This window comes from Cetorhinus maximus, chromosome 7 (assembly GCF_964194155.1).
Source record: "Cetorhinus maximus chromosome 7, sCetMax3.hap1.1, whole genome shotgun sequence".
In the NCBI taxonomy this organism is placed as follows: domain Eukaryota; kingdom Metazoa; phylum Chordata; class Chondrichthyes; order Lamniformes; family Cetorhinidae; genus Cetorhinus; species Cetorhinus maximus.
In genome coordinates this window covers 66,952,294-67,213,753 of record NC_135885.1, presented here as the reverse complement: position 1 = coordinate 67,213,753, position 261,460 = coordinate 66,952,294, and the positions used below count along the sequence as shown (strand labels likewise).

The following is a 261,460-nucleotide window of genomic DNA, read 5'->3' as shown; positions in this document are numbered from 1 at the left end:
GCCAATAAAGAATTTGGTTTGACCATCAGAATCAGGAAAGCAAATGTCATGGTCCATGATGTTGCTATGCCGTCATTGACAATGTGACGCTTGAGCTTGTTGCTGGCTTAACAATCACCAGTAATCTCATTTGATGCTGAATCGATACATGCATCACAAAAGCTGCAGCTGTCCAAGTGGCAAGTAACATTTGCGCCACACAAGTGCCAGGCAATGACCATCTCCAACAAGAGAGAATCTAACCATTGCCATTTCGTATTCAGTGATATTACTACCACTGAATCCCCCACTAACAACGTCCTGGGAATTACCATTGACCAGAAACTGAACTGGACTAGCCATATAAATACTGTGGCTACAAGAGCAGGTCAGAGGCTAGGAATCCTGCGGTGAGTGATCCACATTCTGACCCCCAAAGCCTGTCCACCATCTACAAGGCATAAGTCAGGAGTGTGATGGAATACTTCAACTTGCCTGGATGACTGTAGCACTAACAGCACTCAAGAAGCTTGACACCATCCAGGACAAAGCAACCCACTTAATTGGCAACCCACCCACAAACATTCACTCCCTCCACCACCAACACACAGTGACAGCAGTGTGTACCATCCACAAGATGCATGCAGGATCTCACCAAGACTCATCAGACAGCACATTCCAAACCCATGACTGCTACCATCTAGAAGGACAAGGGCAGCAGATACATGGGAACACCACCACCTGCAAGTTCCCCTCCAAGCCACACACCATACTGACTTGGAAATAGATCACCATTCCTTCAATGTCGTTGGGTCAAAATCCTGGAACTCCCTCCCTAACAGCACTGTAGGTGCAGCTACATCACATGGACTGCAGCGGTTCAAAAAGGCAGGTTACTACCACCTTCTCAAGGGCAATTAAGGATTAGCAATAAATGCTGGCCTAGCCAATGATGCCCACATCCCATGAACAAATATAAAAAACAGAGTAAGAGAGTGTGAACTGAGAATACCAATCAGTGAGTCTATCAAGCCTGCATCCTCAGTGCACTCCTCTAAAGTGGTGAGACCTGGACAACATATGCTAGGCAGGAGAAAAGGCTGTCCCAGACATATCCTCAGCATCTCATGGCAGGACGAGGTCACCAACTCAGAGATCATGGGTGTTAAAGAATCCAAGCCAGTTGGTGAAGTCTAAAGCAAGACACAAGGTGTCTTTTACTGAGAGTGTTTATTGACTTTGTTCAGTCTCATAGTTCTCCCCTCACACCCAGCGTCCCACTTCGCCCCTATTTATAGACTCTTTTTGAAAACAAAATCAATAAATTAAACTAAAAATCAATGAGGGGTGACAGCCCCTGGTGAGGCTCTGAACTAAAACAAAAACATGAACAGAAACTTACAAAACTAAGCTAAAATGTTATTTCTGGGAGTGATGATGCACCCCAGTCTCCCCTATTTATAGGCACTTTTTGAAAACAAAATCAATAAATTAAACTAGAAATCAATGATGGGTGACAGCCCCTTGTGGGGCCTCCCCTATTTATATGTACTCAAAGTACTTAATTAAACAATGCCCTTCACCTGTGTATCCTAACAATATAATAACATAGCATTAACACTGGAGCAAGTTAATTCCATCAGCACACACACATTGCTAAATCAAGGACCTACGCACTAGTTTGGTGACGTTCATTGTATTGATGATGTTTGTATACCCAAAGACGTTTCGTATAGTTAATTGGCCACTGGGTCATGGTCTCCTGGACGTCCACACCTCCACCACAAGAATACCTGCAAGCAAGATATGAAGATGGTGGGTAGTGACACTGACAAGAGGGAGACAGTTGCTGACAACCATGACTTTTGGAGGCTGACTGTTAGCATCTAATAGGTTCTGTTTAATGAATGTTAAATACCCAGTACTTGATGTTACTTGATAGTCAATCAGGCAGTGGCCGGCATGTAATGTGCTAGAGGACCTGTAGGAAAAGGAGATGGTGGATCCTGTCGGATGGTTCCCCGAGCAGACTGTCAAAGTCATTTTGCAGAATGCCTCATTGCCAGAACTTTCCAACGAGCACCAAGATGTAGCTTGGCTGGTGGTGAGAAAAACCCTCCCTGTCAGATCCTTCCAACATGCCAGGAGTCTCACCCCCTCTGCACATCGCCCTCGAAGTGGCTGTGGTGGGGACAAGACCATTGTTCACCTCCTTGTGGATTGTGCCTTTGCAAAGAAGGTCTGGAGAGAGATGTAGTGGTTTCTGTCAAGGTTCATCCCGAGCAGCGCAGTGACACAGGACTCTGTGCTCTACAGACTGTTCCCAGGGACACACACCGAGACAAACATCAACTGCAGCTGGAGGATCATCAACTCAGTGAAAGACGCTCTTTGGTCTGCCCGAAACTTGTTGGTCTTCCAGTGCAAAGAGTTTTCCCTTATCAAGTGTTGCAGACTGGCATATTTCAAGGTCCAGGACTACGTGCTGAGGGACGCACTAAAGCTTGGGGCAGCCGCCGCAAAGGCACAATGGGGAAAGGTCGCTGTCTAAGACCTTTCTGCCATAGTGCACCGAGGGGCTGGGAAAGGCATAGACCCCTCAGGCTGTACAGCTCACAATGAATGTATGCATTGAATACTAATTGTATTATAATTGTATTGAAGAACCTCAGAGTGCAACATGATGTATGTTGATAACTCCAATACCATTGCACTGTCTGACTGTCTGTAATGACCATATTGAAATCAGTGTAATATTCATTGATTGTATTGAAGCACCTCGTGATCCATGTGTAAAAGTTGAACCTGATTGCACTTTTTGTGATGGCGATTTAGAAATGTTTTGTAATTTTCTTCCAGATATTTTATGAATAAAGTATATTTTTAAAAAAAAAACCCAAAAAACCCAGTACTTGATGGTAATAAGTGGTGGGTGTTGATTTGTTAATGATGCTCAATTGTCCTTAAGAAAGGTTTGGCCAACACAGGCTCTCTGGTGTGTTAGAGGGGAGAACTCAGCTCTGTAGTAAGCAATAAAACTCTCTACTCAAGCATCCTAGTCTCTGTGTATCCTTCACATCCAGGCTTGGGAGTTAGCCAACATTGGTAGCAGAAGATGGTGGCCGAAAGTGAAAATTGGAGGCTGAGCTTTACTTCCAGACAGAAGGTTAGAATTGCAGTTAACTTTTCAGGGAAAAGCTTGTAATTGGAGACTCTCTGAAGAAATATGACTGAAACCAGGTATAAGTGGCAGGATATGATTTCCCACCATTGTTTTGTGAAACAGAACTGTATGATCAATGGAAAAATGGCCGGAAATAAATGCTTTCCCAAAAAAAAATTGTTAAGGCTTCAGACACTTGTTCCATAAGTGCTTCTCTCTCTTTAAATCTAACTCTGGTTAAAATCAAGAGCCTATCCATGTTTGATACCTTAGCATAGTCCAATAATTTAAAGGCAAGTACTGATTTAGGAATTTCCATGTGAAATCGTTGCAATCTTGCATATAGTCGAGACACAGACATGGGTTACAACTCTTTCGAAAAGAAAGCAAGGGATAGCTCTGGCACTCTCACTTCCTGCCAGGAGCAAGATCCACTGCAAAGTGTTCTCGAAACTGGACACTCAGGGCCTGAACAATGCTGGAGGCTTGAACAACCTTTTAAATGTCATGGATAAAATTTATTTGAAGGATGACTTATTGAATGCCTATGAAGCTTGGTCGGGCTTTGATAAATTTTAAAAAATGGATGATTCCTCTAGAGAATAAAACATCATGGAGTTTAATCGACTATATGTGAGTTTGCTTAACTAATCTATTGGAGTTTTTTGAGGATGCAACTAGTAGAATAGATAAGGGAGAACCAGTGGATGTGGTGTATTTGGATTTCAAGAAGGCTTTTGATAAGGTCCCACATAAGAGGCTAGTGGGCAAAATTAAAGCACATGGGGTTGGGGGTAATATACTGACATGGATTGAGAATTGGTTGACAGATGGGAAACAGAAAGTGGAAATAAATGGGTCTTTTTCCAGGTGGCAGGGGTTGACTAATGGTGTACTGCAGGGATCAGTGCTTGGGCCCCAGCTATTCACAATATATATAAATGACTTGGATGAGGGAACCAAATGCAATATTTCCAAGTTTGCTGATGACACAAAACTGGGCGGGGTTGTGAGTTGAGGATGCAAGGAGGCTTCAGGGCGATTTAGACAAGTTGTGTGTGTGGGCAAAAACATGGCAAATGCAGGATAACGTGGATAAATGTGAAGTTATACGCTTCGGTGTGAAAAACAGAAAGGCAGAATATTATTTAAATGGTGATATATTGGGAAATGTGGATGTACAAAAGGATCTGGGTGTCCTTGTACACCTGTCAATGAAAGTAAAAAGGCAGGTACAACAAGCAATTAGGAAGGCAGATGGTATGTTGGCCTTCATTGCAAGAGGATTTGAGTTCAGAAGTAGGGATGTCTTACTGCAGTTATACAGGGCCTTGATGAGACCACACCTGGGGTATTGCGTGCAGTTTTGGTCTCCCTACCTAAGAAAGAATACACTTTCCATGGAGGGAATGCAGCAAAGGTTCACTAGGCTGATACTGGGGATGGCAGGACTGTATTTGAGGAGAGATTGGTTCGACTGGGACTGTATTCACTAGAGTTTAGAAGAATGAGAGGGGATCTGATTGAAACGTATAAAATTCTAACAGGGCTAGACAGACTGGATGCAAGGAGGATGTTTCCCCTGGTTGCGGGGGGGGGGTGGGGGATCTAAAACCAGGGGGCACAGTCTCAGGATATGGGGCAGGCCATTTAGGACTGAGATGGGGAAAAATTTCTTCACTGAAGGTGACCAACCTGTGGAATTCTCTACCACAGAAGGCTGTCGAGGCCATGTCACTGAAGAAAGAAATTGATAAATTTTTGGATATTAGGGACATCAAGGGGTATGGAGAGAAAACGAGAATATGGTGTTGAGATAGAGGATCAGCCATGATCATATTGAATGGAGGAGCAGGCTCGAAGGACCAAATGGCCTATTCTTACTCCCAGTTTCTATGTTTCTACTGCAGCGATTTCACATGGAAACTCTTAAATCAGTATTTGCCTTTAAATTATTGTACTGTGCTAGGATATCAAACATGAATAGGCTCTTGATTTTAACTGGAGTTAGATTTAAAGAGCGAGAAGCACTTATCGATCAAGTGTCTGAAGCCTTAAAAATGTTTTTTGGGAAAGCATTCATTTCCATCCACTTTTGTGGCGCAAAGGGGCTTTTTGGCAGTGATACTAAAGATGGAGGAAACAATGTTAACAACATTTTGGGACCGTTCAAATGTAGAGTCCAAACACCTGTACAACAGAAGATTTACAAACAATGGGTACGACCTTTTAAGGAGCTATAACAACAGCAGATATTGGGCAATAATGGAAGGAGGATGAACCCCAGAAATAACTAAGGGGTGGTCAATAAGTGCTTCAAATGCAGTTCTAAGTATCATTGTGTTGAATTGCCTGGAAATGAAAGGTAGAGTTTTTGAGACAACACATGATATCGAAGGTACGGAAGGTGAGGAAGATGATACTGACCAATCAGAAGGAATTGTGTTAGTTACCAAAAGCTTTAGTCTAGTAATGCATATCCGAGTTACAGGTTCATTTAATTGCTCAATTCTAGATAGTGGGTTTACGTCCCCGGTGTGTGGAGTAGGACTGTCTAAGCTGTTACATGGATTCTTTGAGTAAGGGAGGCCAGACTAAAGTCAAAGAATATGACAGTTTCAGAGATGGTAACACGTTGAAATCATTAAAAAGAATAGTAATTCCGTGTAAAACAGCAGAGGTAAATCATTTTATCAGTACTGATGTTGTATCGAGTGAAATACCTTTACTGTTAAGTAAGCCTTCAATGAAAAAGGCCCAAATGAAGTTAGACATGGAACAGGTTAAAGCCATTGTCTTTGGAAAATCTGTAGATTTGCAATTCTAATAGTCAGGATATTATTGTATTCTTTTAAGGCCCATCATCTCTTGACAGAATGCTAAAGAGCTATTAGTGGCAGCTGGGGATAAGGATTCAAGGGTGAAGAAGTAAATTATTACTAAACTACATCGACAATCTGCACATCCCTCTGGCCATAGCTGGAAGATTCTGTTAAAGGATGCAGGAGTACTGGATGAGGAATACACTAGACTTGTTGAGGACATTAGTGAAAAATGTGATATTTGTAAAAAGTACAGGAGGGCATCATCACGACGAGTAGTAAGACTTCCAAAATTGTAGCCATGGACCTCAAAGTATAGGACAAAGAAACAAATATTTTCCTTCTCCATTTTGTAGGCGTAGCGATTAGATTTAGTTTGTCAACAGCAATTTATAGAAAAGAAAAAAAAGTAATTATTGATAAAATAATGGAAAGAGGGTTAGGGATGGGGATGGGAGCACAAGCTAAATTCTGAACAGACGATGGAGGGGAATTTGCCAATGAGGAATTCGGGAGTATGTGCGAAAATTTGAATATTGTAGCAATGCATACAGCAGCAGAAAGTCTGTTTAGTTATGGGTTCTGCGACAGAAATCACATCATGATTGACAAAATACTCTGAATAATTTTGGCAGGCCAACCAAACTGTAAATTGTCAACTGCTTTAGCGTGGGCGGTTCATGCAAAAAACTCATTTCAAATGGCTGGGAGCTGCAACCCTTATCAATTAGTTTATGGCAGGGATCCGAAGATACCTTCAATAATGTAGGACCATAACCCGGCTTTGGAGGGTAATACCATTAGTTAAATTTTTGCCGAACATTTGAATGCTATGCATGCAGGGTGGAAAGCATTTATTAAGGCAGAGACTTCAGATAAAATCAAGAGAACTTTGAGATATCAGATCAAGCCATCAGAAATGGCAGAAAGAATTGAGAGGCCCAGGAAAAGATATAGGCACTGATGGCAAAACAATAAACTTGCAACATTGGTAACCAAGCTGTTAGAGTATGTTCCATGTGACTTACTGGCACTGGTTACAAATTGACAGAACCTGAACAAATGATGGAAACTGAAGGTGCACCAAGCATCTCGGGCACATATATGCCAGACCTGTATGAACTACAGATTGTGGTAGATAATGGGCTGACTGAAAGTAGGCCAAGTGATGGTGAAGATCAGGATAGAGCAATTTATCACAAAGATCAACTGTGAAGAAATGTTGGAAATAGGGTGGCATATACACCAGAAGGGGTTAGTGACTGGAGAGAAGCCACCATAGTAGGAAGGACAGGAAAGGCCACAGGGAAATACAAAAACTGGCTGAATGTATAGGACAAGAGATAGAATATCAGATCTATGGATTGGCAGAAGGAAGTGAAAATGTGGAAAGTCAGGAAATGCAGTCTAAGTTCAGGCAATGGTCCTACTGGTGATCACAGCCCAAGAAAAAGATCAAGAACTTGTGAAAGGATGTCATGTTACAGGAGGGACAGATCAAGTAGTAGCAGTCCAGAAAGGGACAGGAGCTCTAATAGGGGATGTACTTTAACTAGAGCAAGGACCACAGGAAAGGTGAGGAATGACAAAAGAAGTAGGAATCCTTATGATAGGGAAGCTCTAGTGGCTACTAACAAGTTAGATGGTAAATTGGTAAAGGAAGCAAAACAAGAAGAACTTCACAATTGGATAGAGTTTGGCGTTTACACGAAGGTGTCGGACAAAGGACAACCAGCCTTGTCCCAAAGATGGATATATGTACAGAGAAAGTACTTCCTGATAGGACAAATAAAGCTAAAGCTAGACTGGTGGTTTGAAGATTCGAAGAACAACTGGGCGACCAGTAGGTTAGAGCAGGTTCCCCAACAGCAGGAAAAGCAAGTTTGAGGATTTTCCTAGCATGTCTAGCGACATATTCGTGGGAATGTAACTCCATTAACATCAAAGCAGCATTTTTGCAAGTGGAGCAATTTCAAAGAGAAGTATTTTTAAAGCTTCCAAAAGAAGCTGGAGCTATAGAGGGGAAATTATAGAGGTTAAATAAGTGTGTTTATGGGCTAAACGATGCATCCAGCATTTGGTATTTTTCAGTTAGGTCTGTCCTATTGAAAGCTGGTTGTGTTCACTAAAAGTAGATCCAGCAATGTTTTATGCATATTATGAAGGAAAATTAGTGGGAATGTTCTTATTGCACATAGATGATTTCCTGTGGGGAGCATCTGCGGCATTTGAGAATTTAATAACCGATGAAATTGTGTAGGAATTCAAAATTGGAAGTCTGGCTTCTGGAGCATTTAAGTACGTAGGGTTAGATATTAGGCAGAATAAGTTGGGAGTAACCTTGACTCAATTGTCTTACCTAGAGAATATTAATAACATCCCGATAAATTGGGCTAGGTCCTCGCTAAAGGAAGACTGCAACTAAGGAAGAAGCAGACCAGTTAAGAAGCTTAATTGGGCAACTAAACTGGTTATGCATGCAAACTAGACCAGACACGTGCTATGATGTATTAGAATTGAGCACCATGCTGAAATATTCTACTGTTGGGGGTGTGCTAAAAGCAAATAAGACATTGAAGAAATTAAATTCAGAGGAATGTGCGATCAGATTTCCAAACCTTGGTGACCCAGAAGGGATAAAATTAGTTATTTCTACTGACACCTCACATGCTAACCTTCCCAATGGTTATTTGAGTACATCAGGGTTCATTATATTTTTACGAGGAAGAAACAATAAATGTTGCCCATTAGCGGAGACTCTTGTGGTGGTAGAGGCAACCGATATGGCTATGGATCAAATATTTTAAAGGAACTCCTCTATAAGGGGCAACTGGGGAAAAATGTGCCCATAAAATGCTACATAGATAATTGTTCGCTCTGGGACAATATCCATTCAACAAAGAGAGTTGAAGAAAAAAGGTTGAGGATTGATCTTGTGAGTATAAAAGGGATGTTGGAAAGGGAGGAAATGTCAAAAATGAAATGGGTTGACGCAAGTCACCAGCTATCTGATTGTTTCAAAAAAAGAACTGTTTGTCCAAAGAAATCGTTGAATATCCTCGAAGAGGGATGCCTTGAATTATAATGGATTGTAACAACATGGAAATTTTCATGTTATAATCTTAATTTTTTTCTTCTATTTTTTTAAGAAAAAGGGGAATTTGGATTACGTCAAAGAATGATGGTATAATAAGATAACATAATATTTTTTTATATGCATATCAATTTAATTTAAAGAAAACAGGAGAATCTGTTAGCATCTAATAGGTTCTGTTTAATGAATGTTAAATACCCAGTACTTGATGGTAATAAAGTAAACAGGTGCTGGGTGTTGATTTGCTAATTATACTCAATTGTATATAAAGAAGAGTCAGCGGCATTTGGTTGAATTATTTGAGGTGCAACCTGCCATTTTTGTGAATACTTTATTATTTGTACCTGTGCACCTAAAGGACATTAAATATGTTTTTGTATGAAAAAAAAACACAGGCCCTCTGGTGTGTTAGAGGGGGAGAAGTCAGCGTTGTTGTGAGCAATAAAACTCTCTACTTAAGCATCTTAGTCTCTGTGTATCCTTCATATCCAGGCTTGGGAGTTAGCCAACACTGACTCATTGGAAGAGGTGAATGGATAACAAAAAACTTAGCTGACTGAGAAGAGGACCCAGAGAAAACAGAAGCCAGAAAATTGTGCACCTTCTCAGCCCACAGTCTTCCTGTGCAACAAATGTGGCAGAGACTGCCATGCTGGAGTGGAGCTCCTGAGACACACCAGCTGATGGTTAACATAGAGTTGACCATCATGACACCATCGTTTTATGAGACCAAAGGCTGTCACTTCTCATTGGTTGGACTACCATCTTCTACCTACCAACCACACACCTCCTCCCACCCACTCCATAACACCCCCCTTCCCAAATGATCTGATATACCTTTATTAATAGCTTTTATAAGGTTTTGGGTTCTGAGGCCACTGATATAAGATAGGCAGTTGCTTATTTGTAAGCAATTTTAAGGTAGTTTATTAAGAAGCAGCAGTTTAGATATGATGCATTAGCTAAATAGTCAGAAACTATGCAACCTGTTAAAGTTGTGAGCAGTTCACTGATCCCAGAGGATGAACAGGTGATTGGCATTGAGTGTCTTGATTTCAGTAGCTTGTGATGGCAGCATTCTGCCCTAGCTGAAGTGTTTGGGAAGCTTGTCCCCCATCTTTTTTGCACTTTCCTGGTTCCTCTTCCATCTGAAGAAGAGGGCTGTTGCCTAATGAGGACTGCCATCTGATGAGTATTGGCCCTTGTCTCTAGGGGCTGGTAGTTTACATTTTGTCAATCACTTGTATGAACCTTTCTAACCAATGAATGCAAGACAGGTACCCATATGTCAGGATGGTCACCTTCATCCTGTCCATCACTTAGCTCAAGGTCACTTCTTAGTTTACCCCATGCTGAGGGTCATTTACTAGCCCTTACAGGATACTTATATGGATAAAAGTGTACACGAGATGCCAGAAGACTCCCTGCTATCAGTTCTGGAAGGTGTTGCCTCAGTCCCTGGCTACTAAGAATGTTTTTTTCTGAAGAGAGACAGAAACAGAAAACATACAATCTTCTAAGGGTTTTCATTGCTAATTCTTTGTCATTTCTTGCAGTTCAACCCCTCTCCCACCCCCACGAAGGAAATATCCTTATTGACTTCTCAAAACTAATTTATGGTTAATCTAATTATTTTTAAAGTACAAGTTTGTTTTCCTATATTTCTTGATTACATATTGTAGGTAAAATATTAAAGCTACTAGAATTATCTGATTATGATCAATCTTGCACTCCCCATCTACAGATCACCTCAATCAATCATATTTATTATTATTTTGCAGGAATGCTGTTAATTTCTAGGCTATTAGCATATAAGTACATACAATTGGAACAATAGATTATACATGGACTTAAAAGATTCTCCAGCTCTCCTTTTCACCTATATCCATCTTGTGGATAGTTCTTATCAAGTATTATTTCTCCTTAGCCTTCAATTGTCTGATCCCAAAATTCCTTTTACTTTAAATTGAATTTTACCCCCTCTGACCATTACCATCTTATTTGTCTTAGTCAGTTTCTCTATAAGGTGTGACCAGGGGCAGATTTACAATGAAAGACACCGTGCCACAGCACGGTCCCCCCCAAACGAGGTGGGGGGGGGGTGCCAAAATGAATCAGTTTCAAAGAGTAAGGAGCGGGGGTCTGGTTAAGGCAAGCTTGTCCAACCCACCGTCTGCATCTGGCCCCTGAAGCTCCTCTGAGGCCCCCTGATCTAGTTCTCAAAACGCCGGTCAAACAGATGTTGGAGTCAAAGATTGTTCTTGGGGCCTCTCCTCCAATCACAGGCTGCTCCTCTCCTGTGATGGCACTGATGAGTTTACTGGTGATTGGGGAAGCAGTTAACAACAGTGGCGAGTTTGCTGGAGAAAGAGGTTTTCTTTCAGGGAGGGAGGAGAGAAGCTGTCTGCCCCGGGAGGACATGCTGTTTGCAAAGCCTGAGAGCGAGACTTTACAGAACCTGGGGTTGGAGGTTGGAGGTGGGGAAGAGGCTGGCTGGCGTGAGAGAGATTGAGTGGAAGTGTGTCTGTCTTACTCCCAGTCTTGGGTTTCTCACTCACTCTCTCAACCATACACCAACACATACTCACACCCATGCACACTGGGTGAGTGTGACTGATTGTGCATCCTGAGGCTGGGAGTGAGTCAGACACGCACTGACCCTCTCACACTCTGGTGTTTTTATTTATTACTCTTTCTTAACTTAACACTTTATTGCTTTGATATTACTTTATTTTTGCTCAGCAACTGTTTCTTTTCTTAATATCACAACTTTTTTTGAAATTCAGTTTAATATTGTGCCAAACCTTATCTTTCCAAAATTTGCTCATCAGACCCTTGAGTGTTAGGGGGGGTGGGGGGGATGGAAATGTGGCCCCCCCAGATGAAAAGGCTGGACAAGCCTGGATTAAGCTGTTGAGGTGGTACTGGGGTTAGAGATGCTATTGCGTGGGGAGTAACAGTGACCCATAATGGCAAGAAAAATGCCACTGAGTTGGTGGGGTTGTGAAATAATTCAATCTGGTTACAAATTGTCCAGCACTGAATGATTAGCAAATACAGGGATGTAACACTCGTTGTCACCGAAGATTTGGACAAATCACAGCATTTTTCAACAGCCCCCTAATCACAAGGTAGGCTGCCAGTGATAACACACTGTGCCATATAGATATAAGCTATATATAAAACACTACAGAAGTAAATGTCTCAACATTTTCCTTAGTTCTTCAAATATAATGAGCATTAAATGTACAAGATATTGTGCAGGATATTGAGTTTTATATATTTATATATATATATATATAAAAACATTTCTCCAACTAAAGTTCCTTGCGTCTGCAGGAATATATATAGATGCTCATAAAACACACTTTAAATGCTGTATTCTATAAAGAAGCAGTTTCTCTTTTTAAACTGGTGGGTACAGCTTTGGGAATATCGTACATAATATTTAGATTGCAATTTTTTTTACATTGAGTATTATTTGTAAAGCACTGTGTTAAACATGGTGAATTTTATGATTATTATGTTATTAGTAGCAACATAGTTTATAACAGCTTCCACATCATCCTTTCCACAAACCAAAAGTAATTTTGTTTATTCAATGTTTGGAACTCTTTCACATTCTAAATGTCAATTCCAATGTCCATTTCAATAGATTGAAACTGGATTCACAAGAACACTTCAGGTGAAACTGTCCTGAAATCCCTTCCTTCTGCAAACCTTTTGGTCAGTTCTGAATGAGCCCTGCAAGTTCCTCAGAATTAGCTGTCACCTGCCGTCAGTTTGCACCAGCGCCAAGGTTACCCAAAAATGAATTTTGCTTTAAAATCCTTGTACCCTGCGCATTCCCTATCGGACTCGTTTACTGTCAGACACCTTAATTCACTGCTTTTGACATTCATTGTTGCTGTGAGGTAGTCTCACTTGGTGGTTGAAGTAAAACTAAAAATAACACTTACAAATCATGTTGGGGGTCTGATGGTAGGAACGGCGGTATAGATGAGTAAGAGCTGTATATATTTAATCGCTTTCCACAGCAAGATCTACTAACAAGCGTTCCAACAAATTACTTTTCAATTATACTTAGCAATATTTCAGGAATTCTATTCATTTTATTTGTTGCTCTGTATTTGTGAAACAAAGTATGTGAAAGAAGCAAAAGGACAGGTTCAAACTAAATCCAAATGAATTGTCCTTAACATAAATGGTATCAATTTTTTAGAGATTTATTTTACCTTACAACACCTTTAATTATATATTCAGATAGATTTATTAATCTGTGTGCAGAATTAAAGGGGATTAAGTAAAGGAGACACAAATATGCACAGGGAATAAAGACTATTGTTCTGTCAATCAATGTCTAATCCTATGAAGTATTCTAGCACATTGCTGCAAGTGTTATCTTACCACTGGGTGGCCGGACTGTATTTTCCAAAAAAGTACTCCACGGTGCCACCAGCCCTCTTTTTCCACCAAGCATCCTGGTTCTGCAGAGTTTTTGGAAGATGTTGTTAGGGAGCGACTACTCTCAGCGAGTCTAAGCAAATGGTCAGTTTTTGATGGAAATCAGCTCATAGAGAACATTATATTGCTCGTATTGAAAATGTTCAAGATGGTTAATGTAATATTACTCGCCCAGGTTGATCTAAAACAGACAGAAAGCGCATTGGGGATCCAAGCTGCAGTATTGGAACAGGATTTCAGCACAGACACGCTGAGAGTGTCCTACTGTGGTGGTCAGACTATTTCATGATCATTGTACACAGGCATGTTTCTACAAGTGAAGAAGCACTGATTAATTTGTGTATTTTCTTGATTATGGCCTTTGGGTCCCAGGAGAGGCCGTGGGGGGTGAGGGAGGGTGGGGGGGGGGGAGGGGGTCCTAAAAATTAAGCTGAGCACAGGCCCCACTAACTGTAAATCTATCACTGTATGTGTCCATGTCTTGATCACTTAATAAGTTTTCTTACTCTTCAGGCCATATTAGTCATTTCATGTCAGGTTGTTTGTCAGGTAGCTGAGCATGTCTGGGACCTGTTTTTCAGTGTAGCTTCACCAAGCACTCCTGCATGTTAGTTACTTCACATGTAATGAATCATATGTGCACATTCACACCAGTGTCCCAATGTCTCCTTTAATCCTCTGCTGAGATGTCACATTCGTAAGTCAGCTTCACAAGTTTCCCTGTGGTCGTCAGTGATTTTTTCCAAAGCTTCAACTGAATAGCTCTCTTTCACTCATGTTTGCTGATAACCTCTCTGGTCTTCCCCCAAAATCTCATTTTTCATTTGTTGAAAGTTTATCAGATCCATAGGGATTGTGCTGAGTATCGTGCCAATCAACTTCATCCTCCAAGCTTTTACTGTCTTCAAAAGGATGCACCATTCGATAATTCTCAAAGGAAATAGGAACTTTGCTGTCATCATTTAATTTATTTTCTTCCCAGTGAAGTCATGCATATTGCACCACACATGTTCCATCTGATAAACCTTCCTGATTTTCAGGTAATCTTCTCAAGATCAAAGGGGGCCAATGTCTCAGGTGGTGGCCAGACTATCAAGTTCAGTTCTATTAAAAAGTTCATGTGCAAGGACACAAATATCTCCAAGAGAAAGCTGTCAACTTATTGGCCTCATCTACACTTTCCTTTCACTAGAAGGTATATCAATACCAAATTAATATATTCCATTGAACTACATCCAAGGTGATTTATTTCAAACAAATGCAATTGTTTCCATCTTAACTCTTTCGTGAGTCCTGGAGAAACTTTACAGTCCAATAAGTTGTTTTCATTATATCTATGAAACAGAAGTTAAATATTCTTGCTTGATTCCAGGCTTTAATGTATTTTGCTTGTTTGTTCTTCCTTCCTCTTAAACAACATTTTATTTTCTCAAAAGTAACCCACTAGATTGTACCTGACATTTTGGTTTGGCATTTCAAAATTATTCAAAATTCAAATAGCAGTGCTGTTGGGCTGACAGGTTTTGTTAGTGTTCAATTTATTTATTCCAAAACTATCCTATTTTGAAACACAGACTACCTAGACTGTTTTTCCAATAGTGTTTTTTTGGGAGTTAGATGTTTATCCCCTTAAACTTAAAGTATATTTCCCTTTGAATGCTTGAAATAGCAATTCATATCAATTTATTTTAACAATTCCAATTTCAGAAATAATTATGCCCAGACTTGGTGATTTTAATGGTGTTTTTACATCAGAGACAGTAGAGTTTGCAATCAGTTTAGAGGTGACTTCCATATCTCCAGTATTCAAACACTTTGTCTTGGAAGACAACAGATGGTTACAAATGACCTGAATGGTTAAAGCCAAGTCTCTGAAAGACAAAACCTTTAGTCCAAATTTGATGCCTGTGGGTAAGTTCTTGAATTTGCAAGTCTCTTGGGTCCCTTGGGGTGGTATCTCATATTACTCATGTTGCACTGGAAACTGGATAAAAAAAAACACACAACAAAATCCATTGTGGCTCAGGTCAGAAGCCCATTGTTTAATATGTCCAATCACATCTGTAAATTTAGAAACTTGATATCTAAGTATACATTTAGTAATAAAAAGGTTGTGGTGAATTAAATAAAATCAACCGTCAGCAGAAAGGGTTAACTCCCCTGCTTGTTTGGGAGGGGATGGAGAAAATTTGGGATGTAATTGCTTCACTTTATGTAATTTTTTTCCAAAAATCTTCCCCGATCAAAAAGAATTGAATTCCATTTTAAACTTGCTTTATCAAATTTTTTGTTATCTTCAACTTTGCCTGAATTTTAGATTAAATTCCAATTGTTTCAAAACTTTTTAGTATTTTGTAAGATGTTTCTCCACCAAGATTTTTTTTCATACAACCAGGATTCTAAGACCAAAAGAGTCAAATAGGGACACAAGTTTCTTCAAAAGACAATACTACATTAACACAGACTAACTGTGGAGTTTACGTTTCAAGTCGATGACCCTGCATCAGTATTGTTTCCGCGGCTCAGGGCCAGGCACAATCTCCAATGTTGGGGCAAGGGGAGTCAAGGATGCGCAAGTGGGCAGTGTTGGAGGGAACACAGAATAATTAGAGGATTGTAGCAGGGAGACAATTACAGAAATACAAAGAGGCAAAGTGTTGGAATGATATTAACATGAGGATGAAATTTTTAAAAATTGATATGTTGGTGGACCAGTAGCCTATATGGGCCAATGAGCACAGTTGATGGATCAATGGGACTTGGTGCGCATTAAGATATGGGCAGTAGAGTTTTGGATGAGCTAAAATTTGAGGAAGGTGTCAGATGGAAAACCGGCCTGGAGAGCAGTGAATTCTCGAGGTAACAAAAGCATGGAATGAGTGTTTCAGCAGCATATAAGCTGAGGCAGGCATGGAGATGGGAATCTTTCTTGGGTGAAAGTAGGCAGTCTTTGTGATGGAGGGTTCAAAGCTCAGCACAGGATCAAGTGAAATACTGAGATTGTGAACAGTATGGTTCCACATGAGACAATTGCCAGAAAGGGGAATGAAATTGGTGGCAAGGAAATGGAGTTTGTGATGTAGACTAAAGATGATGGCTTTGGTATTCCCAATGTTTAATTGGGGGAAATTGTGGCTCATCCAAGCCTGAATGTTGGTCAAGCAGTCTGACAATTCAAAAGCAGTGGAAAAGTCGAGAGAGATAGAGGTGAAATAGATCTGGATGTTGTCAGTGTATATATGATGCAATGACCCAGATCTTCTGGTCAGTGGTGGAGTGGGTGCACCCATTGCTAATTGCAATTTAAACTGGCTACTTACCATTTTACATTGAAGTCTTAGAAACTTCCACTCCCAGCTCCAGTCTGAATCATCCTACCTTGCCGCGCCCCCCCCAAGCCCCTGATAATGCTGACTCTTCAGACATCAATTGGCCAGAGCCCTGGGATTCTGGGGGTGGGGGCAGGAGGGGATGTGCAGTGTTCAGGGGGTGGTGGGGAGGAGATGGGTGGGGTGAATGTTGCCCAGAAGGGGGCTGGGTGAACATTGTTTTTTTAATATTCATTTGTGGGATGTGGCCGTTGCTGGCTGGGCCAGCATTTATTGCCCATCCCTAATTGTTGTTGAGAACTGAGTGGCTCAGTGGGCCATTTCAGAGAGCATTAAAAGTCAACCACATTGCTGTGGGTCTGAAGTCACATGTAGGCCAGACCAGATAAGGACAGCATATTTCCTTCCCTAAAGGGCATTAGTGAACCAGATGGGTTTTATAACAATCAACAATGGTTTCATGGTCATCAGGCTTTTAATTCCAGTTTTTTTTTATTGAATTCAAATTTCACCATCTGCTATGGTGGGATTCAAACCCTGGTCCCCAGAGAATTACCCTGGGTCTCTGGAGTATCACTCCAGTGACATTACCACTTTGCCACCACCTCCCTATTGTTGACAGTTGGGTGAACAATATTGTCAGGAAGGGGGTAACATTGTCAGGCAGGGGAGTGAACATTGCCGGCAACAGAGTGAACATTGTCAGGAGGGCTGAGCATTGTCTGAAGTTGGGTGAACATTGTCAGGGTGCCATTGAGCTGGAGGCTTTGAAACTCCAGCTGATTTACTTCAAGCTGCACTCCCCCGCAAGCTTTATACCTGGTAGGAACAGCTCTAAGTAAATCTCTGTAAAAGCAGTGTGAGTACAGGACAAATAGCACAAGTCTTTGTGGAAACGGTCAGTGATCCCACTGTCATATTGAACTGTTTAGCAGTCTGAGCTGCATAAAACTGGCAATTGGAACTTTAAACTTCTCACATAAGTACAGGGCATGTGCATGTGTTGCGACTCCCTTGGTCCCAAGCGCATCAGCGACTTACGTTGAGTCATTTGCCACTCCCCATATTGGGAAATTCAGACCACTGTCTTCAGGTGATGCTAATGTTACGGGGGCAATAAGAGAGGCAAAGTCAGATATGACTATGTTGGTGACACTCCCATCTCTCAGTGGGAAGCTTGTGGATTCAAGTCCCACTCCAGGATTTGAGCTCAAAAATCAAGAAGTTGACACTCCAATGCAGCACTGAGGGACTGCTGCACTTCAGATGAGATGTTAAATTGAGGCCCTGTCTCTGGCAAATAATTGCACTGGTAGAAGTTGAAATAGGCAAGGTTCCCACTCAGCTGAATAATGAGTAGGGGTGTTGGAGAAGAATAAGCATTTGCTCCATTGTTACAGACGCCAGTGATATCTATGATTTTGATTTAAGGCTGTTTCAGTGCTATGGCAGCACCTGATTGGGGTGGTTCAAACATGAAGTTTTGAGTATATTTCCTTTGACAAATCAGATGTCATTAATCATTAAATCATTAATTGTCATGTATAAGTTATTCAAAAACATTGAACATGGATGTTGGCTTATAACATGAAAATATTGTTTACAACTACAGAACATCCTGCAGAAGTACATTGAGGTTGTTACTTGAAATATGGATGCACCAAGCTATCGCAGCAATTTATTTGGTATTAACTATCCACATAAAATCGTACAGAGAATTTTTAGTTTGTTGTCACAAAGGCGGCGAAAAAGTCGTTATTCATGGAAGCTAATAAACGTAAATATTATTAGTGGATGCAATTTTATAATGTCAATCATCACGATAATATAACCATGACTTCTTTTGGTGCTATTTTGGTATTTGATGGGCTATGTTGCACTGTCCAGTCCTACTGTACAAGCCTCCGCAATTTTAATTCAACCTACATCAAAAACCGACCAGATTAAACTACTCTAACGCTGGTCACAACAACCCGTTCTGGAATAAGAATACCGCGCATGAGTATTGCGGTGCATTGTAGGAATTGTAGTTTATTAGTGGGCGATGATCGCAGAAACAACGGGCAAAAAAACCACAAGGTCCAGAAGCTTCTGCGCTACCAGCTTCCACCACGGGTTTGTCACGAAGTTGGGTTGATACAAGGTGAGTGCACTGTGCACAATATAGCCTTTGGTCCAGCAGCGTTTGTCTGCATTTCAGATGCGTCTCATCTTTAGACCGAACAGCGTTTTTCTAGGGGGAGGAAGTTGGGGGGAGGGGAGCAGGAATTCAAGGATGCATTATAAAAAATGCAATTTCCCGTTGCGGGGCCACATTCTGGACCAAGTGCATTTCTTTGGGATAGGTTTTTTAAAAAAAATGTTAGTTTTCATTTCTTTTCTGTAGTAAAGGAAAAAATGTTTCTGCTCTGGCAGGTTCTTAGCACACTATGGGGTTATGGCTGTTGTGGACAATGTTAAAGTTTGTATTTATTTACCTAGGTTGGGAAGCAGAAACCACATAGTAAACTTTGGAAATTTGATTTATGTTTGGCGTCAACATATTGGAGCCAATTTTTTTTACGGCAATCATTGGTTGAAGAGTTTGATAGGCTTATGAAGTTCAAATAGGTTATGTACACTTATAAATCAGGCCGTCCCTGGCTGTCATTATTTGTGAGAAAAAGTCGTAAAATGAAGTGGAGACTGTCCTACTACTTTCATTCCTAATGTCCTTTCACACACATGGTAATTGTTGTCATAAATGCATGTAACTGAATTCTTGTTTTCACTGGCAAGACCAGCATTGCTAATTGCCATTAAAAAGGTGGTGAGCAGCCTTCTTGTACTGCTGCAGTCTGTGTTGTGTAAGTACACCCACAGTGCTATTAAGGTAGGGAGTGCCAGGACTTTGACTCCATTAGAGGACATCAATTTTTCGAACTTGGAATGGTTTGTGACTTGAAGGGGAACTTGCAGGTAATAGTATTTCCATGTGTATGCTGTCCTTGTCGTTATAGGCGATTGAGGTAGTGGGTTTTGGAGACGCTGTTAAAGCTTTGGCAAGATGCTGTAGTGACCTTTGTAGATGGTACACTATGCAGCCATGTCAGTGGTGTGCCAGTGACAGGAGAGAGACTTCCAGATTCACAACCCTATCTCTGACGCCACTTGTCCATTGCCATAGGGTTTTTTGATGTCCCTGGCAGAGGATTGCATGCCATTTTTTAGTGTGAGGTAATCTGTGTTTAGTTGACAACCACACAATCTTGATGGGTTGGCAATCTTCACCCAGTGTCATGAAAGCTATGATGACTGGAGAGTGTCAAATCCCACTGCAGCCTTCATCCACCTTTACAGCTGTTGATGTGCACATCTGCCTTTTCTGTTATTGGGAACTTGAAAATGCGTGTTTCAATTGAGGTTCACCCCTCGAGATCTGCCCAGATCAGCAGGTGCAGCTCTTGCAAGTTTTAGCTGGGACAGTCTTGATGGAAAGACTAGCTGTGCACAGAGCCACAACTAGTCTGTCTCGTTGGGTTGAGGACCAATATCAGGGGAAAGGTACCACATGGCAAAGCCTTTGAGCCTAGTGTGTCAATAGTGCAGGGAGTGAATGTTTAATATGATAAGTAGGCTGCCAGTCAAGAGGGCCACTTTGTTTTGGATGGTGTGGAGCTACTTTAGTGTGATTGAAATGACAGTCATTCAGGTAATTGGAGAACATTCCATCACACTCCTGATTTGAACTTTGTAAATGGTGGACAGACTTTCCTCTAACTTGCTGTTTTACCCACAGTTTTTATGTGGCAGGTCCAATTAAGTCTGTGGTTCAACAATGACCAGAAAATGTTGTTGGTGGGGAGTTTTTTTTTATTCGTTCTAGATGGTAATGCCTTTGAATGTCAAGGGGAGATAATTAGACTCTCTTTTGTTACGGATGGTCATTGCCAGACACTTAACGTGGCATGAATGTTACTTGCTGCTGAAGCCTGAATGTTGTCCAGGTCTTGTTGCATGCGGGCACAAATTGCTTCAGTATTTGCGGAATTGCGAATGGAACTGAATACTGTACAAATCAGTGAACATCCCCACTTCTAACCATATGATGGACAGGTTATTGATTAAGTAGCTGATTTGGTTGGGCCCAGGACTTTGGCACAAGGAACTTTTGCTGTAATGTTCTGGGGTTGAGATGATTTGGCCCCCGAAAACAACACCCATCTTCTTTTGTGCTAGGTATGACTCCAGTCAGTCAATAGTTTTCCCCCTGATTTCCATTGACTTTAATATTACTAAGGCTCCTATATACCACACTTGGTGTCAAGGGTGGGCAGTCACACTCACCTTTGGAATGCATCTCTTTTGTCCACTTTCAGACCAAGGATGTAATGAGGTCTGGAGCTGAGTGCTCTCGGCGGAACCCAAACTCGGCATCTACAGGTTATTGATGAGTGAGTGGTGCTTGATAGCACGGTCGATGGCACCTACCATTACTTTGATAATTGAGAGTAGACTGATAGGGCAATAATTGGCTGGCTTGGATTTGATTTGTCCTGTTTTTTGTGGACAGGAGAAACGTCAATTTTCCACATTGTCGGATAGATGCCAGGTGCCAGTCGGGTAGATGTTCCAGCTGTGCTGGAACAGCTTGGCTGTGGGTACAGCTAGGTATAGAGCACAAGCCTTAAGCATTACAGCTAGGATCTTGTCAGGGCTCAAAGCCTTTGCTGTACCTAATTATTCAGCTGCTTCGCTATTGCTTGACATGAAATAAATTGGCTGAAGACTGGTATCTGTGATGGTGAGGACCTCTGAAGGAGACACAGATGGACACGGCACTCCTGGCTGAAGATGGTTGTTAATGCTTAAGTCGACTCCACCATCATTGATGATCATGATGTATCTGAAGCCACCTCCTCCTGTCAGTTGTTTATCAGCCACCGTTTATGTAGTCGGACTGCAGAGCTTTGATCTGACCTGTTGGTTGTGGGATTGTTTAATGCTGTGTAGCATGTTTGTAATCCTGTGTTGTAGCTTCACCAGGTTGGCATCTCATTTTTAGGTACACCTAAACTCTTTGTTGAACCAGGGTTGATCCCCTGGTCTGATGGTAATGGTAAATTGAGAGGTATGTTGGACCATGAGGTTACAGATGGTGGTTAAATACAATGTTGCTGACGGCTTGCTTGCCCTGTGGAAGCTCAGTTTTGAGCTTCAAATCTGTTCTGAATGTACCTATTTTGTATGTTGGTAGTGCCGCATGACACAAATGTAGGGCATCCTCATTGTTAAGATGTGGGGAGTCACTTCCAGTGACTAGGGTGACCACGTGTGCAGAAAGTCTCCAGCTGCAGCTACTCGAAATCTGCATTTCAGAGCTGGAGCTACGGCTGTAGTCACTGTGGAGCATCCACAAGGATGAGATCTTCATGGATAGCATATACAGCAAGGTGGTTCCACTGCAGGTAAAGAGTGCACAGGCAGAAAGGGAATGAGTGACTGCCAGACAGAGTAAAGGCACTAGGCAAGTAGTGCAAGAGTCCCCTGGGTCCATCTCCCTCTATAACAGATTTTCCATTTTGGATACTGCTGGGGGTGATGGTTTCTCAGGGGAATGCAGCAAGAGCCAAGTCTGTGGCACCACGAGTGGCTCAGCTGTATGGTGTGAGAGACCAATAGTGATGGGTCATTCTATCGTAAGGGGAACAGATAGACTTATCTGTGGCTGCAGATGAGACAGCAGGATGGGATTTTGCCTCCCTGGTGCCAGATTCAAGGATGTAACTGAGCGGCTGCATGACATTCTGAAGGGGTAGGGTGGTCCATATTGGTACCAACGACATAGATAAAAAGAGGGATGGGGTCCTGAAAGCAGAATATAGGGAGCTAGACAATAAATTAGAAAGGAGGACTTCAAAGATACCAATCTCAGGATTACTCCCAGTGCCATGTGCTAGCGAGATCTAGTAAAGGAGAATAGACTAGATGAATGCGTAGCTGTAGAGATGGTGTAACGGGGAGGGATTTAGACTCCTGAAGCATTGGAACCAATTCTGGGGAAGATGGGACCTGTACAAGCTGGATGGGTTGCACCCCAGCAGGGCTGGGGCCAATGCCCTCGCAGGGGTATTCACTAGTACTGTGAGGGAGGGTTTAAACTAGAGTGGCAGGGGAATGGGAACCTGAGTGGGGAGACACGAGAGGGAAACAAAGATAGAAATGAAAGAAAAGTAGAAAGCAAAAGTGGAAGGCAGAGGAAATGAAGGCTGGCAGCAAATAGGGCCATGTAACAAAAAGATTTGTAAAAACGTTAAAAAGACAAATCTAAAGGCATTGTATCTGAACGCACAGAGCGTTTGTAATAAGGTAAACAAATTAACAGCGCAAATTGATGTAAATGGGTATGATATGATTGTGATTACGGAGGCATGGCTGGGAACTGAATATCCAAAGGTACTCAATATTTAGGAAGGACAGACAAAAATGAAAGGAGGTGGGGTGGCGTTGTTAGTTAAGGATGGAATCAGTGCAATAGTGAGAGGGGATATTGGCTCAGAAAATCTAGATGTAGAATCAGTCCAGGTAGAGCTAAGAAGCAACAAGGGGCAGAAAACATTAGCGGGAGTTGTCTATGGTCTCAACAGTAGTGGCAAGGTAGGGGACGACATTAAACAGGAAATTAGCGATAAATGTATCAAGGGTGCTACAGTAATAATGGGTGGCTTGAATATACATAGATTGGGGAACTTCATTAAAAGGCATGATGGTGGATAGGCAATGGCTAATATTTAAGGAACAAATGTATGCAATGCAACAGTTACATTCCTTTCTGGCACAAAAACACAACAGAAAAGTGGCACAACCATGGCAAACAAAAGAAATTAAGGATAGTATTAGATCCAAGAGGAGTCACATAAAGTTGCTAGAAAAAGTAGCAAGCCTGAGGATTGGGAGCAGTTTAGAATTCAGCAAAAGAGGACAAAGAGATTGATTAAGAGGGGAAAAATAGACTATGAGAGTAAACTTGCAAGGAACATAAAAGCAGACTGTACAATCTTCTACAAGTATGTAAAAAGAAAAAGATTAGTGAAGACAAATGTAGGTCCTTACAGTCTGAAACTGGGGAATTTATAATAGAGAACAAGGAAATGGCAGAGCAAATAAATAACTAATTTAGTTTTGTCTTCACAGGGGAAGACGCAAATAACTTCCCAGAAATACTAGGGAACCAAGGGACTAGCGAGAAGGAGGAATGGAAGGAAATTAGTATTACTAAAAAAATAATGTTGGAGAAATTAATGGGACTGAAAGCTGATAAATCCCCAGGGCCTGATAATCTACATCCCAGGGTACTAAAGGTGGCTATGGAAATAGTAGATGCGTTGGTTGTCATCTTCCAAAATTCTGTAGATTCTGGAACAGCCATGGCAGATTGGAGGGTGGCAAATGTAACCCCACTAATTGAAAAAGGAGGGAGGGAAAAAACAGAATTACAGACCAATTAGCCTAACATCAGTAGTAGAGAAAATGCTAGAGTCTATTAAAAAGGATGTGATAACAGGACACTTCGAAAATATCAATTTGACAAAGTCAGCATGGATTTATGAAAGGAATATCATGTTTGAGAAACCTACTGGGGTTTTTTGAGGATGTAACTAGCAGAATGGATAAGGGAGAACCAGTGGATGTGGTGTATTTAGATTTTCAGAAAGCTTTTGATAAAGTCCCACATAAGAGGTTAACGTGTAAAATTAAAGCACGTCGGATTGGGGGTAATATGTTGGCATGGATTGAGAATTGGTTAGCAGACATGAAACAGTGGGAATAAACAGGTCCTTTCGGAATGGCAGGCATTGACTAGTGGGGTACCGCAGGGATCAGTGCTTGGGCCCCAGCTATTCACAATGTATATTAATGATTTGGATGAGGGAACCAAATGTAATATTTCCAAGTTTGCTGACGACACGAAACGTGGTGGGAATGTGAGTGGCGAGAAGAATGTTAAGAGGCTTCAAGGCGATTTCAACAAGTTGAGTGGACAAGTACATGGCAGATGCAGTATAACGTGGACAAGTGTGAAATTATCCATTTCCATGGGAAAAACAATGGTGATAGATTGAGAAATGTTGATGTACAAAGAGATCTGGGTATCCTTGCACATCAATCACTGAAAGCAAGCATGCAGGTGCAGCAAACAGTTAAGGAGGCAAATGGTATCTTGACCTTCATTGCGAGAGGACTTGAGTACAGGAGCAAGGATGTTTTACTGCAGCTTTACAGGGCCGTGGTGAGACCACACCTGGAGTATTGTGTGTAGTTTTGGTCTCCTTGCCCAAGGATGTACTTGCCATAAAGGAAGTACAGTGGAGGTTCACCAGACTGATTCCTGAGATGGCAGGATTGTCGTATGAGGAGAGATTGGGTCGACTAGGCCTGTATTCACTGGAGTTTAGCAGAATGAGAGGGAATCTCATTGAAATGCATAAAACTCTGACATGGATGGACAGACTGGATGCACGGATGATGTTTCCTCTGGCTGGGGAGTCTAGAACAAGGGGTCACAATCTCAAGATATGGGGTAGGCCATTTAGGACTGAGATGAGGAGAAAATTCTTCACTTGGAGGGTGGTGAACCTGTGGAATTCTATACCACGGAGGGCTGTGGAGGCCAAGTCATGACATAGAAAATAGGAGCAGGAGTAGGCCATTCGGCCCTTTGAGCCTGCTCTGCCATTCATTATGATCATGGCTGATCATCCAACTCAATAGCCTGCTTCTGCTTTCTCCCCATATCCTTTGATCCCTTTTGCCCCAAGAGCTACATCTAACTCCTTCTTGAAAACATACAATGTTTTAGCCTCAACTACTTTCTGTGGTTGCGAATTCCACAGGCTCACCACTCTCTGGGTGAAGAAATTTCTCCTCATCTCAGTCCTAAATGGTCTACCCCGTATCCTCAGACTGTGACCCCTGGTTCTGGACTCTCCCACCATCGGGAACATCCTTCCTGCATCTACCCTGTCTAGTCCTGTTAGAATTTTATAGGTTTCTATGAGATCCCCCCTCATTCTTCTAAACTCCAGCAAATATAATCCTAACCGACTCAATCTCTCCTCATGTCAGTCCCGCCATCCCAGGAATCAGTCTGGTAAACCTTCGCTGCACTTGTCTTGCTATAGCAAGAACATCCTTCCTCAGATAAGGAGACCAAAACTACACACAATATTCCAAGTGTGGTCTCACCAAGGCCCTGTATAATTGCAGCAAGACATCCTTGCTCCTGTACTCGAATCCTCTCGTGATGAAGGCCAATATACCATTTGCTGCCTTTACCGCCTGTTGCACCTGCATGCTTACCTTCAACGGCTGGTGTACGAGGACACCCAGGTCTCGTTGCACGTTCCCCTCTCTCAATTTATAGCCATTCAGATAATGGCCTGCCTTCCTGTTTTTGCTACCAAAGTGGATAACCCCACATTTATCCACGTATACTGCATCTGCCATGCATTTGCCCACTCATTCAGCTTGTCCAAATTACCCTGAAGCATCCCTGCATTCTCCTCACAGCTCCCCCTCCCACCCAGCTTTGTGTCATCTGCAAATTTGGAGATATTACATTTAGTTCCCTCATCTAAATCATTGATATATATTGTTCCCTGCAAGCACCTGCAAGTTCCCTGCGGTACCCTACTTGTCACTGCCTGCCATTCGGAAAAAGACCTGTTTATTCCTACTCTTTGTTTCCTGTCTGCCAACTAGTTTACTATCCCTCTCAGTACACTACCCCCAATCCCATGTGTTTTAATTTTACATGCTAATGTCTTTTGTGGGACTTTGTCAAAAGCCTTCTGAAAGTCCAAATAAACCACATCCACTGGCTCCCCCTCATCAACTCTACTAGTTACATCCTTGAAAAATTCCAGTAGACTTGTCAAGCATGTCAAGTCACTATATATATTTAAGAAGGAAATAGGTTTCTAGACTCTAAAGGCGCCAAGGGTATGGGGAGAGTGTGGGAGTATGGCATTGATACAGAGGATCAGGCATGATCATATTGAATGGTGGAGCAGGCTTGAATGGCCAAATTACCTCCTATTTTCTATGCTTCTATGAGACTTTGTTGCCACAAGGGCTGTGTGGTGCTTGCTCTTACCAAAACTGTCAGGGACAGATGTATCTGTGACAGGTAGATTATTGAGAAAGAGTTCAAGTAGGTTATTGTTTGTTGGCGTTCTCACCACCTGCTGCTGGTAGCAGTTGCATTGGAACATGAACACCTGCAAGTTCCCCTCCAAGTCGCACAACATCCTGACTTGGAAATATATCACCGCTCCTTTACTGTAGCCGGGTCAAAAACCTGGAACTCCTGCCCTAACAGCATTGTGGGTGTACCTATACCACATGGGCTGCAGCGGTCCAAGAAAGCAGCTCACCACCACCTTCTGAAGGGCAATTAGGGATGACCAATTAAAATGCTGGCCTAGCCAGTGATGTCCACATCCTGTGAAAGAATAAAACAAAAGGCCTGGCCTGGTGACTGTGTCCTTCAGGGCTTACCAGCTCAGTCATTCATGGTGCAACCAGCCACTCTTGGTGATGGGCACTGAACTTTGATTGCGACAACAGATGTTAACACATGTCTCGGCTATGTGCTGACAATAATTGTTTACGTCTCCTCAGCAAATGCTGTTTTACATGCATGTAATTTGTAGTATATGGGAGAAGTCTGTGATTGAATGAGGATTTGTGCCATGTAACTTGTATTGAATCACTGCAGTTCCACCAGCTGCTCATTTCAACCTGAAGAGAAACTTGAGTATGAGGATATATTTTATGAATTCAATTTAGAATTTTCTTTTAAAGGCTTCAAGTTTAAATTGAATCTCATGGGATATAGTGGATTTGTGATTTATCTTTCTGTTATCTTTCTGATGGATTGATTTAACCTGATTTTAAACACTTTTATAATCTATGTTCTAGTGGAAATAAAAGACTCAATTTAACATCCTAAATGAATCTGGACTGTACTCTTGAAATCCTCAGTATCCTTTAGTGTGGAGCCTAATACAATATGCTGTACTCTAACTGAAGTCTTATTAAGGACTTATATAAATTTAGTTACTGGGACTGCTTTGCAGAACACCTACGTTTGGTCTACAAGAATGACCGTGAGTTTCCTGTCAGTCATTTTAATTCTCCACTTGCTCCCAGTCTGACCTTTCTGTCCATGGCCTGCTGTGCTGGTGTTGCAGTGAACTCTACACAAACTTGAACAGCATCTCATCTTCTGTCTCAGCATTTTACAGCCTTCTGGATAATATTGAGTTCAACTACTAGATCATAACCCCTGCCTCCCATCTTGTTCTGTGTTGTTTTTTGGTAGGGTGTGGGGGCTATTTTGCTGACTTGTTTCTTTCTTTATCCCTTCAGGCCACCTTTCTTTCTTTACAATACTCATTACCACTCTCTGTGGCTTTTGCATCATGAAATCTCTTGTTAGTTAATCCCTCCTACCTTCCACTGAATACAGACCTTCTCTTTTGTTTTTCCTCCCCACCGCCCCACCCCGCAACCCCTTCTTGCATTTCTATCTCCCTTCAGTTCTGCTGAAAAGTCATCAACCTGAAGTGTTAACTGTTTCTCTTCACAGATGCTGCCTGACCTGTTGAGTATTTCCAGCATTTCTTTTTTTATTTCAGCTTTCCAGCATCTGCAGCATTTTGTTTTGGTGCATAAAATTCATTTTTTCCCTTCAGCTTTTATATTCTATACCTCCCTTGCTGAAATAAAACTGGGAATACAATTTAGCTTTTCTTACAGCCGTAGCAACCGAAGGTATTGTCTTTAATGTTCTGTGAAGCTGTACCTGCCAGTCTCTTGACTGTTTCACAACCTACTGAACCTACTTCCATTATAGTTATAACTACTGCCATCTTTTCACCAAAATATATCACCTCACAATTGAATTTTCTCTGCACCTTTTAGCTACCCTCTCCCCCCCTGCCTATCTTACCAATATCCCTTAGCAGATTCTTTTGGTCTCCATAGAATTTATAATAATATGCAGTTTTTGTCTTCTCTCAGCATTTTCCGATTAACTGATGGGTTGATTTGGTAATTGGAGCCAGGCGCACATTGGGGACTGAATTTCAACCCCCATCGGGGGGAGGGGCGGGAGGTTGATGGGCGGGCGTGCTTCCGATTGGCACCCCCAATTAGAAGTGCAGCGCCATTTTACATGGGCGGGCCAATTAAGGCCCGCCCAGCATGACATCGGCACAGAAGCGCTATGCACTCCCTGTGCGGGTGGGGGGAAATCCCAAAATCGAGAGTGCACTCTTGCGCATGCGCACGAAAGAGCGCACTCATCTCCCTGAAGCTAAGTGCTGCCTCAGGGAGATCGGCTGTAGATGTCAAAAAGATAAAAATAGAAAATTAAAATTTCCCTTGCATGTCCCCTCATGTGACACTGTCACATGAGTTGGGACATGTCCATAATTTTTACAAAATCTTTATTAAAATTTTTTAAAGCCTACATGAAACCTCATCCTGTCCCTGGATGAGGTTTCATGTTTTTTCTAGTTCCCGCCGGGGCTCTTGGCCTGCCCACCAACCTTAAGGTTGGACGGGCAGGTCCTTTAATTGCTTAATTGACCCTGTCAATGGCCTCAATTGGTCATTGACAGGTCGGCGGGTGCATAGCTGATTTTGCTGCGCTCCCGCCTTCCTGAAAATTTAAATCGGGGGTTCCCCTCGACATCACCGCACGTCATTTTACACATCAGTGAGCGGGCTCCGCCCCCGTCGCCGACTTGTAAAATTCTGCCCTGGGTGTGTGGAGGAGATGTGTGTGACATGTGCAGATGCCAGTGGTTGGTGGCAGTGAGATAGGGGAGTTGATTGAGGGGGGTAACAAACAGTGGAAGGTGAGGGGAGCCAAACAACAAAGATCCCTGGCTGAAGGAATTGGGGATACTGTGGGATTGGTGCAGTGGCAAAAAACACAGGTGTGGGAGGGAGGTGGTATGGTGGTTGTGTACAAATGGCATGGGAGGTGGTTCAGGGCGGGGAGATTAACATAAGAGGCCTGTGGAGATGGGGAGTGGCACGGGAGAGTTAGGGGATGATATGGGATGGGGATAGCATAAATAGAAGGGGTGGAGTGAAGGATGGGATTGCTACAAGAGGGACGAAAGCAATGGGATAGGAATGCCGTGGGGAGAATGGAATGGCATGGGATGAGGATTTGAAAAGTTAGTGTTCTAATGAAGATATTTCATGGGATCTTTTGCGGGTCTCTGCTAGTTGATGCATGTTTTGGTCTCATTTGCAAATGTTGACACCACTCCTCCCTTTAGGCCTACATTGCAATCATTGACGTATAAGGTGAATAAAATTGAAATTAAAACAACCCTGTGGGACACCAATGTCCACTTCTAACCATTCTGGAAAACTACCCTTAACCCCTACTGTTTTGAATTATTTCTTCTAACCAATTTTGAATATAGTTTGTTATCCTCCCTAATTGCATGCCCTTTAATATTTTCCAGTGCCTTGTCAAAGGCTTTCCTAAAGTCCACGTGCACTACATTCACTACATTCACTCCATCGATCTAAAAGCTGAACACGATGGTCCTTCCAAAAATCTATGCTGGTTACTTCCCATGACTTTAACTTTATTTAGAAAGGTGGCAACATTATTCTTAAAGACTCTAAAGATGGTAAACTAACTGGCATCTAATTACTCAGATTATCTCTAGTTCTTATTGTCCATCATCCAGCACACACCACACTCAATAGCACTCAGAAATATAATTTCTAAAGATTCTGCACTTTCTACCACATCTCTCAGAATCCTAGCATGTATCCTATTGGACATGGCACTTTGTCTACCTTTAGCTTAACTAACAGCTTAGATTTACCTTTTATCCATCATGAAGTCATTCATCTAGGTGTCAACACTACAGGATTCATCTCATCTCTGATACCCTCCTCTTTAGTAAAGGATGATGTGAGATACCTCTGCCATTTTTTGATCACCTGCGGATTGGTAATCTTCTCCCAGGGGTACCACTTTAAAAATGATTTTCTTTTACTAATCTACCCGTAAAATAATTATTTCATTCTTGGCTTTCCTTATCTCATTAATGCCTAATTTTCTCAATTTCCTTTTAGTTTTTAAATTATGATTTATTATATTCCTCAGGTTAGTGGCAGTTTTTAAAAATATTTATTTATCCAGGGTACCCTAAAACTTTTGAGTAATTTTTAAAGTTGAATATTTTTATTCAAAACTTTTGCTATCTCTTTTAAAAGCATCCCACTGTTGTTGTTCAGTATTTTCTGCCATTTCTCTTTCCATTTCACCTCTGTTAACTCACTTCCAACTTTATAAAATCTGCTCCAATTCAACCTAGTCCATGTACTGATTTTTGCTCTTTCTAACTGTAATGTAAACCTTATTTTGTGGTCATTTATCTCCAAGATGCCTACCCACATTTATCTCATTTGCCTTATCTAGTAATAACTCAACTAAATTTAGCCACACCTCCACCCTCAAAGGCCTACTAACGTACAGCTTGAGGAAGGAGTCCTGTATTCCTTTCTGGAATTCCATTCATTTTTCTCCATTTACCCTCCATCTCAATCAACAAGTGGATGATGAAGACCTCCCAGAACAGTAATTTTATTATAAAAACAAAATACTACTGCTGGAAATCCAAAACAAAAACAGAATTACCTGGAAAAAGTCAGCAGGTCTGGCAGCATCGGTGGAGAAGAAAAGAGTTGTCGTTTCGAGTCCACATGACCCTTCAACAGAACTGAGTGTAGTTAGGAGAGGGGTGAAATATAAGCTGGTTTAAGGTGGGGGGCGGGGGGAGAGAAGTTGAGGGTGGGGTGGTTGTAGGGACAAGCAAGCAGTGATAGGAGCAGATAATCAAAAGATGTCACAGACAAAAGGATCAAAGAGGTGTTGAAGTTGGTGATATTATCTAAGAAAAGTGCTAAATAAGAATGGATGGCAGGACACTCAAGGTACAGCTCTAGTGGGGGTGGGGTGGAAAGACTGACAAGGTATTAGTTGTAGATTTAAAAATAATGGAAATAGGTGGGAAAAGAAAAATCTATATAAATTATTGAAAAAAACCAAAAGGGAGGGGGAAGAAACGGGGTGGGGATGGGAGGAGGGAGTTTAAGATCTAAAGTTGTTGAATTCAATATTCAGCCCGGAAGGCTGTAAAGTGCCTAGTCGGAAGATGAGGTGTTGTTCCTCCAGTTTGCGTTGGGCTTCACTGGAACAATGCAGCAAGCCAAGGACAGACATGTGGGCAAGAGAGCAGGGTGGAGTGTTAAAATGGCAAGCGACAGGGAGGTTTTGGGTCTTTCTTGCGGACAGACCGCAGGTGTTCTGCAAAGCGGTCGCCCAGTTTGCGTTTGGTCTCTCCAATGTAGAGGAGACCGCATTGGGAGCAACGAATGCAGTAGACTAAGTTAGGGGAAATGCAAGTGAAATGCTGCTTCACTTGAAAGGAGTGTTTGGGCCCTTGGACGGTGGGGAGAGAGGAAGTGAAGGGGCAGGTGTTGCATCTTCTGCGTGGGCATGGGGAGGTGCCATAGGTGGGGGTTGAGGAGTAGGGGGTGATGGAGGAGTGGACCAGGGTGTCCCGGAGGGAACGATCCCTACGGAATGCTGCCGGGGGGTGGTGAAAGGAAGATGTGTTTGGTGGTAGCATCATGCTGGAGTTGGCAGAAATGGCGGAGGATGATCCTTTGAATGCGGAGGCTGGTGGGGTGATAAGTGAGGACAAGGGGGACCCTATCATGTTTCTGGGAGGGAGGAGAAGGCGTGAGGGCGGATGCGCGGGATATGGGCCGGACACGGTTGAGGGCCCTGTCAACGACCGTGGGTGGAAAACCTCGGTTAAAGAAGAAGGAGGACATGTCAGAGGAACTGTTTTTGAAGGTAGCGTCATCAGAACAGATGTGATGGAAGCGAAGGAACTGAGAGAATGGGATGGAGTCCTTACAGGAAGCGGGGTGTGAGGAGCTGTAGTCGAGGTAGCTGTGGGAGTCGGTAGGCTTGTAATGGATATTGGTGTACAGTCTATCATCAGAAATTGAGACAGAGAGGTCAAGGAAGGGAAGAGAAGTGTCAGAGATGGACCATGTGAAAATGATGGAGGGGTGGAGATTGGAAGCAAAATTAATCAAATTTTTCCAGGTCCCAACGAGAGCATGAAGCAGCACCGAAGTAATCATCGATGTACCGGAGAAAGAGTTGTGGGAGGGGGCCGGAGTAGGACTGGAACAAGGAATGTTCCACATACCCCATAAAGAGACAGGCATAGCTGGGGCCCATGCGGGTACCCATAGCCACACCTTTTATTTGGAGGAAGTGAGAGGAGTTAAAGGAGAAATTGTTCAGTGTGAGAACAAGTTCAGCCAGACAGAGGAGAGTAGTGGTGGATGGGGATTGTTCGGGCCTCTGTTCAAGGAAGAAGCTAAGGGCCCTCAGACCATCCTGGTGGGGGATGGAGGTGTAGAGGGATTGGACATCCATGGTGAAGAGGAAGCGGTTGGGGCCAGGGATTTGGAAACTGTTGATGTGACGTAAGGTGTCAGAGGAATCACGGATGTAGGTGGGAAGGGACTGGACAAGGGGAGAGAGAAGGGAGTCAAGATAACGAGAAATGAGTTCCATGGGGCAGGAACAGGCTGACACAATCGGTCTGCCAGGACAGTTCTGTTTGTGGATTTTGGGTAGGAGGTAGAAGCGGGCCGTCCGAGGTTGGGCGACTATCAGGTTGGAAGCTGTGGGAGGAAGATCTTCAGAGGAGATGAGGTCAGTGACAGTCCTGGAAACAATGGCTTGATATTCCGTGGTGGGGTCATGGTCCAGGGAGAGGTAGGAGGAAGTGTCTGCGAGTTGACGCTCAGCCTCCGCGAGTTAGAGGTCAGTGCGCCAGACAACAACAGCACCACCCTTGTCAGCGGGTTTGATGACAATGTTGGGATTGGACCTGAGAGAACGGAGTGCAGTAAGTTCAGAGAGAGACAGATTAGAATGGGTGAGAGGAGCAGAGAAATTGAGACGGCTAATGTCACGCTGACAGTTCTCAATGAAAAGATCAAGAGAAGGTAAGAATCCAGAGGGAGGGGTCCAGGTGGAGGGAGAATATTGGAGGTGGGTAAAAGGATCCGTTGAATGGGGAGAGGACTCCTGCCCAAAGAAGTGAGAACGGAGACGAAGACGGCGGAAGAAGAGTTCAGCATCGTGCCGAGCCCGAAATTCATTGAGATGAGGGCGTAAGGGTATGAAACTAAGTCCTTTGCTGAGCACTGAACGTTCAGCATCGGAGAAGGGAAGGTCAGGGGGTATAGTGAATACGCGGCTGGGGCTGGAATTGGAAGATGGGGTGGGGACGGAGGGACAAGCAGGGGTGGAGGGTCCCAGATGGGTGTTGGTGTCGATGAGTTGTTGGAGCTTGCGTTCCTTAGCACTTGAGAGAAAGAGAAAAAGTTTCTTGTTGAGGCGTCGGATGAGGCGAAGAATAAAATGAAACTGGGGGCCCCTCAACTTCTATCCCCCCACCCCCCCACCTTAAACCAGCTTATATTTCACCCCTCTCCTAACTACACTCAGTTCTGTTGAAGGGTCATGTGGACTCGAAACGTCAACTCTTTTCTTCTCCACCGATGCTGCCAGACCTGCTGAGTTTTTCCAGGTAATTCTGTTTTTGTTTTGGATTTCCAGCATCCGCAGTAGTTTTTTGTTTTTATCTCTGTGTTTAATTGACCGTCACTTCTCTTCAAGAAATGCCTTCCTTAAAGAAGTATTGCTCTGTTCTCCGACAGGATTTCCGCCTGTCTCTTCTGCCTTGTTCACCTTCATTGCTTTCCATTTCTCTCCTGGTGTTTGACAAGGTGTTTACTAAAACCCGCTTTCACAGCCATGTTTCCTTTCTCAGTGACTGTCTCCGTCTCCGACTCACCCCACGTGGATTTCAACTGAAATTCCATCCCTCTTGTTTCGAACCCACCCAGGATTACAGGTATCTCCGGGATATAAAACGTTTCTTGGACTGCTGTTCCCATCGCATTCTGAGATCCACACTCAGTGCCATGCGCCGCCATATGAACACACTCGACCTCTCCCTCCAGCAGCACCGCCGCACCCTTTTTCAAAGCTGCGCGTGCCCCCAGTTTCATTTTATTCTTCGCCTCATCCTACGCCTCAACAAGAAACTTTTTCTCTTTCTCTCAAGTGCTAAGGAACGCAAGCTCCAACAACTCATCGACACCAACACCCATCTGGGACCCTCCACCCCTGCTTGTCCCTCCGTCCCCACCCCATCTTCCAATTCCAGCCCCAGCCGCGTATTCACTATACCCCCTGACCTTCCCTTCTCCGATGCTGAACGTTCAGTGCTCAGCAAAGGACTTAGTTTCATACCCTTACGCCCTCATCTCAATGAATTTCGGGCTCGGCACGATGCTGAACTCTTCTTCCGCTGTCTTCGTCTCCGTTCTCACTTCTTTGGGCAGGAGTCCTCTCCCCATTCAACGGATCCTTTTACCCACCTCCAATATTCTCCCTCCACCTGGACCCCTCCCTCTGGATTCTTACCTTCTCTTGATCTTTTCATTGAGAACTGTCAGCGTGACATTAGCCGTCTCAATTTCTCTGCTCCTCTCACCCATTCTAATCTGTCTCTCTCTGAACTTACTGCACTCCGTTCTCTCAGGTCCAACCCCAACATTGTCATCAAACCCACTGACAAGGGTGGTGCTGTTGTTGTCTGGCGCACTGACCTCTAACTCGCGGAGGCTGAGCTTCAACTCGCAGACACTTCCTCCTACCTCTCCCTGGACCATGACCCCACCACGGAACATCAAGCCATTGTTTCCAGGACTGTCACTGACCTCATCTCCTCTGAAGATCTTCCTCCCACAGCTTCCAACCTGATAGTCGCCCAACCTCGGACGGCCCGCTTCTACCTCCTACCCAAAATCCACAAACAGAACTGTCCTGGCAGACCGATTGTGTCAGCCTGTTCCTGCCCCATGGAACTCATTTCTCGTTATCTTGACTCCCTTCTCTCTCCCCTTGTCCAGTCCCTTCCCACCTACATCCGTGATTCTTCTGACACCTTACGTCACATCAACAGTTTCCAAATCCCTGGCCCCAACCGCTTCCTCTTCACCATGGATGTCCAATCCCTCTACACCTCCATCCCCCACCAGGATGGTCTGAGGGCCCTTAGCTTCTTCCTTGAACAGAGGCCCGAACAATCCCCATCCACCACTACTCTCCTCCGTCTGGCTGAACTTGTTCTCACACTGAACAATTTCTCCTTTAACTCCTCTCACTTCCTCCAAATAAAAGGTGTGGCTATGGGTACCCGCATGGGCCCCAGCTATGCCTGTCTCTTTATGGGGTATGTGGAACATTCCTTGTTCCAGTCCTACTCCGGCCCCCTCCCACAACTCTTTCTCCGGTACATCGATGATTACTTCGGTGCTGCTTCATGCTCTCGTCGGCACCTGGAAAAATTTATTAATTTTGCTTCCAATCTCCACCCCTCCATCATTTTCACATGGTCCATCTCTGACACTTCTCTTCCCTTCCTTGACCTCTCTGTCTCAATTTCTGATGATAGACTGTCCACCAATATCCATTACAAGCCTACCGACTCCCACAGCTACCTCGACTACAGCTCCTCACACCCTGCTTCCTGTAAGGACTCCATCCCATTCTCTCAGTTCCTTTGCCTCCATCGCATCTGTTCTGATGACGCTACCTTCAAAAACAGTTCCTCTGACATGTCCTCCTTCTTCTTTAACCGAGGTTTTCCACCCACGGTCGTTGACAGGGCCCTCAACCGTGTCCGGCTCATCTCCCACGCATCCGCCCTCACGCCTTCACCTCCCTCCCAGAAACATGATAGGGTCCCCCTTGTCCTCACTTATCACCCCACCAGCCTCCGCATTCAAAGGATCATCCTCCGCCATTTCCGCCAACTCCAGCATGATGCTACCACCAAACACATCTTCCCTTCACCCCCCGGCGGCATTCCGTAGGGATCGTTCCCTCCGGGACACCCTGGTCCACTCCTCCATCACCCCCTACTCCTCAACCCCCACCTATGGCACCTCCCCATGCCCACGCAGAAGATGCAACACCTGCCCCTTCACTTCCTCTCTCCCCACCGTCCAAGGGCCCAAACACTCCTCTCAAGTGAAGCAGCATTTCACTTGCATTTCCCCTAACTTAGTCTACTGCATTCGTTGCTCCCAATGCGGTCTCCTCTACATTGGAGAGACCAAACGCAAACTGGGCGACCGCTTTGCAGAACACCTGCGGTCTGTCCGCAAGAAAGACCCAAAACCTCCCTGTCGCTTGCCATTTTAACACTCCACCCTGCTCTCTTGCCCACATGTCTGTCCTTGGCTTGCTGCATTGTTCCAGTGAAGCCCAACGCAAACTGGAGGAACAACACCTCATCTTCCGACTAGGCACTTTACAGCCTTCCGGGCTGAATATTGAATTCAACAACTTTAGATCTTAAACTCCCTCCTCCCATCCCCACCCCGTTTCTTCCCCCTCCCTTTTGGTTTTTTTCAATAATTTATATAGATTTTTCTTTTCCCACCTATTTCCATTATTTTTAAATCTACAACTAATACCTTGTCAGTCTTTCCACCCCACCCCCACTAGAGCTGTACCTTGAGTGTCCTGCCATCCATTCTTATTTAGCACTTTTCTTAGATAATATCACCACCTTCAACACCTCTTTGATCCTTTTGTCTGTGACATCTTTTGATTATCTGCTCCTATCACTGCTTGCTTGTCCCTACAACCACCCCACCCTCAACTTCTCTCCCCCCGCCCCCCACCTTAAACCAGCTTATATTTCACCCCTCTCCTAACTACACTCAGTTCTGTTGAAGGGTCATGTGGACTCGAAACGTCAACTCTTTTCTTCTCCACCGATGCTGCCAGACCTGCTGACTTTTTCCAGGTAATTCTGTTTTTGTTTAGTAATTTTATTATTCCTACTTGTGTGTCTAATCTGACTGAAAATTTACTTTTTTATTTCCTTCCCACAATTTAGGAATCTGTAACATATCCTTACAGATATAACAAACTTTTTAAAAACAACTTCTTTGGAGTGCCAGATGCATTGACTGTGTGTTTGTACCCCACCCCTATCTACCATCAACCCTCTCAACAGCATGTATTCCCTCTTTTACCAATATTGCCACTCTGCCTCCTTTCCTGTCTTTTCTATCCCTCCTAAATGAATTATAATACAATATCTTTATTTCCCATTCTTGTCATCTACAGTCAGGCTTTTGTTAATGCTATTAAATTCAGAACCTCTGGCAAAATGATTGCTTTTGGTTCCCCATTTTATTTTTCATATTCTGTATATTGCAATACATACATTTTTGACATTTTAAACAGTGTTTCTCATATGCATTTTTAGATAAACTGCCCCTACCTCCATTACTACTTTTCCTTGTTTATGTAAATAGTTCATTTGATTTTCTTTATCTTCACCATATACGTCTTGCTAAATTATTTTCTGCATGAATGTTACCATTTATTTCTCTCTCTTTATTAGCCGATCCTGGCTGGTTTATTTTCCTAGAGTCCTTCCTTAGTTTAAATACTTTGTCGCTTCCCAATTTAACCAATACATCAGCTTGTTCAGAGAACTTTGCAGAATAGCTTCGTAGCTTCGATCGGTCCTAAGTTCCCAATGAAGTGGAATCCCTCTCCCTTACATGCTTAATCGTGCATTGATTTCCCCAATCTTGAATAGAATTGCACAGTATTTACAGCACAGAAACAGATAACTTGGCCCAACAGGTTTATGTTGGTGTTTATGCTCCAAAGGAGCCTGCTCCCACCTTGCATCATCACCTTCCTATCAACCCAATGTTCCTGACCTTTACATTTTATTCAGAATTCTAATACAGATATTTATTGAAAGACTTTTGTCCTTCAGTTCAGCTAAGATTTACATGGAAAAACCCAGGCAATACTATTTTGTCTCTGCTATTTCTCTCAGATTGAGGTTTTGATGGTTTTTCACGTGTTGCAAAAGTAAAGTGCAAATATGAGAGAGAATTTTTTAAAGAGGAAAACGTAGAATTCCATGCTCTGAACTGAGGGAAAGAAAAAAACAAAGGGATAAAAACAAGATAATGTAGAAATATATTTTTCCTTTTTTTCATTTTTCTTTGCAGTCTCTTCCTGAAAGTAGTGAATAGAAATCTCCTGGACTGTTTTCTAATGATTTTAGCAAACCACCAGGTCAGATGTTGGAGATCTCCTTCCAAGGCTCTACCACTGCTATATTAAACCCAGTTATGGGATAATGTTCCCAGTTTCTATCCCTGTATTGGCTTCAATGTTGATCTGAAACTAACTTTCATATGACAGAGTGCAACAGTGTTGGGATGTGTCTGAGGTGTCAGTGTCACTAGTGTTATCAGAACAACACTGGATGGCACAGCACGAGGAAATCTGAAAGGTCTGATCTCCACAGAAGAAAAATTAACTATGTAAACAAAAATATAGTTGATAGCTGATATGATAGTCATATTTTTAAGTTACAAAAATGGGGGTAATCAATGGACTTTCCTTCATCCCTCCCCTTCCAGATGTCCTCCTTTAGTTGGATTCTTTAAAGTAGGAAATGCGAGTGGATTGAATTGCATGCGCAATTTTTATTGAATATTCATTCATCCATTTTGAACAAGACTTCCAAAAACCCAACAGAAGGTTTTTTTTAGTGGGTGGCATTTTCAAGTTGTTGCCAAATTTTATAGGGAGTGGGAACATATATACTATGATGTAAATTTGTGTTGGATTTAAAGGAAAAGATTTAATTTTGACATTGTGTTGCTGGACATTTAGCCATCATTGTGTCAGGCATTAAATAGTAGTTCCAGACAAGCAGCCAGGAATCCAAAAATATTAATTCCCATTGTGTATATAGATACAAGTTGACTGAGCTTGTGGCCATTCTCAGGATTTCGCACAATAGTCTAAAGGGGAATTTTACTAAACTGGTGATATAAAAAAGGGAAAATTGTTTCTTTTTGAAAATACATCATGTGACTATTAGATTGGTAGGAGTGGTGGGGGCCTTGATGTTTTCTTCTGTGCTCCTATATGCCCTACACTATGCTTCCACTCTTAAACAACTGTGTCTTGAGTTGTTATTGTTGGCAACACAACTTAAAAACCAAGATAAAAGCTAAATACTGCGGATGTTGGAAATCTGAAACAAAAACAGAAAATGCTGGAAAATCTCAGCAGGTCTAGCAGCACCTGTGGAGAGAGCAACAGTTAACATTTCGCGTCCATATGACCCTTCTTCAGGGCTAAAGAGAAGTAGAAATGTGATGAAATTAATACTGTTTAAGGGGGGTGGAGCAGGTGAAGCTGGATAGGCCAGTGATAGGTGGGAGCAAAGGAGAGATTGACAAAGATGTCATGAACAAAAGGATGAAGGGAGTGTTAATGGTAGTGGTTAGGGCTAAAAAGGTGCTGATAGTGGTAGAAAGGTAGGAAAGCAGAGAGTGATAACAGCAGAACAAAGGGAGCAGAGTGCTTACAGGTAATTTGTTATCAAGGTCCCACAGTCAACAACTAAGTCCAATTAATTTGATTTTTCTTTTGTATTGGCTGAAGGGGTTGAGGGTTGGTGATTGTCACCTTGTGCAATTCAAAGTAGTCCTGGCCAAACAGTTCCATAATCCAACTTAGACAAATGCAAGTTATCATGGTTGTTCATCATTTATTTATGAGATATTACATGCTGCTTATACACTGCATAAAACGTGTATTTCCAATCAGCTGTGCAGCAACAAACATTGTAGAGCAAAAACAATTTAAAATTAATGTTTTCAAAACATATCCCATAGAGTTAGCACATTATTTCCATACTCGAAACAAAATAAATATTTGTAATTTCTGTCTACAAGACAATTTTTCAGCTGAGATGAGCCCATTGGGATTTGTGAGAGGATAGAGGGATTTCTAGAGCTGTGAGTACTTTGGTGATTTCCATTTCAGTTGGAGTATTTGGTTCGTGTTTTGTACATAAAATCAGAAGAGATCTTCATTTCTTACTATATTTCAAAACAATTGTTACAGTGTCTCTCAAACAAAGCCAGTGCCATCTCCTTCCTGGTCTGTTGGAGAAAGCAATGGAATCAGAAAACTGTTATCATATGCTTGTCCAGGAAAGGGGGAGGCTAAGAATAAGAAGTTACAACCTGCTCACGTCAAAATAGTTGAGTGTAGGGGTAGCATGAGTACTTCTGTTTAGTACAATGTTTTTGATCTTTGCATTAAACACTGTTTTCATAAAATCTTCTTTTTGTCTCTCTTTTCTTATAAAACAGACCATATCAGTATGTCTGACCCAATAACATTAAATGTAGGAGGAAAGCTATACACCAGTTCTCTAGCAACTTTAACACGTTATCCAGACTCGATGCTGGGTGTAATGTTCAGTGGGAAAATGCCCTCAACTAGCGATCAGCATGGTAATTTCTTCATTGATAGAGATGGCAAAATATTTCGATATATTCTAAATTTTCTGCGGACGTCAAACCTGGACCTCCCAGATGATTTTCAAGAAGTGGGGCTCTTGAAGAGAGAAGCTGATTTTTACCAGATCCAGCCTTTAATAGAGGCTTTGCAGGAGAGAGAATCTGAAAATGCCAAAGCAGAGAGAAATGCAATGCTCAACATTACTCTTGATCAGAGACTGCAGACTGTTTACTTCACAGTTAAACCAGCCCCACAAATGTATAATCTAACCTCGTGTAGCACAGAGGTTTTTGATGCAAATATATTTTGCACGTCAGCTGAATTCCTGAAGCACTTGAGCTCCAAGTTTTGTTACTTTGTCAATGGTAAACTTTTACCAATTGGTTATGAGAAAAAGGATCCACACCATTTGACACTACAGTGGGTTGGACATGTGGCAGTGTTGCCTGAAGATGAATATACAAGGCAGAATTTAAAAAGACTATGGATTGTACCTACAAATGAGCAAGTTAACAATTTTCAGTTGTTTGTAGAGGAAGTGTTAAAAACAGCAATGAGTGATGGATTCCATGTGGATTCATTACAGCCAGATTCCTCTGACTTCATGAATTATAAGGTACTACGTTTAGTCCGGTACAAATAGAAGATTTATCGCTTAAAGTATGCATTATCAAATGTTTATTACTGTGTAACAGTAAAAGCCTTAAGCTTTTTTCCCTAAACTGTATGGCACTTTAGGTTCAGGATTGCTGCATTTACCTACTGTCTTTATTGCTTTAAACAATGAAAGTTTAACAATGTAATATGTGTGATAGTAGTTTAATCATAATATCGGCAAATTCTGGCACTGGTTAAAACAATTTATTTTTGCCCTGACTTTACAATTGCTGTACTATGTAGATACCGTTTTGCACTGGATTTTTAATGTTCACCATTTTTGAGAAGAAATGTATAGTTTTGAAAAACTGCTTCTAATGACACCTAGGTTTAATGTTTAATTTCAGGAAAATTATTAGTACAATATTGCACATTATAAGTTGTGTACTGTACAAAAGTTAACATAAACAAACCAAACCTTCAATAGGATCTACTTAATAATGGAATAATTGTTTTGTCAAGTCTTCTTAGTAATGAAACAAACAAGGGAATCTAAAACATATTCTTTAATCAAATTTAATGTTGGGAGTTAAACAATCTTACTGGGGATACAGTTCATTTATAGCACCAGGTCTAAATTTACAAAATGTTTTTATAGGGAAGGGCCTCAGTGGATTAAAGCTGCAAATTTTTCATTGTAGCTCTAGGGGGGAGGTGATGGCATGGTGGTGTTGTCACTGGATTTATAAGCCAGACACCCAGGTTCAAATCCTGCCATGGCAGATGGTGGAATTTGAATTCAATAAAAATTTTGGAATTATATTCCAATAAAAATATGGAATTAAAATGTTGAATGATGACCAAGAAACCATAGTCGATTGTTGTAAAAGCCCATTTGGTTCACTAATGTCTTTTAGGGAAGGAAATCTGCCTTACTTGGTCTTACATGTGACACCAGACCCACAGCAATGTGGTTGACTCTTAATTGCCCTTGTTCAGAGGGCATTTAAGTGTGGGCAATAAATGCAGCGGCCACATCCCATGAATGGAAAAAAAATAGTAAATCTCTGTAATTGGGTGTTGTGCTATTTAATTCTTTATTTCAATAATATTTAACCTAATGACTTAATTTTAAAACAAGTGTCACTAAATTTTGCAGATGGAGTAATTTTCATGGTTTGTGGTGAGTTAAGTAATGTGCTTCTAAATAACATCTGTGACTGTGGGTGGGGGTGAAGGAAACAGGACAACTTACAGGATCTTCATTAAGTGAACAGTGGCTCTCGAAATTGCATTTGTCTCAAATAATTTATAAATATAAAATGTTAAGGAAAAGGTATATGTTAAGGACTTGACTTTTCAGACCACTTGATGATTTTTCTTATTGAAATAACTTGTATAGGAAGGATGCTCTGCATAGAATCGGATGGAAGTGAGCAGTTGAGAAGGAAATAAATAACATTTTTAGAGTAAAGAGAATCAAATAAGGTAATACTGATGATCATAAATGCTTTTATTTGCAATGTATATATACTCCTTATATTAGCTTAGGAAAATATAATGCTTCAGGCATCACAGGAACAGCTGTGAAAAGATGGACAAACTATGGGGCTAAGAAGATGCAGAAAGTTTTACTGCAATTAACATCAAACAAATGAGTTAGAGTGCTATTTGCTGGAATAGGATTTCAAAGCAAAGGGTTTCAAAACAAAACGAAAGGACCAGAGTCAACCAAAGTGGGAGGGGAATCCTAACAATTCCAAGAATGATAGTCAGCAACTGTTTCTTTATAGTTGAGTCATTATCAATTAACAGTGGTACTGAGCCTTAATTGACAATTGGTGTGATACTACCATTGCTGGAGATTTGCTGGCTGCCGTGGGATTGGTAAAAAATGGAACCATATGAACTGGACATAAGAAGTAGTATTGACTGAGGGTAGCATATTTGAATGAGATCAAGAAGGACTAGGAGAACCATATATAAGTCATGCAGACTGTAATCTATGACCTTGGCCACAACAATGGTGCTGCATACAGGATGGAAGCTAGACTGCAGGGATTCAAATGAGGAGATTTTGAGATTGATGGGAATGGACTAAGATGATGACACCTTTAGCAAACCACAGAGAAGAAAGGTAGGTTAGGGAGGGGCAATATTTGAAGGGGACAGGCTGAAGTTTGGTTTTTAAGAGGGATATGACAGCAGTTTTGAAAGGAAGAGGAATGATTCAGCAATGAGAGGCACTGACAAAATTGGCAAGCAACATGGTATGTAAAGATGGTTGAGTGAGAAGGAAATCGATGGAGCCAGAGATGGGTGAGATCGAAGAGTTTGGAAAAATTGTGGGAGTGGGACTGGTGGGGAGAAACTTTGATTTTCTGTGATATGAAAAAGGAGTGTTGGAAAGGAGCAGCAATAGGTGGAGGACCAGAAAGGAGTTTTGAATTCTTTCATGGGATGTGGGCTTTGTTGGCTTGGCCAGCATTTTTATTCCTTGTTGCCCTGGAGATAGTGGGGGTGAACTGCCTTCTTGAACCACTGCAGTCCATGTGGTGTAGGGAGGGAAGTGAATGAGAGTGAATTAATGAGAAAATTTTGGGAGCATTTTTCAGCAGTGAAGGGTGAGATAAATGGGATTTTTGAGAAGATAAGGACATGAACAGCAGGCAGACAAGGAAGTGATGAAAGATAGCAAAGGTGATGAAGTCATTTTTGCTGTTGTGCTATAAGGCACACCTCTGGCTGTGTTCCTAGTTCTATTTTTCCATTATTAGCTGCAGCTTTGTTTTCTCCTGCAAGGAAAGAGCTTGTTTGATCATTACTGCTGGACAGAATACATAGCAGCATCCATACCTGGCTTTGGTAACATGACCAAAGCATCTCTTGTCATGGCACTAGCCCACCTGATTCCGGTTCCTGGTGAGTTGGTCCCAGTTGCTGCAATGTTTGTCTATTCCAGTGGAAGAAATATTGGCTTGGGCAATTCCAAAACATTGATACGTTTGGATCCAACTTAATTACACATGATCACTGGAATTTTTTTGTGACATCTTCACATTTGACATTATATTTAAAAAAAATTATACCAGTTTTATTTCTCAGCAACTGAGACTAGTCTTATATAGACAAATGACTAATAAAAGTACCCTTGTGTGGGCTATTTGAAGCAGCAATCTAACATGACCACCTCAAGTCTAGAACATATAGTGTGACCTACTCTCAGATTTTATAAGGCACGAGCTTGACCATAAATGCATTTGTGCCATTTAAGTGGAGTGTTCTGTCATGGTAAGAATGGTTCAGGACCTTGGTACTGCATTAGGTACGTAATCTAGACTTAGTGGCAGTAGCCATTTTTGTTGCGTCCTTTGAAATGAACGTCTATGCAGTGACTCCGCTTCCCTGAGAAGTTTCTATTAATAAACTCTATTAGTTGTGGAGTGAACAAAATTTAGATTTGCTGTTTTGGGGATCACACACCAAGCACTTTTCAGTTGCTGCTGATCAAAGGGTTATTATGTGCCCAGAAATTACTACCTTGAGATTAACCTTCTGATGAAGTTGTGATATTAATAACTGCAGGATGGGGAGTTCACACAGGTTGGATTCGGGTACATGAAGCTTACAAATTGGAGGCCTCCCGAGATGCCTGCCCAGGTTGATGTAGATTTTAATATTGCATTTACCAATTTGACATGCACTTGTACATTGTACACGAAAACGGTTTGAGATTATGTATTTTTAAAATATTCATTTCATCTATCATCCTAAGATTTACATACACGCCATCCATATAGAGAAGGCAATAAAGAAGGCAACCAAGATTGTTTTGGTTAAATGGCTTAAATTACAAAAGAATTTTAATTCATTGGCCACTTGGAAAATCATGAAAATAGGACATTTTTAAACAGATTTTTTAATTCATGTCTATATTGCTTTATGCCCCCACTTCTTCTATGATGAATATGTTTTTGTAGATAAAGAACCTTTTACCTCTAAGTTTCAATCTAACTTCTGGAAAACAGAATCCACAGTGAAAACACATTTTCTTTCCTATGCTACCTTTCTCGAGGAATTTATGAAGTAAAGCACTATACACTAATATGTAATGTTTACTCACTACTATTAGAAATTGAGACATTGGCCTAGATTTTACGGTAAGTGGCAAAGTGAAGGTGCATACCACTGACCTCGGAAAGCTGCCCACAAAGATCTAGAGACATCTGAGGTATGGTTTTCCTCTTTCCTAATGGCATGGGAGAGGTGGTGGCATAGTGGTATTGTCACTGAACATATAATCTGCTTTGGGGACCTGGGTTTGAATCTCACCACAGCAGATGGTGAAATTTGAATTCACCACCAATTTGAAATTTGAATTGAATTCAATAAAAATCTGGAATTAAAGTAACGATAACCATGAAACTGCTGTCGATTGTTGTAAAAATTCATCTGGTTCACTAATGCCCTTTAGGGAAGGAAACCTGCCATCCTTACCTGGTCTGGCCTACTTGTGCCTCCACAGTTGGCTCTGAAATGGCCTAGCAAGCCACTCAGTTCTCGAGGGCAATTAGGGAGTGGCAATAAATGCTGGCCTAGCCAGCGACGCTCCCATCCCATGAATGAATTTTTAAAAAAGTTTAAATCTGGCAGCAAGTGGAATTTTATCATGATGGAGAAATTTGACATACCACAAATATAAAATTAGCTTTTCAGGGCTAAAGGCATTCAGCAGTAATTATGAATGTAGTATTGTGTTAAAAACCCAGTTACTGCCCATAGCAACTGATTCCATTGGATTCAATCAGTGGAGGATAGAGTGGGGGATTGGGAGAGGTGCCTGAACAGCACATCTGGAGAAACGAACAATCACTTTAACAACTAAATCACAATTTCAGACCATGAACACTCTCCTCTATCTTCCTCCTTTTTTTATCCCTTTTAATTTTTTTCATTTATTGCTTATCCCCTTTTCCCCAACCCCCACCCCCAAAGGGCCATCTGTTACTTGTTCCATGTTGTTCTTTCACACAGTGCTGACCCTTGTTCTGCTATTCACATTCTGCTTTCTTACCTTTATGCCACTATCAGCACCTTCTTTAGCCTGAACCACTACCATTAACACTCCCTGGATTGCAGATGTTGTTATCCATTTCAATCATGACCGCGAATACTGGTAACTTCCTTGTGCAAAATTTGGGCCATTGAGTTATTGTGGAAAGAGGTAAAGTGAAACTTGTGAATTAGCAATTTTGGGTGGAGAAGAGGGGCCAATCAAGAATCTTTTGAAGACCTGACATTGTTTTTCTTAAAATTGAATTTTATATGGTCATTATCATCTTTGCTAAATTACTGTATACAGAAATATGAACCAAATATATATGTATTTAATTTTCTTTTTCATTCATGAGATGTGTGAATTGCTGGCAAGATCAGCATTTATTGTCCATCCTTAATTACTCCCAAGAAAGTGGTGGGAAGTCTCTTTGAACCACTGCAGTCCATGGCCTCTTTTAACTACTGCTCTCCTTGTGATGTAGACACGCCCACACTGTTGTTAAATAAGGAATTTCCAGATTTTGACCTGGCGATGATGAATGGAGAATGATGTATTTCCAAGTCAGGATGATGTATTTCCAAGTCAGGATGATGTGCGACTTGGAAGGAAAATTGCAGATGGTAGTATTCCCATGCACCTGCTGCTCTTGTCCTTCTATGGGTTGGATTTGCAGGTTTGGAAGATGCTGTTGAAGAAGCTTTGGCAAGTTACTACATTGCATCTATTGATGGTACATATTGCAGCCTTGGTTTGCCAGTGGTACAGACAATGTTTAGGGGTGAATGGGGTGCCAATGTGTTTTGTCCTGGATGGGGTTGAGCTCCTTGAGTGTTGATGAAATGGCAGTCGTTGAGGCAAATGAAGAGTATTCCATCACTCCTGACTTGTGCCTTGTAGTTAGTGGAAAGGCTATGGGGAGTCAGGCGGTGAGTTTTTTTACACTGTTTTTGAGAGTGGTTTGGTTAAATTTCTGATCAATTAGTTGCTTGGTGGTACAGAACTTCAGTATTGCAGGAAAAAAGGCAGGCTGTCAAAGCTTTTCATCTTGCACTCATCGGGACAGGCAGAAGAATGCAAAATTTCAAATGATCACAATTTATACTGCATGAGAAAAGGGTGCTGATTGGTTGGCAAAATTGACTCTTATCAAGGCGTTGCCATGGATGTGGGCAAAGATGGTTTCATTATCTGAAGAGTTGAGAATGGAATGGAACACTCTGCAATTGTCAGTGAACATCCCCATTTCTGACCACCTGAAGGAAAATAGTTAAGTCTGAGGAACTCCCACAGCGATATCCCGACCTCCAACAGCCATCTTCTTTTGTACTGGGTATGACTCCAAACACTGCAGAGTTTGCTCCTGATATCTTTGGTATGATTTGTGTAAAGTTGACACTAGAATATACATATCAAATGGAATTTAGTCTGTTGGGAGGACAGCTGTATTCTGTTTTCAAGGCCATTGTAATCCACCCTCTCCCTCATTAAAACTAGTGTTTTTAAAATATTAGTTCCTACATATTGATGAATATATAAGTTCTTCAGTTTACAGCAGCCATACACAGGAATTGGCATGGAGCTACATGGTCAGTGAGTGAACTGCCAGCTTTTATCAAAGTTATACTATATAATAAACATTCAAAATCTTGTAAAATTGTAGATACATTCAGCATTCCAAGTTAAACAGAAATAGCTTGGGTTTTTTTGGTTAAAAAAAACCCAAGTTTAGTGTTGGGTATTCAAATGATATTAACTTCACTATTACAAAAAAATGAAAGATCTATGATGTGTCAGTTTCATATATTGCATAACAAGGTAATAAAGTACCCAGTATAGCAAGATCTGTGAATTATGAATTCTTTGTATGCTTGATATGGAAAACGTCCACTGTAGTTTCATGGCATTGTCTCAAGTTGAAGTCACAGTAACCAATAGAAAATCGGCCCTGGAAATATAAGATGAAAATGATCTGAGGCATCATGCACACCATTTTACTTAAAGAAAAAAAACTTACTTCACCTTTTAGCAACTAAAATTCAAAGAAAACTTCTGTTATCTGTGGTGTTCATGCCTTAGTCATTTTGTTGAATTTCTGACGAGAATAACTGTCAGTTCACAAAAAAAATTAAAACTGCATCCATATTTTGTGTAACTTAATGTGTAATGTATTTTAACCTGAACTACTACGTATATTCCTAATTTGTTTATTGTATGAATACTTTATTGCTGTTTTTATTTTTGTACATATTTCTCTGTTGCTATTTCCTGCTTCTTGTTGCCGCCGTCCCACCCTGGGTTTTATCCTTTATTCAGTCCCTGTTTCGATGTCCATTGGAATTGTCATGTTTTAGGATGTTTGACTAATTTTTCCACAGAAGATTCAGAAATAGTTTTTAGTTTTTAATAAAATTATCAAAAATTTCTGACACGAATGCTAATAGTGATTGTTTACAGTCTAGGTAAACAATCGGCAATTTTGTAGCTCCTCTCTGTAATTGGAAAACATCTGAACACAATGTGTCTTTGATCCCTATCTGTCTGTCTGTGAACACAGGTCTTGGAAACAGAAATGGTGGAAGATTGAAGGAATCTTGTTTAAGTAATGCAATCCACTGATGGTGGGGAATAGTGTTAAATACTTTATATTACGTGAAGCTATTTTGTATCGTTCAAATAAAGTGAGTTCTGTTTTTGCAACCTACTGTGAAATAAAGCAATGTATCGATGCATATTAAGGCTCGTCTCACCAAGTGTTTGCTCAGTCCACCTTCAGAGAAATAGAAGAAGCAACAGATGAAAAACACAAGTTCACATCAGAGATGAATAGTATAGTTGTACTATTTAAGGTAGTGAGAGTCAACTGTAAAAGCAAAACGTCTCTCAGGCCACTTATAGCAGTGACTGACGCTACTGCAAAAAGAAGTCAGCTATGGCACACCCAAATTGCATAACTACTGTTAACAACCTTGGATACTGAAAGGCAGTTCAGGTAGATAAAATTTTAAGTGAACAAAATAATCAAATATGAACAAAAGGTAGAAATTGTATTGTTGAAATTGAGGACTCAAAGAATGCAGGAAACAGGAGGAATGTGAATTTGAGGCAATTGAAAAGGAAAATCAATTTACATAAGGCCAATGAAAGGTAAAAAGAATTTTGATACTCGAACTGAGAAACAACAGCTAGCCTGGTAAATGGGATCTGGTATCCACCATTTCACTAAATTTTAAACAGTAGGATGATGGTTTAAACCAGCTTTTGAACTGTTACCACAAATGGTACAAAAATGAATGAGTCAGCTGCATCACAAGGTTGCTAAGTGAAAAGCAATGGTGGTGTTTTCTTGAATTGATCCTGCAAATGGTATGGATTAATATATTGGGGTGCATGCTATTCTCAGGGCTCAGAAGCAAGGGAGATGCAAGCTGGGAAAAAGGCATGTTTCAAGATGTTGACTTTTTTTCCAAAGAGGAGTTGGAGAATTACTTTTACTTGTGGGGTTTCTAAGTTTAAAAAGGACAACTAGATGAAAGGTAAGTATTATGATCTAGTAAGGAAGATGAGAGTTTTCAAAAGGAATACATTTTTTTGACTGTCCTGCCTGTGGAGAGTCTTGCCTATCAGGCATCCAATTTAGAAATTCCGGCATTTAGGCATTTAAATTAATATTGGAAAGTCATGTGCAGAGCATGAGTCAAGAAATTAGTCCTATGCCTTTTCTGATTTTTCTTAGTCAATGCCTCATATCCCTTTGTGGTCTAACTTCCACTTTTACCTGACTTGCCTACATTGTCTTGTTCAAAGCTTTGGATCTTGATGTTTGCTAGGAAGTGGGGCTTTCCAGTCATACTTGGAATGTGAAACTGCATGAATTAGAAATGAGGACTTCAGTATGCAGGGCAGGCACAATTAAATGCCTAGAGTTTGATTTTCTGCTGCAAGAACTTGTTCTGAAATGAAATTGTGAATGAGGCCCAACTTGCTCTGTCCTATGTGGTGTCTGCTAGAAATTTTGAACTTTAGATTCAATATTCCATTTTACTACTTTGCTGTTTTAGGCCGCATCTATCTGTGAGCTACCTTGGTACTCTAAGCAAATGATCCAGCACCTAATATTATCTACATTAATTTATACATCACCCCCATTGCTGCTGTGACCCACACCTATACCTTCATGCTTAGCTTCTCCAGCACGCTCCTTGTCTCACCCTGTGCAAACTCCAACTCATCCAGAACTATACTGTATTCTTCAAATTACTAAGACCTGCTCTCATATTAGCCAGGATTTTGCTTTGAGAATAATGGTAAGGCTAACAACACTTACCGTTATTGAGCAAACTGAACAGTAATTTCTGGCGTACACATGCAATTAAACATGGAAATTTGAAAGTTATGATCTGAGTTACTGATAGACTTGGCATTGAAATCAATATAAAGGTGTGAAAGCAAAATACTGCTGGAAATCTGAAATAAAAACAGAAAATGCACAAAATATTCAGCAGGTCTGGCAATAACTGCGGAGAGAGAAACGTTTCGGATCAAGGACCTTTAATCAAGCTGATGAAAGGTCCTTGACCTGAAAAGTTGACTCTGTTCCTCTCCACAGATAATGCCAGACCTCCTGCGTATTTCCAGAATTTTCCATGTTTATGTTAGTAATGGAGTAAATTGGCAGAACTTACTGGTTACCCACTAAATGTGGCACATAATATTGAGGCTGGTACATTCAGGTGTAAGTAAGTATGTGTCTCAGTAAAGCTTCAATTTGGGTTGAAAAGCAATGCTGTTATTTTCCCTGATCTCAGATCCCCTGGAGTGATTAAAATCCAGAATGCTCAAGAGGTCAAAATTGTCAAGGCACAGAGAGCTAGGTGCTGGAGGAAATTAGAGATAGGGGTGGGCAAGGTCTTGAGGATTTGAAAACAAGGGTAAGGTTTTTAATATTAAAGGGTTGCTTAATTGGGAGACATAGTAGTGATAGATGACTTGGACAATGCGAGCTAGGATACAGCAGCAGAGTTCTGGATGACCAATTTTATAAAGCGTAAAACATGGGAGTCAGCCAATGGCCTGAGGTAGGGATGTAATCAAGTGATCTTACAGAGATGAAAATAGGCAGCTTTAGTGATGGAGTGAATATGTGGCTAGAATCTCATCTCAGCCTTATATATGACACCAAGATTGTGAACTATCTGATGGTTGCCAGGGAGGTGTGTGTAGTTGTGGTATGTCCAAAGACAATGGGTTCAGACTTTCAAATATCTAGATCGAGGACATTTCTGCTCATCCAGTACTGGATGTTGAACAAACAATCTGAAGGTTTTGAGACAATGAAAGAGATGTGGAGGTGAGGTAGAGCTTGCCGTCATCAGTGTATACGTGGAAACTGATGCTGTGCTTTTGAATGACATTACCACAGGGAAGCATGTATGTGATAAATAGAGAGTCAAGAATGGATTTTTGAGGAACACCAGAGATAATAGTGCAAGATTAGGAAAGGAAGCCATTTCAGATGTGTTTTTTTTTTGCTGTGACTGGATAGATAATAGAACCAGGCAAATGCAGTCCTACCCAGCTAAGGTAATGGTGAAGAGGCAGTGGAACAGAAATTCATGGTCAACTAGGTCAAAGGCTGCAGAAAGGTTGAAGGATCAAAGTTTACCTTTGTTACAATCTCACAGGATGTAATTTGTGAATTTGATAGGAGCTGTTGCAGTACTATGGCAAGGTCAGAAACCTGATTGGAGGGATTTGAACATGAAGTTCAGAGAATGCAAGTTGTTCCATTCCAAATCCAGGGTAAATACAAGAAATAAAGGGTTCATAACATGGTCTTCATGATTTTGTATGAAAGTGGTTAGAAGAAGTCATTTAGCCCAACAATGTGCAGCAGCTGAATTATTTGTGTCTACCAGAATCAATACAATAACCCAATGTGCTTCTGATATGTCATTAATTCACATACACAACCGAGCTGAATAACATGTCAGTTTTACAATATATCACAATTATACATGAATTTATACATTCTTGTATTAATAAAATAAAAACAAAAATTATTCATTTGGATTTATTTTTAGCAGTGGCCTTAAAAATCAAACCTCCCTATAACTGAAACAAACCTGTGTTTTTTTAAAGTAATCTAGTCCTCTTCCAATCTTGATCATCCACCCATTGTTGAATCTGTCACAGACAAAACATTTTACTCAGACTCTAGAAAAAATGTTGCTTTCCTAAATGTTCTCAAACACTACCAAATGTAATGCATTCATAATACAATACATAGGACTTTACATTTGAAAACAAATAAACCTAAAAACATATTAGCAAACTTAAAACCCCCATTCTATTAGGGTCATTTTAAATAACTTCTATTAGGGAACAATGAATAAATGCTCTGGAGTTATAAAAATAATCTATCTTGGTACAGACTAGTAACTTTTTTTAAAAAGGTAGATGAAATTTGAAATCCCAGTTATTTACTTAAAAAACGAAGCCACAAGATTCCACGGTTTAAAACATAAGAAAATCTTACTATACAAGAGTCAACAAAGCTAACACTAAATACTATCTATCCTATACTCTAACAGGTAAATTATGGTTGAATATAAACTATACATTGCACATTAAATGGCAGATATAACTAAGATTTTGAATTAGCTCAACAGTCCACTTTCAGGTTTTAGTGATCACACTCAGTCACAACGTCCTTCAAACTTTGTCTTCCTCATGAGGAATTTCAGCTCGTCTCTGTCTAGGACCTATTCTGATCCTCAGATGACAGCAGTGCACAACCAACCCGAGTTACACGAGTATGGTCTTCACCACAACTGGCACATATCTGCAGAACTTGCTCAGCTTGGTCTGGATGAGGTAGACCTACCATTGTTACCTTCTGTAACGGAAACAGCTGCAGCAACATGTTTTTAGCTTCTGGATCTGTGTTCTGCCTTCTTCAGTCTTGCCTGTTCTGCACCACTGGACTCAACAATTTCTACTGCCCAGCTTGGACTGCTCCGTGTCCTTTTATATCTTTCAATACAAATTAAATTTAAAAACACAGATTCCCTCAATTTCATAAAGGCATATTTAATTTTTGCTATAGTCTGTTGCTCATTTCATTTTAAAGACTTGTGGAAGAAGGAGTTAATTATACCTACTACACTCTAATGAAATGACACAGTACCTAAAAATGCTCAGAAACTAGCTAAAGCCAACAAGGTATTGGTTTATATTAATAAAGCAATTCAGCTAATCCAAAGGATACCATTTTGACAGTACAGGTTGCTGGACAAACTGCTTATAGTGTTCTGCATCCAGTTTTGATTGGGCAATGCATTCCAAATCATAACCAGTCATTGGGCAATAACATTTTTAGGTCTTCTTTTGTCAATCACCTTAAATCTGTGCCCTCCAGTATCAACCCTTCACTGGAAACAGTTTCTCTTTGTTTAAGCTATTTGAAAGTGGTCATCATTTGAATTAAATCTCCTTTTAGCCTTCTCTGCTCTAAGGGGAACAATCCCAACATCTTCAGTCTATCAATGTAAACGTAATCCCTGGAACCATTCTAGTAAATCTTTTCTGTACCTTCTTCAAATCCTTCTTAAAAGTTCATTAGCTCCTACTTTTAAAATGTAAGTACCTTAACCTCCAAGTTCCTCTGCTTTTCAACTTCTTCTTAAGTTTTATTTCATACATATGTCCTCCTTATTTTTCCTCCCAAAGGATTACATTTGAAAGTTTGAGGACTGCCTGCCTCCTTGCACCCACTAAGTAACACTTGTAAACAACTGATGTGGTGCCCAGAATTGCACACAGTACTCAGCTGGGGACAAGCTTTTATTTTATATACAGGGGTGAGAGTGGTCAAAGACAAGAAAGTCTGCATTTCTTTTGTGATAAGGAATCAAGTAATTATAGCAATTCTTATGATCTGCAGTGAATGCAAATACTTCCAGGCCACTTCAAATAGGTGGAATTATTAGACTTCAAGTGGGTAGAAACATTCGTTTTCCCTTTATTTACCTTCTATTACCATTAAGACTGTGGACCAATGCAAATCACCATAGTGACCTCAGCATTTCAGCATTCAATGCAATTAGTGCATGTAATACAGGATGAAGTCCATACCAACAACAGATCTTGACCTTGCTGGATTATGTACATGTGAAGCGAAGCAAATTACTACAGCAGTGCTTTGCAAACTATGTTCCAATGTGACTCCATTTTAACTCACCATCACCTTGTCAAGGGCAATTAAGGATGGCAAAAAATGCTGGCCTTTCCAGCATTGCTGACATTCCATAAAAGAACATTAAAAAAAACTCTTGAAAATTAATATGACCCTGTGCACCAGATAAAACAAAACAGCAATAAAACAATATGAATATCTGTATTTTTAAAGTATCTTGTTTATTTACTCATGTAGATTTTTGCCTAGCTCTCCACATTTCCTGGTGACAGAAGACTCAGTGAAGCCCCCTCTCCCCCAAAACACACATTGTAATCAGCCCCTCTCTTCACACACACTCCCACCCCCACCCTCTTCCCAACCGCCCAGGCCTGCCAAACTCTTGCCAAGACTCAGGCTCCACTGCTCCTGCCCATCGAGTTTCAGGCTCTACTGCCACCCCCCACATGCCTCAGCACCTCCCTTCTCCCCTGGATTGCCAACAGCCCTACTAAGTGGCCAAAGCAGAGCATACCCTTCTGGGGGCATGAGTGGCAGCTCCCTCGAACTTGCCCCTGACTTCGTTATTGGCAGGGATTTTCCTGACTTTGAGATCCCGGTCTTGGTGGCTTTTCAGGCAGTGGCAGAGTTGAGACGTGGCAAAGGTCAGGAAGAAAAAATGAAAAGGACAGAATTCTGTTATCCAAGAATCAGAATTCTGCCAAATGATGGAAATCTCTGATACACATATACAAGTTTTTAGCCAATACCCTATCCCTCTATTTATTAAGTCTAGTATCAATATGCTTTAACAATTTGTTAACCGGCCCTGTCACCCTTAAAGATGTGTGTGCAATAACCCCCAAGAATCTCTCTTCTTGCACTCCCTTTTAAATTGTAACACTTAATTGTCTCTCCTCATTCTTCCTACTAAATGCATCACCTCACACTGTTCTGCATTGAATTTCAACTACTGTGTGTCTGCCTATATTTCACCAGCTTGTCTATATTCTTCTGAAATGTATTTCTATCTTCGTCAGTGCTAACTACACTTTCAAGTTTTGTGCCATCTACAAATTTTGAAATTCTGCCCTGTACCCCACAGTCCAAGATATTAATATATGTCAAAAACATTAGAGTAATACTTGGAGACTATTGTTTATGCTGCAGTACTCAAACTTTTGAATTTAATCCTTTGGGAGGAAGAATAAGGAAAGGGCATATACCTGAAATAGTAAAGCTTAAAAAGGAGTACGGCAGCAGAGACTTTGAGAGCTCCAGACATTTTAAACATAGGAGGACAAGTTAATAAAGCTATGAAAAGCTTTTGGGACCTTGGTTGCCCCAAATATTGGTATACAGTAAAGAAATGTAAGGGGATAATGTTGAACTTGTATAAAACTTTGTATAGGCTGTATTTAGAATATTGTGACCAGTTCTTTAGGTAGGAGATCAGGGCCATAGAAAGGGTGCAGAACAGATTCACTAAGGTCATACAAGGAATAAGAGGCTTTAGTTATGAAAGCAAATAATTGCTCTTTTGATTAGAATATAGGTTAAGAGGAGATCTGGTAGAGACATTCAGAAATTATATATTTTGATTGGGTAAATAATTTCCACTGGTCACTAAGTTGGTAAACAGATGGCATAAATTGAACATTAAAATAACACAAAGAGATATTAGTTTTTCTAAAAAGCAGAGGACTTGGGGAACAGACGTCCTACCAATTGTAATAGCTTTTAAAAACAAAGTAGATAGTCATTTCAAAAGTAAAAAAAAGAATTTGTGGAAAGGGCAGGTGATAGGACTAATTGAACAGCTCTTTCAGAGAGGCTGCACAGGTGCAACAAGTTAAACAATTTCTCTATGTTCTGTAAAATTCTATGGTTCAAAGATTCGGCATTCCAGTTTATTAATTTCAGAAAAGTTCTGAATTTAAATTGCAAACTGCATTCAATCATTAACCTGGTATCAGTTCAGTGAGTGTCAATTTTTTTATCCAGGAGCATAAAAAGGAGCATTGCCTGGAGATCATTTCAGGTTCTATATGTAGGTTTATAATACATATATCTAGCCCTCCAGCATCTCTAATTGTCAGACTGTTTGTCTGAATTCCAGTACTAGATGAGAAAAAATTTCTTCCAATTAACTATTAGGAAGACTGAACTCATTGGGCAGGATTTTCCGGCCCTGCCCGTCAGTGGGATCTTCCAGTCCCGCTGAAGTCAATGGACTTTTGGCTGACTTGCTCCATGTGCCACAGCTGGAAAATCCCAGCCATTGTCTTTTGCTCCCACCACTTATTTTGTTCCAAGTCACTGGCTCCGTTCCTCTCCCTGGCAATTATCCAAGGCTGAACCAGGATGCTTGCCATATTTAACCCTGAGATGAGCTTCCAACCACATTTCCACACTCTCACTAAGACTGCTTATTTCAGTCTCCAGAACACTGCCTAGCTCTGCTCCTGTCAATATGCCTTGGGATGTTTTACTGTGTTAAAGGTACTATATAAATGCTTGTTGATGAAGAAATTTGTTTTGTGTTAGACAAAGCTAGTGTAATTTTAATAGCAATTTTGGAGGCACATATGCAGGCTCACCATCCCAACTGGAAAATGGAGTATGTTGTGGACAGTAGAACCAAACTCGAACAAAAGCTGAACCATGCTTTGGGTGACATTAATAATACCTGAATTAAAAAAAATACAACGATGCTACAAAGAAACTACCTGATTTCTCGGTCATGTATTGAAGAAGAGTGGGTCACTTCTAGGGTTACCCCATAACTTTGCAATGACTGCTTTATCTCTTCAAGGCCACTGCTCTGCTGTGAGTTACCGCCACTCTACAATGCATGAAACAGGAGATTAATGCATACTATATATATGTTGTGTACAATAATAGTATGATACCAGTAATGTAATATTTGCATAAACATTCCCGATTATAAGCTTACTATAAAGCAGGATTATTTATAGAATCATTGAGTATGACATCTAACTAATCATTTCTAAAGCTATTTTCTTGCTTTTCCCCAATTATGTCCTTTTGTAGCATTCTCTCTCCGCAACGAAGTAGGTGAGTATTTTCTTAAAGACTTTCCATTAAAGTCCCTATGAAATCTGCTGCTGGATAATGTATAAGAATTGCCAGGACACTCCTGCTTCACTATTAGATATGCAAATTAAATGCAAATTCATTGAATAATGGGATCATGCTTGCAAATTTCCTAGTGACCTATTAAAGGGAAAACTGGGGAAGGGAAGTGGCAAGGATTCTGGCCCCTGGGCTCATATCAACTACAGTCATCTTCAGGTCAGCAGCGAAGGAGGAACGCCGATCACTGACTGTGATTTAACTGCCCACGTCCTTTTTACGTTAGAGCCTTAGGAACTTCTAGTCCCAACTCCAGCAGTGATCCATTATTGAGCTGAGTCAGGACACCTAGTGGTGAAGCATAACTACAGTGGAGCCGCTACCCCTTATTTGTCATGAATAGGAGACATGCCCCTTAAGGTCTGTCTTCAGTTCATTGACTTGCAGAATTTTTAAATGGACCTGTCATTGTGCACAAAATTGTGCAGCCTCCCCTCTGACAATGCTCACTCCCCTCACTCCCCAACAAAGCTCTCTCTCCCTCCCCACCCCAAATGTATAGTTGCTAAATTTGCTGATGACACAAAGATAGTTAGGAGAGTAAGTTGTGAAGAGGACATAAGAAGTCTGCAAAGGGACGTAGATAGGTTAAGTGAGTGAGCAAAAATTTGGCAGATGGAGTATGATGTGGGAAAATGCAAACTTGACCACTTTGGCAGAGACAATAGAAAAACATCATGTTATTTAGAGAGGGATTGCAGAACTCTGCAGTACAGAGGGATCTGGGTGTCCTAGTACATGAATCATAAAGGGTTAGTACGCATGTACACCAAGTGATCAGGAAGGCAAATTGAATGTTGTTATTTATTGCTAGGGGAATGTAATATAAAAGTAGGGAGGTTCTGCTACAGTTGTACAGGGTGTTGGTGAGACCACATCTGGAGTACTGTGTACAGTTTTAGTCTCCTTATTTAAGAAAGGATGTAATTGCATTAGAAGTAGTGCTTAGAAGGTTCACTTGACTGATTCCTGGGATGAAGGAGTTGTCTTATGAGGAAAAGTTGCAGAGATTAGGCCTCTATCCTTTTGAGTTTAGAAGAATGAGAGGTGATCTTATTGAAACATATAAGATCCTTGGGGATGGGACAGGGTGGATGCTGAAAGGATGTTTCCCCTTGTGGGAGAGAACTGGGTGACACAGCTTACAAATAAGGGGTCTACCTTATTTTAGACAGAGATGAGGAGAAATGTTTTCTCACAGAGGGTCATGAGTCTGTGAAATTCTGTTCCCCAGAGAGCAGTGGAGGCATTTCATTGAATATTTTAATGGCTGAGTTAGATAGATTCTTGACTGACAAGGGAGTCAAAGGTTATAGCAGGTAGACAAGAAAGTAGAGGCCACAATCAGATCAGCCATGATCTTATAAAATGGCAAAGCAAGATGAGGGGAAATAAGGCCCATTCCTGTTCCTAATTCATATATCTATAATGTATGTATGATAATGCTCACCTTCCCTCCCTCCCCGACAATACTCACTCCTGACTCACCCTCCTCCTGGCTTCCCTCCCTTGAACAATTCTAAATTCCCCCTCCCCCTTACAATGCTGTCTGTTCAGCCGATGTCAGAAGAGAAGCCACTGATTCTGCAAGGTGAGTCGTGAAAGAGGGTTCGGGGGTGGGGAGGCAAAAAGGGTACTGTCGTGGGGGTTGGGGGGAGGTGAGCAGTGTCATCAGAAGAGGGGTGATTCTCTATCGGGTTTGCCGTGGAGATGGAATGCTTTGACACTCGAACTGATTTACTTAGAGCTTTTCTGGGCAGGTGTAAAGCCTGCTCAGGAGTGCAGCTCTAAGTAAATCGGTGTTTAAAAAAAGCATGGTAAGTATAGGGCAAACAGCCCAAGTCTGCATGGTTATGGCCATCTAATTTCACTGCCGTAAGGAATCATGCCACAGTCCAGGCAGGGTAAAACTGACAGCATGAAGATTAAACTCACGAGTGAGTGCCATCCTTGTGCACGATCTCAGCACACATCAGCGACTTAAGTGCAATCATTTGCCACTTCCCATATTGGAAGATTCAGGCCAAAATTTGCTCTTGGGTTCTCTACTAGGAGCTGTGTAGTTCCCACAGCTAAAGGAATAAAAATTCACTGATAACTCGTCACTGGTGAAATGTTTCCTCCTTCCCTAGGATATTTTTCTTTGTTCACCACCTCCTCACATTGATACAGCTAAGATTGTGAACAGTGGTGTGTGGGATGTAAAAATATCTCAAACGTTTAAATTAACATTTGTTCTCTTTGCAACGAATTTGAGCGAATACAAATACACAAGTTATTAATTATAATAACCAGCTACACAACCAGCATTGGCAACATTCATGTCAGAGACAATGTTTACGTTCCAACACATCACAATACCCTCTAGTTGCAGTTTGTATACTGAATTTATTTCTGGCTTACAATGAAGACCTTTTAATAGTTACACTATAATCCACAGTAAGTTACGTACATTATCAAGAGAAGTCAGTAGATGGATAGTTTTCACTTTGCAAGGTCCTTTTAGAAGCATCTCACAAAATCTCAAGAAATTGTATAGCTATAAAACAAATGTCACAAAAGAACTTTAGTTTTTGAAAATTCTGGTGTTAAATTTGCCTTTTTATTAAATTAAAAACAGTATGCTTCAATGTTTTAGTTTTCCTGAACAGATTAATGTTTTGAAAAGATTTGAAAATTTTTTAGACTGTGACTGGTATTCCCCGATTCAACACTCCTCCTTTCATTTATCAGTGGTTCAGATTACACTGAGACAGTCACATCCTCCGTCTGGTAAATTGGGTAAAACTGCAGGCTGTGATACAAAACAGCACTTTCTTCAAACTACCTGCACTGAAACTAGTAACATTGCACTGAAACTAGTAACATTTGGCAGATTGTTACCAACAGACTGACAGTATCAGTAATCTTGCCAACAAACTGAAGTTATGTCTAAAGTACATATTGAAGTACTCCATTTCAAAGGGGACAGTAAGATGCTTCTCACCTGATGAACATGCCTGATGTATGGGTCTTCCACCCATACTTCAGTAACAAACTGGTCCAAATATGGTTTGAACAGTTTTTCATAACTAAACCCAGTTGCATCTTCTGGAATTTTGATCTGTTCATGATATTTCCCTTCTGAAATACAGACAATTTGCAAAAGGTTGTTCACAAAATCCTAGTTTTTAAATAATTTAGTTACACATCAAGCACCATAACTGATGCATGCCAAGCCATAGTTCCAATGAGGTATTCTGCACATATATATTACAACCTAGTCCATTAAAATTTTACTTCACAAAATTAATTTGAAGCAGATACTAAACATGTGGGAACAAAGGAATTTCAAATTAACTGGTACATTTTAACTGTGGAATTTATTTACCAAATCTGTTTAGCATTTATTTCACACACAAAATAAAAATGTACTTTCCAAGTGTCAGATTTGAAACCTCTAATTGCAATACTTCATAGCAGTTTCATTTTTAATGTGAATATTTAATGTTTCTTATTGGGAAAAAATGTGGACACTATTATAGCCATCTCTTTTTAGTACTATTAACTGAACTATGATTTACAGAATTCATTGGTTTGTTATCACGAAAAAATCCCAAGTGTTAAAAGGTAACAAAGTTTCAAACGTTCCTTCAGGCAATTTATTTTATAAAGGGCATTTTGCAACACTAAATGCATAGACTTGGATTAATAATTCACAGGACCTTAGTTCAGATCCCACTATAACAGTTTCAGAATTTGAATTCAGTTTATAAAGAAATCTGGAAATTGAAGGTACACGTCAGGAATGTGATGGAATACTCTCCACTTGCCTAGAGTGCAGCTCCAACAACAATCAAGAGGTTTAACACTAAGACAAAGCAGCCCACTTGATTGGCACCCATCATTCACTCCCTCCACCAGTAGTGCACAGTGGCAGCAGTGTATATAGCAACTATAGCAACTCATCAAGCCTCCTTTGACAGCATCTTCCAAACCTGCAACCTCTACCACTGAGAATGTCAAGGGCGGCTGATGCATGAGAACACCATCCTCTGCAAGTTTCTTTCCAAGCCACAAACCATCCTGACTTGGAACCATATCACTGTTTCTTCAATGTCACCGAGTCAAAATCCTGGAACTCCCTTCTTAACAGAACCATGGGTGTACCTATACCACTGGACTGCAACGATTCAAGAAGGTAGCTCACCACCATCTTCTGAAGGGCAATTAGGGATGGACAACAAATGCTGGCCTTGCCAGCAATGCTCACAACCCATGAAATATTTAAAAAAAGAATCAAAGGCAAATATGATGTTGTCATAATGCTTTTATAAAGAAACAATTCGTTAATTAATGTTCTGTAGGAAAGGAAACCTGTCTTTGGTACCTCGTATGGCCTTTAAATTGCATCAGTTCCATGTCAAACTCATAACCTCCTTCAAAGTGGCCCAGCTTAATTTTATCAAACAGCTCCAAATATTTTTCCCTTTTATGTCCTATATTATATTGTTCCTTATCATCTCCTTTGGTAGGAAGAATGAGGAAGTCACACACCTCTTGAAAAGTAAATGTCTAACTAGGGTAAAGGAACAGAGGGATCTAGGTGTACATAGGCAACAATCACCAAATATAGTGATTCAGGTTAATAAGGCAATTTAAAAAAAAAACATTGCACTGGGATTCACATCTAGAGGCATAGAATTGAAAAGCACAGAAGTTATGTTAAACTTGGACAGACAGTTAGACCATACCGTGAACAGTTGTGATCACCATATTATCAAAAGGATATAGAGACAATGGAGAAAGTACAAGAAAGACTAGAATAATACCAGAACTGAGGGGTTACATCCATCAGGAAAGATTGAATAGACTAGGGTTTGTTTTCCCTAGAAAAGGGAAAACTGAGGGCTGACATGATAGAGGTCTTCAAGATTGTGAAAAGATTTGATCGCGTAGATGTAGAGAAGATGTGGACAAGACCAACTAGGGACCATAAATATAAAATAGTCAGATATAAATCCAAAGAGAATTCAAGATCATCTTCTTGAGCTAGAGTGTGGTTCGAATATGAATCTCACTACCAAAGTTGAGGCAAAAAGCATAAATTTAAGGGAACTAGATAAGCATCTGAGGGAGACAGGAATAGAAGGAGATGTTTGGATGTTTATGGGTTGAGATGTAGAATGGTGAGATGAGATTTGTGTGAAGTATAAGCACTGGCATGGACCAGTGGGCTGAATAGCTTGTTTCAATTTTGTCTAAGAAATTACGAAGTATTTACAATCTGCTCCTGATCTGTCTCAACACAGTTGTACGCTGTATGGGATAAACCCAAGGTGGCATCATGGAGTATTTTTCCTTCCTATGGAAAGTAAATTACCTATGCTCAACTACAATGAACACTAGGACATCATACAGTATCTTGGAATTATCGGGACAAACCATCCAAGCATTGTGCAACACTGCGAATGTGAACATCAATGCACTACATCACCCAGGTGTTCCATTTTTCCCCCCTGTTTCCCTTATTCCACCCCCCCCCCAAAAAAAAACAGCAGAGGGGGTAATTCCTGTAGGCATATTAGTTCCATGGAGTTGGCAGCTGTCTAGTATCACAAGGAAGCATCTATTTTTGTGTGTGAGTAGTGATTGTTAGCAAGGTACTTGACTGTGGAAGAACACTACAACTGGGGCCAAACTTATTCTTGACATCAAAACATGTGTTTTTTCCAGCAAAAGTAACTGGTTAGTGACCAGAAAGGAAGAACTTGGCTGACAGATTTTTTTTTCCCTTTCACTAGCCAGGGGACAATGAATCCATTGGTATTTGGTCCTTTCTCCGGACAAGATCAGCTAATTCAGCACAGACCAGGAATCAGATTAAGGAATTTCCCTGGTCTGCATGGCTTTTCCTTTTAAAAAAATGTATTATACCAAACAATTAATTTCCTATTCTATCTTATGGAGCATTTGAAATCCTTACAATTGATTCAAACAATTGATATACAATAAAATATCCCAAACACAGGAGAGGTAAAAATCTTTACTGCATTTACAACATGCTTTCCTTCAGGTTATTCAGCTTAGTTACCTTTTTTCAGCTTATCCAGGTGTTTTTTAATTTGTTCTGCCCGATCCATGTAGTTTGTAATCTTCTGTCGGTAGTGGACTTTTTTTGTGTCATCTTTTGTAGCTATCAAAACAAATAAGCCTTCATTTAACCTATCAGTCAGTTGTTTTATATATCGTACAGAACATTTTGCATGCAGCAATCTTTTTCCCTGCTCTTTCTTGAAGTCATTACCTCATGCTAGGATATGGTGCATGGGTTTTGTGGCCCTCTGGTATCTCACCCAAATGGCCATTCTACATTAATAGTTGGAAGGCTGTTTGGCAATGTGGGGAGCGCATCATAACTGAGGCCACTATTGTCCTTAATCATGGAATTTCCAACATGGGATCATAATGTTTTTTTTTGGAAAAAATATACTTTATTCAAAATATCTTAAAGATCATTACAAAACATTTCAAAATGGTCATCACAAAAAGTGCAATCATATTCCAGTATTCCACATAGATCATGAGGTGCTTCAATACAATCAATGAACATTACAGACATTTCAACATGGTCATTACAGACAGTTCAATGGCGTTTAAGTTATCGACATATGTCATGTTGCACTCTGAGGTGCTTCAGTACAACTGAGATACATGTGGTATTCGCTGCATACATTCAATGTGAGTCATACAGCCCGAGGGATCTAAGCAATTCCCAGACCCTTGGTGCACTATGGCAGAAAACCTTTCCCCATTGCACCTTTGCCCCAAACTTTAGTGCATCCCTCAGCATATAGTCCTGAACCTTGGAATGTGCCAGTCTGCAACACTCCATCAGGGACAACTCTTTGCACTGGAAGACCAACAAGTTTTGGGCAGACCAAAGAGCGTCTTTCACCAAGTTGACGATCCTCCAGCTGTAGCTGATGTTTGTCTCGGTGTGTGTCCCTGGGAATAGTCCATAGAGCACAGAGTCCTGTGTCACAGAGCTGCTCGGGATGAACCTTGACAAAACCACTGCATCTCTCTCCAGACCTTCTTTGCAAAGGCACTTTCCACAAGGTGGTGAACAACGGTCTCTTCCCCACCACAGCCACCTTGAGGGCAGCATGTGGAGGGGGTGAGACTCCTGGCGTGCAGGAAGGGTCTGACGGGAAGGGCCTTTCTCACCACCAGCCAAGCTACATCTTGGTGCTTGCTGGAAAGTTCTGGCAATGAGGCATTCTGCCAAATGACTTTGACAGTTTGCCCTGGGAACCATCCCACAGGATCCACCATCTCCTTTTCCCACAGGGCCTTGAGGTTGTTACGTACTGACCACTGCCCATTATAATGATCTTGGGCTAGAATGATTGCTGCTATTTCCCTTCCAAGCCCAAGGGTACTGCAGTCAACTGTCATAAATCACAATCAAATCCAGGACTTTTCAGGTTCACATGGCTCAGTATTATCTTAGATGGATTTACCCAATGAACCATCAGAGCAGCAAAGATGAATGGTGGTACCCACATTATTTTGTAATGCAAATATAATATGCATGAATAACATGATCTCATCATCACCAAAAATCATAGCATAATGAGTATTTTAGTAGCTTTTATATTTTAGAAATGTGATCAATAGAGCAAGAGTTATAAGCAACAAAGTAGAGGAAAATAATTAAATTATTGAGGCCAGAAGCATATAAACTACTTGTTTTTGGATTATTTTTCCTGAAGTAATTTGGTGATTTATTCTCCCAGATTACACTGTTCTCCAATTAATCTACATGTGTGCAGTGTGCTTAAGTGTTACTATGATCCCAGCTGATGTTACTACTGGACAAGTCAGATCCCAGGGTGGAACCTGGCTTGATAGATCTTAACTTTTCTTTTTTGTTTAGAAATGTGGAGAATGGCTACTGAAACTAGTCAGAGTCTGCTGATGAGCTTTTAACTAAAGAATAAAACGTTTATTAAAGAAAAAATGAACTATGTTACACTACTTCACAGATATGTACAGATTCGTGAGGATAACACAAGTTACAAAAGCTTTCTTATGCTCTCACGTTCACAGAAAATACACAGTCCATGTAAACCAATTGGCACCCTGTGGTCAAACACACCACACTCTAAAACCAAGCGACGGAATCCACCCAAAGCAGATGCTATGGGTTTCTCATCAACTCCCCCCAGACGTTTGTCACACTGTAAGCCAACCAGTCTCATTGAGCTCTGTCTTTCACACGAGGGTTTCCAATCTCCACTCTTGAAGAACTCGCCTTGGAATTTTCTCCCAAGCTACACTTTCACTTGGATGTCTTCAACAAGGATCCACTTCCAGGGTTTCAACCTCTCTTTCTGATGTTCCTCTCCCCTGGGTCGCCACATGCAATCAAGATTTGCCTTCCACGTACTCTGTCAGATACTCAGCCATGCCAACAGAACACCACTGCTTCACAGGCCCATAGTAAGGAGTCACCAAGGTTTGGCTCCTTGGATCGCCTGGCTTCTCGCAAGCCCAATTTACCTTGATTCTGCTCCCCGCAGCTTTCTCTCTTTAATTCAGAGCCTTTTTCTCTGCTCTTTCCTTTTAATTCCACTGAACAGGGCTGGTTCAGATTCCTGTTATTTTCCCTTGACTTAATTGTTTTCCTGGGACCATCTTCTGCCCAACTCCCTGGTTTTTGGGATTTTCTTTGGGACCTGCTCCCTGCAGCTCCCTTCCTGCTTGCTCTAGCAGTTTCTGTGGAATTCTCCTACCAACTGAAAATAAGCTGCTTTTCTGTTTTTCCCTGTCTCTGTGGACCCCATGTTGCTAGGCAACAGCACAGTTTTCCCTACTTTGTTTTAACTTCCCCAAACCACTAACTCCCCCGCCCCCGAAACACAGCTCTCCATTTCAAGGGTCGCAAAGCCTCATTAAAATACAGGTATACAAACAAACCCACAGACCTGCAAGCAACATTCTAAAGTGACCAAAACCCAGGTTTTCCCTTTCTTAATACACACATGCAACATATAAATTAAACTTAAAGCTATCGTTTATTCCTAACATCCGCTAATACAGATATAACTTACTTAAAACTAACACTAGTTCCTAACAAGCATGACGCACAATATTTTATAAAAGCAAATAGAGGATTAGACATTTTCATAACCATGTTAAAACCAGCATAAAAAGTATCTGTGTTTACAATAAAGTATTAAACAAATAATGCTCTCATCTTCCGAGGTCAAAATTTTGACCAAGTAACTTATAACAGTTGTCAGACATGGAAACTTTTTCATGTAGTTCATCCAGAGATTCAGTGATGCACAATTCCTACAGCCATGCAAAATATACAAGATGCAGTCTAACGAATTAACTGCCAGTGGATCACAAATCACAGAGTGTGCTTTCAACACACACATGTATAATTTTCTGCTGAAGCCACTGACTTCTGCTGAAATATTCTTCTGCAGATACCATCAGCACTTTGATACAGTCCAGACTGTGAGTGATGGCAGGCAATTCAGCCACAGAGGACATCAGAGCTGAATTCTCACCAACAACATATACCCACATTCCAGCAGGCCTCATTAGTGAGTAATCAGAAGTAGAATGTTAGGCTAATCTGTTTCCTTCCATAGCCCAGGGAAGCTGGGATAACTGTATTATTGATTCTTTACATCAGTTTTATTTCCATTTTATGTCCTCCCTGATGCATCACTTAATGACTGAGTACACAAAACTCACGGGTGAGTTTAACATGTTATTTGTTTATGGTATGGGGAAAGAACTGTTAATTATTAAATGTTCTAGAGACCCCAACTTCAAAGTATGGTTGATAGATCTATTTTCTATGATAATTCAGAGGGAATGTTAAAGGCTTTGTTACCTTTCAACACTTGCAAAAGAAGAGCGATTCCTTCTTGATAACAAACAAGTGAATCCTGTAAACGTGAGTCATTGTCTAACTCTATAGCCCTCTTCAACACAGTCACAGCTGAATTCTCCATTCCTGTCAGCATACTCTGAGACATGGCAGCAGAATCTATAAATAATAGTCAACAGAACTTTATATAACATACTTAATGTAGAAAAATGTTCTAATGCACTTTATAGGTGAAAAATTAAAACAAGCAGACATCAAACCCTGGCTGGACAGTTAGAATGAAAGACAGAATGTTTGATGACCAAGATAGGAACAGGAAACCTATCATTATGAAGGTTTTTGAAACTGAAGTAGAGAAGTGAAGATGTTTAGGGAGAAGTTCCAAAACCCATGCCTAAGGTAGCCAAAAACTCTACCACTAATGATAGGAAGAGGATATATACAAACGGCAATGTCAGTTAGCGATGAGGCAGAAGGTTGCTGAAGCAATGTGGAATAGGCTGTGGAAGAATTTGAAAATGCAAATAACGATTTTAAATTCAATGCACTGGGGAGTGGGAGGCAGTGTAGGTCAGCAAAGATGAGGATGGTGGGCAGTGGATGGGTCTTGTGAGACAGGTGTCATGAAACTATATATTTTTCATAATATCATTGTAGTCTTATGGGTGTCAGTGTGGATGGTTCTGTGTGACTGATTTAATTGAATTAGAATCGGATAGACTAAAGGTTGAAATTATCAAAAGAGTTAGGTGTAAAGCAGACCTTTGAAATGGAGATGGACAAGCGAGGATGAGGGTTCCACAGATAAGGTGAAAATGAAATTTGCATTTTTGATAAGCAAAGGGGTTTTTTGAATTTCAAAGGGATGGTAGGATGTTTACAACTAATAACATAAATAGGGCAAGGTTATTATGTGTATTTTTCCCAAAAGGAAAGAGGCCATATTGACAACATGAAAGAATTTTATATTATGGGAAAAGCAAATTTCCAAAGACATGTAGAACAATGGGATTTTACACATTAAAGAGAGAGAAACATATATAAAGAATGATGGAAGGTTATGTGGGGGCTGGCCGTGTAATATCTTGAAAGGTATACCGTGTAAAGCAGCAATGGGGAAAAGCCTCTAGCCACTTCTGCAGACATCTGCTGTGTCCAGTAACTAAAGTTGTGTTAAAAAGCCTTTGGAATTCCACTGTCGAGTGAGTAACCTTGCTAGATTGCCTATTTAAATTTAAAGATTTGTTTTGGACTGTTGTCTTAAAGGGGCTATGTAGTTGGGAGTCAAGTTAATTAGGAACTCTTGGATTTGTTATAATATCACGTAACTGTAATATTTTGTATGTGTTTGAATTCTTTTCTTTTGTTAATAAATGTTTTAATTTAATTTTTAAAATCTCTAATGTTGTTAGTGGACTCACTACTTCTGAATTCAGTGCACAAATCTTCTCGTAATAAATACAAATTGCAAAACCATTGTGATAGCGTGGCCAAGTTTCCCTTGTGAATTTGGTCCACCTGGCACATATCACCTGCCACATCATAACACAGGACACAGATGCCTGAGCTTTAGATAAGTTGGATTCTGTAAGGATGGTAGATGGAAAGCTGGAAAAACAAAGACATTGTAGAAATCCAGTCCACGGATAACAAAAATGTGGTGGGATTGAGATAGGTGTGGAAGTGGGCAATAGTGAAGTGGAAATAAGCAAGCTTGGTCCCTTCCCACCAACATAGATGACACTTCTAGTGCCCTTCATCAAGCTAAAACTTTGCAGTTTCATGACCCTAACCGACTCCTCTTCACATCAGATGTCCAATCTCTCTACATTTCCAATCCTACCAGGATGCTCTGAGAGCTCTCCGTTTCTTCCTTGAACCAAGGCCCAACAAATCTCCATCTACTACCACCTTCTCTGCCTAGCTGAAATAATTCCCACAATGATCAACTTCTCCTCACTCACTTTCCCCAAATGAAAGGTGTTGCTGAAGGTACCCTTATGGGTCCTAGCAATGCCTGCTTTACTGCGGTATATACGTGGGACATTCTTTGTTCCATTTATACGCATGTCCCCTCATTCACCTCTTTTTCCGGGACACCGATGATTGTATTGGTGCTAATGGGAGGAAGAGGATTTACACAAAAGGGAACATCAGTTGCCGATGAGGCAGAAGGTTGCTAAGGCAGGGTGGGTTAGGCCGTGGAAGCATTTGAAGGTGCAAACAGGGATTTTAAATTCAATCCGCTGGGGACAGATATATCCAATATAGTTTGTTTTGCTCTAGTCTTGAACAGTTGATGATGGAATGTTTAATCAACTTTGCTTTCAGTTTTCACCCTTCCCTTATATGGTGCATCTCTGACTCTTCTCTTTCCTTCCTCGACTTCTCTATCTCCATTTCTGGGTATAGAACATCAATAAATATTCAAACACTCCTTCCAGGAGAAACAGCAATTTATGTGTTCTTCTTTCAATTTAGTATACTGTAATCACTGCTCATAATGTGGTCTGCTCTACACTGGAGAGACTAAATGCAGATCGGGTGAACCCTTTGTGAAACAAATCTGTTCAGTCCACAGGTGTGACCTTGAGCTTCCGCTTGCCTGTCATTTTAATTCTCCATCTTATCCCCACTCTTACCTCTCTCTCCTTGTTTTCCTGCAGTTTGTTCCAATGAAACTCAAAGAATGTATTTTGATTAGGCACTTTACAGCCTTCTGGACTCAACACTGGTCTCAATAATTTCAGACCATAACCTCTGCCTCTACGTTGTTTCCTTTCTCTTTGCTGCTTTGGTTTTACTCTTGTTTTTTTAAATTTGGACAACAGCTGTTTATGATTTTGCCATTTACACCTCCTCTAGACACTGCTTTTGTCCCATTACCACTCCTTCCACTTTGGACCACCATCATTTTTGTTATTTAATCTCTCCTGTCTTCCACTCTAACACAGGCCTTCCCTTTTGTTCTTTATCCCCCCTTCCTTTCATTTGCTTAAAACCTATTACATCTCTAGCTTTTCCCTCCTTCTGATGAAAGGTCCTTGAAATGACCTGGAATGTTAACGCTGTTTCTCTCTCCACAGATGCTGCCTGGCCTGCTGAGCATTTCCAGCACTTTCTGCTTTATATTGGAGCAAAGGTAAATCCTTGGTGTCTTCAAAGGTAATGGTGCTGAAGTGGAAAGGGAAACCATTGCTAGACATGCTTTGGCTCAGTGAGAGAAGGGCAGAAATTGAAAGCAAAGTTGATAAAATTACCAGTGCAGGAAGAGAGCAAGAATCTATACTGCCTGCCCATCCCCAGTGCATTGAATTTTGTTCACATCTTTAAATTCTTCCACAGCCTAATCCACCCTGCCTCAGCAACTTTCTGCCTCATCGGCAACTAATGTTGCCTTTTGTGTAAATACTCTTCCTATCATTAGCACCAATACAGTCATCAATGTACCAGAAAAAGAGGTGGGCAGATTAGGTAAGGGTGGAACCAAGCTAGGGTAGTCCCACTGGAGAAAGGAGGAGAATGGTATGGTTGACCATGTCAAAGGCTGCAAGGAGGTCGAGAAGGATAAAGGGTGACAGTGCACCATGGTCACAGTCGGAGGATAGTTTTTGTTACTTTGATTCAAGTATTTCGGTGCAGTGGTAGAGGCAAAATTCTGATTGGAGGAATTTAAACAAGAGGTTGGAGGAAAGATGGACACAGATTTGGGAGGTGACAACACTTCGAAAGATTGTGGAAATGAAAGGAAGAGCGGAAATGGGGTAGTAGTTTTCAAGGACAAAGAGGCTGTGTGTGTTTTCCAAGGGGTGGTGGTCATGATGGTAACTTTGAAAGGGTGGGGGGGGGGTCTGTACCTTAGCAGATGGGATCATTTACAGTGTTGGCCAGCATGGGTCCAGGAGAGAAGAGTTTTGTGGAAATTGGAAATAGGAAGTGCATCTCATCGATGATAGGAGCCCAGAGAGAAAAGGATTGTATTTGTTTCATTGTTCAAAAGATTCCTAGATAGAATATTGTAGCATTATTAAGATCTATGAGCAACTTAATACTTTCCTGGTTTATGTGTCTCAGGACAAACAGCTCTAACCTTTTATAAAGACATAAAAAAATAGGAGCCAGAGTAGACCATGTGGCTCCTCGAGCCTGCTCCACCATTCAATGACCATGGCTGATCTTCAGTCTCAACCCTACTTTATTGCCTGCTCCCCTTAAGCCTTGATTCTGAGAAATCATAAATCTACCTATTCCAGCCTTGAATATATTCAATGATGGAACATCCACAACCCTCTAGGATGGAGAATTCCAAAGATTCACAACCCTTTGAGAGAAGAAGTTTCTCCTCACCTCTGTCCTAAATAATTGACCCCTTAATTGGAGATTGTGCCCCTGTCTTTGAACAAATGGGGAAACAATGTCTCAGTGTCTACCCTGTGAAGTCCTTTCATGATCTTGTATGTTTCAATCAGATCGCCTATCATTCTTCTAAATGCCAGAGAATATAGACCCAATTTACTCAGCCTCTCGTCATAGGACAATCCTCTTATCCCAGGAACCAATCTAGTGAACCTTCACTGTACCATCTCCAAGGCAAGTATATCTTTCCTTAAATATGGAGACCAAAACTGTACACAGTTCCCAGGTAAAGCCCTTTAGAATTGTAGCAAGACTTTCTTATTCTTAAACTCCAATCCCTCTTGCAATAAAGGCCAACATACTATTTGCCTTCTTAATTGCTTGCTGTATATGCATGCTGACTTTCAACATTCCTTGTATGAGTACACACAGCCTCTCTGAACATCAACATTTTGAACTTCCACAGCTTTTAAAATATGTCCTGCTTTTCTGTTCTTATTACTAAAGTGAATAACCTCACACTTCCCCATCTGCCATCCTCCATGTTGCCCACTCACTTAACCTCTCTCTACCTCATTGTAGCCTCTTTGTGCCCTCCTTACATTCTCACCTATTTTTGCATAATCAGCAAACTTAGATACATTACTATCAGTCTCTTTGTCTATGCCATGCCATTAATATAGATTGTAAATAGCTGAGGCCTCAGCAGTAATCCTTCCAGAACTCTGCTAGTTAAAGCCAGCAAACTTGAAAGTACCCTGTTGTCTCTGATCACTATTTGTTAACTAATCCTCCATCCATACTAATATATTACCACCAACTCCATGAGCCCATATCTTGCATATTAACCTTTTGTGTGGCACCTTTTCAAATGCCTTTTGGAAACTTAAATATACTACATCTACTGGCTTCCCTTTATCTACACTACTACTCCTTACATCCTCAAATAACTAAGTTGTCAATCTAGTGACTAGTTATCAATAGTTATTCTGTCTCCCGAAGCTCTGTAATCTCGCTTAACCGTGTTGTCTCGCTTAATTCCGTCTTCAGTTAGATGGTCTGTAATTTCTCTACTTATTCCCCAGTGTGTCTGTTCTAGATATTCTCCAGCTATTCTGTTTCTCTCCCAAGATTTCCCCTCTCTAATCTCTCTAAAGAAATATAAATGCTCACTTTTCAAATACCTTTCACATCTTTAGGATGTCCCAAAATGTTTCACAACCAATGGATTAGATTTGAATTGTAGGCAAACATGGTTGCCAATTTGGACACAGTTAAAATTCCACCCTGCAGCTTAAGTGTGTACAGAGAGAGAAAATAGGTGACTATCAGGCAGTCAAGAAGGACCAAGAAGTAACACAGGAAAGTAACACAGAAGTCCCCTGAGAGCATCTTACTCTCCAGCTCATATTCCGTTCTGATTACTGGCGAGAGTGATGGTTCCTCTGGAGAGAGCAGTCAGATCCAGGTCCACTGTACCACAGGTGGCCAAGCTGTACAGAGGGACAGGAATAAGATTGGGAAAGCAACTGTTATAGGGGATTCCATAGTTAGGGGAACAGAGAGGAGTTTCTGCAGCCATAGATATGAATCCAGAACAATGTGCTCCTTCCCTCCTCCCTGGCGTCAGGGTCAAGAATGTCACTGAGTGGCAGCAGAGCACCGTAAAGGGGGAGGTGGTGAGGGAGTGCAGGGGAAGATGAATAGCCAATGGTTGTGGTCTGTATCAGTGCCAACAATAAGGTAAAAAGAGAGTTGAGGACTGCAGGCAGATTTTAGGGAGCTAGGAAGGAGACCATTCAAGCAGGACCTCAAAGACAGTAATTTCCATATTACTCCCAGTGCCACACACTAATGAGAATGGATATAGGAGGATGGAACAGATGAATACATGGCTGGAGAGATGGTACAAGAGGGAGAGCTTTAGATTAGGTAAATTAGGTTGGTGAGCTGCAAGCAAAGCTAAGGAGATGGAAATATGATGTGGCAATAATGGAGACCTGCACGACTTAATCCTAATTACTACTGGATACAAGGTGATCAGGGAAAATAATGAAGGAAAGAAAGGAGGGGTGCAGTATTGATTAAGGAGAATACTGTATTACAGTGATGGAGATTGGGGATGTTCTAGAGGATCAAGGACAGATTCTCTGTATTAGGTTAGAGTTAAGAATCAATAGATGTATCAATACACTAGAGTGCATTCTATAGGCCACCATCTAGTGGGAAAGATACAGAGCAAATTTGCAGGGAAACTACAGAGAGGTGCAAGAACTATAGAAGGGTGATCATGGGGAGCTTGAATTATCCCAATATAAACTGGAATAGTAATAATGTAAAGGGCAGAAAGGGGGAAGAGCTTTTGAATATCTTTTGTTTTAATTCATTCATGGGATGAGTGAGTCACTGGCAAGGCCAGCATCTATCGTCTATCCCAAGTCTCCTTGAGAAGTTGGTGATGAGCCACTGCCTTGAACATCTTCAATCTGTATGGTATAGGTACACCCACAGTGCTGTTGGGGAAGGATTTTCAGGTTTTTGATCCATCGACAGTAAAGGAATGCCGATATAGTTCCAAGTCAGGATGCTGCATGGCTTGCCAGGGAACTTTTGAAATGGTTACAGGAACATTTTCTTGATCAGCATGTTTCCAGCCCAAAGAGGAAGAATACATTGCTGGATCTGGTTATGGGGAATGAGGTGGTTTAAGTGGATTAAGTGTCAATAGGGGAACATTTAGGGAACCGCGATCATAGTACTGAAAAGATTAGGTTTGCTTATGAGAAAGGACAAGAGCAATCTAGGGTAAGAATACTTAATTGGAGGATGGACAAATTCAGTAGGATGAGAATTGACCTTGCCCAAATAAATTTGAATCAAAGTATGGCAGGCAAAACTGCAACAGAATGCCTGTAAGGAAGAGATGTTTTGGTTATTGCTGAGGTATATTCCTACAAGGAACGAGGTTGATAAAACAAGTGAATATCGAAAATTCAGAAGGGAAGTGAAAAAGGAAATAACGAGAGGCAAAGAGAGAGGATGGGAAGAGACTGGCAGTTAACATAAAAGGGAATCCAAAGTCCTGAGGCAAGTGTGCACGAATCACTGAAGATGGCAGGGCAGGAAGAGAAAATAGTTAAAAAGGCATATGGGATCCTGGGCTTTATAAAGAGAGGCATAGAGTACAAAAGCAAGGAAGTTATGATGACCCTTTATAACACTCCCATTGAGGCCAAACTGGTGTATTATGTACAATTCTGAGCACTGTACTTCAGGAACAATATGACGGCTTTAGAAAGGGTACAGAAAGATTTACGAGAATGGTTCAAGGTGATAAGGGACTTCAGTGATGTGGATAGACTGGAGAGGTTGGGGCTGTTCTCTTTAGAGAAGATTGAAAGGAGATTTGATAGTGGTGTTCAAAATCATGAGGGGTCTATGCAGAATAAGTAAGGAAGAACTGTTCCCATTGGCAAGAACCAGAAGGCATTGATTCTAAAGGTGTACGGCAAAAGAACCAACAGCAACACAAAGAATTTTTGTTTTTACTCAGCGAATGGTTAGGATCTGGAATGCACTGCCCGAGAGCATGGTGGAAACAGGTTAATTAATTTCAAAAGGGAATCTGCTAAGCAGCTAAAGATAAAAAAAATTGCAGGGCTACTGGGAAAAGTCAGTGGAATGGGACTAGCTGAGTTGCTCTTATAGAGAATCAGCATGGACACAACAGGGCCGCTTTTGTGCGGTGACCATTCTATGATTCTTTAACCAAGTTTATGGTTATCGACCCTAATATCTCATATGGCTCCTTGTCAAATTTAACTTTAATAATGTGAAGCCAAGCGTTGCTTTCTTACATTAAAAATGTGTGCTGCTTTCTTACATTAAAGATTATATATAAATACAAGTTGTCACAACAATTTGTTTTGTGATTTCCCTCTCTCCAGCTAATCTCTAATCCCGCTATTCACTTATTGTGTGGAATCTCCACTATTTGTTTCTATAATTTCTCTCTCCAGTTATTGTCTATAATTTTTTATTTCACCCTCTCTCATTCCAGTTTATCTGTCAGGAAATTTTATCTCTTTTATTTAAAGTCAGTTATTTACTTGTGCCTCTGCATCGCTCCACTGTTATTTGTGCTGTTTATTTCTCTATCTCAGTACTCACGGAAGACCCGGAACACTGTAACTTTTCTCTTTCTCGGTACAAGCCCAGAGAGCAGTGTTCTTCTTATTCCCATCCGCTTGAAGCAGCACCTTCCATAATTTGGAATACATCCATAGGCTGCTCCTTTGTATTGGTCCCTTGAACGATCATAATAGATTTACATTTAAATGTTGCATTACCTGCAAAGGGTTGGGGATAAAAATAAATAATATTAAGGTTTTACAATATGAATAAAAACAGAAATGCCGGAAACCACTCAACCGGAGGCATACATCCAAACAAAAAAATGACGCTCCTGACGGGCCATCCGGGGGCTGGCCCTGTGATCGGGAGAGGAGTCTTGCTGGGAAGCGGGATCTGCGCTCGGGGGCGGGGCAGACGCTCGTGGGCGGGGTGAGCACTTGGGGCGGAGACTCCACGCGGGGGCGTGGACCGCGCGGGACCGGGGCCGACGCTCGGGGGCGGAGACTCCGCGCAAGGGTGGAGACGCCGCGCTGGGGCCGACGCTCGGGCGGAGACTCCCTTTGATTAAGTTTCTTGCGACGAGAGGTTGAGGTTTGTCTTTGATTGACGTGTGGTGGGTGGAGCTTTGCCGGCGATTCCGTGATTTTGGGCAGGCCGCACGAAACAGGTTTTTGCTGTTGGCAACTTTCGGGTTTGAGGTGATGGCCACCTTGTGCAGGAACGTTAATCGACTAACGGTAGGTTGGGTTTACATTGTAATTGAGGACGCTGTCTGTGTTCCGACTCGAGGCCTCCTTCCTGCAGTCTAAGATGTGTCATGCGATGTACTCCTGATGCTGTTGTAGCTTTGTGTTTTTTTATTGGAGATGGGAGCGGAACCAGCTGCTTGTTTAATAAATAGGCCTTAGGCTGCATAGGCCTTGCAGGTATATGTGCTTATTATAGTTAAGAGGGAAACAGATTAGAAGATCCCTGGTTGCCTTGTCTGTGCTCCACCAGCTAATAGTTTCACTATCTCTGGTTCGGAGATGAGGAAATGTCAGAAAGAGCTGCTGCTTAATTTTCATTGATTCTTAGTGGAAAGGAAATCATGAGAATGTGATTTTTTCAGACAGCTTAGCTTGTACAGTCACTCTCGAGGCTCACACTTGAGATATTTTGAATGTTTTTCAGTCCATTGCAGAGTTTTACTTGGAGCTGGTGTACTTGATCATCACATTTGTCTCTTCCGACACGGTGTGCTTGGCCAGTTAACAAAAACAGAAATACCTGGAAAAACTCAGCAGGTCTGGTAGCATCGGCGGAGAAGAGTACAGTTGACGTTTCGAGTCCTCATGACCCTTCAACAGAAGTTCTGTTGCCAGATGCTGCCAGACCTGCTGAGTTTTTCCAGGTATTTCTGTTTCTGTTTGTTTTTATTTCTGTGCTTGGCCAGTTCCCTGGGCAGCAGCAGGCGCACGGCGGTCTGGATCCCCCGGAAGCTAATGGTGCTGCACTTGTTGTAACGGGCCAGGCGGGAAGCCTCATCCGCAATGCATTCGAAAATATCGATCACGAACGAGTTCATGATGCTCATGGCCTTGGAGGAGGTGCCGGTGTCGAGGTGAACCTGCTTCATCACTATGTAGATGGAGTAACTCTCTTTCCTTGACTTTCGCCACTTCTTCCCGCTCTTTGCTGACGATTTCTTTAAGGCTTTTTTGGCTCCTTTCTTGGGAGCTGGTTTCTTCTCATCAACCATTTTTAATTTCAGAGGACCAGAAGTTGTTGCACCTCAATTAGAATTATTTACACACCTTCAAAATGCTGAACTGCAGCTGGTGTTGAGTGTAAGGCCTTCTGTACTTACTTAAAAGCTCACAGATCCTACACTTCTGACAAAAAATCACCAGCAAGAAAAACCAGATACTATCAAACAAAACACATGCTGGAAGCCAAATGGTGAGAGAACAAGGTTGCAGAGTTTCAGGAAGCTGCCGATAAGCATGACCTGAAGGCTCTCCATGAAGTTCTCGGATCTGTCTCTGGTCCCAAAGCCTATGCAGTAACACCCGTCCTCTCAGCAGTCAGCTCCTAATGAACAGGCATTAGATTCTCTCTCTCTCTCTCGTTGGAGAGCACTTTAACAGTCTCAGAAACCAAGAATCCACAGCATGTAATAACACCATTGAATCACTTCCACAACATTGCATTCTGGATGAGCTTGTACTCAATCCATCTCAAGCTGAAGTCACCAAGGCCATAAAGCAACTGTCTGTGAGTAAGTTCTGAGAGCCATTGGCATCCCACCTGAGGTATTGGAAGAAATCACAAAAGCAACTGTTATTCAAATTGATAAATATTAATAAAGTTACTCATTATGCACCCACTATGAAATTATGAAATGACAGAATAGTATGGTAAATTTTTTAATTGAAATGTTTAAAATATTAGTTCTACCTAGTAGCAATCGAATTTAATAGTTTCACTTGTAACTTTTACGTTTGTGTTATGGCATTTGCATTAAGAAACCACAACTGTATACCTAATATAGCAGTCAAGATGTCTGCACACACTACACTAAGGTCCTGAGGAGTCTTGACAGGGTGGATCTGGAAAGGATGCCTCCCCTTGTAGTTTCCTAAATGGGCGACCCCGTATTTTTATGCCGTGACGCCTAGCTCTGGATTCTGGTCTTCCAGAAATGTCATGGGAAAAATAGAAAATGTTGGAAACACTCAGCAGGTCTGGCAGCATCTGTGGAGAGAGAAACAAAGTTAATGTCTCAGGCTGATTACCTCTTACTCAAACTGCTAAGGGTCAGAGTTGTAACAGGTTTTAAGCAAGCAATGGATTCTTCCATCACTTCGATGGACGAGTGTTCCCAAGGAGACCAATTGTTTACCATCTAGGTTGGTATCGTCTCATATATGACGTTAAGCCAAATCTTGCTTTTCAGATGCAACTGCAAATATTACATACAAAGTCACTGTTGGAGGGGTGGGTGAAGGTACTAGTTTTGTGGCATGCTGGCTTGTTCTCTAGGGACCCAGTTCTGTTCTCCTCAAATGTTGGGATTGTTTGATGACAGAGACATCGGCTTTTGGTGGGGTGGCATAGTGGTAATGTCACTGGACTATTAATCTAACCTCCCCTGTAGAACCTTGTTCTCCCACCATTGGTCTTCATCTCTTTTAGTTTGGCATCCAGCGTGTGTTTTTGATGGTATCTGGCTTTTCTTGCTGGTGATTTTTTTTTGTCAGAAACGTGGGATCTGTGAGCTTTTAAGTAAGTACTGAAGGCTCAACACCAACACTCAACACCAGCTGCAGTTCAGCATTTTGAAGGTGTGTAAATAATTCTAATTGAGATGCAACTACTTCTGGTCCTCTGAAATTGAAAAATGGTTGATGAGAAGAAACCAGCTCCCAAGAAAGGAGCCAAAAAAGCCTTAAAGAAACCGTCAGCAAAGGGCAGGAAGAAGCGGCGAAGGTCAAGGAAAGAGAGTTACTCCATCTACATCTACAGAGTGATGAAGCAGGTTCACCCCGACACCGGCATCTCCTCCAAGGCCGTGAGCATCATGAACTCATGGAATAAACACTCCTTCAATTTTTTCTATGGAATGTTCCATTGACTGGAAAGCTAACATTGAATTCAACCTTTTGCCTCCTGTAACGTAAATCAGTTACTTCTAAGACTTTTAATTCCTTTTTGCAGAACTTAGTGGAACAGTTTTTGATTCCATTATCATGGCCTGGATTCATACGAATGAAATTCACTAAGGCTCGTATTCCAGAAAAGGTGAGAGCATCTGTAATTAGATTTATTCACAATCCATTAAATATTGAAGTATTGCTTAACCTAGTAATAAAGCCATCATTACACCCATTACTGCATGAATGCTTAAGTAATCATCTCATGTTTCCTTTTCATCTAACAGACCTGTGTTGTATTCTAGTGTATTTTGTTTATACTTTCTTGTGCAAGTCAACCGTCAGCATCACCTGGTGTCATCAGCAAATTTCTTAGAAGTACATGGGTGTTGAAGAGGAAGGATGGAATAGAAGGCTACATGAAAACAGTGACTACATTTCAAAAGTGCTTCATTGGCTGTAAAGCAATTAGGGACCTTCTGTGGTCTTGAAAAGCACCATATAAATACAAATCTTTCATTAAAATTGAATTGAGAAAAGGAGTATATGGAGAAGGAGTGCTTGTGGTAGTAGGAAAAAAGTGATAGGGGTTGGTGCGGAATGTTATTTGGTGAGGATGGGGAAATGGGCCAAGAGAGGAGAATAGAGAGGGAGAGAGGTTGGAGAAACAGTGGGGGGGGGGAAATGGATTCCCTAATAGACCTGTAATTACCATCTGGCAGCTGTTATCAGCAGAAATTAATGCTTGACTGAGCTTCAAGACTCTCTAATGGATGTGCTCAGCGGGGGCCTGTTTACAGAGGCTGAAGTGGAGTGTTAGCTTTGATATCTTTGAGGTTATAATAATTTATTCTTTGATCTATTTTTTTCAATGTCTGCATGTATATTTGGATAAGATTAAGAGGTATGAAGTGAAGTAAAGCTTTTATTGAAACTGTGAATGACAGTGTCTGATATTTATATAAGGTTGTAAGAGCGACAGTTTTTAAAGCAGATTTCTGAATGTGTGTTGTTTTTCTCATGAACATTTCAAGATTTTCCATTGTTGTTACATAGCTCGTTGGTTCTGTACATAATGCATACTGGGTGAGAGTCAGGGGGACAAACGGGGTATGGGTAAGAGCTTTTAAACATGCCTCTCAAAAGGTCCCTAAATCCAGACTATGGTTCACTACTCTGCTGAAAGACTGTGAACCAAGAGGCCTTGAGAAGCTGCCTGGACTCCACAAAATGGTGGAGGGGGGCTGGATAGTGGTAGCTGAGGCACCAACCCCTGCAATGTAATCAGCCAGGTCAGGAGTGAAGGGTACAGGCTTGCTACCTGACTACTGCCAGTGTTGGAAATGGAAATAAGAATCTCGGAATCTGGTCCTGCCCCGCCATTTTTAAAGGCCTTCAGAGCCGGCCCAACCCTGCGAAGATCCAGCCCATAGAGTAGAAAAGTAAGGAAGTTATGCCTAGATAGGCAGCCTTTTGTCTCGTGTGACAATGGTTTGCGCCTTGGTGGTCAACTCTGTGTTTAAAAATTGCCCAGTGAGCCTCAAGAGCCCTACTCTGGCATGGCAGTCTTTGCTGCATTTGCTGCAGATGAAGGTACTAGGTTGAGAAGGTGCATGATTCGCTGTTTTCATTGGTCCTCTTTGCATCCAGATGAGCTTTCTGTTTCTCCTTGCCTCTTGTAATGTCCTACCGAACAGTCAGCCTCCAGAGGTCTCAGTCTAGCATAGGTTGTCCAGTTCTCACTACTGTAGAGAAGTGCACTGAGGACACAGACTTGCTTACTAACAGTTTGGCATTCTCAGTCAGGTTGCTGTTGTTCAACACACTTACTCAGCTTGTTGGACGTAACGTCTGCAGCTTTTGTGATGCACCTGTTGATTTCAGCATCGAGTGACATAATGCTAATGATTGATAGCTTCACATATCTAGGTTCCACAATCTTCACCATTACATTATTAGTGCTAACTGATGGTGGTATGGCAAAGTCCTGGACTATGACATTCATCTTCCTGATGCTAATGGTCAAACCAAACCTTTACAGGCATGAGAGAGTCTGTCCATTGGCTCCAGCAGTTGTTTATTGATATGGAATGTCTCAGCATAGAGCAACCCTCTGATGAGGACTTGGGTCGCTTTCATCTTGAATTTCAGGCAGCCAAGGCTGAACAGCTTTCCGTCAGTTCTGGTATCTAAGTAGACAACCTCTGTAAATGAACTGAAGGCAAATGACAGCAGCAAAGGGAAGAAAATGCCAAACTGTGTTGTCATCAGAATGTAATGCTGTTTGACCCACTGCAATTCTCAAAGAGTTCCAATGTTGCCCTATCGTAGCTGACCTTGTCCCTCTTGTTGTCATGGAAGGAGGAGATCATACAGGGCAGCTTTGGCAGGCAGCTAATTTTCTTCAGCTTAAATAGACCAACTTGCTTGTATGCTAAACATTTATAAAACATTGGTTAGACCTGAGCCTGGAGTATTGTGCAAAATTCTGAGAACCAGAATTTAGGAAGCACATCCAGCATTACAGAGGGTGCAAAAGACATTTACTAGATTGTTTAGGTGCCAGCTGGTAGTTGGTAGAACTCTTGCCTCTGAGTTAGAAGGTTGTGGGTTCAAGTCCTACTCCAGAGCACAGAAATCTAGGCTGACACTCCAATGCAGTACCAAGGGATTGCTCCATGGTTAGCAGTGTCAGATATTAAATAAAGGCCCCGTCTACCCTCTAAGGTGGATGTAAAAGATACCATGGTGCTATTTTGAAAAAGAGGAAGAGTTATCTCCATGTCCTAGCCAATAGTTATCCCTCAATCAGCATCACGAAGACAACTTAACTGGTCTTTATCACATTGCTCTTTGTGGGAGTGTGTGATGCAGATTAGCTGCTGCATTTCCTACATTATAACAATGACTATACTCCAAACTTACTTCATAGGATGTCCCAAATTGTTTTACAGCTAAACATTGTGAAAGGTGCTTTATAAATGGAAGTATTTTACTAAAATGGTACCAGAGATGAAGGACTTCAGTTATGCAGAGAGACTGGAATTGCTCTCTATTAGAGCAGAGAAGCTAAAGAAGAGATTTGATACAAGTGCAGTTTCAATCAATGGGTGGGAATCAGAAAGCATTCCAATTAAATCTCGAGTCAGGCAGGGTTGCCCTCTCTTCCCTGTCCTGTTTGTGTGTTGCATAGAACCCTTTGCTAAGTTCATCAGGAAGGATCTGGGCATAAGAGGAGTGATGATCCCAGGCAGTGGAGGCATTCTGGTCAAAACCTCCCTGTACACGGGCGATATTGCCATCTTCTGCTCAGATCCACTGTCGGTGTGCAGACTGATCAACATCTGTGACTAGTTCGAACTGGCCTCGGGGGCCAAGGTAAATCATAGCAAGAGCAAGGCCATGTTCTTTGGGAACTGGGCTGACCAGTTGTTTGTCCCCTTCACCATCAGGTCAGATGGCCTGAAGGTGCTGTGGATATGGTTCGGAGGGACCGGGGCATGCGTTAGAAACTGGAAGGAGTGAGTGGCTATGGTGGAAAGGAAACTGGGCATGTGGGAGCAACGCTCCCTCTCCATTGCGGGTAAGAACCTGGTCATCAGGTGTGAGGCACTCTCGGTGTTGCTATACGTGGCGCAGGTCTGGCCCATTCCTCACTCCTGCACAATGGGGATCACCCGAGCCATCTTTCGCTTCATCTGGAGGTCGAAAATGGATCGTGTTCGCAGGGACGCGATGTACAAGCCTTTAGATAAAGGGGGAAAAATGTGCCCAACATTGCCCTCAACCTGATGACCACCTTTGTGAGCGGCTGCATCAAGCTGTGCGTAGACCCTTGGCACTCAAACACCAAGTGTCACTATGTGCTGAGGTTCTACCTGTCCCTGGTATTGTGAAAGATGGGTCTGGCCGCGCTGCCGCGGAACGCTCCAAGTAGTTGGGCTGTTCCATACCACCTGTCCCTTGTGGAAAAATTTATGCAGAGAAACACCTTTGACCACAAGTCCATCAGGCAGTGGTCAGCACATAATGTGCTACAGGCCCTGTAGGAAAAGGAGATGGTGGATCCTGTCGGATGGTTCCCCGAGCAGACTGTCATAAAGTCATTTGGCAGAATGCCTCATCGCCAGAACTTTCCAACAAGCACCAAGATGTAGCTTGGCTGGTGGTGAGAAAGGCCCTCCCCGTCAGATCCTTCCTACACACCAGGAGTCTCACCCCCTCTGCACGTTGCCCTCGAGGTGGTTGTGGTGGGGAAGAGACGGTTGTTCACCTCCTCGTGGAATGTGCCTTTGCAAAGAAGGTCTGGAGAGAGATGCAGTAGTTTTTGTCGAGGTTCATCCCGAGCAGTGCTGTGACACAGGACTCTATGCTGTATGGGCTGTTCCCAGGGACACACATCGAGACAAACATCAACTGCAGCTGGAGGGTCGTCAACTCGGTGAAAGACGCTCTTTGGCTTGCCCGAAATTTGTTGGTCTTCCAGTGCAAAGAGTTGTCCCCGACCGAGTGTTGCAGACTGGCACATTCCAAGGTCCAGGACTACGTGCTGAGGGACGCACCAAAGCTTGGGGTAGCCACCGCAAAGGCGCAATGGGGAAAGGTCACTGTCTAAGATCTTTCTGCCATAGTGCACCGAGGGGCTGGGAATTGTTTAGACCCCTCGGGCTGTATGACTCACAGTGAATGTATGCATTGAATACTAAATGTATCAATTGTTTTGAAGCACCTCAGAGTGCAACATGATGTATGTTGATAACTCCAATATAATTGCACCGACTGACTGTCTGTAATGACCATATTGAAATGACTGTAACATTGATTGTATTGAAGCACCTCATGATCCATGTGTAAAAGTTGAATCTGATTGCACTTTTTGTGATGGCCATTTAGAAATGTTTTATAATGTTCTTTCAGATATCTTATGAATAAAGTATATTTTTCCAAAGAAAAGATTTGATACAAAATCATCATTGTTGTTGATTAAAGTAAATGAGGAGGAACTGTTTCCCTTGGCAGAAAGATTGGTGACCAGAGAATACAGATTTAAGGTGATTGGCAAAAGACCCAGAGGCAACATGAAAAAACATTTTTTACACAGTGACTTGTGATCTGGAATCCATTGGCTGAAAGAGTAGTAAAAACAGATTCAGTTGTAACTTTCAAATTGGAATTGGATAAAAATTTGAAGGAAAAAAATCTACACGGTTTTGGGGAAAGCACAAGGGAGTGATGCTCGTTCTATCAAACACAGGGCACAGGTGTGTTAGATGGAATAGCCTCCCTCTGTGTTTTATCATCATTAGATTTGAACTGCCCACACTTTGACTGAGGAGCTGAAATTCTGTATCTGAAATTTAGGACTTAAATCGAAGCCCCATGTTGGGAGTGCTACATAGCTAATTTGATGGTTTATCTGCATAAATTATTTTTTTTGTGTAATCAGTTTCTTATTAATTGTAGATGTTTGAAGTTGAACCATCTGATCACGCAAAATATAAAGGTGATCCAGACCAGCCACACCAACTGCACATCGTTACCAGAATAAAATGTACAAAACGGCGTCCATATTGGGAAAAGAAAATTGTCCATGACCTTGGGTTAGACAAGGTGAATTATCCTTTCTGTGTGTAGTCTATATGAAACCTCTTGTATTTGCCAGTAATATTGTAGTTAGTGGTCCATCCCCACAGTACAGTTATTTATTTTTAGTGTTACTAAATCAATTTTGGAACTTGATTTTATTTTGGTGCCTCACGGGGTTCCAACTCTGTTCTGTCACATTGGATTCTCCTCTGTTTGCCATTCAGTTGCTGTGTCTAACCAATCTATCTCTTTGCCCAAACTGACCTGCTGCTTTCTTGGCCATTAAGCCCTGCAACAGTTTGCTTTCCACTTAATGTTCGTCAAGCTTCTGGCCTTAAAATCCATCTTCTGCTTCCTCATATTGGCACAGTGGCGAGCACTTGTTAATTTTTAAATTCCTTTTGTCATTTAAATATGTTTACTTTTTACTTTTGTGTATGATTAGTGTAAGGATAGAAATGCAATATCTTTTGGTTAGTTTCCATTGCTGGTTTTGTAAGATGTTAAGCCAGGCCAGCTTGTCACAGGATACTTATGAATGAGGAAAGCTGTTGACTCATCTGTCCAGAAGGACCTTGCTTTCCCTCCCAAATTGCGAAATTTAATTGCTTTTTTTAAGTGATTGGAAGGTTTTCTCCTCTACCACTATGCCCAGAAGTCCATTTCAAGTGTTGAACATTCACTATGCGAAGAACTTCAGATTTAATGTTACTAGCTTGAACCTGTGTTCCCTTGTCCTGTTCCCAATGTATAGTAATATTCAAGATCAGCTTTTTACATATCATTTATTATCTTGTGTAGTTCTGTAAAACATACCTCATGCCTTCTTACAGGCTGAAAAGTCCAAGTTTCTCTAATCTTTCCTCATTTGGGGATGGTGGTATAGTGGTAATGTTACTTGATCCACGGGCCCATGCGGCTAATGCTCTGGGGACTCATCCCACCACAGCAACTGATGGAATTTAAATGCAATTAATTAATTATTTTTAAAAATCTGGAATTAAAAACTGGTCTTAGTTTCCAGATTGTTGTTAAAAACCCATCTGCTTCACTAATGTTCTTAGGGGAGGAAATCGGTCATCCTTACCCAGTCTAGCCAATGTGGAGCCAATGGACTCCAGTCCAACAGCAATCTTGACTCTTAACTGTCCTCTGAAATGGCCTAGCAAGCCACTCAGTTGTACCAAACCGCTATAGAAAAGTTGAAAAGGAATAAAATCCGATGGAACACCTGGCATCGACCTAAGCACCGGAAATGACAACTGCACATCCTGCCCAGTCGACGCTGCAAAGTCCTCCTTATTAACATTTTGCGGCTTGTGTCAGAATTGGGAGAGCAGTACCACAGACTAGTCACTCAACAGCCTTGACCGTCATACTCATGGAATCATACCTTACAGCCAATGTCCAAGACTTCTCCATTACCATCCCTGGGTATGTCCTGTCCCACCAGCAGGACAGACCCATCAGAGGTAGTGGCACAGTAGTATACAATCGTGAGGGACTTGCCCTCAACATTGACTCTGGACCCCTTGAAGTCTTGTGGCATCAGGTCAAACATGGGCAAAGAAACCTCCTGCTGATTACCACCTACTGCCCTCTGTCAGCTGTTGAATGAGTATTCCTCCATGTTGAACAATATTTAGAAGAAGCACTGAGGGGAGCAAGATCATAGGGAGCCTTGTGGAGACAAATTCCTGTCTTCACACTAAGGATATTGTTCTCATGTTGTGTGGCACTACCAGTGGGCTAAATCGGATAGATTCAGAACAGAACTAGCAGCTTGCGGCATCAACAGATGAAGGACCACATTCAATCACAATCTGTAACCTTATGGCATGGCATATACCTCACTTTTATCACTACAGTCATGCCAGGCCATCGGCCCTGGTTCAATGAAGAGTGACATGACAGGAGTAGCACCAGGCAAACCTCAAGATGAGGTGTCAACCTGGCGAAGGCTACAACACAGGGCTACATGCATGATAAGCAGCGGAAGCAGCATGCGATAGACAGAGAAAACCAATCCCACAATCCATGGATCCAATCAAAGCTCTGCAGTCCTACCACATCTCATAGTGAATAATAGTGAACAATTAAACAACTAACCGGGTGTGTCTCTTGTTGGAGATAGACATTACCTGACCCTCCTCGGCATGAATATATTTGCCACTTATCAACCCAAAGCAGAATGTTGTCTAAGTCTTGCTGCATATTGACATGGACTGCTTCAGTGTCTGAGGAGTCACAAATGGGTGCCGAACATTTTGTAATTATCAGCAAACATCCCCACTTCTGACCTTATGACAGAAAGAAGGTCGCTGATGAAGCAGCTGAAGATGGGTGGGGTTAGACACTGTCTAACCATCTCTCCTTGATGTTCAATGACTTTATGTTATAATCCTGGACCAGACCCCCAAGTTTCTGGTACGATCCAGTTATGGACCAATAATGTTTTGTTTAAAGTAGATAAAGTTCGATATTCAAGCACTTTCAAAGTGAATAAAGCCACAAGATTCTGTGGGTTTTGAATAAATAAACTTTACTATACAAGGTCAGAAAGATGAACAATTTACAATATCTATCTTATACTCTAACATTCAGGGTTAATATGAGGTACATGTGAATTAACAAGCAAACTGTGGTTGAACACACCACACTGCATAGTAGATGGCAGATGCAACCAAGATAGGTTTCACAGATTTCTCAACAACCCACCCACTGAGTCAATCTCGTTAAAACTCTTGCCCCTCTCATGAGAGATTCCAGTCTTCACCTTTGAAGATTCAGCCTTGGAATTCTCTCAACAAGTTGCTCCAACTCAGATGGCCCCAACGATGGCCCACCTCATAAGGTTTCAGTCTCATCTCCCGAGACCCTGTTCCCTTGGATTCTCGAGTCTGCACTCCAACACCAACTCCTGGACACAACATCAACTCTGCTGAGCAGAGCACTACTGCTCCAAAGGGTTACCTTTGCCCCAGCGGCCTGCAGCACGGAGTTAGTAACCTTCTGCTGCCTTTTTAGATCTTTGAGACTTCTCCTGCATCCTCCCCACTTAAAATCTGCCAAACACAGCCCTTTTTCTGCTTGAAGACTCATTCTCTGTTCCCCTCTCATCTTAACTGGGACTTCTCCCTGCTTGAAGCCTCATTCTCTGCTCCTCTCTCTCTCTCTTTCATCTTAACTGGGACCTCTCCCTGCAGCACCCCCACCCCCTTCCTGTCCCTTGTCTGGGACTCCTCTTGACTATGGCACTCTGCTCCCGGGTCACACGATCCGGTTCTCACTGTGTTTCTTTTCCTTTTTTTCTTCATGCAGCCTTCCAGGGATTGTACTCCTCACCCCCAGCGCACGCGCACACACACACACACCCACCCACCCTCCCCCCCCTCCCGCCGCCGCCGCTGCTGAGAGGAGAAAGCAAAGTCAGATATCATAACAATTAGCATCTCTGAATCCCCCACTATCAACATCTTAGGGATTACCGTTAACCAGGGAATTCTGCGCCAAGTAACTCACCTCCCAACTCCCCAAAGCCTGTCCACCATCTACAAGGCACAAGTCAGGACTGTGATAGAATACTCTCCACTTGTCTCAGTGAGTACAGCTTCAACAACACTCAAGAAACTTGAACTCATCCAGGACAAAGCCTGTGCAATTGATTGGCACTCCATCCATCACCTTAAACATTCACTTTGTCCACCACCGATGCACAGTCGTAGCAGTGTATACTATGTACAAGACGCACTGCTGCAACTCTCCAAGCCTCCTTCAACAGCACCTTTCAAACCCACAATCTCTACCACCTAGAACAAGAGCAGCAGACACATGGGAATTTCATCACCTCCAAGTTCCCCTCCAAGCCATATACCATTCTGACTTGGAACTATTTGGATGTGGGGACCAAATGTAATATTTCCAAGTTTGCTAATGATACAAAACTCAGTGGGAATGTGAGTTTTGAGGGGATTTAGAGAGGCTGAATGGGCAAGAGCATGGCAGATGGATTATTACGTGAAAAAATGTGAAGTTATGCACTTTGGCAGGAAAAACAGAAATGGAGTATTTTTTAAATGGGGAGAGATTGGGATGTGTTGATGTCCAAAGGGACTTGTGTGTCCTTGTTCATGTGTCACTGAAAGCTCGTATGTAGGTACAGCAAGCAATTAGGAAGGCAAATGGTATGTTGGCCTTTATTACAAGAGAATTTGAGTACAGGAGTAAAGATGTCTTGCTGCAAATGTATAGAGCCTTGGTGAGACTGCACCTGGAGCTTTATTTACAGTTTTGGTCTCCTTACCTAAAGAAGGTTATACTTGCCATTGAGGGAGTGCACCAAAGGTTCACCAGACTGATTCCTAGGATGGCAGGATTGTACTATGAGGAGAGATTGTATTCTCTAGAATGGGGGGAGGTGGTGGCGTAGTGGTATTGTCACTGGACTGGTAATCCAGAGACCCAGGATAATGCTCTGGGGACCTGAGTTCGAATCTCACCATGGTAGATAGTGAAATCTGGAATTAAAAGTCTAATGATGACCATGAAACCATTGCCGATTGTTGTAAAAACCCATCTGATTCACTAATGTCTTTTAGGGAAGGAAATCTGCTGTACTTACCTGATCTAGCCTACGTGTCCACAATAATGTGGTTGACTCTTAAAAATGCCCCCTGAACAAGGGCAACTGCAGATGAGCAATAAATGCTGGCCTAGCCAGTGAAGCCCACATCCCGTAAACAAATAATTTTTAAAAAGAGTTTAAATGAATGGGAGGCGATCTCATTGAAATATACAAAATTCTTACAGGGCTTAACAAGGTAGATGCAGGAAGGATGTTTTCCCTGACTGGGGGTGGGGTCTGGAACCAAGTTACACAGTCTCAGAATAACAGCTAGGCCATTTAGAACTGAAATGAGGAGGAATTTCTTCACTCAGGGTGGTAAATCTTTGGAATTCTCTACTCAAGGCCGTGGAGGCTTAGTCATTGAGTATGTTCAACACACTGATTGATAGATTTCTAGATAGTAAAGACATTAGGGATATGGGGAAAGTACAGGAAAATGTCATTGAGATAGAAGATCAGCCGTGGTCTAATTAAATGTTGGAGCAGATTCGAGGGGTTGAATGACCTATTTCTGCTCCTATATCATAGTTCCTTCACTGTCACTGGACCAAAACCTGGAACTCCTTTCCTAACAGCACTGTGTATACCAAACTACATGGACTGCAACACTTCAAGAAGACAACTCACCACGACCTTCTTGAGGGCAATTAGGGATGGGCAACAAATGCTGGCCTTGTTACCGGTGTTCATGTCTCACGAAAGAATTCAATAACAACCTTGATTAGATAACTTGTTGGAAAGATTATCAGCTCAGAACTACCAGATAATTGCTTTTCCTTGTGAAATCATGGCCCTAGCAAGAATTTTTTTTTGTTCCTGGCATTGTATACCAGAGTAGAGAATGGTAAAAAGACATTCACTCCTAGTGAATTCAGAGTTCTTGGACGTTACTATTGCTATCTCCAATATCTATCAAAAGCAATACATTCCTTTGTGACAGTGAGATTGTCTATTCTACTTGAGCAGCTTATTTCTGGTCACATTTAACATTAGCAATCAGCTAATTCAACAGTGAATATTTTCCATTGCAAAGTTTCTGGATAATTAAGAAAATAAAATAGCTTACTAGTCAGTTGTTGAGTGCATGCTTACCTAAAATGGAACAATAATACATACTTTAATTTATTTCTAAATTGTAACAGGCTTTATATTTGCAAAACCTTTGAGTAGGCCTTTGCTGCTAGGATTAGACGGTTAATATATTTTTTAAAAACTGGAAGAGGAAACTAGCAATTTGAAAATGTCTCAGTATTTTCATGGCATTGGCTGGTGTTGTGGCTGATAAGGAGTTTTCTGTTTGAGCCATTCAACACAAAATCTATTGAAGAGATAGAAGCAAGGTATTTAGGACATTGGTATGTTAATTTAATTTCTGATGCATACCATTTAGAAATTAAATTTGTAGATGCAATTCAACTGAACTATCATGTTTTAATGTATTATAAATTTCAAACAAATCCTCCTTATTTTACCAGTCAAATCAACCACGGATCCATAAGAATGTTCCATCAGTTAACAATAAACTAAAAGTAATCAAGCATCTTGTAAGGTTGGTGAATACAATTACACTAAACTTCAATTTGTCTTAATTTTTAAACTTGTAACTCTAATTTAGTGATTAATATTTTAAATATCTTTGCAGAGTGCAACCCCTGAAATTGCCACAGGGACTTCCAACAGAACAGGAATTAGCTGACACTTACCTGAAGAGCACAGGGGAATTAATTATACGGCGCCACCTGCAACCATTGGAGTAAAAAGCCACTGAATCTCAAGCTGCTTCTTGTGTTCCACATGTATGCAAAATAAATATTTAATTTCATGTTTCCATAAAGTCAAGTTTCAAGTTTATCTTTAAAATATATAGTAGAAATACTGCCTAGATCTTTCATTCTGCATTGACCCTGAAAACTCCCTTCCTAACTGTACTGTGGCTATACCAAACTACATGGACTGCAACACTTCAAGAAGGCAACTAACCACTACCTTCTCCAGGGAAGTTAGGGATGGGCAACAAATGTTGGCCTTGCCAGCAGCATTCATATCTCATGAAAGAACTAAAAAAAAAGCGCCTTGGTTAGATAACTTGATGGAAAGTTTGTAAGTACAGAACTACCAGATAATTGCTTTTCCTTGTGAAATCATAACCCTCGCAAGAGTTTTATTTTTTATTTGTTCCTGGAGTTGTTATACAAAAGCAAAAGTGTATTACAACATTTTGGTTAACTGCTGTACAATGAAATGTATTCTATTTCAACATTGTATAGGAACTGGATGTTATGCTTACTTTTGTGATTTCCAACAAGATGAAATTAGTTTAATTTTAATAGTTCATGTGTTACTACAGGAACAGGAATAACAGTTGTGTTTCAAATTCCTTGCACATTTTTAGAAAGAGAGCAGCTTTCTAATTCTAGTTGCATTGCTTTCTTTTCACTAGGCCTGTAAGTTGTCTCATCCTTTCTCTACCATCCAGATTCAGAAAATGCTGAAAACACTCAACAGGTCTGGCAACATCTGTGGAGAAATGTAGGATTGATATTTCAGATCGATGACCTTTCATTAGGACTAGATGATGTTACAGATGAACAGCTTTTAAATAGATACAGAGCCAAGGAAAAGTGGGCAGGAAAAAGGAGAGGTTTGCGACTGGGTGGCAGATGAGATGATTAAATGACAGAAATAATAATGGTGCAAGGCAAAAGGTAGTGAGAGATATTAGAGTAACAAACAGTATGTCCAGACTCCCACTGACTTCTGTTCTTGGCCTTTTACATTTCAAATTAAGATTAAAATAAGCTCTGAATAGGATCTTCTCTTTGTGTTAGACAGTTGACAGCCTTGTGACCTAAACATTGGTTAAGGTGTGAAGTTTAGTCATTGTTCCCATAGGAGCTGACATGTAGGATGGGTGCACCAGAGCTACGGATAACAGGAGGTGTGGGCTGGAGATTCCCCATTGGTACACAAAGGGCAAGGTGGGGTCTGCTCTCCTTAAATTCACAATATGTTCTACGTCACCTTCCTGGGCCAGTGAAGTCTTCTCTGCTTAACAGATCTTCCAGGTTTTCATAATCATGGACAGAATTTTGCCCTTAGCATGCGGGATCAACGGGGATGGGTGGGGGCAGTCGGAAAGCCAACCGCCACCCACGATCAGTAGCGCACCACGATTTTACGCAGGCGAGCCAATTAAGGCCCACCCTGCATATGACGCAGCTGCGGAATGAGAGCGAAGGGGTGGGTATTCCATGTACGCCAGGTCCAATGGCGACCTAGCGGCTGATTCAAATGTGGCCTCGGCAGCCCTTGGAAAGCTGCCACTGAAAAATGTGGAAGTTGTGATGGAGAGCGTTGTGGCAGGCAGGAGGGCAGGTCGCTGGGGCATTCGGCCCCTTGTTTCTCCAATGAGTGCCTCGCTACCCTCCTGGAGGCGGTAACAGCATGGAGAGAAACCCTTGTCCCCAGGGACAGGTGGAGGAGGCCCCCCCAACCTCACCAAAAAGGCCTGGGAGGAGGTGGCATTCAGAGTCAGCAGCCACGATGTGGCGAGGCGCACATGGGTGTAGTGCTGGAAGCGCTTCAAAGATCTGCTGTGATCAGGAAGGGTGGGTACCGTGTTGGTATGGGTCACTTTGCAGAGCAGTTAAGAGCTGCCCATCCTCCTGTGGACCTCAGAGGTGTTAAGAGTGTGAGTGGCAAATGTCAATGAGGCAGCATCTGGGCAAAGAGGTGAGCCCTGGCTGCTTGGACTGAGTGGCTTGCAGCTCTAGAGTCACGAATTGGCTGAACCCTGCGAGGTCTTCCCCAGGCTAGGCTGCAATGGCAATGCAAGTAAAGAGTGAATTAATCAATGCTCCTCTATCCTTCCAGGAGAAAACATCCCATAACAATGCCGTGATGTTGCGTACTGGTGGCGGACTGCCACACCTAATAATCCTCACTCATTATGAGCAGGAAGCCCTGGAGCTGGAGAGGCGCCATGTGCCTAGGTCAAGCAGCTGCAGTGAGGTTGGGGTGCCACAGAGGTAAGACTGCACTGAGGTGAGAATGTCGGTAATTGCAACAATTCCATTGTAGTCTCTATATTGGTGTGAGCCTTGAACCTGGAATCCCCATTGATAATGGAAAGACGAGGGCACCCTGATACATATCTCTGTCTCACGAGGCTGCCAGGCATGCACAGTAACAGTGTGACGACTTCGACTAATGACGTGTCCTTGTTCTTCATTTTAGGCTCACCACCAGTCCTTTGGGATGAACAGCCTGAAGGCCCACCCCTGACCTCTGAGGACCACACTGATCAGAACACACCTGCTACTATCTTGGTGCACATTGGTGAGGGTACTTCACACTTGCTTGAGGTGCAGGCCGAGGCAGAGTGTGTCCAGGGCGCCTTTTGTCGGAGGACGGCTGGGGACAAGGACAATGATCAGTTGATGGCTGATGTGCCTCTGGAGTCGTCCATGAGGCAACAGACACTGGACATCCAGCAGGGTGTGCGGGAAGATCTGGCGGAGATACATAAGAGAACGTGTGCCATGGTCTCCGTTGTGGAGAAGTACTTGCGGAGCATGAGCACTGCATTGACCCTCGTGGCCGGGCACAATGCCGCCTCCATGGAGAAAGTGGCGATTCTCATGGAGAGGCTTCTCCAAGAACTGAATCGGGTTACTGGAGATGTGCTCAGACCTGCAAGCCCTTACGCCGGCAATGACCTCAGGTGGTATCAGTGTGGGAAATGGATTGGGCACCCAGTATCCCAGCTAGATGCCCGTCCAATGGTGAGCAGGGAGGTCCAGAGCGACCTCATGTTGGCGCACGAGTTGCTTGTCGTCTCTGCGGGCTCCTCAGGGCAGAGCAGCTCCTCCGCCCCTCTTCCAGTGACCGTGGCATCCGATGAGGCTGCGGCAACTGGGGAGATGCCAGCTGTGGCACCAGCCACTCCCAGGTGGGCCAGCACAGGCTCCTCAGGCCAGAGGACACCCGCCAAAATCATCAAGGCCAACAGGACAGCAGAGTGAGCAGCATGTCTCCAATATCAGTGCCAGCGAGAGGGGAGCACCTAGATGTAGCACCCGCAAATGAGACTTAAAAGCACCTTAATCACAACATGGCCTGATCAAGGGTGATATTTGTTTCCTCCCATTTTTCTGTGTTTATTGGTGTGATGGAAAACATCTGTCAATGTTAATTTGTAGAACATTTGCCAGGCAACAGTTAATTGTGCTTTTGTGTAACTGGCCTCTGGATGTTTCATTTTTGCAGGGTAAGCCATAATGTTATGATGGACATGTTTCTCCTTACACTATGTGCCATTTCAATAAAATTTATGTTGTTGATCAAGGAACTGGTCCTGTCAGTGATCAAATATGGAGCCTGCAGCCCTAGCATATGGTGGTGGCTTTTATTTGGTAGGCTAGCTGAAGAAATGTTGGATCAAAGCGTCCTGGGTGACCCTGCCTCCTTGGAGGTTGCCCAAGTTAGCGTCTGTGCCCTCAGCATTCTCCTGACCGTGCTCATCCTCGGACTCACTACTGGACTCATCGTGTTGCCTGTACAGCTGTGTCAAGATCATCTTCCGCCACTGCATCCGCCCTTTCCAGAGCCAGATTGAGGAGAGCGCAGCATGCAACCACTATCAGTGACACACGATCTGGGGGGTATTGGAGTGCGCCCCCTGAACAATCCAGGCATCGGAAGCGCATCTTGAGAAGACCTATGGTTCTCTCTACCACCACCCTTGTGGAGCCGTGGCTCCTGTTGCATTGCTGCTCAGTCTCTGTTCTTGGGTGGCGGAGAGACGTCATGAGCCACCTTTTGAGGGGGTAGCCCTCATCACCCAGCATCCATCCATCCAATCGGGCTGGAACACTGAAGAGCCTTGGCACCTGGGAATGTCTCAGGATGTAAGCTTCATGGGAGCTGCCGGGGTACCTTGCACAGTCTTGCAGAATCTGCATCCTGTGGTCTCACACTATCTGCAAGTTCATGGAGTGGAAACCCTGTTAATGAAAGCACCCAGCTCATCTGCTGGCGCCTTGATGGCCACGCGTGCCGTTGGTTGTACCTGGACACGGGGGAACCCAGCAATAGCTCACTCTGCCTGGCTGGCCTCGTCCATGTGGTGGTGAATGAAAGTCAATGCATGCCTGAACAGAGCATCTGTCACCAGCTTGATGCAACTGTGGACAGCTGATTGGGAGACTCCACACAGGTCCCCCACTGAGCCCTGGAAGGAGCCGGAGGCATAGAAGTTGAGGACCACTGTGACCTTTAGTGCCACTGGCATGGGATGTCCACCCACAGTCAGAGCTGATCTCAAGGCTGATCCGCTGACAAATAGAGGTCATTGTCTCCCTTGAGAGGCGGAGCCCCCTTTGGCATTGTACCTCAGACATATTGAGGTAGCTGCATCGTCGCCTGTAAGCCCTGGCACTAGGATAATGGTGTCGTCTGCAGCCCTTTCCGCCTTGGACTTCCTGTTGGCCCTGTACCTCTCCTACCACAAGTCGCTCCCCTGGAGGCTGAATAGGGACACCTGGCCTCCTCCCCCATTTGGCCCACTCTTCCTCCTCAGAGGAGGTGCCTCCAGCAGAGACCACAATCCCCATTACCAGGGTAAGGGGAAGGCTGTCTGATACCTGAAAGGCCCCAAATGGTATGAATCCTCTGGGGTCCTAAACTGAAGTCTCTTATTTCTGTCAATGCAGCTCTGAAGCAAAATGAAGATGTCCTGTTCACGCAAGCACCCAGCAGCAAGTTATATCCTACTTGCATTTACAAGCCCACTAACCCCCGCCGCCCCATATCCCACCTGTGGATGAGGTTTTTGAAATTGTGGCCTGCCCGTTTAGCCCATGCGACGGCCTGAAAATCGCACGGGCTACGTAAAGTCCGAGACAATTGGTTTCTCAAGGGCCTTAACTGGCCACTTAATTAATGGCGGGCATGCCCGCCAACTGAAATATCGAGTGTGTGTGTTATCAGCATGCTCAGCTGACATCAACATGCTTTATTTCACACTCGGGCGTGTCAGGCGCCCGCCCGCATACTGAGCTAAAAATTCTGGCCCATATCTTCTGGGCACGTTTCTCTAACATTGTGCGTCTCCCTTTGCTTTGTGCTGTGAATACTCTTGTTATTTAATCATCTGCCCTACAGTAGTGACCATTTTTTTCCTTTTTCTGCTTGCTTTTACCTAGCTCCATACCTCCCTTGAAGTTGTTCATTTATAACATCTTCCAGTTATGACAAAAGGTCATTGAACTGAAACGTAACTGTTTCTCTCTCCGTAGATGTTGCATGACCTAAATATTTTTGTTATTTCAGATTTCCAAGATCTGCAATATTTTGCTTTGTACTCATTTGTTTTTTTTTGAATCAGTACTTGGAAAGTAACCTGCTGGTGCAGCTCTTGTTTTTTTTAAAAAAAAAAGCTGTTTCAATCAAATTAAAGTAATGGCTCAGATTTTACTGAAGCGGGGCATTTTTCAGCATACTCCGATAGGTTACCCTCTGCTCAAACTTATTGACTGGCAGATTTGTGAAGTGCAAGATTGTAGCAAGGGTAATGTGATGAACAATAAACTGTTGACTCTCTATCCAAACAACAGATTTAAAGATTGAGAAACAAGTTCAGTAGAGAAAGAAATTGAGTGAATTAGTCAAATTAAGTAGAGAGGGCAAGAGTGGATTGAGAGAGGGAAGAAAATTAGGGGAGAGTTAGCAATAGTATATTAACTACACATTGAAATGTAAAACAAACACAGAGTTAGTGCAGAGTTCAACGCACACAATGTTACTCGTGTAAGTCATCCATTACTGCTCCTTTTCCATTCTGCCTCAACAGGTCTGATCTTTGAGACTCCAGTTCTACACTAATGTGCTTGGTTCTTAAACAGATATATCAAACTGCTACGGAAATGGTTCAAGAAAGCAGCTTACCATGTTCAGACCTTACCAACACCGCCACATTCTGAATAAATATTAATTACACACTACATTTTTAATCAGTTGACTGCAGAAGAATAGAGTGAAGGGAACACAGCTCTACTTCCATTCAGTGTTTCAGTTTGGAATATACCTACACAGCAATAGTTCAGCATGTCATCTAAGTGATTATTTTGACAGAGTATCACAACCATCCTAATGTTAATGCAATATTCCAAACCCGTGGCAGGGTCACTATATAGCAATTACCAACCCAAACGGTGACTACTTTTGCCTTTTTCTTACCCAGCTGCTAAGGTACCACTCTAGCTGTGATAGCCCAGAATAATTAATGAATCATGTAGCTTAAGCTGTATAACTCAGTACCATAAAAAGTACATTTAGCTACAAAAAGAACAGCACTTAGAAAACACAGAAGAACAACAACTAGCACCCATGGAACAGGAAGCAACATAACTGCGAATGAAGAGGAGAAATAAATGTTCTGTACCCATTTCAACTTAATTGTTCCTCATAAGGTAAGTGAATATTCATAATAAAACTGATGAATTGACAGCACAAAGAGAGATGAGTTTCTATGATCTAATAGCCATTACAAAGACATGCCTGCAAGATGACAAAGATTGGGACCTGAATATTCATGGGCATATGACATTTAGAAAAGACAGGAAGCTAGAAAAAAAATGGAAGGGTAGCTCTGTTAAAAATGACATTGGTATAGTATAGAGAAAGATGATCTCCGTTCTGGAGATCAAGATATAGAATCAGTTTGGTTAGAGATGAGAAATAGTAAAGGCAAGAAGTCACTTGTGGGGGGTGATTCATAGGCCCCCTAACAGTAACCACACTGTAGGACTGTGTATATAGGAAGAAGTAATGGGAGCTTGTGAAAAAGGTACAGTAATAATCATGGGTGATTTTAATCTATGCATAGATTGGGTGAATCAGAATGGCAAAGGTAGCCTGCATGATGAGTTCATAAGAGTGTTTTGGAACGGATTCTTAGAGCAGCACATTCTACAGCCAACCAGAGAACAGGCTAAACTAGATCTGATGAGGTGCAACGAGACAGGATTAATTAATACCTCGTAGTGAAGGCACCCCTAGGTAGCAGTGTTCATAATATGATTGAATTTCACATTCAGTTTGAGGGCGAGATGATCAGATCTAGGACTAGTGTTTTAAACTTAAATAAGGGTAATTATGAGGGCATGAAGTCAGAACTAGTTAAATTAAACTGGGAAATTAGGTTAAGGGATAGATCAGCAGTGACAAAGTTAAGGAGATATTTCAGAATATTCAGGATACATTCCAGTGAGAAAGACAGACTCTAAGGGAAGGATGCACCTTCCATGGCTTACTAAGATAAAGATAGTAACAAATTGAAAGAAAAAGTGTATAATTCCACCAAGTGGGGTGGTAGGTCAGAAAATTGGACAAAATATAAAGAACAGCAAAAAATAACAAAGATTGAGAGAAAGCTATATAAAGACAGATAGAGCTTCTACAGGTATTTGAAAGGAAAAGAGTAAGCAGTGGTCCGCTACAGAGTGAGTCTGGGGAATTAATCATGGAAAAATAAGGAAATGGTGAATGAATTGAACAGATATTTTGCATGTCTTCACTGTAGAGGATAGAAGGAACATCCCTGAAATAATGTAATTAGGCAGTGAAAGGAAGGGAGGAACTAAAAAACAATTACAATCATCAGGGAAAGGGTTTTGAGAAAATTATTAGAACTCAAGTCCTCAGGTCCTGATGGACTTCAGCCTAGGGTCTTAAGTGGCTGATGGATAGATGTATTGGTTTTAATTCTCCAAAACTCCATATATTCTGAAAAGATCCCATTGGATTGGAAAATAGCGAATGTGGCTCCTCTACTCAAAAAAAGGGAGACAGAAAGCAGGAAACTACAGGCCAGTTAACTTAACATCTGTCATGGGGAAAATGCTGGAATCTATTATTGAGGAGGTTATAGCAGGGCACTTTGAAAATATGAATGCAATTAGAAAATATGAATGCAATTAGGCAGAGTCAACATGAATGTGTGAAAGGGAAATTAGTGTGACCAGTACAGTGCCATAGGGATCAGTGTTGGGGCCCTCAACTATATACAAATATATCAGTGACTTGGGTGAAGGGACCAAACGTATGGTTGCTAAATTTGCTGATGGTACAAAAGGTAGGTCGGAAAGTAAATTGTGAAGAGGACGTGAGGAATCTGCAAAGGAATGTAGATAGGTTAAGTGAGTGGGGAAAAATTTGGCAGATGGAAAATGTGAAATTATCCACTTTGGTGGGAAGAATAGAAAAGCAGCATATTATTTAAGTAGAGAGAGATTACAGAACTCTTGAGGTATAGAGGCATCTGGCTGTCTTGGTACATGAATCTCAAAGTTGGTACACAGGTACAGCAAATGATTAGGAAGGCAAGTGGAATGTTGTCATTTATTGCAAAGGGAATGGAATATAAAAGTAGGGATGTTTTGCCACAGTTCTAAAGGGAGTTGGTGAGACCAAATATGGAATACTGTGTACAGTTTTGGTCTCCTTATTTAAGAAGGGATATAAATGCATTAGAAGCAGTTCAGGGAAGATTCACTCGAGTGATAGCTGGTGTGGGGGGTGCTATCTTATGAGCAAAGGTTGGGCATGTATCCATTGTAATTTAGAAGAATAAGATGTGATTTTATTGATACACACAAGATCCTGAGGGGACTTGATAGGATGTTTCCCCTTGTGGAACAGACTAAAACTAGGGAACACAGTTTAAAGATAAGGGATCTCCCATTTAAGATTTAGACAAGGAGATTTTTTTTTCTCTGAGGGTCATGAATTTTTGGAACACCCTTCCCCAGAGAGCGGTGATGGCAGGGACATTAAATATTTTTAAGGCAGAGGTAGATCGATTCTTGACTAACAAGGGAGTCAAGGTTATCAGGGGTAGGTGTGAATGTGGAGTTGAGGCCACAATCAGATCCAGACATGATTTTATTGAATGATGTAGCAGGCTCCAGGGGCCAAATGGCCTGCTCCTAATTCGTATGTAGTATTTAGACAGGAACAGGTTTGACAATGATACCCTACATGATCAAAAAACCTGCCACTTAATGGTGTTGCTTTCTTAGGAATAATTGCAAAGTTAGTTGCATACAGCACCTAGAACCTTATAAAGTCAACAATTCAGTTCACAAATTGGTAAGTGAATTATTGTATGTCTTTCCAATTTATTACTAAGTATGATGTTCATTTATCTAGTAAGTGATGCAAGTGTGTATTTGTCATCTACAGAAAAATAGACTTACAATGCAATTGCCGCAAAATAGATGACTTTCTACCAACATTCATGAAACATTTTTGAAAAAACTTTAGTCAATACCTGACAGAGTCACTGTTTACAATGCAATTGTATGTGCAGTTTTATTAGTGTAAAATTAAAAATTTGTATGGCATCTGTTAAAATTAAAAATTGATAATGGGTAGGACAGGAAAAAAGGCTAAATTAGAAGCTTCAATCAAGAAACATACTTAGAACAGTCTAATCATCATCTGAATCAGAATCATTGCTTTTTCCTCTGATTGCCTTTTTCTCCATCTTTGTGACGCATCCACTTTTTCTTTGCATCTGGAAAGGTGGTTCCATCAAATTTCCACTAAAATAAAAGAATCAGATTTTAATCACTTGTTTTATTCTGGAGCTGAAATATAAAGTCCATTATGTACAAAATGGTATTTTGTGCTTCTTGGAAAGTTGCAACTCAATTTTATTGGACAGAGCTAAAAAGAAAAATTGCAGACACATTTACTTTAAATAGTCTGAGGTAGCTTCAGCTGTAAAGCAAAAAATCTGCATCAGAAAATTATAATAGTCCCTGGGAGGAATTGTGTGGCAACTATCAATGGGCAAAATAGGCTGCTTAACTTCATAAAAATCTATGCCTGAAACAGTGAACAAATGCACACATACATGAGCTATCCCATACAATATTGATTTCCACTTAACTTTTCTACAAAGTCTTCTAGAGTCTGCCAATTGGCACTTGACCAATAGTTGCTGCCTTGCCTCAGTGGTAGCACTTGTGATGAGTCATGTCCCACTCCAGAGACTACAGGACATAAGTAAGACTGGCATTTCAATGCCATAATGAGGGATGCTGCATTATCAGAGGTGCTGTCCGATGACATTTTAAACCAAGGTCCCATCTGTCCTCAGGTGGATGTAAAAAATTCTATAATGCTTTTGGAAGAAGAGCAGGACTTTTCCTAGTATCCTGCTTAGCTACATCACTAAAAAAAAACAGTCTGGTCATTATTTCATTTGATGTTTGCTTGTGTGCAAATTGGTTGCTGTGTTTCTTACTGTGACTATGCTTAAGAAAAGAGCACCTCATTGGCGTTAAGTCTCTTCCATAATGTTTTTGGGGGGGGGGGTAGTGTGCAATGATTTTGATAACAGTATTCCATCTATGCTTCCTCCTCTAAAGCATATATGGCATTTTTAGAGCCCAAAATGTCTAACCTGTTTAAAGTTACATATTGAGAAATATATCAGGCATGTTTTCTCATTAGAAAAAGTCACTTGAGAAATTTTTGTTAGAACATAATTTCTATCACAGACAAAAGCAATTATGGTTTTAAAACTAAATTGTCACCCAGATTAAAAAATCAAATTTATGTACTAATGCACCCAAAATAAAAACCAGGGAGTGTTACCTGTAGTTAATGATGGCAGCACAGCCGAGTCGCCATTCCAAAGTCTCAGTAGTGAAGTTGTCTGTGCAACCAAGGTCATCAAACCCAACTATGTAATCTTTAGCTTTTCCATCTTTCACCAAAACCATTGTTGGAATGACTTTGATTCGTAATCTCTCAGAAAGAAAAGGAGCTTTTTCTGCATTTAATTTAATGAACTTGGTTTCAAAGTGCTTTTTAGCTAGAATAGCCAAGTGCTTGTCTACTATCTTGCATCTGTACGTAAAAGCAAAATAAAATTACATAGTGAATTCTCTTCAAAACTCACATATAAATGCATAAATATTTAGCACAGGGAGAACTATAAATGAAAAAGGTTATAATGAATAAAATGATTCAACTACATCTGAATACTGGGGCAATGCTGTGTAGAATGATAGCAGAGCTGAAGAAATATAATCAACTAGGACTGCGGTCTTCCAAACTAAGACAGAGTGAAGATAGCTTATCAATTATTTTCATTGATGGGTAAATTAAAAACAAAGGCCCAATCTCAAGCATCAGATATGCAGGAAAACATTCTTCATACAATGAGTTACTGGAAAGCTTTGCCACAATAATGAATGACTGGTGTCATATCAACTATGGTTTCAAATGATTACTGGATAATTACTTAATATAAAATGATATTTCAAGAAAATAGGAAGGAGGGTGATGTTGTATGAGACGCCTCAGGTGCTAGCTTTACACAGTCACATTTTTTATGAGGCACCCTACTTATACTAGTCCATGTTGCAAGTTATCCCCAAAAACTAATGGGATGTGTGGCGGGGCGGGGGGAAAGGGGTGCTAAAAAGTCAGTGCTGCCAGCTTATTTCACATTTTCATTCACATCTTCGAATAAACATTCTCTCGCATCCACCTGGATCTTCAGGCACTGCTCCATTTGGTCTCATTGGAACTGCCAACTCACTAGCATTACACACTCCACCCAGCAAAATTAGCACATTTAATTAGGAATATTCAACTGCCTTTGAAGTTCATATGCTGTAATTAGTACTTTGGAAGTTGCTGAATTGCTTTAAGTAGAGACAAACTTATGCTAATACTGACCCCTGATGGAAAGGGTGGGGTGGATTGGATTTAGTGACGCATTTTTGACGCAGACTAGCAGCTGCAGCCATGTGCATGAGTTAACAGATCAGCTGTTCTAACACCAAGTGATCTTGTTGGCAGCACTGCAACAAAGAGCAGTGCCGCTAGGGTTTCTTCATCATCCACCACTTTCCATTATCTGATGTGGAGATGGGAATCTTGGGGGTGGCAGGCAAGAGCAATTTCTTTTGTTTCAATAGTATTGAAGTCTTGGTAATCTTACTTGCCAGACATCCAAATAATTGCAATTATAATTACCCTCTTTCCCAAGTTCAAACATATTTTGTTTTGTTGTCTTGCTAGAGAAAATTTTAAGAAATTCCTCACCTAAGTGTGGTATCTCTGTAAAAATGGCAAACCACATTTTTACTCTCTTTAACTTCTTGAAAAAAATCTTTTTCACTGGGAATCTCTTTGTATTCGCCATGGCCCTTGGAAAGCCATTCCTGGATATGGATTTTAAAAATTAGAATAAAACGTTTAGGTACTTTGTATCAAAAAAGCACAAAATTATGTTTAAATTGTTATATTAAAGCAAGTCAATTTGAAAGCAACATTTCGTTCCCACAGCCGACGAGGGATAAATTAGTTGAAAAACAGAAACGTTCACTTGAGTTTTATTACTTTACTTTCCATTTCCATTATTTGATGAACTTAAAAGAATTCAGGACAACAAAACTAATGTAAAATTTCTTGGACGCTATAAAATACTATTCCGGTTTGCTAATATTGTACTATTTGGAACCAATACCGGTACATGATTGTGTTTGCTTAATTCAAGTTTCCACCTGTTTCTGATGCTGTGCTTTTTTCATTGATTCAAGCCTCTTTTCTCTGAGTTTTTCCAGTTCATCTGCATCCATCTTTTCAAACTTTTCAATCTCTGTATCTAGATGTTGTTCAACTATTTCAGTTGTCTGCAGCATTTGCTGCTCAAGAACTTTACTGAGCATAGCCGCTGAGGGGTTACTTGCCATTCTTGTGAATCAGGAGTACACTACACAATTCCTAGAGGGAAATACGTGTTTAAAACAAAAATTAGCATATTATGCTAAGCTTATTACTGTCTAAAAGCAGTATTTCACCAAAATTAGGCAGCACTTTTTAATTCCACAGTTCTAACCATCTAATTAAATCGACTGTATCGTGCACATTAAAGTGTTTGGAACACAAAAATCTAATTTTTTTGATTAATTAATGTGTTATAATTAACTTCAATATCTGTACATCTACAAAAATAATTTCCTTCCTTCCAGTCCTGCACCCCCACTCCTTCCTGGCCCAGTCCCTTCAGTGGGCCTACTAGCATTCTTTTCTTTCCACCCTCAGCTGCTCCAATTTTTAAATTCTCCCCTCCATCAGCTGCTGCTCTTCCTTTGTTTCCAGCAGGGCTGCTCGCCCTTATGGAATTGTGGTTCTTGTTCTCTCCACCCTTTTTTCCTGAGTGCTCCCAAGGGAAAACAATCCAAAAGAGGAACCGCTAAAAAAAAGGGACAAATTCAATACTGAGACAATAAGCATGATGCAAGGAGGGAAAATATGCTTTTGCAGCACTCCCAACTATCAGACTTTTTAATTTATCTTTCACCATGAGGATGATCTGTTACAAGAGGCTCCTAAGCCCTCCTTCAGTAATCGAAAAAAATCCAAGACGTCAACACTAAGCCCATTAGTTTCTATAACTCTCAAATCAAAATGATACATTAGGCTCAATATACAAATATAACCAAAATGAATATTGTATTTTAGGTTCGAATAGATCTACAATATTTTAAAAGGGATCAAGTTCAAATTTTATCAAAAGCTAGGATTTTGATATAAATTTAAGATATGGGGATTCTTTCCCTTTTTGCATGAATTTCTCCCACCTTGGAGAGAGAGAGATACTAATCGATCACGTGGAATATGCCAGCATACTTGAAGCCTCGTTAATAAATCCGAAAAAAAAGAATTTTACGTTTAAACAGGCTATTTCTTATTTTAAATACGGACCAGAATTCTAACTATTAAAGCATTTCCTTACTGTCATATGACAGATGTGCTTGTAAGTAACCGCAACCATTTCTGAAAACGAATGAAGAGGCCTGTTTGGATAAGAGTGGAGTCAAATATTATGAGCCCAAAACAATATCAGGAGCAGGACAAATCGTATGATAAATGTTGTGTTAAAACGGCACCAAAAATTACCACACAAAAACAAAAATAGCTGGAAAAACTCAGCAGGTCTGACAGCATCTGCGGAGAGGAATACAGTTAACGTTTCGAGTCCGTATGACTCTTAAACAGAACCAAATTTACCAAAAATTACCAGGCGACCCCGTGACACAGGCCGCACTTAATCAAGGTCCGAATTTTCGGTCGTTTACAATCAGAGGTTCAACCCCGACATTACCAGTGTTAATCTGTAATCTACTGAATCTCTTCTCAGTGGCTCAGAGAGAGGGAGACACCAAACCAAAATAGGTTGTTATTAGAGAGTTTCTATGGGCATCGTGAACCGACAACTTTCCAACTGCCATCTCCACGCTGAAGCTTCGTCACGCAGCGGCCCTGCCTCCGCCCAGCACAGGCCTCAGCGCTAAACACCAGCCCCCTCCGGGCTCTCTGTACAAACACACCGGCATCAGCGGCTCTCGGCCCGCCTTCACTCGCTACTTACCCTGCTTAATACCGCCCGAACTCTCCCACCGACCGTTTCCTGCTTCTATCGATCAATCAGCGGCCGGCTGTCTGCGAGGTTAAAGGTCACCGTCCGCTTCCCTGGCAACAGCCAGATATCCGGTCCAAACCCAAAAGGAGCTAACACAAAGGGAGGAGCAGAAGCCAGGCGGGCACCAAGGGAGGAGTGGGAATCTGGGCCGGGACAAGACAAATGTGGGGTGGGGTGGGCCCTCTCTCTTTCCGCCTTTTAATGCTGTCTTTCTTTATATCTGTGTTCGAATAAAATTACTGGTACTTTGTTAATTAAGCAATTATTTGTAGGAGAGTTAATACCAAAATTACGAAGTCCGCCTCTTTATAAGTCTATGTTAATATTTCTACTGCAAAAAGTCTGCTTTCAAAAGGGAATTATTACAACATAAATGTATAATATTTTAGAAGAGGATGTGAGAAATTTTCAATAATGTTATGCAGGAATTTACTGTCGGCTCAGGGAGAATATAATTGAGCCAATAAAGGAACATTTCCGCATTGAGAAAACGCCCTCGAATGTTTGAAGTCTGCTCAAAAAAGACTTCCAACAACAGTTTGTATTTATATTGCACCTTTGACGTAGTAAAGCGACCTAAGAAGTTTCACATGGGTATTGTAAAACAAGGTTTGGCAACGAGCAACAAAGGGCATATTAGGGCAAATGACCAAAGGTTAGTTCAAGAGTTAAGTTTTAAGAAATGTCTTACAGGCGAGTGAAGTTGAGGGGCTGAGGTTTAAGAGGAAGGGTTTAAACATTCTCACCCCTATTTTCCTTCTGCTCTGATGAAAGGTCATCGAACTGAAATGTTAAATATTTTTATTTCCATAGATGCTGTCCGACCTGCTGAGTATTTCCAGCATTTTTAAATTTCAGATTTCAAGCCTCTGCAGTTTTTTACTTTTCTACAAGTGTATGGTCGTTTTAACACAAAATAAACAAAGTCACTAATTATTTATTCCAGAATTAACGCTTCTGCAGAGCTGGAGTGAAGGATGAATGGGATTATAGCGTGGAAATTAAAATCGTTTCAAGAATGAAGGCAGCAATGTTTCTTCATTAAACATTCTCTACAAATCGTAGGATCGTAAAGTACAATCGTTGCTAACATCTTCCAGTTCTGATTAAACTTTAAACTATGTTTCTCTTTCTCCATGGATGCTACCTGACTTACTGAGTTTTTCTTAATTCAGATTTCCAACATCTGCACTATTTTTCTTTTGTGGTACAATAAAGGATAAGAAATCCCGGCAGCGGAGCCTAATATAACTGACAAGGTCTGGCCAGTAGAATCTAAATGGAAATGCTCACTTATGAAAACAGCTTGTATTTGTAAAGCACCTTTAACATAATAAAACATATGAAAATCTTTCACAGGAGCATGATTAAACAAAATATAACAAAGCCACCCAAGGAGATAATTGGGCAGTTGGCCAAAGGTTTGGTCAAAGAAGTAGGTTTTAAGAAAGGAAAGGGAAGTAAAGGTTTAGAGAAGGAATTCCTGAGATTAGGGCCTAGGCAGTTAAAGCTACAGTAACCTGTGGTGAACAATTAAAATCAGGGTGCTCAAGAGACTGGAAATGGATGAGTGCAGATATCTTGGAGGGGTCCTGGGCTGGAGGAGGCGACGGAAATAGGGTGGGGCTAGGTCATGGAGGGATTTGAAAACAAGAGAATTTTAAAATTGAGACATTGCTTAACCAGGAGCCAATGTAGGTCAATGAGCAAAGAGGTGATGGGTGAATGGAAATTGGTGCAAGTTAGGATTCAGGCAGCAGAGTTTTGGATGACCTCAAGTTTACAGAGTAGAATGTGAGAGGATGGCCTGGTGTGCGTTGGAATATTGTAGTCAAGGCAGGCGTAACAAAGCATTAGTGAGGGTTTCAGCAGCAGAAGAACCAAGGCAGGGGTTGAGTTGAGCGATGGTACGGAGATGAAGTATGCAGTCTTAGCAGTGGCATGGATATGTGTGTGGCATATCACTTTGGGGCCAAGGTTGTGAATGGTCTCATTCAGCCTCAGACTGTTGCCAGGGAGAGGGATGGAGTCAGTAGCTAGGGAACAGAGTTTGTAGCCAGTGCTGAATACAATGTCTTTGGTCTTCCTAATATTTAATTGGAGAAAATTTCTGCTCGTCTGGTACTAGATGATAGAGAAGCAATCTGATAATTTAGCATCAACGAAGGAGTCATCATCATACATGTGAAAACTAACCCTGTCTTTTTGGATGATGTCACCAAAGGGCAGAGGGCCAAGGATAGATCTTTGGGGGACACCAGAGGTAATGATGCAAGACTGGGAAGAGAAGTCACTGCAAGTGATTCTGTTGCTAGAAGTAGGCAGATAAGAATGGAACCACATGAGAGCAGCCCCACCCAGTTGGACAACATTGGAGAAGTGTTAGAGGAGGATTGTGTGGTTGACAATGTCAAAGGCTGCAGATGGGTCAAGGGGGATGAGAAGGGATAGTTTACTTTTGTCATAGTCACATAGGATGCCATTTGTGACTTTAATAACCATTTTTCAGCTCCGGGGTGGATACCTGATTGGAGGAATTCAAACATAGAGTTCCAGGAAGAATGTGCATGGATTTTGGGGTAACAACATGTTCAAGTACTTGAGAGAAAAGGGAGTTTGGAGATGGGGCAGCTATTTGCAAGGACAATGGGGTCAAAGTTTAGTTTTCTGAGGAAAGGGGTGATGATGGGAGATTTAAAGAATGAACAGTACTTGAGGGAGCACTGCACTGTTGGAGGGTCAGTGCTGAGGGAGCTCCGCACTGTTGGAGGGTCCATGCTGAGGGAGCGCCGCGTTGTTGGAGGGTCCGTACTGAGGGAGTGCTACACTGTTGGAGGGTCCGTACTGAGGGAGTGCCGCACTGTCGGAGGGTCCGTAGAGAAGAGGGAGAACCATTAACAATAGCAGCTAACATGGGGACCAGGGAGGGAAATTTGGTGATCAACAGTTTAATGGAAATGGGGTTGAGGGAGCAGTAGGTGGGTCTCATGGAGAAGATGAGCTTGGAGATTGCATGTGGAGAGTTGCAGAGAAACTAGAGAAAGATGCGAGTTCAGGACTAGGGCAGGGGAACTTTAGAGGAAATTCAGCACTGTGGGCTAGGGGAAAGGAGAGAAAATGGCAGAGGTAGCTGATTATCATTAAGATTGTGACCATCCAAAGAAGGATGTTGGAGATGAGGTTGGAAGAGACAGGGCAGCATAGTTTAAGAAGACAGCTTGCAATAGAGAAAGGATGGAGTTACCTTAGTATTTCATGATAATTCTGCATGGGATAGTAAGCTGTTTTAACAAATGAGATCAGGACCCAACAGTGCTTTATGCAGTCCTGCCAGATCTGGTGGTGAATGGGTAGGCAGCTGTCCACTGTATCCATTCAAGTCTGTGTCTCTTGTATTTAAAGGTGCGGAGATGAGGGCCATACCAGGGGAACAGCCAGGGCAAGAGAGTAATGGTTTTCATGTGGACTAGAGCATCAAATATGGAGGTGAGGATGTAGTTGAGCAAATCATTGGCTGCAGAGATGTTGCAGTGAATGGAGGATCAAAGACTAGACAGTTGGAATTTTGAAAGTGCAGTTCTCAGTAAATCGGAGATAGCTTTTTCCAGCGGCGGAACAGAAGGAAGCAGGGTTGGGAAGTGGAAGGAGGATGTGGGCTGAGAATGATATAAGTGGTGATCAGAAATGGCCTTATCTGTGATTGACACGATGGTGGTAGTGAGGTTATGTGAAATGGCACGGTGAAGGGTCTGGGTGTGAATGTGCATTGGGAAGTTTACATCAAACTCATGGCGATGAATCGTCGCTTGGTGTGGAGGCTGCAGGAGGAAAGCAGTAAACATGTCTCAGTGAGAACATTTTTATTGTACTTGGTGGGTGGCATGGACTGTGGATTTCAAAAGAGGTGAGGGAGGAGAAACAAGGTGAGATGCTCAAAGGAGGAGAAACTGCCAGAGGAGTAGGGAATCAGGAGAAAGTGTGATTTGCTGACAGGAGCCACATCAACCATGACAGTCTTGGCAGGGCAAGTGGTGAAATGTGAAGCCAATCGGGGAGGCTTCCTTTAGGGGGAAGGTGTCATCACACCTTAACCAGGTTTCTGTCAATACCATCATTTCAATGCAATCCACAATAAGTTCATGGATAGCAAGGGTCTTGTTCAAAGTAAATGGACGTTCTGGAGGAAGATGTGGAGCGTGGTGGTGAGAACTGATCTGCTGGTAAAATTCACAGGTTCAGCAGTAGAAGGGGTGAGTTGGATGGAGATTGCAGGATTAGCCCTCAGTTGGCACACACAGGTGGGAGCTTTGGAGAAAGAGTACGATGGGGCAATAGGGCTTGTTACTTGTAATGAGGTAGTGCTGAGTACCTCGACTAGAGGATGTCAAGAGAGGCATAGTGGGAAGCAATAGGCTTATTTGAGAGAGCGTCAAACCTGATTTGGCAACAAGAGCAGGAAGGTCAAAGAGTAATGAAGGGATGAGAAGGGATGTGGATTTAGTGAAATGGCACCTTCCAAACACACAAACTCTATACCATCTAGAAGGACAAGAGTAGCAGATGCAAGGGGGCACCACCATCTGCAAGTTCCCCTCCAAGTCACACATCATTCAGACTTGGAACTATATTGGTATTCCTTCACTGTTGCTGGGTCAAAATCTTGGAATTCCCTCCCAAACAGCACAGTGGGTGTACCTACACCATGTGGACGGTAGCGGTTCAAGAAGGTGGTTCACCACCACCTTCTCGAGGGCAATTAGGGATGGGCAATAAAAATGTTGGTCTAGCCAGCGATGCCAAGTCCAATGAAGCAGTTTTTAAAAAGTACTTGAGAGGGGAGAAGTGAAAGGGGGTGTAACGAAAAGTGAGAGGGGTCTAGTTACAACTTTACAGATAATGTCAGTAAGAATCTGTTTTATTGATGCTTAAGATCCAGCTGTGGAATACCCATCAACTTGACTCATTGGCTTCTTCCCTAAGCACTGTTCACAGTATCTTTACAGTGCAGAAGGAGGCCATTCGGCCCATCGAGTCTGCACTGGCTCTCTGAAAGAGCATTCCAGCTAGTCCCACACCCAGCCATATCCCCGTATCCTTGCACGTTCTCTCTTTTCAGGTAGCAACCCAATTCCCTTTGGAATGCCTCAATTGAACCTGCCTCCGCCAACCTTTCAGGAAGTTTATTCTTGACTCCAACCACCCTCTGAGTGAAAAAGTTTTTCCTCACATCACATTTACTCCTTTTGCCAATTATTTTGAATCTGTGCCCTCTAGTTCTTGATGTTCTCTTGAGTGGGAACAGTTTCTCACTAATTACCCTGTTCATACCCTTGAGGATCCTGAATACCTATATCAAATCTCCTTTCAGCCTGCTCTTCTCCAAGGAAAACAATCCCAACCTCCCCAATCTATTCTCATAGCCACAGTTCTTCATCCCGGGATTCATTCTTATGAATCTGCTCCATTCTCTCTAATGCCTTCACATCCTTCCTCAGGTATGGCGCCCAGAGCTGGACACAGTACTCCAGATGAAGCCTAACTAGTGCCTTATCCAAGTTCAACATGACCTCCTTACTCTTGTACTCAATGCCCCTATTAATAAAGCCTAAGATACAACATGCTTTACTAACTGCTCTCTCAACATTCCCTGCCATCTTCAATGACCTGTGTACATCTACACTGAGGTCCCTCTGTTCCTGCACCTCCTTCAGAGGCTCTCCCTTTATTTTATACTGACTCACCATATCTTTCCTTCCTCACACTTCTCAGCATTGAATTTCATCTGCCACTTGTCTGAACAATCCACCAACATGTCTACGTCCTTTTGAAGTTCAAGACTATACCCATCACAGTTGACAACATTTCCAATCGTCGTATCATCTGCAAATTTTGAAATCAAGCCCTGCACACCAGTCTAGGTCATTAATATATATCAGGAAGAGCAAGGGTCCCAACACTAACCCCTGAGGAACTCCACTACAAATGTTCCTCCAATCTGAAAAACAACCATTTATCACTACTACTCTGTTTCCTGTCACTGGATAATTTCTTATCCAAGTGCCTACTTTCCTTTTTATTCTATGAGTTAGAATTTTGCTCACAAGTCTGTTGTGTGGCACTGTATCAAATGCCTTTTGAAAATCCATATGCACCACATCAACAGCGTTTCCTTTATCAACCTTCTCTGTTACCTCCTCAAAATGCTCCAGCAAGTTAGTTAAACATGATTTTCCCTTGATGAATCCATGCTGACTTTCCTTAATTATCCTGCAATTGTCTAAGTGATTATTGATTTTATCCCATACTATTGTTTCCAGAAGTTTCCCTACCACTGAGGCCAAACTGATTGGTCTGTAGGTGCTGGCTTTATCCTTGCACCCCTTTTTGAACAAGGCTGCAACATTCTTAGTTCTCCAGTCCTCTGGCATCTCCCCTAAGGAAGACTCGAAGATTATCACTAGTGCCTCTAGAATTTCCAATCTCACTCTTGGATGCATCTCATCGAGTCCTGGCACCTCATTTATTTTAAGTAAAGATAGACTTTCCAAAACCTCCTTCCTCTTGATTGTAAGTTCTTCTAGTGCACCAGTTACCACCCTCCGCCACCCCCCCACCCCCACCCCCAATCACCTCAGCCTGGGTAGCATCTTCTTCTTTTGTAAAGATAGATGCAGAGTATTTGTTCAACACCTCCACTATTTCTCCAGCCTCCAAGTCCCTCTGTGACCTCATGGATAAATGTGTTGGTGTAGGCTTGTGATATTTCACAGATGTCACCTGTGGAGCTCTGAAAGGAGCCACTGGCTTAAAAATTGAGCACTGCAGTCACTTTCATGGCCACTGGCAGTGGATGCCCTCCATGTCCACTTGGAGCCAAATTCTGCAGTAGCTGGCAGATGTGACCGACCAGTCCCCTAGACTTGCGTAGTCTTTGGCGACACTGGTTCTTGGTCATCAGCAAGAATGAAAGCCGGCATCTATAGACCCTGGGTCTAGCTAAGCGCTGACCAACGATGACTCTCTGTGGCTCTCCAGCAGTGTGTGCGGGAGCCCCAGTCGCCCCTTCTTCCTGAGGGTGCTGCTCCTCCCTCTGTGCAGCCAGGCACCTCCGTCGCACTTTTCTCTGTTGCCTCCACTCTCTGTAGGCCACAAAGCATACAGCTAGTTCACCAGGCTCCATGCTCCCAATGTACTCCTCCTGCAGATGTTTAGTCATTGTTTTGGATAACATCTTTGCACTGTCAGAAAAGAGTAACTCTTGAGACTTGTAAAATTGCTTCATTTGAGGCACATTGACAGGGAGAGTCATAAGAGGAAAATTGGATGGAATTCTTATGACAGAAACACACAGGGTTTACATCCCAAATTAGCAAGACCAATGATGATAGGAGTGCCAACCTTAAACGGGTATGAACATCATGTAACAATATACTGGATCAGATCTGCACAATTTCCACTTTAAGGATCCCTATTTCAAATCGGTGTCTCAGGTTGCTAGGTGATAGTAAATATCCAGGAATTGTCACCACAAGATAGAGATATCTGGTTTTATGGACACTTACATACTGGTTTTGCTCTCTTCCACCAAGACCGCCACTGTCCCCCCCACCCCCACCTTTTCCCCCACCACCACTCCCACTTCATGGCATTTAAATTCTTATGAACCTGTGTGCTAATGAAAGAAAATTATTTATTCTTCCAGCATCTCTCCTCCTCCCCCAGTAATGCCTCAGTACTGTTACCAGCACTAATGGATTGCCTAATGGAAATCGCCTTGCCTGAAATGTGTAGAAGAGGAGAATTTATGAAGACTGTTACATAGGTCAGGTTGCACAATGGATACTCTGTGCCTACTTGCTAGTATGTACACATGCAAATTGATTGGGCCAGTCTGGTTGAAGTGACTTAATGAATACTATTCCGGACAGAGGAGAGATGTGGGACAATTTCCCCTTTATCCCATCTCTTGACTGACCACAACAAAATGTGTTTTTGAAAAGGAGTGTTTTAGCCCCTTGAGTGCTGTGACTTTTAAGAACAGACACAAAACATGCTTTTTTGTAAGTTTAAATAAAAAGATAAATGTTTATTTTGAACAACATCCAAAATGTAATCACAACAAACAGCCAATCGTCATTCACACAAGATCCACACACACAAGAAAAGATGATTACAGACAAAAGGTAGCATGCACTGACATCTTTAAGAAGCGTTCAAGAATCACTATTACGCTGTTTCTTCAAGATGGTTGTCAGAAACATTGCAGGCCTGAAAATTCTCTCTTGGTTCACTGAAGAAAAGATGGAGGTTAGGAGTTTCTGTTGATGAACTTAAACAAATTCCTATACTGAAAATATATCCTGCAGGTAAAAAGAACTAGCCTCACTTCTTCCCTGCCTGTGGTGGATTCTCTAGGCAGGGTTCTTCCTTTGGCTGGGCGAGATCTTTCCCTCTGTGGTGTTGGTCCCAGACTGCCTTCTCTGGGCTGTTCTTAGAACATTAAGACCTCTGCCATCTCAAGCCCGTTCCTGTTATGTGACTATAGAATCAATACGCCAATAAATAATTTGATGTCATAAGCCATTGCCGCACAATGGAGGATGAATGGTGGCCATTTGCACATGCTTGTGAAAAAGTGGTTCCTTCACACCCCTCTTTGTTGGATTTCAAGTTTGCACACACCAAGTCTGGAGGACTTATATTTAAGGTTGTGTAAATATCCAGACAATAATAACTGTAAATTCCACAAATGATCTTGTTGCATCTGATGTCTCTTCAATAGATGGTCCTCCAAAAGGTCCTTCAGATCTGAATGACTTTCCAGAGCTATGTACAGAAACCACAAAAGAAGTCACCTGACCTCTCAAAGTAAATTGTCCATATTCGATGCAGCCTTTTTAAAAGTAAAGTGTCCATCTTCCTAATCAAGTTTTACGGGCACATGACGCAGCCATAACAATACACATATTTTAGGAACTACGAAGGGGCTGTTACCATCGGGAAAGTTAATAGGATCGCTGAATATAAAAGTAAGGAAGTCATGCTAAACCTTTACAAAATACTGGCTAGGCCTCAGCTGAAATATTGTTTACAATTCTGGACACCACACGTTATAAAGGATGTCAAAGCCTCACGGAAGGTACAGAGGAGGGTTACAAGGGTGACCTAATAAAAACACATTAAGCATGTCTGGTTCGATCTATGTAGTTACTAAAATGTGCGTATTCATTTGATCACTTCAGCCAGACATACACTATGGTCTTCCTGCAAAGCGAAAAAGTAGGGGAAATGGTTTCCTCTGTCATGTAGGCTTGTAACTAGAGGTCATAGATAAAAAAATGTCAAAAAAAACTAGCGGGGAAAAGAGGAAAATTTATTTTCACATAGTGGGTTGCTGAGGTCTAGAATATGCCACCTGAAAGGGCATTGGAATCAGGTTGCATTGGAACTTTCAAAAGTCAATCAGACATGTACTTGCAAAGAACTAACTTGCAGGGTTATAGGGAAAAGCTGGGGTGTGGGACTAAATCAGACAGTCCTTTCAAGGAGCTGGCACAGGCATGATGGGCCAAAGATTCACAGCTTTTTACTATAATCCATGACCTCACCTGCAGGGTGAAGTCTAGGTTCCTGAGTACTGAGAATTGGGTTAGAGATAGAAAGACTTTATAGTGGTGAGCTTGAAATAACACCCCCAAAAAACATTTCTGTGGGTCTTCTCAAAATTGAATGAAACACAACTCCTGAATGATATCAAGTGTCTGTCAAATGACAGTTCACAACGGCTGCTGAAATAAGTCAGTTTGCAATAAACACAGACTGGTTCTGGCTTTGCTCACATAGTAGCTTTAAGTAACAAAAACCAATAGTTAGCCTTGAAGATGGAACTTACTATCCTCAACATCAAGGCAGCATTTGACACCATGGAGTTCTAGCAAAAATGGTGTGAATGAGGCTCATGTTGGAGTTCTAGCTGACCATCCAATGGAGAATACAACTGCAGCAGTTTCTCAAGATAGCATCCTCATCCAAACTAGCTCTGCTACTTCATCACTGCTCTTCTCTGCATCATAAGATTAGGAATGGCACTGTTTGCCGATTTCACAAGGTATAACTCCATTCACAGTTCCAACAGGATTTGAACAATATCTTGGACTGACAAATTAGGGGAATTACATAAATAACAGGTACTTAGTTTATCAAACAGAAAAAAGATCCACCTCTTCCTAACCTTCAAAGGCACTATCCTTACCAGGTCTCTCCCTGTCAACACCTTGAGGTCAGCTATAAAGGACCAGCTACATCAACACTGTGACAACAAGAACAGGGAAGAAGCTAGATATTCCAGGATGACTGGCTCATCTCCTGATTGCTCACAAACCCTCAACCATCAGCAAGACATGTATCTTGTTCAATACAATCAAAACAACATTCAAGAAGCTCAGCAGCATTCAGGACAAAATAATGCGTGATTATCACCTATGGCACTGTACTTAATATCCTTCCACTCCCCCCTCCCCTGCAACCCCGTCCCCTCCCCCAACACTCATTTTGTGGTAGTAGTAGTATTCACAAAACGTATTATAGCAACTCACTAAATTTACTTTAGCAGTACCTTCCAGTCCTGAACCTCTACTATCAAAAGCAATAATAAGAAAACCATCACCTATAAGGTTCCCTCCAATTAAGTCACAAGCTATCCTGACTTTGACGTGTATTATTTCTTCACCATCACCAAATCTAAATCCTGGAACTTCCTATCTAGCACCCTCACCACAAAGACTGAAAAAAGTCAGCATCACCTTCTCAAGGCAACTAGGGATGGACAATAAATGCAGCCTTGTCTGAATCACTAAATATCCTGAGAACAAATATTACAAAAATGTACCAAACAGTTTACAGTACTAAAAATTACCAATACGAAGTCACTGTTTAAAAAAAGAAAGGGTAAATACATTTCAACAAATTTAACTGTAGCCATTTGTTAGAATAGGTAAACTGTATTCTACAATGTAATGAATAAGAACATAATACTGATATTTCTTAACTTATGAAATTTACCTGATGCCTCCTTTGAATGCAAAAGGGGAGTAAAATTCAACATTCGAGGTGCAGATTTGACGCCGACGTCGGAGTCAAATTTTTGTTTACAAAGGGAAAATGACTTTTACCTCCACAATTTGAGCATTTGCTTTTTCCCTGCACTGCCGGGAGGAAAATGTGTTCAAATCCCCTTTCTTAAAGTAATTAGCATAAAAATATGCTTGAAACAACATCCGCTATTTCTGTACAAATCCCTCCCCAGCATGGATCCCAGCTGTTTTGCATCATTTGCTGCTTTGCACTTTCTGCTTGACAGGTCGGGCCGACAGGTGGAGGCTGCGGCTGCAACCAATCAGAGGTCAGTCCGTGGGGTGCGTCACACGTCGGTGCGCAGGCGCAGATCTACGCAACTACCATATGTCTGGAAGAGATTTTAAAAAGTGACAGAGTGAGAAAACAGTGCGAAAAAGATGGGAAAGAAACAGAAAAACAAGAGCGAGGATAAGTGAGTGTTGAGCTGTCTGCAGTTCTGTTTATTTACTGTAGAACAGAGCGGTTGTCGCAGATGGAGGAAGCATGTTCCTGAAGCTGTTGCTTGTCTAGGCCGCTGGCCGGACCTGCTGCTCCTGCTCGAGTGCAGAGAAACCCAGGTTCCCATCGCAAACATGACGCAAGAGCGGCAGGCTGGCTGGCGTGCTTCTAATTGTGGTTAACGTTAATTCGTTCTGTGGAAATGGATAAATTTGAGGCCCTGTCCTCACCCCTCCCTCTCTGACCCTCATTTACTTTTCTAATGGACCTGATGATCCCTTTAGATTTAGAATTTTGCCTCCACAGACTACTTCTATCCAGCATCCTGTACTGGTAATTTTAGACGTGGGTGTAATGTACATGGTGATTTTTTTTCTCCCTAAAGAGGTCAAGGGCCACACACCAGAAAATGTTACTTTATTTTGTGCACTTTGATGCAGACTTTTTAAATATAAGTTTGAATTATAACTGATTTTTAAGTGGGTTAACACCCTTGTTAAGGTAGCAGATACATTCATGTCATTTAAGTACCTGAAGTGTTCATCCAATAGTTTTACCAACAGTGATTTCTAGACTCTGATCTTAAAATAAGGCACCGATCATATGATAATATAGAATATAACGTCCTTCATTATAGCAACAGTTACAAATCTTTGTCGAAGGATGGCTGCTCATATTGCCTTGGTCTTTATTTGCCATCCTCTGCTTTTGGAGCCTGGTCTTTTGGTGAGTACACTAAATACATGTAATCCTGAGTATAATCAAAAATGGAACTCCAAAAATGTGTGGGTATACTTAATGAACCCTTTGCTATGCCCAAACATTTGTCAAGAATAAAGTCTTTAGGGTGAGTAAAAACAAATATCTAATTAGATTTGTATTGAATCTTGCCCACATTTCAATTTTCTTTTAAATATTCACTCAATAAAAGGAATAGAAGGGATTACCAATTGGGTCTTTTATCATCCAGTTTCCAGGAATGAAAGCACTATTGGAAGTCCAAGTATTTCTTTTTGATTAAGCTTAGCCTTTTACAAATACAGCTTTGAAAATTATTTTACAATTGTATAATTAACCTCATGTTCACTCTGACTGTACCTGTATTATTCAGTACATCCACGGAATTCTTTTCCCTATGTCAAAGGGTTTAAATATTAACTAAATTCCCCCTTGTATTACTTGATCAGTAGGAATGATCCGGCACCCAAAGCAAGAGAGGTGTGTGTGAAAGATCAATCTAGATTTTAAGAAACAAAGCATATCAAATGTGCTGAGTTTCAAACACAAAAGCAAAGTAATGTGGATGCTGGAAATCTGAAATAAACACTGGAAATGCACAGCATGGCAGGCAGCTTCTGTGAAGAAAGAAACAGTTAGCATTTCAGGTTGTGACCTATCATTAGAACTGATAAAATGTAGAGATGTTAATAGCTTTTAAGGAGTGAAATGGGGGAGGGTGGAAAAAGAACAAAGGAAGATCTGTGATGGGGGAAGAGGGGAGACATTAAATGACAGAAGAGTTGGGGGTACAGAGCCAAAGAGAGTGGTAATGGGGCAAGTAAAATAAAAGATGGGTCCAGAGGAGGTCTGAATGGCATATGTTCATTATTCAGCCATCTGAAAGTAAAGCAAGAAAAACAAGACACATGCAAAGAAAACTAAAAATGGGGGAGCAGAGGTTATGGTCTCAAACAGTTGAACTAAATATCAAATACAGAAGGCTATCAAGTGCCTAATAAAAAGATGAGGTGTTGTACGTTGAGCTTGCAGTGAGCTTCATTGGAACTTTGCGCTAGGCTGAGGACAGATATGTCAGTGTGTGAGCAAGGTGGAGAATTAAAATGGCAGGCCACTGAAAGCTTGGGGCCGTGCTTACGGATAAAATGGAGGTGTTCTACAAAGCGTTCGCCCAGTCTACATTTGGTCTCCCCAGTGTCGAGGAGACTGCATTGTGAGCAACAAATATAATATACTAAATTGAAAGAAGTACAAGTAAATGACTGCTTCACCTGGACAGAAGTTGTGTTTAGACCCTTGGATGGTGAGGAAAGTGGAGGTAAAAGGGCAGATGTTGCATCTCCTGTTGCTTGGAAATGTTCCATAGGAAGGGGCTGGGGTGATTTGAGGAGCGGAGGGAACGGTCCCTTTGGAATGCTGAAAGGAGATGGGAGGGAAAGATGTTTGGTGGAAATGGCAGAGGATGATCTGTTGAATATGGAGGAGAACCCTATCATGGCTCTGAGAGGGAGGGGAAGGGGTGAGAGCAGAAGTGTGGGACTGATTGAGGGTCCTATCAACTACCGTGGAGGGGAATCCTCAGATGAGATAAAAGGCAGACCTGCCTGAAGCACTGCTTTGGAGGGTTGCATCATCCAAACAGATGCAATGGAGAAATTGGGAGAATGGAATGGAATCCTTACAGGGTGCAGAGTGTGAGGAAGTGTAGTTATGGGAGTCAATGGGGTTATCATGATTATTTGTTGATAGCCTATCCCCAAAAATGAATGTGGGAGAGATGGTGATGTAATGATAATGTCACTAGACTAGTAACCCAGAAGCCCAGGTCAATGCTCGGGGGAAACTGGAAGCAAAGTTAACGAAGTTTTCCAATTTGGGGTAAGAGCAGGAAGCGATAGCAGTACAGCCATTAGTGTACCTGAAAAAGATTTGAGGGAGGGTGCCCAAGTAGGACTGGAACATGAAATGTTCCACATGCCCCACAAAAAAAAAAGTCATACAGGTACCAATAGTTTTCATCTGGAGGAAGTGAGATGAGTTAAAAGATAAATTGTTCATTGAGAGAACAAGTTCAGCCAGACGGTGGAGGTGGATGGAGATTAGTTGGCTTAAGTTTCAAGTTTTTGTGCCACTTGTAATTTACAGTGATATTATTGAACTTGCTGGTATATCTCATTTAAAACTTAGTGTCTTGGTAGGGTATAATTTGTTTTTCAGGCTATTTATGATTTGAAAATTTTGTTGTGCATGATAGGTTGTTCTTATGTAATTTTCTTCAAATTTTGATGAATAATTTTGGCCTTCTATCCACAAAAATTAACACTAAATGAGTATATGGTTATCACAATTTATTTATGTTGGATTTCTAATCTTCAGTTTTTTGTTTTAATCAATTATCATTAAGTATGAAGACTTATGAAGATCAGAGAAGAAGGTTTTAAGCAATTGCTTTTTTTTGGTGCGATGGGGAAATAAACTTCGGTATCAAAAAGAGAATTATGGCAGAGATTTCTCTTGCTATCTTTGCCTTTTTATAGATTTTGTTTACTGTATTCTTTCAGATTTTTAACTACGATCTGTAAAACCTAGGTGGAAAGGTTAAAGTGGGTTCAAGTCCCATAGACTTGAGCACAAATCTTGGCTGAGCCTTGAGTGCAGGACTGAGGAATGCGGCACGGTTGTATTTGGGATGAGACATTAAACAGAGGCTCCTTCTGTCCTTTCAGGAGGATGTAAAAGGCCCCAAGGCACTATTTGAAGAAGAGCAGAAAAACTCACCCATGTCCACCCAATATTTATCCCTTAATCAATGTCACCATAGGGAAGGCAATGGCATAGTGGTATTGTTGCTGGACTAGTAATCCAGAGACTCAGGGTAATGCTCTGAGTGCCCGTGTTCAAGTCCAGGCAGGGAAGATGGTGAAATGTGAATTCAATAAAAATATGGAATTAAAAGTCTAAAGATGACCATTAACCATTGTTGTAAAAACCCATCTGGTTCACTAATGTCCTTTAGGGAAGGAAATCTGCCATCCTTATCTGATGTGGCCTACATGTGACTCCAGACCCACAGCAATGTGCCCTCTGAAATGGCCTAGCAAAAAAGAAATGAAACAGGATGGACCACCCAGCATCAACCTAGGCACCGGAAATGACAACGGCAAGCTCAGCCCTGTCGTCTTTGCAAAGTCCTAACATCTGGGGGCTAGTGCCAAAATTGGGTGAGCTATGGGCCCTGACAGTGCTGCTAGTCAAGCAACAGCCTGACAATAGTCATCCTCACGGAATCATATCTTACAGATCAATTCGATTCACTCCACGTGATATCACGGAACAGCTAAAGGCACTGGCTACTGCAAAGCCTGTAAGCCCTGACAATATTCCGGCAATAGTACTGAAGGCTTGTGCTCCAGAACTTGCCGTGCCCCTAACCAAGCTGTTCCAGTACGGCAACAACACGCATCTACCTGGATATGTGGAAAATTGCCCAGGTATGTCCTGTACACAAAAAGGAGGACAAATCCAACCTGGCCAATTACTGTCCCATCAGTCTACTCTCAATCATCAGTAAAGTAATGGAAGGGGTCATCAACAGTGCTATCAAGCAGCACTTGCTCATTGATGCTCAGTTTGAGTTCTGCCAGGGCTACTCAGCTCCTGACCTCATTACAGCCTTGGTTCAAACATTGACAAAAGAGCTAAACTTCTGAGGTGAGATGAGAGTGACTGCCCTTGACATCAAGGCTGCATTTGACCGAGTGTGGCATCAAGGAGCCCTAGCAAAACAGGAGTCAATGGGAATCAAGGGGAAAACTCTTCACTGGTTGGAGTTATACCTAGCACAAAGGAAGATGGTTGTGGTTGTTGGAGGTCAGTCATCTCAGCTCCAGGACACCACTGCAGGAGTTCCTCAGGGTCATGTCCTCAGCCCAACCATCTTCAGCTGCTTCAACAATTACCTTCCTTCCATCGTAGGTCAGAAATGGGGATGTTCGCAGGTGATTGCACAATTGTTATGGCAAGCAGATGGTAAATTCCAAGCTGCTCAAATCCCAGAGGGAAACTTGAAGCAGCTGCCACAAGAAAATGCAATTTGTATTTATTTCAAGATGCGGGCTTTGAATTCAGTAAACAGGCCACTGAAGCTTAGAGGCTTTTTTACGAAACTAAATTAAACACTTATTAATAAAAGAAAAAGATTTTAAGCACATGTGTATATATATATGTCTACGAATTGCTACAATAATGACTCCTAAATCCCCTAATTAACCTGACTCTCAGTTGCACCTCCATTAAGGTAACAGTAAAACACAGATTTAAACAGACCCAGGCAAAGCACACACTGGACAGTCGAAATCAAAGTGAGTTTTCCTCAGCTTTGGTTCCTTGTAGGCAGAAACTTTTCACACTTGTGTTAGATCTTAAAATGCCTGCCTTTACACACAGCCTTCTCTCCTTTATACATATTTTTCCCTTTGAATGCAAATACCATTGTTTCACTATGTCTTTGGACTTTACCTCTCTAATAATAAAAATCTGTCATAGTACCAATTTTACTAGTAATCTTAGGGAAAAATAAACACACTGTTTCTTAACTACTTCTGGCTAGGTGTAACATTTCGCCTCCTTCCTCTTTTGAATTCAAGCTACTCTGGTTTATTTAAAAATGCAAATGTTCCCTTTACACCTCACATCCCAAACGTTCACCCATGTTTACCTATTTAGCATTTCGAACCTAGCTTCTCTTCTTGCATCAAAGCCTTCAGACCAGCTGCCTTTAATTCAATTAAGTCGTCCCCCCCACCACACACACACACCCCACTATTACTCTACAATAAATTCCAAATAACATTATGGAAATTATTACATCTTCCTGACAATGTTCAATACCATTTGCGACTCCTCAGATACTGAAGCAGTCCATGTCCAAATGCAGTAAGACCTGGACAATATCCAGGCTTGTGCTGATAAGTGGCAAGTAACGTTCGCGCCACACAAGTGTCAGGCAATGACCATCTCCAACAGGAGAGAATCTAACCATCGCCCCTTGACATTCAATGGCATTACCATCATTGAATCCCCCACTATCAACATTTTGGGGGTTACCATTGATCAGAAACAGAGCTGGACTAGCCATATAAATACTGTGCCTACAAGAGCAGGTCAGAGGCTAGGAATCCTGCGACGAGAACCCACCTCCTGACTCCCCAAAGCCTGTCCACCATCTACAGGGCACAAGTCAGGAGTGTGATGGAATACTCCCCTCTTGCCTGGGTGAGTGCAGCTCCCTCAACACTTGAGAAGATTGACACCATCCAGGACAAAGCAGCAGATTGGCATCACATCCACAAACATTCATTCCCTCCACCACCGATGCATAGTAACAGCAGTGTGTACCATCTACAAGATGCACTGCAGGAATCTACCAAGTCCCCTTAGACAGCACCTTCCAAACCCACAACCACTACCATCTAGAGGGACAAGAGCAGCAGATAGATGGGAACACCACTACCTGGAAGTTCCTGTCCATGTCACTCACCATCCTGACTTGGAAATATATCGCTGTCCCTTCACTACTACTGGGTCAAAATCCTGGAACACCCTTCCTAACACCACTGTGGGTGTACCTACACCACATGGACTGCAGAGTTTCAACAAGGCAGCTCACTGCCACCTTCTCGAGGGCAACTAGGGATGGGCAAGAAACTCTGGCCCAACCAGTCTCCCGTGAATGAATTAAAAAAAGATTATCTGGTCATTAACTGCTGTTTGTGGAACCTTCTGCATGCATATTGGTGGCTGTGTTTCATACAATGCAACAGTGACAGTAATCCTGTAGACAGTAATCATTCTGCTCATGAATGGAGGAGAGGGAGAGGAACATGCACCAGACGTGCAGTTTCTAGCCTGGGTCATTGGATAGCATACAGGAGTAGAAATCCCAACTGATATTTCTGCTCCTTACCTGTTGAAGTCATCTGTAGCCTAACTGAAATCAACACAGTGTAAATGGGGATCAGTTCTAAAATATTCCTGATTTCTATGTTTGTTTTTTATTTCAGATGAGACAATTGGTAACTAACTTAGCTATGTGAGCCCATGCCTTAATATTGTCATTTATAAACGGAAGCATTTTACAATTCTTGCACAAATTATAATCAGATATTTTGTGAAGCAGATTTTTTAAAGCTTGGGATAATAGCCTAATTCATTTTTAGGTGAAAATCAGAATTGCCTTTGGCTACATTGGAAAGTAGAATAAGCAGGCTGAGTTTGCAGGGGAGGGGGTGGGTATGGTGGTGAGGGAGAGCGCATTAGTGTTGATTTGTCCTTACTGTGACACATTCCTTTTGTTGTCCACCTATGGGAAACAATGAGCGGAAGTTACATATTCCTCTAAGCAGGAGTGAAAAATGTGCATGTTAATCCATGCTGTTTTCTTGCACTTTGTTACCATTTATTGATATCGCATGATATTAGGATATTGGGAGCGTGTGGGTTACCAACTTTCATTTTGGTTACAAAATTATTCCTCTTATTCAGGTTGATTCATGAAAGAGGAGACGTATCATGATGCTCCTCGTGTAAAAGGAAATGTTTCAGTACATAACAAATATAGAATCTTAGCAGGAAAAATGAGAATCTATTTTACAGGGAAGGGGAAGTCCATGGCATCGCTAAAGAGAAAGGTATTTAGAAGGTACGGAGAGAAAGGAAAAGAGAAAATGGTTTTAGGAATGAATTGCAGAGGGACATTGTGACAAAAGAATGGCTTCATGGCAAAGTGGAAGAAATGGGTACTGAAAGAGCCATCAGTGCCGAAGGGACCCAAGATGCATGGTGTGGGGACATAAGCTGAGATGAGGCAGAGTAAGAATATGGAGAGATTTGACACAAAGATCATGAAATCCATTCCGTGGGAACAGAGAACCAATAACACCAACTTGCATTTGTATAGTACCTCTGATGCCGTAAAAACATCCCTGGACCCAAACCAGCAGAGCTCAAGAGAAGTTCTGAATAAATTGATATCAAAGGGTGAAGCCTGAAGTGTGAACATTAAAGAAGTCAATCCTTGAGGTGATGCAAGTGTAAATTAGCATTTTTTTTTCAGTGATCAATGGGCAGTTTTCAGAGGTTGAGAAAAATACCCTTGCTCACAGACCAATTAGAAGTTTAAATAGGTGTTAATTTGGATGCTGAGGTTGCATAAGTCCAGCATCTTACTTTTACTAAAAGTTTAAGTGCCCTTTAGAATAAGGTATCCATATAAAAGTATTTCAGGGTGCACCCTCTGAAAACATGCTTATTCTTCTTATGACCTTTGCAATATTTGCGAACTAATAAATGCACTAAACTGGAGATGTGTTGAATAGTTGGTGAAACCCAAGGTGCCCACAAAGCATGATTACAGTGCAGTCTATTTGTTCCTTTAAAACTATTAAATATGATAATTCTAGTAGTTACATGTAATATGAATGGAGTTTTTCATGATTTTAAGAATTCATATTCATATCACAGAATCTCACAGTGCAGAAGAGGCCCGTCAACCCATCGAGTCTGCACTGAGACGTGAGAAACACCTGACCTACCTACCTAATCCCATTTACCAGCACTTGGCCCATAACCTTGAATGTTATGATGTGCCATGTGCTCATCCAGGTACTTTATAAAGGATGTAAGGCAACCCGCCTCCACCACTCTCCCAGGCAGCGCATTCCAGACCGTCACCACCCTCTGGGTAAAAAAGTTTTTCCTCTCATCCCCCCAAACCTCCTGCCCCTCACCTTGAACTTATGTCCCCTTGTGACTGATCCTTCAACTAAGAGGAACAGCTGCTCCCCATCCACCCTGTCCATGCCCCTCATAATCTTGTACACCTCAATCAGGTCGCCCCTCAGTCTTCTCTGCTCTAACGAAAACAACCCAAGTCTATCCTACCTCTCTTCATAACTTAAATGTTTCATCCCAGGCAACATCCTGGTGAATCTCCTCTGCACCCCCTCCAGTGCAATCACATCCTTCCTATAATGTGGCGACCAGAACTGCACACACTACTCCAGCTGTGGCCTCACCAAGGTTCTATACAACTCCAACATGACCTCCCTACTTTTGTAATCTATGCCTCGATTGATAAAGGCAAGTGCCCCATATGCCTTTTCTACCACCCCACTTAACATGCCCCTCCGCCTTCAGAGATCTATGGACACACACGCCAAGGTCCCTTTGCTCCTCAGAACTTCCTAGTGTCATGCCGTTCATTGAATACTTCCTTGTCAAATTACTCCTTCCAAAGTGCATCACCTCACGCTTTTCAGGGTTAAATTTCATCTGCCACTTATCTGCCCATTTGACCATTCCGTCTATATCTTCCTGTAGCCCAAGACACTCAACCTCACTGTTAACCACCCGGTCAATCTTTGTGTCACCCGCAAACTTACTAATCCTACCTCCCACATAGTCACCTAAGTCGTTTATATAAATGACAAGTAATAGGGGACCCAGCACAGATCCCTGTGGTACGCCACTGGACACTGGCTTCCAGCCACTAAAGCCTCCTTCTGTCATCACCCTCTGTCTCCTACAACTAAGCCAATTTTTAATCCACCTTATCAAATTACCCTGTATCCCATGTGCATTTGCCTTCTTTATAAGTCTCCCATGTGGGACCTTGTCAAAGGCTTTGTTGAAATCTATATAAACTACATCAACTGCACTACCCTCATCTACACACCTGGTCACCACCTCAAAAAATTCAATCTAATTTGTTAGGCATGACCTCCCTCTGACAAAGCTGTGCTGACTATCCCTGATCAAACCTTGCCTCTCCAAGTGGAGATAGATTCTCTCCTTCAGAATTTTCTCTAATTGTTTCCCTGCCACTGACGTGAGACTCACTGGCCTGTAGTTCCCTGGCTTATCTCTACAACCCTTCTTAAATAGCAGAACCACATTAGCTGTTCTCCAGTCCTTTGGCACCTCCCCCGTGGCCAGAGAGGAATTAAAAATTTGGGTCAGAGCCCCTGTGATCTCTTTCCTTGCCTCCCCCAGCAGTCTGGGACACAAATCATCCGGACCTGGAGATTTGTCCACTTTTAAGCCTGCCAACACCTCCAATACCTTGTCACTCCCTATATCAATTTGTTTAAGAACCTCGCAGTCTCTCTCCCCGAGTTCGATACCTTCATCTTCATTCTCTTGGGTGAAGATGGATGTGAAGTATTCATTCAACACTCTAGCAATGTCCTCTAGCTCCACCCATAGATTGTCCCCTTGGTCCCTTATGGGCCCTACTCTTTCCCTGGTTATCCTCTTCCCATTGATATACTTATAGAATATCTTAGGATTTTCCCTACTTTTCCCTACTTTTACTTTCTCATATCCCCTCTTTGCTCTCCTAAGTGCTTTCTTAAGCTCTGCACTGCACTTTCTGTACTCCACTAATGCCTCCACTGATTTGCTTCCCTTGAACCTGCTAAAAGCCTCTCTTTTCCTTCTCATCGTAACCTGAATATCTCTGGTCATCCATGGTTCTCTGGGCTTGTTACTCCTTCCTATCACCCTAGAGGGAACATGTTGAGCCTGAACGCTCCCCATTTCCTTTTTGAACGTCCCCCACTGCTCTTCTGTAGATTTCCCCACAAGTAGCTGTTCCCAGTCTACCTTGGCCAGATCCTGCCTTATTTTACTAAAATCCGCTCTCCCCCAATCCAAAACATTTTTTTGCAACTTGTCTATTTCTTTGTCCATAACAAACTTAAACTGTACCATGTTGTGGTCGCTATCACTAAAATGCTCCCCCACCAACACCTCAGCCACCTGTCCGTCTTCATTCTTTCACGAGAAACAATTATTGAGAATAGCATTAATAGTCACTTAGAAAAATATCAGTTGATTAAGAAGAACCAGCGTGGATTTCTTAAGGGAAAATCATACTTAACTAACTTGCTGGAGCTTTTTGAAGTGACAACAGAGGGGCTAATGAGGGTAATGCTGTTGATGTAGTGTACATGGACTTCCAAAAGGCATTTGATACTGTGCTGCACAGCAGACTTGTGAGAAAAGTTATAGCTCATGGAATAAGAGGGACAGTAGCAACGTGGATACAAAATTGGCTGAGTAATAGGAAACAGCAAGCATAAAGATAGGAGTAAATTTTAAGGGCTTCAGTAGGAAGTGAGTGGCATGATGCAAATTGCCCTGTATAGGTTCTTCGACCACGCTGAAAGCAGGTGCCCATTGTACAGGCCTTATATGGAGATTGGATATGAGGCAGTGTGTTCGCAAATGCATAGAGTTAAGTGACCTATCCAGGAAATTTAGCAGCATGGATAGAAAGTTGATTAACAGGAAGCAAAAGGTAAGGGTTAATGGCTATTGCTCAATTGGAAAAGCATTAGAAGTGATGCAAGTTGATCCATGTTTGTTACCAATATTTTGACTTGGTCATAGGATGCACAGTTTTCAAACTTTATGCAGAAATAGGGTTCGGCAAACAGTGAAGAGGACTGTAAAATACTTCTGGCGAATGTAGATAAGTTAGCAGAAGCAGAAGACGGATGCAATTTAATGTGAATAATGCATTTTGGTTATATTAAAAAACAAGGATTAGAAAGTTGAATGCTGTGCTTGCTAGGGTTGTGATTCTCTGAAAGTGCAAGTAAATGTGCTTCATTCCCTGAAAGTACAAGCACGCCATGAAGGTCAGCAGCTTGTGGGATTTTATAAATAATGGTGTAGAGGAAAGAGATAATGATAAATTTGTAGAGAGAAAGAAAGAACGAAGTTGCCTTTCACAACCTCAGGACAATGACATTTTGCAGCCAATAAAGTGCTTTTGAAGAGTAATCACTGTTATAATACAGGAAACATAGTAACCAATTTGTGCACAGCAATGTCAAGGAGCAATGAAATAAATTACCAGATCGTTGCTTTTTTGTGTTGGTTGAGGAATAATTTGGCTGGATAGCCGAGTAGAGGTTTTAGTAATGCCGTGGAATCTTTTACATCAATCTGAGAGAGCAGAGTGTGCTGGTTTAACATCTCATCTGCAAGATGCCAGCACTGATTGTACAACGTTTACTCAATATGACACTAAAATGCCAGGCTAAATTTTGTGATCAGGTCTCTAACTGTGATCCAACCATCATTTTTTAGGTGACAGCCTTGTATGAATGGTAGCAGTCTTGTCTCAGAGTTAGAAAGTCCCACTCCAGAGTATGGTGTGTAGTTTTGGCTATCCAATTGTAGAAAGGATATTAAAGTTGTCGAGAGCACACACTGTTGCTTCACCAGGAGGATGTTAGGGCTGAGCATGTAGTTATGAGACCTGGTTGCATCTGTGGAGAGCGAAACAGAGTCAACTGTCTCCTAATTGTCAGTGTCAGTATCCATCATCTTTATATCTCATTTACAGGTGTCCTTGTAGCGTAGGTATGAACCCCCAGGAGATCGTATATAGTCGTCATCCATCTGATGAGCGTGGCCGAGCCAGCGCCGACTTTGGCTTGGCAATGAGTCACATGGTATTAGATTAGATATATTTATTACAATCGCATAGCTGTAAATATTAACAAAACAGTTAGGTCTCTGTGGGTAAAACAGTATCCTAAACCGCTGTTTTACCATGATAGTTTTATTTGGTGTATGGCAGTACAAACTGGGTAAAGAATGGCCATTCGTGGGTTCTGTATGGCTCATATATGTATGTATTATTACTTCCCTATCTTAGCCCAAAAATTTAATTTGAGGTCCTAAGCTGCACTGGTATGGATAAGTTGATTTTTAGATTTCCTAACCCTGTTAATTAGCAAAATGGCTTTTCAAATGTTGTCAATTTATTAAATGAAATATTTTGCCATGCACAAATAATTTAAAGTTTCCTTATGTTCATGCACTTTGGTATTGTCTTCTTTGGGGTGCATATAATTCTATTACTTAAAGGACAATAATTTTATACAACCAAGGTTAAACATGCATGAATGACACTCAAGACCTCTTATGGATTACACTAATTACACCCATCAAGAGCAGGAACTCCGATCATGTTGCAACATCTCTTAACATTGACATTGTTAATTTTTAAAAATGGTATATCTGCTTTTGTTCCTAGTGCCAAGGATGATATTGATATTGATGCACTGGCAGCTGAGATTGAGGGAGCAGGAGCTCCCAAACCTAAAGCAGTTAGCAAAAAGAAGAAAAAGGATTTTGAGTAAGTATTCATTTTGGATTTTTATTTCAGTTTGGTTTTGATCTTATGTTGTTTATGTGTACACAAAATGGTTGAGTTTCTGTATGTTCTCACATTCCAGGGAAGATGATATACTAAAAGAAATTGAAGAACTTTCTTTAGAGATCCAAGGAACAAAGGATCATAAAGAATCAGCTAAATCTTCAGCAGCAAAAGTAAAGGTTTAGTTCTACAATTTCACTGTTTTGATTTAGATACTTTGAGTCCTAATTCTTTCCACTTTTTCCCTAAAATGTTGTTATAACAAACGGTGTGACTCAGCTGCACAGATATTTTTGTTCTAGATAAATGATATATACTATGTTGCCTGAACTGCGTTTCCAATCCAATATCCTGTATATCACAAAAATCGCCTGCTTCCTCCTCTGTAGCATCACCCATTTCTGCACCAGCTTATTTGCTGCTAAAACCCTGATCCGCACTTATGTTAACTCCAGGCATGACTATTCAAATGTTCTCCTAGCCAACCTCTCACCCTGCCATAAAGTTGAGCTAAGTAAAACTCCACCCACATTCTAACCTGCAACAAATGCTGCTCATCTATTACTCTGTGCTTGCTGACCCACATTGGTATCCAGTACGGCATCACTGCAGTGTTAGAATTCTTAACTTTGTGATCAAATCCCTCTGTGGGCTTACTATTCGCTACCTCTGTAACCTCTTCCAGCCTTTCAACCCTCCTGGAACGTTATATTCTGCCAATGTTTGGTCTCACCTCTCTTTGCTCTCTCCCTCCCATCTCACCATCCACCCTTGTCTCTCCTTCGCTTGCCTATCTGTGTGAAAAGACTTGGCCTGTAGTTGGAACTTCCCCAAAGCAATAGGCTAAATGCATTTCCCGCATTCTGGTGCAGTGGTGTACACAATCCTAAAAAGATCTTTTTTTGTTTATGTTTCTTCTTCTATTTTGTTATTTTAATTTTCTTTTCCATTTATTCTTAAATTTTCTAGATTTTATTTTTCTTGAATGTTTAGAGATATCAGAAAAATATTTTAGCTTATATAAAACCTGATACCCATAAGAGCTGATAAATTTGGTTGATGTCCACTCTGGAATATTTGTACATGTTTGCAGAGGTTAGATAGTGAGCCCTAGTAATAATTTCAGCCCTGCTTAAAATTGGTTTACCTTTGTCCTTTCCGAGCAAGGTGAATTTAGTCTCTGTATGGTTTAAAACCTGCTATTTTTTTTACCATTTTGTCTTGCGAATTGCATGATATTTCACATTTTAAACTTATGCCTTCCCAGTATTTGACCCTCCCTGCTATATCAAATAAGTTAAGCCAGATAGAGCTGAGCATAATTTTCAATTTCACTTCTTGCAGTGAAAGAGTATGCAACTTTTTATTAAAACTTTTTCATTTTAACAGAAAGAAGAAAAAGATGATGAATCTGAACCAGTCAATAAAAAGCAAGATAGGAAGAAAAAGAGCCTGAAAGTTCCAAAACCTAGCTTTGAAGATGATGAAGTGGAGGTTGAAGAGTTTGGTCAACCAAAAGCTGAAGGTCAAAAGCAAAAATCTGAACAATCCGATGATAATGAATCAGGGGAGAAAACTAAAGGGAGGACCCAGAGTCTTGTGCAAAAGCAAGAGCTTTCAGAAGATGAGGAAGTCGAAACTAAGAATTATCAAGCAAATTCAGTCAGTGATGAGGAATCTGATGAGTTTCCTCAAAACAAAAAGAATAAGAAGAATCAAAAAGGTAATCAGCCTAAGAAAGATGAAAGTGAAGGGGAAGATGAAGGAGATTCCAGATTCAAACTAAAAACAGCGGCACAAAAGAAAGCAGAAAAGAAAGAACGGGAACGCAAGAAGCGTGAGGAGGAAAAGGCTAAACTTCGTAAGCAGAAAGAGAAAGAGCAGGAAGTTAAACCGCAGAAAGCTGAAACTGAACATCTTTCTAAAAATGTTTCTGAGAGAACAGATGTTACTCCAGTTCCTGATGTTAAGGGAATAGAAGACACTACAGGTGCAGAAGGTACCTTTTTAAATATGACATCCATTTGTAAAATGTTGGCTGTTGGGCCTTTTTGTTTTATAGTTCAGACTATGCTACTGCCTTGCAGTATTCAGTATGAAATGTGTCATAATTGGGTTTCAGGCTTTGCATTAGAAACCAGTGTGGATGACATTTCATTTTCTCAAACTGATTTTTTAACATCAAAATTAGTCGATCACTTGTGTTTGTGAACACAATTTGTTGAAGAATGTGGTCATTCTTTTACCTCCCTTGGTCTTGGTGCTCCTGATTCTCTATAATTCTTTTGCTTCTATTCCTATCTTTCCCTTCCACATAATATTTGTTTTTGCTCCTTTATCCTCTGCCTTTATCTTTCCTCTTTTCTTTTCACTGAGAGGTTGTGGATGGTGGGCCATGTTGTTGCAGGAAAAGGGCTACCAGCAGCTCCAGGCAACGTTTGGAAATGGATTGGAGGGAAAGTATGGCCTTTTTCTCTAAGCAACTTGCTAATACTTTACTAAATTAATAACTTAAACTAGATAAAGCAATTAATTAATAAAACAAAAATAGTTGATTAAATTAAAACAATTAGTTAACTAATTAAATAAATAAGATTATATGGCATGTGGCCAATGTTGTGTCTAAGCTGTGACTCGGACTCATAGACATTTACAACACAGAAGGAAGCCATATGGCCCATTGTGTCCACGTTGGTCAACAAAGATCTGACTACGCTAATCCCATTTTCCAGCACTTGGCCCATAGCCTCACTATTTACCACCCCACCAATTTTTGTCCCATCTTGATCATAGCCCCTACATTTAAGTCCAGATCATTTATGTACACCACAAACAGCAAGGGCCCCAGTAACGAGCCCTGCGGAACCCCACTGGAAAAAGACTTCCAGTCGCAGGAACATCCCTCTACTATCACCCTCTGCTTCCTGCCTCTCAGCCAATTTTGGATCCAACGTGCCACTTTACCTTGGATCCCATGAGCTCTTACTTTCTTGACCAGTCTGTTTGAGGGATCTTATCAAAAGCCTTGCTAAAGTCGATGTAGACCACATCAAATGCATTACCCTGATCAACATTCCTGGTTACCTCCTCAAAAAAATTCAATCAAATTTGTCTAACACGACCTTCCCTTAACAAGCCCATGCTGACTATCCCTGATTAATCCATGTCTCTCCAAGTGCAGATATATTCCGTCTCTCAGAGTTCTTTCTGGTAACTTCCCCACCACCAAGGTTAGACTGAATGGCTTGTAATTTCCTGGTCTATCCCTTCCTTTTTTAACAATGGGACAATGTTACAAGTCCTCTGGCACCTCACCTGTGGCCAGAAAGGATTTGAAAATTACTGCCAGGGCCCCTGATGTCCCTTCCCTTGCCTCCCTTAGCATTCTGGGATACGTCTCATCCAGGCCTGTGGATTTATCCACCTTTAAGGCTGCTAAACCCGCTAGTACCTCCTCTCTCTCTGTTAATTTCCTCTACTATTTCACAGTCCTCCACCCTGATGCACCTGTGTCATCCTTTTCCATTGTGAAGACCAACGCAAAGTATTCTTCGAGGACTGTACCCACGTCTTCCGGGTCCACACACACATCTCTATGGTCCCTAATTGGCCCTACTCTTTCCCTAGTTATTCACTCGCTCTTTATATATTTAAAAAACCCCTTTGAGTTTTCCTTTATTCTACCCACCAATGCTTTCTCATGCACTCTCTCTTAACTTTCATAATTTCTTTTTTAAGTTCCCCCCTGCACTTTTTATACTCCTCTAGGGACTCTGTCGTATTGCGCCCTCGGTATCTGCCATAAGCTTTTTTTTTTCTTAATCCTAACCTTTATGTCCCTTGACATCCAAGGTTCTCCAGACTTCGTACCCCCCTTTGTCTTTATGGGAACGTATTTGCCCTGTACTCTTGCTATTTCCTCCTTGAGTGCCTCCCCTGCTCTGACACAGTTTTATCTGCAAGTAGCTACTCCTAGTCCACTTGGGCCAAATCGTATCTCATCTTAGTAAAATTAGCCTTTTCTCAGTTTAGAATTTTTATTCCCAGCCCAACCATATCCTTTTCCATAACTATCCTAAATCTAACTGAGTTATGGTCACTATCTTCAAAATGCTCCCCTACTGACATGCCTTCCACCTGCCCGGGCTCATTTCCGAATATTAGGTCCAGAACCGCTCCCTCCCTTGTTGGGCTTTTGATGTACTGGCTAAAAAAGTTCTCCTGAATGCAAATTAAGAATTTTGCTCCCTCCCTACCTTGCACACTGAATCTATCCCAGTTAATAATTGGGTAGTTAAAATCCCCTACTATTACTGCCTCATAATTCTTACGCTTCTCTGAAATTTGATTACATATTTGATCCTCTAACTCTCCCTAACTGTTTGGGGGCCTATAGTACACACCCAACAGCGTATTTGCCCCTTGTGCTTTATACTTCTACCCATATTGCCTCATTTGATGATCCTTCCAGGATATCATTTCTCCTCACTGCTATAATTGATTCCTTGATCAATATTGCAACCCCACCCCCCGCTCTCCTATCATCCCCTCTATCTCATCTGAATACCCTATAACCATGATTGTTGAGCTGCCAATCCTGCCCTTTTAGCCAAGTCTTGGTCAAAGCTATGATATCATACTCCCACATGCCTATCTGTGCCCTCAGCTCGTCTGTCTTATTCCTCAAGCTCCTTGCATTAAAATATATTCCTTTTAGCCTTGCTAAACCCACTTCTTTCTTATCTAGCCTATGTTTCCTCTGCCTTCCAGACTCACTCACTAGCGTTTTAACTTCTAATTCCATCTCAGCTTCTCTCTCCTCTGAACTACTTTTCAGGATCCCATTCCCCCCTGCCAATTTAGTTTGAATCCGCCCCAACAGCATTAGCAAGCCTCCTGTGAAGATGTTGGTCCCGTTCCTGTTCAGATGTAACCCGTCCAACTTGCACAGGTTCCACCTATTCCAGAAACTGCTCCAAAGCCTCAGGAATCTAAAGCCCTCCCTCCTGCACCATCTCTCCAGCTATGCATTCATCTGCTGTATCCTTCTTTTCCTATACTCACTACTGCATGGTACTGGGAGTAATCAGGAGACTACTACCTTTGAAGTCCTGCTTTTCAATTTCCTATCCTAACTCCCTAAAGTCTGCTTGCAGGATCTAATTTATTTATCCTGCTATGTTATTGGTCCCAACATGGACCACAAGCTCTGGCTATTCACCCTCCTCCCCCTTCATAATGCCCAGCAGCCGTTCTGTGACGTCCTTGACCCTGGCACCCGGGAGGCAACATATCATCCTGGAGTCACGTCCACAGCCGCAGAAGCGCCTGTCTTCTCTCCTCACTAACAAATCCCCTACCACTACTGCCCTTCTACACTTCCTCCCCCCACTGAGCAGCTGAAGCACCCACACTGCCGTGGCCTTAGCTATGGTTGGCCTCCACAAAGGAACCGTCACTCTCACTGTTTTCCAAGGTAGAAAAACGGTTTGCGAGCGAGATGCACTCTGGTATTCCCTCATTACCTGCCTGGTCCCCTTCTGTCTGGTGGTCGCTCATTCCCTCTCTGCTTGCACTTCTTTAAGCTGCGGGGTGACCACTTCCTCAAACGTGCTATCCACGAACCTCTCAGCCACACGAACACACTGTCGTGCCCCCAGTTGTCGCTCAAGCTCCAAAACCCGGAGCTCAACTTGTTCCAGTCAGAGGCACCTCCTGCACACGTGGTCATTCAGACTGCCAGGACTGTCTAAGATTTCCCACATAGCGCTGGATGTGCAAATCATGGGACTGAGCATCCCAGACATAGAAACATAGAAAATAGGAGCAGGAGTAGATCATTCGGCCCTTTGAGCCTGCTCTGCCAATCATTATGATCCAACTTATTAGCCTGCTCCCACTTTCTCCCCATATCCTTTGATCCCTTTCGCCCCAAGAGCTATATCTAACTCCTTCTTGAAAACATACAATGTTTTGGCCTCAACTACTTTCTGTGGTAGCAAATTCCACAGGCTCACCGCTCTCTGGGTGAAGAAATTTCTCCTCATCTCAGTCCTAAACGATCTACCCCGTATCCTCAGACTGTGGCCCCTGGTTCTGGACTCCCCCACCATCGGGAACGTCCTTCCTGCATCTACCCTGTCTAGTCCTGTTAGAATTTTATAGGTTTCTATGAGATTTGCCCCCTTACTCTTCTGAACTCCAGCGAATATAATCCTAACCAACTCAATCTCTCCTCATGTGTCAGCCCTGCCATCCCAGGAATCAGTCTGGTAAACCTTCGCTGCACTCCCTCTATAGCAAGAACATCCTTCCTCAGATAAGGAGACCAAAGCTGCACACAATTTTCCAGATTTGGTCTCACCAAGGCTCTGTATAATTGCAGCAAGACATCCTTGCTCCTGTACTTGAATCCTCTCACTATGAAGGCCAACATACCATTTGCCTTCTTTACCGCCTGCTGCGCCTGCATGCTTACCTTCAGCGACTGGTGTACGAGGACACCCAGGTTTCGTTGCACATTCCCCTCTCTCAATTTATAGCCATTCAGATAATAATCTGCCTTCCTGTTTTTGCTACCAAAGTGGATAACCTCACATTTATCCACATTACACTGCATCTGCCATGCATTTGCCCACTCACTCAGCTTGTCCAAATCACACTGAAGCATCTCTGTGTCCTCCTCACAGCTCACCTCCCACCCAGCTTTATGTCATCTGCAAATTTGGAGATATTACATTTAGTTCCCTCATGTAAATCATTAATATATATTGTGAATAGTTGGGGTCCAGCACCGATCCCTGCGGTACCCCACTAGTCACTGCCTGCCATTCGGAAAAAGAATCGTTTATTCCTACTCTTTGTTTCCTGTCGACCAACCAGTTTTTCATCCATCTCAATACACTGCCCCCCCAATCCCATGCCCTTTAATTTTACACGCTAATCTCTTATGTGGGACTTTGTCGAAAACCTTCTGAAAGTCCAAATAAACCGCATCCACTGGCTCCACCTCATCAACTTCACTAGTTACATCCTCAAAATTCCAGTAGATTTGTCAAGCATGATTTCCTTTTTGTAAATCCATGCTGACTCTGTCCGATTCTGCCACTATTTTCCAAGTACTCAGCTAATAAATCTTTTATAATGGACTCTAGAATTTTCCCCACTACTGACGTCAGGCTGACTGGTCTGTAATTCACTGTTTCCTCTCTACCTCCCTTTTTAAATAGTGGGGTTACGTTAGCTACCCTCCAATCTGTAGGAACTGTTCCAGAGTCTATAGAATCTTGGAAGATGACCACCAATGCATCCACTATTTCTAGGGCCACTTCCTTAAGTGCTCTGGGATGTAGATTTTCAGCCCCTGGGGATTTATAGCTTCAATCCCATCAATTTCCCCAACACCTTTTCCCTACTAATACTGATTTCTTTCAGTTCCTCCCTCTCACTAAACCCTGTATCTTGGCTTAATAGAATATGGACCCTTGCTTTTATTTTACCCTTACTCCTGCTTGAGTATGGACTAGATTCAAGAGCCTCTAGATAGACTAGATCCACTAGGTGCTGCTGACTGCCTGTCCCAGGGTCGTCCTCCTCGCACTCTCCTTTAGATGCTGCTTACTACCTGTCCCAGGGTCGTCCTCCTCGCACTCTCCTTTAGATGCTGCTTACTGCCTGTCCCAGGGTCATCCTCTCGCACTCTCCTGTGCAGCCGAGCAGTAACCCAGAAGCTCCTACACGTGTCATGCACATGTTGGCTCCTTTAACTTAACATGCATGTGTAACCGTGCAAAAAAAAAATGTAAAGCGGCTGCACAGTTTTTAAAAAAAAAATTGCCTGTGCATTCCAAAGAAAGATTAGAGGTAGGTTGTAGGTGGTGAGCTGTATTTGCTGCATGTGGGATTTTCTAGAGAGGATTGTGGTCTGGACAACCATATCTGTGTTAAGTATCTGCAGTTCAAGGAACTTTGGTTCGGATTTGTTGAGCTGTGGACACTGCAGGGTATCAGGGAGGGGGGAGAGTTGCCTGGATGCTTTGTTCCACAAGGAAGTATGAGCCCTGTGTGCTGTGTTGTATGATTTAGAAAGCGTCAAATGAATTATCATGGTTGTAGCATCTTCAATCTATTAAGGCTAAAAATTTGGGAAAGCAGTTGTTTGTAAGTATTTTTTTTTACAGGTCAGACTTTTCAATTTATGTCATTTGTATAATATCTCCTCTTCCAGAGTCTCCTTGAGTCATTGTTATCCTTGTTAGGGAGACTAAATATGCAACCTACATCTTAAGTGTCACTGAAACCAGCAAGTGTGATCTTGGTTGATAACTACTTTTGCTTTCCTTCCCCATTACCTGCAGCGCTATGGCTGAGATCAATAATGCAACCTGTGGCAGAGCACTTGCACTTTACCAATCTAGTTAAATAAGCTGCCTTGTCTTGCCTTTATGTGACCTATATGCCAGAAGGGGTACAGGGCACAATTTTGAAGTTTTCAGATGACATGAAACTCGCAAGTGTAGTAAGCAATGAGATACATAGTAATAGACTTCAAGAGTAATGGACTTCAAGAGTCCACAGGCAGGCCGGTGGAATGGGCAGCAGCATAGCAGATGAAATTCAATGCAGGAAAGTGTGATGTGATGCATTTTTGTAGAAAGAATGAGAAGCAGTACATGCTAAATTGCACAATTTTAAAGGGTGTGAAAGAACAGAGAATCCTGGCTCTTTGTGCACAAATCTTTGAAGGTGGCATGACAGGTTAACAAAGCAGTTAAAGCATAATAGGAGGATGCTCTAGTTGGCAAATAGAAGCATGGAGCACATATTGTCACAACCGAGCTTAGGTTGTCAACTGTGGCTCAATTGGTAACACCCTCCACCCTTAGTCACAAGGTTCTGTGTTCAAGTCCCACTCCAGGGCTTCCCTGTTGTTGGATCAAAATCCCTGGAACTCCCTCCCTTAACAGCATCTACACTACCTCAACAGCAGCAGCTCAAGAAGGGTGACATGCCAGTGCAGTGCTGAGGGAGTATCAGAGACATTAAACCAAGGCTCCATCTGTCTGCTTAGGTGGATGTAAAAGATCCCATGGTGCTATTTTGAAGAAGAGTGGAGAGTTATCCATAGTGTCCTATCCAATATTTATCCCTCAGTCAACATCACAAAAACAGATTATCTGGTCCTTATCACATTGCTGTTTGTGGGAGTTTGCTATGCACAAATTGGCTGGCGTGTTTTCGACATTACAACAGTGACTAAACTCCAAAAAGTACTTAATTGGCTGTAAAGCACTTTGACATGTCCTGTGGCCATATAAATGCAAATCTTTTTCTTTATTACGCTGAGAAGGACAGAGAATAGGTGCCCGGAAACCCCGGCATCTGCAAGTTCCAACTTCAAGTCACACACCATCCTCATGTGGGACTATATCACTGTTCCTTCATTATTGTTGGGTCAAAGTTTTAGAACTTTTGTCCCTAACAGCACTGTGGGTGTGCCTATATCATGTGGACTGCAATGGCTCAATGCAGCGATTCATCACCACCTTCTCAAGGACAATTAGGAATACCAATGACACTCTCATCCCTCTTTTAAAATCAGATGTAGGTCACAAAATTTGGTGGCTTCAGGTCCCATTAATTTTTCAGCATTTTTTCTTTACTAATTACTTCAAGTTCCTCACTGTGCTTAGATCGTTGGTTCCCCACAATTTCTTATGTTCTTTGTGTCTTTGACTGTGAAGACGGACAGAAGAAACATCTCTGCCATTCCATTATTCCCCATTAGGAATAGAATATGGCCATTTAGTGTCTCAAGCCTGTGTTGCCAATCAGAGATTGTGAGTGATCTGTGACCAAACTCCATATACCTACCTTTGCCCTATATCTCTTAATACCTATGGATAACAAAAATCTATCGATGAGTTTTAAAATTAATGATTGATCCATCAGCAATTGCAGTTAGTGGAAGAGTTCCAAATTCCTGCCACTCTTTGCATGTAGTAGTGCTTCCTAATTCCACTGGATCGGCCTAGCACTCAATTTTTGACTCTGCCCCATGGTCCTAGACTCTCCGTTCAGCTGAAACAGTTTTACTCTATCTACCTTCTCTATTCCCCTTTAAAACTTGGTAATTTTAGGAACATAGAAACAGGAGTAGGCCATTCAGCCCGTGGAGCCAGCTCCACCGTTCAGTTAGATCATGGCTGATCGTCTACCTCAACAACGATTTCCCACACTTTCCATATCCCTTGATGTCATTAGTCACCGGAACTCTATTGATTTCTGTCTTGAACATGCTCAATGATTGAGCTTCCACACCGTTGCACTCCCTCTATGGCAAGTATATCCTTCCTTAGATAAGGAGACCAAAACTATACACAATACTCCGTGTGTGGTCTCATCAAGGTTTTATATGATTACAGCAAGACATCTTTACTTCTGTACTCAAATTCCCTTGCGATGAAGGACAACGTACCATTTGCCTTATTGATTGTTGCACCTGCCTGCTAGCTTTGTGACTCATGAACAAGAACACCGAGATCCCTTTGGACATCAACACTTCCTAACCTCTCACCATTTAAGAAATATTCTGTCTTTCTGTTTTTTCTACCAAAATGGATAACTTATTCGCATTATATTCCATCTGCCATGTTCTCGCCCATTCACTTAGCTTGTCCAAGTCTGCTTGAAATCTTCTTGCATCTTCCTTACAACTTGCATTCCCACCTAGATTGTGAACAGCTGTGGCCCTAGCACTGATCCTTGCGGTACCCCACTAGCAACAGCCTGCCATCCTGAGAATGATCTATTTATTCCTACTCTCCACTTTCTACCTGTCAACCAATTTTCAATGCACAATAGTATATTGCCCCCAATCCCATGTGCTCTAATTTTGTTTACTAGCCTCCTGTGTGGGGCCTTAGCAAAAGCCTTCTGAAAATCCAAATACACCACATCCACTGGTTGCTCTTTATCTATGCTACAAATAACATCATCAAAGAACTCCAACAGGTTTGTCAAACATGATTTCCCTTTCATAAATCCATGTTGACGCTGCCCAATTTCACCATTATTTTCTAAGTGTCCAGTTATCACATCCTTTATAATAGATTCTAATATTTTCTCTACTGCTACGTCAAACTAACAGGTCTATAGTTCTCCATATGCCCTCTTCCCCCCTTAAAAAGTGGGGTTACATTTGCTACTTTCCAGTCTGCAGGAACCTTTCCAGAATTTTGTTAGATAACCACCAATGTATCCACTATCTCTATAGCCACCTCCTTCAATGCTCTAGGATGTAGCTCATCTGATCAGACGCCTTACAAACCTTCAATCAAGTTAACTTTTTAAGTGCTACCTCTTTACTAATACTAATTTCTTTCAGTTCTTCAGTTTCACAAGTCCCTTGGTTGTCTAATATTTCTGGAAGATTTTCTCTATCTTCTTCTGTGAAGTCAGACACAAACTAATTGTTTAGTTTCTCTGCCATTTCCTTGTTCTCCACTATGAATTCTCCTGCCTCCACCTGTAATGGGCCCATATTTGTCGTAGCTAATCTTTTCCTTTTCGCATACCTAAAGAAATGTTTACAGTCCACTTTTATGTTTCTCGCTAGCTTGCATTCATATTCTCTTTACCCTTTTTTAAAATCAGTTTCTTGTTTATCCTTTGATCAAATCACCCCTTAACCTTCCAAATTCCAGGGAATAGAACCCTAGTTTCTGTAATATCCTTATAATTTACCCTTGAAATCCAGCAATCATTATAATTTCTCCTGTGTTGATGTCCTTGTGGGCTGTATGTTCAATGGTTTAAAGCTGACTCCATATTGATGACAGTCATGATTTTATTTAATCCTAAGTGAGACTTCATTTATTACAATATTTGGGCAGCAGTTTTCAATGAACAATTGAGAATTATATTGCGCATTATTGTCCTTTGGGTAATAGTTGTGGAAGTTTCCCTTTTCTCCTACTTGCATATCCGTCTGCACCTGTCCAGATTGATGATCTTCCTGGCCCATCTACACCAAAAATGACTCCATACTCATGAGGATATACCCCAAAATCCATAACTATAGAAAGATCCATTCAATCAGACATCTTCCATGTGCCCTGTTCTATCCAATCAGGGACCTGACAAAGTCTATGACCAAGCACAAGCTTTTTCTGTTTCCATGGTGATGTAACCCTTTGTAACAAAGGGTTCTAAGTGGAATCTTGTTTTATCATGCTTTTAACCTAATTAGGCAGGATTAAAATCAAATTCACAAAACCATACTAAATAAGAACTATAAACTGTTGATCTTGGTGTTAAACTAAGGTCTATCAAAGCTTAATACTGAAAATTAGTAAAAAGATATTTAATTCATTACAGTTTGATAGCTCATGTACATTTTACATTCCACAGTTGAACCAGTTAAGAGATACAACTAAGGCAGTTTTGAACCTCCCTTGTGCTTTTTCCTTGTATTTCTAGCAAAAACATGGGCATTTGTGCCATACGCAAAGCCATTCGTGATGCACTGAGCACCTTGCAGCCTGAAAACTGGAATTCCACAGAATAGTAATTACAAGGAAGAGCTCAAGGCATTTAACTCTTGCAATACCTGATCCTTCAAAATACCCTCAAAAGCTAATATTCTACATCTATCTCTAAGAGGCCAATATTTCCTTTTGCTAATCTTTTCCTTTTGATCTGCTTGCAGAAACTCTTAGGATCTGTTTTATATTATTTCTTGTTAGTTTTAACTTTTTTTCTTTCTTTATCAGTTTCTTGGCCATCCTTTGCTGATTTTTTTAAAATCCTCCCAATTCTCAGGCTTGCTACTCTTCTAGGCAGCAATGTAAGCCTCCTCTTTTAATCTAATATTACCCTTCTGTAGTTAACTACAGTTCAATAGAGTTTTTAAACCTCAAGCGAATGTATATTCATTTCGAATTATGAATTATTATTGGAAATTAGGTGTGATGGTAGATAAGCCATCTACCCCAGGAAACCTGCCCCTTCATACCTCTCATATCCCTGTAATTGGCTTTATTTAAATTTAAGGCCCTAGTTTTGGACATAACCACATCACTCCCAAACTTAACATGAAATTCAGCATATTATGATAACTTTACCCCAGAGGATCCTTTACAATAAGATTACTAAATAACCCTGTCTCATTACATGATTCTAGATCCAAAATAGCCTGTTCCCTAGGTGGTTCTTGGACATATTGATTTAGAAAACAATGAACCCTTCCTCCAGGCTGCTTTTGCCAGTTTGGTTTGTTAAGTCTGCCCGAAGATTAAGGTCCTTTGGGAATATTGAATTACCCTTGTTACAGGTTCCTCTACTTTCCTGATTTACACTCTGTCCAACACACTGATTATTGTTTGGGATCCTGTATAGGACTTCCACCAGTGTTTTCTGCCCTTGGTTATATCAATCATACTGATTCCCCCTACTAATTTTCTAGGCTAAAATCCTTTCTCACTATTTCCTTTATCTCATCCTTTATTATCAGCTCTACCCTACCTTTTTATCTATTTTGCCTTTTTTCTAAAAATCAAATACCCTGGAGTATATGGTTCTTAATCTTGGTCACCCTGCAACCATGCCTCCATAATGGCCACTAGATCACTAACCCCATTTATATCTGTGACAATTCAACTATCTTGTTACAAATTCTTTGTGCATTCTGATATAGCACCTTTTTAATATTAACCTTTTGCTATTTTTCCTCTACTATGTAGCCTGAGCTTCTAATGCCCCTTTTCCATTGTTAAACAGTCTGGCCCTCCCTGATGCAACCTGCTTGATTTTACCCAAATTGCTGCACCGCTCTAGAGCCTTGACATTTCTCTTGAGGCTCATAGGTTTACCGTTATTTGAATCCTCTCTCCTACTTATTAGTTTAAATCCCCAGTTATTCGAGTTGTTAGGACACTGGCCCCAGTCAGATTTAAGTGGAGTCCACCCCAATGGAACAGCTTCCTCTTTGGCTAGCACAGGTGCCAGTTAGGCTCATAGACTGGACAGCTGGTGAAGCAGTTCTCCTTGCAACAGAGAAAAGAATATTTTTGATCAGTGCTTATAATCATGCAGTATTAGTAAAGAGAAACTGTTTCCAATGGCTGAAAGGTTGATAACCATAGGGTACAGATTTAAAGTGATTAGCAAGAGAGCTAAATGCAACATGAAACTTGCTGTGTAATGCTTGGTTTGGATCTGGAATGCACTGCTAATTGGGCGGTGGCTACAGATTCAATACTAGCTTTCAAAAGGAAATTGGATAAAAGCTTGGAGTAAAAAAAAATGCAGAGATATGAGGATATGGGCCCATCTAGAAAGAGAAGGGCAGCAGACACGTGGCAACACCACCACCTGGAAGTGCCCCTCCAAACCATTCACCATCCTGACTTGGAAAGATATTGCTGTTCCTTCACTGTCGCTGGGTCAAAATCCTGGAACTCCCTCCCCAAAGGCACTGTGGGTGTACCTACACTACACGTACTGCAGTGGTTCAAGAAGGCAGCTCACCACCGCCTTGTCAAGGGCAATTAGGGATGGGCAATAAATGCTGGCCTAGCCAGCGACACCCACATCCCATGAATGAATTAAAAAAAGATAGATAATATGCCTGCACTGTAAATTCACTCAAGTGGAAGTGTTTCGGCAGTTAACAACTCCACCAAGCATGTAGCAAATCTGTCTGATGTCTACTCCTATGTCCCACATCAAATGGGAAGAGGTAAGTGTGGAGTTTGAACTCTATTCTCAGTTATCCCACCACAAACCAGCGTCGAATGAAAATGCTGGATTCTTGAAAGCATGCCTAGCTAATCTAGCACAGGCATTATGCGGGATATCCGATGAGTTGTCTGATTTTTACGTGCAGCAAGAATACTTGGTAGTGGTGCGAGGCCTCAAGGCCAACTCAGGCATACATATTTGCAAGCCAGACAAAGGGACTGGAATAGTCTTCCTTAACAAACATGACTGTATTGACAAAATGCACACCATTCTTAATAATGGATCCAAATTCGTATCCATTGGACCTGCCACCAAGCATGACCACAGAGCCCTGCTTGAAGTAAGTTACAAAAACATTTTAGACTTGCATAAGAGTAACAAGCTGCATTCTGGTGTACGTGATCGGATTTGTTCACATATGTCCACAAATATGTAGGCACCCCAAGACACACACAAGTGATGCCACTTTACGCCCTATCTTATGACTGGCTTTGCATAACATGAATTGGCCAAATGGTTGAACGAGTTGCTACAACCAGTTCTGAGTGAGTGTTTTGCATACACAGTGAAGGATTCCTTCATTTTTGCTAAGGCTATTATGTGACCTGCATATTGACAGCAATGCCCTCTATATTGCAAGCCTATTCACTAAAGTGCCACTCAAGGAAGCCATAGACATTTGCACCATGTCATATATCATGACAGTCTAGATACATTGCCATGTTCTGAATCTGTACTCATTGAACTTACGAACCCCTAACTTCCTACTCCTTGCATATTCCTAATATTTGGATAACACGTTTGCTATATTTGAACCTGCAGCTGCATGTAAAAATTTCCTTACACACCTTAAGGTGTTTTATCCTGTGCTCAAATTTACCTTTGAAGTGGAGCAGTCTAATGAGTTCCCTTTCCTCGATGTGCTAGTTGAGAAAGCCGCCAATGTGTTCTCTACTATTGTCTGCTGCAAGCCTATCTTCACTGCTGAATATACACTTTGGGATTACTCAGCTCCACGTGCTACAAGATTGACCTTATCGGCAATCTCATAAATAGGGCCAGAGCCATTTGCTCACCATGCAAACTTGACACTGAAATAGAGCTCATCAGAGCTCTCCTGCAGGATAATGGCTACCCTGATCAGATCATTGCTCAATGTGTATTGTGCATACTCGTGAATGGGCCTAAGGCCACCACTTTCAGACCCGAAAAGTACCCAGTCTATCTCAAATTACCCCTGATGGTTAAAGTATCTCAAAATTTTGAGCAACAGGTGAAGCTAGCTGTTTCACACTGCTACCATGCAATGGCAACGTAGTGGTGTTTTCCAATAACCAGGATACTACCATCAAGGCAATAAGATGGCCTGTGTTTCACACAGCTTCTATGCAATGGCAACGAAAGTGGTATTTTCTATTAACCAGGGTACTACCATCAAGGCAATAAGATGTCCTGTGTTTCACACTGCTTCTATGCAATGGCAACACAAGTGGTGTTTTCCACTAACTAGGATACTACCACCAAAGTAAAAGGATGTTCTGTATACCACACATGAGTAATGTGGTATATGAATTTCATTGCTGTTGCAATGCCAGGCACATTGGGCTGTACTCCCCACTGACTGGCGGATTTTATCAAACAGCACGTTGCTTTGGCAGTTCACAGTAGGCAGAGTACTGACTGAACTCAACCAACACATGCCTTTTTTTCATTCGTTCATGGGATGTGGGTGTCGCTGGCTAGGCTAGCATTTATTGCCCATGCCTGTTTGTCTTTGAGCAGGTGATGGTGAGCTACCTTCTTGACCTGCTGCAGTTCATGTGGTGTTAGTGCACCCACATGCTGTTGGGGAAGGAGTTCCAGGATTTTGACCCAGCAACAGTGAAGGAACAGCGATATATTTCCAAATCCAGGATGGTGAGTGGTTTGGAGGGGATCTTCTGGCTGGTGGTATTCCCATGTGTCTGCTGCCTTTGTCCTTCTAGGTGGTAGCGGTTGTGGGTTTGGAAGGTGCTGTCTACGGAGCCTTGGTGAGTTCCTACAGTGCACCTTGTCGATGGGACACACTGCTGCCACTGTGCGTCATTTTGTGGATGGGGTGCCAATTAAGTTGGCTGCTTTGTCTTGGATGGTGTCGAGTTTCTTTAGTGTTGTTGGAGCTGCACTCATCCAGGCAAGTCGAGAGTATTCCATCACACTCCTGACGTGTGCCTTGTAGATGGTGGACAGGGTTCGGGGAGTCAGGAGGGGAGTTATTCGCTGCAGGATTCCTATCCTCTGACCTCTGACAGTGTTTGTATGGCTAGTCCAGTTCAGTTTCTGCTCAATGGTAACCCCCATTGGCAGAGTCAGCGATGGTAATGCCATGGGGCTATGGTTAGATTCCTTCTTGTTGGAAATGTTCGTTGCTTGGCACTTGTGTGGCATGAATTTTACTTGCCACTTGTCAGCCCAACCCTGGATATTGTCCAGGTCTTGCTGCATTTGGGCATGGGCTTCTTCAGTATCTGAGGAGTCGTGAATGGTGCTGAACACTGTGTAATCACAAGCGAACATCTGCACATCAGACCTTATGATGGAAGGAAGGTTATTGATGAAGCAGCTGAAAATGGTTAAGCCTAGGACACTACCCTGAGGAACTCCTGCAGTGATGTCCTGGAACTGAGATGATCGACATCCAACAACCACAACCATGTTCCTTTGTGCTAGTTATGACTCAAATCTGCAGAGTTTTCCCCCTGATTCCCATTGACTTCAGTATTGCTTGGGCTCCTTAATGCCACAGTCAAATGCTGCCCTGATGTCAAGGGCAGTCACCCTCACCTCACCCCTGGAGATCAGCTCTTGTCCATGTTTGAACCAAGGCTGTAATGCGGTCAGAAGCTGAGTGACCCTGGTGAAACCCAAGCTGAGCGTCAGTGAGCAGGTTATCGCTAAGCAAGTGCGACTTGATAGCACTGTTGATGACCCCTTCTCTCATTTTACTAATGATCGAGAGTAGACTGATGGGTCAATAATTAGCTGGATTGAATTTGTCCTGCTTTTTGAATACAGGACATATCTGGACAATTCTCCACATAGCTGGATAGATGCCAGTGTTGTAGCTGTACTGGAACAGCTTGGTTAGGGCCACAACAAGTTCTGGAGAACAAGTTTTCAGTACTATTGCCAGAATTTTGTCAGGACCCATAGCCTTTGCAGTATCCAGTGCCTTCAGCTGTTTCTCACATCACGTGGAGTGAATTGAATTGGCTGAATACTGGCATCTGTGAAGCAGAGATGGATCATCAACCCATCACTTCTGGTTGAAGATGGTAGCAAATGCTTCAGCCTTGTCTTTTGCACTGATGTGCTGGGCTCCTCCGTCATTGAGGATGGGGATATTTGTGGAGCCGCCTCCTCCAGTGAATTGTTTAATTTACCATTTGCCACTGGATGTGACCAGGCTGCAGAACTTGGATCTGATTCATAGTTTATGGAATTGCTTAGCCCTGCCTATCACTTGCTGCCTATGCTGTTTGGCACACAAGTAGCCCTGTGTTGTAGCTTCACCAGGTTGACACCTCACTTTTAGGTATGCCTGGTGCTGCTCCTGGCATGCCCTCCTGCACTCTTCATTGAACTGTAATTGATCCCCTGGCTTAGTGGTAATGGTAAAGTGGGAGATATGCTGGACTTTGAGGTCACAGATTGTGGTTGAGTATAGTTCTGCTGAAGATGGCCCACAGTACCTTATAGTTGGCCAGTCTTGAGATGCTAGATCTGTTTGAAATTTATCCCATTTAGCATGGTGGTAGTGCCACACGTGCCTCCCCTCCTTGCAAAACTTGGCGCATAATGTCTAACGTTAGATGTGATTCCGTGATTGTGCAGCCCTTGCTGAACAATCCTGAGTGTGTGAAGAATTACACTAACAGCCAAGATTATCAAGTTGAGCTTGCAATGTAGCTCACTTGCTAAAAGCTACATATATTCATATACAGGAACCTGTCCTCTGCAAGCAAAAATAATGTATCCAGACATTGCACTATTTTAATAAACAAAAGCTCAGGGGATACCTCCCTGGTGCATTTGCCATGACAATGTCTCAACCAATCAGAGCTAACTTGCCAACCAATCAGCATGCCTTTTCTCATGCAGTATAAATTGCTGTTCCCTTTGAAATTTGGCATTTTTGCATCTGCCCTGATGAATGCAAGAAAGCTTTGACAACATGTCTCTTTGTTTTCAGCAGTACTCAAATAGGTGAGTTTGTTTTTGTAAAGATGCCTTATAGAATTGGATCCAGGAGAAATTCATCAACCTTCTCACTACAACAACCTATTTGAAAGCAGCGAGTACAGTGTGCTGATGTTTTTGGTGCACCTTTTTAAACTGTGTGCCAAATTTTACATTTACTTATGTTCAAAATCTCTCATCATTTTTGTTACTGACTATTAAATATGAATAATGTAACATAAATATTCATTTAAGAAATTGAAAATATTATTCGGCACACAATGCTTAAATTATCTGTGGTGAAAAGCGTTGTTGTGCTGTCATGGTAGAATGTGATCTTTATGTTGCTCAGAATGGAAAAGTCTAAGATAAGGTTAAGGGGTGAATAGTAGTAATTATAAAATTTACAATGATAAGGATGGAGAGTGTTTTGTTTTAATTACATGTTGGGGTTGAGTTATATACTATTTGAGAATTCACATTTATACTTCATGCCTGCCTTGTTATCCACAGATTCCAATTTGTCATTTTAAAAAAACAGAAAGGTAAACCATTATAATGACATATAATGGGACCAACCAATTTATTCTCCACCTTTTCTATATAACCAAGTATGAAGATTTCTTAACCTTTTTATAGTACAGCTTATGTAGCATTAGTAGCAAAAAGAAAATCTGTGTATTCATGTTTCTCTTCATTCCCTCCTTGCTGGTTTACCATTATAGAGTGGGAAGAATACCCATCAGCAAAGTAGCTCATGACAGTAGAACATGAGAATAGGAACCTTGAACAGGAAAGAGTAACAATGCTGCAAAGAGTGTAATGGGAGGATTATGAATCTGGCTGTGTCCACTATAGAAGCATAGGGAGTGCAGCCCCATCTAAACTCCATCTGGATATAAACGATATGGGGATCTAAAAGGAAAAAAATGTAACGTGTGATTGTGTTGAGAGGGAAGGATGTGCCATGACTGAAGTGTTCTGCTGCCTGTCACAACAATTGCTGACAGCCATGCAATCTTTAACAGCATTATTCAAGTTTAACTTGCTAATGAAATGCAATCACTATTGCATGCTTTCATTTTAAAGTTGCAAATTCACAAATGTCAATTTAAAGCATGATTTAAGCATAATGTATACTCTGCATGTATAGTGAACATCTTTCTCAGAGAGAGATACCAACCTGATGTAAGTTTTAAGGTTCAGGACTCACAGATTGAGTCAAGAACTCATAAGTAATTTTAAGGTAATTTATTAAGAGCGATAGTTTGGACATGATGCACAAGCTAAATAGGTAGGAAAAAGCATATGACCTGCGACTGTTGAGAGCAGCTTACTGATCTCAGAACGGATGGCACAGAGTTGTTGATCCCTATAGCTTGTGTTGGAAACATTCTGCTCTCTAGCTGAAGTATTCAGAAACTCTTCTCCCACTGCCTCCCCTGGCCCCGGTCATCCTCCATGTAAAGAAGGCAGTTGCCTGATGAGGACTGCCCCCTGCCTCCAGCACCCATTAATATACTTTGTTTCTAGGGGCTGGCTGTTTACCTAATGTCAATCACTTGTTAGACTTCTAACCAATGAATACAAGACTATTACCCAAGGTGTCAGGAGGTGTCACCTCTCCCCTTGTGTATCGTTTTAGCTGAAGGTCATTTTTTAGTTTACCTCGTGCTGAGGGCCATTTGTTAGCCCTGCCCAGAATCTTGTATAGATAAGCAGGCTCACAAGGCACCAGGGGACTCCCTGCCATGAATTCAGGAATGTGTACATCTTTCTTCTGCCTCAGTGTCTCACTGCTAAGAATGTTTTTTCTGAAGAATAAGTGAGAAAAAACATACAACCTTCTTCTAGGGGTTCACAATACTATGCCTGCTAATTCTATAATATTCTTAAAGACACCATTTCTTACACTGCTAAATATGAGGTTACGACATAGTTTTTTCTTCCCCTTGATGCAGTTCATTTATATTTTAATAAAGTTGTTGCATATTGCTGCACCAAGCAGGTTTTTCTACGGTCAAGCAACAGTGAACAGCACATTGAACAAGTGGTCATTTTCTGTGGTTTGTGCCTAACCCACTTCAACAACTAAGTGTCTTGTAAACCTCTCCACCCCAACTCTGCAGGTGACATCTGTACTACTCTGCAGTATGAAAAAAGCTGATCCTAAACAACCCCATTAGTCCAAAATCTATATTTAATGTTGTAAACTTGAGCTGTTGGCTGGGTTGAATGTTAGCAACTGACTTTCCATTCAGAAAATCACGGGTTTAAGTCTGCATCTAGAGACTTGAGTGCAGTGTTGAGAGAGGATTGCATAGATTGCTTTCAAACCCATCATTTGCTATTTTAGTACCTTTAATGACTATGTACAGAGGTCTTGTGGTGCAGTAATAGCATCCCTGCCTTTGAGCCAGAACCTCCAGGTTCAAGTCCTACTTCAGGACTCAATGACCATGGAAGGTGCGTTCATAACATGGCCCAACAGATTGATTATGGAACTGTAAATCCTTCCAACATGCCTATGGCAGGCGGTAAGAGCGGGAGAGTCTCCTGGTCAGCCATGCTTGATGTGGAGCGGCATCCCTCAGGCTATAGCCTCTGGCGACAGACAATGACCTTTTTCAGGAGGAAGTAGCTGTGGCAACAGATGTAAACACATGCTTTATTTGCCTCATATGACACTTGGTGTGGGAAGAGGAAAAGATGGTATACACTGATGCCACTGTTCGTTGGTGGTGGAGGGAGTGAATGTTTGTGGATGGGGTGCGAATCAAGCGGGCTGCTTTGTCCTGGATGGTGTGAAGCTTCTTGAGTGTTGTTGGAGCTGCACTCATCCAGACAAGTGGTAGCATTCCATCACACTCCTGACGTGTGCCTTGTAGATGGTGGACAGGCTCTGGGGAGTCAGGAACTGAGTTACTTGCTGCAGGATTCCTAGACTCTGACCTACTCTTGTAGCAACAGTATTTATGTGGGTCCAGTTCAGTTGCTGGTCAATGGTAATACCCAGGGTGTTTATAATGGCAGCTTCAGTGATGGGTAATACCATTGAATGTTGAGGGGCGATGGTTAGATTCTCTCATGTTAGAGATGGTCACTGCCTGGCACTTGTGTGGTGTAAATGTTACTTGCCACTTGTCAGCCCAAGCCTTGTTGTCGTCCAGGTCTTGCTGCATTTGGACATGGGCTGTTTCAGTATCCAAGGAGTTGCGAATGGTGCTGAACATTGTGAAATCATCAGCGAACATCCCCACATCAGACCTTATGATGGAAGAAAGGCCATTGATGAAGCAGCTGAAGATGGTTGGGCCTAGGACACTACCCTGAGGAATTCCTGTAGTGACGTCCTGGAACTGAGATGATTGACCTCCAACAACCACAAACATCTTCCTTTGTGCTAGGTATGACTGCAACCAGCAGAGAGTTTTCTCCCTGATTTCCATTGACCCCAGCTTTGCTCAAGCTCCTTGATGCCACACTCTGTCAAAGGCAGTCACTCTCTCCTCACCCCTGGAGTTCAGCTCTTTTGTCCATGTTTGAACTAAGGCTGTAATGAGGTCAGGAGCCTTTACGGATCCCAAGCTGACTCACCTTGGGGAAGAGCAGTCGGAGAGGTGGACCTGCGGGAGATGCACAGAGCGGAGAGAGAATAAATACAGCCCAGGGAGCACGGCCTACATCATTCACCGTCGGAAGAGCAGTTGGAGAGGTGGACCTGTCAGCTGCTCGGAACTGACCCGCACTGATTTCGAACGGAGAGTGAAAAAAAACACATTGATATCACAGGGAAGAAGCAATTTGATTGGTTGAAGAAGCTAGCTGTTTGGTAACTATCTGGTGATATCTAGTAAGTGTTTAAGGTTTATTCTCTTCCCTAAGTTTAGAATAAAGCAGGAACGGTACTTTTTGGTAAGGTTTATTAAGCCGGATTTAAAAGTTTGTGATTTAAAAGTTTAAGGTTAAGGTATGGCAGGACAGCTCAGCCAAGCGGCATGTCCATCCTATGGCATGTGGCGAGTCATGGACACTTCTCGTGACCCAGACAAGCCCATGTGCAGGAAGTGTCACTGGCTACACAAGCTTGAGCTCCAGGTTTCAGAGTTTGAGCAGCGGCTGAAGTCACTGAGGTGCATCTGTGAGGAAGAGAACTACGTGGATAGCACGTTCAGAGAGGTGGTCACACTGCAAGTTAGGGGCAAGCAGGCAGGCAGGGAATGGGTGACTGCCAGGCAGCCCAAGAGAAACAGGCAGGTAGTGCAGGAGTCCCTAGAGGCCCCGCTCACTGACCGGTTTCCATTCTGGATATCGGTGAGGGCGATAGATCCTTGGAGGAGTGCAGCAAGACCCAAGCCCATGGCACCATGGGTGGCCCAGCTGTACAGGAGGGGAGGAAGAAGAGCGGAAGGGCAGTACTGTTAGGGGAGCAGGTAGGCGCTTCCGTGACCATCAATGTGATTCCAGGATGGTTTGTTGCCTCCCTGGTGCTAGGGTCAAGGATGCCACAGAATGGCTGCAGGACATTTGTTGTGGGTGAGGGCAAAGAGCCAGAGGTCATGGTCCACATTGGTACTAACAGCATAGGTAGGAAGGGGGATGTGGTCCTGAAATCTGAATTTAGGGAGCTAGGTAGAAAATTAGCATGTAGGACCTCGAAAGTAGTAATCTCCGGATTACTCCCAGTGCCAAGTGCAAGTGATACAGAAATAGGAAGATGAGACTAATGAATGCGTGGCTGGAAAGATGGTGCAGGAGGGAGGGCTTTAGATTCCTGGGACTCTGGGGTTGGCTCTGATGGAGATGGCACCTGTACAAGCCGGACAGGTTGCATCTGAACAGAGTTGGGACTGAGTTCCTTGTGGGTCATTTTGCTAGTTGGGGAGGGTTTAAACTAATTCAGCAGGGGTGTGGGAACCAGGAGAGAATATTAGAAGTAATACCACGGTGAATGGAATGTTGGGAGAGGCAGATAGCACTAAAATGGAGAATAGTAAGTTAATAGGTGGAGTCGGAGTAAGGGAGCAAGTAATGAAGCCTAAATCAGGATTACACTATGTATGTGAATGCAGGGAGTATAGTTAATAAAATTGGGGAGGTACAGGCACAGATTGCCTTGTGGGATTATGATGTTGTGGCGATAACGGAGACCTAGTTTAAGGATGGGCAGATCTGGGTGCTCAATATTCCTGGTTACAAAGTGTTCAGTAAAGATAGGAAAGGGAAAAAAGGAGGAGGGATGACGTTTTTGGTTAAAGAGAGTATTGTAGTACTGGAGAGAGAGGATGTATCAGAGGATTCGAGGGCAGAATTGGGTTGGCTAGAGCTAAGGAATAAGAAGGGTGCAATTACATTGCATGGTGTCACGTATAGACCACCAGCTAGTGTGAAGGATAGAGGACCAAATCTGCAAGGAAATTAGAGAGGTGTAAACATTGTAGGATAGTTATAATGGGGGACTTAAATTACCCCTATATAGACTGGGATAGTGGTAGTTTAAGGGGCAGTGAGGGACAAGCGCTCCTAGATTGTGTTCAGGAAAATTTCCTACAGCAGTATGTCAGTCTATCAAGAAAGGAGGCACTGCTAGACCTGGTTCTTGGGAATGAAGTGGGCCAAGTGGATCAAGTGACAGTAGGGGAACGTTTAGGGGACGTTGATCGTCGTATTATAAGGTTTAGGATTATGGTGGAAAAGGATATTGGTCAATCCAGACTAAGAATAATCAGCTGGCACAGACAATGGGGCAAGGACGGAGCTGGGCCGGATATACTGGAACCAAAGGTTGGTGGGAAAAACAGTAGCTGAACAATGGGCTACCTTCAAAGAGGAGATGGCTTGGGCACAGTCAAGGTATGCTCCCTCAAAAGGAAAGAGTAGGACAAACAAATCCTGGATGACAAAGGAGATAGAAATTAAGTTAAAGAAGAAAAAGTGTGCTTGCAACAGGTGTCAGGTAACAAATACAATTGAGAACCAAGCTGAATGCAGAAGGTTCAGAAGGGATGTAAAAAAGGCAAATACGAGAAGCAAACAGGGATTATGAAAAAAGACTGGCAGCTAACATAAAAAGAAATCCCAAAGTATTCTGTAAGCCCATCAATGGTAAAAGGAGGAGATGGGCTGATTAGGGACCAAAAAGGGGATTTACACATAGAGGCAAGAGGCATGGCTGAGGTGTTAAATGAATACCTTACATCGGTCTTTACCTACGAGGTAGATGTTGCCCAAGCCATGGTGACAGAGGAGGAAACTCAGTCACTAGAAGGGTTTAAAATTGATAAGGAGGAGATATTGGAAAAGCTGTCGGTACTTAAAGTTGATAAGGCATCGGGACTGGATGAGATGCATCCAAGAATATTCAAGGAAGTGAGAGTGGAAATTGCAGAGGCACTGACAATAATCTTTCAATGTTCCCTGGATTCTGGGGAGGTGCTGGAGGACTGGAGAATTGCAAACATTACGCCCTTGTTCAAAAAAGGTTGTAAAGATCTGCCCTGCAATTACAGACCAGTCAGCTTAACTTCGGTGGTGGGGAAACTTCTAGAAACAATTATTCAGGATAGAATTAATAGCCACATGGAAAAATTTGGATTGATTCGGAAGAGTCAGCATGGATTTGTTAAAGGAAAATCGTGTCTAACTAATTTGCTGGAGGTTTTTTGAAGAGGCATCAGAGTTGGTTGATGTGGGCAAGGGCGTTGATGCGGTGTGTATGGACTTCCAAAAGGCGGTCGATACAATGCCACACAACAGACTTGTGAGGAAAGTTATAGGTCATGGAATAAAAGGAATAGTAGCAACGTGGATACAAAATTGGCTGAGGGATAAGAAACGGAGAGTAATGATTAATGAGTATGTTTCGGGCTGGGAGAAGGTTTGTAGTGGAGCTCCCCAGTCGGCATTGGGACCCTTGCTCTTCCTGATATGTATAAATGGGATCTTGGTGTGCAGGGGACAATTTCAAAGTTTGCGGATGCCACAAAACTTGGGAGAATTGTAAACTGTGAGGAGGACAGTGTAGAACTTCAAAAGGACATTGACACGTTGGTGGAGTGGGCAGATAGGTGGCAGATGAAATTCAATGCGGAGAAGTGTGAGGTGATACACCTTTGGTACAAAGAATGTGGAGAGACAGTATAAAGTAAAGGATATATTCTAAAGGGTGTGCAGCGCAGAGACTTGGGTGTGTATGTCATTAAAGGTGACAGGACAGGTAGAGAGAGCTGTTTCTAAAGCATACATTTTTCTAGGCTTCGTTAATAGGGGCATAGAGTACAAGAGCAGGGAGGCTATGATGAACTTATATAAGACACTGGTTGGACCTCAGCTGGAGTATTTTGTACAGTTCTGAGCGCCACACTGTAGGAAGGATGTGAACAGATTGGAGTGAGTGCAGAAGAGGTTTGCGAGAATGGTTCCAGGGATGAGACGCTAGAGTTATGAGGAAAAATTGGAGAAGTTGGGACTGTTTTCCTTGGAGAGGAGAATGCTGAGAGGAGACTTGATAGAAGTTTTCAAAATAATGAAGGGCCTGGACAGAGTAGATAGGGAGAAACTGTTCCCGCTTGTAAACGGATTGAAAACCAGAGGGCACAGTTTTAAAATGTTTCGTAAAAGAAGCAAATGTAAGGTGAGAAAAAACTTTATCACAGAGTGAGTGTTTGGGGTGTTGAATGCACTGCCTGGAAGTGTGGTGGAGGCAGGTTCAATTGAGGCATTCAAAAGGGCATTGGATGATTATCTAAATAGAAACAATGTGCAGGGTTACGGGGAAAAAGCAGGAGATTGGCACTAAGTTGAAATGCTCAGAGAGCTGGTGCAGACACAATGGGCTGAATGGACTCCTCCTACACCGTAACAATTCTGTGATTCTGTCGGTGAGCAGGTTAGTGCAAAGCAAGTGCCACTTGATAGCACTGTTGATGACTCCTTTCATCACTTTGCTGATGATCGAGAGTAGACTGATGGGGCAATAATTGGCTGGGTTGGATTTGTCCTGCTTTGTGTACAGGAGCATGCCTGGGCAATTTTCCACATTGCCAGGTAGATGCCAGTGTTGCAGCTGTACTGGAACAGCTTGGCTAGGGGCGCAGCAAGTTCTGGAACACAAGTCTTCAGCACAATAATGGAATATTGCAAGGGCCCATTGCCTTTGCAATATCCAGTGCCTTCAGCCATTTCTTGATATCACATGGAGTGAATTGAATTGGCTGACATTTTAGAACCAAGTTAATTCTGTATGGCAGATTTGGCAATCTAATACCTAATCTAAGCAAGTTGCAGTATTTCAGGACCCTATTGCTGATTGATCACCTGCCTGACTCACTGGAGAGTTAGACTGACACTGAAACCTGGCATTTTTCTCTGTGCTCCAGGTTATTATGTAAGCTAATGCATAATAGGCAGGGTGACCCTCTTTGGGCAAGCATTAGGAAGATTATTAGTGTTCTGTGTTGAGTAGGTTGCATAATTTTAGCTAGCTAAACTTGAGAAGCACTTCTAAAAAGGTGGAGGAGCCTAAAGTCTTTGCTCTGCAAAATTGAACCTAAGGCCTTTGAAATTTGTCAAGTAAGTGTGTCACTGTGTGTGCTCTATTTTAGCCAAGCAAAATTTCTACCTGTGTGAGTTGGTTTGGAGATGTGATGATGGGGTTCTGCCTGTGTCAGATACCCAGTTGACCAAAATATTTTTTAATGTCATCTGTATTTTTGGAGAAATTTATTTTAGTAGAACATTTCTTTGGTAGAATGTGATTTGGGAAGGGTTTGGAAATATGGTAGAATGTGGGGGGAAGTGAAATTGGCAAGAGAGGTCTGTATAATATTTAAGTTCATTGTGTAACTATTAGAAAAGAGCAAATTATACTTTAAATCTCAATGCCTTTTCTAATTGGTCTCTTTTTAATATGTAAGGAGAATGGTGGGTTAAAGGGTTATTGAGGATTTCAGAATGGTGACCACTGTTTATAACTTGCAGGTGAAGAAAATGATGGAGAGAAAAAGAAAAAAGACAAAAAGAAAAAGAAAGAAAAAGATGAAAAAGAGAAGAAGAAAGCAGGTCCCAGTAAGGCTACAGTAAAAGCTATGCAAGAAGCACTTGCAAGATTGAAAGAAGAGGAAGAAAGGCAAAAAAGAGAGGAAGAAGAACGTTTAAAACGGTTGGAAGAACTGGAAGCCAAACGCTTGGAGCAGGTATGTTAGTTATTTATTAAGCGACTTTTCAGAATTTTTGTTTTGCTGAAAGGCAGTGTGGGACGAGGATTGGAGCTGATTAAGTCATACTATATATTAGCTCTGCTTACAAAGTTTAGACATGAGAAAGAGATGCTTGCACTTCTATATTGCTTCGCCACAATTTTCAAATATCCCAAAAGTGTTTCAGCTACAATTAATTTTAAGTTAATTAGACAAATGTAATTTTGCTCAAAGCATAATGATGAATAAACTGTTAATTTATTTGTGATTATTTTGGTTGAGGGAGGTTGGTCATGATGGTATTCCCATGTCTTTGTTGCTAGAACAAGCTAGAACAAGAAATGCAGAAGCCATTAGGAGTCAGGGTGTTCCTGATCTGGAACCACTAAGCAGGAATTGCAAGTGGGGTCCATGCTCAGAATGAAAAGGCCAAATTCATGAGGAATTTAAAAATTGTCAGATCTGCCTGGTAAAGCTAGTGGAAAAGATGGGCAGTGAAATCCAGTGTTCACTGATCGACAGAGAGAGAGCGCTCCGGGAGTCTTAATGTCAGACTGGGAAACTAAGGAGAGTCAAAGTGGATTCCTATGGTCTGTGGCACACTTTGTTTGGTCCCAGGAGGACTGAAAGAACCCTCAAGATCCTATAATGTATGGGAGAGCTCTTGAGTGGGATTAAAAACAGAATGGGAAGTGACCTATTAAGATTTTTAGGTTTAAACAATAAGGGTTCACAAAATATAATGTGAAGTTAGTAGTACTTTGTTTAATTCTTGTATAGTAAACATTTTTGTTTAAAGCGTGAAATCTTGTGTGATTCTTTCAGGTAAAAACTAGGTGTTCGAATTAATGGTCTCCCTTGATCATAATACATTCAAATGTTAAATGTACAGAGCTCTCATAATCAACTAACACTTTATCGCCTCAGAAATTTAGTAGATTTTTTTGAGCAGAATCTAAATCATTATGTATTTATTCTGATACTTGGTTATTATATTTTTGTGGAAAATTTCCATTATTTTTTCAATTACTGATTCCAAACACAGTTCATTCATAAAGCTTGGGAATCTGGCACAGATTCTGTTAACACTCTCACATTTTAATCCTTTGCACCCCTCTGTGAATTGCCACAACTCACCGGGGATAGTGCACTGTAGCATCAAACCTCACTGCTACCGAGCTGTGACAAATGTGAGAAGTTTGATTAGACCACCAAATTGCCCCAATTCTGCTTAATTTAGGTTAAAAAAATACGAGCACCAGGTTTGTAAATTTAACAAGTAAATAATTTTATTAAACAAATAGTCTGTAACCATTGGCAAAAGAAAGAAATATGAACTGCTAACTCTTAACTCTATAACTTAAACTCTACCCCTTCTTGAACCCCTATACACAAACATAAGACACACAAACCATGGATTTTAAGCGTGAGATAAACCATTTAATAGCACCAATCCAGAGTTCAGGATTAGATGAGTTGACTTTGACTTTGTCTTCCAAATTCTTTGTAGGTTGTTGTGGCTGACACAAAGTGGTCTCCCAGCACTTGCAGTCTCTGGTTCAAACTTGCTTTTAATGTCTCTACTGGTGACTTTTCCCCTTTTTCCTCCGGACAGGGGTTTCTCAAAGAAAGTGGGATACAGCAATGTGAGAAATAACCAGCTAGCTACTGTGGCAGGATTATTGGAGTCTTACAAAATACAGAAGAGAGAGGTGTTAGTTAACACCTTAAAAGTTAGTCTTAAGCCACAGCAAAACAAAAGCAAAATACTGAGGATGCTGGAAATCTGAAATATAAACAGAAAATACTCAGCAGGCCAAGCAACATCTGTGTAGAGAAAAACAGCGTTAACATTTCAGATTGATGACCTTTCATCAGAACCAGTCTTCAGCTAATTTGATTCGCTTCATTCGTAACAGGAAGCAGTTGAGTGCACTGGATACAGCAAAGGCTGTGTATTTCAGAACAAGCCACATCTCTAGTCAAGCTGTTCCAGCACAGCTACCAACAATTATCAACTTTCAAAAATATTCTTTTAAAATTGTGATATTTTTATTATAATGGAGAAATTTGACAATTCGCAAGTATAAAATTAGATTTTTCAGGAACAGAGGGGCTCTCCAGTAATAATTATAACCTTGGTATGCTGGTTTTTTTAAAAAAACAGTTACACTTCATTCAGTGGAATGCAACTTTTTCAAGGACTTTATTGCAGTGAGACAATTAGCATAAAAGGACAAGTTCTTGTCGGTTTAGGCATTTCTATTTGATTTCAGCCTGCAGCGTCTTCAACAGTGCACCCTATGGAGAAATTAGAATCATAGAGTTACACAGCACAGAGAAATAGTTGTGTGTGTGGTGTTAATTGAATTACAGGCAGCTGGCCTGAAGGCTTTGATGTAACAGAAGATAAGCTAGGTTTCAAATGTTAAGTAGGTAAACATAGGTGTGAAGGAAACATTTGCATTTTTAAATAAACCAGACTAGATTGATTTCAAAGGAGGGGTGAAATGTTTCACCTAGCCAGTAGTTAAGAAACAGTGTGTTTATTTTTCCCAAAGATTACTGATAAAATTGGTACTATCAAAGATTTTTATTATTAGAAAGATAAAGTTCAAAAACATAGTGATACAAAGGGAATTTGTATTCAATGGGGAAAATATGGATAAAGGCGAGAAGGCTGTGTGCAAGGGAAGGCATTCTAAGATATGACAAGTGTGAAAAGCCTTCAGCATCCATACCACAAGCTGCTGTCTAAAAAGAAATGAAGTTAAGAAAACTCACTTTGAATTGGATTGTTCAGGGTATCATGTTTCTTTGCCTGGCTCTTTTAAAATCTATGTGTCTTACTGTTGCCTTAACGAAAGTGTAACTGGGAGTTAGATTAACTAGGGTATTTAGAAGTTACCATTGTAGTAATTTGTAGATCTATGTGTGTACTTAAAATCATTTTTTTTAATAAAGGTTTAATTTAGTTATGTAAGAAACCTATAAGACTCGGTCTTATAACTACTGAATTACAAGGCACGCATCTTGAAATTTATACAAATTACAAAACAGGTGTGGCAGTTGTTTCAAGTTTCCCTTTGGAATTTGAGCAGCTCAGCATTTACCATCAACTATGTCATAACATTTAGGTATAATGCCTTTTGAAGGCTAGTTGCAAGATTTTTAATAATATAAATGCCTTGCTGAGTCTCTAAAGAAAACACTTTGAATTACCATGACTATGGGGGTGGGGTGGGGGGAGGGGAGGGGGTAGGATTAGTAAGTTTGCAGATGACACAAAGATTGGCCGGGTGGTTAACAGTGAGGTTGAGTGTCTTGGGCTACAGGAAGTTATAGACGGGATGGTCAAATGGGCAGATAAGTGGCAGATGGAATTTAACCCTGAAAAGTGTGAGGTGATACACTTTGGAAGGAGTAATTTGACAAGGAAGTATTCAATGAACGGCATGACACTAGGAAGTTCTGAGGAGCAAAGGGACCTTGGCGTGTGTGTCCATAGATCTCTGAATGTGGAGGGGCATGTTAGTAGGGTAGTAAAAAAGGCATATGGGACATTTGCCTTTATCACTCGAGGCATAGATTACAAAAGTAGGGAGGTCATGTGGTGAGGCCAGAGCTGGAGTACTCTGTGCAGTTCTGGTCGCCACATTATAGGAAGGATGTGATTGCACTGGAGCGGGTGCAGAGGAGATTCACCAGGATGTTGCCTGGGATGAAACATTTAAGTTATGAAGAGAGGTAGGATAGACTTGGGTTGTTTTCATTGGAGCAGAGAAGACTGAGGGGCGACCTAATCAAGGTGTACAAGATTATATGGGGCATGGATAGGGTGGATAGGGAGCAGCTGTTCCCCTTAGTTGAAGGGTCAGTCACAAGGGGACATAAGTTCAAGGTGAGGGGCAGGAGGTTTGGGGGGATGTGAGGAAAAACTTTTTTACCCAGAGGGTGGTGACGGTCTGGAATGCACTGCCTGGGAGGGTGGTGGAGGTGGATTGCCTCACATCCCTTAAAAAGTACCTGGATGAGCACTTGGCACATCATAACATTCAAGGCTAATGGCCAAATGCTGGTAAATGGGATTAGGTAGGCAGGTCAGGTGTTTCTCACGTGTCGGTGCAGATTCAATGGTCCGAAGGGCCTCTTCTGTACTGAGAGATTCTGTGATACCAGGGCATGTGATTATGTAAGGAATAAGTACAGGGAAACGAACTAAACTAATGTATCTCAACATAGGTAAAATATATGAATATCAATGTAAAATGATGACGACAACTGTACAAACTTGTATACAGATGGTGACGTTCACTTTAAAATTTGTGTCATCAGACATGTACCATTTGAAACATTAAAATATATTTTGGACAGTGAAAATATTTTCCCCTCAAGCATTTCCCAACTATGAAAATGAGAATGTGGCCTACTGTCACAGATCTGCTAATAAAGCTGAGCTGGGCTATGTAAAGTATAGCTGGGCTCTGTAAGATAAGTCCTGATTCCATCTTTCAGAATTGCCTCTGTTGGTACATCTAAGATTAAAAATGTGTCTTTTAGAAAACCTTGAGCCAAACCTCTCTTCAGCACTGCACAACCTTTTGATTTGTTCCATTACTGGATAAAATGATTAACTTCGGCTAAATTTTGGATCATTTGAAAATTTGTATATCAGAAGATGATGAATACCTATAACAAATATATATTTTGAAGTAACTTTTATAAACTGACAATAAATTTGATGTATCTCTGGAGTCCTGTGTTTTAGTTGCATTGAACTGTGTGAATGGATTGCTAGTAAACATTTTGTCTTGAATTTGCAGGAGAAACTAGAACAGGAACGCAGAGAAAAGAAGAAACAAAAAGAAAAAGAAAGAAAAGAACGTTTGAAGAAGGAGGGCAAACTGTTGACAAAGGCCCAAAGAGATGCCAAAGCAAGAGCTGAGGCTACACTTGAACTTCTTCGTGCTCAGGGTATAGATGAAGTTGAGATGTCTATATTTAAAAGTGTTTAATAGTATTAAGATATCCAGGGCATCTGCTGCAGCAATGGAGGTACTTCATAGCTAATGTAGATAAGACCACAGGAGTCTTTGGAACAGCCAGTAGAACAGTACACTTTTCAGTGCCAGTGCCACTCAAAGGGCTCAGTCTGCCTATTACTATAGTTGTGAATGGTCATGCACTTTATTGAGTTCTAAATAACTCAATACATGATTACAATGGAACTTGCACATCTTTATGAATGACAGACCATTAAAGACTACTGCTGTAATCTGCTCAGCAGTAAGTTAATACATTTGTGAAACATCAACAAGGATGTGAAGGGTAATGAAGCTTATCACTATTTCCAAATGTCTCAGTTATTCAAGAATAACTTGAGAAACTTGGACTTGTCAGTCTGGAAAGAATGTGTCTGAAACGTGATCTTGTAGAAGTACACAAAATATTTTAAGGAAATAGAGAAATCCAGAATTTTTATGTTAAATTGCAAGAATGGGCAAGGTTCAAATGAATAAAAAATAAATATGAGGACAGATATCAGGATTTCTTTCTTTGCGCAGTGATTGATACATAGAAGAAACTTCCAATTGAAGTTTTTGAGATGAATGTCCTGGAATCATTTAAGAAATAATTGGAAGCTGCAGTGGGGGAAACTCTACTGGATGGATGACTTTTTATCTGCAAATCCTCATTTCTTTAACTATTTAATTATGCTAAAGCATTCTGACAAGAAGTCAAGAAGAAGACAAGAAATATTTAGATAAGCACTCGAAACATCATAGCATACAGGGCTATGGGCCAAGTGCTGGAAAATGGGACTAGAATAAATAGGTGCTTGATGGCTGGCACAGACACAATGGACTGAAGGGCCTGTTCCTGTGCTGTATAACTCTATGACTCTAAGTTAGCTATCTTGATTCATGAATGTTAGTCTCCTCATGGACTGAAAAGTGCCACTTTTTTAAAAGAAAAAGAGGGTTCAGAATGCTGTAGGTTATAGAAAACAGTGGGTGGTAAATGAATGGCGAAGTGGAAGAAAATGTATTTTAAAAAGAATCTTGTCCTGAATTACACTTTGGTTCCACAGGTGTTGATGTGCCATCTAAAGATTCAATGCCAAAGAAACGACCAGTCTATGATACCAGAAAAAAGAAAAAGCAGCAGGAGAACAAAGGAGAGGAGAACAAAGGAGAGGAAAACAAAGAAGGTGAATGATTTGTGTTCGGGTTACTTCACTAGTTTACAATCTTTAATCATATGGATTATATAAATCTGATGCATTTAGCAGTGTGCTCCTTAACTTTTTGTATTGGGTCCCAATAGCAGCTACAAGCCTTTAATAAATGTTCATTCAGTTAAAAACATGTACAAACAGCATATATGCTATATAGCAGTTGTTCTTGAGCAGAGAACATCTCAAGTTATGGAAGGTAGGTGGGAGATAACTAATTATTAATTCTGCATCATATGGCAGTCTCCTGGAGTTTACTTGAACACCTTCAGGAGTTGTTAAGGAGTTATCATGAGATTTACCCCAAGATGAGGCAGCATCTTTTTCTATCCATCAAGCGATTGTGCGACTGATGGTGTGGTAGTTAGGTTGGTACTTGTACACTATACCATGTCTGGATGGGACAGGCTAGATGGATTAGTTGGCCTTTTCTTGTCCATTTTCATAGGTTAGTAACTTGATTATTTTCTTTTCAGTATAAAATTGTAATCAATTGCTTTAAACCTCATAAGGTGAATCTCTATTTAAAAAATATATACATATATTCGATTAATACTCCACATTAATCCTTTGGCAAAACAAGGAAAAGCAAGCTCTATACTATGGTTAGATAATATGAATGGATATGGTGAAGAGTACAGCAGGTAAAAGTCATGAATCAGAAATGCTGACTCTTTACAGTGGAGTTAGTGGTTTAAGTTGACCGAAAATGGTTTTTGATAAATTGATGAGAGGTAAAAGAAAATTAGTGATATAGGAAGATTTTGTCAAGGCAGTGAAAAGGCATTAAAGTAAAGCGCTTTCATTTACATAGTCCTTTTTGTGACTGTATGACTTCCAAAGCCCTTCAGAGTCATTAGAGTGCTTTTGAATTTTAGTCACTGTTGAAGTGTAGGGAAGCATTTCAGGCAATTTGTACACTAGGTAAGCAAGTAGCAATGAGGTAAATGAGCAGATAAACTTTTTTTTTAAAATTGAGGATGGTTGAGTGACAGTTGTTGGTCAGGCTAGCAGGAGAACTTCTGTTCTTCCTCAAATAGCACCATGTGATTTTTTACATCCACTCAAGAAGGCAGAAGGTGCCTTGGTTTAACACCTCAGCTCAAAGACTGAATATTCAGCAGTCCATAGTTTAGTACAGCATTCAGCAAGCAATACACTGAAGTGTCGACCTAGAATATGTGCTCAGTCTTCTGGAGTGGGACTTGAATCCACAACTCCTGACTCAGAGCACTTTCTGACTCAGAGCGTTTCCACTGAGCCAAGGTTGATTGATAAAGTGCTAAATTAGCTGAAGGTGAAAAAGCATAATAAAAGAAAACAAATCCTCCAAAATGGAAGCTATGTAAGTGGAAGGAGATAGGACAGAGAATTTTTTTAAAACTCCAAATGCTAGATATCTAAAATAAAATAGAAAATGCAGTAAGCATGCCAGGCCCTTCAACACTTAAAAGTGTTGAAAAGATATACCCATGCCCCTGGTGCAAACCAAATCCTCTCTCTGAACCATTCTGATGAAGGTTCGATGCCTGAATCCACAAACTGCTTCTCCCCATTGTTATGATGCGGTAGATGATGTGTGCCAGGCAGATCAAATCACAACGGTTTTGCAATTTGTATTTATTTCGAGATGCATGTCCTGAATTCTGAGGTAATAAGTCCACCAAGACTTCAGAGATTTTTTGTAAAAACTAAATTAAAATATTTATTAGCAAAAGGGAAGATTTCAAGTACGAACATAGAATTACAAACTATTACTATAATAACTCCTAACATTCCTAATTAACCTGACTCCCAGTTACACCCCCTTTAAGGCAACGGTCCAAAGGTAGATTTTAGATTTTTAAACCGATCCAGCAAATCGACATAATACCCTGGACAGTGGAACTCAAAATGGCTGTCTTCAGCTTTGATTTCCTTAGACAGCACAAATACTGGAGGCTTTACACACTTCTGTTTGGATCTTACAATATATATAGTAACTCCTGAGAAAAATAAACACATTCCTTAGCTTGCTTGTCTGGCTCTTTGTAAACAGACTGAGATCCCTTTGAAATCCAAATCCCTCCCCTTCATCTATCTAAAAATGCAAATTCCCATCACACCTTACAAGCTAAGACTCCAACCATGTTTACTCATTAGCATATTAAAGACATTTCTAAACCGTGCTTCTTTTGATAACTTCAACTTACAGTCTGCTTGGCTACAAAATGTAATTAAATCTCACAGACAGACCTAACTATTTACCCCCATAAACCTGCTTTACAACAAACCAGAAAGATGATATGAAAATTATTATACTTTCATGACACCATCTCTCTGCTTGTGGACATGGTTCATGTGTAGTTTCCCTGATTCTGGGAATATTAAGGGGGTTGCTAAAGCCAATCTTGTCATCTACTGGACACTTTGCAGTCCTCTGGTCAACTACCTTCCCCTTCTACCAGATGCAGATGAAGTTGTGCATCCCCATTAGCCCCTCATTTTGAAAAAAGGTTCATGGGGAGTGATATGGTCTAAACTTGATTAAGATAAATGTTCTCATCTTTCTCCTGGGAATTCTGCAGCCATTAGGTTTGAGCATTCACTGACGCTAGTATATATACGTCTGTTGAAATGATTGTTTGTAGAAGGCAGGATTGCCTGTGTCCAATGTGATATGGATAGTACTTGGCCCAAGTGCAAGTAGCACATTTGACTTGAATGAATGTAAAGGAAATGGGAGTTTCAACATCAATGGTACTTGCTTTTTGAGTAAAGATTTAAGTTGCAAGGAAATAGTCGCCAATTTAAAGGAGAGAAGGCTGGGGCTGGAAAATAGATCCAGAATCGATGTGGTCTGCTTTGGTGGGTGCTGACTCTATTGTTCAAGGAGAGGCTTCAACAATCAGACCCCTGTTCAGAGGCAGGAAATCTACTAACTTTGAGTGAAAGAGCTGTATGGGGTTATGATATAGTGACAGTATCAAGAGACTTGTCTCAAACAAGGATTGGAATGGGAGTTTAACATTCCTGGCTCCAATATGTTCAGGAGAAATAGGGAAAGTAATAAAGGCATTTAATTTGATAAGGTGCCACATTAAAGATTATTACGGAAAATAAAAGTGCATTGTGTAGTGGGTAAGGTATTAGCATGGATAGAAGATTGGCTGGCTGGCAGAAAGCAGAATATGCATAAATGGGCCTTTTTCTGATTGGCAGGATGTGACGAGTGGAATCCCACGGGTCTTTATTGGGGCCTCAGCTTTGTACGATTTACATCAATGACTTAGATGAGGGGCGTGAAGACATGGTAGCTAAATTTTCAGATGACACAAAGATAGGTAGGAAAGTATGTTGTGAAGAGGACATGAGGTTGCAGATGGATATAGATAGATTGAGTGAGTGGTCAAAGACTTTGCAAATGGAGTTTAACGTGGGAAAATGTGAAGCTGCTCACTTTGGCAGGAAGAACAAAAAAGTGGAGTATTACTTAAATGGGGAACGGCTGCATAATTCTGAAGTGCAGAGGGATCTAGGTGTTCTAGTACATGAGTCACAAAAAGTTAGTATGCAGATACACCAAGTAATTAAGAAGGCTAATGGAATGCCGTCCTTTATTACGAGAGGGATTGAACATAAAAGTAAGGATGTTATGCTTCAGTTATACAGGACATTGGTGAGACTGCACCTCAAATACTGTGCGCAGTTTTGGTCTCCTTATTTAAGGAAGGATGTTAAAGCATTGGAGGTGGTTCAAAGGAAGTTTACTAGATTGATACTTAGAATGAGTGGGTTGTTTTATGAGGAAAGGTTGGACAGACTGGGTTTGTTTCCACTGGAGTTTAGAAGAGTGTGGGGTGATTTGATTGAAGTATACAAGATCCTGAACGGTAGACGTAGAAAGGATTTCCAGCATCCGCAGTAGTTTTTTGTAGAAAGGATGTTTCCTCTTGTGGGTGAGTCCAGAACTAGGAGGCGCTGTTTTCAAATTAGGGGTTGCCCTTTTAGGACAGAGATGAGGAGAAATTTTTTCTGAGGGTTGTGCGACTTTGGAACTCTCTGCCTCAAAAGGCTGAGCGGGGTCATTGAGTATTTTTAAGGCAGAGGTAGATAGATTCTTGTTAATCAAGGGAATCAAAGGTTATCAGGGTTAGATGGGAATATGGAAATCGAAACACAAGGTGATCAGCCATGATCTTATTGAATGGCAGAGCAGGTTCGAGGGGCTGAATGGTCTACTCCTGTTCCTATAATGTTCTAATGGGAGGTGAATGTGGGTTGGTGGTGGTAGTGGTGACAGTATTGATCAAATCTACTGTTATAGTGCTGGAAAAAGGATGTTGCTTGCTAGTTTTCAAAGGCAGAATCGATTTGGTTAGAGTTGAGGAGCAAAATAGAATAAAGGAGCAGAAGAAGAGGAACTGTTTATGCTGCTAGGTGTTTACTATAAATTACTAAATAGAAGGTAATGGAGAAAATCTGAAAGCAAAATTTAAAAAGATGTAACAATAATAGAGCAGTAATAATGAGTGACTCCAACTCTAGGCTGCTGAGGGAATTAGGGGTGGAAATAATGGAAACTCTGCCTGCAATCTTCCTTCTCCATGGGTGCAGGCGTGGTGCTGAAGCACTGGAAAGCTGCAAATGTTACATCCCGTCACAAAGAGGGGAAAGGGATAAACCTGGTAACTACAGGTCAGTCAGTCAGACGTGGGGGAAATCTAGAATTAGGGAGTGCAGTTTAAAAATAAGGGGCCTCTCATTTAAAAATGAGTAATTTCTTCGCTTAGAGGGTTTAGCGTTTGCTCCTTGGGGAAGAGAGTTCTAATGGAGACTGTGTCATTGAATACACTCGAGGCTGAGTTAGACAGATTTTTGATCTACAAGGGAGTCGAGAGCAATGGGCGGCAGGCAGGAAAGTGGAGTTAAGGCCACAATAGATCAACCATGATCTTATTGAATGCCAAAGCAGGCTCAATGGGCCGAATGGCCTACATCCTGCTCCTATTTCTTCTAATCTGTTGGCAGTGCTGAGGAATCTTCTGGACTTCATAATCCAGGACAAAATTAATTGTTGCTTGAAAAACAATTATGGGTTAACAAGTGACAGCTATTGCAAATTTATTAAAGGCAAACTCTATATAATAAACTTGATTTGAGATCTACCCATAAATAGCAGAAAGTGTTGTTCAAGGTAGTGCATATGATGTATACATAAACTTTTTAAAAAGGTGTTTGTAAAGTGCCACTTAGACTTGTTAACAAATTTAAGGCACGTGGGATCAAAGGGACGTGGCAGTGTATGCAAAGTTGGCGAGGAGACACAAGACAGAGTCTAGTGGTGAACAGTGGCTCCCAGACTGGGGAGAAGTATACAGTGGTGTCGCCCAAAGGCCAGTAATAGGCCCACTGCTCTTTTGATGTATATTAATGACCTGGACCTAGATAGCAGAGGTTTAAATTTAAAATTTGCAGATGACATAACTTGAAAACTATGAGGAGGATAGTAGCAGATTTCAGGAGGGCACGTGCAAGCTGGTGAAAGGGGCAGGCACATAGCAGATGAAATTTAATGGAGAGAAGTGTGAAGTGATGCATTTTGGAAGGAAGAATGAGAGGCAAATGAGCTAAACAGTAAGTTTTAAAGGGAGTGCAGGGAACAGAGACCTGGGGGTTCACTTAGACACATCTTTTAAGGTGGTAGGACAACTTGAGACTTATTTTTTTCTTTTTAACACAACATATGGGATCTAGAGAAGGCTAAAGGGAGATTTAATATAGATATTTAAAGTAGGAAGGGTATTAATAGAGTAGATGAGGAAAAACTTTCCACTGGCAGTAAAGGTCGATAACCAGACAATACAGATTTAAGATAATTGGTAAGAAATACAGGAAGAAGGTGAGGAGAATCTGTTTTGGGCAATGAGTTATGATTTGGAATGCATTGTCCAAAATCGACTCGACAGGATATATGCTTGGAAAGATTTGTAGGGCTATGGGAAAAGAGCTGGAGAGTGGGACTTTATTAGACCGTTCTTTCAAAGAGCCGACACAGGCATAAGGTGCCAAATGACCACCATCTCTGCTGTTTGATTCTATAAGAGGATACAGGGTGCCACATAGTTGGCACAGGAGCATGGTGGGCTTCTTGGGGGCACAGATTCTTGAACCAGGCAGGGCAGCCAGCACTAATGCCCTTGCAGAATAATTGGGAATATCTAGCTGTTTGAGGCCATTTATCTGAATGGAAATTGGGCAGCTTTATTGCAACCTTCCACCATATCTTGAATACACTTGCTTTCAGTGTCAGCTTGACTGAGATGGTAATACTCAAGGGCTTGAGGCTTAAACTTGACTGGCGCTGTAGTGCAGAGATACTACTGAATTATCACAGATGCAATCTTTAGGATGGAATGTTAATCTTAGCCTTTACTGCGAGGTTACCTTTTTTTCTACCCAATTAATCATTTGGGATTCTGGTGGTGTGTCTTTTATATTAATTCCAACCTCTGACATTATCTGTTAGACAGAAAAAAGGTCTGATTTTTGGCATTACCTGCCTAAGAGTATTGCAAATAGACGTAACAATCAAATTTTAATCTGATGGTCTGGATAAAATATAAATTGAGAATATTATGTTTTTAAGGTGTTCTGTTCCCTTTTATGTGTATCCCCATGCCCCATGTGCTCTCTTAAGAAGATGGGTAATGTGTTCCCAGACCTTCGTAGATGCAACTACAAAACTGATAGTGCACAAAGGAACCAGATGAATATGCCTTCACTATGGACAAACTACTGGCCATTTTTCAGTTTTCTGTCATATTAACATTGTAGTTGCTTCAGTCTGATATTTCATGCTGCAGCACTACACAACCCTCAGTCCTTTGATTTTATTCTTAGATCAGCTATATGCATAATTATTTTTATTTACACAATAGAACTTTCATTTAACTCCTTTATAAAGTCCAAGGCACTGAGATGCAATTTGGAACAATTGAATGGGTTGATTTTTAAATTTTGACTTTTTAAAAAAAAAACCGGATGCTTGACTTTCTGACAGTCTAGACATTCTACATCAAGACATTTTTAGCTACAACTAGTTAAATCCTGCATTTCACCTTTGTTCTCATTCTATACACCATTTCTAAACAGAGTTAGGAGGAAATGACAAGAACTTTTCGGTTGAATCAGTCAGTTGTACAATTTTCTCATGGAGAATGTACCAGCATGTTCTTGCTTTGTCTGTGGAAGAACATTGCCTTGCAGCTGAGTGAGATCATCATCTTAGGCAGTCCCTTGGGATTGAGGATAACTTGCTTCCAGTTGGTTCTGTGCATTTTAATATGGCTAACGAGTCCGATGCACAATTTGCAGTCTTCCCCCATGTGTGAGGCTGGTGATGTTTGATGGGCAGGTAAATGAGTTACTTGGGGAGTTCTGTGGCCTGAACTTGGCATCTGGATGATCCATTTAAGTTTCTTGAAGTGTTTGGTGCCTTCCCTTATGCTCATTCTTCGTTTTGGGTGCATTTCTTCTCTCCAAGCAGTCTCTTGCCATGACTAGGTTTGGAGTAAAGCAGTTGTTTTGCGAGCTTGGGGTCAGGCATGTTGCACCGTGACCCGACCAACGAAACTGGTTTGGTAATTAGCACCTCGATACTGCAAATGTTGGCTTGGAAGAGGATTCTAACAATAGACCTGCTATCCTGCAACAAATTTGAAGGATTTTGCAGAGTCTGTGTTCGTGCTTTTTTCCAATGCCTTGAGGTGGTCTCTTTAGATTGTCCAGCTCTCTGAAGCATGTAGGAGCACGGGGATTACTGCTGTCCAGTAAACCGTGACCTTAGTCCCAGGTTTGAGGTCCTGGCCCTTTAAATGATCTTCCTCAATCAACTGAAGGCTGAGCTGGCACATTGAAGGCAGCGGTAGCTTGCATCATCTATGTCTGCCTTTATTGAGAGGAGACTCCCAAAATATAGAAGTGGTGTATGTTTTCCAGGGTCTTGCCATTGATCTTGATTAACAAGCAGCGATGTTGTGCGTGGGAGTTGGAAAAGGACCTTGGTTTTCTGGGTGTTCAAAGTAAGGCCCATCCTCTCATATGCTTCAGATGCATATATATTCATATGGAGCTCAGCCTCTGAGTGAGCACAAACACAAGCATCCCTTCTGTACTGAAGCTTGATGACTGAGGCTGGAGTGACCTTGGCTTTGGAGTGGAGGCGACTAAGGTTGAATAATTTCCAATCCATCCTGTAGATTATGCCCACTCCTGTGGGATGTTTGCTCTAGGTGAGGTGCAGAATTGCAGCAAGGAAGGTGGAGAAGAGGACTGGCGCAATAACACAAAGACCCTAAAGTGGCTTTCAGTGTTAATAAAGAAAGCCATATTAAAGTGTGATTTTGAAATAGAACAAATCTTTTGTTTTGCTTATTTATCTGCTTGCCCTAGCATAGTGAGTTGAATCATTTGCTTCAAATGCCCTGGTTTCCTGGCCCAACAAAATGCTGAGATATTTATGGTATTTTACCTTATTACAGAAGCTTTGGATGTCATCTCAACCCCAGCACATGAAGAACCTGAACTGGAGATGACTGAGGCACCAGAAGTGATTTCAGAACCCACGCCAGGTTAGTAATTTTATTTGTGTCTTGTGTCTGAAATTGTGCCACCTGTTAGGAATTTAAATGTGCTGTGGATACCTTGTTTGTTTTGATGCGCAAGTTGTTCTCATAAACAATTTTGAGTGTCTTGCTTTTAATGGAGTTGACTCTTACTGTCCTGTACCTACTTGTATGGTAGTGAGATAATATGGGCAATAACAGTACAACCGTTTTTGTGCATTAAGCATTAAATACATACATTATCCATTACCTAACATAACTCAGACAGAATAAGCTCTCTGCAGCCTGTCCTGCAGTGACAGAATCTATCTTCCTCTGCAGTGTTTTGTCTTTATTAACCTTGGGTATTGTGCTGTATGGCTCTTCAATATCTTGAGTTTCTTTTTTCTATAAAGCCTGACTCTTGTTTCAGCTTTTGGTCAGAACTGTTAATTTCTCTCCTTAGAAGAAACCACCAGCATGACGTGGCAATGACCCCTTGAGTTCAATTGGTTATGGTTGATGCAGTAGCAATGTGCATGTAGAATCATGGAACTTTGGAACACAGAAGAAAGCCATTCAGCTTGTTGTATCTTTGCAAACCCTTTGAAAGAGCTGTCCAATTTAATCCCAAACCCCAGCGTATTCCTCCAGAACTCTGCAAATTTGTTCTCCAAGTACAATTCTCTTTTGAAAGTTCCTATGGATTCTGATTTTGCCATCGGTTGTGCGTTCGTAACCTCAGCAACCCTCTCTTAAAATACTTCTTCTCATTTCCCCTCTAGTTTTTTGCCAATTTTTTGACATTTATTTCCTGGTTATTTGCACATTTGACAGAAGCTACAGCTTCTCCCTACTTGCTTGATTACTACCCCTGATAAGTGGAACTCTAGTGGAACTCCCCTTAACTTTCTTTGTTTGAAGAAGAACAATCCCAGCTTCTCCAATCTCTCTGCGTCAATGAAGTGCGTCATCCCTGGTATATTCCTGGCAAACTACCTTTGTACCCTTGCAAAGGCCTTGACATCCTTCCTAAAGTGTGGTGCCCAGAATTGTATGACATACTCCAGCTGAGGTCTAACCAGACATTTGTAAAGATTTAGTATGACTTCCTTCCTTCCTTAATTAAAAGCCAAATACCCCACATGCTTTCTTAACTATTTTATCAACTTGTTCTGCCACCTTCAAAGATTTGTGAATATGCATGCCCCATTTTTCTGACCATTTCACCAGTCCATCTATGCTCTCCTGAAGACTGCTGCTACGCTGCTTGCTATTTACTATGTTGCCAAGTTTTGTATCATCTGCAGACTTCAAAATTATAATCCCTATCCCAGGCTCCTCCATTTCCCCCACTGTCCGTTCACTCTTGTGCGACCACTATGCTCCATGGCCCACCATGGCCTTTCCTACATCATTTAAGGACAAAAAGAGAACAGTCTGGGTAGCAGTTATGAAAAATTTCATTACACAAGGTAAAGGGGAGGTGATGGCATAGTGGTGTTGTCACCGGGCTAGTAATCCAGACACACAGGGTAACTCTCTGGGGACCTGGGTTCGAATCCCACCACGGCAGATGGTGGAATTTGAATTAAATTTTAAAAGAACACGGAATTTTAAAAAAAGTCTAATGATGACCGTGAATCCATTGTCGATTGTTGTAAAAACCCATCTGGTTCACTAATGTCCTTTTTAGGGAAGGAAATCTGCTGTCCTTACCTGGTCTGGCCTACATGTGACTCCAGGCTCTCAGCAATGTGGTTGACTCTTAAATGCCCTCTGAACAAGGGCAGTTAGGGCTGGGCAATAATTGCTGGCCTAGCCAAAGAATAAAAAGAAAGAAAGAAGCTACTTCATCAATTAAGGACAAAGCAATCTGGCCTCAGCCTTTCTTATAAAGAAATTTCAGTTAATTACTATCCACGCTATTTTTAAATTGATGATCCCTCATTACTGACACTGACCAAGGGAAATAGTCCCTCCCTAGTCCCTCTGTCAATATCCCTCTGTCATTTGTATTTTTAAATTTGTCCATTTACCAGAGGGTAACTCTCCAACTTGATTGTCACTTTTTAAAAAAAATTGTTTTAAAGTGACTTTTCATGATCTCTGGTTGACAGTTGTCCTTGTTTGATTTTAGAGGATGGGTTAGTTTCATTATTACTTATTGCTCTAGATATGTCATTGAGTCAGATATGATTGAGTCATCACTTTTAATTATGGAATATTGATTGAGATATTGGAATGCTTAGGCATGTCTCAATTGGTAAAAATTGAACTTGGCTATTGTATCTCTCTACAATTGCTTGCCAATGCTGTCAAGGGTCTCAGTTGAATAATGGCCACTTGGGCAGGGCATTGGAGGAAGAGTGGGCATCTGTGAAATTGTATCCCAGTCAGATGTACAATTTCAGTAATGTGAAGGGGAGAAAACTAGGAAAGATATCTCTTGTCTCCTTGCATGCATAGCATTTTCCACAGCAATTTTGTTTGTCAAAAATAACTTAATATATTCAGAAGAGTTTGTGTGCAGAAAAGACTATTTTGTGTTTAAATTGCATTCCCTTAAATTAAAAAAAAAACTTTTTGTTAGGGCAACTCAAAGGCCTTTAGTTTTTACATAGAGCAATACAGATACCGGACCTATTATCCAGCATCTCTAAATCCAAAAGGACCCAAAATGTGGCTACATTTGAAGCTAATGTCCTGGGTAGCAATTTGAATAAAACTCTTTTATTCTTTCTTTTTCATACTTTATTTTCTGTATTTAAGTACATGCTAGGCCTAGGATCCAGAATCTGTAAAATCTCCAAATCCGGCACACGTCCGGTCCCAAGCTGCTCTGATTGAGGGCCCGGTACCTCTACTACTTTCATTCACACCTAAAGAAAATGTGGTCATGTAATCCCACGTAGAATTTGAAATTTTCATAAATTTATTTACCTTCTAAATGACTAAGCTTAACAGTTTTAACTTATGGTGAAATGCATGTATTTTTGTATAATAGCATGTCTTAAATTTCCCAAGTGCAAAATTCTACTGGACTAAAATGACTTCTGATGCACATTAAGATAGTTCTAATTTAACATTGAATATTTAGAAGCTTGTTTGAAATCTTATTTCAAAGAACTTGAAGAGAAAAAGGGTGATGCTGATCTTGATGATTGGGAAGCTATGGCAAGTGATCATGAACAAGAGAAAGGTGAGTAACTGCTGCAATTTCCCCAACCCCACAAGCTTTAAAGTGAATTAAGAGTATAAACATATCTATTGTAAATATGTTGTTCTGGAATGAAAATCTGTTGACCAGTTCCTTTCTTTCCTTTCAAAATTTAAAAATTATTTAAAACAGTTATTTGCCTAAGCAATTTCAGGTTATCCATCTCACCAGTCGTTAGATCTATATTGTGACTTTTTTTTAGATTAAAGCATTTCCTTGGCTAATACTGTCAATTTGAAAAATCTTTGACAGAAGTGAAAACTGTCCACATTGAAGTAAAAGAGGAGGCTGAAGAGGAGGAGGACGAGGAGGAGGAAGAGGAGGAGGAGGAAGAAGACAGTGATGATGATGGAGCAAGTGAGGAGAGCGAAGATGAAGAGGAAGAGAAAGGTTTTGAGGAAACCAGGACAGCATCAGAGAGAGTGGGCAAAGAACCTGAAGTGGTAAAGAGTGAGAAAATGAAATTGACAAAAGAATTTAGCTCTGATTCTGAGCTTGAATCTGATTCAGATGATGGCCGAACAAAAGAAGAACGAATTTATGATGAAGCGAAGCGACGTATTGAGGTATCACTTCTACTTAAGCATAATTCCTGTCTGACATTCTAATGCCTTGAATGATATCCATGAACAGACAAGTCATTATGGGTAGAAATACATATTTGCATGAGAGTTTTCTGTTGTGGTCTTAATGAAGCATAGGAAATCTATACAGTCTTTCACATTGTTTATTCATTTTCCAATCTTTAGATATGAATATAATAGTACTATACTTTTTTCTTTTTTATCTGATTTTCCACATGCCCCCTCCTTCCCTCACTTCCTCTGAAAGATGGTGATTCTTCCTAACATGCTTTTATGAAAGGGAAATTGTATTTGACAAATTTATTTAAGTTCTTTGAAAACGTAACAAGCAGGATGGATAAAGGGGAACCAATGAATGTAATGTATTTAGATTTCCAAAAGTCATTCAGCAAGGTGCCATGTAAATGATTACTGTGCAGTATAAGTGCTCATGGTGTTGGGGGTAATATGTTAGTATGGATAGAGGATTGGCTAACTGACAGGAAGCAGGGAGTCGGATAAATGGATCATTTTCAGGTTGATAAAGTGTAACTAGTGGAGTGCCACAGGGATCAGTGCTGGGGTCTCAACTTCATGTAATCTATATTAATGACTTGGTTGAAGGGACCAAGTGTATTATAGCCATATTTGTTAACGATACAAAGATAGGTAGGAAAAGCAAATTGTGAGGAAGACCGAACCTGTGAAGGGATATAGATAGGTTAAATGAGTGAGCAAAAATTTGGGAGATGAAGTATAATGTGGGATAATGTGAGGTTGTCCACGTTGGTAGGAAGAATAGAAAAATGGGATATTATTTGAAAGGAGAGAGACTGCAGAATGCTGCAGTGCAGAGGGATCTGGGTTTCTTTGTACATGAATCGCAAAATGTTAGAATGCAAATACAGCAAGTAATTTGGAAAGCAAATGGAAAGTTGGCCTTTATTGCAAGGGGGGATGGAGTATAGAAGTAAGGAAGTCTTGCTACAACTGTGCAGGATATTGGTGAGACCACATCTAGAATACTGCGTACGCTTTTGGTCTCCTTGTTTAAGAAAGGATATAATTACATTCGAAGCAGTTCAGAGAAGGTTCGCTAAACTGATTCCTGGGATTAAGGGCAAAAACAAAAATAGCTGGAAAAATTCAGCAGGTCTAACAGCATCTGTGGAGAGGAAGACAGAGAGTTAACGTTTCGAGTCCGTATGACTCTTCTGAAGAGTTTACCATTTAGTAGCAATAAAAGTACAAGTCAATAACTTTTTGAATTGCAGCCTGTCAATTTTGAAGATAATGTAACATAAACACTACACAGCTGCTATTTACTGTGCTGAGGAAATCCAGAACCAGAGCATAAACTTAAAATTTAGAAGTAGGTCATTTTGGAGTGATATCAGGATCCAGCTTTTAACTGAAGATATTTGGTCAAAGCTTTTTGTTTTGCACACATCAGGACAATCACAAGAATACCAATGTCAGGGGACACAATATCTTTATACTATATGAGAAGAGAGTACTGATTGGTTGACAAGTGGACTCTGGTAGAGGTGTTGCCTTGGAGAATACACTGGTTAATGGCGAATGACAGTTAACTGCCAAGCATTGTTTGAAATTTAAGCCAGGCATCTGATCAAGGCATTGTCCTGAGGAATGAACCAGCGAATGGCTATCATTTATTTTGTTTAGCTCAAACAGGCATAATGTGTGTACATGTTCTTTCTGTTTGCAAAGAACAGGGCCCTGTGTATTAATAAATGTAGCTTCCAGGACATACACCAGACTGCAAGCCCAACTGACAATCTTAAATTGGTTGTCAGGGTAATTCTTAGCACACTGAGGATTATTTAGCAAATGTTGTCCAATCACAGAATCACACATAATGTTGGACACTTTGTTTTGAGTTTTGCAAGCACTGGCTGGTTAGATACGGTCTCTGCCTTGCCCGTTGTGAACAGGGGGTACATGCCGTTTGATACAATCCGCCAGTCTTTGGGACATATGGCCTACATACCTAGCATCACACTGGCACTGAAATTCGTGTACCACATTACTCATTTGTATGATAGGCAGAACGTCCTTTGGGCTTGACAGCATCCTGTTGGTGGTGAATGCCACTCGTGTTGCAACTGCATAGTAGCGGCGTGAAACAGCTAGCTTCACCTGTTGCTCAAATTTCTGAGATACCTTGCCCTTCCAGGGTAATCTGAGGTAGACTTGGAACTTTTCAGGGCCAAAAGTGACGGTCTTTAGGCCTGTTCATGAGTGTGCGTGATATACAGCGCAAAATGATCTGATCAGGGTAGCCATTATCTCGCAGGATGTCTTTGATGCGCCCTATTTCAGCATCAAGCTTCCATGGTGAGCAAATGGCTTGAGCCCTATTTATGAGGTTGTGAAAGGATAACGGAAATCCGGAACACACTTACCCGCCCCCACCGTCCAACGAAAAGGAAGTGAATTCTGGATCATTTAAAGTTCTCAAGACTGAGATTGATAAGATTTTTGTTGGTAAGGGTAGCGAGCTATGGAGCAAAACTGGTATATGAAGCGGAGGTAAATGACCCTGTATCTATGTTCTTATAATTTCATGTTCAAATCAATTATATTTTTTTATGCATAACTCAGACTTGCTGGACATGTTGATTGCTTTCTGTTTTGAAAATGTCTTTTGTGCGTGCTTAGAAACGCAGAGCAGAAAACTTCACGAATATAAACACTGAAAAACTCCGAGCACCAGTTATTTGTGTTCTTGGGCATGTTGACACAGGAAAGACCAAAATTTTGGATAAGGTATGTAAAATGGATCCTGAAAATATTTGTGGAATTGGTGTTTTTAAAAAAAAATAAATAAATGAACCACAAACTTGAAGCGAATACATGAGCTCCCTTGTCATAGCACACTGAATCAAGACGATGTGTCATCTTCAAGTAAAGTTGAATTGGATGGTTAGAGGATAAGTGAACCAGACCCACAAGTGTAATTCAGTTCCTGTTTTAAAGTCATACATTCTGTCTATATTCTAATTATAATAGCTTAAATGGGAAATTTATTGCAGCAGTTTTAGAAGTTGAGTTGATTGCTGAACAATGGTTGCTCAGTGATTGCTGCAAAGTGTCATTAGCATGTGGTAAGTTTACACAGGCTGATTTTATTATAAATATGGGCAGTATAGTTTATAACAGTTGATGCATGTAATCTGCTCAAATGTAAGATTTTGCATTATACGTATCTTTATATTCCCATGGCCTTGCTCCTGATCAGTTAAAGATAATAGTATGTCTTTAGCTGTGCTTATTATAAGTGATGTATTAATGAAGTTACTTAAGCTGAAGGAGAACAAGAAGCCAAGAGCCAATGAGATACATGCAAGGATCCCAAAGTGAATGAGGGAAGTAGCAGAAATTTTGGGCTGAATTTTAGTGTAGGCTTTCGGACCTCAATATCGTGGCAAAATCTGGTCCCAAGCCCCTTTTGAGCGGGAACTGGCTTGGTGATTTTACCACAGGCAGCTTCCTAATTGACTGCCTGCAGTTCAATTAAGGATGATAGACATTGTTGTGATGCTGCCAATTGAATCAAAAGCCCAGCAGCTCTGAAGTTTCGGCAGCACCACCAGGAGAGGTGGGCACTGCTGATGCAAATCGGAAACCTCTGGTGCCTTGAGATAGAGATGTCGTTGGGCAGGTAAGTATAAATTAAAATTCAGGATGGCTGACTGGGAAGGCCCACTGATTGCAGAGAAAACAACTGCAGGGGATTGTTTGGCTCTGTGTTATTCTCCAGAAAGCCAGTTGGTGAAGATAGTACTGGAACTAATCTTTACTCAGACTAACATTTATTTAAAGAGAGAGATATTACAAGCATACACCTCCTAACTCAACTGCACGCTAGCTTCAGTGAATATCTGCTCAAGTGAAACCCTAATTAATGCTCTCAACTATGTAATTAAACACAATTGATAGTAAAAGCAACCCCCATGAGGTTGATTGTATATCTGTGGCTTTCTCTGGGGCCTGGAGCATGTGACTCCGAAGGAACCCTGAACTGCTGTTGGGCACTGCCTCTGTGAAGGTGGCGGCCTCCCCATGCAGTGGGAGACTGCCCTGCAGTCTGCAAAATGCTGGTGGCCCTGTAAAACAGCCTTTAATGGAATCTTAATTATGCAAAATGTCATGAATGCAAATACTGAAAAATTCTGAGCACCAGTTCTTTGTGTTCTTGGTCACGTTGACACACTAACCCCTTTGCAGTCTGCGGCTGTAAAATTTCCCCAGCGAGCCGTCCTGATTTGGCGCCCACTATTTGATAAGACTTATATACGATTCTATGGGAATTTTACAGGTGAATTCTAGGAGGATGTTTGTCTTGATGGCAAGTCTAGAACTAGATGGTACAGTTTAAAAATAAAGTGTCTCCCATTTAAGATAGATAAGGAGGATTTTTTCTGAGGGTTGTTAGACTTTGGAGTTCTCTTCCCTGGAGTTCTCTTCCCCAGTGAGCAGTGGAGGCTGGGTCATTGAAAATATTCAAGGCAGAGTTGGACAGATTTTTGATCAGGCTGGAAAGTGGAGTCAAGGCCAGAATCGGATTAGCCATGATCTTGTTGAATGGCGGAGCAGGCTCGGGGGGCTGAATGGCCTACTCCTGCCCTATTTTTCTATGTCTAGCATCATTGTTTGGCCCTCTTGGGTCTGCCTGGTGCTACTGTTCGCCCCGCTTGGGCCTGTTGGGCACTACCGTTGCCACCAAGAGTTCAACTGATTTTTAATGAGAGTTAAGACATCATAGCCGAGGCTTTCTACCTTACCTTGCCAGGTTTTCAGCAGATATGAGGTAGGTGGAGGTAGAAAGCTGCTTGGAGATATGCCGTGAAGAATCCAAATCACTTTCTTGTAGACTAACTGGTTGGGGTGCAAATTGGGGACAAATGTGGCTGTGTTTATAGTAAGGACATATAAATGAAGTACATAATTTTTGTGTTTCTTGCAATTTTCACTGTCTGCCTCTTTGGCTCCAACATTCAAAACTCGGTGATGAGGACACTGAGGCAATATTTGAAGAGGATTTGTGTAAGTGCTTTTAAGTGCAGTTCTGCACAGGTTCCATCATTAAGAGGAAATATGTCAAGCTAAAAAATCAGTTCACTGGCCACCTTGGTTTCCCTTTGCGGCAGGCTCTTGACCTGCTCGAATAAGTCTTTCCCCGTGCCATCCTCTTCTCATGGACATTAGCAATCTCAGTCACAGAGTGACAAAGCAATAGACACAACTGTTTTAAGAAGTAACTTCAGTCACTTGATTGATTCATCCATGCACTTTTGGTGAAATGTTGACCCGTTCACCTGGCTATTTCAATGATGAGTATTGGTACAGGGAGCATACTTTGTAGACCAGAATTACATGCATATGTAAACTTTTTAATAAGGCACATAGTTAATTGCCTTTTCATCTATGCTATCTTGATTTTTTTTTGCATACAGCTCCGTCATACTCATGTGCAGGACAGTGAAGCAGGTGGTATAACTCAGCAGATCGGTGCAACCAATGTCCCTCTAGAAACCATCAAGGAGCAAACTAAGATGGTGAAAAATGTAAGATTTATAAAAGATGAAGTAGAACAAGTTCCTTTGCAGTACCAATCTCCAAATTTTCTGTAATTGAATATTTGTGAAATATTTAAAAAATAATCACTCATTGATAACTCTGTTTTAGTTTGAGAGAGATGAAATTAAAATACCAGGAATGCTGATCATTGATACGCCGGGTCATGAATCCTTCAGGTAAACCGCCTTATTTTTTAGTTGGTCTTAATGACTGTTTCATGGAAAAATCAGTGAAAGTAACACAAAAATTTACCCATAATGAGTAAGGGGACATGCATTTTAAAACTAACAGTTTTCTAAGTGCATCTGTGTTTGGAAGAGGAAGAAATCTCAACTGAAGCTGGTAATGATCCTTGAACGATGATGTTTTTAAAAAAAAACTGATATTGCAGCAGTGTCACATGCTGACTAGTGTTTGTTTTGGTACATTATGCAACCAAATGCTAGCTTTGCATAGATGTTTATGAAACTTGTTCAGTTGAACAACTGACAAAAGAAATTTAATTAAGTGAATTCAAGATCTAGGCCCAGATTTTTGCCCCCAAGGTGAGTAGCACGAGCAGGGGAATTTCCTGGCTTGCCGCGCCTGCCTCAGCAGAAACTCCCCTGAATGGCACAATCTTTGTTCTGGGGGTAGGGGTGCAGGATAGGTGTGGTCCTGCTGCCCCCAGACACAGCTTGGAGGCAGCCACAGGGACTGCTATGTGCTGAGGTGGGCTGTTTAAAAGGCCTGCCTCGGTTCTCTGGGACTTTGCCCCAGTTGTTTCACTAAGTTTTAGGCACTCTAGCTCACACTCCATTGGCCTCCTTTTTTTTTTCTCCCCCCACAACCCTCCCATCCACTCCTCATCCCATCTCCGTGTCTCCATATCAACTTAATGTCAACTTAATGCCATGCACCCCACCCATAGCCCCATGCCCCCATTCCATGACCCCTTATAGCCCCCAACCCAATTGACCAACCACTCTTGGCCCTTATACCCTTCTTGCTACCTCACCTAGTATTCACCATGGGCAGACTTCAGGAGCCATGTTAAGATGAAATAAAATAAAGATCTAAATATTTATTACAATCTTCACCTTTTAAAAAAAAACTCCCAATTTTGAAAGCTTATTCAAAACTTTTAAATCACGAGTGCTTAATCCCTTTAAACAAGCTTCTATTCATAATCCCACATCAAAGACAGCTAATCCTTTAATAACCTCTGAGCTATCAATCAAACTGTGAACCTGGGACCCCCTGCTGAGCTAATTCTAGCTTGTGGAAAGCAGCCAAGCATTTATAATGACATATTGATAGCCTTGAGGGAATGTCAACAAACAGCTATTGTAACTGTTAGTTTTTTTTTTCAACTCACTGACACAGACTGCCTGATTTTTTATTTTAAAGGGCTGGCAATTTAAATAACATAACATCATGACAGTTATGTCGACCTTATCTGACCTTCAAGAGTGTTTACGTCTACTCTACAAATTTGTGACACCACACTGTGGGTTAAGGCCCTTGTAACAGCAAAAATGAGGTCTGTTTGAACTCAGCACTCTGTTCAAATGGCCCTGCTGAATTTGGGTTTCTGTCATGTGAGCCACGCCCTGCCCTGTTTCCACTACCGCCAAAACTGGGATGTCAGAAATAGGGTGTGGGTCTTCTGCATTCAGGTCTGTTCCGCCATTTTTAAAGGCCTGCAGATCCACCATACTCTTCGTTCTTTCCATAAATATCTCAGTCATCAATCTTTTTTACCTATTACCCTGCAAATTGTGTTTTCTTCCTTACAAGCTAAATGTAAGTTGTGACTAGCCATCAATATTTTTCTGATCTGAAAATAAAGTTACAGTACTTGTGCCAAGTTTAGTTGAAATCTAAGTTGTGGTCTAAAATTGATAAGAATAGGATCCATATTGAGATACTTGGGCAGGTTGCTAAGCTGCAGCATAAAACCTCTCCTCCATTTTTGCTGATACGTTTAATTTGCCTTGCACAGCTGATCAACCATTGATCCATTGGCTCATATATGTACCATGCTCTTTATGTATCTTCACCTGTGTCATTCCATAGGCCTCCTATCTTTAGAGAGCAGTTAAGGTTGGGTGAAGAGTTCAGTACCTGTGAAATTGCCATACGACTGCTTATTTTGGTGTATCCTGAACATTTTGGTAAAGTAAGGTTTAACTGCACTTGCCACTGGAGTTTATTTTTTATTGTTCCTAACCCCCATATTCAAAACCTGTACACCTGATTAGCCTATTCAGCATTTAATGATCTCTTTTTTTCAGTATGGCACCGCTAATCAAACCTTCACATTCATGTGGCAAGCAATATTGCATGACTCCAGATGTTATATCTCCATTGTGATGCAAGCTTCAAACTCTTAAGTTGGATATCTATATTGAAGACATTTATATTTTGCTATCTTGTCTCTCTCGCAGCAACTTAAGAAATAGAGGAAGTTCTCTCTGTGATATTGCCATCCTTGTCGTTGATATTATGCATGGTTTGGAGCCACAGACAATAGAATCCATTAACCTGCTAAAAACAAAAAAATGCCCCTTTATTGTTGCACTGAATAAGGTGAGTAATTTAATTTAAACAATGCAATTCTAGGCTACTGCTTTTGTGAATGAATTGTAAAGAAAAATCAGATTAAATACTAATTTCAGGTTGCACTATAAACTTTGTGGAAAAATGGAATGGAAAAACGAAATTAACAGGGAGGGCAAAATTTTTTGTTCCATTAACAATTTCATTCTTATTTTCAAATCCCTCCATGGCTTTGCCCCTTCCTAGCTCTGTAACCACCCCCAGCCCTAAAACCCTCAAATTTCCATGCTCCTTCAATTCTGGTCTCTTGTGCATCTCCGATTTTCATTGTCCCATTGTTGGTGACCATTCCTTCAGCTGCCCTTATGCCTTAAGCTCTGGAATTTCTTTCCTAAGCTTCTCTGCCTTTCTACCTCTCTCCCTTCTTTAAGCCATACCTTAAAACCTATCTGTTTGACAAATATTTTCAGTCACTGTCCTAGTATCTCCATTTGTGCATGGTGCCAAATTTTGTTTGGTAATGTCCCTGCGATGTGCATTGGGATGTTTTACGTTGTTAAGGCACCATCTTAATGCAAGTTGTTGCATGCAATACTTGAATTCTTTGCTAACTATTGATTTTGCTTTTTAATGGAATTTTGTAAGGAAGCATGTAGTTAAGAGTTTTGTAATGTTTTAGTTTTGTATTCCTGATTTAATGTGTTACTTGAAAATTTGTAGGGAAAAAAAAACATGCATTGTGTAGGATCTTATCACATCAGCATTAGCAATGGGCCTGACAACCAATGGCAAACTTTTAAAGTGCAGCCAGTCTTGTAATGTAGGGAAATGTAGCAGCTAATTTTCATAAGCATAGTATATAAGAGCATAAGAAACACTAGCAAGAGTACAAAGGCAAAATGCTGCAGATGCTGGAAATCTGAAACAAAAACAAAAAATGCTGGAAAAAACCCAGCAGGTCTGACAGCATCTGTGGAGAAAAAGACGGTTAACGTTTCGAGTCCATATGACTCCTCTTCAGAGCTAAAGGGAAGAATCCCATTTCTATTTCCTTTCAGCTCTGAAGAAGAGTCATATGGACTCGAAACGTTAACTCTGTCTTTCTCTCCACAGATGCTGTCAGACCTGCCGAGTTTTTACTAGCAAGAGTATGTTGTTGAGTCTATTTGTCATTCAGTAAGATCATGGCTGGTCATCTACCTTGACTCTACCTTCCTGCATTATCCCCATTACCCTTAATTCCCTTAGTATCCAAAAATCTACCTATCTCTATTTTGAATGTACTCAATGATTGAGCTCAGATGAACAATACATTACTCTTCGTATCATCAGCAAACTTGGGACCAAATTTAGTTGTGAAAGTAAGCTTTGAGGTCAACACAGAGGTTCCAAAGGGATGTAGACAGGTTGAGTGAGTTAGCAAGAACATGGCAGTTGGAATATAATGTGGAGAAGTGGAAAGTTTTCCACTTTTTAGGAAAAAAGACCTAAATTACTGTTTGGAGGCCAATAAACTACTCCCACCTGTGTTTTCTGCCCCTTGTTGCTTATTTCCACCAAAACTGAAGCCACATCTTGATTTTTGGAGTTAAGATCCTTTGTCTCTACTGTCTTCATCCCGTCCTTTTATTATCAGAACTGCCTACCCGACCTACTTTTCCCATTTTTGCCTGTCTATTGTAAGAGTAGGGTACCCTGGAATATTTAGTTCCCAACCTTGAATAATAACCAGATGTTGGTCAAAGGAAGGATGAATGTTAACTATAGGACCTTTTGGAGATCTATTCTCCATTGTATAGTTTTTCTTTCATCTACCTTGCAGGGAGATGTTTCAACCCAGAGCCACCAGTTCTGTTACTACAACTTTCCTTCAGTACTGCGCTTTAATTCACAATGTTCCGACTTGGGCAGAAGTTGCGGGCGGCTGTCCCTCAGTTCGAGGTTGACATCTACTCGGCGTCGCAAGTTTCTGCCATTGGTTTTCATGTGACTGAATAGGCTGATTCTTGACCCATAGATCTTTGAATCCTATTACCTCATGGGACATCCAGCCTCGGGTGTTTATAGTGCCGCCACTCTGCTTCATCATTAAGGTGTTTGGACTCGAAGCATGATGGATTTGCAGCTTGATGGGCAAGTTGTAGCCATTTTGAACAATTGGTAACAAACTCCTTCCAGTCATTAATGTCAATGCTGGCGTGCTTCAAGGAAGGCTTTAGAGTCACTTTGATGCATTTTCTTTGTCCACCTATGGGACGCTGACCATTTGAGACCAGAAAAAATAGAACCTGGCAGGGGAGACATTTTTCAGCCATCCAAATAGTGTCCAGTCTATTGTAGTTGATTTTGCAGGAGTTTTACCTGAATGGTTATGGAGCTGGCTTCAAGAAGGACAATAGTGCTTGTTCAATGGTTCTCCCTTTGAAACAGGAGGATGCAGCAGAGGCTTTGCTGATGGAATTTCCCTAGCATTCTCTAGCTGATGCACAATCCAGGTCTTGCAGCATTACAGGAGTGTGGTGATGACGATTGCTCTGCATGCTAGGACTTTTGTTGATTTGTTGAAGTCTTAGTTATCAAACACTTGTTGCCATAGTTTGTACATGGCTGAGCTGGCTCAGCTGATCCAGTGATGGATCTCCTTGTCAATGGTGGCCTTTTGACAGAGGTAGCTGTCAAGTGCTCAACATATTCCAGAGTCGCTCTTTGAACATATTTGGGAAGTAGAATATTTGGCTGACCAGATGTGGGTTGAAATGAATTTTATATTGACAACATTAAAGGACAGGCGGAGTTTCTTGTATGCAGAATTGAAGAGATTGAGAGTGGCTTGCAAATCTGGTGCAGAGTGAGCTACGACACTACTGTCATGTACAAACTGTAGATCATGTATGTCTATGATAGTCAATTTAGTTTTCGCATAGAGGTACCTGAGTTTAAAGTGTTTTCCATCTAGGCAGCATTTAACACTCACCAGAGGGCAGTTGACTTTTGAGGCGAATAGTCACTGCCAGGTAGATTGTAAATAGTATGGGGCTAACACATAACCTTGTTTGACACCAGTATGGATTTTAAAGGTGACTGTTTCAGATCCTGCACTCAATACAGTTTCAGTCATATGATCATGAAGTTGCAGGTTGTAAGAAGTTTCTTGGACATCCAAGTCTTTGTAACTCAACCCATAGAGCCTTGCAATTTACTGAGTCAAATGCTTTGGTCAGGTCAATGAAGGCATTGATGAGTTCCTGGTGTTTTTCTCAACATTTTTCTCGTATTTGTCTGGCAATGGAGACCATGTCAGAGGTTGCTCTGGAAAGTCTAAAGCCACACTGTCCTTGGGTACAGGAAGTAGGCAATTCAGGAGAATGGGTGTCAGGAGTTTCCATGTTATGGGCTAGAGGGATATATCTTGATAGTTTCCACAGCATAATTTATCCCCCTTCTTTATAGTTAAAATTGTTGCATTCCTGAAGTTGTGGGGAGTTCTTTTTTCCTCCCAAATCCGCAGGACGACTGCATGGAGTCTTGATGTGAGCAAAAGCCCACTGGCTTTGAAGACCTCAACTGGAATACCATCAGGGCTGTTTGGGGCAGCTTTCTCATCAATGGTGGTTCACCCTTGGCTTCTACCAGGTGGGGATAACCTGGAAAATATCAACCTCCACTGTGGATTCATGGTTGAGGAGTTGTTGAAAATGTTGCTTTGGCAGATGGTGTGTCTTCCTTAAGAAGAGAAACATCATCTATGAGTGATGGGGATTTTGTCCATTTGAGGTTGATATTTAGATGGCCCTGGTGGCTTCAGAAAAACTTTGCATGTCATGTTGGTCAATATATTATTGGATCTCTTGGACTTTCTCTTCACACCGCATGTCCTTTATCTTCCAATTTGTCTTTGAGTGTTAGCCTTGAGCTGTTTGCATGCTGCCTTCTTGACTTGTGACCTTGGGTTGTTCTGTAATGCATTGAAGGCTGCTAGTTCTGTTCCAGGAAGTCACATGTTTGAGCATAGTTTTCATCGAACTTGTCCTGCTGATGATGATGCTCAAACCCAATGGCGTGGACACAGGAGTCTAGTACAGATGACTTTATTTGATTCCACTGTTTTGAAATTGAGTTGGATGTGTGAAGATTTTCCAGATTGGTTGTAAGCTGTACTTGGAATTCCTCTCTTTGGTCGGGCTGCTTTGAGGCTGAGACATTGATCATCTTCCTCTTGGACTTTTGACTTCAAGGGTAGTCACCCTCACCTCACCTCTTGAGTTCAGCTAATTTACCCATGTTTGGACCAAGGCTGCAAAGAGATCTGGAGTAGAATGATCCTTGCTAAACCAAAACTGGGCTTTGTGAACAGGTTATTGCTTAATAAATGTCACATGAGAGCACTGCTGGTGATGCCTTCCATTGCTTTGTTGATGATTGAGAGTAGGATTATTGGCTGGCTTGGATTTGTCCTGCTTTCTGTGGAAAGGACATACCTGAGCAATTTTCCACATTGTTGGGTCGATACCAATGTTTCAGCTGTACTGCAACAGCTTGATTAGAGGTGTGGCTAGTTCTGGAGCACAAGTCTTCAGTACTATAGCTGGGATGTTGCTGGGGCCCATAGCCTTTGTCCAGTGTGCTCAGCCATTTCTTGATATCACTTGGAATGAATTGAATTGTTTGGCATCCGAGATGGTGGGGACCTTGGGAAGAAGCAGAGATGGAGGATCCACAAGGCAGATCTGGCTGAAGATAGTTGCAAATTCATCAGTTTTGTCTTGCACACAGTGACCTGCAAAGTCCTCATTTTAAACATGTTCAAACCTGTCCCACAGACTAGTCAAGCTTGTCAGTTATACTGACAGGGTTATAGCTTTCAGCCAAAGTGTCCGGCTCCTCCTCCACGATCCCTGAATATGCCCTGCCCCACCAGCAGGGCAGACCCACCAAAGAGGACAGCACAATGATATACAATCAGAAGGAGGTCAGCCTGGAAGTCCTCGACATTTGATTCTGGTCCCATGAGGTCTCATGGCATCAGGCCAAACCTCCTGTTGATCACCACTGACTGCCCTCCTTCTGCTCATGAATCAGTACTCCTCCATGTTGGGGATCGATGGTGATTGTTGATGATGATGCTCATGAAGCCTGTTTTCATTGTTAAATTGTCCACCACCATTCTTGACTGGATGTGGAAAGACTTCAGAGCTTTGATCTGACCCATTGCTGTGGGATTATTTAGCCCTTTGTAAAGCATGCTGGTTCCATTGTATAGCATGCATGTGTTGTAGCTTCACCAGGTTGGTACCTCATTTTTAGGCATGCCGATGGTATGCTCTTCTATAACCCTTACTGAGCCAGGGTTGGCCCATGGCTTGTTCGTAATGGTAGAGTGAGGAATATGCCAGAGCATGAGGTTACAGATTGTGGTGGAATACAATTCTGCAGCTGTTGATGGCCCACAGTGCCTTCCTAGATTCCCAGTTTTGAGCTACTAGATCTATTCTGAATCCGTTCCAGTTAGCATAGTGTGGTGCCACGTAACCTGATGAACAGTGTCCTCAATGTGAAGACAGGATTTTGTCTTCACAAGAACTGTGCGGCAGTCACCCCCACCAATATTATCATGGATAGATGCATCTGTGCCAGATTGGTGAAAACGAGGTCCATTAGGTTTTTCCCTCATGTTGGTTCTCTTACCCCTGACGAAGGCCCAGTTTTGCAGCTATGTGCTCCAGTCCAGAGTCAGTTGTGGTTCTACTGGACCACTCCTTGTGGACATTGAAGTCCCCCACCCAGCGTACATCCTGTGCCCTTGCTACCCTTGATACTTCTTCCAAGTGTTATGATGTAGCAGATGATGTGTGCCAGGGGGACCAGGGACAAGGGCAACTTGGTCTCGCTATCACAACAGTTTTGCGGTTTGTATTTATTATGAGGTGTGTGCACTGAATTCAGAAGTAATGAGACCACCAGGACCTTTAGAGATTTTAAAAATTAAATTAAAATATTTCTTAACAAAATAAAAGATTTCAAGCCCAGATATAAGACTACAATTACTTCGTGCTATAACAAATCCTAAAATTCCTAATTAACCTGACTCCCAGTTACACACCCACTTTAAGGAAGCAATCCAAAATAGATTTTAGATTTAAAAAAAAACAAGTTAGCACAGTACCCGCTTGACAGTAGAACTCCAAATGGCTTTCTCCAACTTCAGTTACTGGACACAACAGATTTATGCATGTTGTGGTCACTTTGACAAATGGACCACAAGAATCTCAGGTACAGGTCATGATCATTTATTCGAACAATTGCAAGGGGAGAACCATCTCAATGCAGCTTGAGATAGCACTTTGCTAAATTACAAGTGTTCAACATATTTATGCATTATTGGTCACGTACAAGAACAGTTTCCAGATTCTGATCTCGTCAACATATAACATTAAACAGACATCTCTGGTAACAGGTACATGCATCGTATGATCCTATTTTTCACCCAGGCAGAGACCTTCCCTCTATCTAGGACCATCTGTTCTTCCCCTATCTGTTGAAGAGCACACTTAATCTTAGTTGTTATTGCCATCCTCTGACTACAGTCCAGCTCCAAGGCCTTTCTGTTGTTTGCAGGCGCTTAAGGTTGTGCAAGGTTCATCTGGTAACCTTTAACTGCCAATGTGCTTGAAGATTAAGTAATTCATTCCCTTTCAATAAGTTCTTACTGTACCCCTATATTCTCCCCCTAACAATGCACAAAAGGCTGGAGGCTTCTTGAAGGTTGTTTCACACACTCCTGTTAGATCTTACGTAGCCCTCACCCACATAGCCTTTCATTCTCCTTTATACGTGTTTCTCTCTCTTTAATATGTAAATTCCATTATCCCATATGCCTTTGAAACGGTACCTTTCCCATAATGTAAAAGCTTTCATGTTGCCAATAAGCAGTAACCTTTGGGAAAAATAAGCACATTGCTAAGCCTTGCTTATCTGGCTAGTTCTAAACAGACTAATATCCCGTTGAAATCTAAACAATCCTTCATTTATCTAAAAATGTAAATTTCCTTTACACCTTACATGCTAAGCCAGCATCCATGTTTACTCATTGGCATTTCAAACACATTTCTACACCTAGCTCCTTTTAATAATTCCGAGCTGCAGTCTACCTGACTCTAAAGTAACTACATCACACAGGCAGAACCAACTATACTCACACCCATAAACCTACTTTACAACAAACCAAAAAAAATTATGAAAATTATTATACTTTTGTAACACAAGTGGTGTTCAACATGGAATACTGATCCATCTACTGAGGAAGGGCAGTTGGTGGTGATCAACAGAAGGTTTCCTTGCCAATGTTTGACCTCGTGCCATGAGACTTCATGGAGTCTGGAGTCAATGTTGAGGACTTCCAGGCTCACCACCTTCTGATTGTATGCCACTATGCTGTTCTCTTTGGTGGGTCTGCTCTGCAGGTGTGCAGGACATATCTAGGGATGGTGATGGAGGAGCCTGGCACTTTGGCTGAAAGCTATGATCCTGTATGACTGACGGGCTGTATCTTGATTAGTCTGTGGGACAGATGCCCCAATTTTGCACATGTCCCCAGATGTTTAAAAGGAGGACTTTGCAGGGACACTGGGTTGGGTGTGCCTTGGTCATGTTCGGTGCCAAGGACACTGCTGGCTGGTCTGTCTGTTTTTTTTCTATACTTTTTTGTGGAAGTCAGATACAACTTGAGTGGCTTGTTAGGCCTTTTCAGAAGGTAGTTAAGAATCAACCACATTGCTGGTGGGTCTGAAGTCACATATAGGCCAGACTGAGTAAGGATGGCAGATTTCTTTCCCTAAAGGACGTAAGTGAACCTGATGGATTGTCACGACAATCTCCAGATTTTCGTTCAACAGCAAGTTGCTTCACTTGAGCATTATGAAACAAGATATGACACTGAGCCACATAAGGAGATATTAGGTCAGATGCTTTAGGAATGTTTTAAAGGAGGAAACTGAGATAGAGAGGTGTAGGAAGGGAATTCCAAAGCTTGGTGCCTAGGCAGCTGAGCACGTGGCCATAATGATACAGTGATTAAAATTGAGAATTCTCGAGTCCAGAGTTAGTGTAGATTTCTCGTAAGGTTATGGTGCGGGAGGAAACTGCAAAGATAGGGAGGGCTGAGGCCATGGAGGAATTTGAAAACGGGGATGAGAATTTTAAAATCAAGACATTGTTTGACTGGAGCCACTGTAAGTCAGTAAGCATAGGAGTGGTAGATGAATGGGTCTTGGTGCAAGTTAAGAAATGGTCAGGGAAGTCTTGGATGACCCCGAATTTACAAAGAGCGAAATATGGGAGACCAGCTAGAAGAGTGTTGGTACAATCAAGTCTAGAGGTAACAAAGGAGGGTTTTGGCTATAAATGAGCCAAGACGGACAAAGTAGGATGATATTACAGAGGTGGAAATGTGGCATTGGTGATCGCACAAATATGTGATTAAAATCTCACCTTTGGGTCAGATATGACACCAAGATTGAGAACAGGCTGGTTTAGTCTCTGACAGTTGTAAGGGACAAGGATGGAGCTGATAGCTAGGGAATGCAATGTGGAGAAGGGATTAAAAAGAATGGCTTCAATCTTCCCAATAATTAATTGGAGGAAGATCTGCCTATCCAGTACTCTGTTGGATAAGCAGTCGAATAATTTAACAATATTGGATGAGTCATGAGAGGTTGGCTGCAAGGTAAAGCTGGGTGTCTTCAGGGTATGTCTGAAAGCTAACACTCTGCTTTCGGATGATGTCACTGAGGCGCAGCATGTTGATGCAAATAAGAAGGGGCCAAGAATCAATCTTTGGGCAACAACAGAGGTAATGATGCACAAATGGGAAGAGAAGCCTTTCCAAGTGATACTTTGGCTACAATTAGATAGATAAGAATGGAACCAGGTGAGAGCAGACCCACCCAACTGGATAATGGTGGAGGGGTATTGGAGGATGGTGTAGTTAACCGTGACAAAGGCTGCAGACAAGTAAAAAAAAAAGGCAAGGATAGTTTACCTTTGTCATAATCACAGAGGATGTCATTTATGACTTTGAGAGTTGCTTTGGTACTCTGGTGGGGTGGAAACTTATTTGGAGGGATATAAACATGGAGTTCTAGGAAGTTGGGCACATATTTGGGAGGTGACAGCATGTCCAAGGACATTGGAGAGGAAAGGGAGGTTGGAGAGTTATTTAATAAACTGAATTTAAATTCCTTGCACCTTTCTATCGTTGGTCCAGGTCTCTAGATTACCATTCCAACAACATAACCACCGTACACATTTGCCCCACCACCATCTCTATGACATTAGATACCAAGTCGTGGATAAGTGAGAATTTCTTCTAATTGAAAATGAAGATAACCAAAGCCATTGTTTTCGGCCTTTGCTTAAAAACTGCAGCATTGCCTGGACTCCACCTTTTCCCTGGCTATTCGCTCTAGCTGACGTTCTGTTTAAACCAGAACTGAGCTACAATTTCATATCCTATCCACTACGAAAACCAATTCCTCCTACTTTTCAGCATTCCCCAGTTCCATTCTACCTTACTTCCACTGCTGCCAAAACGTTTCCATAATCCCTAGACTTGACTTCTGCAGCCTCCTTAACATCATCCTCCATAACAATGTAAATACACATCTGGTTTCTTAAGGAGTGGCACTCTCTTGAGTCAGTGGGTTGTGGGCTTGACTGCTTTGTAAATTATGTATTTAGCAGCAGGAAGTTGCAGCTTGGAATTGGAGCTTGGACTGATTGGTTGGGGAAAATTGATAGATGGAGTCCAAGGTGGGGAAATGTGTGGTCAACCACCTTGGATTCAAGAAGGAGACATTGGCATATTATTTTCACGGTGAAAGTGAAGTGATTTGAGTGTGCATGTACGCAAACCACTAGAAGCTGGTGAATTGATGCAAAAATTCATGCGAAAGTTAATAGAATATTTACCTTGATCCCAATGGGGTTAAAATTTGAAAATGAACAACTACTGCTTAAGTTGTACTGAGACTTGATCAGACCCTATCTGGAGTACTGCGTACAATGCCTGTGGGGGGTTGTGAGGTGTGCAGGGGATTGCAGATAGTGCGGGAGGTACAGTGCAGATTAACCAGAATGATATCAGGACTTGAAAGGATGCATTATGAGGACAGGTTACATTAACTTGAAAATTGAGGACTGATCTAATAGCGATGTATAACATAATAAAAATATTTGATGGGGTATATATAGAGAAACAATTTCCTCTGGTAGGGGAGTCCCGAACACGCAAGCATTATCTTAAAATTAGAGCCATGTCATTTTAGGAGTGAGATCAGGAAGTACTTTCTCCACAAAGAGTAGTGGAAATCTGAAATCACTCCCCCAAAATGCCTTGGATGCTGCGGTGTATAGGAACAAAACTGAGACCAATAGATTTATGCTTGATAAAAGTATCAAAGGAAATGGAGTAGAGATAGGTAAATGGAATTGAAGTGTAGATCAGCCATGATCTAATTGAATGGTGGGTGGAACATGCTCGAAGAACTACCTGGCCTATTCCTGTTGCTATACAATGAGAGTTATTTCCTTCCATCCTGGCTTATCTCATACTTATGAATAGAGGGGAAGAAAAAGGCAATTGTTTATTTGTATCTTGGCTCCAACATCTTTCTGTCACAACTTGCTTTTTTCCTATTTTACCCATTCTGTTATCACTCCTCCGAACTACTTCATCTTTGTTGTAAAGATGTGTCTTGCGTGTTCTTCTTCATCCCCCCACCCACCCTGCACATTTCCACTGTGTAGAAATATATTAATTGCTTTCCTCCTTTTCTGCCTTTGTCTTCCTGGCACCCCTGTTACTCATGAACAGAGTAGAAGAAAATATATCTGAAGAAGGGTCATATGGACTCAAAACGTTGACTCTGTTTCTCTCTCCACAGATGCTGCTGGACCTGCTGAGTTTTTCCACTGACCTCTACCTCGCGGAGGCTGAGCGTCAACTCGCAGACACTTCCTCCTACCTCTCCCTGGACCATGACCCCACCATGGAACATCAAGCCATTGTTTCCAGGACTGTCACTGACCTCATCTCCTCTGGAGATCTTCCTTCCACAGCTTCCAACCTGATAGTCGCCCAACCTCGGACGGCCCGCTTCTACCTCCTTCCCAAAATCCACAAACAGGACTGTCCCGGCAGACCGATCGTGTCAGCCTGTTCCCGCCCCACGGAACTCATTTCTCGCTATCTTGACTCCCTTCTCTCTCCCCTTGTCCAGTCCCTTCCCACCTACATCCGTGATTCCTCTGACACCTTACGTCACATCAACAATTTCCAGTTCCCTGGCCCCAACCGCCTCCACTTCACCATGGACGTCCAATCCCTCTACACCTCCAATCCCCACCGGGATGGTCTGAGGGCTCTCAGCTTCTTCCTCGAACAGCGGCCCGAACAATCCCCATCCACCACTACTCTCCTCTGTCTGGCTGAACTTGTTCTCACACTGAACAATTTCTCCTTTAACTCCTCTCACTTCCTCCAAATAAAAGGTGTGGCTATAGATACCCGCATGGGCCCCAGCTATGCCTGTCTCTTTATGGGGTATGTGGAACATTCCTTGTTCCAGTCCTACTCCGGCCCCCTCCCACAACTCTTTCTCCGGTACATCGATGATTACTTCGGTGCTGCTTCATGCTCTCGTCGGGACCTGGAAAAATTTATTAATTTTGCTTCCAATCTCCACCCCTCCATCGTTTTCGCATGGTCCATCTCTGACACTTCCCTTCCCTTTCTTGACCTCTGTCTCAATTTCTGTTGATAGACTGTCCACCAATATCCGTTACAAGCCTACCGACTCCCACAGCTACCTCGACTACAGCTCCTCACACCCCGCTTCCTGTAAGGACTCCATCCCAGTCTCTCAGTTCCTTCACCTCCGTCGCATCTGTTCTGATGATGCTACCTTCAAAAACAGTTCCTCTGACATGTCCTCCTTCTTCCTTAACCGAGGTTTTCCACCCACGGTAGTTGACAGGGCCCTCAACCGTGTCCGGCCCATCTCCCGCGCATCCGCCCTCACACCTTCCTCTCCCTCCCAGAAACATGATAGGGGGCCCCTTGTCCTCACTTATCACCCCACCAGCCTCCGCATTCAAAGGATCATCCTCCGCCATTTCCGCCAACTCCAGCATGATGCCACCACCAAACACATCTTCCCTTCACCCCCCCTGGCGACATTCCGTAGGGATCGTTCCCTCCGTGACACCCTGGTCCACTTCTCCATCACCCCCTACTCCTTAACCCCCACCTACGGCACCTCCTCATGCAAACGCAAAATATGCAACACCTGCCCCTTCACTTCTTCTCTCCTCACCGTCCAAGGGCCCAAACACTCCTTTCAAGTGAAGCAGCATTTCACTTGCATTTCCCCCAACTTAGTCTACTGCATTCGTTGCTCCCAATGCAGTTTCCTCTACATTGGAGAGACCAAACGCAGACTGGGTGACCGCTTTGCAGAACACCTTCGGTCTGTCCGCAAGCATTACCCAGACCTCCCTGTCACTTGCCATTTTAACACTCCACCCTGCTCTCTTGCCCACATGTCTGTCCTTGGCTTGCTGCATTGTTCCAGTGAAGCTCAACGCAAACTGGAGGAACAGCACCTTATCTTCCGACTAGGCACTTTACAGCCTTCCGGACTGAATATTGAGTTCAACAACTTTAGATCTTAAACTCCCTCCTCCATCCCCACCCCCTTTCCGTTTCTTCCCCCACCCTTTTGTTTTTTCCAATAATTTATATAGATTTTTCTTTTCCCACCTATTTCCATTATTTTTAAATGTATTCCACCCATCGGTTATTTCACCCCACCCCCACCAGAGCTACCTTGCTTGTCCTGCTCTCCACTCTTAATTAGCATTCTTTTAGATAATATCACCACCTTCAACACCTCTATTGTTCTTTTGTCTGTGACATCTTTTGGTTATCTCCTCCTATCACTGCTTGCTTGTCCCAACAACCCACCCCCCTTCTTCCCCCTCCCCCCCGCTTAAACCAGCTTATATTTCACCCCTTTCCCATTTCTACTTAGTTCTGTTGAAGGGTCATGAGGACTCGAAAAGGCAACTTTGCTCTTCTCCGCCGATGCTGCCAGACCTGCTGAGTTTTTCCGGGTATTTCTATTCTTGTTTTGGATTTCCAGCGTTCGCAGTTTTTTGTTTTTAGCTCTGAGTTTTTCCAGCATTTTTTGTTGTAGAAGAAAATGTATCTTGTCTTTTTGTTTATTGGTAATGGTGTACCTCTGAACTTTAATCCCTTGCTCCATCATGGTAGCAAAGATTCTGACTTGGGATAATTTACCGGACAGAACGAGGTTATTTGGCTCATCAAGCCTGTGCCAACTCTATTAGCTGTCCACTCTGTCCTATTACCTTACCCTCTTAATTTTTATTTTTCAAATGTTTATCTACTTCCTTTTAAAAGCTGTTATACACTGTGCTCTTATCACAGTTTCTGGTCGGACATTCCATGCCCTAAGAACCTTCTGCATTTAACATAAGTTGTCATAGCATCTCCCCTTATTCTTTTGGTCTTTGAATTTATACCACTTAGCTACTGACTCTAACCAGTGGAAATATTATTTCCTACCTACTTTATCTTAAAAAAAGCTTCTATGATATCGCCCCTTAATTTCCTCTGTTCTAGTTGTCCTCATAAGTAAGACTTCTCATTTTTGGTATCATCTCACTAATTTTGTAGCCTATTTATGGCCTTCACATGCTTTTTAAAGTAAGGCACCCAAAACTATATACAATATTCTAACTGCAGAATAACCAATAATTCGTATAGATATGGCCTTGTCACTTTGCTCTTGTACTAATGTACGAACATATGAATTAGGAGTGGGTGTAGGCCATTTAGCCCTACACTGGTCCAGGTTATGACACCTGTGATATAAAGTTTTTCTCACTTTATCAACTTGTTCTGTCACTTTTAATCTTGTATATTCTGAATCTTAAGTATGTAAAATTGTTGAATTGCTTTCATTCAAAATTCACTTTTTAAATCTTTAGCCAAATGCGCAAAGAACTGGAAATATTATGTTGTCAATCTTCATGCAAAGCAGAAGGATTTACTGTGATGGTAAAAGGTGCATTTTTAAATATTCCCATTTATTTGATCATACTTCTGATCCAATGGATGCCGAAGATGAATTGTTTTATAGTTGGGCGTTTTCACATATTTGCGGCTTTGCTTATTAATAAATTTAAGTAAGTTCCAGTGTGAATGCACCAACCTTTTCTTTAGGTCATTGACAACCAAGCTTTCATAGGAACATAATGTTCCATTATAGACCCTTTTCTCACCAACTACTGGTAGTCCACTACATCGGTATTTCACAGACTGCCAAGAATTGGAAGTGACATAAAAGTGATAAAGACAAAATACTGCGGATGCTGGAAACCTGAAACAAAAACAAAAAATGCTGGAAAAACTCAGCAGATCTGACAGCATCTGTGGAGAGAAAGACAGTTAGCATTTCGACTCCGTATGACTCTTCAGAGCTCTGAAGAAGAGTCATACGGACTCGAAACATTAACTCTGTCTTTCTCTCCACAGATGCTGTCAGACCTGCTGAGTTTTTCCAGCATTTTTTGTTTTTGTGACATAAAAGTGAACCTATTTTGGCTGTTGCTCCACCATATTTGAGATGAGACATTACAGATAGGTGAACAATTAGCACACCCATGTGCAGATATGTAATATCATTGTACCATAAGTATTTCGCCACTGTATATTAAATGTGGGTGTCTTGCTCTGTTGCAATTGAATAAATATTTCAGCTCTGTCGGTCTTTTTTTCACTCCAGATTGACAGGCTGTATGATTGGAAGAAAAGTCCAGATACGGATCTGGTTGCCACATTAAAGAAGCAGAAGAAGAACACAAAAGATGAATTTGACGAGAGAGCTAAATCCACTATTGTGGAATTTGCACAGCAGGTTTTGTGACTTTCTCTGTTATGTATCTTTTTTGGAAAAAAGTCAGGAACATTTCAGTTTATGTTCAGAATATGTTTTCAGCCAAGTTGTTTCCCTACATGATGCCTTCTGTTCATAGAAGATACAGCACAGCAGTTGGGTTTTCGGCTTATCTTGGCTATGCCAGCTCTGGGGAAGTTTCCAATTAATCCCACTCCACTGCTCACTACCCATAGACCTTTCCTTTTTTTCTTACAAATGTTTATCCAATAATCTTTTGAATATTATTGTTGAATATTATTGTTTCACCACCTTTTTAGGCAGTGCATTTCAGACCACAACTCACTGCCTTAAAGAAAAAAAATCTCCATGTTGCTTCTGGTTCTTTTGCCAATCACCTTAAATCTGTCTCCTCTGGTTACTGGCCTTACTGCTACTGAGAACTGTTTTGCCTTAGTTACTCTATCAAAGCCATTCTTGTTTTTACACACCTCTTTAAAACAAAAAAATCTCCTCTTAACCTTTCCTGCTCTAAGAATAACCCCACCTTCTCCAGTCTCTCCAAATAACTGATATCCCTCATCCCTGGTATTACTCTAGTAAATCTCTTATGCACTCTTTCCAAGGACTTGACATCCTTCCTGAAGTGTGAAGCCTAGAAATGAACACACTACTCCAGCTGAGGCCTAACCAGTGTTTTATAAAAGGTTTAGCATAATTTCCTTAGAACCATAGAAAAGCTACAGCACAGAAGGAGGCCATTTGGCCCATCTTGTCCATGCCAGCCCGAGAACACCCAGGTGCACTTTCTAATCCCACCTTCCTGTACCCGGCCCATAGCCCTGCAGCTTACAACACTTAAGGTGCAGATGAACCTTAATTTTATTGATTTTATTTTTTAAACAGTATGTCTCTACTAATAAAGCCAAGGATCCACATGCTTTTTTAAACTACCTTCTCGATTTGTCCTGCCTGCTTCAAAAATTTGTGCCCATACAGCCCCAGGTCTCTCTGTTCCTGCACCCCCTTCAAAATTATACCATTAATGGCCTCCCTTCATTCTTCTTTTCAAAATGTATAATTTCTCAATACTCTGCATTAAATTTCATCTGCCATGTGTATGCCCATTTCACCAGCTTGTCTATGTCCTCTTGAAGTCTATCACTCAGCTGCTAATTGTTTACTGCATTTGAGTTTTATTTCATATTTGCAAACTCTGAAATTATACCCTATATACCCAAGTCCAGGATATATATGACACCACTGTATCATTCCCTCTAGCCAATTTTGTATCCATACTGTACTGTCCCTTTAATCTCTCAGGCTTTAATTTTGCAAGCAAGTCTATTATGTGATACTTTGTCAAATGTCTTTTGGAAGTCCATTTATTAAACATCAACTGCATCCATCGCCCTCATCAACTAGCTCTGCTACTTCATCAAAGAACTGACCAAGTTAATCAAACACTATTTATCTTTAGCAAATGCATGTTGACTTTCATTTATTAGCCCACACTTTTCCAAATGCTAATTGGTTTTGTCGCAGATTATTGTCTCTAAAAATTTACTTATAATCGACATTGGGCTGATTGACCTGTAGCTTCCAGGTTTATCCCTCTCCCCTTTTTAAATGGATGCAACCCAGATTTTCCTCCTCTCCTCCATGTGTATCCCTCCCTAGGTAACTAAATACTAGGTACCTGCTTCTAGCCTGGTGCATCTTACTTCCTGTCTTGTGCTATTTATATAAAAGAAAAAAGATTAAAATGGAGTACATAGTAAAAGGATGCATTGCAGAGAGTAAGATGACCAGCTTACTCTCAGCAGCTCCTCCCAGCCTTATGGCCTCTATCACAAGACTAGAGTTACATTGTCTTGGGATAAATTGCAAACCAACTTTATTTTGACATATGTCGCAATTCTTTTGTTAGTGGTCTAAATCCTGAAATTCCTTAACAGCATTACTAGAGCCAAGGCTGCAGAGGTTCAAAAAGGTGGCCATCACCACCACAGAGTAACTGGAGAAGGAAAAGAAATGTGGCCTGACAGCGTTCCTCACATCCTGAGATAGAATTTCTTTAAAAACCAACATGCCCATGAGAGCTCCACTAATATTTTAAGTGTTTGGTTTTCATCTGTGTGCCAACTTGACTAAATTTACTGTAGTTGTTAGGGTGAAGTGATTTTATCTTAATGACTGAACTATTTTATAGGGCATATATTTATCTGTATATTGCTAATGGATAACATGCATCATATTTTTAGGGTCTCAATGCTGCTTTATTCTTTGAGAACAAAGATCCACGTACATTTGTGTCCTTGGTCCCTACATCAGCTCACACTGGGGATGGCATGGGAAATCTTATTGCAATGCTGGTGGAACTGACCCAGACTATGCTTGCTAAGAGACTAGCATATTCAGTGGAGCTAAGAGCTCAAGTTATGGAGGTAAGCACTCAAGATCAACTGTAAACTTAGATAAGTAATTTACAGGTCAACCTAGAAAATATTCTGCAGCAATATATTTCTCAATTTAACTTTTATGGTAAATGGTACAGGTCAGAAAAAGTGCTAATTAATAAAGCAACACCCTTCCTTTGCTGGCTTATCTGTAGTAGATGAAGTCACAGACAGCTCTTGGGTACCTTGATGCAGTGGCCAATCATCATCTGCAAGTTTAGAAAGTTAGTGTTAGAAGACTACTGATGTTGTGGTGTCAGAACCAAACATGATCCTCCCTTTGCATGATCACTGTCAACAAATGTACGCACATCCTACCAAAGGGGTTACTGAATAGCTGTCAGGACTAAAAACCCTGTTTGCCCACATTTTGTCCCCAACCCCCACTTTGCTAGCTTAGAGATATAAAGACCAGTTGTAGTTTTGCAATCACTGCTTTAGTTAAGTCACCATAGATCAGGGTTTGAATAGGATATGGCATAGTAGCGCACACTAAGCTTTCAGGAGAGTTCGGGATAACCCTTTTTCATATTATTCATTTTATTTATTTATTCTATTTTTTATCTATTCACTTTATTAATTTATTAATTAAATAAATGGGCAGCAATATAAAAGAATGATTTATCAACATCTGTCAACCTTGGCTCAGTGATGACGTTCTCACTTCTGAGTCAGAATGTTGTGGATTCAAGCCCCACTCCAGAGACTAGAGTTACATAATCTGAGTTGGAATTTCAATGTAGTAATGAGGGAGTATGCCACTATAGGAAGTGCCATCATTCAGATTGTATGCTAAACTGAGACCTGGCTTCCCAGCTTGGTTGGATCTCGCTTGGTGCTATTTGAAGAAGAGCAAGAAGTTCTCCTGATGTCCCATTCCAACATTTATCTCTCAATTAGCATTACTAAAACAGGTTATCGGGTTATTTGTTTCATTGGTGTTCATGAGACCTAACTATATGCAATTTGGCTGCGGTATTTTCCTACTTTACAACAGTGACTTCAATTCAAAACACTTGATTAGCTGGGAAGCACCTTGGGGTGACCTTCGATCATGAGAGGCAAAATTTAAATGTATTCTTTGTGTGGGAAACTCTTCTGTTTACTGGTAATTAAGAACAAGTGTTTTATGTTGTTCCTATATTTCTGAAAAGCTTTATAAACTGCTAGTTTCAGTTTATCCAGATGTTTTACCCAGCGAAAGTGAACTTGTATGTTACATAATTGTCTCTTCAAAGCAGTTAGTGAAGATTGAGTTAAATGGAAATATTCACTGTTGCCCCTGTAAACTTGAAATAAAGTTAACTGATAGGAACTAGATGTTGGAGTGCTCTGTTCATTAAAATATACTTGTTCTGAAATCTTGACAAATTATGGAAACTTGCTTGAATCTTTTTAAATCTTGCTTTAGATATTCCCTTGTGCTGGTGACCCCCATTGAAGCCTGAGTATCTTGCATTTAGGGATGTGTCCAACTGCGCACTAACTCTATGGTAGTGGAATTTGGAGACATAACAATAGAATCAAGACATAACAATAGGATCTCTTCATGATCTGAACTGAGTATTTGTGTCTTTCCAACATGCTCCCATGTGCACCTCTTCAATCCAAAAGCAGACTAAGACTTGATAAGAGGAGCCCAGATATAAATTGTTAAGCTGCTTTACTTCTCTGACAGCAGTAATTATAAAAATAAAAGCTAGGATCAGACTAACTTAATTTGATCATTACAACATGTTGCTGTATAATAATACAAAATAATGAAAATGCTATGCTTTACCATGTCAGTTAGTCATTGTACTTGATTTCATCAAAATTACTTCTCTCTAGTTTACTGAGTCTGGAGGGAAAACCTGACTTTTAGCTTTTTATTTAAAAATATGATATCCAATATATGTTTCTATCCCTATTTTTGACTGCCTGCACATAAACAAGAGGGTTAGACCTGTTCTACGTAGCTTCTGCTGAGTGATTGTTATTAGGGTTATCCCAACAATGAGTGTGAAGAAGATGGGCAACAAATTGCTTATTGTTTTCGAACTTTGGACAAACAACTTGAATACAAGCTCATTAGAACTAAAAATGAATATACTTTGCTTTAAAAGCCCAATATTTAAATGTTTTTTCCCCCAGACCCTTTCTATGGAAAAATGGTCAAAAACATTCCAAAGCCTGATAGTTGCTTAGTTGTGCAACTTGGTCATTTTTATCAACCCAAGTAAATGAATGCCATCTTTTCCAGCCTGAATTGGAATTTACCATGATTAACAGTTGCTAATCTACGTTGATTAGCTAATACACCTTGAACCTGCTGCTAGGATAAACCCAAGTTATGAGTGGGGAGAATCATATAGGCAGCATCATTTATTGGTGCAACTCAAACTGTGGTACTAAGTCATAGAAACCAGGCCAAGCTACAATTTGCATTAGCTAACCTTAATCAGATTGGCCGAAGGTACTACAGTTGGCCGTAGCATCCTGATTATAAGAAAGGGAAAAAGCAGCTTACTAGCCAAGTTGTTTTTGACTCTGTGGGACTGGATACGAGCATAAACTTCTGGTGAGCAGCATGTCAGAATCCATGAGAAAAAGACATCATTATCATCCTTACTTACAGACAGAAGAATAAGAGGGATGAGATCAGAAAATGGCAGTGTATTTCACTGATTAACAAAATTCTGTCCAAGGTCATCGCTAGTTGGGTCAAGACTGATCTGGGGATGGTGATCCACCTGGATCAGACCTTCCCTGTACCCATTTCTGATATCCCTGCATGAGGCTATGATCTCATCTGTGCAGGATAGGAGGGAGGACGCCACCTTAATCTGCTCGGACCAGGAGAAAACCTTTGATAGAATGTTGCACATTCACACGATGGACATGCTATCCAAAATGAGATTTGGAGAGGGAATCTGCAATTTGACCCAACTGCTCGACACAAACATCAGTAGTGCAGTCGGTGGGAATTGGGAAGCTCTCTGGTCAAATTTGGAGTCAGACAAGGCTGCCCTCTCTACTGTGCCCTGTTCATGTGCTGTATCTATCAGAAAGGATGGGACATGAGGTCTTAGGCTGTGGAGGAGCTCGGATCAAGGCCTCCCTGTACATGGAGAACATTGCTGTCTTCTCAGATCCACTATTGGCCTACAGATAGATGAGCATCTGCAACCAGTTAGAAATGGCCTTGGAAACCATTGTAAATAGCAGAAAAAGTGAAGCCACGTTGTCTGGGAACTGAGCCAAGAGTTCCTTTTCCCATCAGGTCAGATTACCTGAAGGTTCTGGGAATATGTTTTGCTGGCAGAAGCTGGGGTTTGGACCAAGAATTGCACCAAGAGAAGCTGGGCATGTGTGAATAATGCTTTCTCCCGATTTGTGGGTAAGAACCTGGCCATCAAATGTGAGGCATTCTTTGTGTTGCATCAGTTCAGGCCCATACCCTGTTCTTGCACTACAGCAGTCACATAAGCCATCTTCCACTTTATCTGGAGATCAGAAATGGACCATGTCTGTGTGGACACAGTGTATGAATCTCCACTTAAAGAGAGGGAAAACGCACCCAATCTCACCCTCGTGTTTAATTTTCTGGGGCTGCATCAGGCTGTGCATAGACCCACTGCGCACATGCATCAGGTGTCATTACATTCTGAGCTTCTTTCTGAACCAAGTGTTGGTTAGGATGGATCTGGCCACACTGCTGTGGAGCACTGCTTTCAGCTGGCTAGGCTATGCCATACCACCTGCTGCTAGTAGAAAAGCTGAAGAAAAACATCTTTGCTCACATGTCAATCAGGCAGTGGTCTGCACGTAACAAAAACAAAAATAGCTAGAAAAACTCAGCAGATCTGACAGCATCTGCTGAAGAGTCATACGGACTCGAAACATTAACTGTATTCCTCTCCACAAATGCTGTCAGACCTGCTGAGTTTTTCCAGCCATTTTTGTTTTTGTTTCAGATTTCCAGCATCCACAGTATTTTGCTTTTATCTTGGTGGTCTGCATGTAATGTTCTCAAGGCTCTGCAGAAAAGGGAGATGGTGGATCCTGTCAGATGGTGCTCTGATCAGGCTATCAAAGTCATTTGGCAGAATGCCTCATCGCAAGAGCTTTACAAGAAGCAAAAGATGTAACTTGGCTGGTGGTGAGCAGGGCCCTCCCTGTCAAACCTGACCTCGCACCTGGCTGTTGTGGAGAAGAGACTGTCACCCATTTCCGTCTGGAATACTTGTTTGCAAAGATAGTGTGGAAAAAAAAATGCTGTGGTTTTTGTCTATGTTCATCCAAAGTAGATCCATAATACAGATTCTGCATTCTGTAGACTGTTCCCAGGGAAGTGCACCAGGACAAACATCAACTGTGGCTAGAAGGACATTAACTCAGTTAAAGATGTCTTTGGTCTGCCTGAAACTTTCTAATCTTACAGTGCATGGAGCTGCCTGCAACTAAGTTTTGTGACTGGTACATTTCAAGGTCAAAAAGTATGTGCAGTGGGTTGTTGGTTTCCAGCCTGCGCACATTTCCCCCCCCCTCTCTTTTGGGGGGCAATAGTGGGGAAGTGCTGGAAGGATTAGCAGGCTGATTACCAACTTGTTGAACCAGGTCATGAATGCTCCTTCCATGGCGAGCAAGTCCTGGAGTGGGACTTGAACCCTGAGTTTCTGGCTCAAAGGCAAGGGTGCTACCTATTGAGCTATAAGACCTCCATGTTGAAGCATGCACTGAAGCTTGATGAAGCTGGCTGCTGCAGCGGCTCAGTGGGGAAAGGCTACTTTATTGGGCCTTTCTGCCATAGCACACCTTGGGCTGTTTGCATCAAAAAGTGCTTAAATGAAATGTAAATGTAGGTGCAATTTGCATTATAAGTGGAATGAGGTACCTTACCGTGTCAATTACTGTATTTAACCAATTGATCTGTAATGTGCTTTATGTATAACCGCATTTGAATTGTATTGTAATGTAATTTTATGAAATATATTTTGGGAAAATTTCCCATTATAAGAAATAGTCAGGCAGTGTTCCTTCTGACTGACTATTATCAACTGACATTTGATGGAAAATGTACGTGTGGACACTGGAGGAAAGATTGTAAAAGGCCTAAGAAAGGAAGTAATCTTGCATTTATGTAGTGCTATATCACATCTTCAGGATATCCTAAAATATTTTATAAAAAAGAATTATTTTCTGAAATGCAGCCATTGTTGTGTAGACAAACATGACAGTGTATGTGTGCACAGCAAAGTTCCACAAATTGCACATGAAATGAATGAGAAACTAATCTGTTCGTAATGATGTTTGGGAAGGTGTGGTCAGAGGATGTTGTCAGGACATCGGGAGATTCCCTGCATCTCTTCAAATGGTACCAGAGGATTATTTTTTTTGCATCCACCTGGATGAATAGGCAGGTTCTTGATTTTACACCTTTGCTGAAAAATGGCACTTCCAACCATGCAATATTCACTGCATTGAAGTATCATTTCAGGGCATGTGTTCAAGCCCTATAGTGGGCTTGAACTCTTGACCTTCAGTGGTGAGAGTACTAGTAACTGAGTGAAGTTGATGCTCGTCCTCCACTCAGGTGGCGACAATATCCAGTTCAACCTGTTGATTTTAATATCTAAGCAGATAACCAGAGAATGGCAAAATTCCAGAGGGCTGCTTATGTTGCGAACTATATTGCGAGTGAACAGTTTTTGGAAAAGGGAACATTAACATGAAGGAATGACCCAGAATGGACATTATGGCAGTAACCAAAAATATATTATACAATAGTAAATTTGTGTCTTTTTGTTTGGATGTTTTTTTTCAGGTAAAAGCACTTCCTGGAATGGGAACGACTATTGATGTGATTCTAATCAATGGTAATATGAAGGAAGGAGATACTATTATTGTCCCTGGAGTTGAAGGCCCTATAGTTACACAGATCAGGGGTCTCCTGTTACCACCACCTCTCAAAGAATTGAGAGTAAAAGTATGGAAAATAATGCTATTATATAAAAAGTTAATGTTTTATCTACTATATTTCTGTGTAGCATGATAATAAAGCTTAGTTATGTGACACTTTCATGTTAAAGGCTTTTATGATCACATTATGCCATCACAAAGTGCTATTTGTCTCTCCCATTCACTCTTCAAATTACCAAATTTCACATCACATCTTTTCAAAATCTGTTGAAATAATTTTCCGCAGACTTTTCTGTATTAATTGAACTGGAAACTATCTACATCTGTGTGCACCCAACACTTGTGATTTTGATAGGAATAAATTCGTGAAGCAAAATGACTTTGTGATGTTCTCTTGTCAGATATCTAATTAACAAAATAAACATTTGGCCTAACATACTAATTTGATTCTATGGAATTAAAATGATGAGGAAAGTAGTTATATTTTGGTAATTGCCTCAAAAAGGGATATACGTACATTGGTCATGATTGGGTGAGGAGATGCAAGAATAAACATAATTTTAAATATGAGCCATGAAGAAAGTGAATGTTAAGTTCCAGAATCCATTGAAGAGAGAGAGTTAAGGGGATGCTCACTAAAGTATATAAAATATTAAATGGAATAAATACTCTCAGTGGAACCCAGATTAATGCATTAAAGTAAATCAGGTCAGTTGGACAAGAGAATTTAAACCTAATGAAAACTATATTTTAAATGAGTATAAGATATAGATTGTAAATAGTTGAAGCCCAAACACTGATCCTTACACTACTCCACCTGAAAATGATGCATGTATTTCTACTCCGTTTTCTGTCTGTTAATCAAACCTTAACCAAGCTAATATATTGCCCAATGCCATATGTCATAGTTTTTAAAAAATATATGACAACCTTTTCTTGGCACCTTACTGAATTTTTTTGAAAATCCAAAAACACTATCTCCACTTATCTACTCTGCTGGTTATATCCTCAAAAAAACTTTAATTGCTTTGTTGATCATAATTTCCATGTCATAAGTCAGTTTTAGTTGTAATGGTTAACTCTGGAATATCAAAGTTTAATGCATTAAAATGGTTGCATGGGGTATATTGAATTCTTTTCCTATTCTTGATAAATGAAGCCTTCAGAAGCAATTTTTTTTATGTTGGGAGGTGGGGTACAGTAACATCATACAAAATTTATTAAACCATAGTATCAATATACAACATCAGTGTAATGTTAAATTGACTCAAGATTAAAGCAGTAGGTTGCAAAGTAATTTTATGCTAACAATTAGCATTAATTTTCTTTTTTGAGTACAAGCTCTTTATCTCAGAACATTTGACTGAGTTCATTGTGTTGGCAATATGTTGATTTTACCACTATTTCAGCAAATTCCCATTGCAGGAATTTTTGGAGAGGATGCCCTGAATTGGTACCTTGAATATTTGACTAAACAATAAGCAAATGAGAATTAAAACTGAAATTGAGCTTTCCTGTTGGCACAATTGAGCTAGCTGACCTCAGGCTGGGTAGTAATGGACCTAATATAATTGCCCTGTGTTAGGAAGAAGAAAATCAGACAGCATATTGTTCCTGAGCATTACTGTCTAACAACCCCTTATGAAAGTGCACTATGACCTTTTTTTGGTTAATTTGACTGATATTTTTAAGAGGAAGCCAACAGAAGATTTGTGGTTTTAGTGTATAAGTTTTAAAAGAAAGCATGTCATGTAATTTTAGCCAATGTAATTGTTGCTCTAGCCTGCCTCTGCCTCTCCCTAAAAAAATAATGTAGAATGGTTATGTAATGAAGTTTTGGCTTTACAATGATTTTGATATGTTTTTTTTCCCTCAGAATCAGTATGAGAAGCAAAAGGAAGTCTGGGCTGCACAAGGTGTGAAAGTTCTTGCTAAAGATCTGGAGAAATCCCTTGCAGGTTTACCACTACTAATAGCCCACAAGGATGATGAAATAGCGGTCCTAAAGGTTTGAATTTGATTATCTTAAAACATTACCAGTACATAGAAACTTAGTCCGGTAAATTTTAAGAACTGCTACAATCTCTTGAGAATCGTGTGTGTGTAAAAATTCAATTACGTACAACAAAATCAATAAATGTATCTATTTAATGTTCTTGTGTTTAAAATCTGCACCATTTTCCTCCACAGTGTGCGCACTTGGTTTCTGTATTTTTTAAACCCTGATTTTTTAAAGTGATACTTCACCCCAGATAGATCATTCTGATTAAATGGGAATCTTTCAGAACTACTGCCTCAGTAATTTCCAACTTCCCTATATAAACATAACAAACAGTATTTAGTTTACTTTCATTGGTCTTGCTTATGGGTTCTTGAATATCCTGTGCAGTAACTGCTGTTCAGGTTAAGATATGCAGTTGCACTAAATGAGCTGCAATTTTCTTTTTTTTTCTTGTGAATCATGAGTTCATTTTAAAATTAAAAGCTGCCTGATGGAAAACCATAACAATCCCCTACTACATGGTATCCAGTGGTTGTAAATTTAGAATATTGCCTTCTGCTCCTTAACATAACATAAGAACTAGGAGCAGGAGTAGACAATTCAGCCCCTCGAGCCTGCCCCGCCATTCATTGTGATCATGGCTGATCTCATTTCGGCCTCAACTCCAATTTCCCGCCCTCTCCCCATAACCTTTCAACCCATTACTAATGAAAAATCGGCCTATCTCCTCAAATTTATTCAGCGTCCCAGCCTCCACTGCACTCTGAGGTAGTGAATTCCACAGATTCACTACCCTTTGAGAAAAGTAATTCCTCCTCATCTCTGATTTAAATCTACCACCCCTTAGCCTAAAACTATGGCGCCTCGTTCTAGAATGCCCCACAAGGGGAAACATCCGCTCCACGTCTACTTTGTCTATCCCCTTTAGCATCTTATCTACCTCAATTAGATCTCCTCTCATCCTTCTAAACTCTAGCGAGTATAAGCCTAAACTGCTCAATCTCTCCTCATAAGACAAGCTCCGCATCTCTGGAATAAATCTAGTGAACCTGCTCTGAACCGCCTCCAGTGCAACTACATCCTTCCTCAAGTAAGGGGACCAAAACTGTGCACAGTACTTCAGGTGCAGTCTCACCAATGCCTTTTACAGTTGCAACAGCACTTCCCTATTTTTATACTCTATTCCTTTAGCAATAAATGCCAAAATTCCATTTGCCTTCCTTATTACCTGCTGTACCTGCATACTAGCTTTCAGTGATTCATGCACAAGGACACCCAGATCCCTCTGCACTGAAGCATTCTGAAGTTTCTCTCCATTTAAATAATAAGTCACCTTTTTATTCTTCCGACCAAAATGGATAACCTCACACTTATCCACGTTAAATTCCATCTGCCAAATTTTGGCCCATTCACTTAACTTGTCCATATCCATTTGTAAATTTCTTATTTCTTCATTGCAACTTACTTTCCCACCTATTTTGGTGTCATGTGCAAATTTAGCTTTCGTACCTTCTATCCCTGAATCCAAGTCATTAATATAGATTGTAAATAGTTGGGGCCCAAGGACCAAACCCTATGGCACCCCACTAGTTACAGCTTGCCATCCAGAAAAAGACCCATTTATCCTGACTTTCTGCTTTCTGTTGGTTGGCCAATCCTCTATCCAAGCTAATATATTACCCCTAACTCCGTGTGATCTTATCTTGTGTATTAATCTTTTGTGCGGCTCCTTTATCAAAGGCCTTCTGGAAGTCCAGATAAACTGCATCTACAGGATCCCCATTATCCACTTTGCTTGTCACATCTTCAAAGAACTCTAGCAAATTAGTCAAACATGATTTGCTCTTCATAAAACCATGCTGACTCTGATGGATTGCATTTTGACTTTCCAATTGCCTCATTATTACTTCCTCAATAATGGATTCCAACAATTTCCCAATGACAGATGTTAAACTAACTGGTCTATAGTTTCCTACTTTCTGCCTCCTCCCCACCCCCCCACCCCCCCACCCCCCCAACTTTTTGAATAAGGGTGTTATATTACCATTTTTCCAATCCACTGGGACTTTTCCAGAATTCAGGGAATTTTGGAATATTATAGCCAATGCATCCACTATCTCCGCTGCCACTTCCTTTAGGACCCTGGGATGTAGGCCATCAGATCCTGGGGACTTGTCACCCTTTAATCCCAATAGTTTGCTCAGTACCTTTTCTCTAGTGATGGTGATTGTTCTAAGTTCCTCCTTCTCTGTATCCTCTGCACTACCTGTTACTATTGGGGTGGTACTAGTGTCCTCCACTGTGAAAACTAAGGCAAAATATTGATTAAGCGTCTCTGCCATTTCTGCGTTCCCCACTATTAACTCCCCAGTCTCATCCTCCAAGGGACCAACATTCACTTTAGCTACTCTCTTTCCTTTTATATACTTGTAGAAGCTTTTGCTATCAATTTTTACATTTTGTGCTAGTTTTCTTTCATAATTTGCCTTTGCTCTTTTGATTATTTTTTTAACCCTTTGTTGACCTTTAAAAGTTTCCTAATCTTCCAGCCTGCCACTGACCTTTGCAATTTGGTATGCCTTAGTTTTTGCCTTTACGTTATCTTTAACTTTCTTGTTTAGCCATGGATGCTTTTTCCCCCTCTCACCATCTTTCTTCCTCATTGGGATATATTTTACTTGGGAAGAATTGAATATCTCCTTAAATATCTGCCACTGTTCATCAACTGTCTTGCCTTTTAGTCTTCTTGCCCAGTCCACTAGGGCCAAATCTGTCCTCATACTTATGTAGTTACCTTTGTTTAACTCCAGAACACTAGTGTGGGACTCAAGTTTCTCACTCTCAAACTGAACTTGAAATTCTAGCATGCTATGATCACTCTTCCCTAGAGGATCCTTTACTATGAGATCATTAATTAATCCCATCTCATTACACAAAGCTAAATCCAGAATAACCTGCTCCCTGGTTGGCTCCACAACATATTGCACACCTGTGTGCTTGAGCTAGTTGTTTAATTTTTCCAAAAGAAACCCAGTAAATTGATTTAGTGCCGTTTTAGCCTTGAATCTATTGTGAGAACCATAATATATACTTTTTTAACTTTGGAAAGTAGCACCTTTTGGGTATTGACATTCACCTTGTGCGCACTTTGTTCTGCATTGATGCCAGTATATAATTAGGAATACATTTGCACAACCATTGTGGTGCAAGTTTAAGAGAAACTAGATCAATAAATAGAGTGAGTGTATTTGGAAATATCTATTTTCTTACAACTTTAATTATACTTGCCTGCTTTTATCTTTAACAGTCACATCACACATTCAACGTAGATACATTTGAAAATGTGACTAGAATGTAATTTGCCGTCCTATCATGTTACTGTTAACAGGATGAACTAGAACATGAACTGAAGCAAACACTGAATTCTATCAAACTTGAGGAGAAAGGTGTTTATGTACAAGCCTCTACATTGGGCTCTTTGGAGGCACTCTTAGAATATCTTCGGGCATCAAGTGTGCCTGTAAGTATTAGAACTTAAAATCGCTACAGTTTTCCACTTTGATTTAACTTCAATAATGATAAAACTAAATCTGTCTCTTTTTGTTTTTCTTTTGTAGTATGCTGGAATTAACATTGGACCTGTCCATAAGAAGGATGTGATGAAAGCTTCAGCAATGCTTGAGCATGACCCTCAGTAAGTGCGAAACAGAATTGTTGCAATAAACCAGATATTTTATTTAAACAAGCCTTTGCCTCGTGCTGATTTATTTAAAGTACAAAGTCCTGAAGACTGGTACCTTTAACTAGTTATTGCTCTACTGTTGCAAACACTTTTTTTAATGTGAGAAGTGACGTCCAGAGTTCCAATGGCACTAATTCAGAAATCCAAAGCTCAGATTCAGTTTTTCTATACTACCTGTTTTTAAACCATTCTTTGCTGTCAATTTTTCTTGGCTGTAAAAGCTTAGATTGCTCAAAGAAGAGTTCAATTTCCCTATGTCTTCAAATGTGGCTTTACTAGCTGTACTGTTTAAGAAAACCTAAGAAAACCTGCGGAATTGCATTGGATGATGAACAGAAAAGAGGCATTTGTTTTTAAGAAACTGTAGATATTCAAAATTTATCTTAAGTCCTTGATAAATGATAACATTACATCAGACCTCATCCTAGTTTTTGAAGTATTAAGCAGATTTATTAAATAAATAAGTGAATATATAATACATTATTCCCTTTTGGCCTGCTAAAACTGGCTCTGTTGCTTGTGTTATGATACAGCAGGTGATGTGTGCCAGGCGAACTTGGCCACACTATCACAAAGGTTTTGCAATTTGTATTTATTACGAGAAGATTTGTACACTGAATTCAGAAGTGATGAGACCCCTAATGCCTTTATAGAGATTTTAATAAGACTAAATTAAAACATTTATTAACAAAAGAAAAGATGTCAAGCACATACATAAGATTACAGTTACTTAATACTATAATAAATCCCAAAATTCCTAATTAACCTGACTACCAACTACACACTCCCTTTAAGGCAATAGTCCAAAATAGATCTTAAATTTAAATAGCAAGCCAACATGTTTACACAGCACCCACTCAACAATGGAATTCCAAAGGCTTTCCTTCACCTTTGGTTACTGGACACATCAGACATCTGCTAAAGTGGCTGGAGGCTTCCCCAAGGCTGTTTACATAGTCCTCTTAGATCTTACATGGCTCCACAACATAGCCTTCTCTCTTTAATCTGTAAATTCTATTGTTCTATATGTCTTTGGAAATGTACTTTTCCCATAATATAAAAATCTTTCATGTTGCCAATTTGGTCAGTACCTTTGAGAAAAATAAACAGACACTGCTTGGCCTTGCTTACTTTAATTGTAAATGTCCAATCATCCCTTTGAAACACAAATTACTCTTAACTTACCTAAAAATACAAATTTCCTTCACACCTTATATGCTAAGCCCTCATCCATGTTAATTCATTAGCATTTCAAACATCTTTTACCCTTAACTTCTTTTGATAATTTCAAGCTTGCAGTCTATCTGACTCTAATTCAATTAAATCAGCTACACACACAATCACCAGCACTCACACCCATAAACCTACTTTACAATAAACCAAGATAATATAATGAAAAAAATGTTAGTTTCATGACACTTGCATACACTATTTTGTGTCCTAATGAACCATGCAGAACCTGGCCCTGCCACAAAATCTATTTTTAATGGCACTGCAAAAAGGATTTTGCAGCATTGTAGCCTCTTTCACTAACTCCATATTTCTTCTACAAGTCTTCAAGAAAGTCTCTTTGTCCTCTCCTGATCATCATCTTTCCTCTTTCCCCTTCCTCCATTCACTCTTGCTGATACATTAATGAGAGTGCACTAAGGGCAGATTGATGTCAAAGAAATGACCATCAGACCTTTGTTAGATGCAGCAAAATCAATTGAAGAGAACAGCAGGTGGAAATCAAGAGCCCTCATTTCATCTCCACTCTCTTGGGATCTCAAATGAAGTGTAAAATCCACCATGCATGTTTTAGGTTTGATGCCAGTGTCAATTATATTAATGCCAATGGTTATAAAGTAGTTGCAGGTACGACAAAATATGTATTTGGCTAGACATCTGATGTATTATGCTGTCAAATAATGGTTGTTGTATGCAAAAAAGGCCTTTCACCTGTCAATTTGCCAGCTTCAGAAATGTTTCCTAGAATTGCATTTGAAAATTACCATAGGCTTTAATTTCGACCATGTAGGCGAATCTTGTCGTCTTGTCCTGTCATTTTCACAAGAATTGTTGTCGGCCCTTTTTACACCACGGTTTGGCTGCTGGGACTATCAAAATTCATGGGCTTTTCATTCATATTGTGGATGTGACTTAATGAGCACTTGTGTTTTTGCCTCTGTCTAATGAAGAATCACCAGAAACTGGAAATTTTGGCATCAAGGTCTTTTGGTAGTCTATGAGCAATCTTGGTCTTCTACTGCAACACTGGACTGTTTCATTTGTTAGGGAATAGAGATTGTTTAAGTAAGTTACATTTGTATTTCTAGGTGATAGGAATGGGTTTTAACTTGAAAGTTTAAGTTTGTTTTATATTTCTGCGTTGTTAAGAAAAGGTCAAATTGAGTTTTAGCTTCACTTTAAAAGGTACCTGCATTTCTAATGAGAGTTTTACAACTGTTGTAGCTAAATTAATCAAACAAGAATAGAGAAATTGGGCTGTTGCCTAGCAACAGGGGTCTAGAGAGGCATGTCCCTCCTACAGGCACGCAGTAGAAACTAGAAACCACAGTTTGATTTGGAAGCTGTTTGAGTTCATTTGGTTTTAAAGACACCTGCCAGGAGAGACTGGAGCAAAGGGGACAGATAGCCAGTCCCAAACTAAAGAAAAGATCCCAAAATCCAGGGGAGTCGAACAGGAGAAAGCCCCAAGGAGACCTTCTAGTCAAAGGGAAGGACGGGAACCTGGAAAAGGTCCTGTTAAATGAAGTTAAGAGTGAGGAGCAGAGAGAAAGGCTCCAAGCTTCAGATTTAAAGAGACAGAAGCTGCAGAAAGCAGATTTAAAGTGCGAACAGCTTGCAGAAGGCAAGAAGGTCCAAAGAGACAGCTGAAGGTCTGTAACTCTTTGCTATGGGCATGTGAAGCAGTGGTGTACTGTTGGCAGCTGAGACAATGAGAGAGAGTGTGTGGAAGAAAGCTTGAATGCATGTGGTGACCTGGGTAGAGGAACACCAGAAGGAGAGTTCAAAACCCTGGAGGTGAACCTTTGTGGAAGGCATGTGAAAGAAATCATCAAGTTTGGGAGAAGATTCCAAAGCGTGCTCTTCGTAAGTGAAGGTTGGAAACCCTCGTCTAAAAGTCAGAGTTCAGCGAGACTGGCTTATGGTGTGACAAGCATCTTGGGGGAGTTGAGGAGAGATCCATAGCATCTGGTTGAGATGGCATGTGTCACTTGATTTCAGAGTGCAGTGCATCTGGCCACAGGTTGCCAATAGGTTTACATGGACTGTGTACCTACTGGGAATAGAGTATAAGATAGCTTTTGTAACTTGTGTTATCCTTACAAATCTGTGTATATATATATCGTTGCTGGATTCAGGGATTGATTTGGCCCACTTAAGTGCATATAAATACATTGCATTCCCGGTGACATTGTAACTGTTCCAATGATTTTCCAGGGCCCATTCCAATACACGTTTCTCAAGATCAGGCTGGCCCCTGTTCTGATCGTACACGTGGTCTTGGGCATCTTCTTCAGAGCAGGTTCCTCTTCCATTCTTGTACCAGTTTTTCACTAACACCAAAATCCCTTGTCGTAACACAGTTATTTTTCAAGTTAGCAAGCATTGCAGATTTTGGCTTGAAAGCAACTTTGTATTTTTTGTTTTGCTGGAGGATCCATTCCCGTTTGTCACTTGCCATGCCATATGTGGTCTGTTCTGTGTGGACATGTCTTAAAATCCCACGCATCATCTTTGCAACATGATCCCAATGCTGACTTACAGTTTAAGGTAATTTCTGGGATGTAAAATTGAGGCTGACTACTAATATGAGAGCATTTCATAGCAAAATATATGCAAAACCATGATCTTTGACACTGATAAATGGGGCCGCCTTATTTGGCAAGTCAACTTTTATGCCATGATCAAAAGTAAGCTGTATCTGCCTCAAGAACTGCATGTGTCTGAGCCTTGTGTGTCCAAATGATGTTGAAAAAATCTCTTCTAATTTCTGCCTTCATTTTCAGTGATGATCTTATCTGTACCTCTTTGCTACCTTTTTTTCAATTGTTTTTTGGATGTGGGCGTCACTGACCTTCATTTGTTGCCTATCTCTTGAGGTGGTGGTGAGCCGCAATTGTCGCATTCTGTCTGGTGCCAGTACACCCACAGTGCTGTTAGGAAGGGAGTTCCAGGATTTTGACCTGGCAGCAATGAAAGAACGGCGATATTGTTCCAAGTTAGGATGGTATGGGGCTTGGAAGGGACTTGCAAGTGGTCGTGTTCCCATGCGTCTGCTAGGAGGTAGGGGTTGTGGGTTTGGAAGGTGCTGTCAAAGGAAGCTTGGCGAGTTGCTGTAGTGCATCGATAGGCAATCCAGCAAGGTTACCACAGGCACCCACTCGACAGTGGAATTACAAAGGCTTTTAACACAGCTTTGGTTGCTGCAACGGCAGACTTCTGCAAAGTGGCTAGAGGCGGTTTCCCTCAAGTCTGTTTCACATGGTGTATTTTTTTAGTTCTTACACGGCCACCCCGATACAACCTTCCATCCTTCTTTAAATATATTTCTTCCTCTTTAATCTGTAAATCCCATTGTTCCCATATGTATTTAGAAGTTATTTTTCTCATAATATAAAAGTCCCTCGTTGTCAATATGGCCTTTTTCCTTTTGGGAAAAATAAACGTAATAACCTTGCCCTATTTATCCTGTCAGTTGTAAAACTTTGTCGTGTTTCTTTGAAATCCAAACACTCCCCGTTTAACATGCAAATTTAATTCACACCCCATTTGCTGATACTTTTACCCTAGCTCACTCATTAGCATTTCAAATACCTTTTTTTACACTGAACTCTTTTGATAATTTCAACCCTCCAGTCTAATCGTCTCTAATTTAATTAAATCAGCCACCCACAGAGAGAGAGAGATGTACGCACACACACACACACACAATATTACCTTATAATATCCCACAATAATATTGTGAAAAATATGGTAGTTTCGTGACACTTGCTTTTGTACTCTATGCTCCTATAAAGCCCAGGATGCTGTTTGCTTTGTTAACCACTCTCTCTCCATATGTCCTGCCATCTTCAATGGTTTGTGCACATGTACCCAGATCCTTCCGCTTCTGCACCCCATTTAGAATTGCACCCTTTATTTTGTATCGCCTGCCTTCATTCTCCCTACCAAAATGCATTACTTCACACTTCTCTGCATTAAATTCAGCTGTCACTTGTCCATCCATTTCACCAACCTGCCTGTCCTGTTGAAATTCGACAATCCTCCTCACAGTTCGCAATACTCCCGAGTTTTGTCATACACAAATTTTGAAATTGTACCTTGCACTCTAAGGTTGAAGTTATTAATATAAAACAGGAAGGACAGGGGTGCTAACACGAACCCCTGGGGAGCTCTCCTATAAACCTTACTCAGTATGAAAAACGTCTGTTCATCACTAATCTCTGTTTTTGCTAGGTCTCCTTGATGCCACACTCAGTCAAATGCTGCCTGATGTCAAGGACAGTCACTGTCACTTCACCTTTTGAGTTCAGCCCTTTCGTTCATGTTTGGACCAAGGCTGTAATAAGGCCAAGAGGAACCCAAACTGAGCATCAGTGAGCACGCTACTGTGGAGTAAGTGCCACTTGATAGCATTGCCAACAGTACCTTCCATCACTTTGTGATGATTGAGAGTGGACTCTTGGGGTGGTAATTGGCCGGATGAGTTTTATCCTGCGTTTTATGGACAGGACATAACTTGGGAATTTTCCACCTTGTCAGGTAGATGTCAGGGTGACCCAACCGTCCCAGATTTTCCAGGACTGTCCTGTAATTCAACCTTTTGTCTTGTGTCCCAGGTCATGCCTTCCTGGACGTGAAATGTCCCAGAATTCATCTTCTTCAGCTAGTCTTTGTCTGCACATGCTTTGGCCAGCCTTTGATTTCCATGTGCATCTGCTGCGTCTTTGAGGAAAGTGTTGAGGAATAAATATTCTTGCCTATAAATTTCTAAGTAATTTCTCAAGATAATAGGGTTAAATATCATTTATAGGTTTTCAGTTATTATTGTTTGCTTAATTCCTAATTTCCTAAACTCAAGGGTTATAGCTGATCAGGCCTTGTTGAATACTGAGAAATTTGTTCTAACGTTCCTCTTTAGATATTTTTCTCTATTGCCGATTTATATGTCATCAAAGTATTACATCATCCTTTAAATCTGAATTTCATTACCTGAATAATGAAGGCCTCTCCTACCTTATCAAGGCTTTATCTAGATGGGATTGTCAATCCATTAATTGGATACAGTTACATAAGCCCAAAACTTTATTTATCACTTGACCATATTTGTCAACAGTGTACTCTGAAGAGTTGGCCATCCTAGCTACAATTTCTTAAATGGATAGCAGCATTAACCTATTAACCATCTTACAGCTGCACAACCTGTGGAGGTCGGTGCAACCATCTAACAAAAAGTCTGTTTTTGCCTTTGCTGAACCCTTCATCAGCTGCATATCCCTGCAATTTTTTCTTAATGCAAAACAGCTGAAACTTGCATTTTTAGCTTTCTAACAGAAATTTACAAAACCGACAAATTTTAAAAATTGTTGATAAAGAATTAACTTTTGCAGTGAAGTATGGTTGGATACATTAGAATTTGACCATTCAATCTCTCAACCGATTGCATACAAAAACACGCAACTGCAAGCAACGACAATTGCAGCTAAACAGACAGTTGGTAAGACTTCATTTGGAAGCATTGAGTTTACGTTCGGACACTGTATAGGCTTTGGAGGATGCCCACTGATAGTTCATTGCGATTTTATCTGGAAGGAAGAAATTTAGCTTTGCTGAGAAACTGGAGTTGTATTCCTTTAAGGTTATGTTTGAACTTTTAAAATGATGAAGGAAATTAACTAGGTTTCCAGGAGAAGATTCCTCACTCTACTAAGAGGATTCAAAGTATGGGAACATAATCTTAGAATGAAAACAAAAACTGGTTAAAAGCACATTTGGGACATTTTTTCCCTACACACAGTTAGAAATTGTGCTACACGCTCCCCGGAAGGTTGAATAAGTTGAATCAATTGAGGTTTTTTAAAAGAGAAGTAAGGTTACTGAAGGGGGAGAGGGTAGGAAATGGAGCAACCATGGCCAACAAAGTGGTAGAGCAGGCTCCAAGGTATGGATTCCTTTGACAGTAAAATTACTATGATTGTACACTGCAACAATTTCTGCTGATATTTAATACTGAATAATCAATTGGCCTAAGGTAACTGTTCTGTATCCAACTTGTAGATATTCAGTTATTCTTGCTTTTGATGTGAAGATTGAACGAGATTCCCAGGAACTTGCCGACACCCTTGGCGTCAGGATCTTCAGTGCAGAAATTATCTACCATTTATTTGATGCTTTCACAAAATACAGACAAGATTACAAAAAGCAAAAGCAAGAAGAATTCAAGTAAGTTCAAGACATGAATGACTTTTTAGGCATTGCAATTTCTCTCCAAAAATTGTGCAGACTCTTGTTAACGAGCTTTTGATGGTGGCTTTTATTGTGACAGGAGTTTCCTTGTTTTAAAAAAGAGGAGTTAGAGTCTGACAAATAAGGCAGATGAGTTGAGGGCACAAATTAACACATGGAAGTATGATGTCATTGCTGTCACAGAGACATGGTTGAGAGAGGGGCAGGATTGGCAACTCAATATTCCAGGATATAGGTTCTTCAGGCGAGACAGGGAAGGAGATAAAAGAGGAGGGGGTATCACAATATTGATCAAGGAATCAATTACAGCAGTAAGGAAGGATGACATCTTAGAAGGCTCCTCAAATGAAGCCATATGGGTAGAACTGAAAAACAAAAAAGGAGCAATCACATTGCTGGGAGTGTACTAAAGGCCCCCAAACAGTCAGAGAGAAATAAAAGAGCAGATATGTAGGCAAATTTCAGAGAAGCGCAAAAATAATAGGGCAGTAATAGTGGGGGACTTCAACTACCCCAACATTAACTGGGTTAGTCATAGTGTGATAGGTTTAGAGGGAGCGGAATTCTTAAAATGCATCCAGGAGAGCTTTTTAAGCCAGTACGTAGAAGGTTCGACAAGAGAGGCGGCAGTCCTGGACTTAATTTTAGGGAATGAAGCCAGGCAAGTGGTAGAGGAATCTGTGGGGGAGCATTTTGCGGATAGTGATTTAGATTCAAGGTTGTCATGGAAAAGAACAAGGATGGGCCAGAAATCAGAGTTCTGAACTGGGGGAAGGCTGATTTTAATAAGATCAGATATGATTTGGCCAGAGTGGACAGGGAGCAGCTACTTTTAGGTAAATCTGCGTCAGAGCAGTGGGACTCATTCAAGGAGGAAATAGGGGGAGTACAGGGCCAAAATATTCCAATAAAGACAAAGGGTGGGACCAACAAATCCAGGGAACCCTGGACGTCGAGGGATATACAGGATTGGATAAAGAGAAAAAGGGAGGCTTATGACAGATACCAAGGACTCAAACCAGCAGAAGCCCTAGAGGAGTATAGAATGTGTAGGGGGGAACTTAAAAAGGAAATTAGGAGAGCAAAAAGGGGGCATGAAAAACATTGGCAGGTAAAATAAAGGAAAATCCAAAGTTATTTTACAAGTACATTAAGAGTAAGAGGATAACTAGGGAAAGAGTAGGGCCCATTAAGGACCATAGTGGTAATTTGTGTGTGGAGCCAGAAGACGTAGGTAGGGTTCTAAATGAATACTTTGTGTCGGTGTTCACAAGTGAGAGGGACGATGCGGGTATGGAAATCAGGCAGAAGGACTGTGATATAATTAAATAAATTAGCATTTATATTAAATAAATTAGCAAAGGGAGGAGGTCCTAAGTGGTCTGGCAGGCTTAAAAGTAGATAAATCTCCAGGCCCAGATGAAATGTACCCCAGGCTGTTGAATGAGGCAAGGGAGGAGATAGCAGGGGCGCAGGCAATAATTTTCAATACTCTCTGGCCACAGGAGAGGTACCAGAGGACTGGGGGACAGCCAGTGTGGTACCATTATACAAGAAAGGAGGAAGACCAGAGCCGGGGAACTACAGGCCAGTCAGTCTAACCTCAGTGGTGGGGGAACTATTGGAGGCAATTCTGAGGGACAGAATTAATCTACACTTGGAGAGGCAGGGATTATTCAAGGACAGTCAGCATGGTTTCGTTAAGGGGTGGGCATGTCTGACCAATTTGATTGAATTTTTCGAAGAGGTGACCAGGTGTGTAGATGAGGGCAATGCATTTGACGTAGTCTGCTTGAACTTCACTTTTGATAAGGTCCCACATGGGAGACGGATAACAAAGGTAAGAGCCCATGGGATCCAAGGCAATTTGGCAAATTGGATCCAGAATTGGCTGAGTGGCAGGAAGCAGAGGGTGATGGTCAAGGGGTGTTTTTGTGACTGGATGCCTGTGTCCAGTGGGGTTCCACAGGGATCAGTGTTGGGTCCCTTGCTGTTTGTGGTATATAGAAACGATTTAAACTTGAATGTAGAAGGGTTGATCAGTAAGTTCGCAGATGACACAAATTAGTGGGGTGGTAAATAGTGAGGAGGATAGCCTTAGATTACAGGAGGATATAGATGGGCTGGTCGGGTGGGCTGATCAGTGGCAAATGGAACTTAATCCGGATAAGTGTGAGGTGATGCACTTGGGCAGGACAAACAAGGCACGAGAGTACACGATGAATGGTAGGACCCTGGGAAGTACCAAGGACCAGAGGGACCTTGGAGTGCATGTCCACCAGCCCCTTAAGGTAGCGGGACAGGTAAATGAGGTGGTTAAGAAGGCAAATGGGATACTTGCCTTTATTAGCCGAGGCATAGAATATAAAACAGGGAGTTTATGCTGGAACTGTAGAAAACGCTGGTTAGGCCGCAGCTTGAGTATTGCATGCAGTTCTGGAATCTGCATTATAGGAAGGATGTGATTGCACTGGAGAGAGTGCAGAGAAGATTTACCAGGATGTTGCCTGGGCTGGAGAGTTTTAGTTATGAGGAGAGATTGGATAGACTGGGGTTATTTTCCCTGGAGCAGAGGAGATTGAGGGGGGACATGATTGAGGTGTATAAAATTATGAGGGGCATAGATAGGGTAGACAGAAAGGAACTTTTCCCCTTGGTGGAGGGATCAATAACCAGGGGGGCATAGATTTAAGGTAAGGTTTAGAGGGGATGTGAGGAAGTATTTTTTCACCCAGAGGGTGGTGGGAATCTGGAACTCACTGCCTGAAAGTGTGGTAGAGGCAGAAGCCCTCATAACATTTAGGAAGTATTTGGATGTGCACTTGCGATGCCATGGCATACAAGGCTATGGGCCTAGTGCTGGAAAATGGGATTACAATAGTTAGGTACTTGTTTGAATGGTGCGGACTCGATAGGCTGAAGGGCCTTTTTCTGTGCTGTAGACCTCTGACTCTATGACTGGAAAAGAAAAAAAATCACACAATATTGTACATCTTCTTTTACCAAGGTGCTCACTATCTTGTATAAGTGCAATCATAAATTACTGAAACATAATTATATTATAATCTGAAACTATTGGTCCTCCAGATATAATTTTCATTGAAATAAAACAAGCAGGTAAGTCCTCACAAGGGAATAAAAACAGAAAATGCTGGAAATGCGCTGTAAGTCTGACAGCATCTATGGAAAGGGAAACAGAGTTAACAAAATGTATGTTTTGATGAAAGGTCACAGACCTGAAACATTAATTCTGTTTCTCTCTTCAGAGATACTGCCAGACCTGCTGACTATTTCCAACATCTGCAGTATTTGGGTTTTGTTCCCTCATAAGGGGGGACAGGTTGTTAGCTGCAAAGTGATATACCGAGTTAATTATCTGAAGGTTTGAACACAGGAGAATTTTCCATATGAGAAATAATTTCTAAAGATCTATTATGCTGACGTTCTCATTTTTCTATACTACATTTTTCTTCTCTTGGTAGGCATGTAGCTGTTTTTCCTTCAAAACTGAGAATTATCCCTCAGTTCATTTTCAATTCTCGGGATCCAATTGTAATGGGAGTTACTGTGGAAGCTGGCCTTCTGAAACAAGGCACCCCAATGTGTGTTCCTTCAAAAAATGTAAGTTTACATAAGCCTCTCATTCTGATACATTTTTTACGATAATGGAAAATTGCTTTTTCATACCTTGATTTTTTTTTTACAATTTTGAAAAAAATTTCAATTTCTTAACATTTATTAAACCTCTCTATTCTTTTTTCAATCAATAGACTGCTCATGGAAATTAATTATTATTTGTGCTTTTCCAGTTTATCGATATTGGAATTGTTACTAGTATTGAAGTGAATCATAAACAAGTTGATGTTGCCCGGAAAGGCCAAGAGGTCTGTATTAAAATAGAACCCATACCTGGAGAATCACCAAAAATGTATGGACGGCACTTTGAAGCTACAGACTTCCTTGTCAGTAAGGTATGATACTGTTCTGTAAAAGATATGTAGTGAGCTCATTTTCCTTTCTTTCTGCAAAATGGATTGTGTCTTTAAAATTGCAATTCAGGAAGATTGCCTAAAAACCTAAAACATGCACAGAAATATTTATATATTTTAGTTGTATAGCTTAACTAGGATGGGAATAGGCAAGGTATTCACCTTAATTTCAGTGGTGTCCATTAGAATGAATATTTCATAGCTTGACAGTGAAAGCTCTGCAGTTGCCCTGTGTGAATGCATATCAGAATGGACTTAATCATTCACTAAGACGGGAGAAGCTAGTACGCTACATTTACTTTAGAAACTGCTAAGCTTTAGCAAAGACTTGTAATTAGCTCCCACACTGTAGCAGAAAACAGGCTCATTCCCACACCCGCCCCCCCATGATCCATTCATTTTCTCCTGTCGACCACAACAAATATGCACCATGGAAAGTCCTATAACCTTTTATTTAACCTAATTGACTTTGTTTGTGTTTGCAACTATTTACAGTATTTTGCCCTACCTTTTAACTAAGTAGGTTTTCCTTTCCTGGCTGGTTACCTCTGATAAGCTGGGGTTTTCATGTTGTCAGTTAGTACTGAAACTTCTACATAACGTTTTAACAGAGATGTTATAGATTCTGATTTGCTGTATTAATGCTACTGTTTGACCGATTGAATGATTTTTAAAAAGTTACTAATAGTTGCATTTAAATCAAAAGTCAAGGCTTGATGCAAACAATGGCAGAGATTCCTCCAACATGTGTTGCTTCTATTTCCTTTCATTTGAAGAATTTTGCAAACTATTTAAGACGAAACCATGCTTTTATGAATCAAACGCCTTGGTTTTTAGATTTATTGGATTACAGTGTCAGCCGTCAATTATTTTCCCCAGATATTTTTTCTCAAATAGGAAGAACCTGGAATTTTCACTTGTTGAGTAAGGCCGTGAATCAGTTCTGGATTTTCCATCACCAGGAGGCATTTGTCACCTTGAGTACATAAAAATGAAAATAAGATCTGGTTTCTGACCTTTACTTTATTTACAGTCTTTTCTTGTGTGAAGTTTTGTACTGAGCTTCATTTGGGGGCCATTGTAGCATTTTGCCTGTCTAGAAGGGAAAAGTTTTGGGAAGCATCTCTTGAGGATGGATTCCCGAAGGATGGAAAATTCAATCCTTAGTACCGTCATGGTACTTTACTTGCTCTTGGCAATTAATTGAAAGATTTGATTTTTCTTATTCTGCATCCAACAACACAGTGGGCATATATCCTAGCTTTGTTGGGTCTGAGGAAACAACATGCTGAGCATGCACATGAAATATCCAAAACAGCCTTTCTGCAATGTCATAGTGATATGGTCTCCTGCTCGTGTTCGCATTTTCCCTTTACTGATGCTGTACTTTCTGCAACCTGTCCTGCTCAGACTGCTGTGATTGCAGCATGGGCCTTATCACCTTGGCCTGCACTCTGGAACCTTATCGTCCTTTGTGCACTGCACGCTGTTCCACCCTACTAACCTCCTTTGAAATCCTTCTGACCTACTGTCATGATAATCCCACCAGTCCCATCCTATGTTTCTCCAAAAAAAAAGGAGCTTGCATTTATAATTACTTTCACAAGCTAAGAGTGTCCCAAAACATATACACTTCAAAATGATTCAAATGACATTGTCACTGGGTGAAAATCCTGGAACTCCCTTCCTAACACCACTGTAGATGCACATACACCAGATGCACTACAGCGATTGAAGAAGGCAGTTCACCACCACCTTTTGAAGATGAATTAAGGATGAACAACAAATCTTGCTCTTGTCAGCTGTGCTCACAGCCCGTGAATAAACAAAATAAAAGTCAATGTTGTAATATAGGAAAGGTGGCAGTCAATTTTGCAAACAGCAACATCCCACAAAACAGCAATGAGATGATCAAATTATCTATTTTAGTGATGTTGGTTTGAAGAAGGCAGAGCAAGTTGATGAAGTATTTTTTGAAATAAAAACATGGGCCAGGATTTTCCCCTCGGTGATTTGGGGGCGGGGCCTGCTCGCTGAGGGGAAAATGGCGCGGGATGACATCGGGAGAAATCCCCAACGTCATCCCGGTCCATTTAAATTTTTAGGAAGATGGGCAGACAGCAAAATCAGCTGTCCGCCCGCCGATCTGTCAATGGCCAATTGAGGCCATTGACAGGCTATTTAAAGTAATTAAAGACATGCCCATCCAACCTTAAGGCTGGCGGGCAGGCTAGGAGCCCCAGTGCGCTCCAGATTATTCATGAAACTTCATCCACTGGCGGGATGAAGTTTCATGTCCGTATTGTAAAAAATTAATAAAGTGTATGTGTTCTTTATTAACATGTCCCACCTCGTGTGACTTTGTCACATGAGGGGGACATGTTAATTTTTTAATGTTTCTATTTTTAATTTTTTGACACTATCAGTATTTTCCCTGAGACAGGACTTTGCTTCAGGGAGAAGTGCGCTCTTTCGTGCACATGCATGAAAGAGCGCACTTTGACAGCTGGGGATTTCCCCCCCCCCCCCCCCGGACAGGAAGCACATAGCACTTCCCGTCAGGGATGCCGCTGGGCGTGCCTTAATTGGCCCACCCACTTAAAATGGCGGCGGGCCCCATTTCAGTGACAGGGGTTGGCTGCCTGCCCGCCGCCAAGCCGGTAGGGCCCGCCCACCATCCAAGGGCAAGATTCTGCCCATGAAATCATGGGCTTTAAAATTAGAGGCATAAAGTACAAAGGCAAGGAATTTATGCTGAATTCTTAAGTCACTGGCTGGGCCTTAGCTGAAGTATTGTAATCAGTACTGTATCCAGTACTGGGGGCGCTGCACTTTAGGAAGGATGATAAGGCTTGGAAAGGTGCAGAGATTTGCTAGAATGATTCTGGTGGACTACTGTTACGTGGGGCATTTGAGAAGCTGGGATTGCCCTCCTTGGAGCAGAGACAATAAGGAGAGATTTGTTAAGTGTTTTTATTCGAGATGAGCTTTGACAGTGTAAATCAGGAGAAACTGTCAGCAGGGGCAGCAGCTGGAAGGGACACAAAGTAATTGACAAAAGAACCAGAGGGGAGGTGATTTTTTTTTTAACAGCTAATTGCTATGATTTGAAATGCACTGCATAAGAGGGTGGTGACAGCAGATTCAATAATAACTTTCAAAAGGGAATTGGGTGTATACTTGAAAAGGAAAAAATTGTAGGGCTATGAGGAAGGAAAAGGGGAGTGGCTTGTTTGGATAGTTGTTTCCAAGAGTCGACAGAGGCCATGTTGGATGATTTTATAGCTAAGGAATAAGTCTTTGACGGAATGCGAGAGGGGACTCATCTCTCTGAATAGTACCACAGGATCCATTATGTCTGCCCGAGAGGGCAGACGGGACCCTGGTTTAGCACTTCATCCAAAAGATAGCATCTTTGACAATGCAGCACTCCGTCAGTATTGTACTGAGGTGTCAATCTAGATTATATGATGAAGTCTGTGCAGTGAAGTTTGAAAACGCAACTTTCTGGCTCAGACATCTAGGAACCAAAGCTTATAAAGAAAATCTTTTCTTTCCTTTAGACCTAGTTTGGACGGTGTACAGAAATTGCAATCACGAAACAAAACTTGCATTAACATAACAAACCTCCCAAGGCACTTGGGTGCTTCACCGGAACAATTGTCAAACAAAATTTAACACTAAACCACATGAGACATTGGAGCAGGACACATAAAGCTTGGTCCAAGAGACAGCTTTTAAGGGGTGTTTTAAAAGAGAAGGAAGAGGTAGAGAGGCAGAGAGGTTTGGGTGGGGGTGGTGGGGGGGGTGCATTCCCAGAGCTTGGGGCCTAGACAGATTAAGGCACAGCTACAAGTAGAGGAGCTAAGAAAATCGGGAATGCGTAAGAGGCCAGAAGTGAAGGAGCATAAAGATCATGGAGGATTGCAAGTCTGGAGGAGGTTACAGAGGTGAGGAGGATGAGACCATGGATGGATTTGAAAAAAAGAGCATTTTACATTAAAAGCACATTATGGCTATCTCCTTTATTTCTTGGCCTAATTAGCAGCCTGGTCCCTCTTAAGTCAGAATATTACGGCATCAACACTGCCCCCTCCCACTCCAGAACTTGAGTCCATATCTAAGTTGACACTTAAGGGAGAGCTCCATTACGAGTGTCCTGGTACATGAATCACAAAAGGTTAGTATGCAGGTACAGCAAGTGATTACGAAGGCAAATGGAATGTTGTCGTTTATTGCAAGGGGAATGGAGTACAAAAGTGGGGAGATTTTGCTACAGTTGTATAGGGTTTTGGTGAGGCCAGATCTGGAGTGCTGTGTATATTTCTGGTTTCCTTAATTAAGGAAGGATATAATTGCGTTAGAAGCAGTTCAGAGAAGGTTTGCTTAATTCCTGGGATGAAGGGGGTTATCTTATGAGGAAAGATTGGACAGTTTGGGCCTGTATCCATTGAAGCTTAAGAAGAATGAGAGGTGATCTTATTGAAACATATAGGATCCTGAGGGGACTTGACAGGGTAGATACTGAGGATGTTTCCCCTTAGGAAAGAGACTAGAACTAGGGGACGCAATTTTAAAAATAAAGGGCCTCCCATTTAGGACTGTGATGAGAATTCTTTTTCTGAGTTGTTAGTCTGTGGAATTCTCTTCCCCGTAGAGCAGTGGAGGAAAGATCGTTGAATATTTTTAAGGCAGAGGTAGATAGATTATTGATTGAAAATGGAGTCAAGGGATATAGAGGGTAGTGAGGAAAAGAGAGTTGAGGCCACAATCAGATCAGCCACGAACTTATCAAATGGCGGAGCAGGCTCAAGAGGCTGAATGGCGTGATCCTGCTCCTAATTCATGTTCGAAAGTATATATCCTGATTGTTGGCAATCCAAACAGAATGTGTTTTGTCTTCAGACTAGTTCCCACTATTCTAATAGGACATATCCTCTTCAAGAACAATCATGGATCCCAGCAAAAAGCTATGTAAAGTGTTTAGATCTGATTGTAGAAAATGCTGGAAAAACTCAGCAGGTCTAACAGCATCTGTGGAGAGAAAAATAGAGTTAATGTTTTCAGTACGTAAGACTCTTCTTCGGAGCTAAAGAGAAGTAAGTCCTTTTGTTAATGACATCTTTGGTACAAAGGAGTGAGAGGGGTAGGGTGTTTGGGAAGAGGGGCTACTAAGTACTTAAGTGGGGATTTGGGAATAGGGTCTGCTGAGTGAGTGGGCGTGAGGGGTATTGGGAAGAAGGGTTGCTGAGAGAGAGAGAGTTGGGGAGCGGGAGATGGTCTGAATTTGTTGAACTCAATGTTTAAGCCCAGAAGGCTGCAAAGTGCCTAATTGGAACATGAGGTGCTATTCCTCCAGTTTGTGTTAGGCTTCAGACCATGAACTCTCTCCTCCATCCTCACCACTTCTTTATCCCCTTTTTTCAATATTCATTTTAATTTTTTAATTTTTATTTTTTATCCACTTATTTTGTTTTTAGCTATTTTCATTTTTATTCATTGCTTTATCCCCGCCTTTTATCCTATTTTCAATCTTTTTTCCCACCACTGTCCCCTCCCCTACTCCACCCCACAAGGGCCATTTGTCACTTGTTCATGTTGTTCTTTCCAGAGTGCTTACCCTTGTCCTGCTATTATCACATTCTGCTTTCTTACCTTAGCACCTCCTTTAGACAGTACCACTACCATTAACACCCCCTTTGTCCTTTTGTTCATGACATCTTTGGCACAAAGGAGTGAGAGGGGTAGGGTGTTTGGGAAGAGGGGCTCCTAAGTAATTAAGTGGGGATTTGGGAATAGGGTCTGCTGAGTGAGTGGGCGTGAGGGGTATTGGGAAGAAGGGTTGCTGAGAGAGAGTTGGGGAGCGGGTTGTAAAGAGGGACTGCTGAGTGAGTGAGTGGGGGTGGTGGGGTGGAGAAGAGGGACTTCTGAGCATGGGAATAAAGGGGTTGGGAAGAGGTGCTGCGGAGAGAATGAGTTCGGGAGTGGGTTGGCAAGAGGGGCTGCTGAAAAAGGGGACTGGGGAGCGGGTTGGAAAGAGGAGTTGCTGAATGAGTGGGACTGGAAAGAGGGGTTGCTGGGCGATTGAGTCAAGGGCAGTTGGGTCGGGGAGAGGGGCTGCTGAGTGCGTGAGTAGGGGCAGAGGGGTGGAGAAGAGTTGCTGTTGAGTGAGGGGAGGTGGTTGGGAAGTGAAGCTGCTGTGTGAGTAGGTGTGTGGGGGCTGGGAAGCGGGGCTACTGAGTGAGTGATTCTGTCGGGGAGGGGATTTATAAAACATTTGGATATTAGAGGAGTAGTTAAAAAGAAATTGCCTGTCGGCGTATTCAGGGGAGGCAGTGGCATTGTGATAATGTCACTGGACTAATAATCCAGATGCCCAGGCTAAGAGTCGAATCCCACCACGGCAGCTAGTGAAATTTAAATTCAATTAATAAATCTGGAATTTAAAAGCTAGTCTAATGGTGACCACAAAACCATTATCGATTGTCATCAAAACACATCTGGTTCACTAATGGCCTTTAGGGAAGGGAATCTGCCATCCTCACCTGGTCTGGCTGACATGTGACTCCACGTGACTCTACCCTGCAAAGCCGTCCTTGCTGACATCTGGAGGCTTGTGCCAAAACTGGGAGAGCTGTCCTGCAGACTAATCATGTAACAGCTTAACGTAGTCATACTCATGGAATCATACCTCACAGACAATGTCCCAGACACCACCACTAACATCCCTGGGTATGCCCAGACCCACCAGAAGTGGTGTCACAGTGGTATACAGTAAGGAGGGAGTTGCTCTGGGAGTCCTCAACATTGCCTCTGGACCTCATGAAGTCTCATCGCATCAGGTCAACATGGACAAGGAAATCTCCTACTCGTTAGCACCTACAATTCCCTCTCAGCTGATGAATCAGTACTCCTCCACTTGGAGGAAACACTGAGGGCAGCAAGGGCACAGAATGTACTCCAGGTGGGGGGGCTTCAATGTTTATTAAGAACCAAAAGTGGCTTGGTAGCACCACTACTGACCAAGCTGGCCAAGTCCTAAAGGACATAACTGCTAGAGTGGGTTTTCGCAGGAGCCTAGGGCCGGATCTGGAACAACTTCAGCTCCCTTTGGTAGCTTAGCTCTTCAGAGTTACTTGATGATGAAAAGTGTTTTTGGGATTTCACTAGTATTCTGCTGCCATTAAAGAAGTCCTTCAAAGTTTATATTGTTAAATGACTGAGCATATTTGCTGACTATGAGCATATTTGCTGGCTCTGAGGCAGCTCTCAATCCTTTGGATTGCGATATTTTAGATTCTGTTTACAACCTTTGTTTCCTAAAGCTGTGATTTAACATCCTTTGTAGCTTGTCAATATCCCTCATAGAATACTCTGGGTGAGAGAGCACTTAGTATAGGGATGTTCCTACTACAGCCTACAGGACATATCCAGCCCAAACTCCAGTGATCTAGTCCAAAATGTTCAGGTGGCTAACTTCTATTTGCACTTTTATCTCTTGTTGCTGTTTTATTCTATTTGAATTTCTCGAGAGGCTTGTAAAGAGCTGTTCTTTGTCCTTTTGGCTTACTGATAGAAAGAAAAGAAAGACGCTTTTGTATTTAAATAGTACCTTTCACAACCACTATTTGTGCTTTAGAGCAAGTTAAGTACTTTTGAAGTGTAGTCACTGTTGAAATGTAAGAAACATGGCAACCAATTTGCACACAGCAAGCTCTCACAAACAGCAGTGTGATAACCAGATAATCTGCTTGTGCGATATTGATTGAGGGGTAAATATATGCCAGGACACTGGGGATAACTCCCCTGCTCTTCTTTGAAATAGTACTATGGGATCTTTTATGTCAACCTGAGAGGACAGACAGGGCCTCGGTTTATTGCCTCTAGTGCGCTGGAGTGCTACCCCAATTGAACCACGGCTGACACTGGATTGATCCTAAATCTGAACAACCAACTCAGCTCAGCTCTGCAGCTTGAAATATTTGTAAATTAATGGAAGCTTTGCATTATGTTTATGACCCTGCAAGATTTGTACCCAAGTGGTCCACAAATAACTTCTATAAATATCCTGTAGTACACAAACAAGAGTTTTGATTTACTGCTTCAGAAAAGAATTGGGCAGTATTCAGTCAGAAGACATCTTTGGAAACTTGCATCCTTCCTTTATCAATTGACCGAGACTTGGCTTTTAATGAACATGTCTGATCCTTTCAAACTAACGATTTTATACAAAACCCAATTTCTTATCTTGATGTTTTCTTGCTCTTTCGTTTATGTCAAGGAACAGAGCTTTATGCTCTCATGATTAGCATAGTTCATATTGTGTTTGGTACTAAGTTATTTTAGGTTTGTTTATTTTAAGGTATCATGGTATGATAAATATCCATCACTGCACTCTTCCTCCTAGAGAAGATGTTTTGCTTATAGAATCCTGGCTTCCCGCATGTAGGGCTCGACATACTAGCTGGTCTGGGCAAAGATAAAGTTCGGATAATTTCGCATTGGTTACTTTATCCAAGTTGGATTTGTTTTTGTTATTTAGCTCATAGACAGCCACCAAGCAAACTAGATGCTACTCTAGCTGAACCAAAGCAATTACTTGAAGCAATTCAGACCTGGCTTTTAACAGGGCAGGACTGGGTATAAAATATTCTGAGATGCAAGGTGTTCAGGAAAGACGAGGAAGGAAAAAAAATTGGGGATTGCAGTATTGATTAAGAAGACCATTGCAGTGCCGGAGAGAGAGGCTGTCCTAGGGTCAATGACAGAATCTGTTTGGTTAGAGGTAGCATTACACTACTGGGTGTATTCTATTGGCCACCAATAATGGGAAAGATTTGGAGGAACAAATTTGCAGGGATGTTAGAGAGCTGCAAAAACTATAGAGTAGTGATAATGGGAGATGTTGCACTATTACTGCCGATGTCTAATTAGGAAAATTAAAGGGCAGAGACAGGGAAGAGTCTCTGAAGTGAGTTCAGGACAATTTTCTTGACCAGTATGTTTCCTGCCCAATGAGGAACCAAGCGTTACTGGATCTGGTTCTGAGGAATGAGGTTGATCAAATGTTGGTAGGGGGACATTCACCAGCAGTGATCATCATATCACAAGATTTAGGTTATGGAAAAAGAGCAAGAGCAACCCAGAGTAGAAATCATTGATTGGAGGAGGGCCAATTTCAATGGGGTGAGAACCCACCTTTGCTAATTAATTCTTAAAAATATATATTTGTAGGTGGCTACTGACTGGTTATGACTGTGCTCAGTTAATGTGAAGCTGTTATCAGTAAGGTTAATACTTTGCTAGGTTAGAGCTCAAGGGAATTTTATTGTAAGTCAAGGCAAGTTATTCTAGCCTTGAATAGGAAATTGTGAGACTCTTATTTGGTATATCATGTGCAGTTTTGAACACATTGCCTTCAAGCGGACCTTAATGCTTTCAAGAAGCTTTCAAGAAGATTGAGAGAAGAGCCAGATAAAGAACTCCATGACTTGTAGAAATGGGAAGAAACTTCTTCCTTTTGGTCAAGTAGCAGTTGTGTAGAAGAAACTGAATGAAGGCAGTGTTATTCCAAGAAGGAACTGAGAAAAATTGTAATTGCATCCTTCCCAAATTAATAAGTGAACAAAACCGTACTTTTCAAATAATTAACAGCCTATTAGTTAAACCCATCAAATCAAGTCCTCTAGACTTTTTAATTTTATCTCCTTAATCTAATAGGAAAGCAAACAAGTTCATCAGCATCTGAAAAGAGAAAATGCAGATTACTATTTTAGCTTGAGTTATTTCATAAGAACTGTTGAACCTCACTTTTACTCTTGGTACCATGGAGTTTGGGAAAACTGACTCTGTAGATCTAATCTAGTATAAACAATCTTGACCAGCAATGCCTGCTGGCATTATCGACCCAAAAAAGTAGAGCTTGGAATTCTGCCATCGGGTAAAATAATGTAATTGCAGGGAAGTGGTTCTGTGCACTTATTTCCTGTCGGACTTTGTGTAAAAGCAGAGTCCAACACGTTTAATGAAGACCAATCAAATGAAAGAGTGTGAGAAAAGTACACACAATTTTCGCAATACTGAGTGCAAATACATAAATTCCCAATAAATAATCAGGGTAGCCTTTATTAACATAGAGCAAAACCAAGCCGAGGAGACGAGAATAACAGATGAAAGTCAAGGGTACAGAATTGCTAACTTTTTAAAAAGTGCATTTCAGTCACAATGATTGTAAGTTTTTGTCCACACAGTCAATTTTAAATCTGTTATTCAATATTTTGTTCTAGTATATTTGACCTATGAGTTGTATTTTTTGTATTGCAGATCAGCCGACAGTCCATTGATGCCTTGAAAAACTGGTTCAGAGATGAGATGCAGAAGTCTGATTGGCAGCTTGTCATGGAACTGAAGAAAACATTTGAAATTATCTAACTAATGCCGTTTGTTTTCATTTCAAAACTTCAGCAGTGGGAGGACTGTGTGTGATTTGAGGTCTGTGCCTGAACAGGACCTATTATTAAGCCACGCTGGACTGCTGAGAGTCAGAATCCAGAGTAAAATGTGGTTATAGCTAGTAAACGTTTTCCATGACAAACCAAAACTCTTGCACTGGTTTGACAGTGATCAGTTTTACATATTACTACAGTTCTCAATGTGCCTGTTTTTTTTTTCTTCCTGTCTTTCCCCCCCAATACTAGCTGCTATTTTTAAATTTTCCCTTCCATTACACGGAACTTGTAAGCAGCACTCCCAATTCTAATTTTAACTGTATGAAATAATGAATAAAGTGTTTGAATCCTGTGTTCTACAGTGCAGAAGCAGTGTACAGCCTTTTTGACAAGTAATTTTGGATATAGAGAATTTTTCTCTGTTCCATGAGCTGCTTTTCTCAGCTACTTCATGACGCATACCCTGCTTTTGTGCCTATGAACTTTTATAAAGAATTAGGTAATAGGAGAATTCCACCTGCATTGTGAGAAAAATAACATAGAGCAGCCTTTTATTGCTTGTACAGTTGATGGTTGTGTGACCCAGACTGTAAACTTTCAAAGCTGAAATCACAAATAAAGCTGAAGATGGTGAGATTTGTATTTCCGATACTTTACCTTTAAAAATCAACTATAATCGATATGTAGAGAAGCAAAATGGTGACTGATTCATGAAGATGAAGGAACATCCTAAATGGCTGAGCAGAAGCATGCATGAGGAAAATTAAGCACAATGCTCTTATGTGTAACAAAAGAACAGCCAGGTTAGTTATTGTAGTTCAAAAGGTTTCAATGTGCAAAACAGTCCTCCATCTTCCTAAAGATATTAACTCCTTTATGGCTGTCTGAGCATCAGTCATCCTCTGGTACTTTTCTTAAGTAGCCATTCTTCATGTTGAGATCAGGCAATGAATATTCTGTTATGGACACCATCACAGTTGAGTTCAATCATATTCTGAGGTGAACACAACTGAGGGGTTGCAGGAAAGTGGTCATGAGTAGAAACTGTGGTCTTATGCTAAAAATGGTGAAACCAATTGTTGCCCTGAGTTTATTGCATTGAATGTATCTCAAAGCATTGGCAAATATATTAATTTTGGGCAAGATAATGAATAGTGATTGTTGGAGATGCGACTGTAGGTTCCATTTGCCATCACTAGTGCTTGCAATTACACTTATTTTTGCATTTTACATCTTTCTCATCCAAATTAGAATAATGAGAGGTTTTGGTATTTATCTCATCTCCTTTAGTTTCATTGTGTAAGACTTATTAAAACAACAAAAAAAGAAATGGAGCAGTAATTACCCAAGACTTGAATGTCGAAATATTTTATGATGGCTCATAGAATGAAAAGCATGCAATTTGACATTTGGGATTATCTGTTAATCTAGAAGTAAGAATGCTTAAAAAGCTGATGGACTCGTTACGCAACTTTCCCTTTTGACAGATTGATCAGCGTCTCACTGATTACATCTATAGACTGGACTCTTCTGCCTCTTCAACTGAGGGCGGAACAAATAAATGTGAGGCATTAATTTGGAAGGAATGTGTTGACTTTTCATTTCTAATTTGAGACACTTGATGTTATCTGTGATCTACATTGTTTTATGCAATCTTCTTTCACCGTTCTATCTTTGCTCCATCCTAATTTTTCTTCTCTTTTCTCCCTTCTCCCATCTGTTTTCACCATCTTATACTTAACGTTTTTCTATCTGATGCTTTTTTAAATTTCATTCTTTATTGGATAAAAAATTTAGCATTCCAATTGGATGCCTGAAAACGTTTCCAGCTCAGTGGGAAAACTATAACCATCAATCATTCTCTTCCATGTCTGGAAGCTTAAAAAGTAAGTTGGTGCCTCGAACAGCAAGTGCAGCTGTAACTGAATAACAATAATTGATTCTACTTATTGTACAAAAAGGGTTGGTATATTAAGAACTTTACCTCTCATCTTGTCCTTCAGTTTGATGTGCCTATTCTCTTTTGTTTCGCACAAAGTCAGTCTTATACATAATTCTCCTTTTCATTTATCAGTTTTGAATCTTTTTTCCTCTGCATTTGTTTTCTCCATTTCGTCCATTTTTTTCCCCCCATTCCATCCAATTGCCAATTCCTTCCTAATTCCTTTTACGCACTTTCTAATTTTAATGTGTTGAAACTAATGGGTTAGTTTAAAGCTCTGTATTGCAGCAGGATTTCCCTATATGATGGTAACTGCCAGATTCAATGGAGAATTATGATGCAATATTTTTGCTATCCTGTTTTCACCAAGTTTCTTACTGTACTTATGTAACTTTTGTATATTTGTGAAGACGTCTGAAAATTATTTCCAAAATTACAGAAGAAGGCAGGACAATAGAAGATGCACATAGAAAAGAGAGTTAATTATATAAGAATATAAGAAATAGGAGCAGGAGTAGACCATACAGCCCGTCAAGTCTATTCAATATGGTCATGGCTGATCTTGGGTTTCAACTCCACTTTCCCTGATCGCTCTCCATATCCTTTGATCCCCTGAGAGACTAAAAGTCTGTCCATCTCTGCCTTAAATATATTCAATGATGGAGCATTCACAAGTCTCTGAGGTAGAGAATTCTAAAGATTCACAGTGAGAAAAATTCTCATCTCAGTCCTAAATGACTGGCCTCTTATCTTGAAACTGCCCTCTTGTTCTAGATTCCTTAGTCAGGGAAACAATGTCTCGGTACCTCCTTGTCAAGCCCCTTCATAATCTTTAATATTTCAATGAGATTACCTCTCATTGTTCTTATCTCCAGAGAATGTAGACCTAATTTACTCAACCTCTCATCATAGGACAAACTTTTCAGCCCAGGGACCAATCTAGCAAACCTTCACTGTGCTGCCTCCAATGCAAGTATATCTTTCCTTCAATGTGGGGACCCAAACTACATACAGTACTCCAGGTGTGGCCTCACCAAAACCTCATACAACTGTAGCAAGACTTTTTTATTCCTGTACTGCAATAGCCTTGCAATTAAGGCCAACATGCCACTTGCTGTACCTGCATGCTAATTTTGTGTGTTCCTTGGATGAGTGCATCCAAGTTTTGCTGAATTTCAATATTTACAAGTTTCATGCCTTATAAAAAAAACTCTGCTTTTCTATTCTTACCACCAAATGAATAACCTTACACTTCCCCACATTATCCTCCATCTTCCACCATGTTGCCCACTCTCTTGACCTGTCTATACCTTTTTGCAGCTTCTGTGTCCTCCTCACAGCTTGCATTCGCATCTAGTTTTGTATCATCAGCAAACTTAGGTACATTACTCTTTGTAAAGATCTTTGATTGCTAGTGCCATTTTTTGACAAGTCAGGTGCCCAACATCTGAAGTTCAAGTAGCTTGTAGTAAACTATAATGGAAGAAATCAATAGCCAAAATTAGTACTAGTAATATTTCCATTGTATTGGAGTTGGAATAGGCATAAGAACAACTTGTATGGTACCTTTAATGTAATAAAACATCACAAGGTGCTTCAATAGAGCATTTTAAAACACAATATGACACTGAACCTGATAGAGATATTAGTGGAGGTGATGGCATAGTGGTCCAGGGGAATACTCTGGGGACCCAGGTTCGAATCCCATCACGGCAGATGGTGGAACTTGAATTCAGTAAAAATCTGGAATTAAAAGTCTAATGACCATGAAACCATTGTCGATTGTCATAAAAACCCCATCTAGTTCACTAATGTTCTTTAGAGAAAGAAATCTGCCATCCTTACCTGGTCTGGCCTATATGTGACTCCAGACTCACAGCAATGTGGTTGACTTTTAAATGCCCTATGAAATAGCGTAGCTATGAATTCAAATTCCACCACCTGCCGTGATGGGATTCGGATTCAGATAAGTCTCAAAAAAAGGAATGAAACCGGACACACCACCTCTGCACTGGAAACGACACCAGCAAACCCTGCAAAGTCCTCTGGGGGCTAGTGCCAAAATTGGGAGAGCTGTCTCTCAGACTTGTCAAGCAACAGCCTGACAGTCATCCTCACCCAGACACCACAATCACTATCCCTGTCCCACCAGTAGGACGGACCCAGCAGAGGTGGTGGCACGGTGGTATACAGTCGGGAGGGAGTTGCCCTGAGAGTCCTCAACATTGACTCTGGACCCCATGAAGTCTCATGGCATCAATAGGAAACCTCCTGCTGATTACCACGTACTGCCCTCCCTCAGCTGATGAATCAGTGCTCTTCTGTGCTGAACACCACTTGGAGGAAGCACTGAGGGTGGCAAGGCCCAAAATGTACTCTGGGTGGGGGACTTCGATGTCCATCACAAAGAGTGGCTTGGTAGCACCTCTACTGGCTGAGTCCTAAAGGGCATGGTCAGCGGCAGGTGGTGAGGGAAAAACATACTTGACCTCATCCTCACCAGCCTGCTTACCACAGCTGCATATGTCCATGACAGTATCGGTAAGAGTGACCACTGCACAGTCGTTGTGGAAGCGAAGTCCCACGTTCACATTGAGAATAGCCTCTGTCGTGTTGTGTGGTACTACCACCATGCTAAATGGGATAGATTTTGAACAGATCTAGCAATTCAAGACTAGGCATCCATGAGGCACTGACGGCCATCTGCAGCAGCAGAATTGTACTCGAACACAATCTTTAACCTCATGGCCAGACATATCCCCCACTCTACCATTACCATCAAGCCAGGGGATCAAACCTGGTTCAATGAAGAGTGCAGGAGGGCATGCCAGGAGCAGCACCAGTCATACTTAAAAATGAGTGTCAACCTGGTAAAGCTATAACACGACTACTTGCATGCCAAACAGCATAAGCAGCAAGTGATAGACAGCGCTAAACGGTCCCAAAACTAACATATCAGATCTAAGCTCTGCAGTCCTTAAACATCCAGTCGTAAATGGCGGTGGACAATTAAACAACTCACTGGAGGAGGTGACTCCACAAATATCCTCATCCTCAATGATGAGGGAGCCAGCACATCAGTGCAAAAGATTAGGCTGAAGCATTTGCTCCAATCTTCAGCCAGAAGTGCCGAATGGATGGTCCCCAGCATCACAGATGCCAATTTCCAGCCATTTCAATTCACTCCATGTGATATCAAGAAATGGCTGAAGGCACTGGATACTGCAAAGGCTATGGGCTCTGACAATATTCCAGCAATAGAATTGAAGACTTGTGCTGCAGAACTTGCCATGCCCCTAGCCAAGCTGTTCCAGTACAGCTACAACACTGGCATCTACCTGCCTATGTGGAAAATTGCCTAGGTATGTCCTGTACACAAAAAGCAGGACAAATCCAACAGGGCCAATTACCACCCCACCAGTCTACTCTCGATCATCAGAAAAGTATTGGAAGGGGTAACCAACAGTGCTATCAAGCGGCACTTGATTAGCATTAACCTGCTCACTGTTGCCCAGGTTGGGTTCTGCCAGGGCCACTCAGCACTTGACTTCATTACAGCCTTGGTTCAATCATGGACAAAAGAGCTGAACTCCTGAGGTGAAGTGAGAGTGACTGCCCTCGACAAAAAGGCCCCTTTCATTGGAGTGTGGCATCAGGACGTCCTAGCAAAACTGGAATCAATGGAAATCAGGAAGAAAACTCTCCACTGGTTGGAGACATACCTAGCACAAAGGAAGACATTTGTGGTTGTTCGAGGTCAATCATCACAGCTCCAGGATATCACTGCAGGAGTTCCTCAGGGCAGTGTCCACAGCCCTATCATGTTCAGTTGCTTCTTCAATGATCTTCCTTCCATCATAAGGTCAAAAGTGGGGATGTTCACTGATGATTGCACAATATTCAGCACCATTCACGACTCCTCAGATACTGAAGAAGTCCATGTCCAAATGCAGAAAGTTCTGGACAATATCCAGGCTTGGGCTGATGAGTAACATTTATGCCACATGAGTGCCAGGCAATGATCATCTCCAACAAGAGAGAATCTAACCAGTGCCCCTTGACATTTAATGCATTACATTCACTGAATCCCCCACTATCAACATCCTGGGGGTTACCATTGACCAGGAACTGAACTGGACTAGTCATATAAATACTGTGGCTACAAGAGCAGGTCAGAGGCTAGGAATTCTGTGACAGGTAACTCACCTCCTGACTCCCCAAAGACTGTCCGCCATCTTCAAGGCATAAGTCAGGAGTGTGATGGAATCCTCCCCACTTGCTTGGGTGAGTGCAGCTCCCACAACACTCAAGCTTGACACCATCCAAGACAAAGCAGCCCACTTGATTGGCACCCCATCCACAAACATTCACTCCCTCCACCACCGATAAACAGTAGCAGCAGTGTGTACTATCTACAAGATGCACTTCAGGAATTCACCAAGGCTCCTATAGAACGACAAGGGCTGCAGATAGATGTGAACACCACCACCTTGAAGTTCCCCTCCTACTCATTCACCATCCTGACTTGGAAACATATCGCCGTACCTTTCCTGTCACCCTGTCAAAATCCAAGAATTCCCTTCCGAACAGCACTCTGGGTGTACCTACACCACATGGACTGCAGCAGTTCAAGAAGGCAGCTCACCACCACCTTCTCAAGGGCAACTAGGGATGGGCAATAAATGCTGGCCTAGCCAGCAAAACCCAGATCCCGTGAACGGATTTAAAAAAAAGGTTAGATGACCAAAATCTTAGTCAAGGAGGTAGGTTTTATGGAATGCCTTAAAGGAGGAAAGTGAGTTTGGGAGGTGTTGGGAGAGTCTTCCAGAACATAGGGCTGGGAATACCATCACAGATTAGGCCTCTGCAGCATGTTACAGTTGGCAGCACACTGCTGCATCACCCAGGTGACAGGAGCTCTATTTGCAAAGGATGGAGATTACATCAAATTCCTGACCAATGGGGCCTCCTCACAAGCTCAGAAGACACTGGACTTCGCTGCCATTGTTGTATTCATCCAAGTGCAGGGCATTATTTACTGCACCAATGTTGTCACCAAGGCACTCAGTAACTGACCAGAAAGGTTCATTAACTGGAAGGCTTACTACTCCCTGAATGTGCAGCTAGTCTATGACCACAGGAAAAGATTCCTCCATGTGTGCATATGCTTTCCTGGTAAATGCCATTACTCTCTTCTCTGCCAGTCAAGCCTTCCACAGTTATTCCCCAGTTCCAAGTCTGTGGATGGATTTTCAGGGACAAGAATTATTCTTTGAGGAAATGGCTTTTCACCTCTCCACGAGTGACATAAACAGAGGTACAGTGTTACAATGAAAGCCATCTACTCACCAGAGCCCTCATTAGGGTGCTAAAAATGCACTTTCACTATCTGGACCATTTGAATGGTGCCCTGCAATACACATCTGCAAAGATCTGTTGAATGGTCGTGATCTGTTGCATCCTTCACAATATGGCTCAACAAAAAGGAGTGATGCAGAGACAGTGGAAGGCCTGAGCTCATTGGAGGAAGAAGGGGAGCAGCACATGGGAGAGAATGGGGCAGGGGCATGGAATGGGAACCTTCTATGCAAGGTGAAGCAGCTGAACATGGAGGTGTCTAAGCCCGGGGAGTCTGAACAAGGTCTTTGCAGGAGGCCATGATTGATTCAGCAGAAGGCACAGATTTAAGGTCATTAGCAATAGCGACATGAGGAAAATCTTTTTCATGAGGTGATTGCTTAGCATCTGGAATGCATTGCTCAAGAGTGTGATGGAGGCAGGTTCAATTGAGGCATTCGAGAGAGAATCGAATTATTATCTGCAAAGGCAGAATGTGCAAAGTGAAGATGAGGGAGTGGCACCATGTGAAATGCTCTTTCAGAAAGCCAGCACTGATATGACAGGCTGAATGGCCTCCTGTACTGTAACCATTCTGTGATTCTATGAAAAGACCTGTGATACTTAGCAGAAGGATGTGAATGCTCCAAGCTTGCGCTCATGGAGAGCTGCACTACTGCCCGGAGTCTTCACTGTCGTCAGTGAGGAGCAACTGTTTTGTTCACGCACAGTTATTACTGTTTTGCACAAAGTTAATATAACTATGCATCTCAAGGTGGCGAGAAGTGAGTTTATTTGCAATGTACTCTTAATTGACCATTAACATAACACCACAGTTGATCTGCCTGATGCAGTGCCCTTCACACTTGGACACCTCGACACAGTCCTCCCCTTGTTGCCTCAGAGGAGATGGAGGTAGCCTGCTCATTTCCCTAGCTTTCCAACTGTAATGACCGTGGCAGTCATTCTTGTCTTGGAGGCACTTATTCAAGCCTCCCATGGAACTTCTCTGCCAGCAGTGCTGGAAAACAGCCCTCGCCACTGGGCCCTGCTGCACAGGTGCTTCCTCTATCAGAAGAGTCGAAGAAGCCAAAGATGATAGAACAGCAAGAGGTTTGCCACCCTCATCCTCAGCCCTTAGTTGACATCCCTGTTGGTTTGAGGGAGGCTGCCACAGAGACGCAGCTGGCATCCCTTCCAGCCACCTTTGGATCACCTGTGTAACCAACCTGTCCAAACTGTAAAACCACTTCATGTATTTCATAGACATTGTTGCTCATGTTTGAACTGATTGGTTCAGGCTACATAAAGTGACCTGCATTCTGTGCAGTCAGCGCACTGCTCCTGCATGTAATCCAGGATATGCTGCCGCATAAAGCTCTCTGTGGTTGGCCACCTTCATGAGAGGAACTCATGCACTCAAAGGTCTGAGACATGATCGAACTCAGCTGCCGCACATTAGCAGTTCATGAGCCCACACAGCCTTAGGGAACACATCTGCTGCTGTTCCCAAGTATCGACCCTAAAACTGTGACTCCCAAGTCCCTTCATCACTGCCCAACTAAGCATTGCTGTGACAGTCGTCCCTGAGGGGGACTGTTCACAGATGCCTCTGTCTCAGAAATTTCTTCCTGCACTGTGTTCCTTACCCTGTGCCACCATCTCTAACCACATGCAAGAACCCATTGAGATGGATCTGCACTGGTAGCTGGTGCACTAGTCAGATGAGATACTGCATCATCTGTCATCCCTTCCTCCTGTGCCCTGTCTGAGAAATGACAGGGGAGAGGTGGGGTGGGGTTCTGGGGATGCTGTTGGGGATCTGTTTAAGATATAAGAGGAGCTCCTGGGAATTAGTCTTCAAGACCCTGAAGACTCTGCTCTGATGAGGCCTTCCACAACACCCAGTGCTGGACATGCTTTTGGACGAAGTGTTGCATGAACCCACCCACCACCCCCCAAAAAAAAGCATGCATGGGCCTCTTTCAATAACCATGTGCATCTGGAATGACAGTTTCACCATCATCAATTTCCTCCAACTACAGCACCCTTGTAATGTCCATGGCTGCCTCCTTTGGTACCCTGAAAGGTATCATGAGAAGTGTCTCAACACTGACTTTAGCTATTTCTTGGGCATTACGCACCCTTTTTTTTTGCGAGGACAAGACAGAGAGAGAGGTAAGGCACTGCAGTACATCAAGGTGGAAACACCAAACAGTGATAGAATGAGGGAAGATGACTGACGGCAAATTTAGGAGGCAGGTTTGGAGGAAGAGACTTAAATAAGGAAAGATGTAACAAGGTGAAGGATTTGGGAAAGACCACCAGAGGATACTTTCAAGACAGCTGAAGGCAATCGAAACATCACAATATGAAATGTGATATGCCTGAAACAAGATGTAAAATACGTTGTGGATGAGGTTTTGTGCCCTTCTTTCATGAAATTCTTTCATGGATGTGTCACTAGCTAGGCCAGGATTCATTACTCATCCCTAATTGCTCTTGAGAAGGTGGTAGTGTGCCGGCTTTTTGAACTGCTGCAGTCCATGTGATGCGGGTGCACCCACAGTGCTGTTGGGAAGGGATTTCCAGGATTTTGACTCCGTGACAGTGAAGGAATGGTGATATAGTTTTAAATCAGGATGGTGTGTGGCTTGAAGAGGAACTTGCACTGGAATTAAACCAACTCGAGCCTGTTAAATTTTGACCAAAGTATTCAAAAGTTCATAAAAATCAAAGTGTGTGTAGATTGATTATTGGTTAAAATTTACAATGAACCCTGTGCACTGTTAATTCCGGCCATTGTTTCAGATTTCCAGCATTTGTATTTTTTAATTTGTTGAATTTACTGCCATTTCTAGGAATGTCTGATTTAAAGCTGCTCTATCGACATCTTCGGTGTTTCTTTCAATTGCTCACTTTTGTTATCTCTTTCTTGTTTTTGACTATATAATTGCTAAAACCACTTTTGTGGTCAGATCTCTCAGCACTTTTTCTCCATCTGCAACTCATTTTACATCAATTCATGTTGAAATTTCATCTTTTCCTCTCTGCATGAATACTGATACCTTTGTAATATTTATTCCTTTCAACATTTCATCCACCCTCCCCACCATGTGAATGCTCTTGACCTGTCTGGCATCACAGAGTCACTATTTTGAAACTATCCTGCTCCACAGTTCTACGTGATCATTTGTCTGATCCATAACATTCAGAAAAAGTGTGAATTGAATATGTTACTGTAATTTTCCAATATATACCCCCAAACATGAAGGCACTGAGTCAAAAATGCCTTCTCACCAGCTATAATGTGTACCTCTACTTTTGCAATATTGTGGTCAGTGTTGTTCTTCCCAGGGCCAGTTGCCAGTGATGGATGTCAGCTACAACATTCGTGGGGAGCCTGTTTGAAAGTGCCTCATTCCTACAGGATTCCTGCCCTGCCTGCCTCATGCATGTTTTATTATTAAACCAATTTATACACTTGGGGCATGAGTATCAAAATAGTCATCCCATAAAATGTTTTGGATAATATCCTATGATGCCAGTTGCCTTCTTTAGTGGTTTAAAGTGTTGAGAATCACCACAAAGCTGATTTTAGCCGAAATGCATTGTTTAATTCTCTTGCAGGTAGTCATTTCCTTTTGTATCCTCCCTATTTCCTTGTGAGAGTTTCCATTCTTCATTCCTTAAATGCTTTCAGAAAGGGAAACAGATCTGGTCTGAGTTCTTTTGTAGCCCTAACAAAAGAACCCAAACCTTTGCTAGGAAAAGATAGTTGATTCAAACAGAATTGACTACACTCCCTGTGAGGCCTACTTACTGACTGCAAACAAACCCACTTTAATTTAGAGGATACGGTGGAGGTATCATTTATGGAATTTCTCTAGCACTTTTATGTGTTGCTGATAGACCACTGAGGTCTCACTGCAGTGCAAGAGCATGGCAATGACAACTGTTCTGAATAGTAGGACTTTTGTTGACTTGCAGAGGCCTTTGTTGTCCAACACTTGCTTCCATGGTTTGTAGAAGGTGGAACTGTGTAGGAATTTTGGAAATTATTAGTAAGTAGACAGCAAGACTGTCAAATTGTAGCAAAGTAAAAAGACCTATTAAGCATAAGCTGTGTTTTACTAAGTCATAGTTTAACAGGCTATACTTCATATTCCAGCTGTGGACAACAGAGTGCACAAAAACCTAGACTGGATTTCTCTTGTACACTTCTCAAACTCTGACTTTGTCTTAAACTATTGTAATCTCTTTGGACTTCTGTATGCTGTTCAGGCTTCTTGCACTTCTCACATCTTGAGTAGAGGTAGTCCCTTCCTGGATCTGTTTTCTCTCTGCTAGAATGAACATTTTTTGAACTTCTTTATTATACCCTAAACAGTTAATTAATCCCTTCTTTAACAAACCATTTGAGCCAATTGATCAATTACTGGACATTGTTATGATCACAGCCGGTATTAATTGCTGTGAAACCAAATCCCAAAGGGAAACTTGGCTTACAAGCCATAACCTCTTTTTTTTGTATTCTGTAAATGAGAAGACGACATAACAATCTCAGCAGTAAGAGGTCCAGTAACACGTTTGGGATTTAAAAATTAAAAGTAAAAGTTTTATTAACAGGAATAAAAGAAAACTTAAGCACACAAGATTACAGTTACACAATTAAGGTTAGTCTTACAAAACATTCCCCAAAAACTCTCTACTTGGTCAAACCCACAAGTAAACATCTTCCAGACAGCACTCCCTTATAGATGTCTACTATGAAATCCAGTAATATTACACAAGACAAACTGCTGTAACTTCAATAAAAGTGTACCACATGACATTTACCCTCTTCCACTCTGCGGTGGAATCCACTTCAGAATAAAGCTGCTTGTTGCAGCCCAAGACTCTTCTGGCTTGACTGGATGGGTGATTCAAACTGCGTCATCTCCCAGCCCAGAGCTCCCGCTATAGTTCAACAGCTCAAACAGCTTCAGCTATATCCACCTATCTCCATCTCAACAGCTATATCCAACTATCCACAGTAACTCTAATATAACTTTTACCCCTTTCATCTCCATTCCATTGTTCTCACACCTCTTTGAAACTCAAACCCTTCCAAATATAAGACCTTTCATGCTTCCATCTTGTCTTTGCTTTTGGGTTAATAAGGTATTATATCTCCAGTACTGTTTACTTATAGAACTCCCGCAAGATGCAAACATGTTTCTTGTCAACTCTGACTCCCCTTTACTATTCAAACAAACTCTCACCTTATCTAAAAATGCAAATGTTGGATCTAACCTATTTGGACCTCAAATTTAATACCTCTTTCCTTTTCATGTTTACAAACCGCCCCCCCCCCCACCCCCCACCCCACCCCCCACCCCGCTCCAGACACCCTGCATCCTGTCAAACTCTACCAAGCTTAATTAAATCACACAGACACAGATACTCAAGCCAGAAAATTCCCCACATCAGGGGGGTTGTGCAGGGGTGGGCGGGGGCAGGCACAAACCCAATTGGCGCCCCTGATTGGGTGTGCGCCACCATTTTATGTGGGCAGGCCAATTAAGGCCCGCCCATCGTGACGTGCGCCTGGAAGCGCTGAGCGCTCCCCGTGTGGGCGGGGTGGTGGATTCCCTGAGTGGTTCCCTGTGCTCTTAGGTACGTCAGGGAGATTTGTTTCAGTGTTAAACTTTTAAATAAAGGAATTTTGAACTTTTAAAACATGACCCCTCATGTGACACTATCACATGAGCTGGGACATGTCAAAGAATAAATGTACAAATTTTTATTAGATTTTAGAATAGTTCATGAAACCTCATCCCGCCCATGGATGAGGTTTCATGAAAAATGTGAAGGCCGCCTGGGCTCTTTGCCTGCCCGCTAACCTTAAGGTTGGATGGGCAGCTCATTAAATTGAGTTAATTAGGTTTTAAATGGCCTTAATAGGCCTTTGACAGTTGGGCTGCGTGCCCGTTGAACTGAAAATCTAAATGACGTGCGGTGACGTTGGGACGCCCGCCCGACATCACCGCGTGTCATTTTATGGGTCGGCAGGTGGGCCCCGCCCCCCCGCTTGCCAATGGGAAAATGCTGCCCTCAGCCTTCTTTACAGAATAACAAAATATTAAAAAATAACATCCATTCTCACAGCATGATATTGATTTTCAATTGGTCTCTTGCAACTGTCGTTAGCTTCTAATCTACAACATTCCTAAAGAAGAGAGTTCTCACACATCCAGGCACGTTACCAATTTATATTGGTTCTGATTTACCTAATACAGTTTTGTGCAGTTAGAAGCAAGTATGCAAGTCAAGGTTGCAAAGGTTCACTTAGAGTCTTAATTATAGTGTTAGAACTTTATATATATGCGTTAAAGCTACAGAATTTGAATAAATGGTTTCATTTTTTACACAACATAATTCTAAGGCATGATTTTTTTCAAAACTGGCACCACTGACCTCCTCGTCAATGGTGGCCTTTTGAGAAGTTGGCTGCCAAGGTATCGGAAAAGTCAACATATTCCAGAGTCACTCCTTCAACGTATAGGGAAAGTGCAATATTTGACTGGCCAGGTGTGGGTTAATGTGTGAGTTTCATTTTGGCAATATTCAAGTACAGGGCAAGTTTCTTGTATGTTGTTATGATCCCAGCTGAGGGATCAACTGGGCAAGCCTGATCCCAAAGTGGAACCCAGCTTGATAGATCCTAATTTTTATTTGTTTGTTTAGATACATGGAGAGGGGCTATTGAACAGTCACCAGAGTCAGCTAATGAATTTCTAACAAAAGCATAAAACATTTATTAAACAAGAAAAGATGAACTATATTACAATATTTCTTCACCCACAAATATACCTTTACAGATATATACAGATTTGTAAGGATAACACAAGTTGCGAAAGCTACCTTATACTCTAATGTTCCCAGTAGGTACACAGTCCATGTAAATCTATGGCACCCCCTGGTCAGACACACCACACTCTGAAACCAGGTGATGGATGTCACCTCAATCAGATGCTATAGATCTCTCCTCAACTCCCCCCAGACACTTGTCACCCTGTGAGCCAATCAGTCTCACTGCACTCCGTCTTTCACATGACGGTTTCCAATCTCCACTCTCCAAGGCCTCACCTTGGAATCTTATCCCAAACCCACCTTTTCTCTCAGATGCCTTCTGCAAAGGTTCACTCCAGGGTTTAAAACTATCTCTTTGATGTTCCTCTCCCCTGGGTCACCACATGCGTTCAAGCCATCTTCCACGCACTGTCTCTCACCGACTCAGCTGTTAACAGTACACCATTGCTTCACGTGCCCATAGCAAAGAGTTACAGACCTTCAGCCATCTCTTTGGACCTCCTTGCCTTTTGCGAGCTGATCTCACTTTGAATCTGCTTTCTGCAGCTTTTGTCTCTAAAAGTATGAAGCTTGGAGCCTTTCACTCTGCCTCTCACTCTTAACTTCACTTAACAGGACCTTTCCAGGTTCCTGTCCTTCCTTTGACTAGAACATCTGCTTGGGGCTTCCTCCTGTTCCACACCCCTGGATTTTGAGGTCTTTTTGTTAGCTTGGGACTGGCTATCTGTCCCCTTTGCCCCAGTCTCTCCTTGCAGCTACTTTCAAAAGCAACTGAACTCAAAACAACTTCCAAAATCAAACTGCTGTTTTTCTTCTTCTGTGTGTGTGTCTGTTATGACACAGCAGTTGGTAAAGGCTGTTATTTAAAATCCCAGGGGGAAACTTTAAACAACTGTCATAGCCTATATTTTCAAGTGGTATGTTTTGAGTTGCAACTCTAATTTCAGCAATCAGACCACCAGTTCTCGAGAAGTTTTTATATCAAACTACATGAAACATTTATTAATTTATACAAGTTAAACATATACACATGGCTACAAATTACTACCATCACAGCTTCTAACAAATTCCCAAACTAATCTCCACTAAGGCAACAACAACCCATTAACTTTAAGCAGACACCAGGCAAAGCATTTTCACCTTACAAATTCAAAATGAGGTTCCTTTCACTTTGGTTCCTGTGCGGACAGTTGTAGGCTTACAGCTGCTTGATGTTACATGCCTCTGCCCTGCACACACAAAACTGCCTTCTGTTATACCCAGCACCTCTCTTTGAATGTAAATTCTCCTTCTATCATCAGGCCCTTTGAACTCCAACTCTTCAAACAATAAAACCCTCTTCATAGTACCAATTTAATTAATAATATAAATGTTGATTGATGTCTCCTAGCTAGGTGCCAGATTTAACTCCCCTACTTGAATGCTCTATTCAACAAAATGCAAATGCACTCTACCTTACTGTTCACATCATCAAAGCACCAGACTAGCTGGCTTTAATCCAATTAAGAGACACAAAGACACACCCACAAACTAAATGTCAATTTTAAAAAATATAATTTCCAATAACATTATATACATTAATAGCTTCATGACAGTGTCTGTGGGAGGGACCTACCTCTCTGGACCCCTTTTGTTTGGCAACAGCACTTTTTTTTCTATTCTTGCTGCTTAATTTAGATTACAGTTGTAAAACTCTCATTAGAAATACAAGCACCTTTTAAAGTGAAACTAAAACTCAATTTGACCTTTTCTTAACACAGAGATACAGAAACACAAATCAAAATTAAACATGAAAGCTAAAACTCATTCTTAACACCCACAATTACAAATATAACTAACTTAAGCTGTCTCTATTTCCTAATAATACAGAACTGAAGAGATTGAGAATGGTTTGCAAATCTGGTGCAATAACATTGCAGTCATCCACAAACTAGATAATGAATCTCTATGGAGATCATTTTAGTTTTGGCACAGAAGTGACTGAGATTAAACAGTTTTCTATCCAGACAGTATTTAATACTGACACCAGACAGCAGTTGATCTTTGATGAGGTGAATAGTCAGCGTAAGATAGATTGTATGTAGTATGGGGGCTATAATACAGCATGACTTGACCCCAGTTCAGTTTTTGAAAGCATCTGTGTCAGATCTCCCATTCAAGACTGTTGCAGTCATATTGTCATAAAGCAATTGCAGGATTGTGATAAAGTTTCTTGGACATTCAAATCTTTGGAGCACAATCCACAGAGCCTCATGATTTATTGAGTCAAATACTTTGGTCAGATCGATGAGTACAATAAAGGTGGTGTTCTCAACATTTTTTTTGTGTGTCTAGCAACAAAGACAATGTCAGAAGTTCCTCTGGAAGGTCAAAAGCCACACTCTGTCTCGGGGCAATTTCCTCACCCATAGGATGTAGGTGATTCAGGAGAATGTGAGTCAGAATTTTACCTGCTATGGACAAGAGGGAAACATATCAATAGTTTCCACAATATAATTTATTGCCCTTCTTGAAGATAGTGTTATTGACAGGAGGGGTCAGTTTAAGCAGCACTGTTACCCTCTTACCACCTGGCTGTAGACAGAAGGTGTTTTGAATTCGTTTTTTTTAAAGGAATAAGCGGTGGTGTATTTTCCCAACCCCTCGGTTTTTGTAATCCAAGTTTACTACTAATCCACAGCAAACCCGAGTTAGGATTAACTCAGCAGGTTAGTTTATTTCACACATTGAAAACCCATGAAAAGACAGTAAAAGGAGGGACAGAGAAAAGGAGGTTTACAGTACAAATGGCCACAGAAAAACTGAACATGAGTTCCAGAGACCTTAAGTCAGAGTCCAGTGAGGACTTCTTCACATAGGCATTTCGAGTTCAGCTGGCTGGAGTCCAAAGTTGTAAGATTCATCTTTTAGGTGGTATAATGTCGTAAGATGAAGTGGGCATGCAGAGATTGAGTTAGTTTTGTAGGCGATGATACAAAATCTTCCAGCAGAGTCAGGTTACATATGCCAGTTGTCCTATCTGGACAGAGCTGGCTTCTTTGTGGCATACCTATAAGATGGTAAAACAGCAAACTGGGTGAGCAGCCCAGAAATGTAATATTAAATTATTCTAAGGGCCAGATCCTTGGGTCGTGTGACCTTCCTCCTTCACAATGACTTCAAAAGGAATGATTATCGAACGACTGGAATTGGCTTTGTTTTCAGGACTGATAATGTCTCAGCCATTATGAGTTGAAAGGGGTGCCATTTATGTTGAGGGGCTGGCGTTTGGGAAGCCATTGTCGTAGTAGACACATGGACTCCACCAGCAAGGTTGGCTTATCAAATGCAAATGGCCTTCCTGTAGCTCCCTTTGAAATTGGTCTGACCAGTTCCATGTTGTCTGTTAATAGTTCCTTAGGCATAACGAGGTGTGACATTCCCAAAACTGAGAAGAGAATTCTTTAGATCTGGAGAAAAAGTCCAGTTTAAAAATAACAGAAATAGCAATAAGAATAAAGTTTTTAAACATATGCAGTGTTGGGTTTCTTTTTGGTGTTGGAGGAACCCAACTATCGTCACAATTGTTGTATGCTTGAAATCGGGCAGGGAAATGGGTGAAGGAGTTCATTTTCCTCCAAAATCTATAGAGTTTTGTTATTAGCAAAAGCCCATCAGCTTTGAGTACCTCAGCTGAAATACCCTTGGTGGGGGTGGGGGGTGGGGGGGGGGGTGGTGGGGGTGCACCGTAGTAATTATGGTTTTATTTAGCTCGTAATGTACCTTTAAGAATAATACTTGTTAAGGAAGATCACATGATCAGTAGTAACCAATAGGAGAGCAGCACAGGCTACCTCAGGAGGCAGTGTAGAGATAGAGTTGGATTTGAAAGCACACATGTAGTTGCTGCTGAGTATATGGTAAATAAACTTAATGTTTCCACTCAAGAAGTGTCTGCAGATCAATTCTTTCACTAATAGTAGAACTCAGCCACCCTACAACAAACTGGTGATGAGGATAAAACAAGATTGAACTGAAGAAATCAAGTTAGAAAGAATTCGGCACTGTACCTCGCTCAGTGATTGTAAGCAGCAAGCTCCATTAGAATTGAAGAAGCTACCCTCTCTCAAAATGCCACAATTTGGGAGAATTGATCCTTTTGAACCAGCCACAGATGATTGGCCTCAATACATAGAAAGCCTCATGTTCTTTTTTCAAGCGAACAAGGTTACTGGGGAAGAGAAGAGGCGAGCGATCCTCTTGAGTACTTGAGCAAAACCTACAGTTTGATTCGAAGTTTGATGGCACCCAGTGCCCCGGATTTGAAGAATTTCGATGAATTGGCGGACCTTGTGAAGGGACATTTTCAACTCAAGCCCTCAGTCACAATGCAGAGGTTCAGGTTTAATTCACGTAATAGAGCCATGGGCGAGACAATTACATGCTATGTGGCAAACCTGGAGCAGCTAACAGAACATTGTGAATTCAGTATGACTCTGAATGACATGTTAAGGGATCTAGTGTGTAGTGTGAAAGAGGACACTATTCAGAAAAGATTATTGTCCAATGTGAATCTGGATTTTAAGAAGCTGCTAGAGATAGCGCTGGCCATGGAAAGCGCTGTAAGAGATTCACAAGCAATACAGGGTGCACAAAATGGCACCGTCCTCTACATTGGGCAGGAAGCCTCAGACGAAAGAAGAAGCCCAATGTAGAAGAGCCTGAAACAACAAATTATGACGTTTACTTGTTGTTTAGTCTGAAAGTTGGAAAGACAAAGCCAATATTTGTCACAGTGAAAGTAAATGACAAACCTGTTAAAACGGAAGTAGACACGACAGTTTCCACTATTGTAATTAGGGAATGTACCTTCAGATATTTGAATTATGGGGAACATCAATTAAGCTTAGAACAAACAATGGCAAAGCTAAAAACATACACAGGTGAAGACATTCAAGTAAAAGATATAAGCAGGGTAACTGTCCATTATGGAAGTCAATCGGCACAGCTACCCATGATGGTGGTAGAGGTGAAGGGCCAAGCCTCCTTGGGCGAGATTGGTTAAAGGAGATTAAACTGGTCTGAAACCTTCCAGTTGAGAGCAAGTGGGCTACCAGAGCTACGTATAAAGTATTCCAAAATAAAAGCAAAATACTGCGGCTGCTGGAAATCTGAAACGAAAACAAAAAGTGCTGGAAAAGCTCAACAGGTCTGACAGCATCTGTGGAGAGAGAGACAGAGATAATGTTTCGAGTCCGTATGACTCTTTAGATCTAAAGGGAGGTAGCGATGTGGTGAAATATATACTGATTAAGTGGGGTGGAACCGGTGAAGTTGGATAGAAGGCCAGCGATAGGTGGAGGCAAAGGACAGATGGCAAAAGATGTCATAAACAAAAGGTCAAAGAGTTGTTAATGGCTGTAACTGGCTAAAGGAGGTGCTAATGGTGACGGTAAGAAAGCGAAATGTGATAATGGCCGGACCAGGGTAAGCACTCTGGAAAGAGACTGATGGCCCTAGTGGGGGTGGGGGAAGAAAGATCAAAAATAGGCTGAAAGCTGGGGATAAAACAATGAATGAAAATGGAAATAAATTTTAAAAATAATAATAATGAAAATAAGTGGGAAAAAAATTAATGAAATGAAGCAGGATGGGGTGTCTGTAGGGACCGTTCCCTCCGGAACACCCTGGTCCACTCCTCTATCACCCCCAACACCTCATCCCCTTCCCACAGTACCTTCCCATGCAATCGCAGAAGGTACAACACCTGCCCCTTTACTTCCCTCCTCCTCACTGTCTAAGGGCGCAAACATTCCTTTTAAGGGAAGCAGCGCTTCACTTGCACTTCCCTCAATTTAGTCTACTGCATTTGCTGCTCCCAATGCGGTCTCCTCTACATTGGAGAGACCAAATGCAGATTAGGTGACCGCTTTGCGGAACACCTTTGGACTGTCCACAAGCATGACCCAGACCTCCCTGTCGTTTGCCATTTCAACACACCACCCTGCTCTCATGCCCACATGTCCGTCCTTGGCCTGCTGCAATGTTCCAGTGAAGCTCAACGCAAACTGGAGGAACAGCACCTCATCTTCCGGTTAGGCACTCTACAGCCTTCCGGACTTAACATTGAGTTCAACAACTTCAGATCATGAACTCTCTCCTCCATCCCCACCCCCTTTATTCCTCCCCCTTTTTTCCATATTCATTTTTATTTATTATTTATTTTTAAAAATTTCATTAATTTTTTTTCCCACTTATTTTCATTATTATTATTTTAAAAATTTATTTCCATTTTCATTCATTGTTTTATCCAATATCATTTATTATTTTAAGAAGGCTTATCCATCATCTTTGGTGTCACGAAATTTCACCAGTATGTACACGGCTGCCATTTCACAATCATTTCAGACGACAAACCATTGCTAGGATTCTTTAGTGAGAACAAAGCTATGCCACCCATTGCCTCAGCAAGAATATAAAGATGGACCTTAATCCTGGCAGCATACGAATACACTTCCATACATAGGCCTGGCAATCAAATCGCAAATGCCGATACCCTTAGTCATTTGCCTTTACAAGAAAATGATGAGCACGTCCCAGTTCCACAGGAACTTGTTTTACTGTTAAATTTCTTAGATTCCTCGCTGGTATGTGCTCGACAGATCAGAGACTGGACAAGATGGTACGAGAACAAATGCTACATTGTTGGTCCCAGGAGCCTGTATATGATTAAATGAAACCGTACTTCAACAGAAGACATGAAATAATCAGTCAGGATGGCATCTTATTGTGAGGAGCATGAGTGATAGTTCCTCCAAAGGGAAGGGAGCCATTTTTAGTTGAACAACACAGTGCCCATCCAGGAATTTCCCAAATGAAGACCATAGTGCGCAGCTATCTATGGTGGCCAGGAATGGATGGCAAAATAGAAAGTGTGGTAAAGCACTGTGTGCAATGTCAGCAACTGCAAAAGTTGCCAGTGACAGCTCCATTACACCCATGGGAGTGGCCAGGTAGTCCCTGGGTACAGTTACACATTGACTAGGTTGGACCTTTCCTGGGAACAATGTCAATGTCATTGTCAATGCCCAGTCAACATGGTTGGATGCATATGAGGTGAAGTCACCAATGTTGGGAACTACAATTGAGAAACTACATCAGAGTTTTGCCATTCACGGCCTACCAGAAGTAGTCATTTCAGATAATGTCAAGGCATTTATGAATGCTGAATTTAAAAGGTTTATCAGCCTCAATGGTAACACTCATCTGAAGACTGCACTGTACCACCCTTTCTCAAATGGGCTGGCTGCTTTTCCTGTGTTTGCTGTTGAGGATGTTGTAAATAAACTTAATGTTTCCACTCAAGAAGTGTCTGCAGATCAACTCTATTACAAATAGGCAACTCGGCCGCCCAACAACAGGCACAGTCTTTGTTATTTTTCACCTGTTGATTGCAATTGCAGCTCTCCCATCTCTCCCGTATGCCTTATTAACTGCTTCCTCAACCTATCCTTCCACCTTCAATGATTTTTGCACATATACCACCAGGTTTCTTTGCTTCTGCACTCCTTTTAGAATCGTATCCTTTATTTTATATTGCCTTCCTTCATATTCTGACCAAAATGTATCACTTCATACTTTTTTGTATTAAATTTAATCTGTCACTTGTCCACCCCTTCCACCAGCCTGTCCATATCCTCTTGAAGTCAATCATTATCCTCCTCACAGTTGAAAATACTTCCAAGTTTTGTGCCATCTGCAAATTTGGAATTGTGCCCTCCACACCAAAGTCTAGGTCATTAATATATATCAAGAAAAGCAGTGATCCAAGTACTGACCCCTGGGGAACTCTCCTATAGCTTCCTCTCATCCGAGAAACAACCATTCACTACTACTCTCTGTTTCCTGTCACTCAGCCAACTTCGCACCCATGTTGCCATTGTCCCATTTTTCCATGGTCTTCAACTTTGCTGATAAACCTAATATGTAGCACTTTACCAAATGCCTTTTGGAAGTCCATATATACAATGTCAACCACCTTTGTTATTATATCGAAAAACTCAATCAAGTTAATTGAACACAATTAGCTGAGAAAATCAATGCTGGTTTTCCTTAATTAATCCACATTTGTCCAAGTGACTGTTAATTTTGTCCCAAATTATCACTTCTAAATGTTTTCCCATTGGCAAGGTTAAGCTGACTGGCCTGTAGTTGCTGAGATCCGCTGAGATCCTTGCACTGTTTTTTGAATAAGGGTGTAATATTTGCAATTCTTCAGTTCTAAGGCACCACCCATGCATCTATGGAGGATTGGAAGATTATGGCTAGTGCCTGTGCAATTTACACCTCAGTATCCTTGGATGCAGCTGATCTGGTCCTGGTGAGTTATTAACTTTGAAGTACAGCTGGCCTTTCTAATACCTCTTTATCAATTTTTAGTTTATCCAGCGTCTCAACTGCCTCCTCTTCACAAGGATTTTGGCAGCATCACCTTCCATGGTAAGACAGTTGCAAAGTAATAATTTAGTACCTCAGCTGTGCCCTGTCCCACCATCTCTATATCCTCTTTTAAGTCCCTAATTGGATCCACTCCTCCTTTTACCACCATTTTACTATGTATATGCCAATAGGAGACTTTTGGATTTCATTTTATGTTGGTTGCCAATCTCTTCTCATACTCTCTTTCTATTTCTCATTACTTCTTTGCTTCCCTTTTGAACTTTTTATATTCAATATGATTATCACTTGTATTGTCAACCTAACATTTGTTGTATGCACCCTTTTTTTGCTTCATCTTACTCTTCCTCTCTTTCATCATCCTGAATTTGTTTGTCCTATCTTCCCCCCTCATGGGAATGCACCTCAACTGTACTGAAACTATCACCTCTTAAAGCATCCCATTATTCAATTACTGCTTTTCCTGCCAATCTTTGATTCCAGTTTACCTGGGCCACATCTATTCTCAATCCATTGAAAGTAATTCCCTCTCAATTAATTAATTTTACTCCGGCTTGCTCCTTGTCCTTTTCCACAGCTAACCTAAACCTTATGATACTATGATCACTGTCCCCTAAATGTTCCCCTTCAGACACTTGATCCATTTCTCCCACTTCATTCCCTAGAACTAAACCCAGTAACCCCTCCTTCCTCCTTGGACTGGAAACATACTGATATAGAAAATTATCTTGAACATTTGTTAGAAACTCTTCTCTCTCTCTGTCCTTTACACAATTACTATCCCAGTCTATATCAAGATGAAGTCCCCCATTACAACTACTCTATAGTTATTGCACTTTTCTTCCCTGCAAATTTGTTCCACTATATTTTTACCATTTATTGGATGCTTATAGAATATATATTGATAATGATATTGGTGTAATGATATTTCTAAAGTTTTTTAGCTCTAACCAAATAGATTCTACCCTTGATACCTCTTGGACTCTCTCTGCAGCGCTGCAATACTCTCCTTAATCAATACTGCCATCCCACCTTTTTTTCTTCCTTTCCTAAACACCTTGTGTATAGGAATGTTTAGTACCCAGTCCTAGCCTTTTTTGAGCCAATCTCTGGTATCACCATAATATCACACTCCCACCTGGCTACCTGCACCTGCAGCTTACCAACCTTATTTACCACACTCTGTGTGTTCATATACATGTGCTGTAAACCTAATCCTGACCTTACTGATTTCCCTCCTTCTCTAACCCCCTGTTGTCTGTCTCTCCCAATTCTTTGTGCATTTGTTTTTCCTCACATGTTACC

At 41.4% G+C, this 261,460-nt stretch overlaps 6 protein-coding genes across 22 annotated transcripts; 4 read left to right on the top strand and 2 right to left on the bottom strand.

The window, feature by feature from the left end:
• Positions 1-41,270: 41,270 nt before the first annotated feature.
• LOC144682861 (BTB/POZ domain-containing protein KCTD21-like) lies at positions 41,271-48,069 on the top strand. The gene has a single exon (XM_078545680.1). It carries the CDS (start codon positions 41,271-41,273, stop codon positions 42,051-42,053), a length of 783 nt encoding a protein of 260 aa, XP_078401806.1. The 3' UTR covers positions 42,054-48,069.
• mitd1 (MIT, microtubule interacting and transport, domain containing 1) lies at positions 41,455-77,182 on the bottom strand. 8 transcript variants are annotated; one of them, XM_078545673.1, is made up of 10 exons: positions 77,089-77,182; positions 76,817-76,995; positions 68,294-68,449; positions 64,469-64,570; positions 61,382-61,518; positions 60,848-60,934; positions 57,969-58,084; positions 53,189-53,249; positions 50,842-50,929; positions 48,653-49,011 (listed from the first exon to the last, which is right to left on the bottom strand). In XM_078545673.1, the coding sequence occupies exons 2-10, from the start codon at positions 76,887-76,889 to the stop codon at positions 48,986-48,988; spliced, it is 846 nt and encodes a 281-aa protein (XP_078401799.1). In that variant the 5' UTR covers positions 76,890-76,995; positions 77,089-77,182; the 3' UTR covers positions 48,653-48,985. The 8 variants fall into 8 exon arrangements, with proteins under 8 accessions (XP_078401801.1, XP_078401799.1, XP_078401798.1 ...); XM_078545672.1 differs by having other exon boundaries at positions 76,839-76,995; XM_078545675.1 differs by lacking the exon at positions 50,842-50,929 and adding an exon at positions 41,455-41,571 and having other exon boundaries at positions 48,894-49,011; positions 76,839-77,130.
• A 106-nt stretch (positions 77,183-77,288) lies between these two features.
• mrpl30 (mitochondrial ribosomal protein L30) lies at positions 77,289-92,450 on the top strand. The gene is made up of 5 exons (XM_078545665.1): positions 77,289-77,517; positions 80,480-80,563; positions 85,879-86,025; positions 92,104-92,177; positions 92,271-92,450. Exons 1-5 carry the CDS (start codon positions 77,482-77,484, stop codon positions 92,383-92,385), a joined length of 456 nt encoding a protein of 151 aa, XP_078401791.1. The 5' UTR covers positions 77,289-77,481; the 3' UTR covers positions 92,386-92,450.
• A 337-nt stretch (positions 92,451-92,787) lies between these two features.
• txndc9 (thioredoxin domain containing 9) lies at positions 92,788-118,407 on the bottom strand. 10 transcript variants are annotated; one of them, XM_078545663.1, is made up of 6 exons: positions 118,200-118,407; positions 105,217-105,436; positions 104,756-104,874; positions 103,295-103,549; positions 102,110-102,234; positions 92,788-93,145 (listed from the first exon to the last, which is right to left on the bottom strand). In XM_078545663.1, the coding sequence occupies exons 2-5, from the start codon at positions 105,403-105,405 to the stop codon at positions 102,120-102,122; spliced, it is 678 nt and encodes a 225-aa protein (XP_078401789.1). In that variant the 5' UTR covers positions 105,406-105,436; positions 118,200-118,407; the 3' UTR covers positions 92,788-93,145; positions 102,110-102,119. The 10 variants fall into 10 exon arrangements, with proteins under 10 accessions (XP_078401789.1, XP_078401790.1, XP_078401788.1 ...); XM_078545664.1 differs by lacking the exon at positions 118,200-118,407 and adding an exon at positions 107,088-107,240; XM_078545662.1 differs by lacking the exon at positions 118,200-118,407 and adding an exon at positions 107,091-107,183 and having other exon boundaries at positions 105,217-105,438.
• On the top strand, positions 93,304-95,970 carry LOC144682855 (uncharacterized). Its single transcript, XM_078545653.1, has 2 exons — positions 93,304-94,656; positions 94,865-95,970. The coding sequence occupies exons 1-2, from the start codon at positions 94,578-94,580 to the stop codon at positions 95,650-95,652; spliced, it is 867 nt and encodes a 288-aa protein (XP_078401779.1). The 5' UTR covers positions 93,304-94,577; the 3' UTR covers positions 95,653-95,970.
• Positions 118,199-238,221, top strand: eif5b (eukaryotic translation initiation factor 5B). The gene is made up of 24 exons (XM_078545652.1): positions 118,199-118,686; positions 131,563-131,664; positions 131,765-131,858; positions 133,075-133,684; positions 159,625-159,839; positions 164,666-164,816; positions 165,934-166,053; positions 174,600-174,689; positions 177,790-177,864; positions 178,135-178,448; positions 181,128-181,235; positions 183,926-184,036; positions 184,158-184,225; positions 186,479-186,620; positions 201,458-201,589; positions 203,833-204,015; positions 209,834-209,995; positions 211,805-211,936; positions 215,319-215,450; positions 215,548-215,624; positions 222,960-223,124; positions 226,631-226,769; positions 226,958-227,119; positions 237,461-238,221. The coding sequence occupies exons 1-24, from the start codon at positions 118,652-118,654 to the stop codon at positions 237,566-237,568; spliced, it is 3,627 nt and encodes a 1,208-aa protein (XP_078401778.1). The 5' UTR covers positions 118,199-118,651; the 3' UTR covers positions 237,569-238,221.
• The last annotated feature ends 23,239 nt before the right edge of the window (positions 238,222-261,460 follow it).

What these genes read in the sequence shown, in the direction of transcription:
- LOC144682861 (XM_078545680.1), top strand. Translation starts at nt 41,271, where the DNA reads ATGTCTGACCCAATAACATTAAATGTAGGAGGAAAGCTATACACCAGT.
- mitd1 (XM_078545672.1), bottom strand. Translation starts at nt 76,926, where the DNA reads ATGTATTCCAAATTATGGAAGGTGCTGCTTCAAGCGGATGGGAATAAG. An exon ending in CCTGGATAAGCTGAAAAAAG is followed by an intron (nt 61,519 to 64,468) that starts GTAACTAAGCTG and finishes TCTGTATTTCAG; the next exon opens with AAGGGAAATATCATGAACAG. An exon ending in ATTACTTTAAAAAAACACAG is followed by an intron (nt 50,930 to 53,188) that starts GTTTGTTTCAGT and finishes TAATTCATGCAG; the next exon opens with TTTCACATTCCAAGTATGAC.
- mrpl30 (XM_078545665.1), top strand. Translation starts at nt 77,482, where the DNA reads ATGGCCACCTTGTGCAGGAACGTTAATCGACTAACG. An exon ending in ATGACCTTGGGTTAGACAAG is followed by an intron (nt 86,026 to 92,103) that starts GTGAATTATCCT and finishes TTATTTTACCAG; the next exon opens with TCAAATCAACCACGGATCCA. An exon ending in GTAATCAAGCATCTTGTAAG is followed by an intron (nt 92,178 to 92,270) that starts GTTGGTGAATAC and finishes ATATCTTTGCAG; the next exon opens with AGTGCAACCCCTGAAATTGC.
- LOC144682855 (XM_078545653.1), top strand. Translation starts at nt 94,578, where the DNA reads ATGAGCAGGAAGCCCTGGAGCTGGAGAGGCGCCATGTGCCTAGGTCAA. An exon ending in GAGGTTGGGGTGCCACAGAG is followed by an intron (nt 94,657 to 94,864) that starts GTAAGACTGCAC and finishes TCTTCATTTTAG; the next exon opens with GCTCACCACCAGTCCTTTGG.
- txndc9 (XM_078545663.1), bottom strand. Translation starts at nt 105,405, where the DNA reads ATGGCAAGTAACCCCTCAGCGGCTATGCTCAGTAAAGTTCTTGAGCAG. An exon ending in TACAGAGATACCACACTTAG is followed by an intron (nt 103,550 to 104,755) that starts GTGAGGAATTTC and finishes TTTTACGTACAG; the next exon opens with ATGCAAGATAGTAGACAAGC. An exon ending in GCTGCCATCATTAACTACAG is followed by an intron (nt 102,235 to 103,294) that starts GTAACACTCCCT and finishes CTTTTATTTTAG; the next exon opens with TGGAAATTTGATGGAACCAC.
- eif5b (XM_078545652.1), top strand. Translation starts at nt 118,652, where the DNA reads ATGGGAAAGAAACAGAAAAACAAGAGCGAGGATAA. An exon ending in AAGCGAAGCGACGTATTGAG is followed by an intron (nt 178,449 to 181,127) that starts GTATCACTTCTA and finishes GTGCGTGCTTAG; the next exon opens with AAACGCAGAGCAGAAAACTT. An exon ending in TTCGGGCATCAAGTGTGCCT is followed by an intron (nt 215,451 to 215,547) that starts GTAAGTATTAGA and finishes TTTCTTTTGTAG; the next exon opens with TATGCTGGAATTAACATTGG.